Source organism: Schistocerca gregaria, chromosome 3 (genome assembly GCF_023897955.1).
Source record: "Schistocerca gregaria isolate iqSchGreg1 chromosome 3, iqSchGreg1.2, whole genome shotgun sequence".
NCBI classification, from domain to species: Eukaryota; Metazoa; Arthropoda; class Insecta; order Orthoptera; family Acrididae; genus Schistocerca; species Schistocerca gregaria.
In genome coordinates, this window is record NC_064922.1 from 590530206 (window position 1) to 590818563 (window position 288358).

At 40.7% G+C, this 288358-nt stretch overlaps 1 protein-coding gene across 2 annotated transcripts; it reads right to left on the bottom strand.

The window, feature by feature from the left end:
* Positions 1-3294: 3294 nt before the first annotated feature.
* On the bottom strand, positions 3295-214554 carry LOC126354259 (drebrin-like protein). Of its 2 annotated transcripts, none has more exons than XM_050003778.1 (11): positions 214184-214554; positions 190352-190407; positions 149503-149615; positions 142500-142712; positions 142060-142224; positions 98928-99113; positions 66215-66434; positions 46668-46723; positions 43483-43576; positions 20474-20563; positions 3295-6233 (listed from the first exon to the last, which is right to left on the bottom strand). In XM_050003778.1, exons 1-11 carry the CDS (start codon positions 214264-214266, stop codon positions 6094-6096), a joined length of 1416 nt encoding a protein of 471 aa, XP_049859735.1. In that variant the 5' UTR covers positions 214267-214554; the 3' UTR covers positions 3295-6093. The 2 variants fall into 2 exon arrangements, with proteins under 2 accessions (XP_049859735.1, XP_049859736.1); XM_050003779.1 differs by lacking the exon at positions 214184-214554 and adding an exon at positions 200783-200881.
* Positions 214555-288358: the final 73804 nt, after the last annotated feature.

Consider the following 288358-nt stretch of genomic DNA (forward strand, 5'->3'; position numbering starts at 1 on the left):
AGTCTTGGAATCTTTGTTTTTAATATATATATATATATATATATATATATATATGTGTGTGTGCCAGAGAATATATTACAGACGATTATTTATATGGGTGATGACAATGGCATGTTAGCAAATGAATAGGATAAGTGTATTTTGTAATTGTATTTGTGTTTTATTATGTTATGTTTACAGTATGTGGAAAGGACACTACAGAAACTGTGTGTAATGCAACTGTATGAAAGATGCTCAAAAACAAAAGCACAAAAACATACGAAACCTGGCTGAAAAGTGTTAAGTGTACATGTGTTAAAAAAATAAGTGTGTGTGTGTGTGTGTGTGTGTGTGTGTGTGTGTGTGTGTGTGTGGTAAACTAAAAATGGCAATACTTCGTGTAAAATTAATTTTCTGCCGGCGCTTTCCCGCTTGGTAAGTCTTGGAATCTTTGTTTTTAATATATATATATATATGTGTGCCAGAGAATATATTACAGACGATTATTTATATGGGTGATGACAATGGCATGTTAGCAAATGAATAGGATAAGTGTATTTTGTAATTGTATTTGTGTTTTATCACTGCACTGAAGATTTCACAAAGGATCACACTGCTGAACATGGGCGCGCACACACACACACACACACACACACACACACACACACACACACACACTGGCCTCATACTGTACATGTGAGCGTGAACTTTGATGATAACAGATGTTGGGCTGCATGTGCATACTTCGCAAGCTAGACACAGTGCAGATGCGGAATGACAATCATTGGGACTATGCAGTTACAGCATGCAGTTTATTGGGAGAGAAAACTTATCATAAAACTGCTGATTTCTTTAATTTTAAACCTTGAAGTGTGTGTGTGTGTGTGTGTGTGTGTGTGTGTGTGTGTGTAACCTGAAATAGAGAAATAAGCTCAGCCACTGTATGATGTCAGTGCACAGTAGGGGAGGTAGGGGGGGGGGGGGAGGACAACTGTATTGAATCATTTTGTTTTTCTTTCTTTTCTTATATATAAGTTACATGCAAACTGAATGAGCTATAAACCAAAGACACTGCCAAAAGTAAACTAATGGGTTGTTTTGTAGCAAGAATAATATTTTGATGCATTGTTAAATACCTGTATGAAAAAGTAAGAAGTATGCTCTTCCAAGTTATTAATTCATGTATCTATATCCTTTTGTTTCAGGAAGAGGTAGTGTGCGAACGTACGCTTGGATTCGTCGAACTAGCACTGTTTAAAATGTGTATTTTTAACCGTTCATTAAAAGAATTATAAAAATTTACCAGAAAAGGAGCATTTATTCACAGGTTTGTAAGTTCAACTCCTATCTGTTCATTATTTCACTCGCCGCTGAGATCCTGCACCTAGAGGTTCGGTGCAGACAAGAATAATTAATGCAGTATCTGAAGGAGCATTCCTGCATCGACACTGTCACACTCAAGACTAAACACAATGGAATTAATGTGAAGGTAATGACTGAGACTCGAAAAGCAGTTATTGAACTTTGTTTACTTACACTAAAAACACTGTGCTTTGTGGGTTTAAGAACTTATATACAGATGGACAATTTGAATGGTTGTGGTTATTATTTGGTACCGCACACTACTGGAAGCAGCAGTACATAATGCAAATTATGTTTATTGACCTTGAATGTAATGATATTCAAGGCTTGTTGATATTCATATCAGTTAAAACTTACCCAAGATTGTGAACAATTCATAAATTACCTTTAAAATTTTCTTACCTATTCTTTCCAATCAATTTATCCAATTATTCAAGCAATTATTAATCTATTCCCATTTCCAATTTCCTATTCACCATCCAGTACAATGTACTAGGTGCTACTAATCAAATATTCATTGAGCAATCACATGTCTGCAAAAATATTCAGATTAGTAGCTGACAATAGTGTACAGAGTGTAACGCCTTTTGGAAATCAGTGTGTTCACCTTGTACTGGAATCGGTCAGTGCACCTTTTTTGTAACACATTTTAGTATGCAAGACGTGCAATAAATTGATAACATAATCCAACAATATCCAAATTATAATCTTGTGTTACTGTAGTTTCGAAGACATAACTAAAATGAGCTTATATTTTTATAAACAGAAATAAACGTGTTTAAAAAAATATATTTTCAGAAAACATAATTATTTTTCTTATCCCCAATTTAATTTGAAGTTGTAATTACATGTGAAATTGTTGTCATTATTACTATTTTTGTATTTTATTCTGAAAACTTTTGTAAAGCAAAAGAGTAATCATACACGTAACCTCTTTGGATGTAAATTGGATTGTAAGATTGGTGAATTGGAAATGCTTGTATTATCTATGTTCTTCCTTGAGTTAACTTCTTGTTATGGTGCGAGCTGTGGTCTGTTCTACCTAAGTGTTGTTTGTTTTCTGTAGCAGAATTTAGACTGATTTGTTATGTGATGTGGAAATATAAAATGGAGAAAATGAAACAAGATCGTAACAAGCAGTGTCCAAATTTGAAATAAAAACCCAGCTATACCACCTGGATGTAAAAATGGGTCTTTTAAGTGAGCCATATTTTCAACGAGCCACATTATTGACGAGTAGCAACAAGAAATGCACAAGTAAAGTGATGACTATTGCTCAAACTTCCTTCTCTTTTGAAATGGTTTCACTACACTGAAGTCAGACTATCTAAAAAAAAGTGCACTTGAATATGGTTTCTCATAGTAATAGAAGGGAAGGCTGTAATAACCTGCACCTATGGGTTTGCAAGATTGTTTGTATGAATAAAGCAAGCTGTTCTTCACACAAGTAGCTCTTCCTGAAACCAGCTGATTCTTCGAGAGAACATGTTTTCCTCTAGGAATGTCACAATGTCTGAGCTTAGAATATGCTCTAGGATTCTGTAACAGACAGACATCTACAATATTGTCTCTGCAACTTCTGCAAAGCCTGAAGCTCCATTTTAGGAATCATATCCCCTCAATGCCACACCTATGAAGCAGCTACCTATCTCAATGAGGCATGCAAGCCATCCCATAGTGGCAATGTCCATAGTTCATGTGGGATCCTTGTAATTACACAAGAAAGAAAACATAAAAAAATTCTTTACAATACAAACATCAACAATGAATCTATAATTAGGGATTATTTTTGGTTTGAACTTAATTCCAAAATTATTGAACAGTAAATTGGATAGCACTACAAGAGTATTTCCTTTACTGTCTTACACTGAGAGTTTAAGACACTTCAGTTGAATGAACATTTTCCTTCAGACATCGAAATTCTGGGTGTTTATTCTATACAGGAAAACACAGTTTCATGGCGATTTCATACTTTATTTGTTACAGTATAATGAATATGATGAAATTTGTAATACTTCAATCTCCAAAATACAGTTTCAGGCTTTTTTTATTTAAATATTACATTTTAGTTATGATAAAACTTAAAATAGTGACTGCCTTTGTGATTAAATCCCTAACCATACAAAATTATTAAAGTCAGATTAACAGCAGTAAATATGAAGAGCCAAACAAAGATATTGGGAAAGTCTCACACATGATTTAAATACAACACTCAACTTTACAATATCTGCTGAGTTTTACTTGCAAATAGATTACCAACAGAGAAAATATACACAGTGAAATTGCATCTGCAAAGAATATTCAGTTAAAAAGAAGTTTTCTATTTCCAAAAAGAAAAAAAAAATGGCAGAATGGAACACATGTATGTACAACATCAAAGACACTAACTGTATATCTTAAATAAAACTTAAGATGCATAGAAACTGCCACAGCAATATAAAATACTCTGAAATTGCTGTTTTGTGTCAAGTTATATTTTTGCGGTTCATTGGGGTCTAAGGCAAGAATAAATAACAGATTGAAAATGTGCTTGGATAGTGCATGGACTGAAGAATTTGCAATGAACACACACACATTTATGTAATACTCAGTCTGTTACACAATTCAATCTAGATCTATAAAGTGAGACATAATACTGTTGCAGGTTCACTTTCATACTGAAATGACAACCAAGCAATGCCTGAAAGTGTACATACAAAATTAAATAAATTATTTTTAACTGTAAAATGAACTCATTACAGACGTGAGCAGTAAAAGAAAAATTGCACAGAAAGACTCATTTAATCAATAACAAGGATGAAGGTTTTGTACAAGCATCACTGAGTGTAAAAGTAATGGCCCAATACAATTTCTAACTTTGATGTTTTGTCCAAGTAAGATTTTGTATCAGTGTCAACTATAACATAAAATTTGAAGTTGTTTCCAACTCAGCTCTAATTTACTGTTAATTCACAGACATATAAACATAGGTTATGCATCATGTTGAATACACAGATTAAGTATCACTAACTTGTTTTTACAAACTGTTTGCTACAGAACTGTTAAGCAAGCAAAATTACATCATATGCAGCAATCATCTTGCCCTGTATAACACAAGTGTTAGTTTTCATCATTATTTGTAGTTACAACAGGTATGGCTTGAGTGTATCTATGTATACAAAGAAGACTGAAAGAACAGATGGTGAACTGTGGACTGTTTACGTTCCATTTTAGGCCACAGGACAACTATCACATTCATACATAGATGCAAAAAGTCTCTCTTGACACATTTTCATACTAGACTATGCTGATGTATAATTGTATGTTTTCCCTGTAACTACCATGGGTATTACAAAGTAAAATATTTGTTTATGAGTCGGAATTCTAGCTAAAATTTTTGGAATGGGTAGTAAAAACAGAAAAAGAGAAAATTACAATTGCTGCATATAAAAGTTAAAGACTGTAGGCATTTTGATTCAGATTAAGAATTTTGGGAAACTGATAGTAGGGACAAGGATTCTTTATTGTAATTTTCACTCTGTATCTCTCTGTTAACGTAGCAGGTTGTCATAATGACAGGACATTATTAAAACAAGTGATCAATGGTAAGTCTATGTTTGTGTTATCATTTATTCAGGACAGGAGCTCTCAAACAGTTGCAGAAAGCCAAGATGCTAACTGACACAAAAGAAGGAAAATCTTTTACAATGAGTATGTATAACACATTCCTCCTAAACAAGATCAGTGTAGTGTGCTCTCAGTGACAAAGGCCTTGTCTTGCCTTGCAGACAAAAAAAAAAAATCAAGGGGTTTATAAACGCAATCAAATGGATGGAAAATTGCCCTTTACGGACTACAATTTAAGTATTTTCAAAATACATTGCTGTCCTTCAAGGCACACACTTCACTTTGTCAAGATACAACATTTTGAGTTGTTGTGATCTCAGAATTGTCTTCTACAAATGAACATGCTGCTGTACTATTCTCATGCATTTGGTTATCTGGATGCGACTGTGCTATACCCTCTAGCATTGAAATGTGTGTCCAGCAACAATAACAACACATATCATCTCCAGCTTTAAGAAGTCACCATGAAGAAAAATGAAGGGTATAATGTTTAACAGTCATTTGCAAAGCAATAACATAGTTTTACAACACTTGTTACTTAACACTCCATAAATATGTTAAAATACTATCTACTTAAATGTATCTCTTTAACAATTATTTCTTGTGACGCAACATGTGTCCCTCTCATCATAATGCCCACTGGGATATGAATTACAAATTGCTAAGACTTCCTGTACCCAAATGACTCGCATAACAATTCTACCCAAATGACTCACATAACAATTCAAATTTGAGATGCACCAAAAATTCTTCCCAAAACTTGAGCAAATATGTATATGTGGTCACCTGTGTGAGCTGCAAGACAATTACAGAAGTATCACACTGCTGGAAGAACCTATGAATGTCAACAGTCAGTCAGTCTCTTGAGCAGTGCTATAGTGTATCTGCAATGGAATAACCTGACAGCCTACGCAAAGAGTTATTCTGTTTCACCGTACTGCTCAAACAAAATTATTACAAAGACAGAAACTCATACTCTCTAGTTTCACACATCTTTTACTGAATACAAAAGTACCATCACAATCAAAAGTGCACAATAACAGTGAAAATAATAAAATCTATAAAATGGATATCTTTCAAATGATCCTTACTAATACAATGCACAGAACATCAACAGTATAATTGCCACATATACATGCCAGCAGCTCAGTCAATCAGTTCCACATAATTTGCCGGGAAGAGACCAAATGTTCCATCAGGTCCAAGTCCTTGCCACCAGCCTTCATCAATCTGATCAATATGTGTAATTATATCACCAGGATCAAAAGTTATTTCTGTAGCATCGGCTGCAAAGCAAACATAATGCTTGACTTGTTTATAATGTGCTCAATTACATTTTAATGTATGATAACATTCCACATAGAAAAATTAATTAAACTGGTTTATATGGATGCAAATGTGACTGCTACTATGATGACTTTCCTTAATATCTAAGTAACACAGCATACATTAGAAACAGAGCATTAGTTCTGCATTCAGGAACTGGGACAAGAATCAACAGAGGAAAAATTGAAGATACCATACCAATATCTGCCAACATCGTTTGGCAAAGGACTAAAAGTAATCCAACCTGAGATTCTTTTCCCATTTTGTGTGCCTGTCCTAATTCTTGAAGGGGCAAGACTTACTGTTCTCTACATGATTCATGTTGACCTTCTCTTAGTACACCGTCTTTCTCTTTCTTATCTGGGGTTTTGGAAACTGAAGACAGATTTTCAATTTATTTTCCTTTCCTGAAATCCTCTTTTGCATTAAAAGTAACTTCGTTTTATCACATTTTTATTAGGCTGCTTCCTTGTATGTTTGCCTCTTCAGTACAAATTTTGCAATTGCTTTCAAACTAACTTGCTGATGAGCTAGACATTAAACTTTCAATGACAATGTAGTATTAACTCACTTCCTTGTCTGGTGTGTAGTGGATGGTAGTTTGTGTAGAACTGCTATTTCCCCATTTTCCTGTTCCAAACATGAATGTTTTGTGGTAAGAATGAATCCTGATAAGCCTCCGTGTGAGCTCGAACCTCTCTAATTTGTACCTTCATGGTCTTTATAATATATACATGGTAGGAAGCAATACATTAGTTCACTCAGATGAGGATAAACTGAAATAAACCTGAAATTTTCCACATTTTTCTATTGTAATCTCATCAAAATGTTTGTAATCAACTGAAAAATTTCACACACCCAAGACTAAAAAGACTAAAATAATTTTTTTAATAAAAATCTTTTTAATGCAACATGTTTTTAAATTGGACCACAAAGAATAAAGCAATTTCTCCTAGCCCCATATAGATAGTCCGGAAAATATGTGCTTGTGCATTTTTTAAATGTGACAATACTTGTAAAATTTAAAACAAGAAATGTGGGATGCATGCAACACATAATAGTAAGAAGCACTGAGAAATATCGCACAACAATTCATGTAACATTATTAGTGACTAAGGTGAAGTATTCATGCATCAATTATCTATTACTCACCATATAGCAGAAATGCTGAGTCACAGATAGGTTCAACAAAAAGACTGTCACAAATAAAGCTTTCAGCCATTAAGGCCTTCGTCAACATTAGAGTGTCTCACTGAGGCCTTTACAGACTGTAATTATTCTCCCAACCTTGTACAAAAATAAATCTCCCATGCCTTATCTTTCCAGTCTCCCACCACCTCCCGAAGTCCCACAGTATGGCCACAAAGGAGCATTCCCCTCTTCAGTACCACCCAGAATTACATTCTCTGCAGGGTTTTGACTACCTTTCGTCGTGCCCTGAAATGAGAAATGTCCTGCCCACTATCCTTCCCACTGCTCCCACAGTGGTAGTCAGCTGTCCACCAAACCTACACAATATACTTGTCCATTCTTACACAACCACTGCTCCCAACTCCTTACCTCATCGCTCATACCACTGTAATAGACCTAGATGCAAGACCTGTCTCATACATCCTCCCACTGCCACCCACTCCAGTATGGTCATAAACATCACCTATGCCATTAAAGGCAGGCTACATGTGAAACCACTCATGTGATCCACAAGCTAAGCTACAACCACTGTACTGTGTTCTATGTGGACATGACAACCAACAAGCTGTCTGTCCGCACAAATGGCCACTGACAAACTGTGGCCAAGAAACAAGTGGACTACCCTGTTGCCGAACACGCTGCCACACATGACATCCTTCATTTCAATGACTGCTTCACAGCCTGTGCCATATGGATCCTTCCAACCCAACACCAGATTTTCTGAATTGCACAGGTGGGAACTCTTCCTGCAATACATCCAACATTCCCATAACCCTCCTGGCCTCAACCTTAGTCAGTCACTGCCCTCACCCATCCAGCCCCTTTCCTGTTCCCACTCCAGAACTACACAGCCATCATTCCACCGTCACACTCAGTCTTTTTACTTCTCTCCTTCTCCGCTATTGCCCCCCCCCCCCCCCCTCCCCCCTCTGCCGGGCCTCCCCATCTCTCTCCTGCCCTCCACCCAACCTGCAGCACTTCACTGTTTGCTAGCCGCACTGTACTATCCCTCCCCCTCCTCATCCCAGCCTCCTCCTTAACCAAACCCAGTCGCCACTCCCATCATGCACTGGTGCTGCTACTACACGCAGTGTGGTTTCAGTTGCCTGAGACTGCAGCTGTCTCTGTGAGGTGTGTGTGTGTGTGTTAAAAATGGTTTATATTTAAAAAATTATTTAAGTAATTAATTGTTTATAAAGTCTAATTATCTATCATGTATTATTCTTTCAGTTATTTTTGAGAGTACATGTAATAGTGATACTGCTCTGAAATTACTAACGTTAAACTTGTCACCTTCTTTTATTAACTGGTATTACTGTTGATAATTTAAGCCTGTTTCAAACACATTTGTTGCAAAGACTCATTGATTATGTCAACAAGTTGGGATACAATCAAATCCACAAGTAGTTTTACTCTCAGTTTACTGATAACCCTTTGGGTGTTACTGGATATGAGCACATTGTTATTTAACTTACTGTAATTTCTCCCTTTGGGCCTGGATTACATTTACATGTGATCAGGTTTTGAGCTACATTAATATAATGATCATTAAATATTAGAGGTAGGTCATCAACAATTTAATTTCTGTGTTTTATGGTGAATTTATTATTGCTTTATTATGTTTGTCCCTATGATTATACTGTGCTACAATGAAAATGTATGGTGTTGTTGTTGTGGTCTTCAGTCCTGAGACTGGTTTGCTGCAGCTCTCCATGCTACTTTATCCTGTGCAAGCTTCTTCATCTCCCAGTACCTACTGCAACCTACATCCTTCTGAATCTGCTTGATGTATTCATCTCTTGGTCTCGCTCTACGATTTTTACTCTCCACACTGCCCTTCAGTATTAAATTGGTGATCCCTTGATGCCACAGAACATGTCCTTCCAACCGATCCCTTCTTCTAGTCAAGTTGTGCCACAAACTTCTCTTCTCCCCAATCCTATTCAACACCAGAAAATGTAAATCGAATGAAAATAGCCAAGACCTATCAATTCTAATGTGCTGATCATGAATATCACAAAGACAATTCAAAATTAGGTCTAGTTTTCATTTCACACTGTTTTATTATGGTGAGATAATTATTTACGGATTTTTATGTTAAGTTCAAAATCAAATATTCTAATTGTTTGTCAAAGTCATAATAACTAGTAATAATGGGTTATATTATTGTCCCTGGTCTTACTTGTGTGCAATATTTAGGATATAAACATTTTGATACCAATTTTAGTGATCTTTTTGTTTCCCTCCTCTTCAACTTCAGAGACTTTATTAATGCATGTAATAATTTTTGCACATTTGTTTCCAGATTCACTACCAGTTGTTCAAGCTGACTGCTACCGAAGTGAACAAAAATGCCACTAGTTTGTGTTAACAGTGCTGACACATTTTGCTACGCATGTGGTGAAGTGACATTTGCTTCACAGAAACAGCAAATAACTCCAATGATAAAAAAGCTTACAGTTGTTATTTTGGGTGCAAAATAGGTGATCAAGATAAACCTGGGCACCAGATGTGATCTGCAACACTTGTGCCAGCAACCTCAGGAACTGGACACATTGGAAAGGATGTTCAATGCCCTTTGCAATGCCACAATCTGGCATGAGCCAACTAACCATGTCCGTGACTGATCCTTTTGTATGGTTCCTCCCACCACGAAAAGAATATCTAAGAAGAAGACGCAGACAGTGATCTATTCTAACATTCAATGTGCCATATGTCCAGTGCTATATGGGGTAGGATTGCCAATACCTGAACCACTGACAGAGTACAAGATTACTTCTGATGGGGATTCTGAATGTCCCGAACCATGTACATCACAAGATCCACAGTTTCTTCCACATATACCATCAACTGGTGATCCACAAAAATTGTCTCAAAATGAGTTAAGTGATCTCATTAGTGATGTGGAGTGGAGCTCTCTCAAGCTAAGGCTGATCTCTAAAGCTAAGGCTGAGATTTTAGCATCAAGATTGCAGCAGTGCTACTTTCTGGAAAGCAATGTAAGTGTTTCATTCTACCACAGAAGAGAGCAACGATTCACTCCTTTTTTAAACATGCAAGATAGTCCTGCGGCATGTGTAGACATAAATGGTCTAATAAGACTCTCAGAATTAATTACAACCCTGATGAGTCGAGACTCTTTATTGATTCATAAAAGTTGAGCTTAAAAGGAGTGCTGCTACATATTGGTAATGAGCTTTCTTCTATTACAGTTGGGCATAGTGTGCATATGAAAGAGTCTTACCAAAACATGAAAATTTTACTAGAAGCCATCAAGTAGAATGACTCTCAATGTCAGAGTTATGGTGACTTGAAAGTAGTTGCACTGCTATTAGGTATGCAGTTAGGGTATATTAAATATTGCTGCTTTCTCTGTGAATGGGATAGCCGAGCTCGTGCATCTCATTACAGTAAACATGAATGGCCCATGAACAAAATACGTAATTGTATATACTGTACATATGGACATTTAACATTTGCAGTCCTTTATATACATTTGTGACTAGTTAATTTCTACATTTTCTTTTGTGCTTTATGTAGTTCTGGCACAAAGTGGGTTTCTGAAGCATTTTCATTCATGTAATATTACCTTGATTTTTTTGGTAATATTTTACTTTTGTACTTCCAGAATGGCACTAAAATGTATCAATGCATAACACATAACATAATTCACATAATTATTCACTTAAAGTTTGTTATGCTGAATCTTAGGACATGAACGCATATTTAGTTAGTGACTTACCAAATGAGAAAGCGTTGATATGTTGATAGAAACAATACAAAACACAGAAACCTGAAAACAGCTTTCGCATCCCGCAACTACCCTCCCGAGCTGGAACAGAAGCAAATAGCTAGAGCCACTTCCTCATCCCCTCAAACCCAGAGTCTCCCCTAGAAGAACCCTCAAAGTGACACACTTGTGACAGGATACTTTATGGGAGTGGATCAGACTCTGAATGTGGCTCTCCAGCACGGATACAACTTCCTCAAATCCTGCCCTGAAATGAGATCCATCCTTCATGAAATCCTCCCCACTCCACCAAGAGTGTCTTTCTGCTGTCCACCTAACCTTCGTAACCTCTTGGTTCATCCCTATGAAATCCCCAAACCACCTTCCCTACCCTCTGGCTCCTACCCTTGTAACTGCCCCCAGTGTAAGACCTGTCCCATGCACCCTCCCACCACCACCTACTCCAGTCCTGTAACCTGGAAGGTGTACACGACCAAAGGCTGAGCCACGTGTGAAAGCACCCACGTGATTTACCAACTGACATGTCTACACTGTGAAGTCTTCTATGTGGGAATGACCAGCAACAAACTGTCCATTCGCATGAACGGACACAGGCAGACAGTGTTTGTTGGTAATGAGGATCACTATGTGGCTAAACATGCCTTGGTGCACGGCCAGCACATCTTGGCACAATGGTACACTGTCCGGGTTATCTGGATACTTCCTACTGACACCAACCTATCAGAACTCCAGAGATGGAACTTGCCCTTCAATATATTCTCTCTTCACATTACCCACCAGGCCTCAACCTCTGATAATTTCAAGTTGCTGCGGCTTGTACCTCACCTGTCATTCAACAACCTCTTTGCCTCTGTACTTCCGCCTCGACTGACATCTCTGCCCAACCTCTTTGCATTTACATATGTCTGCCTGTGTCTGTGTATGTGCGGATGGATATGTGTGTGAGTGAGAGTGTATACTTGTCCCTTTTTTCCCCCTAAGGTAAGTCTTTCCGCTCCCAGGATTGGAATGACTCCTTACCCTCTCCCTTAAGTGCCCCATCCCTCCGTCTTTCCCTCTCCTTCCATTTTTCCTGATGAAGCAACCTTGGGTTGCGAAAGCTTGAAATTTGTGTGCGTGTGTGCGTTTTTTTTTATTGTGCGTATTTTATTGTCTATCAAACGCTTTCTTGTTTGGTAAATTACAGCATCTTTTTTTAGAATTTATATTTTTTTCATGTGGAATGTTTCCCTCTATTATATTCATATGTAGTCAGTGAGTTATTTATACAAAAATGCAGATTACTTTAAATAAAAAAACTAGAGCTAAATATTTGTTAAGATGATGATTTTGTATAGTTTTATACTGAAATAAACATAACTAACTCAAAATCCTGCAATTTACACAATTTCACTTCAAATTTGTTGTTTAGTGTTATTTATAACTTTCCACACTAGTTTCATTTTCTTGTTCTCCTTTCCAATGAATAAATTAATATACTACTACTTTGCTGCTACTACAGCTTCTCTGTACTTCTTCCTACATAACTTCATATATGGTTTCATAACAGTATTCTGCTTTGCATATTTATTTAGCATCCAGAGACTTCGTATTGACTTTTTGATTTCACCTGTTACTCATGCATTTGATTTTTTGTTACCTTTTATTCTCTTCAGAGGGGCTGAAGTATCATAACAGTATTTATGCTATTTAAAGACAAGGATGTGTTGAATTTTACATCTACAGAACTATTTGTTTCCTTATTCCAATTTACATTTTTAAGGTGAGATTAAAGACACTAATGCTGTCTTCATTAATTAATCTCCCTTACATATTGGCTATTGTTAAATTTCTTGGGTGATTTCTCTTAAATCAGTTTAACTGCCTGATGATCTGAGATAACTGTATCAATGACCTCACCTTTACACACAAATTTTTATTTACCAATGAACATTGGGTGAACTGTAGTTTCATTTCTGCTGCCAGGCCTGGTGGCATCTTGTATTCACATATCCACACTCTTATGTTCCATGAGCATTAACTAGATGTTGCTCTTTTGTAACAATGAAATCCCCACTGTTTAAGAGGTTTCCCAGGTTGTCAGACAACACTTTACAATTTCCTTTTTTTCCACACTGCTCTCATTTTTCTTCTGCATGGGCTCTCTTTCTTTCCTCTGTCCATTTTGTTTCTGCTTTCTTCGGAGCTTTGTTCTCCGACTTAACTTCCCATGTGTCAACTTTCTGCTTAAATACTTTTTTGTCCAAAAAGTTAAATAATTTATAGGAGCTTTTTGTAGGTTCTTTTTGATCTCTTGCATCCAGGGTATAGTTTTAAGTCCTTCTTTGTATTTAAAAATTTTGTGTGTAAGTCTTGTTTTGGAAAGCCTAGAGATGTGCCCATAAAATTTTAATCACCTTTTTCAAATGTCTGCCTTAAGATTGGACAATTTCCCAGTTGGTCAACAAGATTGTAATTTATAGCCCTCTTCTGTTTTCTTTGGCCCCAGTATCTTTCTGATGATTTTACATGTTTCCTTTCATAAGTTTTGTAAGTCACCTTTTATGTAGACTGTCAGGGTTCCACTGGCATACAGGACTTCAGGTATTAATACCGTATTATAGTGCCTAATTTTAGTGTTTTTTTTTTTTTTTTTTTTTTGAAAAGCATTTTTTTATTGTACACCTTGTAGGTTCTTCCACAGTCTCTCTTTAGTTTTTGGAGGCAAATGCTTTTTGCTATTTTGTCTCGGCCCATAGGTTCAAGGACTTCATCTAAGTATTTAAAATATGGCCTCTGTTGATATGAGCATATTTTGCAGTCAAGTTTTGGGTGTCAGTTTATGTGGTGATGAACTAGGACTTTAGGAAAGATATTCACGGACTAACTTTCTCTGTGCATTCTTTAAGGGTTTCAACCTGTTCGATTGCTGTTATCTCATCATACACTAGTAAGGCTAAGACGTCAGCAAAAGCTAAACATGAAATTCTTATGTCATTCTTGACTCACCCCATATGTATAGGTTTCCAGCAGTTTTTATTCTTCAATTCCTTTTCCCATTCGTGGATGACCATGTCCAGCACAAGGGTGAATAGGAGAGCAGATAGACCATAATTTTGTCGGATGCCAGTTTTGATCAGGAAGGGCTCAGATATTTCACACATGAATTTCACCTTGGAGGTAGTATCGGTCAATGTTTCTTTGATGAGGTTAAGAGTTTCTGGACCTAACCCTTGTTCTTCAAGGATATCAAAAAGTGCATTTTGGACAACTAAGTCGTATACCTTTTTAAAGTCAACAAACATGCAAATTATTGGGCTGCTTCTGACTGCTTTATATATTAGCACGGTCTGTAGACTGAAAGTTTATTCTGTGCAGTATAAACTGGGGCGAAAGCAACCTTGGTATTCACCAATTTTGTTTTCCAATTGCATAGGGTCATGTCTCAATAATTATTTACGTCAGATATGTCTCCTTTTTTGTGTAATGCACAAATAAGTGCACATTTCCATTTCTGTCTCCAAAATATCTGCAATGATTTGGGTTAACACTCTGAGAAAATTTGGTCCTGGAGTTTTCAGTAGCTCAGCAATAATTCCATCTTCACCAGAAGTTCTATTGTTTTGTTTTTTAATTTAATAATGTGTTTGTGAATTTCTTCTGGTATTGGTGGAGATGATTCAGGGTGCACGTAAGTAGATTCTTTTTTAGAGAATCTTAAAGGTGGTTCTGGACAATTAAGGAGTGTTGGAATATATTGTGCCAGTTCCTTAGAGTTTTCCTGGTTAGTGAGTGCAAGTTTTCTGTCAGATTTCTTGAAGCATAAATGTTGTGGGCTGAATCCGTGAATTTTTTCTGCAAAAGTTCTGTAAAAATCTTGTGTGTTGTCGTTGCGGAAGTATTCTTTGATTAAGTTCAGTTTTTTTTTCTTTTCAAGTTTTTTTATCTGCCTAGTGATTTTCGCTGCTTGTTTCCTAGTTTCATAAAAGTATTGAGGATTTTCCGGTGTTTCCTTTAAGCTTTATCACACCATGTATGTTTTCAACAACACTTAAAATCTTTTTCAATATGTTTGACATTGTTAAACCTTATTTCCTTTGATGTAATACCTATTCATACATACACACGATACACCTTCTCCGTACATTACCCTTCAAAAGTTGCTAATCACCTGAACAGTCCGAAATTCCAGAGGTACATTTTTTTTTATTTCTGGAAGCCAATGTTCAGTTACACATTAGGCTTGAACCTCCTCCTATGTATCATTCAGAAGGACCTCTAGCTCATGTAAATTACTGGTCATGTCCTCTACATTATGACATAGTAGAGTTGAAGAGTTGTTAAATTCTATATGAGGTATATTTTTTCCTTATTAATTCTTTGATGTGAAAAGTCTTATTTTCTTTTAATGTCTTGATCTGCGCACCCTGGAAGTCCTGCAGTGGATTGAGTCATAACAAATCTTGTATGTGTTGTTTAGCAGCTGTCCTTTGCCTCACCATGCTCTGCTTCTTCTTCTTCTTCTGTCTTTTTCTGGTAGTGGTTCTTCTTCAGTTTCTTTACATGGAGATTAATTTTTTGGACTGACACTCTGTCAGTTACTTGGGTCAAAGAAGAAGTATTTACTGATAATTCTTTTTCTAGTGACTTTGCCAGACTGTGAGCATTCATTTTTGATAGCAGTCCGTTTTTCGTGTAGCAAGGAGTTAACAGAGATTAATGACAGAGTGAGGACTATACCACAGCTGAATAACGTTCTTACAAAGATTTTCTTTCCTTTCACAACAAGACACAGCCCATGCCTCGTATCCCACTCTCCTCATTAAAACATATTAACTGCCACTACCTTAGCACAATTGCGCTGGATGGTACAAACTTGTTTGTTTTATATAGCCTACTGCCCCATTACCCATGGACCTTGCCGTTGGTGGGGAGGCTTGCGTGCCTAAGCGATACAGATAGCCGTACTGTAGGTGCAACCACAACGGAGGGGTATCTGTTGAGAGGCCAGACAAACATGTGGTTCCTGAAGAGAGGCAGCAGCCTTTTCAGTAGTTGCAAGGGCAACAGTCTGGATGACTGACTAATCTGGCCTTGTACCACTAACCAAAACAGCCTTGCTGTGCTGGTACTGCGAACGGCTGAAAGCGAGGGGAAACTACAGCCGTAACTTTTCCCGAGGACATGCAGCTTTACTGTATGATTAATTGATGATGGCGTCCTCTTGGGTAAAATATTCCGGAGGTAAAATAGTCTCCCATTCAGATCTCCAGGCGGGGACTACACAAGAGGACGTCGTTATCAGGAGAAAGAAAACTGGCGTTCCACAGATCGGAACATGGAATGTCAGATCGCTGAATCGGGCAGGTAGGTTAGAAAATTTAAAAAGGGAAATGGATAGGTTAAAGTTAGATATAGTGGGGATTAGTGAAGCTCGGTGGCAGGAGGAACAAGACTTCTGGTCAGGTGACTACAGGGTTATAAACACAAAATCAAATAGAGGTCATGCAGGAGTAGGTTTGATAATGAATAAAACAATAGGAATGCGGGTAAGCTACTACAAACAGCATAGTGAAGGCATTATTATGGCCAAGATAGGTACGAAGCCCACACCTACTACAGTAGTACAAGTTTATATGCCAACTAGCTCTGCAGATGACGAAGAAATTGAAGAAATGTATGATGAAATAAAAGAAATTATTCTGATAGTGAAGGGTGACGAAAATTTAAAAGTCGTTGGTGACTGGAATTCGGTAGTAGGAAAAGGCAGAGAAGGAAACGTAGTAGGTGAATATGGACTGGGGCTAAGAAATGAAAGCGGAAGCCGCCTGGTAGAATTTTGCACAGAGCACAACTTAATCATATCTAACACTTGGTTCAAGAATCATAAAAGAAGGTTGTACGCATGGAAGAAGCCTGAAGATACCGACAGGTTTCAGATAGATTATATAATGGTAAGACAGAGATTTAGGAACCAGGTTTTAAATTGTAAGACATTTCCAGGGGCAGATGTGGACTCTGACCACAATCTATTGGTTATGACCTGTAGATTAAAACTGAAGAAACTGCAAAAAGGTGGGAATTTAAGGAGATGGGACCTGGATAAACTGAAAGAACCAGAGGTTGTACAGAGTTTCAGGGAGAGCATAAGGGAACAATTGACAGGAATGGGAGAAAGAAATACAGTGGAAGAAGAATGGGTAGCTTTGAGGGATGCAGTAGTGAAGGTAGCAGAGGATCAAGTAGGTAAAAAGACGAGGGCTAGTAGAAATCCTTGGGTAACAGAAGAAATATTGAATTTAATGAGGAAAGGAGAAAATATAAAAATTCAGTAAATGAAGCAGGCAAAAAGGAATATAGACGTCTCAAAAATGAGATCGATAGGAAGTGCAAAATGGCAAAGCAGGGATGGCTAGAGGACAAATGTAAGGATGTAGAGGCTTATCTCACTAGGGGTAAAATAGATACTGCCTACAGGAAAATTAAAGAGACCTTTGGAGATAAGAGAACCACTTGTATGAATATCAAGAGCTCAGATGGAAACCCAGTTCTAAGCAAAGAAGGGAAAGCAGAAAGGTGGAAGGAGTATATAGAGGGTCTATACAAGGGCGATGTACTTGAGGACAATATGATGGAAATGGAAGAGGATGTAGATGAAGATGAAATGGAAGATACGATACTGCATGAAGAGTTTGACACAGCACTGAAAGACCCGAGTCGAAACAAGGCCCTGGGAGTAGACAACATTCCAATAGATCTACTGATGGCCTTCGGAGAACCAGTCCTGACAAAACTCTTCCATCTGATGAGCAAGATGTACGAGACAGGTGAAATACCCTCAGACTTCAAGAAGAATATAATAATTCCAATCCCAAAGAAAGCAGACGTTGACAGATGTGAAAATTATCGAACTATCAGTTTAATAAGTCACAGCTGCAAAATACTAACGTGAATTCTTTACAGACGAATGGAAAAACTAGTAGAAGCTGACCTCGGGGAAGATCTGTTTGGATTCCATAGAAATGTTGGAACAAGTGAGGCAATACTGACCTTACGACGTATCTTAGAAGCTAGATTAAGGAAGGGCAAACCTATGTTTCTAGCATTTGTAGACTTAGAGAAAGCTTTTGACAATGTTGACTGGAATACTCTCTTTCAAATTCAGAAGGTAGCAGGGGTAAAATACAGGGAGCGAAAGGCTATTTACAATTTGTACAGAAACCAGATGGCATTTATAAGAGTCGAGGGACATGAAAGGGAAGCAGTGGTTGGGAAGGGAGTGAGACAGGGTTGTAGTCTCTCCCCGATGTTATTCAATCTGTATATTGAGCAAGCAGTGAAGGAAACAAAAGAAAAATTCGGAGTAAGTACTAAAATCCATGGAGAAGAAATAAAAACTTTGAAGTTTGCCGATGACATCGTAATTCTGTCAGAGACAGCAAAGGACTTGGAAGAGCAGTTGAACAGAATGGATAGTGTCTTGAAAGGAGGATATAAGGTGAACATCAACAAAAGCAAAACGAGGATAATGGAATGTAGTCGAATTAAGTCGGGTGATGCTGAGGGAATTAGATTAGGAAATGAGACACTTAGAGTAGTAAAGGAGTTTTGCTATTTGGGCAGCAAAATAACTGATGATGGTCGAAGTAGAGAGGATATAAAATGTAGACTGGCAATGGCAAGGAAAGCGTTTCTGAAGAAGAGAAATTTGTTAACATCGAGTATAGATTTAAGTGTCAGGAAGTCATTTCTGAAAGTATTTGTATGGAGTGTAGCCATGTATGGGAAGTGAAACATGGATGATAAATAGTTTGGACAAGAAGAGAATAGAAGCTTTCGAAATGTGGAGCTACAGAAGAATGCTTAAGATTAGATGGGTAGATCACATAACTAATGAGGAAGTATTGAACAGGATTGGGGAGAAGAGAAGTTTGTGGCACAACTTGACCAGAAGAAGGGATCGGTTGGTAGGACACGTTCTGAGGCATCAAGGGATCAGCAATTTAGTATTGGAGAGCAGGGTGGAGGGTAAAAATCGTAGAGGGAGACCAAGAGATGAATACACTAAGCAGATTCAGAAGGACGTAGGTTGCAGTAGGTACTGGGAGATGAAGAAGCTTGCACAGTATAGAGTAGCATGGAGAGCTGCATCAAACCAGTCTCAGGACTGAAGACCACAACAACAACAACAACAACAACAACAACAGCTTACTGTACCAGCTTGCATTGTCAATTGTGCAGCGTAATATGTGCAGAATCACTTATGTATTGGTTGTTTGCCGAAAGTTGCTTGGAAACTTCTGAAATTTGTATCCATGTCATCTGCTCCTATTTGTTTTAAAGGATTTACTGTCCTCATCATTTCTGAACTGTTCGGGAATGCATTATTTACTTTTGTAGTTTTCGTAGTTCATTACAGAGAGTAATTCATAGTGTTTACTGAGCTCTATATGTACACTACTTTCACACTTTTTTCCAATTTCTGTGGACTTTTTTAGTACAATTCATTTATCCAAAGACGTCAAGTTTTCTTGAGTGAATTTCACTGTACCGTATATTGCTAAGACATCAGCTCACATTTTTTCTTATATAAGTTAAGCTATTTTAATTTTTATTGCCCTTATCGTAAGTCACAAATTAATAACACATTTATTTAGCTTTGATATTTCACCTTTACATTTTAGACAAGATTTCTTGTTTTACTATCAAAATTTACCCTTTTTTGAGGAGATACATTATCAGCTTTTGTACTGGTCACTATGGTGATTCTACTGTACATATCTATATCTGTACATACTATAAATTGAAGTCCTCCACCACATTTTTCTATCTGTATGTGAAGGCTAATCACAGGAGGAACTACTGTATCTATTTTGATAGTTTTCATGCATACATTGACAGATTCACAAGTTTGCATGTGTAATTTATTATCGCTATGTCAGACATGTCAGCTTTTCTTAAAAATGCTTAGTGCTACCCATGTCAAGCCGAGGAAGGTTGCTAGTTATAACTATTTTAAAAACACTATTTGTATATAATTCCCAGGAAATAAGCCACAAGCAAATACTTATATGATAACACTTAATTCTATTTTAAGCAGTCACCAAACTAACAGCAACCAATCGTTATTACTTTAGTGAATTATAGAACAGCCACATGACTATTGTGATGTATTGTTGTTAAGAGGAAATTCATTTTAGAAAGAACTTAATTGTAAACAATTCCCTTTTAAATTATACCATGACATGGATAGGAAAAAACTACATTCATACAACTTACCAGCTTGGTAATCATACAGAGCTCGAGCTCTGAGTCCAACATCATCACTCAACAAAACTTCTTGCTCTGGTTCTATATCACTGTGGTGGACTGCAACGTGACAAAAAATTTGTGTGACCACCAATACAAAATTAAATACATAAGCAAACAAATGAAACTGTTAAACTGTTTGCTCTACTGAAGTTATATTCAGATTTGGTTACTATTATAAATATTGCACACATTCTCCCTTCCATTTACCATTGTAAGGAACTTGATGTAAAATTCGTTCTGATTAAATGACACTATGAAGAGATTATGGAGCAATCAATAGTAACTGTATGTAAAGTGTATCACTATTTACGTAGGTTAGGGTCATGTTAAAAACATAAAGGGCTTTAAATTCTCATAGTTGGAAGTGTTGTAAATTAACATAACAGCCTTTGAAAATCTCTCAACATCTTCACTTTTTTCCTTCTTCTTCTTCTTCTTCTTCTTCTTCTTCTATCCCTCCCTAAATCCTTCCAGCTTGATCTGTTTCAGTTCTAAATGGGATTTCAAGTTAACAGCCCTCAACTTACTCTTATCTAATATACAGTATAGATGATCTGATTTTGTCCATTATAAATGGTTCTGCGAAAGTCTGCGACTGTGAAAACAGTGGGTTTGTTTACAAACAACTTTTCTGCTACCAGTCACAATTTTCTTTTATTCATATTGCATACGAATTGTTTTGGGAAATGATTCCCATTTTCAAGTACGTTTTCTCTTTGTACTATGCCATTTTCATGTACAAAGCAAAACATTACATAAAAATGGCATAGTACAAGGAGAAAAAACACTTGAAAATGGGAATCATTTCCCAAAATGCGTCACGTACAATATGAGTAAAATAAAATTGTGACTCTTAGCAGAAAAGTTATTCACAAACAAACACACAGTATAATCAAACAGTCAGAGTCCAGATAGGAATAACAACATTGTAGAAAAAGATAGCTTGCTACTTGCTGTAAAGGAGACATGTTGAGTTGCAAGTAGGCAAAATTAAAAGACATTTACATAACATTTTCGGCCACAGCCTTCATCAGCAAAATGGGAACATCTCAACAAAGGAGGTGGCTTACAAAACACTCGTTAGACCTATACTTGAGTATTGTTCATCAGTGTGGGATCCATACCAGATCGGGTTGACGGAGGAGATAGAGAAGATCCAAAGGAGAGCGGCGCGTTTTGTTACAGGGTTATTTGGTAACCGTGATAGCATTACGGAGATGTTTAGCAAACTCAAGTGGCAGACTTTGGAAGAGAGGTGCTCTGCATCACGGTGTGGCTTGCTCGCCAGGTTTCGAGAGGGTGTGTTTCTGGATGAGGTATCGAATATATTGCTTCCCCCCAACTTATACTTCCCGAGGAGATCACGAATGTAAAATTAGAGAGATTCGAGCGCGCACGAAGGCTTTCAGACAGTCGTTCTTCCCGCGAACCATACGTGACTGGACCAGAAAAGGGAGGTAATGACAGTGGCGCGTAAAGTGCCCTCCGCCACACACCGTTGGGTGGCTTGCGGAGTATAGATGTAGATGTATACACACAAACAAGCACACCTCATGCACATATGACTGCCAACTCCAGCATCTTGGGTCAGAATGAACTACCACATGGGATGCAAGCAGCAATATGGAGTGGGTGCGGACGAGGAAGGGAGAGTACTGTATGAGTGGGGAGAGAGATGAACACTGTCTAACGGAGTGTGCCATAACTAGAACACCAACAGGCACAGCATCAGGATGCTGTGGGGCAGGGAGGTGGTGAAAAAGGAAGAGGAGCAGGGAAGGATGGGCAGATGCATTCGCAAACAAAGAGGGTGGGAGATGAGAATGGGGATGAGATGATACGACAGAAAGGGTGGAAACTGTTGGGTGGAGGCTATGGGGACAATATGTTACCATAGGTTGAGGCCGCGGTAATTACAGGGGAGGAGAATGTGTTTAAGGGTAACTTCCATCAGTGCAATTCAGAAAAGCTGGTTGTAGGAGAGGATCCAGGTGGCTTGGGTAGTGAAGCAGCCATTGAAATCAACATATGATAACATACTGTCCCCTCACCCGCCACCCAACAGTTTTCACGCCCTCTGTCTTGTCATCTCTTCCCCATTCTCATCTCCCACCCTCTTTGTTTGCCTAAATGGCTTGTACCACTTCAAGTTCTATCTCGAAGAATAATTCCATCCCCACACTTCATTATAGAGAGTGGTCTACTTTTTGTAGCACTGAACTTAATTTAATATCATCTGATAAGAATGTAATACATTGCTGACATGTGATAAATGATGCACACTGCAAACTGCGCACTAAACAAAGATTTAGAAAAAATAAATAAATAAAATAAAATAAAACTTTTTGATGCATTTCTACTTTGATAACATTCTGAACAAAATGTGAGAGAAAAAAATAATGTCTAAAATAAAAGAAATATAATAACCAGATAGTCACTGAACAACATTTATTCATCATAAATGTGGAATAGAACTTCAAGTGAAACTGTGCACCTAAATTGACACCTAATGGGACTTCATATATTCTCCTTGCGGCCTTTGCTGTTATTTATACTCTTCCTGCATTCTGAATTGTAGTGGAAGGAATATATAGAACGGCTATTCAAGGGAAATGAACTTTAAGACAATGTTACAGAAGGGGAAAAGGAAGTAACTGAAAATGAGACAGGAGATATAATGAAATGATCATATGGCATTGTTGGATGGGATCTCCCAGTCAGGTTCGGCTGCCAAGTGCAAGCCTTATTTCAGTCAGTTCCACATTCTGAGACTTTCGGTTGATGATAAGGATGAAATGATGATGACAACACAACACCCAGTCCCTGAGTGGAGAAAATCTCCAAGCCGGCTGGGAATCAAACCCGGACCCAGTTCATTGGAGGCAAGCACGTTAACACCCAGCTAAGCAGGCGGACGGGAGATATGATAGTATGAGAAGATTTGCCTGCTCTCTGAAAGACAAGTTGAAATAAGACCCTTGGATAGATGACATTACTTTGAAATTATTGACACCACTGGAAGAGCCAGCACTGACAAGACTGTTCTGCTTGGTGTGCAAGTTATGTGAGAGAGGCGAAATATTCTCAAACCTAAAGAATAATGTAAAAATTATAATTCCAAAACTGGCATCTGCTGACAGATGTGAATATACCAAAGCATCAATGCAGTAAGTCATGGCTGCCAAATATTGATAGAAACTATTTAAAGAAGACTGGAAAAACAAGAAGCTGACATCAGGAAAGATCAGTTTGAATTCTGGAGACATGTACAAACAACTGAGGCAATATTGATCCTATAACTTATTTTAGAAGGTAAGTTAAGGAATGGCAAACCTAGATGTGTAACATTTGTTGATTTAGAGAAAGCTTTCGACAATGCTGACTGAACTAAATGCATTGAAATTCTGAAGGCTGTGGAGATAAAACACAGGGAGTGAAAGGTTATGTACAAGTTGTACAGAAACCAGTCTACAGTTGCAGAGAACGTGAAAGAGAACCTGTGGTACAGAAGAGAGTGAGACAGGGTTTTTTTAAGCCTGAACATTGAGCAAGTTATGAAGGAAACCAGAAAGGGAATTAAGGTTCAGGGAGAAGAAATAAGCCTCCTCAGGTGACACCGCCTTAACATAGAACTGTCTGTGTGGCTGAAGAGGTCTGTGTGCTCTGGATCCCGAGGGCTATGCCAGCAGTAGCATAGCTACAAGCAGGGCCACCCATACCGGACAGGCCGAAGGGGAGGAGACAAACCAAGTGTGTCTTGCAATGACCTATTGAAAACCTGTCTCCTAGACTTTCCCAATCCCTAGCACATCTTTTTTTTCTTTACTTTCCATTTCCCCCACTTAACTGATGCTGGCAGTTAAGCCATGTGTAGGGGGTGCGGAGGAAATGCCAAGCCCATATGCTGAACATCTGGTAAATCGTCTGTGCCTGGGCGATAAGGTGGCAGCCCCACCAAGGCAATCGGAAGTGGTGGGCTAATCAACCGACCTTTTTAAATAACCTGATTACTGAAATGGAGACGAAAATACAAAACTGGATGCATAAAATGGTGATGACCTTTGGCATGAAAAGGAAAACGAAAATTGGCTTTTGGAATACATGAACCCTGAGGGAGAGAAGCAAGTTGAAACAAGTGACCAGGGAAATGGGATTGAGTGAAGTGAGGTGGCCAGACATCCAGAGACCAAAGTCGAGCTTTTCAATAGCAATGTGAGGGCTGTTCTGTTGTACAGTTGCAAAACTTGGAAGGTGACTAATGACATAAGAAATCAGCTCCAAGTTTTCATCAGCCTCTGTCTCCAGCGTATTTTAAATGTGAGATGGCCAGATATAATGACAAATCAAGATCTTTGGAGGAAGGCAAATCAGCAACCAATCAATATACAAATCAAGGAAAGAAAATGGAACTGGATTGTGCATACATTGAGGAAACCAGGTGGAGCTGCTGAAAGGATGGCATTGGACTGGAACCCTCAAGGAGTTACAACACGTGGTCATCCCGAACAGACCTGGAAAAGGATGATCGGGAGAGAAGCTGCGGAGAATGGGAAACCCTGGAGTGAAGTGAAGAGACTCACTAGAAGTCGTGCCAGGTGGAGGAATTTCACCACAGCCCTATGTTCCAGAGGGAAAGACGTCAAGTAACTCTAGAAGAAATAAGAACTTTGAGATCTGCAGAAGATTTTGTAATTCTGTCAGAGACATCAATGGATTTGGAAGAGAAGTAGTGTCTTAAGAAGAGGTTATAAGATGAACATTAATAAAAGTAAAACAAGGGTAAAAGGATGTAGACAAATTAAATAAGCTGATTTTGATGGAATTACTAGAAATGAGACACTAGAAGTAGCAGATAAATGCAGTTATTTGGAAAGTAAAATAAGTGATGTTGGCCAAAGAACAAAGGATATAAAATGCAGACTGGTAACGGCATAAAAATCATTTCTGAAAAAAGAACATTTAGTTAACATTAAATATAAATTTAAATGTTAATAACTCCTTTCTGAAGGTACATTTCTGAAGTGCAGTCTTATTTGGAAGTTCAAACAAGAAGGAAATACAAGCTTTTGAAATGTAGTGCTACAGAAGAATGCTTAAGATTTTGGATGAACAGACTGAATAACAAATGAGCAGGTACTGAACAGAGTTGGTGATAAAAGAATTTTATGACACAACATAGTTAAAACAAGGCACCAGCTGACAGTACATATACTAAGGAAATGAGTAATTGTCAGTTTGGTAACGGAAGGAAGTGTGTGTCTGTGTGAGGAGAGAGAGATAAAAATTGAGAAGTAGTTCAAGACTTGAATGCTTGAATACAGTAAGCAAGTTAAATGAATACAAGATGTACTGCAACAGGCTTACCTGAAATATGTTACTGTATTGTACATTTACTACTGCTACAATGACTAATTGTTTAGAGTTCCGTAAAACATTAATGAAGTATGTATGTGTTTTCCCCTTGCATCCCCCTCTCCCCTCCTGTTAACGTTACTTACCTGAATTATAATGATTTCGTGTTTAAGATACAATGCAATGTATTATGTAAAATAAATATTTTTCTTTATTGTATAATGTTATTTTCATGTATGTATGCAATTTCTTAATAATTTTAGGAGCTTTGGCCTGTTAGGAAGCGTAATATCTGTGAATAATGTTAGGAAGAGACAGGTGAGGTGCAATTGTGAGCCATGGAGAGTGGCAGCTGTAAATGGAGTAGAATATCATGATTAAAAAACAGTCTGTTGTCATTAACAGCAATAAACTGTGTATTGTTTGGTTGGGTATGCCCAGGACTGTAATGGAATCTATGTGATGGCTGGACTTCTGAACAGTTTAATATTGATGATGTGCAAATAAATGGGCAGACTGCATGTCTGAGTTGAAATTTGACCTGCTGTCCATTGCTATTTCTGACAATTTATGTTCTTAATATTACATTTATCTGACTAGCACCATTTCATTCCGTTTACAGAAACAGGTAAAGTTTATTATGGTGTATTTTGACAGACTAGCGATGAATGAGACAACAGAGTGTTGGCACCAGAGAGTTGCAGCATGCACATCTCTGCTATCACACTCTCAACTGTCAACCAACATCTCATTGCTCTTACAGACAAATGTTACTAAAGTGTGTTACACAGATTAAAATCAGTTTTCAATTTATCTTTCAGAATTTCTGCTCCAGTTTACAGCTCAAAATTAAAATTACATTTGTACTGTTAAGGGTTATTTCAGTGTCAGAACACAGCATTCTTCTACTATGTGTCACTGTATTTCGCACTGTTACTCAAATGTGTATATTTTGTAATGGATGCCATCAACCTATATTCAGGACAGCGGAAATTAAAACGTCCTGTGGTGCCTCTCTTGCTTCCAGTCACCCGGTTTGACATCCTGCCCCCCCCCCCCCCCCCCCCTGTATTTGTAATCAGAAGAACAAGAAGTCTTCGGAAAATTTGGACTCTTTATTGCCTATTAGCTAATAACTTGCTGATCTGTGTGACATAAAATTAAATACAGGATACATAAAACCAGTATAGACAAGAGACAAGCATTCAGTCCCTAGCTCCTAGAATATTTTTTCTGTCTAATCTTGCTACAGATTTGGTGTGCTTTCCTTTCTGCGAAATAATCTATTACCCCATCAAAATTCGTCAAACGTTTTGATACATGAAAAATCGAAATATCATTGTCTAATACTGAAAAAGCTGTTAATACAAATAGTACCCAAGTCTGGTATGGTTTCTCGATCTGATGACGTCTATTTTGTCAGTCTCTACTATGTAAAAGAAAATAGGCCTTTCTAATATTGCACCAAATAAGTGAGACTGTTTTGGTAACAAATGTCATTTTTATAATACGACAGAATATAATTCGTGAAGTACCAATATGAAATGCCTATTTAGCCCACTACAAACAAAAAGGTTCATGTTAGGAAATAGTTTCACGTTTCATTCATATGCTCCAATTTCTCAAGCACGAGATCGAAAAGCAGAAATACGAAATTTTTGTATAAATTTGGAATCATCATATTCTTCCATAATTTGTGTGATGTCCCCGTTTCTTCTCCTTCCTCTTTCTAACAAACAATTTTCTCATCACTAATTCTGTAACTATTTCTACCACTGACAAAACTAATTCTCTGCTTAACTCTACTAACCCTGACAGAATCACCGACTTAGTTATCCAGAGATTATTCTCCAGTTGGGCGTTATTATGTGTTCATACAACGCATTTTCTGCACTACTCCCAAAATAGAACTTAAGTGGCTGCTAGCTGGGAACTGTACAACTTGCCCTTTCTACGTAGTGATCTGGCCAAACATTTTCTGTCAAAATTTCATTTTCTTGCATACACCAAGAAGATAATATGTAATATTTCTTACCTGTTATTCTTGTTAGTCATTTATTTCCACTCTGGTATTCCGAATCTATAGAATTTGCTAGTAATTATAACAATGCTGATCATTTGCATACCCAATCAATCACATAAACAAACAGCAGTTGGCATTCTCCTGTTTGGCTTTATTCCACTCAGCTCATATAGCCACGTCACCTTTTGTCTGCAGGAAAGTTTATTTTTAGATGGATTCCCCTGGCAGGGACATCACATACACCAAGCACGCATTCAAGTATCAACTAATAATTCATTCAGATATCAACTTGGACTGTGTTCAAAAACCAATAGGGATGCGTTTCGTAATCATCTAAATAATCGATAAACCAACGTGCAATAGATGCTAGGCAATTTGTGAAACAAGGGTTTTTTTTCCTCAAGGATATGAATTTGCCTTCCCCCCCTACCAGAAATTGCTGACCGGTTCAGATACACCGGTTTGCAGCTTACGCAGCCAACAGCGGCAGTTCTACAGCCAGAAGCGGGAGAAGGTACTACTCTTACGTGACTCAACTGTGCATGCGTATGAACCCGCTTGTAACTGCTTAAATGAATCTAATGCAAACAGTTGTGATGTCACACTCACCGGAGGTAATTTGTTGTTAAGGAGCACTGCATGGTGTTCCTAAAGCCTTTCACACACTCTGTTGTTGGCAGATGCTTGTATGAGCTCTGTGTGTATTTATGTGGCACACTTCCTTTGCAATTTAAGTTTTATTCTCTTGTTCATGGTTTGTTGCTGCAGTATTATTCTGCAGTAGTGGGATACAGAAATAGACATTGTTAGAGTATTGGTTCTTAGCAGTCAAAATTACAAGAAATTAACTGAAAACTAAGACAATGAAAAATTCCTGGAATTCCAAAAATTCCCGGGTTTTCCCTGTTTTCTCCTGGATGAAAAAATTCCAGGGTCTTTCCCGGGTCATATACACCCTGAACACAGAGGGTGGGGTTATTGGTAGTTGGTAGCTCCAATGTTAGGTGTATTACGAGGCCCGTTAGGGAGATGGCTGCCAAGGAGGGTACGAAAGCCAGTGCGCACTCCACGAGCATACCAGGTGGAGTCATTCCAGACATGGAAAGGTTCCTTCCGGATGCCATGAGGATCACAGGGTACAGCCAACTGCGGGTAGTGGCTCACATTGATACCAATGATGTGTGTCGCTTTGGATTGTAAGAGATTGTCTCTGGTTTTGAGTGACCAAGATAAGTCATAAAGGCTGTCAGTTTTGCCCGTGAGAAAGCAGAGCGCACCATTTGCAGCACGGTCAACAGGATCATTTGCAGACCTTTGGTACAAAGCTGAGTGGAAAGTCTGAATCAGAGGCTCAGACAGTTCTGCGACAGTATAGGCTACAGATTCCTCAACTTGTGCGAAGGGTTATTGGATTTCGCATTCTGCTGAATAGGTCAGGAGTCCAGTACATGCAGGAGGTAGCTACACAGGTAGCAGGGGCTGTGTGGCATTGACTGAGTGGTTTTTTAATTTCGAGGGGCTCAGGGATATACAAAAAGGGCTTCAGTCTCAAAAGGTGTAGGTCAAACAAAGGAAGAACATAGATACAGGAACCATTGGTATAACAGTTGTAAATTGTTGTAGCTGTGTTGGGAAAGTATCAGAGCTCCAAGAGCTAATAGAAAGCACTGATGCTCAAATCGTTATAGGCACTAAAGCTGGCTAAAGCTGGTGATAAGTTCAGCTGACATTTTTGCAAAGAACTTAATGCTGTTCTGAAAGGATAGGCTGAACACAGTTGGTGGTGGTAAGTTTGTCGCTATTAGAAGTAATTTATCTTGTAGCGAAATTGAAACAGACAGTTCCTGTGAGCTAGTACAGGCAGAGGTCATTCTTGGCAACTGAAATAAAATAATAATTAGATCCTTTCACTGATCTCTCAACTCAGGTGATACAATTGCTGACAGGTCCAAAGAAAACTTGAGTTTAATTTGAAACATGTACCTGACTCAAGCAATTATAGTTGGTGGTGACTTTAATTTACCCTGGAATATCTTGGTGAAAATACATATTTCAACCCAGAAATACGCATAAAAAATCATCTGAAACTGTGCTTAATGCAATCTCTGAAAATTATTTTGAGCAGTTAGTTCATGAGCCTTCTTGCATAGTAAACGGTTGTAAAAGACACTTGACCTCTTAGCACCAAACAATTTTGAGATAATAACAAGCAATCAAAACAGATAGAGGGATTAGTGAACACAGGGTTGTTGCAGCAAGATTGAATAGAGTAACCCCAAAATCCTCCAAAAATAAACAAAAAAATATACAAATTAAAAAAAAGAAGAAGAAGATAAAAATTCACTTGACGCCTTCCTGAGAGACAATCTCCACTCCTTCAAAATTAACAATGTAAGAGTAGACCAAATGTGGACTGAATTCAAAGAAATAGTATCAACAGCAATTGAGAGATTTATACCAGAAAACAAAATCTCCAAGATTGGCAACCTTTTACAGAAGATTGAAATTTAGCATGGACATCAATGTGAGATGCTTATAATACTTTCCACACTGAAACTTTGCCTCAAAACCTGGCAGAAAATACAAAGAGATTCTGGTTGCATGTAGAGTATGCTAGTGGCAAGACATAGTCAATGCCTTCTCTGCACAATAGAAATGAAAATACTATCAATGACAGTGCAGAGAAAGCACAGTTACTAAAAACTACCTTTCGAAATTCCTTCACCAAAGAAAACAAAGTAAACATTACACAATTCGAATCAAGAACAACTGCCAACATGAGTAACTTAGAAGTAGATGTCCTCAGAGCAGTGAAGCAACTTAAATCACTTATTAAAAGCAAGTCTTCTGGTCTAGACTGTATACTAATTAGGTTCCTTTCAGAGTATGCCGACACATTAGCTCCATACTTAACAATCATATACAACCATTTGCTTGATGAAAGATCTGTATCCAAAGACTGGAAAGTTGCACAGTTCACATCAATATTCAAGAAAGGTAGTAGGGGTAATCCACTAAATTACAGGCCCACATCATTAACATTGATATACACAAGATTTTTGAACATACACTGTGTTCAGACATGACAAATTATCTCCAACAGAATGGATTATTGACACACAGTCAACATGGGCATAGGAAACATCATTCTTGTGAAACACAACTAGCTCTTTACACACACGAAGTGTTGAGTGCTGTTGACAAGGGTCTTTAAATTGATTCCATATTTCTAGATTTCCAAAAGGTTTCCGATGCTGTACCACACAAGTTGCCTATAGCGCAACTGCATGCTTATGGAATTTAATCTCAGTTATGTATTGGATTCATAATTTCCTGCCAGAGGGGTCACAGTTCGTAGTAACTGATGGAAAGTCATCGAATAAAACAGAAGTGATTTCTGGCTTTCACCAAGGTAGTGTTATAGGCTCTCTGCTGTTCCTTATCTATATAAATGATTTAGGAGACAGTCTGAACAGCCATCTTAGGTTCTTTGCAGATGAAGCTGTCGTTCATCATCTAGTAAACTCATCAGAAGATAAAAACAAATTGCAAAATGATTTAGATAAGATATCTGAATGATGCTACAATTGGCAATTGGCCCAAGATAATGAAAAATATGAGGTCATCTACATGAGTGCTAAAAGGAATCCATTAAATTTATAAATCAGGCAAATCTAAAGGCCATAAATTCAAATAAATACCTATGAAGTACAATTACAAACAATTTAAATTAGAAAGAACACAGAAAAAATGTAACAGATCTACTAAAGAGACTGCCTACACTACACTTCTTTGTCCTCTTTTGGAGTACTGCTGTGTGGTCTGGGATAATTAACAGATACGATTAATGGAGTATATCGAGAAAGTTCAAAGAAGAGCAGTACATTTTGTATTACTGCGAAATAGGGGAGAGAGTGTCACTGATATGACACAGGATTTGGGATGGACATCATTAAAACAAAAGCTTTTTCATTGTGGTGGAATCTTCTCAAGAAATTTCCATCACCAACTTTCTCCTATAAATGCAAAAATATTTTGTTGATGCCAAACTACCTAGGGAGAAATGATCATCAGAGCTCACACGGAAAGATGTAGATATTTGATTTTTTTCCATGCACTGTTCGAGATTGAAATAATAAAGAATTATTGTGAAGGTGGTTTGACGAACCCTCTGCCAGGCACTTAAGTGTGATTTCAGAGTATCCATGTAGATGAAGATGTACATTCCACATCAACAAGTGTAAACTATTCTTAAAAACATTTGTCCTCGAGTCATTAATTATTCTAACTGATTTCCAGTGAGGAGTATCAATACTGTAAGGCACTATGTTATTTATCCTAACCAACTGTGCATTGTAATCAGAGATATTATTTGTTACTAGGTAAACAGTTATTTACCTATATCGAACTTCATAAAAGAAAACATTATGAATTAGGATCCTACAGTATTTATTACTGAGACCAAATTGTAGGATCCAAATTAGGTTTCCATGTCATTTTTCCTATCAGAATCTACACTGAAGTCAGCAAAGACTATTAACTGCTTGTTGCTGCCTCACAGATAGCACAGTAAGGAATCCAGCTTTCTCATAAATAGCTCAAAATTTTCCAGTAGGGATCTATATTGAGTTACGATTAAAAGCAAACTATTTTTCAGGATTAAGTCACAAACACACACTTCTATGTGCTGATCACTACAAAATCTACTTGTCTCAATGTTTTTGAACCTTCCTCTGTCTTAATGTATGTAACAACTCCTCCTTTCCCTATGTTATTTCTCCATGAGTAAGCTACAATAGTGTTATCTTTCACACGTAACTTAGCTAAACCTGTGGTTATGTAGTGTTCAGACAGGGAGAATGTCTATCTTTTCACAGCTAAATTTTCCAAACTGACAAGGAGCTCTTCTACCTTAGTACTCAGTCCTCTAATATTTTGATGAAATATGCTAACCTTACTTTTCTGTGTATTATTAAGCATTTTGTGGAGCTCTTCTGCTATTTTCAATTCTTCCAAAACAGGGAGCCTGAATCCTGATACTAATTTAAAAAAGGGGCCCTCTGACAACAGCAACCACAGAGGTCTTGCTACGTGTGATGGTGACCCCTGCATATTATCTTCAAGAAGCTCAGCCACAAACTATAAGAAACTGATACTCATTGCCAAAATCTTTGCACAAATTACCCATGTCCTCTGTCACCTGGCTACTAGCACTTGGCTTCATCATACTTGTGGCCTGGTACCCTATTCCTGATTTGTCCTGTACCATCTGGCCTACATCCCTCCCATGATTACCACCTAGCACCGAGACTCTTTTTCCCAATTCTCTTTCGGTACTGACCTACACTGAATTTCTTTGCTAGAAGTCTGTTGCACCCTACTGTGAACTACAGTTGGAAGAGGCTCTTTCTCCCCTACTTCAGGTAACAAGTCAAATTTGTTGGGTACTGTTACCTCAAATGTAGATTAAGTTGAAGAGCTGTTCCCCTTTTGCCCATTGCTTGTTACCTTTACCGTGTTCCCAAGATCTTTTCCCCTACCTCAACCTCTCTATTTCAAATTTCACATGATTTAATTCAATCTGAAGGGCACAAATCTTTGCCTCCTGCTCAGCAATACTCTTGTCTCTTTTGCAGAGACTACAGTGCCACGGAAGGGCCTCACTGAGTTCCCCATTCAGTTCCCCACTACAGTCACCCCATCACACATCGAAACACAGACTAAACACTTAAAAATATAATATATGAATTTTAGTGACTTATAAGCAGCAAAAATTAGGCCTACAGGTTAGCGCTTCCATGGTATGATATAACGTAAAAAGTTATTTATTTCCACTTACAACAAGATCTTAGCACTCACACAAATGCAGTATCCGTTGAATTATCTTAATAACAACAGAATGTAACTTTGTTGTATGCAAACAATTAACAAGTGCGAAAGATACTAAATCAAACAAATTGAGATTTTTAATGTACTTGGATAGATAGAAAATTTACTCACCAAGCAGCGGCAGAACACACACATAAAAGAAGGTTGTAATTAGGCAAGATTACTGGTAAGTCTCCCCTGATCTGTAGCTCTGGGTGACTTTTCTGAAATCTAACAGTCTTCCTAGACCCCTCCAGTCCTTTTCCTTTACCTCTTTTCCTTCCCCTTCAACCCTTCTTCCTGAAGAAGGAACAACTGGCTAATTGTAACCTCCTTTTAGGAGTGCGTTCTGCCATCACTTGGTGAGTAGACTTTTCATCTATACAAATACATCATATTGTCAAAAACAGAGATTGTTTTCCTTGTTAAATTAAGATTTATGCTACTTTATAGAAATATGAACTTAACAATGAAAGGACACACTCAAATTAAATTGTTTGAGAGAAAAACAGAACAATTAAGTGGAATTCTCTAAGTCAATTGTACCTAAACAACACAATCTCATGATCTTTTCGTGTTTTCCAGGCTAATATGTGCAGCAAAGTGATACTTTTAATAGCAAGCTTAAAAAAAAGCACTTATACATATATTTAAAGAGTAAACTTACTAAATTAACTGTAACTTATGTCTATGAGAGTGCAATAACTTTGATGTCTCGCCTGGCACAGGGCTGCCAACATTTCAAATAGTACAGCTGACGGTAAGTGACTGATTAAGTAGAGTGGAATATCGTGCTTGTATATTTATGCAAACGACATTAGTAGTTCCTAGCAATTACACTCAGTTAATCATTCTTGAATATGATTTCAGAGTTTTACTGACAAAATATGTTACGTACTTCCTGTATATTCAACAACCAAGGAATCCCTAGCTTTTATCCCCATATGTTCCTTCTTTAACTTAAGAACAGAGCAGAGCAGAGCTGGTTCCAGGGACTTGCCACTCCGTGTAGTAGAATTTTCAAGGACCTTCCCCCACCCCTGCACTTTCAGATTTAGTTAGTCTTTTACGCGTTGTAATTCATGCAGGCTGTCTTATTTTCACATATCACACTTACTCATCTCTTTTTGACGTGAATACGTCTTTAAGACCAGAACAAGGCACGGGGGTGCCAATAAGTGAAACCACTTTTTAACATGAATACGTCTTTAAGACCAGAACATGGCACGGGGGTGCCAATAAGTCAAAACAAAGTGAAATGTTTTCAGTGTAATACATTTTGAGTTATGACGTCAAAATTAATTATGCAATCAAAAATTATGTCACTCGCATAGTAGGCTATTTAACTAAAATCTGATCATCAAATGTTTTCCAACTTTCTTTCATTCACTGGACAGAGTGGAATATACACAGAGCCAATAACTTTCTTTTGCTCCCTGAGCAGAGCCGTGTGTACACAGCGAGACCTAAAGCAACCAGCACAGCTCGGTACCACATTGTCGGTGGTATCGTCATCCCTTCTGCTGTAGAATGTGGAAGGTCACAAGGCAGTGAGTTACTTACATATAAAGCTTTCATTTGTTGAAAACAAATGTAGAAATTGCCAGGCTTATTTAGAGTGACCGTTATACACAAATGGAAAAAATGGAAAGGATTGAATATCAAGAAAGTATGCTTTCCAACATGCCACGATCACAAAATACACCTCAAAACAACTAGCTTTGAAAGAAAAGGTAACTATAGAAAACTTGGAGGAGTGTGACATGAAGAAGAGCAATGTAAATGATATTGATGTCACATCCACAGAAGAGGGACTGTTGGGGGAAGAGTGCCATACATCTTTTCATGACTCCTAAATGACTCTTAGTCACAATGTCTGTGGTTCAAAAGACTATGGCGTGCAATGGGCAGTGCATATTTTACTTATTCATTGTGATTCTTGAGTTTCTCCTGGCGTATTTGATAATCAAAATATCCACGGGTGTACTGCCGGTCTATAGTGTCCAACGGGCACAATATTTCGGCGATCAAACATGTCGCCATCATCAGGTGAACTGACGGACTGAGCTCCTGTGAACGTGTCGGCACGGAGATCCGTACGCTATGGCTGCTCAGGGGGAACTGGGTTCGGTCGCGGCGGCGGTCGGTTTAAATACCCTCCGCCCGCGGCGCGCTCCCTCCGCCGCCCGCGGCGCGCGCCACGGTGGCGCGGTGGACCAGATTGCGACAGCGTCTGAGATGATGTCGGTGTGATGGCTCTGTCCGCCGTGGTCGTTACAACTATGCGTTTGCTCGATTTACTCTTGATTAACCCAATCGCTGGTTCCCAAGCCTTGCTAAGATTATAGCCACAGTCACGGTTTATGAGGTCGTCATTGGTGCAAATTTCGATGGCCTCTCTAACAACGCTGTCCCAGTATCTTGACGTCTGTACCAGAATCCTCGTGCGGTCATACTCCATAGCATGATTTTCCGACAAACAATGTTCAGCGACCGCCGACTTGCTCGGATACATCAGTCGAGTGTGCCTCTGGTGTTCACGGCATCGATCCTCGATGGTACGCATCGTCTGACCAATATACGACTTGCCACATTGACACGGAATCTGGTACACGCCGGCCTTCCTCAAACCGAGGTCATCTTTGGCGCTCCCCACCAGTGCACGAGTTTTATTCGGAGGACAAAACACAGTTCCGACCCGGTGTTTCTTCAGAATGCGGGCGATTTTCCCCGAGAGTGTGCCTGTGTATGGAATAAATGCAGTGCCTACCTCCTCCCTCATGACTTCATCCATCTCAACAGGTTGTGCTGCAGTGGTTGGGCGGAGAGCACGTTGGATCTGCCACTCTGAGTACCCATTTTTCCAAAACACAGTTCTCAGATGTTCCAATTCCTGGGGTAGACTCTCTGTGTCAGAGATAGTGCGCGCCCTATGTACTAGAGTTTTAAGTACCCCATTCCTCTGTGAAGGGTGGTGGCAGCTGTCTGCGTGCAAATATAGATCAGTGTGTGTTGTCTTTCGATACACCCCATGACCTAGGGTGCCGTCAGCCCTTCTTCTGACCAAGACGTCAAGGAAAGGTAATTTACCCTCCGTTTCAGTCTCCATAGTGAATTTGATGTTGGGGTGTATGGAGTTTAGATGTGTAAGGAAGTCAAGGAGTTTATCCATACCATGTGGCCATATGACGAACGTGTCGTCCACGTAACGGAAAAAGCAACTAGGTTTCCATTCGGATGACGACAGGGCTTCCTCCTCGAAGTTCTCCATGTACAAATTCGCTACCACCGGTGAGAGTCGGCTACCCATGGCGACTCCCTCCGTTTGTTCGTAGTATTCTCCATTAAAAAGAAAATACGTGGAAGTCAAGACATGCCTAAAAAGTTCAGTGGTATTCTCGTCAAACCTCTGAGCAATCAACTCTAGTGACTCTCGCAGGGGTACCCTAGTAAACAAGTAAACGACATCAAAACTCACCATGATATCTGACTCATCCAACCTGAAGCTATCAAGGCGTTTAACAAAATCCACGGAATTACGGATGTGATGAGGGCATTTGCCCACATAAGGACTTAATATTCCCGTCAGGTATTTGGCAAACAAACATGTAGGTGCCCTGATGTTGCTGACAATGGGCCGTAATGGTACTCCCTCTTTGTGAACCTTCGGGAGTCCATATAGTCTAGGCGGTACCGGACCTTGGGGTAACAATTTCTTAGCGGCACCCTCCGGTAAATCTGCGTCCTTGAGAAGAACCCTCGTCTTGTTCTCCACCTTCTTTGTAGGGTCACCGCTGATCTTCTGGTAGGAACCGTGATTTAGCAGGCTCTGCATCATATCAGTGTAGTCCTTATGGGAGACAACAACTGTAGCACTGCCTTTGTCAGCCGGTAAGACAACAATTTCAGAGCGCTCCCTCAGATCACGAATGGCCGCCCTCTCTTTACTGCTGATATTTTACTTCATCGGCTTGGACTTCGTCAACGCACGACAAGTTTCACGATGTATTTCCTCGGCTGATTCTGGCGGTAGTCGAGCTGCAACCTGTTCAACAGCACTAACTATTTCTGCGACCGGAGTGAACTTGGGGGTGGGAGCGAAGTTGAGACCTTTCTGCAAAACCGAGACCGCGTCATCACTCAACACCATGCCACTCAAATTGATGACAGTCTTGCACGGAACCTGCAGAGATGGTTTGTCAAGGAGACGTGAGAACTTAGCTGTTTGACGTCCCGTAGCCTTCTTATGGGCGGAATCAGCTGACACCCAGGTGACACCATCAATCCAATCCCAGGAAAAAGAAGTGAACTTAGTAGCCAGTTGCAAATGTAATTTGAGTAATTCCTGTGAGATAACATCAAGGCTCCGGCGGGTGAATTGCACTCTCTCACGTACCAATGCGAGGCTGGCTCGTTTCTTGATTCTCTTAGCTGCTGCAGAATCGATGTGATGCATAACCTTAGCAAAATTTTTTTTTGGAACAACATTCTCGGAACGTGTATCCGAGCAAGTCGGCGGTCGCTGAACATTGTTTGTCGGAAAATCACGCTATGGAGTATGACCGCACGAGGATTCTGGTACAGACGTCGAGATACTGGGACAGCGTTGTTAGAGAGGCCATCGAAATTCGCACCAATGACGACCTCATAAACCGTGACTGTGGCTATAATCTTAGCAAGGCTTGGGAACCAGTGATTGGGTTAATCAAGAGTAAATCGAGCAAACGCATAGTTGTGACGACCACAGCAAACAGAGCCATCACACCGACGTCATCTCAGACGCCGTCGCAATCTGGTCCACCGCGTTACCGTGGCGCGGGGCGCGGGCGGTGGAGGGAGCGCGCCGCGGGCGGAGGGTATTTAAATCGACCACCACCGCGACCGAACCCAGTTCCCCCTGAGCAGCCATAGCATACGGATCTCCGTGCCGGCACGTTCACAGGAGCTCAGTCCGTCAGTTCACCTGATGATGGCGACATGTTTGATCGCCGAAATATTGTGCCCGTGGGACACTATAGACTGGCAGTACACCCGTGGATATTTTGATTACTTATTCATTGTTTATTACATACTGTATTTCTCAACAATACTGCTATTGATATATAACGAACTGTTAGGCCATAATAAGCTGACATTTATCTTTATTTGTTTACTAGTGAACCTGGCAATGCTTCACAATTGCTAAATACGTATGGGAATTGGATATAGGTCCTAATCTCCCCCCCCCCCCCCTCTTTGTTCATGCACTGCTCCCCCTCCCTCTTTCTCTGGCCTTCTCTTCTTTTCCACCCTCCCTCCCTCTCCACCTCCCCCCCCCCGTATCTATGTCCATCCCCTTCTTCGACATCTCTGCGTCCATTTGTCCCCCATCCCCCTCCCACGCCTCCTCTGTCCATCACCTCATCTCCTGCCCCTCCTCTCAACCATGAACCTTTTTCACTGTAATCACCAATGTAACACTAATTGGAGATTAAAGTCACTTAAAATTTATGATTAATCGGTTGGGATAGTTGGTATATAGGGTATGAGATTCCACTCTGTATGAGGACTGCAACTTCAATACTATCATTTGCACAGTTTTAATCTGAGAATGAGTAGGATTACAAAACTTCGAATGATTCAGATTTTGTAGTAGTATTCTAATCATAAATTGATAAGCCATACACACTATTTTCATGTTTTCTTTTAAAAACGACTAAAAGGAAGAAAACAAAGGAGCACATAGTTGTGTATGCAATTTTTGTTTAAAATTATTTAGACAGAAAAAGAATATACATGGGAGAAACAATTTGCCTAATGGTTTAAGTAGCATCATATTGTAGTTAAAACTGACTGCGATGAAGATAATGAAAATGCACATTTTCAAAGCACAATATCTTTTTTCCCCTCGCAGTCAGTTTTAACACAGAACCAGTACATTGTTTCAGTGTTTCACTGAAACACTGAAATATCTCAAAAACTAAACATCAGATCAGAAAAAGTTAAAATTCCAATTTGTTTGTCTCAGAGGGGAACATTCAATGATACCACAGTTGACCCCCTACGTCACCCTGTGCATAGGTGGCAGGGGAGGTGGGGGTTGGGGTGGGGACTGTGAAATCTTTAATGGGAACCCCCCTTTTTACATTGCATTTACATTCTATGGTAAAATGTACTAATGTTTTGTCCGAAGCATTTTCTTCATTTTGCCACAGATGGCACTGTAATTGGAGGAATAGAAATGGGTACACAGTCATAATTTACAACATGCTGCTCAATGGCCCTTGAATATCCAATGGCACATCAGACCCCTCCTCCATGCTGTGAGGGTAGGACACACAAGCATTTCATAACTTCTAATTGGAAACCCCATTCATAATGCTGCATCCCTCTAACATATCAAACAGCATATTACTTGATGCGCCACTGTGACTGTGGCTTGAGGCAAACGCCACCCTACTTTTGCAATTAGAGTAAGTGTTCAAATTTAGCACCACCAACTTCACTATATTTAGCGATCCACTTTTCATATGACCGTACATAGGATGGAAAGTCAGCAGAGGCGTTTCTGATGCAGTCAACCATATCTTCACAGCCTTTAGACACTTGCTGGTACATTTGTTAAACATCCCAAGGTGACAAAGGGGGGAGGCAATTAATAGGAGCACCTTTGCCAATCCACCGACCCATGTAAACATGTCTAATAGTTCCCATGCTTCAATTACAAAATGTGCAGGGCAACCATCATGCTGAAACCACATACACTGTAGAACAGACAAGGCGATGTCCTGCAGTTGCAACAGCACTTCCTGTTCCAAAAACATTCGATATTTGCATCCATTCAGCATGCCATCAATAAAGTATGGACCAATGAGTTTGTTGCCCATGATGTCACACCATACATTAAGTGACCAAGGACGTTGATGGTCAAGTTGCTGTAACCAATAAGGATTGGCTACACTGTAGTAATGCACATTGTGCAGGTTTGTGAATGTAGACTCATCAGAAAATAGTACCTCGGCAAGGAGCATGGGGATCTTCTGTGTATGTTGATGTGCCCATTCACAAAATACTACCCAGTTATGGAAATCAGTGCCATGAAGTTCTTGATGCAGTGACATGTACTATGGATGGTACTTATAAGGATGCAGTATTGCGAAAATAATACCAACAGACATATCAGAATTGCGGTGTAATTGCCAGGTGCTTATTTGTGGGTTGTAGTGCATGCTGCTAGTGCAACTATTTCATTAGCTTCTTCTATAAGATTTTGCTTCATTTGCTTTTGCTAGTCTGTATGCTGCCATCAGACACAGAGGCATTCATAACCTTGTAAAAGAACAAACGAGAGTGAGTTTTCTCTGGAAAATGCTTGGCATACAAGGGAACAGCAGCCTCAACATTTCTCCTACATTCTCTGTTCCAACAATCATCGTCCACTTGCATGTCTATTCCCCAAACAATAGGTCAAATACAAACTGTGCAAGTATTGTAATGTTTAGAGCTGCTATCTGTTCTACGTCTGCACGATGTGAGAGCTCTGGTCACAGTGTACTGCCTGTTTTGATATGTCGCAGTTCGCTACGTGGATGCGGTGATGCATTGAGTAGTCCCCTGTTAGACATGTTGGAGAAATACAATGTTGTGAATGGGGTCTCTAATTAGAAGTTATGGATTACTGGCCTGACCTACCCTCGCAGCATGGAGGTGGGGGTCCTACAAACCACTGGATACTCAAGGGCCATTGAGTGGCATGTTGCAAATAACGATTGTGTACCCACTTCTATTCCTCCGATTACAGCACCATCTGTGGCGATATGAAGAAAATGCTGCAGATAAAATATTTGTAGATTTGCTGTAGAACCATAATCTGCAATAAAAAATGGCAGTTACCACTGAAAGATTTCAAAGTTTTTCTCACTAGCCATGCACAGGGCGGTACCATTGGATGCCCCCTCAAGGCAAACAAACTGGAACTGCAAAGTTTTTTCATTCGATGTATTGTTTTCAAAATATTTCAATGTCTTCAGTTGAAATGAAAACCCTGCATATTGCCTACATTCATCTGAATGTTTATTATAGGATTGTGTAAAAATTTAAAGAAGTGGGTCAAGAAAATTTAGAGATTTTTGGTAACAACACTGAACAACTTGTATTTACATAATATAGAGTTTAAAGTTTTTTGCTCCTGCAGGTGTTTTCAAGCTGATGTAGGTTCATTTTGAGTAATGTGTATGTGCATGTGCATGGCAGAAACTGAGTTAGCAACACTGCCACTAGACACCTTTCCTATTTTGGAAGATACAACCAAGCTGACCAACTCCAGCACTTCCTATGTCATCTGTTTCACAATGCCGTAGACAGTATCCAGTAACACACTATATTTTACTGTGTGTCACTGATATGTATTTCCTGCTTATTTTCAGACTTCTTCATTTGTACAAACCTTTTAAGTCTTGTTTAATTCATCCTTTTGGACCCGTATTAAAATTTAAGATTTGCTGCCCCTAAAAATCTGGTGCCCTGGGCAGTGGTACAGCCCCTTCCATTCCTCTTAGAGCCAGATCTGGGAAAGATTAAGTGGTTGGAGGGAGATAGCAAGTGGAGCAGGAAAGCCACTCAAGATGGACTCTGGAAGGAGGGAGACAATAACCATACAGACATTACTCGCTTAAACATCATCTTACTGCCTCTGAAAGTCACATGAACCCTGTTTAATCCTGGTTTTGATAGACCATTTCCATCCTGTGGCATTCACTTTTTACTGCCTTTCCCTCAGCTTTTGCCTGGTATGAAATCTGTTGTCCTGAAAACTAGGCCTGCTATGAGTGTACCACTTATGTATAATTAATGCCTGAAATGGAAACTTCATAGCCAAAAGCCAGTACTCGTCAGCTATTATACTCTATATGAATTAAACAATTCTATATTTACATTTAAAAAGACATGCAACAAACCTGTGCTAAGCCTACAACTCTAATTGGTTTTCGTGCTTCTTACTAACAGCCACCTTAACCACCAGGCTAAAATTGTGATTGAGGACTGTAGTCTTTTCAGCCCACTGGTATTATTATTATTATTATTATTACTGTTATTAAAGAATTGTAACCATATTTCATTAAGTATCTTCTGCTAAACATAAAGCATTATTCAGAAAATTGTGCAGGCGTGACAGCACTTACACATCCACATTTAAATTCCCCTTTGTGTGCACGAGTGATTTCTAGGCGTAATTTGTTATAGCATCAAATTTTGTTTTCTTTTTCTCATTTTTTTCTTGTCTGATGTGTTTCATGCAATGAAAAGTCTCATGCATGTATCCGAACACAGAAAGTAAATAGATAAAATAAGATTACCATCATGGCCATTTCAGAGCATGTGACTGTGTGTTAATTGAATATAACTTTGACCAGTCAATTTTGAAGTATTTGTTGATCTCTATAAACTAGATTCCAACCTTTTCCAACTCGCCTTCAGATGCGGTATGCAGAATTTACATACTTAAAAGTGACTAGTTGGATTTAACTGCATTTATATTCAAAAACAGAAAATTTTATTCACACTTGATACACAGAGTCATAAATACACAATAAATTTAAATTAAATGATAATGTAATGGCATATTAATGAGGAGTGAGTTTGTAATGAGAGGTATTTTTATTACTCATTTGCATATTCACTTTTATGTAGGGCTTTTAGGTTGTTTAGCAGAAAAATTCCCATGCTTAGAAACAAAACTGTGTAATTTAGCTACCTTGCCAGTTGTCTAAGTTAGGGTTTGTGCCTGCCTCCTGAGGAAGAAGTTCTGTAGGAGACTCTTGCTCGAACTGCCTTGGTGGAGCTAGAACCTGCACAAAAATACATATCAATACAGGCAGAACATAAACAAACAAATAAATAACAATGTATGAGCTATATATAGTGAGTAATCACTGACATAGGAATGATCTACAAAATCTGTATGGGACCACCTTTTAAGTTATTACAAAATCAATTAAAGAAAAACATATTTTTGGTACATATCATTCTGTCATTTTTCAAAACGTTAATCTTTAAAATTTACATTTTGTATGTCTTTTAATCAATTCCAGAAGTTGTTTTTCAACAGTGTACATTGTCACAATGAAAACTAATTCAATGTCTAAAGCTGTATGTCCTAATTCCACTAATGACTTGACCAAAAAGCTATTGAATTAACAGCATTAACTGTTGCGTAAACTTTTAAAGTGTCAGCCATAACACAGACAGTGGGAAAGTACATTACTGGCAGAAACTGGAATAGCCTTGAGGCTTGGAATGTTCGATCAGTAACTAATAAAAAAAATGAATTAGTAAGACTGTTGAAAATTTTGGGTGTGGACCTGCCTTTATCTGTGAAACACAACATAAGCTTCAGGGTAGCTAATATTTGGAGGATTATACATGCATCAAAAAAAGTTTTGCATCACCTCAGTTCTGAGAGTTCCGGAACCTGTACAGAAAATTGGAAGAGAGATCAACATAAACATTATTTCCGTTCTTTTTAATGCTCATGCAGACCACACATTGCGTATTGTACCACTATACAGCAAGACCTTCAGAGGTGGTGGTCCAGATTGCTGTACACTCTGATACCCCTAATACCCAGTAGCATGTCCTGTTGCATTGATGCATGGCTGTATTCGTCTTAGCATACCACCCTACAAGTTCATCAAGGCACTGTTGGTCCAGATTGTCCCACTCCTCAATGGTGATTCAGTGTAGAAGCCTCAGAGTGGTTGGTGGGTCATGTCGTCCATAAACAGCCCTTTTAAATCTATCTCAGGCATGTTTGATAGGGTTCATGTCTGAAGAACAGGCTGGCCACACTAGTCGAGTGATGTCATTGTCCTGAAGGAAGTCATTCACAAGATGTGTACGATGGGGGTGCGAATTGTCGTCTATGAAGATGAATGCCTCACCAATATGCTGCCGATATGGTTGCACTAACGGTGAAAGGATGGCATTCAGGTATCATACAGCCATTATGGTGCCTTCCATGACCACCAGCGGCATACATCGGCCCCTCATAATGACATCACAAAACATGAGGGAACCTCATGCACTTGCTGCACTCGCTGGACAGAGTATCTAAGGCGTTCAGCCTGACTGGGTTGCCTTCAAACATGTCTCCGATGACTGTCTGGTTGAAGGCATATGCAAAACTCATTGGTGAAGAGAATGTGATGCCAATCCTGAGCGATCCATTCAACATATTGTTGGGCCCATTTGTGACGCACTGCTTGGTATCATGGTTGCAAAGATGGACCTTGCCATAGACGTCGGGAGTGAAGTTACGTGTCATGCAGCCTACTGCACACAGTTTGAGTCATAACATGACGTCCTGTGGCTGCATGAAAAGCATTATTCAATACAGTGTCGTTGCTGACAGAATTCCTCCGAGCCATAATCTGTAGGTAGCAGTCATTCACTGCAGTAGTAACCCTTGGGCAGCCTGAGCGAGGCATGTCATCGACAGTTCTACGTCGGAACAACATTACTTTGGTTCACACCGAGATGCATGGACACTTCCCTTGTTGAGAGCCCTTCCTGACAAAGAAACAATGCGGATGCAATCAAACCATGGTACTGACCGTCTAGGCATGGGTGAACTACAGACAACACAAGCTGTGTACCTCCTTCCTGGTGGAATCACTGGAACAGATCGGCTGTTGGACCCTCTCGGTCTAATAGGTGCTGCTCATGCATGGGTGATTATGTCTTTGGGTGGGTTTAGTGATATCTCTGAACAGTCAAAGGGACTGTGTCTGTGATGCAATATCCATAGTCAACATCTATCTTTAGGAGTTCTGCGAACAGTTGTGATGCAAAACTTATTCTAATATGTATATAATATTTTACAGTGGAGTGGCCCAGCAGCAGACAGACAGCAATTGGCGCTTTGCTATATAAGTAACCACTCTTGCGCTATTACTCATTCACTGAGACATTTGTTGCCATGTCCATCGTGTGTTCCTCTGGCATACTACTATTTACAAGACTATTTTATATGTTGAGATTACCTTTAATATGAATGTTGCTACTATTATAAACATCGGCCATCACCATTTTGTGGTGGCTGGATTGATTTTGCATTGACTGATGTTGAAGTTCCAGCTGGTCAAGCTCAGCTTACTGTTGCTATTGCTTGTCTTGATTCTGCATTACGTTCATTGACTATGAGATTGGAAAATTTCCCTCCATCTGATTTAATTACACACCGAACATTTATAGTAAAGCAATATGAATTTTCTACAAGGACTGATATTATAATAAAAAGATGTTAGAAAGAATTATGCTGGTATGTCTAAAACATCTAAGAGGAATGCTTACCCTGTGTCTATGCCCCAGTGGAGGGCAATGCAGAAGAATTGGAACAATTTTATAAAAAGTTACAAAAAGTGGTTAACATATTTGCAAATACTTATCCAACTGTCGTAATAGGCAACAGATGTGTTCCTAATTACTTAGGTTCTTTTGGAGAAAGCATAATTAACTATAATGGACAGATGCTAAGAGATTTTGTAAATTCCAGTGAACTTACGGCACAGATATCTTTTTGAAGAAAAAGGATACGCACAAACACTAGTTTTAAACTTTTAAAAACACAGCCCACCCAGTTTTATTCTGTGAAAAGTGGGTGTACTTTATCAACATAAAAATAAACAGGGACGAAAGTGCCAAGTTCTTCAGAGTGCATATTCTGGAAACATTAAACTGGAAAAACCATATAGCAGATCTGCTAAAACATTTAGGTTCAGTTACTTTTGTCATAAAAATAATTTTCAACTTTGGTTCATCCACTGATATTCGTGCAAATAAATCTACAACCAAACTCAAATATGGGAATATGGTACACAATATTATAATGCTAACATGACCGTAGAAAATGTATACACCACGTGTTGGCAGTAAACATACCTCTTCTTGCACAGCCTCAGATTTAAACATTTCTGGAACTTTCACAGGACTCTGCTCTGAAAAAAGGAAACAGAAGTTTTTCTGAAAATATATGCAATAAACCTCTGCTGTCTTTAGTGTCTACACAGAAAAATAGCTGACAAAATTTGAAGCTGAGATAAAATATACAAAATTAGCTTTTTTAAATGGTGGCGATGAATTGTTATGTTCTTCAAATAACATTGGTAAATCCGTAAAACTGTCATGTCTGTCTGTCTGAAGACACTTCTAGAAAACTACTAGATGAATTTTCATGGGGTTTTGCAGGTAACTTGAGCATAGCCTGGGGCAATCTATAGGCTTTATTTTGTCAGAATCAGATCATGGAGCAAAGATATTGTAATTTAAAGTTTCACTAAATTTGTCATGTCTGTCTGGACATGCAAACCTTCGAAATTACTAGGTGAATTTTCATGGTGTTTTTGCAGGTAACCTGAACATAGCTTGCGGCACAGGATTGGCTTTGTTTCATCAAAATCTGATCACAGATTTAACGTTTTTTTAACACCACCATCTTTATCTGTTTCTCCGTTTGAACATGCTAATCTCTTTCTTGGTGTTTTCAGAGGAAATCTGAGCGTAGCTTGAGACACCATATGGTTTTGTTTCACCTAAATCTGATCACAGAGAAAAAAAAAGTCCCAACTGAAAGTTTTATGAATTTTAATTTTATAAATGCGAAAGTAACTCTGTCTGGTGAACCGATTTTGAAGAAATATGGTATGGAGATAGCTTGAAACCTGAAGAAGAACATAGGCTACTTCTAAAACAGCTTGTTACTGTTTGACTTTCAATTCTTATCATATTTGTGAAAATGCTTTTATTGGCTGATTTGTGCTGTGTGACACGATTCAAAGTAATGAATACAATGCTTATACAATCTTCACTATATTTAATCCATATGCGCACAATATTTTCTGCATAATGTACAAACTGTATACTGTATACTCACTTCAATAGCAAGGTGCATAGGTGCGCGCTTCTTCCCATGCCCATCTGTACGCACTGCTCGGCAGCAATACTGTGCATGTTGATGCATTGTGCATACAGTCAGCAGGGGAGGGGGGGGGGGGGGGGGGGGTGCACATCATGAGCTATGCATACCCAAACAGGTAGACACATGCAGGCAGCTGATGTTATTGTATGTACAGTAGCTTGCTTACTTACCATCACTCGTCACAACGAAGCTACTGATATGTGCAGTTGCACATAACAGTAAGCTACCTGTAGTCAGTGGGGTAACATGTTACGAGAAAAGAACTCTAGTTACAAGTGAACGTTACGATGGATTGTGCAGAAAGTGTCACTACTTCTTTCGAAAGCTGGTCGCAGGTTATGCTCCAAAAACTAACAGTAATACTGTGCACCGTGTCTTGGAAGAAGGTATTGCATTAGGATAACACCATTACAGTCGTACATGAGAATCACCATAACTTTAGACTGCTCCATTCACACTATCAACTCTGCTAACGGTACACTATGCCTTCCATATCACTGGCAACGGGTTCTACACAACACTGGTGACTACATTGAAGGACAACGAGTTCTACACAACACTGTTGACTACATTGAAGGACAGTAACAGGTGAAAACATGTAACTCTTTTGTATTGGTTGTGAATAAATAGTTGCCACTATTTAAGTTCCAACCCCGTACTTTAACACATCTTGAATTTCTGAGACATTACATCAATACACATCTAAATGTATCTATCACATCTAGGGACCAAAGTTCAGCTTAGTAATGAATAAACAAATTGTTTTCCAGCACTATTAAACATCCACACAGCAAGTAGGTCTTCTAGGGTGCTGTCGTGCCTTGTAGACATTCTGTATACATCCTGTTTCATGGATTTTATTTAGAAATTATAACAAACTCGAACAGGGGGATGCTCTCACTTATTACTAAGCTATTTATGCTTTTACATGATCATCTTTTTTTCTGATCTTGAGGAATAGGTGGAACATGTGCCCCTTTGCCAGCTACAGGTTACATGTCAAACTGAAGCTGAGTAGTGTAGGAGAAGTGGACAGTGCCTTTTTCAAAGGCATTGTTTTTATATTAACATACAAATATAAAGTATTCTGGATGCAATTACTATTAGTATTGGTTTGAGTAGATTAGTGCCAATTTAAATCTGTCATTGGTATACATTATAGAAGTAGTCAGGAGAGGCAGATTGTGCCTGTTGACATATAACTTGACTCATTACATATCACTGAAGGATATCCTTAATGGCAGGATTTAAGCAACACAATGTATGAATGAATGAATGTACAACCATCTTTGTTATTAGGAGATTTAGAGCATGCTATATCTATGCTTCACTGTACTGTGCCAGATCCAAAGTGCACTATGGTATATCAGGACACCTGCATTTCACATCCTAAGTTCATGTTCTCCTGGTTTTAACACGCTTTGGCTTGAAGGATAATATACTTATTCCCAGAGGGACATAGTCATAATTTCATTCCTGAATGAAGGATGGATTGCATCAACCCCCGGTAGTTACTCTTAATACAGCTCTCTTATTATCTGCAAGGATGACATTAGAACAGATTATGAACAATCCTTTCATGTGACCTCTAGAATCCAGAAGACTTCTCAGCCATCTTCAACTAGGTTAGAAAACATTTAACACTGCATTTGCAAATGTAATTCACTTCGAATTTCTTCCACATAAAATTTTAATAGAAATATATTTTGCAAATGAAAAAGCCTACCACCCTATCTGTTAATGCAAAATCATCCAATAACAGCAAAAATGGGTATTTCAGGCTTGCCTTACCATTATAGTGTGCCCTTTGTTGTAGAATGTTAGTTTAGGTTAAGAGGTATCAATGTCCTCCCAAGGTGATATATCCAGGAGAATGTCGACCCTCAATGGAATGTTTTAAGTCTTAAAAATTTTCCAAGAACCATTAACAGCGTACACTGAGGTGCAAATAGTCATGGGATAACTCCTAATATAGTGTCAGACTTACTTTTCTACATTTACAACTACATTTATACTACACAAGCCACCCAACGGTGTGTGGCGGAGGGCACTTTACATGCAACTGTCATTACCTTCCTTTTCTGTTCCATTCGTGTATGGTTCGCAGGAAAAATGACTGTCTGAAAGCCTCCGTGTGCGCTCTAATCTCCCTAATTTTACATTCGTGATCTCCTCGGGAGGAATAAGTAAGGGGGAGCAATATATTCGATACCTCTGCCACTAATGCTGCTGAGTCAGGAGGTCGGTAAATGGAGCCATCTATTAACCTAGCTCGGTTGTTGAGTGTAACCTCCACCCATAATAATTCACAGGAACTATCCACTTCTACTTCACTACAGTATAAACTACTGCTAACAGCGACAAACACGCCACCACCGGTTGCATGCAATCTATCCTTTCTAAACACCGTCTGTGCCTTTGTAAAAATTTTGGAAGAATTTATCTCTGGCTTCAGCCAGCTTTCTGTACCTATAACGATTTCAGCTTCGGTGCTTTCTATCAGCGCTTGAAGTTCCGGTACTTTACCAACGCAGCTTCGACACTTTACAATTACAATACCGATTGCTGTTTGTTTCCCGCATGTCCTGACTTTGGCCAGCACCCTTTGAGGCTGTTGCCCTTCCTGTGCTTGCCCGAGGCCCTCTAACCTAAAAAACCGCCCTGTCCACGCCACACAACCCCTGCTACCCGTGTGGCAGACCCGTCTCAGACCCTCCACTCGGCTCTGTACCAAAGGTCCGCAGTCAGTCCTGTCGACAATGCTGCAGATGGTGAGCTCTGCTTTCATCCCGCTAGCGAGACTGGCAGTCTTCACCAAATCAGATAGCCGCTGGAAGCCAGAGAGGATTTCCTCTGATCCCTAGCAACACACATCATTGGTGCCGACATGAGCAACAACCTGCAGATAGATGCACACCCTGTACCCTTCATGGCATCCGGAAGGATCCTTTCCACATCTGGAACGACTCTCCCCGGTATGCACACGGAGCGCACACGGGTTTTCTTCCCCTCTCCTGCTGCCATATCCCTAGGGGGCCCATTACGCGCCTGATGTTGGAGCCCCAACTACCAGTAAGCCCACCCTCTGCAGCTGCCCGGATCTTGCAGACTGAGGGGCAACCTCTGGAACAGGACAAGCAGCCACGTCTGACCGAAGATCAGTATCAGCCTGAGACAGAGCCTGAACAGGTTCGTCAGACAAACTGGAGAGGTCTTCCGTTCAGCCCTCCGGAATGTCTTTCGCCCCCTGCCACACCTCCCACTCTACCACAGGTGTGGGATCAGCCTCAATGTGGGCAGTATCCCGGGCAGCCACAGTCATAGTACGATTGGGGGATGCGTGGGACGAGCTGGCCGTCCCCGACAAACCCCCATCCGGACCCCCCACAGTGATGCCCATTGGCAACAGCCTCAAGCTGTGTGACCGAAGCCAACACTGCCTGAAGCTGGGAGCGAAGGGATGCCAACTCAGCCTGCATCCGAACACAGCAGTTGCAGTCCCTATCCATGCTAAAAACTGTTGTGCAAAGAACGTCTGAACTAATCTACAGAGAGCACAAACAATTCAACACAAAATTTAAATGGTTATTAAAATACAAGACTGCCTAATAGATGCAGTAATGCTGCTACTTGCGCACTGCTGACACACTGCTCGGCGGCGGAAGGTGACTACGCGATTTTACACTATTCAGGCACTAAAACGCGATGCTACACTCTCAAACACTATAATATGGCCGAAATTTATGAATTAAACAATGCAAGTACCAAAAACACGCAAAGGAATTAAGAATTAAACTATGTAACAAATAAGTGAGCTGAGACTATACGACTTGCTGCTGCAGCTGCTTATCCAACGGCGGCAGGGAGCACACTGGTATTGTTCAGCAACTCGGCATGGCATGGACTCAACAAGTTGTTAGAAGTCCCCTGCAGAAATACTGAGCCATGCTGCCTCTACAGCCATCCATAATAATGAAAGTGTTGCCAGTGCACAATGTTATACACAAACTGACATCTCGATTATGTCTGAAAAATGTTCAATGGGATTCATGTGGGGTGATCTAGGTGGCCAAATCATTCGCTCAAATTATCCAGAATGTTCTTCACACCAATTGCGAATAACTGTGGCCTGGTAACATGTCATCATCATTTGGAAACATGAAGTCCATGAATGGCTATAAATGGTCTCCAAGTAGCCGAACATAACCTTTTCCAGTCAATGACCAGCTCAGTTGGACCAGAGGACCCAGTCCATTCAATGTAAACACAGTCCACACCATTATAGAGCCACCACTAGCTTGCTCTGTGCCTTGTTGACAACTTGCTTGAGTCCATGGCTTCATGGGGACTCTGCCACGCTCATACCCTACCATCAGCTCTTACCAGCTGAAAATGGGACTCATTTGACTGTGGTTTTCCAGTCATCTAAGATCCAACTAATATGGTCACAAGTCCATGAGAGGCACTGAAGGTGATGTCATGCTGTTGGCAAAAGTACTTGCATTGGCCATCTGCAGCCATAGCTCAATAACACCTCATTTCACTGCACTATCCATTAATGAACATGTTCGTCACACATCCCACATTTATTTCTGTAGCTATTTCATGCAGTGTTGTTTGTCTATTAGCACTGACAACTCTGCAAATGTCACTGTTCTTGCTTGTTAAGCGAAGGTCGTCAGCCGCTGTGTTGTCTACTGTGACAGTTAATGCCTGAAGCTTGGTGTTCTTGGCACACTCTTGAAACTGTGAGTCTCAGAATGTTGAGGTACCTAATGATTTCCGAAATGGAATGTACCATGAGTCTAGCTCCAATTACCATTCCGCATTCTAAGTCTAAATTGCCGTAGTGTGGTCATAATCATGTCAAAAACCTTTTCACATAAATCATCTGAGTACAAATGACAGCTCCACCAATGCAATGGCCTTTTGTATCTGGTGTATGTGATACTACCACTAATCAGTTTTTCAGGTGAGCATTGCAGAAATTTTCTTTGCTTTTGTCCTTATTTTGGTTGCTTGTCTTGCCTGTCTGTTGCATTTGTCACTGCCAACATGCCCACCCCACCTATCCCATCCCCTGTTCAGGCACCACACCCGCAAGCATTACAATGCCACACAGCTAATGCAGATGTTTCAGTTCCAGACACTGCAAATGTCTACGTTACTCAACATGGTGCGGCAGCTACTAGCCAATGCTGCATGTCTGATGGCACAAACATCAGCTACTACAGCTGCTATACCATCTTTTCAACAGTTTTCTGAACAAGAAGAGGAATGGCTCCAGTGGTTGTCTCTGTTCGAGGCACATCTACTAGCACACAACGTACCAGGTACTGAGAAACATCCGTATCTATTACCTACGGTAGGAAGTGGAGAGTTCTGCTTAACTCAGAAGTTGTTTCAAATGCCACTCCTAGTGAACTTGCTTACGACCAATTGGTTGAGTCACTATCTAATTATTATGACCAACAAATGAATGTGGTAGCAGCTAGGTATCAATTCTTTAACTGCAAAAAATGGCCAAAACAAACTTATTGTGAGTGGGTAACAGGTTTGCAGGGTGTTACAAGGAAATGCAAGTTCAAATGTGCTTGCAGTGCTTTATATTCAGATGTTATGTTACATGTTGTGGTTGTGTACAATGTCCCTGATGTCAAACTCGGAGAATAGATTCTGAAACAGTACAATCCATCATTTCAGCAGGTATAGCAAATACTACATCAGTAGAATTCCGGTGCCCTGTCAGCCGTTAAATTTGAGCAGCCAGCTATTTTCCAGGTTGAGTCCCTTATTTGTGATCGGCCCACTCGGCAGCAACTTGCACTGGCCATGCCGAGTAAACAATGCTACACGCCACATAAGCAGTTCACTAAACAGGCTGCTACACAGACGAACAGAACTAAGTCTTGCCCTCGGTGTTATTCAAGGCACAAACGCCAAGACTGCCCCTCCCGACAAGCTCGGTGTTATGCTTGTAGCCGGAAAGGAAATGTACGATCTGTATGTTTGCCACGGAATAAACATAAGTATTTGTTCCAAATCTGCAAGAGGCATTAGCAAAACTAGCAGGCATGCAGTTTCTTCGGTGATAAACAAGTCGATCAAACTTTTTTTTTTTTCATTTACTTCTTTGTGGGAAACGTGAAATTTCAGTCGCACATGGGTGCCTCTGTTACATTGCTGAATTATAACACATATGAACTGTTAGGCTCCCCATGACTGTGTAAAACTAGCATGCAACTGACAACTTATAATGGACAAAACACTCGCATTTTCAGAAAGTGTACTTTGCCTACCATGTATTGCTCACATACGCAAACAGTTTCTTATACAGTGCTACAATCACATGGGTGTGAGAACATATGTGGTCTTGATTCTTTTGATTTGTTTGGCTTTAATATTCAGAACTGTGTGTTGTCAGTGTTTGCATCCAATGCAAAAGGCAGTTTAGCTAACTTGTTAAAAGAATTCCTGGAACTCTTTTCAGAAGGTTTAGGTAAGGCTATCAATTTTGTTGCACCATTACTATGAAAAACAAAGTTCATCCAAAATTTTGCCAGGCCAGAACTGTTCCCATTGCGGTTCTGGCCCAGCACAAAGTTGCGGCTGAACATTAAGAATTGCAAGATAGTGGAGTTATTGCACCCATATCAGCTAGTCAATGGCCAAGTCCACTGGTTTTGCTCCCCAAACCTCCAGGTCACTTTTGCCTCTGTGTTGATTTCAAGTCTACAGTCAACACACAAACTGTGATTGATACTTATCCGTTGCCACGGGCAGAGGATCTCATGAACAAATTAGGTGCTAGGCACTACTTTTCAAAAATTGATTTGCGCGACATATATCTTCAAATACTTCCAGATGATGAATCTCAAAAAGTGTGTGTAGTAAATACTCATTTGAGCTTGCTTAAATATTTGCATTTGCTTTTGGCAGTGCTTCCACACCTGCCATTTTCCAACGGTATTTCGAACAGCTGACTGCACAAGTACCAAAGTGTTCAAACTATTTGGATGACATTGTCATAGCAGGTCGTACACCTAAACAACATATCGCAAATTTGCATGCTTTGTTTTGTGTTATTTGCGGCAGAACTAAAGTGTAGACTGGTAAAGTGTGATATATATTTTTTAAATCTATTGTTTTTGCATCAAAAGTCTTGTCCAAAGCTCAGTGTAACTATTCACAAATTGAGTCTTTCTCAATTTTGGCTATTGTGTATGGTGTCACTAAATTCCACCACTATTTGCATGGCAGAAAATTCTACTTAGTAAGAGATCACAAGCCTTTGCAGTCTTTGTTTCATTCGATGAAACTGGTTCCTGTACAAACTGCCCAAAAACTGCAAAGATGGGCTTTGCTGTTGTCTCAATACAAGTATGAGATTGTGTATCGTCTAACGGTTAAACATGGTAATGCAGAAGCACTTTCACGTGTTCCATTTAGCACTGATACAGATTTTGATGCTTCTGCTGCAATTTGTTGTCACTTGATGCTCAGGATTCTGAAATGCATCAATCTTTTCTACTGAACTATAGAAAAATTTCACAGGCCACAGAAGTTGATTCAGATTTGAACATTTTGTTAACATACATTCACACATCTTGGCCTTGTTCCTTGCATAGCATAAAGAACTCTGTAGTGCACCAATACTTTGCTCGTTGACATAGCCTCACTGTTCAGAAAGGAGTGATACTTGTTCAAAATAACTATGGACAGTCACGTGTGTTGATCCCTAACGCTTTTTGCAAAAAGAAGTGTTGCAGTTACTTCACCAAGGACGCTGGGGAATTGTTCGTACAAAACAGTTAGCATGTCGACACTGTACTTGGCAGGGTATGGACACCCAAATAGAACACATGACATCACAGTGTCCCACATGTGTGGGAAATCAGTTCGCTCCGCCACAAAAATTCTCTGCTTAGCCTAAGTCACAATTGCCATGGCAACATGTGCAAATAGACTTTGCAGGAGCTTTTTGGAACACTTACTGTTTGATTGTGATTGACTCATGTAGCAAATTTCCTTTCAAAGTCACAATGAACTCGACAATGCCATGTAGCACAATTCAAGTGTTGTCTTCAATTTTTTTAGTGTCAGACAATGGATCTCAGTTCACATGAAATGAATTAGAAACATTCTGTGAATGCAACGGCATACACCATGTAACTAGTGCACCGTTCCATCCACTGTCAAACAGTGAAGTGGAATGTTTTATCAGAACCTTCAAGCAGCAGATGGCTAAACTTTGCTCCACACTCAAGAGGGATCAAGCATTGCAACTGTTTCTTGCCTCCTATCATTTGCACCCATAGATGGACCACCTTTGGTGGAATTGCTTAACGGCTGCTGCCATCGTACACTGCTCCACCCTCCTCAGCATCCAGCACCACAGGAAGGCCACAAATATCGCTTTGCACTGCTTAATATTGTCTTTTACAGGGTTTTTAGTGGAAGCAGATAGTGAGTGCAAGGTGAGATCGCCGTCAACTTGGCGCTTGCATTTATCTTGTTTCCGGACCAGGTCTTGCAGCACTGACAACAAAATCAAATTCGTACCTGTCATATGCACAATGATCTTTTAGTGCCTCTTCCCCCAGATTCACAGATCCAGAGGACAGCACAGCCATGACAGCTGCCAGAGGGTGTCATCATAACACTGCAGGATGACCCCACGAAGACGGAGCCTTCACCTCCTCCACTTCCTCTTGTCCTACAGATGGAGCTGGAGCTGCCGAAGTTGCAGCAGTCACTGCCTTCTTCATCTGGTTCATGGCAACGGGAGATGGACGCGTATCCTTCTGGTCATTTCCCAGGGGATGTTTCCACCTGGGCGAAGGCCAGATGGCAGGGTATGACTGGAAGCTGAACGTCCCCTGCAGCCACAGCTTCCGGTCGAGCAGTGCACCCACCATCCTACCTCCTATGCCGTGGTCGCACTCCCTACACAATGACGGTCCGTCACTTTGGGGGGGGGGGGGGGGGGATGTTATGGCCTAATAACAAGCGCCAGCATGAAGATGAAGAACGCAAGAGCAGACAGGGCTGTGAGATGATGTCAGCCAATAGCATGCTGACTAGGACGCCACCATGGCAGGAGCAGCCTTTAGAAGAAGAGTATATAAGGGCCAGAGTAGAAGACCGACATTAGTAGAAACCATGCCTTAGAAGAGAGCACTACGATAGCAGTTAATAGTGATCCACAAACTGTGTGACAAATTTGCATGAAAATTGTATATAGCAAAGGACACAGATTGTTTGCATATCACCCATCACTTCAACACTTTCTTGTAAGCCAAAGTTAAGTATTGTCAATCTACTTTATTGTAATAAAAACCATTAATGTGATTTGCTTGAATTGTTGTATAGCTATCTGAGAATGCAGCATCCTTTAGGCACCCTAAAGAGACAAGTGGGCAGGGCCCCACAAATTCATTTCAGCTCTCTGTTTCTCTCACTGTACCTGTGCCTGCCCCTGTCTCTTTTTTCCCTTACATCCTAGACATACATTTGTACGAACACTGGGTTTCTTTTAAACTGAAAAGCCAACGAAACTGGTACACCTGCCAAATACCATGTGGGGACCTTGCGAGCTAGCAGAAGTGCTGCAACATGACATGGAATGGACTCTACTAGTTTCTGAAGTAGTGCTGGAGGGAAACCTACAGGGCTGTCCATAAATTCACAAGAGTATGAGGGGAGATCTCTGAACAGCACGATGTAAGGCATTGCCAATATGCTCAATAATGTTCATGTCTAAGGAGTTTGGTGGTCAGCGGAAGGGTTTACAGAGTTTGGTGGCCAATGGAAGTGTTTAAACTCAGGAGTGTGTTCCTGGAATCACTTTGTAGCAATTCTGGATATGTGAGGTGTCATATTGTCTTGCTGGAATTGCCCAAGTCCATTGGATGCACAATGGACATGAATGGATGCAGGTGATCAGAGTACTTATGTACTTGTCACCTATCAAAGTTGCATCAAGATGTATCAGAGGTCCCGTAACACTCCAACTGCACATGTCCCACACCATTACAAACACTCCATCAGCTTGAACAGTCTCCTGCTGACATGCAGCGTCCATGAATTCATGAGGTTGTCTCCATACCTGCGCATGTCCATCTGTCTGATACAAATTGAAATGTGACTCATCCGACCAGGCAACATGTTTCCAGTCATCAACAGTTCAACATCGGTGTTGACATGTCCAGGCAAGGCATAAAGCTTTGTGTCATGCAGTCATCAATGGAACACGAGTGGGCGTTCAACTCCAAAAGCCCATGTTGATGATATTTCATTGAATGGATCACACACTGATATTTGTTGATGGCCCAGCATTGAAATCTACAACAATTTGCAGAAGGGTTGCACTTCTGTCACAGTAAATGATTCTGTTCAGTTGTTGTTGGTCTCGTTCTTGCAGGATCTTTTTCTGGCTGTCGTGACATCGTAGATTTGATGTTTTACTGGATCCTTGATATTCACGGTACACTCATGATAGGGTCATGCAGGAAAATCCTTGCTTCTCTGCTACCTTGGAGATGCTGTGCCCCATCAACGTGCGCCAACTGTAACACCACATTCAAATCCACTTAAATCTTTATAACCTGCCACTGTAGCAGCGGTAACCGATCAAACAACTGTGCCAGATACTTGCTGTCCTATATAGGTGTTTCCAACCAGAGTGCCGTATTCTGCCTGTTTACTTATCCCTGTATTTGAATACACATGTATAATTTCAAATCTCTTATTCATGCAAGTCAAATTGTGAAAAACAGAAAATGTGCTAATAACCCAGCTGGTATGTGCCCTAAGAGCATGATGACAATGACCATCTCCACCACCATTATTTGCATTACTTCTGATGAGCAATTATAGTACACCGTTTTATAAATTATACCAAGCACAGTCCTTTTAGGTCCTGTTCTTGAACTGATTAAGTAGTGAAACGAAAAGGTTAAAGTTTTTTAATCCTTCTTATGTGCTTAGGAATATGCATAATCTTTCCTGTTATTATTTTCTGTGAGAACTATTTGTTATAAAATTGACCAGAAAATGAAATTCTTGTGTTCAATGACACACACTTATTTGTAATTCTAGTTTAGGGTTTGATAAGTTATATCTTTTATTTTAGTGGTATGTTTTATAAAAACATAGAACCAATAATTTTAATTTGTTTGTGCTTTTGTGCTAATGTATTAATTTATTTTTAGATTTTCGGGGTCGCACTTCATTCAATATACACTCATGAGCCATAACATCATAGCTACTTGCTTAATAACTGCGAGGGTGGTTTGAAAAGTTCTCGGAACGGAATAGAAAAAAAGTAGTTACATTACTGAAACTTTTTTTATTTTTCAATGTAGTCTCCTTGTAGATTAATGCACTTGGTCCAGTGATGTTACAGAGCCTTGATCCCATCTCGAAAATGAGTTTCCCCCAGGCCTGCTAAATAGTTGTCAACTCCGGCTATCAATTCTTTATTTGAAGTGAATCTTCGCCCACAAAGAAAAAGTTTCAATTTTGGGAAGAGATGGAAATCTGATAGAGCCATATCGGGTGAATAAGATGAGTGTCGCAACAACTCTTACCTTAGTTTGTGTAATTTTGCCATGGCAATGGCACGTGTGTGCGGGCATGCGTTGTCTTGATGGAAGATGACTTTCTGCTTTGCTAAACATGGTCTTTTTTCGCATATCTTTTGTTGCAACTTGTAGAGGCGGTTAGCATAGTATTCTCCAGTAATTGTTTGCCCAGTGGAGAGAGAATCCACGAACAGAATCCCCTTTTTATCGCAGAACACTGATGCTATGACCTTTCCTGCTGAAGGAATTGTCTTTGCTTTCTTTGGTGGCAGAGAATCAGCATATTTCCACTGCTTTGACTGTTGTTTTGTCTCTGGGGTATAGTAGTGCACCCAAGTTTCTCCTATAACATTGTTCTGAGATGTCCATTTTCATGCGGTTTTGATCCAGCATCAAGAGTCGCAGCACCCATCTTGCAGACTATTTTTTCATTTCTAATTCTTCAGTTTAAACAAGATATACCCTTTCAGATGACATCTGGCAAGCGTGAGCAATTTCACGCACTTTCAATTGGCGATCCTCCATGATCATTTTGTGCAATTTTGCAATGATGTCTGCAATGGTGACACATCTTGGCCGACCACTGTGCAGATCATCATGTAAGCTCTCCTGACCAAATTTAATTTTATTTGTCCACTTGGTAACAGTTGAATATGAAGGAGCCGAGCCCCCCAATGTATACTGGCAATCAGCATGAATGTCCTTTAATTTCACACCTTTCTTTATGAAGCACTTAATCACTGCTCGAATCTCAATTTTTTCCATCTTCACAAATCATTATGCGGGAACAACAACAGAGCCACTTCACTGCCTCAGTTCTCTTCCAAGAGCACTGATGTGGCACGTGTTCACAGGCAAAGAATACCACGTGAAAAACTCGTTGTGCTAGCACTGACCTCTCGTGGTGATTCCAAGAACTTTTCAAACCACCCTCATATATAGCAACAACTCTGCATGGCATGAATTTGGACCGACATGTGTTCCACTGGAGTCAGGTCAAATGAATTTGGTGGCCAAGGCACCAACACAAGTTCACTACCTTACTTCTCAAACCACTGTAGCATGATTCAGGCTTTGTGACACAAAGAGTTATCCACCTGAAAGATTCCCTTACTGTCAAGGAAGACATCAAGCATGAAGGGATGCAGATGGCTAGCAGCAATATTCATGTACTCCACAGCTCTCTCGGTCCCTGTAACTACTGCTACATGTCCTAAGGGAGCAAAGGTAAATGTTCCCATAGCACAATATTGCCACCGCTACACGTCCTAAGGGAGGAAAGGTAAATGTTCCCATAGCACAATATTGCCACTGCTGTATCGTATTCATGGTTCACTGCATGTTTCAAGCAGCTGTTTGCCTGGATAACGTCACATCCAGACACAACCCGTGACCTGGTGATAACAAGAAAAGTGAATCTTCTAACCAGCTGACATATTTTCATTGATTCACTGCCCACTCTCCATTATCCCATCATGTTCGCTGTAATTGTAATTGATGATATCACTGAGTCAACATGGGAACAAACAGGGGTCACATGCAGTGTAACACTATGTCCAACAATGTGTGCTGAAAGGTGTCCTCTGAAACACTTTTGCTTGCACCAGCATTGTATACTGCAGAGCTCACCACCTATCCTGCTTTACAGAATAGGCATACATGACCTCCACATTCTGTAATAAGGTGGTTTTGTAGCTCTTCAGCCACTTTCCACAGATGTTCACAACAGTGGTACATGAACAGTCAACCATCTTTGCCATTTCCATGATGCACATTCTCAGGTGCAGGGCCATAACAATCTGTCCTCTGCCAAAATTACTTTTGCAACCTTTACCATTAACAGGATGATCCCCATTTGTCCTTGCTCCTCTTGTACACTTTCCTTACTGTGTTAAGTGCTTGTAATGTTACAAGGTAGCATTTAGTTTCACAGTGGGTAGTGGTCACATGTTTTGGTTCATCAGTGTATATTAGAATACTGTTTTGGTTAGATTCTATGTCAAGACAAACTAATGGCCTGTGTTGAATTGGAAAAGCCACAAGCTACACTTACTCACCTTGAGGATGGTGATCTGTCACAGTACAGCACAATCTAAAATTTTACATAACAAGCTTCAATTTACACAGCAAAGTTTGCCTGCTTATACTTCCACAAAGCTAATACAAAAGTGGTTTGACGAGTCAGGTCTACCAATCGTCCAGCTTTTTCTTTCTATCATCATAGGTTCTGTCAAACACTCCAAAATACTCATTGACTGCAACTATTACTTCCTAATTTGGTGAAACTTTCTTCCATTCAATCAATGTTTCAAGTTAGGAAACAGAAAGCAGTCACTTTGGGATGAGGAACCAACTGAAAGCACAAATCATGCACTTTCGTCATCATTATCACTGATATATATGCTGGTGTATTATCCTGGTGAGAGCACTGTTTTGCATGCCATTGATCTTTTATCAGCAAATGCAAGTTTCAAATGATCCAACAATGAGGCATAATAAGTTCTGGTTATGGTTCTGCTTTTTTCCATGTAATCTATAAGGATTATACCTTGGGAATCCCAAAAAACACTGGCCATCACCATATCAGCTGAAAAAATTGTCTCTGCCTTCTTCGCTGCACTTTCATCAGCCTTTGTCCATCCTTTTGACTGCCACTTTGACTTGGTGCACAATTATGGATCCAGGTCTCGACATTCAGGAATCAGACTGAAAAGTCGTGTGGAATGTGACTAAACATCGGCAGACATCATTTTGAAATGTTGTGCAAGATGTGCTTTCGACTGGCAGTGAGCAATCGCACAACCTACCTCACACACAGCTTCTTAATAGCAAATTTTCCATGTAGGTTATTATGCACTCACTCAGTTGAGACACCTACAGTCTCAGAAATCTCATGAATGTTTATTCAGTGGCCTTGCGGTACCATTTCATTGATTTTGTCGATAGTTTCCTTTGTGGTGACTTCAATTGGATGGCTGGAGCAGGCTTTGTCTTTGGTGCTTGTCCAACCACATTCAAAATCATTAATCCAAAAGTAAATATACTTCTACAATGATTCAGAGTATGTGCGAACTTCATCCAGTTCTGTTTTGATATGTGCGGCAGTCAAACCCTTTAAATAAAAATGTTTATTAATAACAGCACCAAACTCGGTTTCCTCCATTTTCAATCACAGTCGACACACTGAGAAATACAGACAGCTGTCAACAATGAACTGTATTCTGTACATTGTTGAAATTCTTTATATGATACTAGGAATAGCCGAGCTTACCAACCATGAAGGCACAACAAACATGTTCAATTCTTTCATAGAGATTTACCAGACTTCTCAAAAGCACCATTGTAATTGTATGGAGAGTTATAAAAGGGAAATCTGCTTTAGGGAATATTAATTTTACTTGTTATTGTTGTGAAATGATTCATGAGCAAGTCTATTCATCCACGGAGTGAAAAGAATTCAGACTGGCCAGACGTGAAGCAGACCACACACCAGTATTATGCAAATTCCTTGAAGTTTCAAAAAATACATTTACTGTATTAATGAAAGATGTGCTAACAGTTTGTTTTTCTGTAGTAACTAGAACATGCAACTCAAACAATAAAAGACAGTTCTGCTTATAAGTTCCTGTATAAGACATTTCTTTACAACCATTTTTTCTTCAGTCAATAATAAGTTCCTGAGTGAAGTACAATGTTGATCAGAAACATTAGTTTTATAAATTTTGCAGAAAATTCAATGAATAAAAGAGGAAAAAAAGATACAACTCAACTGCAGCTACTAACAATTCTGAATAATAATAGCGCTACTCAATTCTGGTGGCTGTATCAACAGAAAGCTGCAGAGCGTAATCTTACACATACATAGGCGAGCCAATCGGGAACCCAGTATTGATACGAAGTAAGATGGATTTGCTGTACAGCTGAGTGCTACCAGGCCCAGTGCTCAAGGCATACCACGGCTGGTCCAGATAGATGACTAGTACATATGAATCTATGTACAAAGACAAGCAGCATGACCAGAAATGGGAAATCTCAAAGCTGGAAACTTGTGAAGCTCTTTCTCAAATGGCCTTTGTGCATGAGATGCACCAAAAATGGCAGAGTGGCAGACAAGCTGAAGGAGGGCGTCTTATAGCTCTTCGACAATCTATAATAATTTATAGATAAGCATCAAAGCAAATCTGAATACATTTGTCACCTCAGAAAAATGAGGCACATCCAATGACACAACAATATTTTCAATAACTTTAAAACTACAGAAGTTAATATTTCACACTGACTAAACAATTACATAATGAACCTCTGAATCTTTTCAACACTGCATATTATTTCAACAAACGATATTTTGGGCGATAGCACTGCATGCTAGCTACCATCCCAGAAAGCCATTCATCTGTACCTATTTTCTTTATGCCAATGGTATCCTTTATATTTCTTTTATCAAGCATATGTTTGTCAGAACACAGTTTCTCCACAATTACACACCACATGAATGAAGCATGAATACCTAATATCTTGAAATACTTGTGTAATTACTTAATGAATAGCTTGCCATTTTCCCAGTAACTTTATTTAATGTTGACTGCGCGTGCTATTAAAAAACTATGCTATTTTAAAAGTGGTCAGTCACGTGTGTTAAGAGGACACCAAAATTAAAAAGAGAGTCAAAAGACACTTCTGTCAAGAAGGCATAAATTATTGATTAAGCAATATTTAACTATAATTTGCTGTCACTTAAGACGAGCACCCTTGCACAAGCATAATAGCTTATTTACTTATGAACAAACCTTTCTCTGTAATTATTTTGAATGATCTGAGTGTGACCGAATATTTATAATTTCTTTATTTAAATATTATTGTAATATATTAGTTTAGTCCAGGAAGTGGTCACGTTGAATCAGATCATGTCTATACAACTGAAGAACAATGGATTTTTGGTGGGACGGCCTTCAGCAAAATGGGAAAGCAGACAGTAGCGGAACACTATGAGAGTCAAGTGGAGACTGGGACTTTTCAAGTGAAGAGCTCAAGGGAGTGATCCTGGGTACTTTGTGTTGAATTCTTGAAGAAGGCAGACCTGCCTGCAGGTAAATGTGTGATTCGGTCATATAGGTGATTAATTCTGGGTGGCGAAGAGCTGCTATGAGACTTTAACTTTTGAGGACACTTTAAGATCTGGTAGCAGACAGACCCGCCTGCGGTGACATGTAACATTTGGTTATGTCGGTGGTGGACTCTGGGTGGTGAAGGGCCACTACACTTTTGAGATGACTTTATATTCTGAGAGGTCAGAATGTGCTGTAGAGTAGGACTCTTAACTTTTTCCACTTATTTGAGATGTCCTTTCTTGAATGAACATTATTCAACATAATTCCCTGCCATTATGTCAATTACAAACATTAGAACAAACCCTTATTACTAAATTATTCATTTACATTTTATTTTGTATTTCTGTGTATTTTATTAACTCACAATTCTAACCAATTTTGCAGACTATCTGACTTCAGGATCACTGCTACAGATCATTATTTGCAGCAAATTAGCTGTGGGGCATGAAAGTAGACGTGCATCGCTCGACCCTATAACTACATCGTGCTATTCTTATTAATTTTTAAACTGAGTCATGCATAGCCCAAGTACATAAAGTACGAGTAACTGCAGGCAAAGACACAACTGCTTTGCTTGCATGTGATTGTGTTTGGAAGAGCAACTACATTAGTAGTAATTGTTAGGCACTCTTGCACGTGTTCCAACTAGAAAACCTGGTATCTAATTTCTGCCAGAATAGAGAACATTGTTTCTGCAAATAAAGAAATAAGGACAAGTCTGTTCTGCAAAACTCAAGTCATTGATTCAAAGCTGCATGAAATATGAACATAAAGAATGTTAAATGCATAAAACAAATGTACAGTAAGTAACCAAAGTAGTATATGCAAATGGAGCGCACATAAATATAAAAGAAATATCATACACAATACATGTTTGGTATGCAAACTTTTGTTTTTCCTAAAGAAACCTTTTCAAAACAGCTCTACCACATTTGAACACCCGATGAAAGATTTTACAAGAAAGCAATGATTAATATAGAATGTTTACATCATTAGAAATAATTACATTTGTGTCCTATACTTTCACCTATTTGTTTCATTATAGATTTATTTCTTGCTAGCTACCATTTTCCTCCATCATCTGCTTTGCAAATTAGCTTTACATCCATTCTTCTGGAGCCATTTAAACTTTTTTTTCCTCAAAAATATTGTTTTGTCTTCATCTCAAGTATATTCACCCCCCCCCCCCCACGATGTTACAGCCCAGTCGCAGTGCTGGACTATAATTTTCTTTATTCTTTTATTTCTATCAGTTTTCTGACTGGTTTGATGTGGCTCACTACAAATTCCTCTCCTGTGCTAACCTTTTCATCTAAGAGTCACATTTGCAACCTAAATTCTCAATTATTTGCTGGATGTATTCCAAGCTCGCCTTCTTCTATTAATGGAAGATGGAAGTTATTCCCAACATCTCAACAGATATCCTGCCATCCTGTTCCTTCTTCTTGTCAGTGTTTTCCCTATAATCCTTTCCTCACTGATTCTGTGGAGAACCACCTCATTCCTTACCTTATCACTCCACTGGACTGGACTGTTTTCATTATTAACAATATGTTCAGAAGACTCATTCTTCATGTGTGCGCAGAAGAACCTATGGTAAATTGTATCACGGCAACTGATACATTACTTGTCATTCATAAATGTCACTGATAGCATCAGAACAGAACAGAACAATATGAGAAAATTTCCTATTTCAATGTCAGATGTACTGGGCAAGTGATGGAGAGAAAATATGTTAAGAATATTGTAAGTCTAGGTATGCTACTTTTCCATTAATTGTAAAAGCAATCAGAAATTATTTTATTATTCAAATATTACCTGGAGTTGGAACAGACTGTACTTCCTCTTGGATTCCATTCTCCATTTTTGGAGGCCACACTGGCAATGAAGCTTTCCTGCCAAGAGGACTGGAGTTTGCCGATAAGTCTGGGGGCGTTGCTGATGCGCGGCGTAAATTGTGTAGCTGTCCTGCACATGTATTCTTCTCAAACACAGCTCGGGCATCAAATTTGCGTTGTGATATGAGATCCTGTGCTTCCTGTCAATAAGAATACCTTATATAAATTGTACACCAAGGAAAAAACTGTAGAACTACACCACTAAGCATCAAAATTGCAACAACAGGAAGGATAAAAATAAGAATTTTTTTTCTTATTGCGCATATAAACTATTGTAGGAAGAATACACAATTAAATTGTACGTGGTTTGGGATTATACAGTGAGCAAAATTTAGTACACCGAGTGGGCATCAACTTAGCTTGGATGACACAAATGTTATGTCATTCTATGCTGCTTCAACTCTAAGCCTGAGTTAATCAATCATAATGCCTTTCTCAGTAACCCTTGATAAAAAATTTTCATTGGGTGACAGGTCTGAAGGATGTTCTGCTGAGGGCAGAAGTCAAACATACTCTGCATTGGGGTAGGTTAGGAGAGCACGAGTACCATGCAGTCTCACATTATCTTAATGAAAAATAATGTGAAGTAGACCTTGGGCTCAGCAAGCAACCTGAACATGTCTGAAATTTAATGCCCCCCTCCCCCACAAAAAAAAACCCGGTTAAAAGTGATCAAGTTGTGTATTAACCTAATATGATCACACCAATTGCTAGGCCCACATGATGATGAATAATACAATATGATAATGTTTGTCCTCTTTGGAGGATCCACACATGGGTATATCTATTGGATGCTGTACACATAATCATAAATTGTATGAAAAGATGATGCACCACTATCTGTGCACTTCTCTCTCTTGAAACATGAAAGGAGGGTACAACAGCAGTTGCCCTGCTGGTAGTTCAAGGTGCTTCAACCACTGCTGCAATGTCAGTGCGGATGCTGCTGCAAACAAGCCCATTTGCTGAGACAAGGTATGTGATGTAGGTGTGCAAACTTGCATGGTTGAATGAACAATACACTACCCGATCAAAAGTATTCAGATGTTTAATATTGGACACTGATATAGGGTGTGTGCAACCTTCACCTTTATGATGGCTTAAGTTTTGCTGTGCACACTTTCAGTGAGGTGTCTATGTCTATTTGTTTGTGGAGCCAAAATCAGAGAAGACAGTGAGTTGGATTCAGGTTCTGGTGTGAAACTGATATTCTAACTCAACCCAAAGGTATTCCGCTGGGTTCAGATCAGAGTCTGTGCAAGCCAGTTCATTTCAGAAACATTATTTCCATCACACATGCTGCCTTATTACAGGAAGCATTGCCGTGCTGATACAAATAATCATCATCTCTGAATAGTTTTTCTACTGTGTGCAGCACTCAATGCTGTAAAATGTGTTCATATCCTTCTACATTTACTGCTTTCTTAAGCACAACAAGGGGAACATATCCCAACCATGAGTAACAGTCCCATACCATAATACCACTTCCTCCATACTTCACTGTTGGCACTACACATGATGGAGGGTAACATTCTCCAGTCATTCAGCAAACACCAACCCACGACTGGATTGCCACAGGATATAGTGCGAATTGTAGCTATGAATCACTCCTTTACAGTTTTTAACTCCATACGCACAATCATTGTGCTAGCTGGACTGCTGGTGGTCACTCTGGAACTTATGAATGATTCCTTCCACTTCCTTCACACATTTTTTCAACCACACAATGCAATGCTTGATGGTCCCAGTCTGGTCTTGGTTTAGCTGTGGTTGTTCCTTTGTGTTTCCACTTCATAGTCACATCAATAGTTGACTTGCACAACTTTATAAGGACTGAAATGTCCCTGATGGATTTGTTACTTAGGTAATATCCAATGACCAATCCATGTTTGAAGTCGCTGAGCTTCCTTGAGCAACCTATTCCACTGTTACTGCTTCTCTACTGACAACACAACACTCCTCGCCTCCTTTTATGCTGGCGGGTCCTCTTCTTGTAACATCTACTGGTCAATTCTATACTACATATGGGTGTCCAGTTACTTTTGATCAGATAGTGTATGTCTGTTTTCTTGGGCACTAGTTGTGCAGGGCCACTTAGATCCTGCATGCTGTTGAGTAAGCCCATGCTGAACAAATCAATTCCTTATGTTGTGACTCGCCGATCTTTCAAAGTGCCACCGTGCAGTTATGCACATCTCCTACATGCGGCACTGTCTGCCAGCCATGCAGCAGCTGCGCCACCTAAGCGGCCAGCCAGCCAGAGGCCGCTAGACTTGGACTCTGTGCTGGTTTGACTGTTACCGTGTACATGTCTTACTTTGTCTACTTGCTCTGTGACTTTGAAATATATGTGTTCAACTTGACGTTATAACAATTGGTGACGAGGATGGGATATTTTCTTTTCATAGTTGACCCACAGGTTTCCATGGCTACTTTAGAGCAACTATTGCAAGATCTCATTGAAACAGCAAATGCTTCTCACATTGGCGATTCGTGATTTCATTGCGGCATCCAATTCAGGACGTCTCTCGTCGTTGTCTATACCTCCTTTTCCTCCTTACGACGAGACGGCGGAAGACTGGTCTCATTATGAAAAATGTCTTCGACAGCACTTCTTGGCATTTCACATCACGGACGAACAAACATTTAAGTCTCTGTTCCTTTCCTGGATTTCACCTCAAATTTATTGGTTGTTGTCGCAATTGGCTCCTTTGAAAGATCCTGCATCTTTGTCCTTTGTCCGTATATTTTCAAACGCATACACATATGGTAGCTTCTCGTGTTGCCTTTTATCGTTGTCAAAAACAACCGCATCAATCCTATTGCGCTTGGGCTGCTGAACTTCACGGCCTCAGTAGAAAGTGTCAGTTTCTTACTGAAGTTCACAAAGAATCCTATGCTGATTCCATAGTACGGGATGCTATTATCCGGTCGGCGCCTGACAAACAAGTTAGGCAACGTGCCCTTCAGTTGGCAAATCCAACTCTAGATAAAGTCCTATCCATCGCGCAGTCTTTTGAAATTTCTCGCACTGCTGGAGCGCAAATTGAGGCGTGGGGTTATGTCGGGGAAATACAACCTCTGTGCACTGTTGACGACGCATGCGACGTGTCCCTGCCGGCCAACGTGGTTGCAGTATGCTCCCAAGTGCAGCCTCGGCCTAACCATAAACAAACCCCTAAGAAATTGCAGCAAAACCCATGGCAACTTCCTTCATGTCCGCAGTGTTTTACGAAACATTCACGGGAGGATTGTCCCCAACGTTGGGCCGTGTGTCACAATTGCAAAAAGAAGGGTCATGTGTCATCCGTTTGCACATCCGACCGCATACATGATGTTCATTAACATGGTGCGGATTCTGATTCTGTGTTGTCTGTCAATTGTACTTCTTCCCTTTCAGGGACATTATTCCTCACAGTCCAAATACTTGGTTGAGATGTTTGCTTCCTGTTGGATACTGGTTATACTGCTACTATCATCAATTCTCAGACGTATCTTCAGTTGGGTTCTGCAACCCTATCACCTGTCACTAGGCAATTACAGACGTACAATATACAGAAGATTTCTCTTCTGGTACAATCTGATGCTGAGGTATCTTACAAATTTGTCGTTCGCACTGTTCCCATATTTGTGGTCAACCATAGTAATGGGGAGAATCTTTTTGGTTTCGATGCCTTTCACGTTTTTGGGTTCTCCATAGATGACTCTGTCAATATCGTCTCTGATGCTATTCCTTATGCTAACTTGGGTTACTTGTCGACGACATTTTCGTCCCTTTTTTCTCGTGGGTTAGGCCGTGCAAACGACTTTGAAGCTTATATCACGCTCAAACTCACTGCTCGGCCTAAGTTTTTTCGGGCTCGGCCCATTCCTGTGGCACCTCATGATGGAGTCAAATGGGAGCTGGATCGCCTCACTGCTTCAGGGGTCTTGCTTCCTGTCACTTCCAGTGAGTGGTCATTGCTAAGCCAAACGGTGATATTCTAAACGACTCATTGCTTGTGACACCAAAACGCTCACAGATGCCCAACAAAAATATTCTCAAATTGAAAAAGAAGCTTTGGCCATTATTTATGCTCTTCATAAGTTTTGTGTTTTTCTCTATGGATCCAAATTTCATCTTGTTACGGACCACAAACCACTTGTTTCCTTGTTTCATCCATCAACGTTACTTCCCAACAAGGCTGCAAACCACCTCCAGCGTTGGGCTCTTTACTTGTCTCGTTTCAATAATGAGATTCATTTCCGGCTAACGGCTCAACATGCGATTGATAATGCACTGTCTCGGCTTCCCATGGGTCCTGATCTGGCATTCGATAGGGACGAACTTTTTTGTTTCCATCTGGATGTTGCCGAGCAGCGGGTTGTGGACGGGTTCCCCATCACCGGAGACCGGCTGATGGCTGCTACGGGTTCTGATCCTACCCTCTCCCGGGTTTTACGCTGTATTCAGAAGGACTGGCCACATCGTCCATCCGCTATGACTTCTGATCCGTTGCAGAACTAGTATGCTTTGCGCTACCGCCTCACGGCTAGGGATGGTGTTATCCTCCTTTCCACTGACAATGCTTCGCCGTGTGTTGTGGTTACCTGCGTCTTTGCGTGATTTGGTCTTGCGCCTCCTTCACCGAGGGCACTGGGGTGTCTCTCGCACAAAATCTCTTGGCGCACCGTCATACGTACTGGCCCGGCATCGACTCTGAAATCGCACATATGGTCGCTGCCTGCGGCTCTTGTGCATCACAGGCTGCCGCCCCGAAGTCATCATTGTCACCGTGGCCTTTGCCTGAGAAGCCTTGGGAGCATATTCATGCTGACTTCGCGGGACCTTTTTTGGGTACTTATTGGCTACTCGTAATTGACGCCTACTCTAATTTTCCTTTCATTGTCCATTGCACATCGCCTACCACCGCGGCAACCACAAATGCTCTAGCTCGCATTTTCCCTTTGGAAGGCCTTCCCTCTACTGTTGTTACTGATAATGGTCTGCAATTTGCCTCTTCTGAATTTGCAGATTTTTGTGCCCATCATGGCGTCATGCATGTCACGGCCCTTCCGTCCCATCCACAGTCAAATGGTCAGGCTGAACGACTGGTCTGCACATTTAAGGCTCAGATGAGGAAACTCCTGACTTTCATCTGCTGCTGATGATGCGCTTCTCCAATTTCTGGCTTCTTACCGTTCCACCACCATGGGTGACCACAGCCCGGCTGAGCTCTTACATGGCCAACAGCCCCGCACGCTACTTCATCTTGTGCAGCCTTCCACCTCATGGCCACAGGTGCCTTCGCTTGGCCGGTTCACCGCTGGCTACCTTGTATGGGTACGGGGATATGGCAGGCGGCCAAAATTAGGTCCTGGCCGCATCTTACGACACCGTGGCCGACGCCTGTATGAAATCCAGATGGACACGGGTGCTGCAGTGCGTCATTCGGACCAGCTTCGGCTTCGTGTAACGGCAACGCCTGTACCACATGCCGCTACACCACCTTTGGCTCTACCGGATGCTCAGGATCTTGGCATCTCTCATTACTCACAACGCAGCCGTCTCCCCATCAACTCGTTGCCAGCACAAGAACAGACGCCACCAGGAAACGTGCCCATGCAGGAACCAGATGACCATAATCTGTCGCAGCAACTCAACTCGCCTCCTTCTCCTACGGACCCCGGCACATCACCCAGGACTCCTGTTATAACAACCGGACTTGCCGCAACGGGCGGATTGGTGTGCGGTGCCCCAGCAGATTCGACCCCTACATCTCCTGTCATCTCGACCTGCTATCATCAGGGACACTTCCATCCGTACGGGAAGCCTCCTCCTCGAGACTTTACGGCCAGTCAAACAACACCTATGGACGTTAGCAATCTACAGGGCATCTCCATCAAGACCAGTGCAAAAAATTCAAAGGGGGAAAAAGTGTTGTGACTCGTCGATCTTTCAAAGTGCTGCCACGCAGTTACATGTGTCTTCTATATGCAGCGCTGTCTGCCAGCCATGCAGCAGCCGAGCCACCTAAGCAGCCAGCCAGCCAGCGGCCGCTAGACTTGGACTCAGTGCTGATTTGACTGTTACCATGTACACATGTCTTACTTTGTCTACTTGCTCTGTGACTTACATGTATTGTGTCGTCTTTGAAATATATGTGTTCAACTTGACGTTATAACACCTTATTTACATCAAAGTCATGGGATCTTGATCAATGTGAATCATTTCACAAAATGATAAACAACTCTCATGATAAGGGATTGCTACATGTGGCTTATGATACCAGGGCACTGTTCTTTGGTGAAAAAATTGTGGACAAAAATAGAAATTACAGGACATTAATCAAAGTTCCATTAAATAAAGATACTGTCACATTTTATGAAAATAACTTTAGTTGACAAAACTGTGCCACACTGAATGGTAATAACAATTTACTAGTAATGAATATTGCATGAAATACTATATGAAAATACAATCATTTTCAGTGTAGAAATAATCATGGACACTGAATAAAGATGATGCACCACAAAAGTTGATTAAGAAAAAAGATGCAAACGGTAACTGTGTATATGCAGGAAGTGTTTCTCACCACATTTGGACAACACAGGAAAGAAGAGTTGCAGAACCATCGTGTGATGATGCGTCATATCTGCAGCATTGTGTAACAGTGGCCAGATAACAGCCTCACGCACACAAAAGTAAGTGTCGCACATAACTGGGCAAAGGGAGTAACACTGCATGGCACCCACTGTTACTAAGCACTATTTATAGTGAGAGTAGTGCACTGCAGTTATTAAAAACAATACTCTTTGTTATAATCTACTGTGCAGTGTTATGATCCTTTTTATGTACTGTAGTAAGAAATCCAAAATGGATGACCAAGACAATACATCTAACAATGGACAGTGTAGCCTTAGCTAAATTTGAGGATATTAAGGAAAAAAAAGAGTTAGTAGGTTCAGGTTTTGGGGAGTTTAGTACAACTGAAACCAGTTTGAGTATGAACAGTACTCTAGTGATTGAGAATCAAAATGCCTCCACATTGCTACCAAAAAGCATGCAACAGGAAACAGATGTGGACAATCCAGTGACAAGATATTTTTCTAGTATGTTGCAATTCCTTTGCAGAATCTGAATAGTTTACGGCAAGAAAATCTGGATAGTTTGGCTAATTGTGCTAAAGATTTTGTTGCTAGAATCAAAGAGAAAAATTCAGCTAAACCTGTTAACATGATTGGAAAATGCAAATGAGGTGTTGCTGTTAGAACTGAAGACAAAATAGATAACTGTTTCGAAGAAAAAAGGCAAATTATTATACGGCATTAGGACGAAGTACTTAACAAATTTAAACTAGAGATGATGCAAGGAAGTAAAATTCATGCCTTGATGAAGTTAAGTACAATCTTGCTGATTTGAAAGACAAAAAAATTGACGAACACACTTAATTATCTGCACAGGTAAATAAAACAAAAAGGAACACAATAAACATATGGTTACTGTATAAAGTATCAGAGAGGAGCAGGTTACTACAGTGCGTTTAAGATTAGTTGTGTCTTTTGACATTTGGCTCAATGGAGGGGACGTTACACCGTGGCCCAGGTAACGCCAATTAGGAGACGGCTTTACCCAACACGCCGCCAGCAGTTTGGTTGGTAAAGTGCCTCTATAGCCATGATGCCATGTCACGAATAAACAGTACCATGTGATGTTGCAGATTAGATGCATATCTGCATTTGTCAGCTCTCGTTGTAAAGCGTTTTTTTTTTTTTAAATGTTCTGCAGCCGTCAAGGATTATGAACAAGTGTTTTGTGTTGGCGTTGTATTAATAAGAACACTGCACCAAGTCTGAACACAAGGCTTTAAAAATCGTTAAGAACACTTTCACCAGCTGTGAAGATAATGTTATACTGCAAAATATTCCTCCAAATTCGACAACAGTAATGGGCAATGCGCGTACAACTCTTTTGTTATGGATAAAGCAGATATTTCACTCTGGGTAGAAAGAAATGTTCCATTGGATAAAGTTAAAAGAAGCCTATATAAGGCAGAGTTAATGGAACTTACAGTGCTGTACAAGCCACGCACTGCACACTATCAGGTCGATGAACTAGGTAGCGCTTAAGACATAGTTAAATCACGCTTTCTCTGTATCATGTTCATTTAAATCACACAGGGAATATGTGGGCCTAAAGTGAAAAGTAATGTGGCAAGAAACAACAAGAAATTTACGCGCAGTTTGGTTTAAATGCTAACAAAAGAAGCCATTGTAAGTGTCACACCACAGGACTAGTCTTGAGTTGTCAACCATACCAAGAAGGTAATTGAAGGGAGGGATTCACGAAGGACTGTGACAAGTTTTGAGTAATACATAACTTCTCTTGTTGGCAAGTCAAAATCTGCTTCTTTTTCCAGAACACAGCAGAGTGTCATTAAAATTCTAAAGCAGTTGAAAAAGAAATTGCCACAGAATACTGAAACAGTATAATATTAATCTAGCAATTGAGGGCAAGACAGATCAATAGTTTATCAAAAACCCCATTCTCAGTATAAACATCAACGTGTAACTTATTCACTTGTACTGTTGCAAAACCAACAGCAACTCTTGTTTCACCAGCTATCTACGGCCCTTAAGAATTACATTGTTTCACTGAAAAAATCTGCAGTTACTTGAATATTGCCATAGATATGGAAGTTTCACATATTAATCATATGGTAAAATGCTCTTCTCTTTGCATGCTGTCATTTGCCAAAATCTTGTTTTGATATGTGAGACTGTTTATGATATACGAGGGATTTCTGAATATCTCTTTCTGGCTTTTTCACTGGCGCATGAGTCGCTCAGCACACGCTGGCAACTACACTTTCCTCTACTCGCCCCATACTGAACTGTCAAAAGTTGTAACTTATTTTAAACACACTATAACGTCACAAGTCTTAATTTTAAGGTGCAAGAAGTGGCCACAAAACATGGCAAGTTTAATAGCAAAAATGACTCAGATTACGGAGCTGGTAACAAAAGGAAGCTGTTGGCTCACCTTGAATGAAAGAAGTATGCTAATGCCAAATAATTCAACTGAAAAGTGGCACCAGGAGCACATCTGAAACCAACTGAATATGTCAGCCTGCCATATGTGCACAACAGTGACATTAGGTGATGATGCATGAAGACACACACTTCCTACAGAATATACAGCTGAAAAGATTCAAACCTAAAGGAGATGTCCATCCTGCTGTATTTATTACAGGTTTTAGGAGTATATTGACACCAGTATGGATTGATGATGAAAAGATCTCTTCCTGTGTTAATAATTTGGACTGACATGCTTACAACTGGGGAATGCAATAAGATGAAGTAAGAATAATTGATGCTAAATCTAAAGCAGCCTTTTTGGCAAAGTACTGGTCACGATATGCAACAGAATATTCAGAAGAGGCCAACAGAAACCAGAATTTTTGGAGAAGGAATTGGATAAGAACTGGTACTTCAGTGGAAATGATTATCAATATAGCTGATCAGACAAGACAAATTTTCACACCAGTAGAGAACGAAGAGAGAAGAGCGAATGAAAAAACTTTCAGAGATTCACAGTGGCAAGTACCGTAATCACAGCATATAGGCCAGAACCAAATCAGCACAGAGGGAACAGATTGATGTACAGGCAGAACCAGAAACTGCAATGGAAAGCCAACCATAATTTCAAGAAAAAAGATATGACAATCATAGAGTCAGCAAAGTTCAGTGTAGACCTTGGAGAGAAAATGAAAATGATAACTGATCAAATCTTGAGCATGAACAATTTGATGGATAAAGACACCAAACCAACAGAGACAATAAATTAATAACACAACAGAAAAGAAGTAGTAGTTCAAAATAGGACCCGGTTTAGAACTTCACAAAAAGGATAATCATTTTCAAATAATTATAACACCGAACTTGAAAACACTGGGAGGTGGGACTACAACAGAAGCAAGTTACAGTGATGAAAGTTACAGATCTGAGTGGTGAAGAAGAAGAATTACTCTAAGAAGAAGAAAGAACAGTTGAGAAGGACGCCATTACTTCTATTAGTAAAATGAAAGTGCAGGGAGAAGGGACTTGCATTGTTTTGCATTCAGAAAGTCAAGTAACAGAGGTTTCAAAAAATTTCTAAAAAAACTTTTAAAGAAAGTTGCAGATATTCATAAATACCAGTTACCAGATTCAAGACTGTAGGTGCTGCGGGAGAGCAAAATAAGCCTATCAAGAAGGAAATATTACCAGATGTGAAACTTGAGGAGTTGAAATACAATGTTGATTAATTTCATAAGTCAGTGTTTGTAGGTGCTGAACAGATGTCAAAGCATGGAGTAGGTTTGAATTTTGCTAGTTAAGACATGAAAGTAAATAAAGAAGAGGCTATGAAAATCATCAAGTTCAATTACTGGAGAGACAACTATGATGACACTTGTTCTATCTTTACAGAGTGTGTGAAGTAAGGTTAGAAGATCTGTAGATTACTGAAGAAGTGGCTCTAGATGTATTTGTGAAGATATCAGAGTACAGACCCACCCAGAAGAAGTTGTATTACATAAGAATGAAGATATTGTCAATAAAATCCTTGGCATCTAAGGAGTGGAGCTGACAGGAGACAAATTATCACAATATAGGATAAAGATCAGACCATAAAAACCTTTCTATTTTGTGTGTGTGTGTGTGTGTGTGTGTGTGTGTGTGTGTGTGTGTGTGAGAGAGAGAGAGAGAGAGAGAGAGAGAGAGAGAGAGAGAGAGAATGCGTGCGCCTGCACGGACCTATTGACAAGTTACTGCTTCCGCTTTGTGGTGACTAGTCCCATTTAATCCAAAAGTAATGAAGAAATTTGTAGAAAGGTACTACGAGAGATATTGTTGGCAGGAATAATAGACTGGACAATCAAATCGCAACATCAGTTTTGTTGTGGTTTAAGTTATGAATGCTCACCATTGTGATAGTGAACTCTGAACGTTGAGCTTAGTTTCAAGCAGCAATGCTTAGGCCAGTTGTCAAAGAAACTGTGTTATATTTATATAGGGAATGACAGAAATATAGGGTGTCACACTTTTGTCTGAATGCATTGCATTTGTGTGCACTATGCAAGATGTTTGGTGAGAATCGATGCTGAGACCACACATAACTCTTGGATGTGTGGTGACAAATGGTGACATAACTGAGAGCAATCAACTGAGCTGTATTAGTCACAGCACAAACACAGCATGTTGTGAGTGGCTGGCAGCTGGTGAAGAATGAGATCAATCTACGACGCATGTGAGGTTGGCAGCAGTGGGGAATGAGGTCACAGCACAGAGGCAGCTGGTGAGACAACAGCTCAGCACTCGACTGGAGTGGTGCTTGGGTTTGTTGGGAAAATGTTTGCAACTGTTCGTGTTGTATGTTTTTTTTTTTTATTATTAAGATTTTATTTAACAGGTTTACACAAAATATTTTACTGTGTGGGAAACAAAAAATAATTATCGTATTGAATAATTTTTTTCTCTTTTATCAACAATAGTCGACAAAATAGATGGTTAGAGTAAAACAATAAATTTAGAGCATTCCGCTGCGTGTCTATAAAGAAGTTTTGTTTAAAGGAGAACTGATTGGTAATTTGCAGATGTCATACACAGACTAGCTATTTCTTGTGTATTATGTCAATGTTTACACAAGTGTAAGTGCATTTACATTGTGTGTAATCTAATTATGATTTTGTAGCATTCATTTACATTTCAAGCTTTAATTTCTTAGTGATTTGCATGAGAATCTTTTGCTTTACAGCAGTTGTGTGTTCATTAGATATGAAGGACTTTATGTGAAAGCTAAATAATTACATCCCTATGTAATGCACAGCTACTAACAGATGTCTCTAGAGACCAACGTGTTAGTACAGAAGTAGGCAGGGAGTACTGTGCTGGAAGTAGAAAAGCGTTAACAACAGAATGGGTCAGCCAGGAGAGCTCAGTAACTTTGAATACGACTAGTCACTGGATGTCACGTGAGTAACAAATTCTTCAGGGACATTTAAACACTTATAAAGTTGCTCAAGTCAGCTGCTGATGATGTGACTGTGAAGTGGAAACGCAAAGGAAAAAGACAAGGCAGACCTCACGTGCTGACAGATAGATACTACTGAGCATTGCAGGATGTGGTAAAAAAGAAAAAGAAGGAGAAGGAGAAGAAGGATCCCATGAAATAAAAAGAAGGATTCAGCTAGTACAACAACTGAGCATTGGGTGCTAAAAAGAATTGAGTACAATGATTGAGCAGCTCCTGATAAACCACAAAATTCAGTAGTCTATGGTAAGTGACAGTTGAGGTGGTGTAAACAGTGATGTCAGTGGACAATGGAAATCTGGAAATGAGTGCTTTGCAGTGACGATTCACCATTATCCTGTGCAATTCACAGAAATGGTTTAAGCCAATACATAGTCCATACCAAAGGGTTTCTCCTGTGCTCCATTCAAAAATGATTTATGGACAGAAATATCATAATTGTTCCACTGTATATGCCTATTTTCTATACTTTTGACTTGTAATCATTTAAAGAAATGTAACTTGATGAAAATTAATATGATTCTTGATTTATATTGGGACATGGGATCAGAATTTCAAGTATAGTAGTCTATGTAATGCATAGGACCTCTCCTGTTGCATCCTTCATTTGAACATTTTGACAATTTCTGTGACACTTGTGCTGATTAAAGAAACTTTTCATGATGCAGTCATTTCTTCTTTGAATCATCCATTAATCAAACTTGGTAATGGTCTTGAACCAGAGAACAATACTCAAGGATGGTTGAATTGCTTAGCACTACACAAAGGAAGCGGCTACTCGGGTAGCAGAGTACTTGTGACGTGCACATGGGGGTTTTTTAGGCTAGGCAGTAGTGTGAGGTGTCCTGATAAACACCCACCAGTCGATGTGCAGGCAAGGAAATCAGTATACACTCAGTGTAAAGACACTTTAGCTATCAGGATATTAGCAGTAAATTTTCAGATTGTTCGGAATAAAGCTCCTGAATTTACTGCCCTCCAGAAAACGGGTGGCATGCAAATTATTCTCTGAACTGCGACCTGGCTGAACCCTGAGATAGGAAGTTCTGAAATATTTAGTGAGGGTTGTAACGTGTATCGGAAAGACAGATTAGACACCGTAGGAGTTGGTGTCTTCATTGCAGTTGACAAAAATATTGTGTCGACTGAAGTCGAAGTATAGCATGATTGTGAAGTTATCTGGACATGTTTAACAGGGCTAGGAGAAATAAAGTTAATTGTTGGGTGTTATTACCAGCCACCAGGGTCCACCGTGACGGTTCTAGAATCATTCAAAGGGAGTCTACACTCTGTAGCACAGAAGTTCCTGGATCATGTTATATTAGTCGGACGCGACTTCAACCTACCTAGTATAGACTGGGATGTCTATGGATTCATTACAGGTGATACAGACAAGCCGTCGTGCGAATTACTTTTGAACACATTATCCAAAAACTGTCTTGAGCAGCTAAATCGACAGCCAACGCGTAATGGAAATATTTATTTTAGATCTGGTAGCCACGAACAGACCAGACCTCATCGACAGTGTCAGTGTTGAGACAGGAATTAGTGATCATGATGTTGTCATTACGACTATGTTTACGAAAGTTAAAAAGTCGGTCAAGAAGGCTGGAAGAATATTCTTACTAGAAAGGGCAGATAAGCAGTTGTTAGCAGCCCACTTAGTAAATGAATCGACTTCATTTACGTGTGGTATGATGGATGTGGAAGAATTATGGGCAAATTTTAAACACATTGTAAATCACGCATTGGAGAAGTATGTGCCGAAAAAGTGGGTTATGGACGGAAAAGACCCACTGTGGTTTAACAGCAGAATTCGGAGAATCCTCAGGAAGCAAAGACAGTTGCAGTTGCGGTACAAGAAGATCAGGAGAATGAGGACAGGCAAAAGTTAGTAGAGATTCGTGCTGCTGTAAAAAGAGCGATGTGTGAAGCTTTCAAACACTACCACCGTCATACCTTAGCAAAAGATCTTGCTGAAAACCCAAGGATGTTCTGGTCTTACGTAAAATCAGTAAGCGGGTCGAAGGCTTCCATCCAGTCACTCACTGATCAGTCTGGCCTGGCAATGGAAGACAGCAAAACGAAAGCTGAAATTTTAAATTTAGCATTTGAGAAATCTTTCACACAGGAGGATCGTACAAACATACCGCCGTTTGAGTCTCATACAGATTCCCGTATGGAGGCATAGTGACAGACATCCCTGGGATTGTGAAGCAGCTGAATGGGTTGAAAATAAATAAATTGCCAGGTCCTGATGGGATTCCAATTCGGTTTTACAGAGAGTACTCTACTGCATTGGCTACTTACTTGCATTTATCGCGAATCTCTTGCCCAACGCAAAGTCCCAAGCGACTGGAAAAAGGTGCAGGTGACGCCTGTATATAAGAAGGGTAGAAGGACGGATCCTCAAAATTATAGACCAATATCCTTAACATCAGTTTGTTGCAGGATTCTCGAACATATTATCAAATCGAATATAATGCATTTCCTTGAGACAGAGAAGTTGCTGTCCACGCATCAGCATGGCCTGAGAAAGCATCGCTCCTGCGAAACGCAACTCGCCCTTTTTTCACATGATATCTTGCGAACCGTAGATGAAGGGTATCATCAGATGGATGCCATAATCCATGACTTCCGGAAAGTGTTTGACTCGGTGCCCCACTGCAGACTCCTAACTAAAGTACGAGCATATGGGATTGGTTCCCAAATACGTGAGTGGCTCAAAGACTTCTTAAGTAATAGAACCCAGTATGTTGTCCTCGATGGTGAGTGTTCATCGGAGGTGAGGATATCATCTGGAGTGCCCCAGAGTGTAGTAAGTCCGCTGTTGTTTTCTATCTACATAAATGATCTTTTGGATAGGGTGGATAGCAATGTGCGGCTGTTTGCTGATGATGCTGTGGTGTACGGGAAGGTGTCGTCGTTGAGTGATTGTAGGATGATACAAGATGACTTGCACAGGATTTGTGATTGGTGTAAAGAATGACAGCTAACTCTAAATATAGAAAAATGTAATTTAATGCACATGAATAGGAAAAAGAATCCCAGTAAGTTTGAATACTCCATTAGTAGTGTAGCGCTTGACACAGTCACGTCGATTAAATATTTGGGTGTAACATTGCAGAGCGATATGAAGTGGGACAAGCATGTAATGGCAGTTCTGGGGAAGGCGGATAGTCGTCTTCGGTTCATTGGTAGAATTTTGGGAAGATGTGGTTCATCTGTAAAGGAGACCGCTTATAAAACAATAATACGAACTACTCTTGAGTACTGCTCGAGCATTTGGGATACCTATCAGGTCAGATTGAGGAAGGACATAGAAGCAATTCAGAGGCGGGCTGCTAGATTTGTTACTGGTAGATTTTATCATCACGCGAGTGTTACAGAAATGCTTCAGGAACTCAGGTGGGAGTCTCTAGAGGAAAGGAGGCATTCTTTTCGTGAATCGCTACTGAGGAAATTTAGAGAACAAGCATTTGAGGCTGACTGCAATACAATTTTACTGCCACCAACTTACATTACACAGAAAGACCACAAAGATAAGATAAGAGAGATTAGGGCTCGTACAGAGGCATATAGGCAGTAATTTTTCCCTCATTCTGTTTGGGAGTGGAACAGGGAGAGAAGATGCTAGTTGTGCTACGAGGTACCCTCTGCCACGGACCGTATGGTGGATTGCGGAGTATGTATGTAGATGTAGATGTAGATGTAGATGGATGACTTACACTTTCTTAGGATTCTTCCAATAAATCTCAATCTTGCTTTGCCCTCCTCAAGTGCTTGTTACACTGTGAATTAATTCAGACCTACACACTCAGATACTTGACAGTTCTGACTGATTCCAGTGATCATGTAGTTAAAAGACTTGGATCTTATAATCCAGTTATCTGAATTAGATTTGATTATACTCAAGATCAAATGTCACTCTTTGTACCAGGTACTGAACATTTTCAAGTCATCCTAACAGTGTCACCTCCTCAAATAGAATCACTGCTGTTGTATTGCTTGACTACTTAATGCAGGCAATGTAGCTCTGCAGCTCAGCGGTGATTAAGGACTGTATTCGGTGGGTTATGCACGAGAAGAAAGGAGGTGGGGAGCGGAAGTTTTGTGAGGGTGGCTAACAACTGGGAGGGGGAGGTGGCAGTTGCAGGGACAGGAACGTGGGAGGGAGAGGTTGCAGGTGCACACGATAAGTATGTGGCACTGGCACTAGTGAGCTCATGCAGCACACAATGGTGTGAAAGAGTGGGCTGGGCAAAGGAAACAGAACAGGTGAAAGGCAGACTGCAGAAAGAGGGTGTGCATGTAGGGTGAGTGAAATTTGCATGTAGTGACAAATAGCCAGAAGCAGCCACATGGTGGGACACTTTCATTATTGGCCTCACCAATTTACTGGCTTGTTCATCTTTTCTTTCTCAATAATCAGCCAATAGCTCACTGCCCAAGTCAATGGACAAGGGTGTTGTCAAATGAATGGATGTTTCTGGTTCTACTATCTTATCATATCCTAGATTCTTTAGACAAGAAACTGAAGCAAGTGAGCAAAATTTTATTCAAAGGCAAACCACTGGGCAAGATATTTCTAAGATACAGTAGCGCCTTTGGTCAGTATCAGATATAAACAACAGAGTTAATAACATGAAACTACATCTGTGAGATCATTCTGTATTTCAAGCAAGACAGTCCATTGAATGGACAAATCACAACCACAGCATCATACAAACAGGTTGTATGCCACCTTACCTTCTTTGTCATTCACAGCATGGATAAAGAGAATCTTTTCAGCCTTGATGCCTTTTCTGCTTTCAGATTTTGTCATCATGACTCTGCCCACCTGGTCCCAGAACAAATACTGTTTCAATAATTGGGTGACATCAGTAAGGAGTACTTTGAGATCTTATCTGGGTGCCTTGGCAAATCAAGAAACTTTGTGGTACACATTACATTGCACAGTACCATCAAAAATGAACTAGACACGTTGACAGTTTTGGTTGCCTTTGTATCCATGTCTGCAAGTGAGTGGATGGGCAGATGGGTGACACTGTTATTTATCCCAAAAAGCCATTGAGAACACAGCCCGTGTGAAGATTTTAAGGTTACGGTTAATTCCTAGTCAGAGATTGACATGTATCCCATCCCGACACCTGATGAACTTTCCTCCGCACTCATGTGAGATCAGCATTTTTCAAAAATTGATCTCGATGAAGCTTTCTTACAATTACCTCTGGACTAAGAATCACAGAAAGTCCTCTTAATAAACATATTGTATGAGTTGTAAAGGTTCAAATACTTAGTTTTCAGGGTGATCAGTGCCCCTGCCTTTTTAGTAACTACTGCAGGATGCATAAATTACCTTCAACGAAATTGTTTTGACAAGATCCACAATAGCAAGAATTTAGCAAACTTGTGGTTGCTCTTTCACACTATCCAGTCTGCGGGCCTAAAATGCAACCTCAAGAAATCATTTTTTTTTTCATCCGTTGGTGGAATATCAAGGGCATGTTATCTCCTGCAGTGGTATTGAACCCACACAGAAGCTACGCGAAGCCATTCCCAAGAAAGACTGGAGATCCTTGATATTCCTTGTGCGATGATGATCACATATTATGGCAAAGTCATCTTGGACATGGCATCAACTGAGAAACCTACTAAACAATATGGGGAAGAACCGCATCCCTTCTGCCTGGTCAGATGTATGTGAGCAGGGTTTCATGTCTTTAAAGGTGACCTTCATTTCAGCCAACCATTTCTTGACATGTTTCAACTAGTAAACAGTTGGTGTTGGCAACAGAAGCCCTTGACCAATGCCTGTGGGTCATCTTGGTTCATAGAGACATGGACAGCTCTTCTACCTTATTATTCAGTCATCTTGACATTTTGATGAAATAAGCTAACCTTCCATTTCTGTACATTCTTAAGTATTTTGTGGGGCTCTTCTGTCTGATCACTTTCACATGAAAAACACTCAATGTTGTGCAATTTGAAAAGGAGGTCCCTACTATTCTCTTAGTGCTGCAAAAAATCCATATTTTCCTGTATGGGATGAAGTTTCACCAAACTACAGGTCATAATCCGTTACTCTCCCTCTTCAGTCTGGCAGCGAAGCTACATGAGAGGACTCTCACTGCCTCAAGCATAGAGCACTTTTTCTCAGCAGGTTCTGTTATGAAATTCACTTCTGCAGTACTGCATAACACAACAATGCAGACCTCCTTTTCTGTCTTTCGATGAGACCTGACCTCGATTCGATCGAGACAGGACTTTGTGTTTCCATTTGAATGAAGAAGCTCAACATGTGGTGGACACTTTCCCTATCACAGCGATCCATGTATCTGCAGTGATGGCAAAAAGACACCAACTACAACAAGTGTGATTGTACATCCCACGTGTTTGCCCTGACTGCATTACCAATCAGGGCTCCATTATTTTCACCTTCACCACTGTCTCATCCTATTGGACAGTGTTCCCCTTCCTTGTCGCATCCTCTACTCCCTCCACGTCCTGTACCTGGGCCATTCCTGCCTTCAGGTGCGCCACCCAGTGTGCCACCTATGACTCCGTTCCCATCCTCCTCTGTTTGTTGGCAACATGGGATGGGCCGGAAGTCAGCACAAGACCGAGCTGTGGTACCAGCACCACCCCAACCACTACTCTTCCCTTCTGTGCCGGGTCCCGATGTATACATGGCATCGACTATGCTTCCTGCAGCGGAGACACAGAGATGCTGACTGTGCTGCCAGGTGGACCCTTTCTGGCTCTACACTCCGCTTCGAGATTACCAGGACATGGTGAAGCCAGAGAGACCACCTGACACATCCGATGATGTTGGCGAGATGCAGCTTGGTGTTCCCCCATGTACATTGGGGTATGGTAATCCAATGGACTACCACTTAGGCATCAGACACTGGCTCTGATGTCTCCAATGTCGGCCAGTAGGCCAAGACATGGCGGCCGAGCGACAGCACATTACAAATACGTAGGCGCATTCAACACCAACAGCCACACACATGCATATAGGAAATTACCACCTGACACTCACCCTCATTCTGTTCTGGCTCCAAGTGCAACTACCTACATTACTGAACTGTTTGTAACTGTATTACCACATGGCACCCTGATATTTGCATTTGTTGTTAAACCTGACATTTGTCATCAGAAAATATACTTGTTCTAGAGATGACCGTGTGTTTCTATGTTGTGTGCTACAACATGGTCCTACTGTCTTTCTTCACCTGTGTTGGAAAGTTAATTACTGAGATCACATTGTAGGATCTGAATAACTTTCCCACATCATTTTTTCCTACGAGAATCCTTTAGAAAATCTACACTGAAGTCACCACAGACTACTAACTGCCTGGCGAGAGACAGCATAATAAGGAATCCAGATTCCTTATAAACAATTCAAAATTTCCCAGTGGGGATCTATATACAGTTACAATTAAAAGTGAACTATTTTGCAATATTAATTCACAAGCAAACACTTCCATGTGCTGATCACTACAAAATGTTTCTGAACTTGCGCTCTGCCTTAATGTATGTAACAACTTCTCCTTTTCCCATATTAGTTCTGCCTGAGTAGATGCTAGAGTATAATCAGTTACACATACCTTATCAAACTCGTTATGTGGTGCTCAGAGAGATCAGAGATCTCTAAATTTTTCAGTCCCACAAGAAACTCTTCTACCCTATTACTCAGTCCTCTTAACATTTTGATGAAATAAACAAACATTCTTAAGTACTTTGTGGGGCTCTTGTGTTACTTTGACTTTTTTTCAAAAAAGGATATCCGAATCTTAATTCTAACTTAAGAAAGGTACCCCTGTGACACCAGTAACCACATGAATCTTGCTCTGTGTGATGGTGCTCCCCCCCTCCCTTTGTGTTTACATCAAAAGAGGAATACAGTAAAAACGTTCTCTGCAGTAATTTGTCATGCACCATTCATCCACATCTGACCTGTTCCGAAGGCAGCTTTGCACGTGTTCATGCCACAATAAAATGAGAAGGCCACAAGAATTTAAGATTTTTTGTTTGATGAGTGAGACACCCATTCCGCAGCCATCAGAGTGCAAACCAGCCGTGTCACAAAGGCATAACTATGGAATTTATGTACAATGTTTTCCAATCTTTCTCTGAAGTGTCATCCATTTTAATATTTTAGGCCAACTTCTAAAGCTTGTCCATTCCCAGATTACTATGATTCTTTTTCAGCATTTATATCTTTAGATATTATTGAGTTACCCATGGCAATCAATATGTCATCATCTCTCCAGTCTGTATTCCATTCAGAATTTAAAACTTCATAGCTATTTATAGCGGTTGATGTCACTTTTTTTGCTGCAGGAATTGTGTGTACATTACAACTATTAATATGTGAGGGTTATTCTGGAACTTTAATCTGAACATTTCTGCAGTTACCTAATACTGGATTTACACTTTCTTTCTTTGAGCTGTGAGGAAGCGTAATTCCTTCTATAACAAATACAGATGACATGGTCTTCAATCTAGGGTATTACTCATGCTTAATGGTCAGAGAGACACTTTTTACCTGAAAGAGCGATCTAGTTTCTTCTTGAGTGTAGTACAGGCATGACCAGTTCCAGGAGATACCATAATTTTTCATAAAACAATGCATTTCAGGAAACCTGCACCCAAGACCATTACAGAACAGAGGGTCTGTTGTAGAAGCCTTCCAGCTGGTTCCAAGCAAGAGTATTGCACTTAGTTTTGGAAGTTGTGCTTTTACCTTCATGAGAGAGGATAGCTGTTGTCTCTACTTCAGCCAGTGGCCAAAACGATCTGAGGACAGCCTCAAGACGCTGGTGATGGTCATTACTGGGGCCAACATGAATCACGACTTCCAGCTTGCTTCACCCAGTGTATCAACAGTTGTGCCTCCAGAATATAAGCATTGGTCAGGCCACCTGTCTCTCTGTGTGTTCCACAAATTTCTCTATAAGATCAATTTTTGGGAATACAAGGGTCATGAAAATATAGGTGGAGGTGAACTGAAGAAAAGAAAGGAGGAGGAGAAAGAGGAGGAGGAGTAACACGACCTAAAAACCGTTGGTTCACCTGGCACAAGTGATAGCACCTCATGATGATCACTTGCCAGGCTAATAGTGAAGACCTCAATGGCAATGATGACAGACATGAAGATCATTGGTACAGAAAAACTGGCAAAAGAGGCAGTCCAGCTTTTAGGGATGATGTAAAAGAAATGGAGCATCTGTTCTCTGGGTCAGGTGCGGCTAACAACAGCGTCTGTTCCCAATGGTAGGGGTGACTGGATATTAACTCAATAACATGCCTGGGAGCATTGTGTTTTACAATGAAGCCCAAAGAAACTGGTATAGGCATGTGTACTGAGATATGCAAACTAGCAGAATATGGCACTGCGGCCAGCAATGCGTATATAAGGCAACAAGTGTATGGCACAGTTGTTAGATCAGTTACTGCTGTTACAATGGCAGGTTATCAAGATTTACGTGAGTTTGAACATGGTCTTATAGTAGGCGCACGAGCGATGGGACACAGCATCTCCGAAGTAGTGATGAAGTGGGGATTTTCCCATATGACCATTTCATAAGTGTACCATGAATATTAGGAATCCAGTAAAACATCAAATCTCAGACATCACTGGGGTTGGAAAACAATCCTGCAAGAACGGGACCAACAATGACTGAAAAGAATCATTCAATGTGACAGAAGTGCAACTCTTCCATAAATTACTGCAGATTTCAATGCTGGGCCATCAACAAGTGTCAGCAAGCTAACCATTCAATGAAATGTCATTAATATGGGCTTTTGAGGTCGAAGGTCCACTCATGTACCCTTGATGACAGGATGACGCACAGCTTTACACTTCGATTGGGCCCATCAACACCGGCATTGGACTGTTGATGTTTGGAAACATGTTGCCTGGTCGGACGAGTCTCATTTCAAATTGTATCGAGAGGATGGATGTGTATGGATATGGAGACAATCTCATGAATCCATGGACCCTGCACGTACGCAGGAGATTGTTCAGCTGGTGGATGCTGTGTAATGGTGTGGGGCATGTGGAGTTGGAGTGATACGGGCCCCCTGATATGTTTACATACGACTCTGGCAAGTGCCATGTATGTAAGCATCCTGTCTGGTCACCTGCATCCATTCATGTCCATTGTGCAGGCCGGTGGACTTGGGCAACTCCAGCAGGACAATGCAACATCCAACACATCCAGAATTACTACAGAGTGGCTCCAGGAAGACACTTCTGAATTTAAACACTTCCACTGGCCCCAAACTCCCCAGACATTAACGTTATTGAGCATATCTGGGATGCCTTGCAACGTGGTGTTCGGAAGGGATCTCTACCCCCTTGTACTCTTATGGATTTATGGACAGCCACGCAGGAGTCAAGTGTCAATTTCCTCCAGCACTACTTCAGACATTAGTCGAGTCCATTCCATGTCGTGTTTGGGGCACTTGTGTGTGCTTGCACAATATTAGGCAGGTTTACCAGTTTCTTTGGCTCTTCAGTGTAAAAGCCAATCGCCTCCCATAAATTCAGATAATGACTTCAAATTTTCCATAAAATTGCCACAGGTGAATAGAGTAAATTGCTCCGAACCTCACACTGATGATCCATAAGTCTAGGATTCTGGGGAAGCTAATTTGAGAAGAAAGAGTAAAGAAATAAGAGTAGCCACATACAACATAAGAACTATGAGACAAGCTGACGACTTTGAGAGACAAGAGTAAGAATTTCATGACAGTAAATGGCATATCATTGGTATCTGTAAGACACATCTACATGTGGAAAAGGCTGAACTTCTTCCATCAGGTAATGTCATCTTAAGTAATAAATCTTCCATATATGTAGTTGCTATTCTAATCAACAGCAATATCACAGAATTCATACACAATATGGTTTGCATTTCACCTAGAATGACATATGTATTGTGCTTAGATTGAAAAGTAAGTTTTCCATGTAGGTCATTCTGATCTATGCTCCAATCAGCAATTCTGATGAAGAATGAGGCTCAACAATTATACAAAGTTATCACAAACTTAAAAGGTTCTGTGGAAACACAACTGAGTATCATCATAAGAGATTTCAAGGCAAAATTAGGACAAAAGAAAGATAGAGGCTCAGGGAAATTTGGGTTAGACTGCAAAAATGAAAGCTGTGAATGAATGCTAGAATATCTTAGAGATGAAATTCTCTATTGCCTGAATACCTTCTTTAAGAAGCCCATCTGACATAAATGGACATGGAAGATCCCTGATGGTAAATTAAAAAGTGAAATAGATTTGACTCACACCAACAAAAAACAGAACTGCAAAGATGTATGTCTATTCAATGGGTAAGACACCTGAAGTGATCACAGACTAGTTCGAGCGACCTTCACGTTGATCCTCAAACATGAATGATCAAAAATAATAAGGAAGCACACTTACCAAGAGCAAATGACTTAGGGAAACATAAAGTATCACTTCAGCAGCCGCCATTGGATAAGCAGCTGCCAGCAGCAAGTCTATTACTCCTAGCTTACTTATTTGTTACACAGTTTAATTCTTAATTTCTTTGCATGTTTTTGGGTACTTGCATTGTTTAATTTATAAATTTCGGGCATATTATAGTATTTGAGAGTTGTAGCATCACACTTTAGTACCTGAGCAGTGTAAATTTGCGTAGTCGTCTGTCTTCTGTTTTTATTTTGAACGACCAGTGTCGGTTGGTCACAGCCAGTGTACTCCCTGCCGCCTGAGCTGCCAGTTGGTGCACAACAACAGCGCAGAAAGATACGTATATAGCTTCTTTTCTGTGTTTACTTCGTAGATTCTTACTTAAATTGCATGTGAGTTCCATATAGAAGGTGTAATTTCTAGTTTTAGTTACTGTAATTGTAAATTCAGGCAGATTGTAGCACAGTCATTACTCATTTGTACAGGTTAGTTCATACATTCTTTGCATGTTTCCCTTGCGTTACCTAGGCACTTGTGTTTCAGTAAATGTTGTTCAACATCGATTAGAATGGACAGGGACTGTGATTCCTGTGTTCGGATGAGGGCTGAGTTGGCATCCCTTCGCTCACAGCTGCAGGCGGCGCTGACTTCGGTCACGCAGCTTGAGGCTGTTGCCAATGGGCACCACTGTGGGAAGCCGGACTTGGGTATCACGGGGATGTCAACTTCGTCCCGTCTGTCCCCAGATTGGTCTGCCGCTGTGGTTGCCCTGGTTGCTACCCGCAGTGGGGCTGAGCCCTTGCCTGTGGTTGATTGGGAGGTCGTTCCAAGGTGTGGCAGGCAGTGAAAGACGTCCCCGGAGGCTGATCAGAAAGCCTCCCCAGTGCATCTGACAAACAGGTTTCAGGTACTGTGTCTGGCTGAGCCATATGCAGCTGCCTACCCTGTTTCAAAGGATGATTCTCAGCCTTCAAGGTCCAGGCAATCGCAGAGGGTGGGCTTATTGGTAGTTGGGAGCTCCAATGTTAGGTGTGTAATGGGGGCCCCTTAGGGATATGGCGGCTAAGGAGGGGAAGAAATCCAGTGTGCACTCCGTGTGCATTCCGGGTGGAGTCATTCCTGATGTGGAAAGGGTCCTTCCGGATGCCATGAAGAGCACAGGGTGCGGCCAGCTGCATGTGGTGGCACATGTCGGCACTAATGACGTGTGTCGCTTTGGACCTGAGGAAATTCTCTCTGGCTTCCAGCAGCTATCTGATTTGGTGAAGGCTGCCAGTCTTGCTTACGAGATGAAGGCAGAGCTCACCATCTGCAGCATAGTTGACAGAACCGACTGCACACCATTGGTGCAGGGCCAGGTGGAGGGTCTGAATCAGAGGCTCAGACAGTTTTGCGACTGTGTTGGCTGCAAATTCCTTGACTTGCGCCATAGGGTGGTGGGGTTTCAGGTTCCACTTAATAGGTCAGGAGTTCACTACCCTCAGCTGGCGGCTACATGGGTAGTGGAGGCTATATGGCGTGGACTGGGCAGTTTTTTTAGGTTAGAAGGCCTCGGAAAAATACGGGATGGGCTGCAATCTCAAAGGGTGCATGGCAAATACAGGACGTGCTTGGATCGAGGAACAGTCAGAATTGTAGTTGTAAATTGTTGCAGTTGTGCTGGGAAAGTCCCTGAGCTTCAAGCGCTAATAGAAAGCACAGAAGCTGAAATCGTTATACGTACAGAAAGCTGGCTAAAGCCTGAAATAAGTTCTGCAGACATTTTTACGAAGTCTCAGATGGTGTTCAGGAAAGATAGATTAGGCAGAAGTGGTGGTGTAGTGTTTGTGTCCGTCAGTAGTGGTTTATCTTGTAGTGAAGTCGAAGTAGATACTCCGTGCGAATTGGTATGGGTGGAGGTTATACTTAACAGCCAAACTAAATTAATAATTGGCTCCTTCTACCGACACCCAGACTCCGATGATTTAGTTGCTGAACAGTTCAGAGAAAATTTGAGTCTCATAACAAATAAATACCCCACTCATACGGGGACTTCAACATTCTCTCGATATGTTGGCAAAAATACTTGTTCAAACCAGTGGTTGGCAGAAAACATCTTCCGAGATTGTCCTAAATGCTTTCTCCGAAAATTATTTCGAGCAGTTAGTCCACGAACCCACTCAAATGGTAAATGGTTGCGAAAACACACTTGCCCTCTTAGCCACAAACAATCCAGAGCTAATAGAGAGTATCATGACTGATACAGGGATTATTGATGACAAGGTCATTGTAGCTAGGCTCAATACCGTTTCTTCCAAATCCACCAGAAACAAACGCAAAATAATTTTATCTAAAAAAGCGGATAAAGTGTCACTAGAAGCCTTCCTAAGAGACAATCTCCCTTCCTTCCGAATTGACTATGCAAATGTAGACGAGATGTGGCTCAAATTCAAAGATATATTAGCAACAGCAATTGAGAGATTTATACCTCATAAACTGGTAAGAGATGGAACTGATCCCCCATGGTACACAAAACAGGTCCGAACGCTGTTGCAGAGGCAACGGGAAAAACATGCAAAGTTCAGGAGAACACGAAATCCCAAAGATTAGCTAAAATTTACAGACATGCGAAATTTGGCACGAACTTCAATGCGAGATGCCTTTAATAGGTTCCACAACGAAACATTGTCTCGAAATTTGGTAGAAAATCCAAATAAATTCTGGTCGTATGTAAAGTACACAAGCGGCAAGACAGAGTCAATACCTTCGCTGCGCACTGCCAATGGTACTGTTACCGGTGACTGTGCCGCTAAGGTGGAGTTATTGAACCCAGTTTTCCGAATTCCTTCACCAGGGAAGACGAATGGAATATTCCAGAATTTGAAACATGAACAGCTGCTAGCATGAGTTTCTTAGAAGTAGATACCTTAGGGGTTGTGAAGCAACTCAAATCGCTTGATACGGGCAAGTCTTCAAGTCCAGATTGTATACCGATTAGGTTCCTTTCAGATTACGCTGATACAATAGCTCCCTACTTCGCTCACCGATAGATTTGTACCTGCAGATTGGAAAATTTCACAGGTCGCACCAGTGTTTAAGAAGGGTAGTAGGAGTAATCCATCAAACTACAGACCTATATCATTGACGTCAGTTTGCTGTTGGGTTTTGGAGCATATACTGTATTCAAACATTACGAATCACCTCGAAGGGAATGACCTATTGATACATAATCAGCATGGTTTCAGAAAACATCGTTCTTGTGCAACGCAGCTAGCTCTATATCATTGACGTCAATTTGCAGTAGGGTTTTGGAGCATATACTGTATTCAAACATTATGAATCACCTCGAAGGGAATGACCTATTGATACATAATCAGCATGGTTTCAGAAAACATCATTCTTGTGCAACGAAGCTAGCTCTTTATTCGCATGAAGTAATGGCCACTTTAGACAGGGGATCTCAAGTTGATTCCGTATTTCTAGATTTCCGGAAAGCTTTGACACCGTTCCTCACAAGCGACTTCTAATCAAGCTGCAGGCCTATGGGGTATCATCTCAGTTGTGTGACTGGATTCATGATTTCCTGTCAGGAAGGTCGCAGTTCGCAGTAATAGACGGCGAATCATTGAGTAAAACTGAAGTGATATCAGGTGTTCCACAGGGAAGCGTCCTGGAACCTCTGCTGTTCCAGATCTATACAAATGACCTGGGTGACAATCTGAGCAGTTCTCTTAGGTTGTTCGCAGATGATGCTGTAATTTACCGTCTAGTAAGGTATCCGAAGACCAGTATCAGTTGCAAAGCGATTTAGAAAAGATTGCTGTACGGTGTGGCAGGTGGCAGTTGACGCTAAATAACGAAAAGTGTGAGGTGATCCACATGAGTTCCAAAAGAAATTCTCAAGACTGTCAATTCAACTAAGTACCTGGGTGTTAAAATTACGAACAACTTCAGTTGGAAAGACCACATAGACAATATTGTGGGGAAAGGGGGCCAAAGGTTGCGTTTCATTGGCAGGACACTTAGAAGATGCAAAAATTCCACTAAAGAGACAGCTTACACTACACTCGTTCGTCCTCTGTTAGAATATTGCTGCGGTGTGTGTGATCCTTACCAGGTGGGATTGACAGAGGACATCGAAAGGGTGCAAAAAAGGGCAGCTCGTTTTGTATTATCACATAATAGGGGAGTGAGTGTGGCAGATATGATATGCGAGTTGGGATGGAAGTCATTAAAGCAAAGATGTTTTTCATCACGGCGAGATCTATTTATGAAATTTCAGTCATCAACTTTCTCTTCCGAATGCAAAAATATTTTGTTGAGCCCAACCTACATAGGCAGGAATGATCATCAAAATAAAATAAGAGAAATCAGAGCTCAAACAGAAAGGTTTAGGTGTTCGTTTTTCCCGCGCGCTGTTCGGGAGTGGAATGGTAGAGAGAGTATGATCGTAGTTCGTTGAACACTCTGACAAGCACTTAAATGTGAATTGCAGAGTAATCATATAGATGTAGCAAGCTTTATCTGGTCTAAAAGAAGATCTAAAGTCCTTAGAAGTAAATTAACTCACTGAGAAAATTACAAAAAGCAGCCAGATTGCAGCCATCTAGATCCAACTCCAGAAATCTAACAAGAGTAGCTGACTTTGAGTTAGTACCATCCAGATCATTAAAGAAAGGAAGAAAATAGACAGAGATACAGCAGAATATACAACTGTGAATAAGACTATCCAGATTGAAATAAGAAAAAGAAAAGAGGAAATTTAACAATAACCTTATCATTGTAAATAGACAGAACACAAAAAATTTTAAAGACCAGCATGTCTACAGAAAGATCAGAATGATGTAAAAAAAGAACAAGAAGGAAGAGTTAGAGACAGACATAATATTATTGAAATTGTTAAGGATTTCTCCCAAGAACTGTACATTGTGACCACTGACAGACTATCCAGAGAAGAACAATTAGCCGGGAACAATATAGAGGAAGAAGCACTGGAAGTAATCATTGCTCAAGTTGAGAATGCACTTAAACAACTAAAAAACAAACAAAAAATCCTCTGGGGAGGATATTATAGCTAATGAAATGCTGAAACTAGGTGGAGGCAACTTGCTGGAAGCAGTGAGGATACTAATCAATAAACACACCAACTGTGTAAGAATACCATAAAAATGGAAAAAAGCTGAAGTGGTACTGCTCTTCAAAGAGAGTGATATGGCAAACTTGGAAAACTACCATTTGGTTAGTTTGTTATGTCTTTACAAACTCCTGGCTAAAACTGTAACAAATCACCTCACATGAGAACTGGATTTATATCAATCTGTCGAGTAAATGGGATTTCGGAAAGGTTTTTTTTTAATAGATCACATCCAGAGAAAACAACCAAGTATAACATTAGGATTCCTCTGGCCTTTAAAGATTACTGAAGAGCTTTTGACTCCCTGCAGACTTGAGCAACCATGAAAGCTCTTGAAAATGCCATGGTAAATTCAAGATATATAAAACTCCTGAAGTACATCAGTGAACATGCAACAATGACAGAGTGGGTGGAAACCATGTCATCAATAAGATCCTAATTGGCAAAGGAGATAATCAAGGTGACACTATCTCCCTGAAAATGTTCATGCTTGCACTTGAAAATTTATTCAAATCACTAGACTGGAACAACAGAGGAATAAAAATCAATCCTTATATCTGAGCAAGAAGATTACGAACAACTAAAGGGTGTGAAGAGCTAAATCTTGCGTCTGTAAAGATTATCTTGGACACAAAAATCAGTAAAACAAAAATACTACAACCAGACACTTACATTCAGAAACTAGTCTATAGAAGATGAAGTCTGGATGAATACATTTACCTTGATCACAAAATTAAACTATGGAAAAACAATTGACATGGAGAAACTCCTATTGGGCTGAGCTGGGCAGCATTCCAAAAGGTAAGATTTTTATCTTGATCAACAAGGATGTCCCAAATAACATGAATACTATGTACATGTTAGCAGTTACAACTTGCAGCCTGGAAACTATGCTCTGATTAAGGCCAAGTAAGACACTCACAACAAGCCACAGAGTGACATACGCTAGGGAAGTCACTCTCAGGGATAGGATTCTATCACAGGACATTAGAAGAAAAACAAAGGTGAAAGATGTCTTACAGAGAACTGCAAGCCTGAAATGGCAAAGGGTTGGACATGTAGCTCGACAAGCCCACAGCAGGCGTACCCCTTGAACTGTTTTCTGGAGACCACAGAAACACTGAAGACCACAAAAGAGATGGCTTGATAAGGTGAAGCTGTTAGTTGGAACATGGTGGTACCAAGTGGCTCAAAATCAACAACAATGGAAATATAAGGAAGAGGCCTAAATTCAGCAGTGAACTGTGATAGGTTGAAGAAGAAGTTAATTGCAATCTAGATGATGATTAATAGAATTCAGTTAAGGTGGCAGCACATGAGAAAACAGGCAGCTGCCCTTCAAAGGATCTCCTCATAACATTGACTGTCACTTGTAACTGGCTTCTATATTCATGTTCCGTAACTTATGAGATCCATGAAAGAACATCATTGGTGACGATTTTATGTGCACAACAGGGTGCCTTGGCAACAATGTGGCACGTTACCCAGTGATATGTATATGAATTGTAATGTAATGTGGCTGCATGCTGCTGGTGGCATATAACTTGTGTGGTGTCTTTCTGCCAGACATATACCGAATGCCATTATGGGATGTTATGCCTTTACATCACAAAGTAGGTAGTGTGACAGTCCCAGTATCCTCTCGGAGATGTGCCCTCTGTAGGTCAGGAAAGGCCGGTGGCATCAGTGCTACTGTTCTAGATTTTTCAACCTAGATCATCCCATCAGATTTATGATGGGGAGCTGACAGACTGGCCACTAGATGTGTGGTGTTGTCAATCATTATCACGTGAAACTCAGTTCCGTACGCACTGAGAAACAGATGCATTTATCATTGGTGGATGTCATCACTACAGATAGCAACCATTTCATTACTCCTAGAAAATATATGTTGTCATGTAAATTCACCTACCATGATGACAGACCAGACAAAAACCAAGGTGTTGTTACTGATATCTTTGAACAACATTGGCAGGGCTGTAACCTATCTCAGGGGCAGGCCAGATGAACAGATTGTAAGAATCACTCTCTGGACTAAACTGTACCTCATATGTGAATATGAACACTAATTCACTGTTCCCATACTCACACCAGGTGGGCAACACAGAACATTTTCTAAGTTATGCAAAGTCACTGCGTGAGGGTAACGTATTTGGAAAGTCATTAATCACAAGGAGTGACTTTTTTAAGTTGATTGTACACAGCCTGAATAGAGAAATGTGACCCACAGGCTGTCACAAGTCTTTGGTCAGAGCAGGTGCTGTGTTAATTGGACATCTTTGAGTTCTTCAGGGAAGATGATGATCCCGGTATTGACTTTTAACATAAGGTTGATTTTCCCCACACTGTTGTTGTATTTCTCTTTCCAGCTTGGAATCTTCTCCACAGCTGTGAAATGATACTACAAACAACATTGAACTCCCAAGTCATCTTGTATTGAACTCCCAAGTCATCTTGTATGGGCTGTGACAGATATTAAATCATTCAATGGTGTTGATATGCCCTTTGTCATTCAAATGTGTTCTCTGTGCCATACTGCTTACTTTCACTTTGGGTGTCAAACACAGTCAGAAATGCTGTACACAAAACCTCTATTCACATGGACTGCTTCGGACACAATATATGATCTCATACTGGCATGCCCTGCACAGGATAGAGTAATGTGGAGAGCTGCATCAAACCAGTTATTGGACTGAAGCACACAACAACAACTGGAGTGCCAAGTATGTCAGGCATCGAGTTTTTCTGCCACATTTTAGGCCTGTAACTTATGAATAACAGTGCATAGTTTAACATTAGATGTGATAAACAGGACATAATATAGTTTCTAAATGTAGAAATTACAGATTAATGTACACCGAGTCGAAAAAGTATTCATCTAGTTGTAATTTTTTTTAAAAAACTAAGTATATGTCACATGAATCTTTATTGATGGACAAGGAAATATATACATCCACAGCGATAACAAATTTGCCAAAATTGAGAATTTATTCAAGGGTGACTTCAAAAAGAATTTGTCCAATATATATTTTTTTTTATTTACAATCTGAAAATATAATTTCAATTACAAAAATTAATATTTAATGGTGTTTCCCTTTGCAGCTATTACTGCTTGTAGTCGTCTGGGCATCAACTTGACCAAGTTTGCCATCAGAGAGGCTGGAATACGTTATATTTACTCTCATCAGAAAATATTACTTTATTACAGAAGTCTTCCTTTATGAATCTATGTTCCATTGCAAAATGAAGACGTTTGTTTAATTCTGCTCACTGGCCCAAAATTTCTTGCGAGTTACCTGGCTGCGATACCCACATGTTTTGAAGGTTTTTCTGATTTTGTAGGCACATACCTTCTTTCCCCTAGACTCTAACTTCCCAGCCAACTTATGAGCACTGATTTTAGGTTTCGTCTCAATTTACCTCATGATAAATCTCACGTCTGCATCAGTTAAAGTGTGGGGGCGTTCAGATTGAGGTTGGTTTCTCAATGATTTTGTTACTCAAAATCAATCAATCATCAACTGAACCATCAATCTAGGTCTACTGAGTACTTTAGCAATCTCATAAGAAGATTTGCACTCATTATGTAAGCGCAGAATAAGTTTCATTTCGATCAGTGTTGTCTCACTAACCTTACGGACCATAGCACTAATTGCACGGTATTGGTGCCATTCGGAAACATAACAGGCGACAGAGTGGGGCCGCACACTATTGACTCTAGTGTGTGCTGCGGGTCAGCATTATAGTTTAATCAGGATTTCAGCATATTCAGATGGATGACGAATACTTAAAGAGCTAGCTCTTGTATTACATTTTCTATTTTGTTAACATTGCTGTCAATTTGGATGTATTTCTTTCCTTGCTTTTCAACAAAAATCACTTATCAAGGTACTTCTGGCTCTTTGGATTTTGTATACATTTCTCTTCATGTTACACAAATTTTGTTTTCTAAAAGATATGCAGCTAGATGAATACTTTTTGGACTCGCTGTACATACAAGGGACTAACCTTGTTGCGTTCCTGTCGCAGTCTTTCACTAGCATCAACACGGGGTTCAGCCACTTCCTCTGTATCCACCTTTGCAGCTGTTATCTCACGATGATGCTGTTCTGCACTGCGCTCTGCCTCACGCTGCTGGCTAATGGTACGAGTGCGTTCCTCAATACGTGCTTCACGTTTTGCAGCTTCTGCCAACTGCAGGATTAGTATAAATTTACAGTTATGTAGTAGTAGATTATTCACAAATAGAATTATGTTCTAGTCTATGTGCAACCAAAATTTCTACAAAAATTTCACATTAAAATTAAATTGTAAAACAAAAGTTATTGCATGAATACTTCTGGGTCTCCTCCTAGACAAAATGAAAAACTAGATAACATCAAAAGCTATCAAAGTGGAAGATACAGCAGTGGAAAGTATTCAGAACTGAATAAGTTCAGTAATTGTTATGCTTGTGAAAAAGAAAGAGAGATTGAACATTACAGATCAGCCCCCCCCCCCCCCCCCCCCCCCGCTCTCTCTCTCTCTCTCTCTCTCTCTCTCTCTCTCTCTCTCTCTCTCTCTCTGTGTGTGTGTGTGTGTGTGTGTGTGTGTGTGTGTGTGAGAGAGAGAGAGAGAGAGAGAGAGAGAGAGAGAGAGAGAGAGAGAGAGAGAGAGAGAGATATCATCCAGGATTTTCTGTTATTATCTTAGTGTAAATAGTTAGTCATCTGCAAATCTCAATCTAGAGTTATGCAATGCCTATGATAGAAGACAAAATAAGTATCTCTGTTCAAGCTCTTGGGAATTGGAATCCAAATGAGAGGTACAATAATTAACATGTTCATCTGGTTTTATTTTAGAGATTTCTATAAAGCAAAGTATTTCATACTGGCAGTGTTGACTGTCTATATGTGATCACTGAGCTGTGAATATTATGTGGATATACAATGCCATCCAAAAAAATGGAGGCAAGCTGGGGCATTGTAAGAAATGCTCTTCATATTGTCAAGAACATTGTCACAATAAGCTCATTGTACAATGAGAGTCTGTATGTTATAAAGTAAAACAGGAATTAGAGACAGGGTAGGGAGGCTACAGGATTTGATAGGTATACCACTGACACTGATTATATGAAGCAAGGATAATGTAAGAGACGTCTTCAGGGGACACCACCTTAGCATAACACGGAGTGTGCAAGCAGAGAGGTTTGCACATTTGCACTAAGCTTAAGGCTATGCCGGTGGTAGTGTAGACACCGGCAGGGTCTCCCAAGCTGCACGGGCCTCAGTGGATGAACCTGACAAAGTGTGTCTCACAACATCCCATCTCTTCCAACATTCTTTTCCCCAGCTCAGCATCTAACATGATCCATATTGAGAGGTTTCTGGTACACAGAAATGAAAATGGAAATGAGCGTTTGGCGTCATTAGCCAGCAGGCCCCTTACGGGGCAGGTCCGGCCGTCTTGGTGCAGGTCTTATTACATTCGATGCCACATTGGGCGACCTGTGCGCCGGATGGGGATGAAATGATGATGAAAACAACACAACACCCAGTCCCTGAGTGGAGAAAATCCCTGACCCACTCGGGAATCGAACCCCGGCCCCTTAGGATGGCAGTCCGTCACGCTGACCTTTCAGCTATTGGGGCGGATGGCACATGGAAAGATGTGTCATGAATGGAATCTCAGGGATAGTGGATGACCTCTTGAGTAATTAGCCTCACACCAGGTTGGCGTTCTACTAGTGTTAACCCAACATATCCCCAATGTTCGTGGGACCAATATGGAAAACACAGAAAAAATTAAAAACTGAGGGACTTGATAATACCTCAAATACCCAAACATCAGGTGTGAGGTATTATCAAGTTCCTCAGTTTTTAAATTATGGACACACCTGCAACCAAACATTGGGTGTAGGCTTTTCCACAAATGAATTGGGGGACAAATCAGTGCAAGATGTGGAAAATGTCACTGAGAAGCTGGGCCAGATCAAGATCAAAGCATTGCCAGGGGAGAAGACTGTCTCGGAGTGAAGGAGTAAAAAGACCCCTGCCACTTGCAAGAACTGGATAGAAAGAGGAAAGACTTCATTACTCCCATTTCCCAGGATAAACGAACACAAAACAAGCTGTGCCAGAAACAGGGAAAGAGACCTATGATACTGCAGCCTCAATTTTTAGAATAGCAATAGTCCAATACGGATATACAATTGTTCACACCACCTCACAGCACGAGGAGCTACTCCAGGTGGCTCCCTCTGAAAAGTTTGGGGAAGATGCAAATGAAGGCCCCAAATTTAGGAAAGTCTACCTTGACCAAAGGTGTCTTTGTCTGTAAGAGCTAAAGGAGATTGTGCCCATGATATCTCAGTGGGAGGAAGTGAAGCTGCTGGTCAAGACAGCAGAGGAACTCTCTAAGACTGTGAAGATATAAATCTATGTACCTAGATTACTTAAGGATGGTACTCCAAAGACCCTGTTCAAGAAAGTATGGATGCAGAACCAGAAAGTCCTAATGGAAAAATGGCTGGTAATTATCAGAAGGTTACATCTGACAGCCAAACCCTTATGGTGGAATTCTGTGAGAAACTCCCAAAGTCAATGTGTGAGAAGTACCTAAAACTGAATTTAGATTTCTAGCAGGTTACTGTAGGTTGATTAAGGGCATCAGAAGTGACTATTGCAGCAAGTTCGTGGCTGGAAGTGTTGCAGATAAACTTAAGGTGCCATTGCCGCCTTGCATTGCCTTCTGGGAAGACAGGAGGTGAACGTAGCCCTGATCCAGGAATCTTGCTTACATAAAGAAGAGTGTATAAGGCCTGGGAGGAACTGGGAATGAGTTTGATTTATGCTAGATAAAAGGGGAAAAAATGTATTTTTATTAGAAACGAAATTTCATTCATGCCTGTGGCGAATTTCTGTTCCAGGGACTTTGTGATGATCAGGATGAAACAGTGTAGGGGAGGAAGCATGGGGTAGTTTGCACTGCCCTCAGTTTACCTTCTTTGTTAGGACATTACTTCTCCTTCCCAGGAATTGGTGAGATTGCAAAACAGCTGCTTGCAGCTGAATGAACGACTGTTGGTTGGCTGTGATGTCAAAACCACAAACTAGTGTGTGGAAGCAGCAATACCAGCAGCCACATGATTACCTACTTGAATACCTATAGGAGAGCAATCTAGAGGTTTTTAGCAGTGGTAGGAAACTTACTGTCAGGAACAGATAACGGGTCTATCTTAATAGGTAGCTACCTCAAACAATGGGATATAGCGATGGAGCCAACTTATCTGAGCAGATGCATATTATATTTGGGGTTGAAATGGGTGTTAGAAAGACCATAATCTACAGCAATTCTAGGAAAAGAGATTGGGGCTCTGACAGAAGAGACCTAATCTGATGATTACCTGAAGTTAAAAATCTGATAAATTCAATAGATTTAGGATAAATAACAGATGAAGTAACATCTGCCATCTTCACCTTGTACTTACAAAACTGTCCAATCATTAAGAAATGAACAAACAGGTCTGTACCCTGGTGAATCTATAATCTTGAATTGTAAAGGAAGCAGGTAAAATGACTGTTCGACTTTGTAAGAAGGAAAGGACAATGGGTAAAATATTGGGAGGCAATTGGCAAATACAATCTTGCTATTAATCAAGAAAACAATCATCCTGAAAGGTAGTCTGTGAAAAATGGAAGGTCAGAGCCAGACTTCACAAAGTCCTCACAAGAACATTAACAAATCCAGGAGGCACTCTAAGGAAGGAGGATGGTGGATATACAAGGTCAGTGGATGAGATGCTGGATGTGCCCCTAAAGACTCACTTCCCTCAAGGCACTCTGGCAGCTGATATAGGCCAAGGATCATACCTGTGAGTCACTGATAACACATGGATGACAGTGAAGGCTGTTTCCATTTTGAAGCAAGAGAGAAGTGATCATACCAACACTAAGGGCGTGACCCACTTTGCCTTCCTTTCTTCTAAAGACATTAGAAAAACTGGTTAAGGTGCATGTTAGTGAAAGGAGACTAACTGAGATTCCTCTGCATGAAAACCATCAAGCATGTCGAGCATGCAATTCATGTTTAACAGCACTCCACTAACTTGTTGGGAAGGTAGAAAAAGCTCTACACTTCCATGTAATTGCTCTCTGCATCTTCCTGGAAATTGAGGGGGATTTTATCAATATGATACATGTTGCAGCTGCAGAAGAGCATGGCATTATGACTAGTATATGTACGTAGATGAAGACAATGCTGAGTATGAAAGTGGTAGAAGCCACCATGACAGATGTGAAAATGGTAATCACCACCACCAGAAGGGCCCATAAAGTGGGGTTTTGTCAGCACTACTGCAGAACCTTGTGGTGAATGAAATTGTTAAGGGGTTGTGACAAAGGTTACTTTGACAAGGATATGCAGACAATTTAGTCATAGTAATACTTGGAAAATTCATTAGTACCATTAGAACAGTGACATAATGTACTCTCAACATTGAGCAAAACTGAGGTAGGCAGCAGGATCTAATAGGTAAGTCCCAGAAAAAGCTGTTGTAATACCATTCACGGGGAAGCATATCCAGGAAATGTACTGGTATCTGAGACAAAATTCTTCCAGTACAGGAACAGTGAAGTGCTTAGTGGTAACCCAGGATGAGGAACCAAAATGGAAGTTTCAAGGCAAAAGGTGCTCTCAGAAGCACTGGAAGGAGGTCTAAGTCTCAGGGCAATGTACTGTATATATGCATTTGTAAAAATACCTACGATAATTTATGGTGTTACAGTACGATGGAATCATGTAGAATGGAAGGTGGCCACCAGGGAGTTTGGGAAGGTGTAGAGACTGGCCTGCCTATCTGTAACACGCGGAATTAGCAGCACGTACACTTCTGAAATGGAGACCATGCTGAATATGCCTACATTACATCTTTGGCTTACAACGGAGGCAGCAACAGGCGCATACAGATTAAAAATTGGAGAATACCGGAAACCTTTAAGATATCCAGAATACCACATCAATACGCTGAAGAGAGAAAGAAACTTTTTGTGCGCATCGTTACTCACCAACGGCCGTACTAGACCAATGTTATAACAGGCCTGTTATCGAAGAATCTTGATTTTCATGTCGTGATTTAATAGCAGCCAATGCAAGGTTCCAGTCTGTGCTCAGGTGAAATCCCGCATCCTTGTTGATGACATTATTGGTTGTATGGATATGTATTGCTTCTTTAATGACACAGTCCCAGAAAGATGTTGCCGGGGATAAAATTTCCGTCTTTTCATATATCATCCATGTCTTGTATTCAGACAGTGTCCCACAATTGCCGACTTTTCCAGTTGACGAAAGCATGTATGACTCTGATGTTCATCGCAACGTTCTTGTTCTGCACGGCAAGTATGGCCTATATACACTGCCCCACATTGACAAGGAATCTTGTACACACCACGTTTCCTCAAGCCAAGGTCATCCTTAACCGAACTCAACAAGTTTCTCAGTTTTGCAGAGGGTTGAAAAAACACACTTAATTCCATATCTTCCATGGACTCTTCCGATTCTTGAACACGGCACCAAAATACGGCAAAAAGGCCACAGTGGTGGGTGTCTTCGTATCTTCATTCTGCTCTATAGATTGTGAACTTGCCTGGGCCTGAATGCATTACACATCTGTCTCTCAGAATAACCGTTTTGTCGAAACACTGTCTTCTAAAGTTGTATTTCACTTGACAGGCTTTCAGGATCAGATACCACATGTGCTCTATGAACTAACGTACGTAATGCACTACCGTATTGTGCAGGATGATGGCAGCTTGTGGCCTGCAACTATAGATTTTTATGTGTTGGCTTGCAGTAGATGCTGTGTCCCAAGGTTCCATCTGCTTTCCTTCATACCAAAACATCAAGAAAAGGTAAAGTGCCATATTTTCCCACTTCAATTGTGAAGTTTATTTTCAGACGGATTGAATTCAGATGCTGAAGAAACATATGTAGAGTATCAAGTCCATGTGGCCACACCACAAATGTATCATCCACAATCAGTAGAAAACAAGAGGGTTTAAGAGTGGCTGACAGTAGTGCCTTTTTTTTCCCAAAGTCATCAATAAAATAATTGGCCATCAAAGGAGACAGAGGGCTACCCATGGTGACACTGTCCACTTGTTCAAAATTTTGGCCACGAAATAAGAAGTATGTTGAAGTAAGCACGTGTTTAAATAATGCTGCTATGTCCTCCTCAAACTTGTTGCTAATGAGCTCCAAAGAGTCCTGCAAGGGCACCTATGTAAATAAACAAACCATCAAAACATACGAACAGATCCGATGATTGATATCTAAGAGCTTTCAGGCGACCTATGAAATCTTCACAGTTTTGAATGTGATGGTCACACTTGCCTATGAGAGGTCCCAATAGTGGTGTCAGGTATTTGGCAACAAAATAAGTAGGTGCTCCTATGTTACTTACAATGGGACGGAGAGGCACCCCATTCATATGGATCTTGGGTAGGCTGTAGAGTCTAGGGGGAACTGCAGCCTGTTGACGCAAACCCTTACCGACTTTCACTGGAATCAAGATCTTCCTGACGAGTTCCACAGTCCTTCCCTGGATCCTACTCGTCGGATCACTTTTTAATTTACTATATGCAGGATTGTTGAGCAGTTTGTATATCTTGCTGTTATATTCTGTGTGAGAGAGAAGCACAGTAGCATTTCCTTTGTCAGAAGGTAACATGACGATGTCTTGGTCTTCTCTCAAGTCTCGTAGAGCATTTCTTTCAGCTGAGGTGATGTTTAAGTTGGACCTCGTAGATGAACCTTGACTCAAGACTTAGCATGTGTCATGCCTAATCTCTTCAGGGAGCTGAGACTCATACCATGTTTATTCTGTTGCTTTCCCATAGCCTTACAAGTGATTTTGGCATTCTGCAGGGGCTGATAGATATTTCAGAGCTGCTTGGTTGTCTGAATGAATATAGATGATATGATCCTTGTAACCCCCACCAAGGTTCTGCTTTACACTAACTCTGATAGTGAATATCTCCGCCTGGAATATTTTAGTCAGCATCTCTAGAGAGATTGCACTTTCTAGTCTAGGCCGTATCCCATATACCTCCCTACAGTACCTTCATCTGTTTTCAACCCATCAGTAAACCACAGTATGTCTCCCAAAAGTATCATGGTTCCTGCTCCCTACTTCCAATGGTGACTGGAAAAGGCTTATTGAAGCAGCTAGAAGCTACTATATTGTCATATGGCATTGCCCTGACCATTTCAATATTTACTATGTTTATTATACACTGAAGTGTCAAAGAAACTGGTCTAGGCATGCGTATTCAAATACAGAGATCTGTAAACAGGCAGAATACTGCACTGCGGTCAGCAATGCCTATATAGGACAACAAGTGTCTTGCACATTGGTTAGACTGGTTACTGCCATTACAATGGCAGATTATCAAGTTTTAAGTGAGTTTGAATGTGGTGTTATAGTCGGCATACGAGCTATGGGACACAGCATCTCCAAGGAAACAATGAAGTGGGAATTTTCCCATATGACCGTTTCACAAGCATACCATCAATATCCCTGCAACCCTTCTGCAAACTGCTGCAGATTTCAGTGCTGGGCCATCAACGAGTGTCAGTGTGCGAACCATTCAATGAAACGTCATCAATATGGGCTTTTGGAGCCGAAGGCTCACTCGTGTACCCTTGATGACAGCATGACACAAAGCTTTATGCCTCACCTGGGCCCGTCAACACTAATATTGGACTGCTGATGACTGGAAACATGTTGCCTGGTTGGACGAGTCTCATTTCAAATTGCATCAAATGGACGTGTACAGGAATGGAGACAACCTCATGAATCCACGGATACTGCATGTCAGCAGGAGACTGTTCAAGCTGTTGGAGGCTCTGCAGTGGTGTGGTGCGTGTGCTGTTGGAGTGATACAGGACACCTGACATGTCTAGATATGACTCTGACAGGTGACACATATGTAAGCATCCTGTGTGATCACCTGCATCCATTTATGTCCATTGTGCATTCTTACAGACTTGTGAAATTCCAGCAGTACAATATGACACTCCACATTCCAGGAACACTCTTCCAAATTTAAATACTTCCGCTGGCCAGCAAACTTCCCAGACATGAACCTTATTGAGCAAATCTGGGATGCCTTGTAACAAGTTGTTCAGAAGAGATCCCCCCCCCCCCCCCCCCCATACTCTTATAGATCTATAGACAGCCCCGCAGGATTCGTGGTGTCAGTTCCCTCCAGCACTACTTCAGACATTAGTTGAGTCCATGCCACGTTGTGTTGTAGCACTTTTGCGTGCTCGCAGTGACCCTGCAAGCTGCCATCATCCTGCAAAATGGAGTAGTGCATTGCGTACGTTACTTCATATAACACATGTGATATCAGATCCTGAAAGCCTGTCGAGTGAAATACAAATTTTGAAGACAGTGTTCTGACAAAATGGTTATTCTGAGAGAGAGAGATACGTAATGCATCCAGGCCCAGGCGAATTCACAATCTATGGAGCAGAATGAAGATATGAAGACACCCACCACTGCGGCCTTTTTGCCGTATTTTGGTGCCAAGTTGTCAAGAATCGGAAGAGTCCATGGAAGATATGGAATTAACTGGGTTTTTCAACCATCTGCAAAACTGAGGAACCTGAGGGGTTCGGTTAAGGATGACATGGCCTGAGGAAATGTGGTATGTACAAGATTCCTTGTCCATGTGGGGCAGCGTACATAGGCCAGACATGCCACACAGTACAAGAACGCTGCAATAAACATCAGCATCATACACGCCTTCGTCAAATGGAAAAGTCGGCAATTGCGGAATACTGTCTGAATATAGGACTTTGGAATATTTATGAAAAGATGGAAGTTTTACACCCGGCGTCATCTTTCTGGGATTGCATCATTAAGGAAGTAATACATATCTGTAGAGCCAATAACCTCATCAACAAGGATGTGGGATATCAACTGAGCACAGCCTGGAACCCTGCATTGGCTGCTATTACATCTACATGACTACTCTGCAATTCACATTTAAGTGCTTGGCAGAGGGTAATAAATCATGACATGAAAATCAAGATTCTTTGATAACAGGCCTGCCATAACATTGTCTATAGATCCATTGGTGAGTAATGTCTGGCCGCACTGTTGGCAAATGCAGTGTACAGCGCACGCTCAGGAGAGCTGCTCTGCGATTTTTGGCAGAGGGAGTCTGAATATGGCACCATCTATTTGCAAATCATTGCGCATTCACAATTTCTGAACCTGCGCATTCTTCGCGGGCATGTTCAAGAAATGGGGTGTCGACATGCGAATACTGTCAGTTGTACCTAACCACCAGCAAGGTTGAACCACCTGAAGATGTCGGACAGTTGCTCTGAGGAAATATTGCAGAATTTGCACAACATGATCCGGTAGCAAACCCATGAAGACTATTTACAACACATCCGCCGGTAACTTGAAGAGCCACAATCTGGGTTTATTATCATGACTGAACTATTAAAGCATCTGAATTTCTATTAAGAACTGAGCAATTTATGTGTTTGTTTCAATGGCGCAACAGCATTGCAAAGTCACCCAACAAATTATACTTATAGATACAATTAAAAAGTGTTACGAATCACATGAAGGGCTATTTTGAAAACATTAAAAGTTTATATTGGTGCTCATCTTCTGATGAAATTTATATAATCAAGAAAAAGCTTTAATGTTACACACCTTTTTTTTAATGGGTGGGGGGGGGGGGGGGGGGCACATGATAAGTAAGTTTTTTTATGTGGTAAGATCTTTTCAGTCTTCACATGAATGTTTCAGGAAAGGCATTTATAGTTATTATACCCTTGCCAGCTGTAGATTTCATTAACATAGATAATGTGAGCTCTCCAGCTTAACCACAGTGGCAGTTAAGGCTGTCAATCATGCTAACCAGCTGCAAAGAAGACTAAAGATGATGTAATAACACAACCCATTTTGGGATACTGTATCCTTTTCCAGTCTCATTCCCACTCTCCCGAAGAGGGCATATGTTTAATATCAGTAATTTACACCAATTTAAGCTGCTGCTTGATTTTGTCCTTTCTGGTTATCTGGATTCAATTACTAATTTGCACTAATTTAAGCTATGGTTTTGACACTGTATATGTTGAGCCTCACCAGTATGTAGAATGAAGGAAAAATGTTGGATTAAAAGCTGATGTACCATCACAATTTGTACATTATATAAACTTCAGGCACATGGTAGGAATAATTTTGCTATTGTAATTATGGAGTAATTAACGATTAAAGTTCCAATATTTCTAGTTATCGAAAGACAGCTATTTTTATGTATTCAAGCTGAAAACAAATTGTATGCCTGATAGAAATTTGACAAGGTAATTTTTCAGTCAGAATTAAGTATACCCATGTTTTAACTGGTGTTGGTTGGTTGGTTGGTTGGTTGGGTGTGGGATTGAAGGGACCAGACTGCTAAGGTCATCGGTCCCTTGTTCCACGATAAAAATCACACGAAATAAAAACTGTCAGTTGTTAAAAACGGAGAACTGAGACAAGGGACGACACAATACAAGAAAGACAGACAAAGACCAGACAAACGGAACTAAAATCACACCGAGTGTGAAGGTGGTTGGCCGACCATGAAAATAAGGAAAAGTCAACCACCAAATGACATTAAAACCCACAGTTTAAAACCACAGGCCAAAGGCCCAAGTCAATACAGGAAATAAAAGGACAAACACTCAAATCATACGATAAAAACCCCCTGCCCGAATAAAACTCAACACGAGGTCCGCCATAGCAACATCATCACATGAAAGGGCAGGGATGGTATCAGGCAGCGCAAACGTCTGCCTGAGTCCTGTTAAAAGCGGGCAGTCCACCAAAATGTGGACCACCGTTAGAGCTGCCCCGCAGCGACATAGCGGTGGGTCCTCCCGGCGCAACAAATGGCCGTGTGTCAGCCACGTGTGGCCAACGCGCAGCCGGCAGAGGACGACAGAGTCCTTCCGAGAGGCCCGCATGGAGGAGCGCCACACACCGGTCGTCTCCTTCACTGCCCGAAGTTTGTTGGGCGTGGGCAGGGTGCGCCACTCGTCACCCCAGGCACCAAGCACTTTCTGGCGCAAAAACGACAGGAGATCACACTCCATAAGGCCGAGTTCCAGAGCCGGTGAACTCACTGCCTGTTTAGCCAGCGTGTCAACCCGCTCATTGCCCGGGATGCCGACATGACCTGGGGTCCAAACAAAGACCACGGAGCGGACGCAATGGGCAAGAGCATGGAGCGACTTGTGGATGGCCATCACCAGACGGGAACGAGGAAAGCACTGGTCAAGAGCTCGTAAACCACTCAGGGAGCCACTACAGATGACAAAGGACTCACCTGAGCGGGAGCGGATATACTCTAGGGCGCGATAGATGGCAACCAACTCCGCAGTGTATACACTGTTCCCGGGTGCCAGCGACCGTTGCTCACAATGATCCTCTAGAGTAAGAGCGTAACCAGTGCGACCAGAGACCATCGAACCGTCAGTATAGGCCACGGCAGATCCGGGAAACTCGGCAAGGAGAGAAACAAAGCGGCGGCGGAGGGCCGGAGGAGGGACCGAGTCTTTCGGACCCTGTGCCAAATCCAGCCGAATGCATGGTCGGCACACACACCAAGGGGGCAGATGGAGATTGGCCCGGAAAACAGGCGGGAGAGGAAAAAACTCAATCCCACACAGTAGAGCCCGGATGCGAACCGCGATCGTACACCCTGACCGGGGCCGCCTGTCTGGAAGATGGACGATTGAGTGCGGGAACAGGAGACGGTAGTTGGGATGGCCTGGCAAGCTACAAACGTCGGCAGCATAAGCGGCCAGAAGTCGGTCGCGCCGGATCCGCAATGGAGTAACACCAGCCTCCACAAGTAAGCTGTCAACAGGGCTTGTCCGAAATGCTCCTGTGGCGAGTCGGATCCCGCAGTGATGGATGGGATCCAGCAATTGCAACGCTGATGGCGATGCCGAACCATAAGCCACACACCCATAATCAAGGCGGGACTGGATCAGCGCTTGATACAGCCAGAGAAGGGTGGACCGATCGGCACCCCATCCGGTGTGGCTAAGGCAACGGAGAGCGTTTAAATGCCGCCAGCATATTTGTTTAAGCTGCCTAATATGAGGCAGCCAAGTCAACCGGGCATCAAATACCAGTCCCAAGAACCGATGCGTCTCTACCACAGCCAGAGGTTCACTGTCAAGGTAAAGGCGTGGCTCAGGGTGAACCGTGCGACGCCGGCAGAAATGCATAACGCAGGTCTTAGCGGCCGAAAACTGGAAGCCGTGCACTACAGCCCACGACTGCGCCTTGCGGATAGCGCCCTGCAGCTGGCGCTCAGCAACTGCAATGCCAGCGGAGCTGTAGTAGAGGCAGAAGTCGTCTGCATACAACGAAGCTGCGACGGACGATCCCACCGCCTCAGCGAGCCCATTGATCGCAATTAAAAACAGGGAGACACTGAGGATAGACCCCTGTGGGACCCCGTTCTCCTGGACCCGGGAGGAACTATGGGACGCAGCAACTTGCACGCGGAAGGAACGAGACGACAGAAAATTCTGAATAAAAATCGGGAGCGGGCCCCTAAGACCCCACCCATGAAGTGTGGCCAGGATGTGATATCGCCAAGTCGTATCGTACGCCTTCCGCATGTCGAAGAAGACGGCAACCAGATGTTGGCGGCGTGCAAAGGCTGTACGGACGGCAGACTCTAGGGAGACCAGATTATCGACGGCAGAGCGGCCTTTACGGAACCCACCCTGAGACGGAGCCAGAAGGCCTCGAGACTCGAGGAGCCAACTCAACCTCCGGCTCACCATACGTTCTAGCAACTTGCAAAGAACGTTGGTGAGGCTTATGGGGTGGTAGCTGTCCACCTCCAGCGGGTTCTTGCCAGGTTTCAACACGGGGAGGACGATGCTTTCTCGCCATTGAGACGGGAACACACCCTCAACCCAGATGCAGTTGAAAACATCTAGGAGGCGTCGCTGGCAATTCACAGAGAGGTGTTTCAGCATCTGGCTGTGGATGCGGTCTGGCCCAGGAGCCGTATCAGGGCAAGCAGATAGTGCACTCTGGAATTCCCAGTTGCTGAAAGGAGCATTGTACGACTCCGCGTGGTACGTGTGAAAGGAAAGCCTCCAACTTTCCAACCGCTCTTTCCGGGAGCGGAAGGCCAGTGGGTAATTCGTAGATGCGGAACACTGAGCAAAATGCGCTGCTAACCGGTCCGCAATCGTGTCGGAGTCAGTACACACCACTCCATTCAGCAAAAGCCCAGGGACAGAGACAGGCGGCCGATAGCCATGGAGTCGCCTAATCTTAGCCCAAACCTGCGATGCAGAGGTACGGACGCCAATGGTGGAAACATACCGTTCCCAGCACTCCTGCTTCCGTTGGCGAATAAGGCGTCGGGCACGGGCACGGAGCTGTTTAAAAACGATGAGGTTCTCCAAGGACGGGTGCCGCTTATGGCGTTGAAGAGCCCACCGGTGATCTCTAATCGCCTCTGCGATCTCGGGCGCCCACCAAGGCACAGTCCTCCGCCGAGGGGACCCGGATGAACAGGGAATCGCAGATGCCGCCGCAGAAACGATGCCGGTGGTGACCGACTGAACCACCGCATCAATGGTGTCATGGGAAGGAGGTGTGATAGTGGCGAGAGAGGAGAACAAGCCCCAATCAGCCCTATTCAGAGCCCATCTGGAGGGGCGTTCAGAAGAGTGACGCTGTGGTAGTGACAGAAAGATGGGGAAATGGTCACTACCACGTAAGTCGTCATTGACACTCCAGTGGATGGACGGTGAAAGTCCGGGGCTGCAGATAGAAAGGTCGATGGCCGAAAATGTGCCATGGACTACGCTGAAATGAGTCGGCTCTCCCGTGTTTAAGAGGCAGAGGTCAAGCTGCGAGAGAAGAGTCTCGACATCTCTACCCCGGCCAGTAATCGCGGCGCTACCCCACAGGGGGTTATGGGTGTTAAAGTCGCCCAGTAACACAAAAGGAGGAGGCAGTTGTGCTATCAATGCAGCCAACACATGACGCGAGACATTACCATCTGGCGGAAGATACAAACTGCAGACAGTAATAGGCTGAGGCGTCCACATCCTTACAGCGACAGCCTCTAAAGGTGTGTGAAGAGGTACACATTCGCTGTAGACAGAGTTAAGGATGTAGACGCAGACTCCACCAGATACCCTCTCATAAGCTGCCCGGTTCTTGTAATAACCCCGATACCCACGTAGGGCAGGGGTCCGCATTGCCGGAAACCAAGTTTCCTGTAGGGCAATGCAGAGGAAAGGGTGACTGCTGATGAGTTGGTGAAGCTCAGCAAGGTGGTGGAAAAAAGCGCTGCAGTTCCACTGGAGTATCGCTTTGTCCATGTCCGAAAAAGGCGTGAAGGGGCCGAGGAGGCAGATCACGCCACTGGGTCACCTGCTGCCACCGATGGAGGACCAGTACAATCTGCATCCATGGTGTCTGAGAGTCCGGCGAGATCCAGGTCCTCAGCGGACGCCCGGATCTCCACCTTATCCTCGGACGCAGAGCCTGTAGGGAGCAGTGGGGTGGATGCCACCGCGTGGTCCTTGGCCTTAGAGGTCTTCTTCTTCGTCTTGTCTCTCTGGTCCTTGGGTTTCATTGGCTGGGAGGGCTCCAGCGAGTCAGTCTCCGGGACGGAGGAGGAGCGGGAAGCCCTGCGACCAGCCGCTGGTCTGCTTTTCTTCCACTGGCTGACGTCACCCTTCCCAGAGGCGGAAAGCTGGGAAGGAAGGGACCCAAGGGACCCTTTCCGTGCTATTCGAGCCGGGGAAGTTTGAGGCTTCCCCAGCTTAGAAGTGGGGACTGATGTCCCCGATGGTTGAGGGGTTGCTGCTCCTGAGGCAGGTAGTGCAGGAGCAGCAGGGAGTGAAGTGCCCCCCACCATCAAGGGGGCAGGTGTAGCATTCCGGCTCTGAGAGGTGGCAGTCTGAGGGAGAGCTAATGGGGCCATAACAGTAGTAGCCGCGGCGTAAGAGGCAGTCATTCGAACAGGATGGAGGCGTTCGAACTTCTGCCTGGCCTCAGTGTATGTCAGGCGGTCCAGTGTCTTATACTCCATGATTTTGCGCTCTTTCTGGAAGATCCTGCAGTCCGGCGAGCAAGGCGAGTGGTGCTCTCCGCAGTTTACACAGATGGGAGGCGGAGCACATGGAGTATTGGGATGTGATGGGCGTCCACAATCTCGACACGTGAGGCTGGAAGTACAGCGGGAAGACATATGCCCGAACTTCCAGCACTTAAAGCACCGCATCGGGGGAGGGATATATGGCTTGACGGCACAACGATAGACCATCACCTTGACCTTCTCAGGTAAGGTATCACCCTCGAAGGCCAAGATGAAGGCACCGGTGGCAACCTGCTTATCCCTTGGACCACGATGTACGCGCCGGACGAAGTGAACACCTCGCCGCTCTAAATTGGTGCGAAGCTCGTCATCGGACTGCAATAGAAGGTCCCGATGGAATATTATGCCCTGGACCACATTAAGACTCTTATGGGGCGTGATGGTAACCGGAACATCCCCCAGCTTATTACAATCGAGTAACCGGCAGGACTGGGCGGAGGACGCCGATTTGATCAAAACCGAGCCCGAGCGCATTTTGGACAAGCCCTCCACCTCCCCGAACTTGTCCTCTAAGTGCTCGACGAAGAACTGAGGCTTCATGGATGTAAAGGATTCACCATCAGCTCTCGTACACACCAGGTAGCGGGGCGAGTATGGTTTGCTGGCATCCTTAGTCTTTCGTTCCTCCCATGGTGTAGCCAGGGAGGGGAACGATTCGGGGTCATATGTAGTTGCATTGTATTGAGCCCTGGAACGCTTAGAGACTGCTGGCGGCTGGCCGCCAGCAAGAGATGATGTACCACGCTTCATTGCGGGTCATCCGCCCTGATGCCACCTACTCCGACCAAGGGCCCTCCCCACAGGCGCCACCCAGCCTCAGCAACGACCACCTGGCAGGATGGCCATTGCCGGGAGTCCCAATGCCCCAAGGAGATAGGCATGTACTCCTTGGCATACGTGGGGAGTTAACGGCGCTGGCATCAGCAGAGCGATCCCTGTGTAGTCACGGGGCTACAACCAACAGGGTACATGGCGGCCCCACCACAACGGACTGGCTACCGTGCTGGATTTCAGGTGATGTAGTCCAATATCGTCATTGGCGCATAAAGCGACACAGCATAGCAGACTGCAATAAACTGCACCCAGGAACAAATCCACGCCCAAGAGATGGTAGGTGAGCGGGACTGCTAAGCGATGACGACAAACCTGGCTAGAGATGGTAATGCATGATGGACACATCGCTCCTTGTAAGGCGCCGTTCCCCAATCGGCTCGCTCTTCGGAAAATTTAGAAGGATGGAGGTCAAACCCGTTAGGGGACCATCTCACAAGGCCAAAACGTTTGAGACTCCTTTTAGTCGCCTCGTACGACAGGCAGGAATACCGTGGGCCTATTCTTACCCCCGAACCCACAGGGGGGTAACTGGTGTTAGTTAATGGAATTATGCCTACAACTATATAGAAATGTAAAATTTTACTCATACAAAATTGAATTAATTGAATCTAGGCCTTTCATTCAATTAAACTAATCCCTCAATTCACCTGAAAATGAAAATGATCGGGTTATTATTCTTTAAGTAAGTAAAATGATATTTGCAAATTAACGAAATATATTGTTGCAATGATAAAAACTGTAATTTATAGTCTTAATAGAAACAGATTATTTTATGTTTTTGTACAAAATTATTCATTTTTAATTCATGTAAATTTCTATGCGATTTGGGAAGATGCATGTAAAAATTTTAATTGTATAAGTCAAAAAATTTAAGATGTAACAATGTCAGTAATTGTTTAAAACCATATAAATAGAAGCGATGGCATATGTCACTCATGAGACAGTGTTAAGACAATTTTACACGTGTAGTTCAGCACGGAACATCTTGCATGTGAAATAAAACTCTTTGTGAACTCAAATTCCTGGAGCTTATTTCTACCGTTGCATGACTCCCGTGTGGCAATGCAGTAACGTCAAGATGAACCTATGGCAGCATTAAGAAGCAGCACCCTGGATTACATAAGACATACGTTATTTATTTGGTAGAGGATATCCATAATATGACGCAGTATTCTGTTTTTCTTGTGTTAAGCAACGATACACATCCCAAACTTCACCACACGCAAATATTTTCATCACGTTATATTACAAAGGATATTATAACTAGTAGCAGATGCCACTCTCCCTGCTGTACCTCCAACAGCGTTGACTTCTTCCTGAAAGATGACTAACTGACAAACATTACTTGACATGGTATGAAATAGTCTTGCCTAACAGATTCCAAGCAATCTATGATGTTCATGCTGCTTTTCCATCCCTGTTCCAGCAACGTTTATGTTGCACAAACGGGGTTTTGCAAACAGTACATTTTGTGTCAATGCCATTCCTCAGTTTTACTATGCCAACTATGTCTTATGCCAACAGTGACCTTAAAGTGTATTGTGTCAAGTCTAGAGCCTCTGATGTTGCACCACCCCTTTCGCTGCAGCCGTGACAGCAGAAATCTGTCAACATATTTCTCAATTAGAAGCTGAAAGAGGCCAAGCTAATGTGATAAAATTCTTCACCCTTGCACTGAACCGAGTCTGGTTGCCACACGACTAGCCCTCCTGCACAATGCTGAGGCTGGAAAATTGTCGATGCAGCATATTACGCAGGCCTGACTGTCAGAGGTGTGGCATGGATTACAGTCATCATCTGCAGCCAGCTCTGAGAAGTATTCCACACAAATCGTTGACCTGACACAGGTCATCCCGCCTAACTACCACTGGATGCTGCCTCGCAGCTGTGGGTCTATGGGCTGCACCTAGTCCTTGTGCTTCCACAAACTGAACTGGCACCTCCATGCTGGAGGGCTTCTGCTGTTGACTTTAACTGACTTCCGGGTGCCTATCTCGGGAGCCATTATTTGCAGCCCATGATCAGATGCCATCCATACCTGACTTGCTGCTGCTGAGCTGCTACCTGGTATGTGTGAACATGCTTGCTTCAGTCATGATCAGGTGCCTCTTGCGCCCAGCCCGCCACATACCATTGGCTGGTCACACAGTTGCATCCAACGATGTGACCGGCTTAATTCAAAGTTTGCTGCAGCAGCATGTCTGTCACTTGATGCAGCTCTTTGGACCCAGTGAGGAGCTGTCTTGACTTCTACACCCCAGTGTGTCCATCAGGCCTGGAGTCTCTGTGCATTGGTTGTCTCTGCTGCCACTTGCTGTGCTAAATGGGCACCATCATCCAGGGCCAGCCCGTGCCGTTGGGTGCTGAGCACAGCAAGATAATGCCTTTGAGTGTTGTATGAATTCTGATATATGAACCTGTTATTTCTCACTGCCTCTATGATTCCACAAAGGCTGATGACATAGTTCTATGTACCTCCTGTATTATCTTCACTGCCTGCAATGGGGTCAATAAACATTCAAGCCATCTTGACCCTGCTACAACAGGTGTCAGAAACGACAAGTCAATTTGATCAATGTCATGGCCCACAATATACAGCTTTATCATCACAGTGGGGTGAATGAGAAATCTACCTTTCCCCCGTTTGATTCCTTCAAGTGTGATGGGAGGTCTAACTGGATTGGTAGATGAATTTAAAAATGAAGTTTGCTAGAACTGACGAGGGCATAGAAGTAAACCAGTTCAAGGGACATATTAAAGAAGACTAGGCCAGTATGCATATGGTTAGGTGCATACACTGTAATTTAGTAGGTGATTGTTCACCCTCTATGGAGTCAACCCCAGTAACATGCTTCATGTCATAGATACAGGCATTATGCTAAACAGAGTGATGAAAACACCTGGCTGATGATTAAGTAGAAGGACTAGATTATGCTAGATTTAAATGTCTTTCTTGTCTGATTTTGTTTCTCCTGTTTGTCTTGTATACTGGATAAAGTCTTCATATGTCACAATGGTTACCACTCAGGAAGCAGTGTAATCTTTAGTGGGATCACATAGCTTAAATTAGAACCTGAACAGGCAGTTACATGCTGCGAGACAGGACCGAACCTTGTACAGTTTAGCTGTTCCCATCCTAAATTCAACTACCACTAGTCCAGTCAATCCTTTTTAAGGAAAGACAGGAGAGGATAGTTTAACATTTGTAAGCAACAATGTTGACAGCTGAAAAGCTGGGATCTTGACAGATGAACAGTTGCTGGACCAAGTTACATTTGATGGGAGCCACAAAAACAAATTTTGTATCATGATGGCCTAAAAAATGCCCAACCATTTGATAAACTAATAACAGATCTGGTACAGCAACACAGGAGACAGAACACTTGCAAATACTATCATGAACAGTCAAATGGATGTCACAGAAGTAAAATGCATCTTTCACGAATTTTATAGATAGGATATGAAAAATTAATGTTAATACCTATTGAATGACAGATAGTGATGAAATAAATAAGGTCATTCTGCAGGAGGAAGTGAAACAAAGGACATTTGATGCATTACTACAGGGACTCCAACCAGAAATGTCAAGAAAGGTGTTTGCAGAGAGCTTCCAAAGAACTTGGTTGACATTATGTATGGCAGCTAGAGCTTTGGAGGGAACAGTAGTAGCAACTAGAGTCTGTCATAGGAGAAACATCATCTCTATCGACGTGATGTGCTGTCACTGTGGATGTTCAGCCCACATACAAAGCGACTATCATCAGCCACAATGTAAGAAATGTGGAAGAATGGGACATTGAGACCGAGATAGTAGAATTAAATGGGATAATGGTAAAAGGAGGAATATGAATAATCAACTGTTAAACAGCAATGGGAGCTTCAAGTCCACTGAGTGGCACACCCAGTGAACTTTAATAAAGCAAAAAAATATGAGGAGGTGAATGTTGATAGAGAGGAACAGTGAATGGCAGGGAACACAGAGTTTTGTTAGAGAGAGGTGCACAGGTATCTGTAATAAGTTAAACTTTCTATGGTATAGGTTATGTAGAGTTTGGGATAATGATGCTCAGTCACTAGGTTCAGCAACGTTAAATTCTCAGGTATGAAGATAAAATTGACCTTGGACAACATACATTAAAACTTAGGGAAAACATTGTCACATCTTGGAAAACCTGTTGTCAGTGACATATTGTCACTATGTTCATCTCTCATCGAAGATGAATTGGTTAAACTATGAGCATGTCCACAAAGGATCAATTCAAGTGATAAAAGTACTCATAGGGACAAGGAAATTACGGCAGGTGAGCATGGGAACAGAACTACCTGTCAACATATTGTGTGTGGTGGAACCACTGGGAGAAAACAATGAGCTAGATAAAGTACAGAGTTTTTGCACAGAAGCATTGTACATGTAGACCAGTGTGTCCCTTATTTTCGGACTTCAATAGTTTTGAGCACTCACCCTCCAGTATTATTTGAATGACTCTAAAACGCATCTGTAGAAAATTTTGTGCCATTGAACCACCTTAACCCATGCCGACTTGACTGCGATCTCACATGAGGAACATAATCTTTCACATTGCAAGCAGATGTCACACTGCTGTGACCTCAGCTTATCTGTATGTGCACATGCAGCGCAGTCAGTGCTTATTTGTTGCTCATTGTGTTGCATTTATTTTCCAGTCACTACCTAAGATGTCACATCAATTATGCAATGACATGAAACGTGTTTTTAATAGGAGATATAAAACACCAAATAACTGGAAACAAATTATTGTCAAACATGCAAGTGCAGGAAGTTTTATTTTGCAGCGTGCAGGAAGTAAAAATTAACTGCTGGTGACAGTGCTAATCTTATGGTTTGTGAGTGGATTATAGCTTGGGAGAAAGCAAGAATTCTGACAAGGGCTATTCAACATTGTTAATGAAATTTTTTTTAACTTGTATTTGGAGTCAAAAAATTGCAAAAAACCTCAACTATGAAGATGTGGTCAAGCACCACAAAGAAAAGTTTCTAAATAATTTCAACAATTTATTACAAGTTGGAAGAAGACAGCATGTTTTTACTTCCACAAGAGAGCTACCAGGCAGGAGTAGACTGAATACTTATCGGTAAACAAGAAAGGGAAAGGCAGACAAAATTGTAAGAAGAGAAAAGGCAAGAGAAACAAAAGTGCACATCATCCACTTCTACATCTTCTGCTGAAGAATCAAATACTATGAAAAGGACAGACCACTAATACCATACAGTGGAGATGTTGAGTTGCAGATAGGCACAACAAAAAGACTGCTAAACAAGTAAGCTTTCAGCTGAAATGCCTTCTTCTAAATTAGATAACTTACACATTCACACAAACACAACTCACACTCACATGACCATTGTCTCTGGCTGTTGAGGACAGACTGAAAGAACTTGTTCATGTGAAAGAAGCAACCTGGGTGGTGCTGATAAGGAGGAGAGTAGGGTGGGAAGGGGGATAGCAGTGTAGGAGTGGGGGGCGGTAAAGTACTGCTTGTGGGGACATACAGGGATCAGGTAGGGAGAGGGTAAGGCAGCTAAGTAAAGCTGCAAGGTTAGACAAAGGGTGGAGGGGATGAGGGGGGGGGGGGGGGGAAGGGTGGAAAAGGAGATAGGTAGAAAGACTGTGGATGTTTTGGTGGAATAGAAAGCTGTGTAGTGTTGGAGTGGGAACAGGGAAGGGGACAGGTGTGTGAAGGACAGTAACTAACAAAGGTTGAGGTCAGGAGGCTTCCCAGAACATGGGCTATATTGCACGGTGAGTTCCCATCTGTGCAATTTAGTAAAGCTGGTGTTGGTAGAAAGGATGTAAATGGTAGAGGCTCTGAAGCAGTCATTAAAAAGAGGAACATATTGTTGGGCAGCATGCTCAGAAACTGGGTAGTCCAACTGTTTCTTGGCCACAGTTTGTTGGTGGAAATTCATGTGGACAGGCAGCTTGTTGGTTGTCGAGCCCATATAGAGTACAGCACAGTGGCTGCAGTTTTGCTTGTACATCACATAACTGCTTTCACAGCTAGCCCTGCCTTTGACGGATTAGGTGATGCTTGTGACTGGAATGGAGTCCATTGGTGGGAGAATGTATGGGACAGGTCTTGTATCTAGGTATACTACAGGAATATGAGCCTCGAGGCAAGGGGCTGTGAGCAGGAGTTGTGTAGCGATGGACAAAGATATTGTGTAGGTTCCGTGGGTGGTGGAATACCACAGTGGGAAGGGTGAGGAGGCTAGGGGATAAGACATCTCTCATTTTAATTTTTGTGGTCATGACAAGAGGTAGTTGAAACCCTGGCAGAACAGAATGCAACTCAGTTGCTCCAGTCCTGGGTGTACTGAGTCACGAAGGGAATGCTCCTCTGTGGCTGGACAGTGGGACGTTGGGAGGTGATGGCTGACTGGAGACGTAAGGCATAGGAGATCTGTTTCTGTAGAAGACTGGTAGGGTAATTTTGGCCTGTGAGGCCTCAGTGAGACCCTTTATATTTTTTGAGAGGAACTGCTCGTCACTACAGACGTGATGGCCATGGGTGACTATGCTATATGGAAAGGACTTCTTGGTATGGCATAGGTGGCAGCTGTCAAGATGGGAAGTACTGCTGGTGTTTGATATGGGTGGAAGTACTGATGCAGCCACCTTTGAGGTGTCAACATCAAGAAAGGTGGCTTATTGGGTTGAGGAGAAGCAAGTGAAGTGAATGGGCTAGAAGGTGTCGAGGTCCTGGAGAAATGTGGATAGGGTGTCCTTGACCTCACTCCAGATCACAAAGCCATCATCAATGAATATGAATCAGGTGGGGAGTTTGGAATTCTGGGTGCTTTGGAATGATTTCTCTAGATGGCCCATGAATAGGTTGGCACAGGATGGTGCCATGCAGGTGCCCATTGCTGTACTCTGGATTTGTTTGTAGATGATGGCTTTAAAGGAGAAGTAATTGTGGGTGAGGATATAGTTAGTCATGGTGACCAGGAAGGAGGTTGTAGGTTTGGAAACTGGTGGGCTTTGGGAAAGGTAGTGTTCAACAGCAGCGCAAGGCCATGGGAATTAGGGAAGTTAGTGTAAAGGGAGGTGGCATCAACAGTGATGAACAGGGCAGAGTGTGGTAAAGAAACAGGAACTGTGGAGAGTTAGTGAAAAGAATTGTGGGTGTGTTTATATAGGAGGGTAGATCACAGGTAATAGGCTGAAGGGGTCGGTCTATGAGTGCAGTGATTCTCTCAGTGGGTGCACAGTAACCCCTCCACAATGTGTCATCCAGGGTGGCTCAGTTCATGGTGTTCAGGGATCACATAGAAGGTAGGAGTATGAGGAGTGGTAAGGGTGAGGAGAAAGATAGAGTCAGGAGAGAGATTCTCGGTTTGGCCTTAGGATGTGAGGAGAGACTGGATTTCTGGAATGGCGTCACTGTGGCAGGGTTTGTAGATGCATGAATCTGACAGCTGGCAGAATCCTTCCTCCAGGTAACCCTTGCATTTCAAAACAACAGTGGTGGACCCTTTGTCAGCAGGTAAAATTATAAGGTTGGGATCTCTCCAGTCACCACACAAAGTCCCACTGTCCAACCACAGAAGATCATTCGTCCTCATAACTTAGTTCCATCAATGACTGGTGCAACTCAGTCACATTCTTTGCCAGGATTTCAACTACCTCTCTTAATGCCCTGAAATAAGGACTGTCCTAGGCACTATCCTTTCCACCCCTTCCACAGTGGTATTCCGCTGCCCACTCCACCTGCACAATATCCTCATCCATTGTGACTCTCTCCCTGCTCAAAACTCCTTGCCTCATGGCTCATATTCCTGTAATAGACGTAGATGAAAGACATGTCCCATACATCCTCCCACCATTGCTGGTCACAAGTATCACCTATCCCATAAAGGTAGGGCTATCTGTGAAAGTAGACATGTGACATACAATTTAAGCTGCAACCATCAAGCTGGCTGTCTGCACGAATGGTCAGTCATGAACTGTGACCAAGAAACTGCTGGACGATCCAGTTGCTGAACACACTGTCCAACGCAATGTCATTCCCATCAGTGACCACAGCTTGTACCCTTTTGATCCTTCCTACCAACACCAGCTTTTCTGAAATGTGCACATGAGAACTCTCCCTGAAATATATCCTATGTTCCCATAACCCTCCTGGCCTCAACCTTCATCAGTCACTGTCCTCCACTCATCTGTCCCCTTCCCTGTTCTCACTTCAGCACTAGACACCCTTCTGTCCCACCAATGCATCCACAATCTTTTTACTTCTCTCCCTTTCCATTCCTCCCCCCCCCCCCCTCCCTCCCTCCCTCCCTCCCTCTCTCTCTATGTGATCTCCTGACTGTACCTAGCTACCCTACCTTCTCCCCACCTCATCTATGTAGTCCCACAAGCAGTACCTTACAGTCCATCTCCCACACCCTCCTACCCTGTTCTCCACCCCAGCATCCTCCTTACCCCCACTACCCATATTGCTTCTGCCCTCATGTGCTGTTGCTCGCAGTCTGGCCTTGGCAGCCAGAGACAGTGGTCATCTGTGAGAGTATTGTGTTTGCATGAATATGTGTATGTATAGTGTCTAATTCAAAAGAAGCCCTTTTGGCCGAAATCTTACTTGTTTAGCAGTCTTTTTGTTGTGCCTGTCTGCATCTCTACATCACTACTATATGGTGAATAGCAATCTATACTTTTCATTATTTTGTCATTATTCCAGCATGGCTTTTCCACTGTATGATGAATCAAATAAGGCATTTTCAAGTACAAATCAAACTGGCAATGATAATGAGATTTTAGAATGGAAAATGCCTCAAAACAAGTTACCAAAGATTTTATTATTGAAAAATTGATGGCTGCTGAGTGTGAGAGATTCTGCATATATTATTCTGGTGACAGCAGATGCCCTTGGTCACAGTAATGAAGAGCTCTCTACTGATAAATCTTCTCTTCATAGAAACACATAGAAGAAGAGAAGAGACGGGTACAAAACAACACACTCAGCTTTTACGAATGATACCCCTGTAGTTCTCATTGTTCTTTGGTATGGCAAACTGTTGCCAGCATTAAATGTCAGGGACACAGAAGAAGAGAGACTTCCAATCATTGTTACATTTGGGAATGTCAACAGCTCATTCACATTCCAAAATTACAGAATGATTATTGCAAAGAGTGAGAGTGCCATTTGGGATGCATTAACATATTGAGGTACTGAAGACAATGTACGAATTGTTTGTAGCGACACAACTGCCTGAAACATCTGTTGTCTTAATGGGTCATGCATTATATTTGACCACAAACTGAATGGGAAAATTGAAAAACTCCACATGTCCAATAAACTACACTTTTCAGGAGATACAAAAGATATTCCAGGCCTTAAAATTATGCTGAAATGCGTATTTTCTTGTCATTTTTCATTAAAATGAATGTAGTGGGAAGAATGCCAGAGAACCAGGCCTTAAAATTATGCTGAAATGCGGATTTTCTTGTCATTTTTCATTAAAATGAATGTAGCGGGAAGAATGCCAGAGAACTGAAGATAGCCCCGATATATTTTCGTGACATTAAATTTAAAATTTATTTTGCGAATATGTGGACTTTCTCAGTGTTTTTTGAAAAGTAAGATTAAATCATAGCTTAAGTCACATTTTATTGCTAATATGAACAAAACTCAAACAAATTATGCCTATTTTTGTTCTCTCTGGAATTATACACCACATATAGTTCATTCTTTGATACATATCAGCCAATTGTAAATGTCAGTGTAGAAGTTCTGGGTGAGTTCTTCTTTTTGCAGGAGTGGTAGAAATCTCCTTGATTTTTGAGAAAGTCCATATATCTTGTACATCGGCATATCGCTTGGGATTAGGTGATACAATGGTTACATGACAACACAAAAAATGCCAGAACATATAGGGTTTCTCTTCATCATGATTGGGCTATATGTTTAAAGCAAAAAATCACAGTTCACTCAGTTTTGTTAAAAAATGGACATGAGGGGTTTCTCGATACTTCCATTCAAGTAGACAGGGAGTTGCATTTCCCATGCCATCATAACATATATAAACTTATTTTAAAAAATGTATCTGAGTATAAAGTACATGGTGTGACAAGTGGTGCTGATACACCATTTTTTCAACATTTGAGAGAAAACTGGATTAGTATTAATGTCAGTAATTATCACAATGGCAAAAAAGTTGTGGATTTGTTTATTAATGAGTCAGAAATTAAGGAAATGTTAGACTTTTATGAAAGTGTAACAGATAAATCGTCAGTAAGAGGTTATTACTAAGAACTCATAGAGCTCTGTTTAATATTTCTGGAGGAGACTTTGAAAAAAATACTGCAAGTATACTATCCTGGAGCAATGGATCAAGCAAGATGGATGGCAAAGAGCAGTTTGCTGCTTAGCAAATGTTTCTGCTAAGATTACAACTTGAACTATTCACTGAAAATAAAACAGCACTGAGAGGTGTTACTATTTTCATTGCAAGTGTTTATATCAAACCATGGCTTCAGTACAGCGGAGCCATAAAAGCTCCTCTGCTGCATTTTTGTGTCTTAAAAGACCCGGTTGCAGTGAGGATAGAATTGGGTACAGTGGGCGGTGGGAGAGGGAGAGGGGTAGGGATGGGGGAGGGAGAGGGGGATGGAGGTGGGAGAGGGAGAGGGAGAGGGAGGAGGGAGGAGGGAGGAGGGAGGAGGGAGGAGGGAGGAGGGAGGAGGGAGGAGGGAGGAGGGAGGAGGGAGGAGGGAGGAGGGAGGAGGGAGGAGGGAGGAGGGAGGAGGGAGGAGGGAGGAGGGAGAGGGAGAGGGAGGTGGGAGGCATGGGGGGAAGCTGGGGGTGGTTGACCAGTTGCTCAAATGGAGGTGGCAGGTTTGCTGGTCAGGAATGTGCGAGGGAGAGGTGGCAGATATATAGGACGTCACAACTGTAACAGCCAGTGGGAAGCAACACATGTTGACAATGACATGGTGACATGAAATGGGAGGAAGTGACAAGATGGAGGCAGAGGAAACTGTTGGGTGCAGAGTGTGGGGACAATGGACTACCTGAGACTGATGCCAGGACAATTACAGGAGCAGATGATGTGTTGTAAGGGTAACTCCCATCTGTGTAATTCAGAGGAGCTTGTGGTGTACGGAAGGATCCATATGGCTCGAGTTGTGAAGCAGCCATTGAAATTGAGTACGTTGTTGTCAACTTCATTCCTGACAACAGTTTGCCGGTAGTGATTCAGCCTGGTGAACAACTGGTTGGTAGTCATATCAAAAGCAAAAGCTGTACAGTGGGGCACTTGGTATATGACATGGCTGCTTTCACAGATAGCACAGCCTCTGATAGGGTACAATAAGCCTGAGACAGGACTGGGTTAGTTGAAGCTGCATGGGTGGACTGGGCAATTCTTGCATCTTGGTCTACCACAGGGATAGGATCCCTGTGGCAAGGGACTTGGAGCATGTATGGTAAGAACAAAGCTGACCACCCTGTGGCACAACATGCAGATGATAAGAATATGCTCAATTTCAATGGGTGGGAAATTTCTCCTAAAGGTGGAAGAATCAGCAATGATCAACGGCATGAGGATCCAGAAGGCAGTGGAAATCGCTGCATTAAAGTCACATAATGTGTAACTACATGACATGAGGCCTGTAATTGAAAAAGATTCATAATGATCTCCCCACTGGCAAAAGATTCCAGAATAGTTCCCCATAGGGATCTCTGGGAGGGGACCATCAAGGGGGAGGTGATCATGAGAAAAGATTCAATAACCAACAAAAGGATAATGTTCTATGTGTCGGGGCATGGAATACGAGAAGCTTGAATGTGTCAGGGAAGCTAGAAAATCTGAAGGGTAATGCAAAGGCTCAATCTACATATAGCAGTAGTCAGTGAAGTGAAATGTAAGGAAGATAAGGATTTCTGGTCAGTTGAGTATATGGTAATACCAACAGCAGCAGAACATGGTGCAACAGGAGTAAGATTAGTTACTAATAGGGTAGGGAAGAGAGCTTGTTAATGAGAACAGTTCAGTGATAGGGTTGTTCTTATCAGAATCGACAATGAAGCAACACCACAATGGTTCAGGTATACATCCCGACATTGCAAGCCGAAGATGAAGAGAGAGAGAAAGTACATGACGATACTGAAAAGGTAATACAGAATGAAATGGGAGATGAAAATCAAATAGACATGGGGGACTGGAATGCAGTTGTAGTGGAAGGAGTAGAACAAAAGGTTACAGGAGAATATATGCTGTGGACAAGGAAAGAGAGAGGACAAAGACTAATTGAGTTTTGTAATAAATTTCAACTGGTAATAGCGAATACTCTGTTCGAGAATCACAAGAGGAGATGATATACTTGGAAAAGACCGGGTGATACACGAAGTCTTTGATTGTGGAACCATACACAATCATTAACCTGGCTCCAGGGAGGTAGGGTGCCCTTCCCTATTCCTCCACTGGAGTAATTCCTATCTGACGCGTCCACGTCGCGGGGGTGGGCATCCTACACTTCAGTAGGCCGGAGTGCTAGGATGGCTGAGTTCAGGCAGGGACCCAATCCCGTGGGGTATAACATGGAACCCATGCCCAGGGTTACGGGTGAAGACCTTAATGGCAGCGATGGCGGAGAAGGAAGACTTCGGAACGGCGTAGCTGGCAGATGAGACAACCCTCCTTTCTGGGGATTAAATGAGAAGGGAACCAACCACTGCCTTGTGGTGGAGGATAAACTCCAAAGGCTAAGGGAGACAACCCCAACAGCAAATCCTTCCTTGCGTTAGAACTAGCAAGCCAGTAGGAAAGTCTTCATATATTGCTTTCAAAACACAGACGAGCCTCGGAGCGAACCACTCAGGATTTGACCCCACTGCTTCTTCAAGTACTGGTGCAAATGATGGGAGACCTGATGATATTCATCAGTACAAGAGGATGAAACCAACTGGACTAAAATATAAACTAAATATTGGCACCCTTAATATATTAACCCTCAATGGAAAAATGGAAGAAATGACAGATGTACTAAAAGAGAGGAAGTTAGATATATTGGGATTAAACGAAACAAAGTGGAAGGGAAAAGGTGAGGAGAATTTGAGAGGAGGAGGAAAACTGTACTGGAGTGGGAATAATAGGTCTGGAAGAAATGGTGTGGCAGTGATGGTGAATAAGAATGTACAAAGCTGTATTGAAAATGTGAGATATATATCAGACAGGATCATAATCTTAAACCTGAGATTCCAAAAACAAACACTAAAAGTAATCCAGATTTATGCACCTCAAGTGGGATGTAGCGAAGAAGAGAAGACGGACTTTGAAAATGTGTTAGAAAACCATATAGAGAGTGCTAATATAGTGATGGGAGATTTTAATGCACAGGTAGGCAAAGACAGAAAGGGATTTGAGCAAGTATTGGGATGTTTTGGATATGGAGGCAGAAATGAAGAAGGGGAAAGACTCCTGGATTTGTGCCAGAGGAATGGAATGAAAATAGCAAACAGCTGGTTTATGAAGAGAGAAAGTCATGTTATCACCAGATACAGTTGGGATGGAAGAACGAAGAGTGTAATTGATTATATTCTAGTAGATAGGGAATGGGGAGAGAAAGTAACAAATGTGAAGGTAATTCCAAGTGTGAGTGCAGATGGAGACCATAGATTACTGGTGGGACAATGGAAAATGAATCAGTGTGTGAAAAATAGAAAACAGAAGGAAGTGATGAGGATACGGGATTGGAAATTGACGGAGAGTGAACGTGCTGAGAAGTACAGAGAATTAATAACACAAAAATTTCCAAAAGAAGTTTTCTGCGATGTAGGAAAAGAATGGAATTTATTCAAAGACACTTTAGTCAAAGCAGCACAAAAAGTATGTGGCAGAACATCTGGAAAGGAAAAAAATATGACAGACAAGTTGGTGGGATGATACCACAATCCAAGCAGTTAGAAGAAAAAATGGAGCATGGAGAAAATGGTGGAAAACTAAAAATGATGAAGACCATAAAAGATATATAGAGGAAAAGAAGAAGTGCAAAGAAATAGTGGAAACAGCAAAGAAAAAGGCATGGGAAGAGTTTACAAAAAAACTTGAAGAAGATATGGAGTTCAATAAGAAAATGTTCTATAAAATGATGACAAATAAAAGGAAGGCTTCTGAAGTACCAGTAAAGATGGAAACAGAGGACGGTACCATTATTGAAGATCCAGGGAATATAAAAGACCTCTGGAAAGAACATTTTAAGAAGCTGTTAAATGCTGAGGAGCAGGTACATGAGGAAACAACAAATTATGGAGAAATTGAGGGAAGTTGGGAAGCAGAATTAGGACAAATTACACGGGAAGAAATGGAAAAAGCTGTGAAGAAGATGAATGGGGGGAAAGCCCCAGGACCTGATGAAGTATCAGTGGACATGATAAGAGCAGCAGGTCCAGTGGGAATGCAGTGGCTGTATAGAGTACTATCAAGCGTGTGGAGAAATAGTAAAATACCTGACGACTGGAGAATAGGAGACATTGTTCCCATCTTCAAGAAAGGCAATAAAAGACTTTGTAAAAACTACGGAGGAATAGCCCTCATGAGTCATACAGCCAAGATTTTTGAAAGAATTTTACTAAATCGAATAAGTGAAAAGATAGAAAACGAGCTGAGTGAAGAACAGCATGGAAAGAGCACGATCGACCTGATATTTTCTATCCGTCAACTGATGGAAAAAAGTTGGGAGTATAACAAAAAGGTGATAATGGTTTTTATAGACATAGAAAAGGCATATGACTCAGTTGACAAGGAAAGACTCTGGGAAGAACTGAAGAAGATAGATGTAGAAGATGGATACATTGATGTTATAAAGACAATGTACAGAGACCACAATTGTAGAATTAGAACACCATTGGGGAACTCTCAATACTTCCAAATAAGACAAGGACTTAAGCAAGGAGGTATTCTATCTCCTGTGCTTTTTAATGTTGTGATGGAGGGAATGAATAGGGCAGTTAAAGATATAGTAAAAGAAAAAGACAAAAAGATGATTTTTGCAGATGATATGGTAATATGGGGTGATAAAGAGGTAGATGTACAGTTACAGCTTGTTGCATGGAAGGAAATAATGAAAAGGTATGGATTAAAAATAAATAAAGATAAGAGTAAAGTAATGGTATTTGGAAGAGAGAAAGGAATCAATGGAAATATTACCTTGAATGGTAGAAAGTTTCACTTATTTAGGGAGTGAAATATCTAGGGATGGAAGAATAACTAACGAAAGTAATAGGAGGTTACAGAAGGGAGGCAATTTCTCCCAGACAATAAAACATCTGATTTGGAATAATGAGGTTTCAGAAAGAGCAAAACTCCTTATGCATAAGAATTATTACATCCCTATTGTCACCTATGATGGAGAAGCATGGACAATGACAGAAAGGGACTGGAGCAGAATGCAAGCAGGGGAAATGAAATTTCTCAGAGCAGTTAAGGGAAAAACAAGAATGGACAGAGTAAGGAATGTAGAGATTAGAAAGGACCTCAAACAAGAAAGTATGAGAGAAGAAATTGAAAGAAAGAGATTAAGATGGTATGGGCATGTTAAGAGGATGCATGGGCAGAGACTCCCCAAAATTATGGAAGAACTAAAGATGGATGGGAAATGACCTAGAGGGCACCCAAGGACACGGTGGAAAATGGGAGTGAGAATATCTGTTGAAAGGAGAGGTGTGACCTGGCGGCAAGTGGAGGAAGAAAAGTGGCAGGAGGACCGAGCCAAATGGAGAGGACTCGTCAGCACCCAGACCCGGCAGTAGCTGGAGCGGGATTAGGATATAGATATAGATAGATACACGAAGATTTCAGTTAGAATACATCATTGTCAGACAGAGATTCCAAAATCAGATACTGGATTATAAGGCGTTCTCAGGAGCAGATGTAGACTCAGATCATAGTGTAGTAGTATGAAGAGTAGGCTGAAGCTTGAGAGATTAGTCAAGAAGAATCAATACCCAAAGAAGTGGGATATGGAAGTACTAAAGAATGGTGAGATATGCTTGAAGTCCTCTAAGGCTATAGATGCAGCAATAAGAAATATATCATAGGCAGTACAATTAAAGAGGAGTAGACAGCTCTAAAAAGGAAATCCCAGAAGTTGGGAAGAAAAATGTAGGTGCAAAGAAGATCACTGTGAAAAAACCACGAGTAACAGAAGAGATACTTCAGTTGAATGATGAAAGAAGGAAGTACAAGAATGTTCCGGGAAATTCAGGAATACAAAAATACAAGTTGCTGAGGAATGAAATAAATAGGATATGCAGAAAAGCTATGATGAAATGATTGCCTGAAAAATGTGAAGAAATTAAAAAAGAAATGATTGTTGGAGGGACTCACTCAGCGTATAGGAAACAAAACAACCTTCAGTGAAATTAAAAGTAAGGGTGGTAACATTAAGAGTGCAATAGGAATTCCACTGTTAAATGCAGAGGAGAGAGTGGATAGGTGGAGGTACACTGAAGGCCTCTATGTGGGGGAAGATTTATCCGATGTCATAGAGGAAAATACCGAAATCGATTTAGAAGATACAGGGGATCCAGTATTAGAATCAGAATGTAAGAAAGCTTTGTGGGACTTAAATCAAATAAGGCAGAAGGTATAGATAACATTCCATTGGAATTTCTAAAAATTATTGGGAAAAGGGTCAACAAAAAGGCTACTTACACTGGTGTGTGGAATGTATGAGTCCGGTGACAAACCATCTGACTTTGGGAAAAATATCATCCACAAAATTCCGAATACGGCAAGAGTTGATAAGTATGAGAATTATCACACAACAGCTTTTCAGCTCATGCATCTAACTTGTCAATTAGAATGAAATACAGAAAAATTGAAAATAAAATTGAGGATGCGTTAGATGATGAGCAGTTTGGCTTTAGAAAGGTAAAGGCACCAGAGATGCATTTCTGATGTTGCAGTTGATAATGGAAGCAAGGCAACAGAAAAATCAACACACATTCATAGAATTCGTCAAACAGGAAAAAGCATTCGACAACGTAAAATGTTGCAAGATGTCCAAAATTCTGAGGAAAAAATGGGTAAGCTAGAGAGAGAAATGAATAATATCCAACATGTACAAGAGCTAAGAGGGAATAATAAGAGTGGCCGACCAAGAAGAAAGTGCTCAGATTAAAAAGGGTGTAAGACAAGAATGTAGTCTTATGCCCCTACTATTCAATATGTACATCGAAGAAGCAACGATGGAAATAAAAACAGGTTCAGGAGTGTAATTAAAATTCAAGGTTAAAGGATATCAATGATATGATTCACTGATGACATTGCTATCCTGAGTGATAGTGAAGAAGATTCACATGATCTGCTGAATGGAATGAACAGTCTAATGAGTACAGAATACAGACTAAGAGAAAATAAGAAAAAGATGAAAATAACGAGAAGTAGCAGAACTGAGAGCAGTGAGAAACTTAACATCAGGATTGATGGCCATGAAGTACATGAAGTTAAGGAATTCTACTACCTAGGCAGCAAAATAACCAATGACAGATGGAGCAAGGAGGACATCAAAAGCAGACTAGCACTTGCAAAAATGGCATTCCTGGCCAAGAGAAGTCTACTAGTATCAAACATAGGTGTTAATTTGAGGAAGAAATTTCTAAGAATGTATGTCTGCAGCACAGCATTGTACAGTAGTGGAACATGGACTGTGGGAAAAACAGAACAGAAGAGAATTGAAGATGTGATGCTACAGATAAATGTTGAAACTCAGGTGGAGTAATAAGGTAAGGAATGAGGAGGTTCTGCACAGAATCAGACAGGAAAGGAATATGTGGAAAACACTGACAAGGAGAAGGGAAAGGCTGAGAGGACATCTGTTAAGACATCAGGGAATAACTTCAATGGTACTTGAGGGAGCTATAGAGAGCAAAAACTGTAGAGGAAGTTTGGAACACATCCAGCAAATAATTGAGGACGTAGGTTGCAGTTCTATTCTGAGAGGTTGGCACGGGAGAGGAAGTCGTGGCTGGTCACATCAAACCAACCACAAGACTGATGACAAAAAAACACCAAGCTAATCAACAATGTCAGTATAGAAATGGCAATTAGCAATCATGATGTCATTATAGCAATTGTAAAGACGAAAGTTAACAAATCAGTCAAGAAGGCAAGGAAAGTGTTTTGGCTAGACAGAGCAGATAAGCAGTTATTAGTGTTTCACCTGGACAGTGACTTGGCATCACTCAGTTCCAATAAGATGAATGCAGAGGAATTATGGGCAAAGTTTCAGCAGATTGGCAATAGTTGTTTGGAGAGTTACATGCCTAGTAAGTGGATAAAGGATGGAAAGGACCCACCACAGTTTAATAACAAAATTCGTAGGATTCTCAGGAAGCAGAGGCTGTTGCCCTCCAGGTTCAAAAGGGGCATTTACAAATGACAACAAGCAAAGATTAGTGTGTCTGTGAAAAGATCTATGCACAAAGCATACAACAGTTACCACCGTCACATCTTAGTGAAGGATCCAGCAGAGAACTTGAGAAAATTCTGGTCATAAGCAAAATCTGTAAGTGGGTCTAAGGCTTCCATTCAGTCCCTTGCTGACCAGTCTGGTGTGGCAGTAGAAGACAGCAAAATGGAGCTGAAGTTTTAAATTTCACGTTCAAGAAATCGTTCAAGCATGAGAAACATATGTACATAGCGTCATTTGACCATTGGACAGACACCTATATGGAAAACACACAAATAAGCATATGTGGCATAGAAAAGCAACTTAAAGATTTGAAAACAAATAAATCACCAGGTCCGGATGGAATCACAGTTCGATTTTACAAACAGTGCTCTATAGCATTGGTCCCTTATACCTAGATTGCATTTATCGCGAATCTATCGCTCAGTACAGAGTTACATGGGACTGAAAAAAAGTGCAGATGACCCCAGTATATAAGGAACGTAAAAGAATGCACCCACAAAATTACAGACCAATATCCCTGACTTCTGTCTGCTGCAGAATCCTTGAATGCATTCTCATTGCAAATATAATAAACTTTCTTGAAGCTAAGCAGTCTATGCCCATGAATCAGCATGATTTTAGAAAGCATCACTTGAGCGAAACTCAACTTGCCCTTTTCTCACATGATATACTGAGAACTGTGGAGGGCAACACGCAGATTAAATATTTCTAGATTTCCAGAAAGCATTTGACACATTACCCCAGTGCAGTCTGTTAATGAAGGTATGAGCATATGGAATAAATTCAAGATATGTGAGTGGCTCATAGACTTCTTAAATAACAGAACCCAGTATACTGTCCTCGAGGGTGAGTGTTCACCAGAGATAATGGAATCATCAGGAGTGCCCCCCCCCCCCCCCCCCCTCCACCCATCCGGAAGTGTGATAGGACCGCTGTTATTCTCTATACACATACGTGATTTGGCGACGAGGGTGGACAGCAATTTGTGGTTGTTTGCTGATGATGCCATGGTGTACGGTAAGCTGTCGAAGTTGAGTGACTGTAGGAAGATACAAGATGACTTAGACAAAATTTCCAGTTGGTGTGATGGATGGCAGCTAGCCCTAAATGTGGAAAAATGTATTTTAATGACTAGGGAGAACCTAACCTGCAATGTTTGGATACAATATTGCTAGTGTTGCTTTGGTGTGTGTGCGCGAGTGTATACCTGTCCTTTTTTCCCCCTAAGGTAAGTCTTTCCGCTCCCGGGATTGGAAAGACTCCTTACCCTCTCCCTTAAAACCCACATCCTTTCATCTTTCCTTTTCCTTCCATCTTTCCTGACGAAGCAGCCGCCGGTTGTGAAAGCTCGAAATTCTGTGTGTGTGTTTGTGTGTTTTATTCATTGTGCCTATCTACCGGCGCTTTCCCGCTTGGTAAGTCTTGGAATCTTTGTTTTTAATATATTTAGTATTTGTATGTTTGCTTTTAAAGTCCTGTGTCATATACTTACATTCATGGCATGTACTAAACATTTTAAGTAATGACTAACGCAATATGGTGTCTTAAACCATTTGAACCCTTCATAGATGAAGATGGTCTAAGACTGAAAGCGGTAGATGTTAGGGTGTAAAATAAAAACAGCTGATGGTTCAAATATGCATTTTATACAGTATTACTAATGTCCAGCTTGACACAATCAAGTTGTTTAAATATATGTGTGCAACATTGCAAAGCGATATGAGGTGGAACGAGCATGTGAAAACTGTAGTAGGGAAGGCAAATGGTCAACTTCAGTTTATTGGGAGAATTTTAGGAAAGAAAGGTTCACCTGTAAAATGGTTCAAATGGCTCTGAGCACTATGGGACTTAACTTCTGAGGTCATCAGTCCCCTAGAACTTAGAACTACTTAAATCTAACAAACCTAAGGGAATCACACACATCCACGCCCGAGGCAGGATTCGAACCTGCGACGGTAGAGGTCGCGCGGTTCCAGACTGTAGGTTCACCTGTAAAGGTGACCCCATATAGGATGCTGGTGCGAGTATAGCTTGAGAGTTTGGAATCCGTACCAGGCCAGATTGAGGGAAGACATCGGAGCGATTCAGAGGATAGCTGCTATATTGGTTACTGGTAGGTACGAACAACACGTAAGTGTTACGGAGATGCTACAGGAACTCAAATGGAAATCCCTGGAGGGAAGGCAGCATTCTTTTTGGGAAAAAATATTGAAGAAATTTACGGAACAGGCATTTGAAGCTGGCTGCCGAATGATTCTGCTCCCACCAACATATATCACATGTAAGAACCATGAAGATAAGATACGAGAAATTAGGGCCCAAACAAAGGCGTGCAGACAGTCATTTTTTCCTCACTCTATTTACGAGTGGAGCAGGAGAAATGACAAGTAGTAGTACAGGGTACCCTCCATCAAGCACCTTATGGTGGCTTCTGGAGTATTTACTGTATAAAGATGTAGATTTACATAGCTGTATGGTTCTATCAGATAAATGAATTATACTGTTTCTGATAATTTTTGTGCTGTGCTTTGAAATGTAGGGTAAGGTGACCTAAATATAAGCTATTTAAAAGCAAAGAGTACCATGTACACACACACAAAAATGTAAGTTAGGAAATAAAAGCTGCTTTAAAAGACACTGTATATGATTTTTAATGTTACATATGTTGACTAAAAGAGAATAAAAACATTGTATCATTTTTTGGATTGATAATCTTAAAAATGATACAGCTGCATCAAAATATGACACACATTTGATACCCTTATGTACACTGAAGAGCAAAGGTTTAAGTCTTAAAAATGAGGTAGAGAACCCAAGAACCCCAAAACTGATACATATGTACAACAGAACTTGGGCTTTTCTGTTGAGGAGGTTTCTAAGATACTTATAGCAAAAAACGTATGTCTCAGAGTAAACTATTTCTTTGATTTCTTAATTTTTAATAATATAAATGTAACCAACAATGGATGGAAACCATTTACCATTATACTTAAAATTTTTAAAAAATGAATAGATTCATGAAAGAGAAACACTATCTTACTCCCCCCCAATGAACAAAAATAGGGACATTATACACAAAGTGATTCCATGTTTGATATTTGCCACACCACCAGAAAAATGAAGGATTTGCAATTTCCATATCACACCACTCTTATTGACAAGCAAAACATCTTATTAATTTAATTTAAAAACTATTTTGTCCACATCCACAGAATCTAGAGATATAGGTCATTTTTGTGTACTTTTTGTATGGTGCAGACATATATGCAGCTGTATGAATTCCCCTTTCCTCCTAATTTAGCCAAGATCTAATCTCCTCTACCTACATGTGCTGGGTGAATCATTACAATAATCATCTAGTGTGGGCTCTACAAAGGGATTGACATCATCCAGGCTATTGTCATTCTTCAAAGAGATGGTGCAAATAAATGTAAGAAAACTATAGGCCTATATCAAAACATTTCGTTCTACAGAATGTAACCGGTAAATATCTGTAAGAGAGAAAAGGGAAAAAGAATACTTGCAAATTTTCTTTCTCCGGTTAATATTTGAGTAAGATCATCTGCATCCACCACCAGAATCCGACACACAATCAGTAACTTGAAAACCTAGCACAGTCTATACCATCTGGCACATTAATGTCAACAATAGTGAGAAATGCAGCACAACAACTGCTGTATTATTGCCAACAACAGCAAGAAACATAATTCAGTGTATATACCTGCAATAACAAGAAGATTTTGCATAGCACTTTTAAGAATCAACAACATCACATTCTGGACCTGAGCATATCATATTTAAGGATTATATTAACTGCTTAATAACTATATCCATATAATAAACTTAACAATAATGAACAATCCAGCAGGCAGAGCTCAATATTCTGTGTTTGTAACAACTGTGTGCACATTTATTTTTAAGTCCGAAAATGCTGTTTGTCAAAATTAATTTTTTTCCTGAAAAGACAAAATTTGCAATGGCAAAACAAGTTATGACTAACCATTCCTAAACAATGGCACCATAGGCCTAAATCACAGTAGGAATATTTGTAACAATACTGTGAAAAGGATAGTTGCTACTCACCATACAGCCAAAGTTCTGAGTCGCAGTTAGGTACAACATTGCATAAGACCAATTACACAGGCCAACGATGGAAAAACTTTTTTTGCTGAAAATACATAATTCTTATGTTTTTAGGGTGGGAACTCCAAACATGATAATTAAAAACTGTATTACCCACCATTTCTTCACATTTTACAGTTAAATTTATTTAAGGGATTTTTTTAAAAGAATTTTAGAGCCTTTTTATAGTTAAAATAATTTTAAGAGGAGGTGTAATGAATGTAGATTACATTGGTAGCACTGCTGAAAAACATTTGCTGGCAAAAAAAAGGGTGACTATTTATGGGTTTACAGATGGTGTTTTGCTTACTGTCAACCTAACCTCACTATCCCGTTTCCTGCACATGTGCTCAGTACAATGTCTAATCGTGGTTGTAAAAACTCTGCTGACAGTTTGTTATATTTGTGGTAAATTTGTGATTAAAAGAATACCAAAAAAACATTACCGACTTTTGAAAAGGTTTATCTATTATACTTTGGATCTAAACTTGGTGATCAAGATAAATCTTGGGCGCCACATAAGGTAGGTTACGTGTGTGTTGAAGTTCTGAGAAAATAGTCACAAAAGGAGAAAAAAGCCTTTAGATTTGCTGTTTGTACAATAAGGAGGGAGCCAAGAAATCATTCCGATGACTGCTACTTTTGCAGTGTTCATATTACTGGTCATAATTCGAAAAACAAGAAGGTAATAAATTACCCTAGCCTTCCATCCGCCAGTAGGACATGGTGTAGATTTGCCGATTCCTGAACCATCAGATGATTTAATTGCTATTCGAACAGAAGTATTTTCTGATGTACAATGTGATTTAGAGGAACCAGATGATGATGAATTCGATTGTAATACAGAAAGTCTAGAGCCCAAATTGTTTACTCAGACCAAGCTTAATGATTTGGTTAGGGATCTGGGCTTAACAGAAGAAAAAGCTGAGTTGCTTGGCTCTAGATTACAAGGAAAGAACTTATTAACAGTTGGAACCATCATATACATGTATAGAAAGAGAGAGCAGCAATTTTCCAAGTTTTTTCAACAAGATGATGATTTAGTGTACTGCTCAGACATTCGTGGTTTGATGAATGAGTTTGGTACTGAATACAAAAAGGAAGACTGGAGGCTGTTTGCTGATTCATCCAAAACTAGTATAAAGGTTACAATGGTAACATGTATGCATCTATACCTGTTGGACATTCTGTAGATGAAAGAAAAATATGAAAACCTAGAAATAATGCTAAATAAAGTAGGCTATTCTGCTCATGATTGGATGATATGTGGCAATCTAAAAGTAACATGAATGCTCCTTGGTCAGCAAGGTGGCTTTACCAAATTTCCATGTTTCTTGTGTGAATGGGACAGTAGGGCTAGGAATCAACACTGCTGCAGAAAGAACTGGCCTGTGAGGGAGCCTTTAAAACCTGGTGAGAAGAACATTCTAAGCAAAAACCTTGTAGCTTCAAAAAATGTACTCCTACCACCTCCACATATAAAGTTAGGCCCAATGAAACAGTTTGTAAAGGCTTTGCCTAAAGATGGACTATGTTTTAGGTATCTCTGCCAAAAGTTTCCACACCTTTCAGAAGCTAAACTAAAAGAAGGCGTCTTTGTCAGACCTGACATTAGAAAATTGATGTTTGATGTTAACTTTGAATCTACAACGACCTTAAATGAGAAAGAAGCACGAGTGTCATTGAAGCAAGTTGTTACAAAGTATTAAGGACATGAAAAAGAACCAGAATATGTTTCTATTATAGCTACAGTGTTAAAGAAGTTTAAAACTTTAGGATGTTTAATGAGCCTGAAAGTTCACTTTTTGAACAGTCACCTCGATTACTTCCTGGACAATATGGGAGATGTTGGTGAGGGGCAACGAGAGCGTTTTCACCAGGACATTAAAGTGATGGAAAAAAGCTACCAAGGCAGCTGGAACACCAACATGATGGGGGACTACAGTGTATCACTTCACCGAGAAGTTCAGCAAGTGTCCCATCATAGAAAAAGCTACACAAAAAGCTTCAAAGAAAAAAGAGAAAGAAAATAAAACCAATTCCAGCTGACAAATGAAACCTCTATTAACACATATCATTGTTTTAAGAAGCTTACTGTAAATACAAACTATGCTTATGTTGTAACAAAGCAATTAATTAATTTCCCTGATTACAGTATAGCATAGGATTTTTATACTATATAATAAAAAGCATACTGTTCGAAAACTATGGGTGATATAAAAAAATTAAGGCTAGCTTTGGATTCAGCTCACAAAAATCTATAAAGATCAGCTATCAAAGTAAAAAAAAAGGTTTTTCATAAAAATGTTTTCATTTGCCCTGTGTAACTTTTAATAACTGTTGGTGCATTTACTAACTGTCAGAAAGTAATAGGAATATATGTGGTAGGTATGGTTTTATTATAAACAGACTGGGTGCCTTTTAAGATTTTAACTGTGTCTGTTTTAGGACACATTACCCTAATTGTACAGTTTCCTTACGAATCATTAATGTACTTGTAAATTACCCATTCTGACCTGTTCCATTCCTTTGCGCTATATACTGAACACATAGAATATGTCTGTAGGTGTGTTAAACGCTTTATAGTATCGAGGGATGTTGGGATGAAGCAATTTCATGAGAGAGAGGTAACTACAAATTTACTATGGGACTGGGCTAAGAGATATGCAAGCAAGTATATTACTGAAATACACTTGAACATGTCAATATCACTAGGAAAAAATACTGTGTGAATAAAGAACTGTGAGATGAATAAAGATAAGCAGTGACTGCACAAAGGAGACACTGAGCACTGCTTAAGGACATACGCATTATGTTTAACACTGCAGCTTTCAGATTTCAAACTGAAGTCATTCATCAATGATCAGAATTTTTTTATGCTGAGAGGTCATGTTTAACAATTTCATTTTTTATCTTCAAGATGACATCATACAAGTGACCAGAGATGATATAACCCACTGTTCTCAAATCACGAATCAGTTTTTATGTGGAAACAGTAGATTATGTTTAGTGTAGGTTCATGTGTTTTACCAAACAATGGAAAATACAGGATGGGCTGTAACAGTATTACAAAAAGGACAGTTGCTACTCACCATATGGTGGAGATGCTGAGTTGTAGATAGGTGCAACAAAAAGGCTGTCAAAAGTGAGCTCTTGGCCAACAAGGACTGTATACACACACACACACACACACACACACACACACACACACACACACACACACACGTAAACACAGCTCTCACACATACGACCACAACACACACACACACACACACACACACACACACACACACACACACACACACGTAAACACAGCTCTCACACATACGACCACAGTCTCTGGCAACTGAAGCCAGTCTTCAGTCTGGTTTCAGCTGCCAGAGACTGTGGTCATGTGTGTGTGAGTTGCATTTCCGTGAGTGCGTGTTGTCTATTACTTTCCGACATTCTTTTCATTGTACTATTTGCGACTCAGCATCTCTGCTTCATGTGCTTTATTCCACACTTGTTGAGCTTGTACATGTAATCAAATGCAGTGGTTGGTGGTTAAGTTCATTTATAGTTTAATAACAGGGGCAGGAAATTACTGAGAAAGAAGATACACATGCACTGCAGGTTGGGATGGGCTCATGATGAAGGCAATGAGCATCAGTATTTTTTTTCCCCCCCAACAGTCATTAAAAATTATTGGTCTTATGCAAAGTTAGTCATCTGTGTAGAAGTTTATTGGCTGCACTGGTACTATAATGGTTAAGAGTTACAGGTTGAAATTTGGAATTTATGTAGTTATGAAAACCACACTACAATTCCTCTACTGAAATGTCACATGGAGAAATATCTTTCACTATCTATATTTCTGAGGCTCTGGGGATAGATGAGGTCAGGTGAATTTTACATTTCTTCCTGGCTTGCGGATTTGCTATAAATAAATAGTTTTGGGCAAAACCCAATTATGATAAGAATGAATATATCACATGAAACAGACAGAAGATATCGAAAAAGTTAAAAGATAAACATCATAATTTGTGATGGGACTGTTTGGTACTCAGTAAACTGAAATCATCCAGTACCCAAAAACAGAAACATGGGCAGCTTATGTAGGGCAACTCTTGAATTTTAAGAATGTGCCTTCATGGAAGTGTGAAAACACACACACACACACACACACACACACACACACACACACACACACGCACACGCACACACACACACACACACAAAATCACGCAAAAGCATGGTCACTGCATTTGAGAAACAAAACCCCGAACATAAGTCTATGGTAATTACTTTTTGCAAATGAATCCATGCATGCTATCAATGGGTGTGTACCAAGCAACACTGTCTGAGTTTCTGTTATACACAATGTAGCGTACTGCTGAATGCGAGTACACATGCTATATAAATATATTGTCCTTATATGATACATCTTGAAATGAAGATAATTAATGATAACTGTTCTAATATTGAGGAGCCGAACAAGAAATTGAATTTAGAAAGCAAAATAGCTGTACCATTCACAGATTTTTCTCCTACCTCCCTCTTATGCCTCTCTTCTTCCAGCTTCCGCCGTTCTTCCTCACGACGTTTGCGTTCCTCAGCTTGACGTTGCTGTTCTTCCCTCTGTTCACGTTCCCAAAACTGGTCGCGCTCGTGAACATCAATTTCTTGGCGTGGGATAACACGTTTGTATGTGGTTCCCTGAAAGCCAAACACATAAATTTTTTTTTAAGGCATAATTTATAAGGTTCATTCATTGCCTTATATCATAAATTTTAGTATTCCTATTCAGTGATTAACATTTCTTAGGAGATAATTAAGGACACTTACAATAGCAAGATTAACCTCTCTTGTAAAACTCAATTACTACTGCACACTGACAGCGCTTCAGTACATCCATATAATGATAATAATTCTATGAAACTCTCTCTTTTGCAGGAACTAAAGAACAAATAATTACACACAAATCTACTCACAACAGGTCCAGCATCATTTGTGTTGTCGGCTCTTTCCTTAAAGCTATATGCTGAGCCTGTGGATTTGGCTACTTTTTCAATTATGAGTTGGGGGTCCACTTCTTCCTCATTTCGTGCATTCATGGTAACGTGAGCACCCTTGAAAAAGGCAGCCACATCACGAACATGGTTGGCACATGTCCCCTTGCGTCCCAATGGTGCACCTTCACCTTGCTAAGGAAATTTAATTAAAAAAATACTAAGTATATGGCAAAATTAAGACAAGTCTGTTTTGCATATTTACTGTTTTCTTTCATTCACTGTACATATTTACTGTTTTCTTTCATTCACTGTACTGGGTACTACTATTACATCTACTTCTATCTGATTACTCTGCAATGCACACTTAAGTGTTTTGCAGAGGATACACAGAATCACTTTCAGACTGTTCCACTCTTGAAAAGCACATGGGCAAAATACATATCTACATATTTCCATGTGAGTTTTGAGTTCTCTCATTTTATTACGATGGTTATTTCTCCGTGTGTAGGTTGTAGTCAACAAAATCTTTTGCATTCAGGGGAGAAAGTTGGTGATCAATATGTTGTAAAAAAATCCTGTTGCAGTGAAAAATGTTTTTATTTTAATGACTGTCATCCCAACTCACGTATCATATCTGTGGTACTTCCTGTCCCCTATTTCATGATAATGAAATGGCACAAAACTCTGCCACAGACCAAAGCCATAACCTGGCCGCCATCACTGCCACTAGCTGTGGATGGAGATATGGTGCTGCAGCAACCCTTTGTTTGGGGCCACTTTTGCAATGACCTCCATCCAAGTAACACCATCCACACCTAGAAAGCTGGCTCTGTTCAAGATGTTTCAATACTACACAGAAACATGGATTCTTCTGGAGGGGTCAGTGCCAGACAGTGGCATTTAAACTGCTGGAGCCAGCCCATCATCAGCTGGGTCACTTAATGACACACAGCCTGTGTCATTTGACATCATACTACTGATGCAGCTGCCACTGATGCCTCCAGAACACAAACTACCAACCACTGACTGACTGCCTGGGCTCCTCACAATCTCTGCAACCCCCCTCCCGCACTTGATCCCATTCACGATGTCGAGGAGGTTCTACTGGTGGTTGTCAGAAACACTGTATGTAGCCTGCCAGAAGTTGTGTTATACATAATCAACAATAAATAAAACCTCTTGCCCAGGTCTGGAGGCACTCCTTGGCACCTTCTGACCACTGACTGAAGTGGTGAAGGAAAGTACTCATCTCAGGTGGTGTAAGCACAGGTCAAGATCAGTACCAACACCCCAGATTTTGAGAAGAAATTGGACTATTCAAAGTAAACAAAGCACCAGACTTTAATAGCATTCCTTTTAGACTCCATGGCCTACACACTGCAGAAATAGCTCCTTCACTAGCTTGTGTCTATTAAGAATTACCTATGCAGTAAACAGACATATGCAACTGGAAAGGAACATGTCACTAACTTTCTTCTTTTTTTTCCTTTAAAGAAAAAAGGGGGCTGGTGATGACACACACACAAAATTATACATCATTATTGCTAACATATGTCTGCTCCAAGATTCTAGATATTATAAACTTGAACGTTATCGTCAGCCTGATGAAAAAGAAGATTTTCTCAGATAATCAGTTTGAACTGAGGTATAATGTGATGCCTTGATAATAATACTTGTAGGTGAACAGGTAGTTTCAGTGTTACCAGATTTCTAAATTATGTCTAATTGCAGATTGACAATGTTGACTTATAGCCAAGATTAAATTAGATTACATTACACTGAGGTGACAGGAATCATGGAATACTTCCTAATTCTGTGTTGGACCTCCTTTTGTCTGGCATAGTGTAGCAGCTCCATGTGGCATCAGCTCAACAAGCCGCTGTAAGTCCCCTGCAGAAATATGAGTCATGCTGCCTCTATAGCTGTCTATAATTGCGAAAGTGTTGCTTGTGCAGGATTTTGTGCATGAACCGACCTCGAGATATGTCTCATAAATGTTCAATTGGATTAATGTTGAGCAATGTGGATGGCCAAATCATTTGCTCGAAGTGTCCAGAATAGCCCAGTAACATGGTGCATTGTCACCCATAAAAATTCCATCTTTTTTGGGTACATAAGATCCATGAATGGCTGCAAATGGTCTCCAAGTAACCAAACATAGTCATTTGCAGTCAGTGATTGATTCAGTTGGAACAGAGGACACAGTAAATTCCATGTAAACATAGTCCAGGCCATTATGGAGCCATCGCTGCCTTGCGCAGGGCCTTGTTGACAACTAGGGTCTACAGCTCATGGGTTCTGCACCACACTCGAACCCTACCATCAGCTCTTACCAACTGAAATTGGGACTCATCTGTTCAGGCCACAGTTTTCCAGTTGGCTAGGGTCCAAATGATATGATCATGAGTCCAGGAGAGGCACTGCCCGCGATGTCATGCTGTTAGCGAAGGCACTCTCATCAGTAGTCTGCTGCCACAGACCATCAACAACAAATTTTGATGCCCTATCCTAACAGATACGTCTCTTGTACATGCCACATAGATTTCTGCAGTTATTTCACACAGCGTTTCTTGTGTGCTAACACTGACAACTCTATGCAAATGCCACTGTCGTCAGTCATTAAGTGAAGGCCGTTGGCCACTGCACTGTCCATGGTGAGATGTAATGCCTGAAATTTGGTAGTCTCAGCACACTCCTGACACAATGGATCTCAAAATATTAAATTCCCCAACAATTTCCAAACTGGAATGTCCTGTGTGTCTAGCTCCAGCTACCATTCCACATTCAAAGTCTCCTAATTCCTGGTGTGTGGTCATAATAATGGCAGACACGATTTTACACAAATCATCTGAGTACAAATGACAGCTCCGCCAATGCACTGTGCTTTTATACCTTGTGTATGTGATACTACTGCCAACAATTACGTTTGATACTACTGCCATCTGTATATGTACATCTTAGTATCCAATAATATGTCTGCTTGTGTCTATGTATGTGCGGATGGATATGTGTGTGTGTGTGCGCGAGTGTACACCTGTCCTTTTTTTCCCCTAAGGGAAGTCTTTCCGCTCCCGGGATTGGAATGACTCCTTACCCTCTCCCTTAAAACCCACATCCTTTCATTTTTCCCTCTCCTTCCCTCTTTCCTGACGAAGCAACTGCCAGTTGCGAAAGCTCGTAATTCTGTGTGTGTGTTTGTGTGTTTTGTTCATGTGCCTGTCTGCCGGCGCTTTCCCGCTTGGTAAGTCTTGGAATCTTTGTTTTTAGTATCCAATAACTTATTTTTCACCTGGGTGCAGATGTACATCTCGTACTATAGAGCCACAGTTAGGAGATCCCAACTGTGGCTCTATAGTACGAGATGTACATCTGCACCCAGGATGCTGTGGAACATGCCAGAAAACAAGAATATGTAATAAATATTTAAAACGAGAAAAAATATATGCTAATGTACCTTCCACAAATCCCTAGGGAAATTGTCCGCTCATAGGTGTGGAATAAGTCAAAAAATCCCAAATACGTCTTCATGTAAATGGTAATAACAAAAATGTTACTAAACATGTAAATTTTCAAAACATTGACGAGATACATCAGATAATTCTTAGGCTATTGTATGCAAGTGTTAGCGAACAGAAAAATCAGATTACATCACTTATTTACATCAATCACATTAATGCACTGAAAATATACGTCAGTTATGGATTTTTATGTAACACTCACCACATAATTTCAATGCATGCAACACAGAAACAGGTAACAGAAAAAGAACATCCACACTATCTTTCAAGCACTTGCTCTTTTTCTAGCAGAAGTACACACATTCACACACAAACATGGAGACACCCAAACACACACTTCTGTGCCACAGTATGACTGATTATTGATACTCAATTACTGAAAGCAGCTGCCTGAGCTGATGGAGATGGGAGGGGATAGGGAATGACGGGCTACAAGGAAGGGGGGTAGGTCTTTGGACAGATAACTCCACGTCCACACAACAAGGTGAAAAAAGTACTGAGAGTAGAATAAAAAGAGATGTAGGAAGAGGGAGAGAGTGAATGGGAGGGGAAAGGAATGGTAAAAAAGGAGAGAAAGGTGAAAGTGAAGAAGGGCGGAGGCGAGAGGGCAGGGAGGTGGGGGAGGGGAATGAGAGCGGGATGGGAGCTGGGAGGAGGGTGGAGGGAGTGAGGGAGAAAGAGAGTGCCCACATGATGTTGGGGGGGGGGGGGGGGGGGGGGATGGACAGAGGATAGAAAGGAAAAGGTAAGGTGAGGCAGTGAGAACATATTAATAGAGGTTTAGGCAAGGATGAGGGTGACAATGCAGGATATGCTGGGAGATGATGCCCATCTCTGTAATTCAGGTAAATGTGTGTTGGATGGGATTATCCAAAAGGCCCACCAGTTCCTTTACACAGAGTCACAGAGTAAAAGAAACTCAGAAATCCTTAACAAACTCCAATGTGAGATGTTATATGATGGTTACTGTGCAGTGTGGAAAGAGTTACTCCAAAAAATTAAAAAGACCCTGTTCCAAAATGAGCCATGATATACACACTTTCTGACCAAAAAGTATCCGGACACCTGTTGGCGGACATTAATATGAGGTGCATCCACCATTCCTCTTCATGACAGCTTGAATCCTGCTGGAGGCACTTTCAATGAGGTGTCTGAATGTCTGTGGAGGAATGGCAGCCCATTCTCCCTCAACAACCAAAACCAGAAAAGGTAGAGGGGTCAGATAATGAGGTCTAGAGTGAATTCAATGTTCTAACTCATCTCAGAGGTACTCTATTGGGTTCAGGTCAGAACTCTGGACAGGCAAGTCCATTTCAGGAATGTTATTGTACACAACTACTGCCTCACAGGTGCTGCATTATGATAAGGTGCACTGTCGTACTGGTATAAACAATGTCTTTAAACCGTTGCTCTATTGTACGCAGCACACAAGGCTGTAAAATGTCTGTTCATATCCTTGTGCACTTTGCATTTTGTTAAGCACACTAATGTCATTACATCCTAATCATGAAATGCATGCCCACTCCATAATGCCATTTCCTCTGTGCTCCACTGATGACACTACACGTGACGGCAGGTAACGTTCTCCAAGCATCTGTCACACCCAAACACTTTCATTGGATGGCCACAGGATATAGTGTGATTCATCACTCCAAACCACTCATTTGCAGTCTTCCACTGACCAATGGTATCACTCTTTACACCACCTCAAGTGTCATTTGGCTTAACTACAGAACTATGTGGCTTATGAGGAGCTGCTCGACCATTGTATCCCCCCATCCCCTCGCCTTTAACTACCTACACAAAGTCCTAGTGCTTGGATTTGTCACGTGACATCCAATGACTAGTCCAGGTTGGAAGTTACTTAGCTTTCCAACTGGACTCATTCTGCTGTTACTGCTTCTCTACTAACAAAACAATATTTCCAGCCTCTTTTATTGGCAAGTCTGTCTCCCATAACATCTATCACTTTCACAATCACATAAGGTGTCTTGAGTGTTTTGATCAGATAGTGTGTTAGTTCCTGTAATTCACATCATTTCACATGCCCATGAGGCAAAATTAGAGAAATCTGTGAATATGCATGATAGTATAGACAATCTTTCTTATTGTGCACTGCCTGTAAATAGAACTGGAAAAGGGGAGGAAAGGAATGATTCTGCTGCACCATGTATCCTCTGTCACATACCTAATAGTGCCTTGCATCACACACATGTACATGCAGTTACCAAACTCTTTATGTTACCTTTAGTAGAAGTACTGGTTTTATGAAGTAATGTTTGAGTCACTTTGATGTATATCTTTGCATCTGTAGATCTTCATAAAGGAAAGCTAAAAGTAACATGAATGACTGCCTTCATACAGCAAGCTACTAATTTTCCCATGTATTGAAGACTCATGTATCACCACAAGTCTCAGATGCCTATTTTTTCATATTATTTGGGGATACTGGAAGAGGGAATTTACTCAGCAGCTTTGTCAGTCATAACTGGTGGACCTCACATCCAAAAATTGTCAGCACTTAGTTTGAATGTGATTTGTTTTAAATCAAACATGGCAACAACACAAGAGATGCAGGACACAAAAATAAATAAATAAATAAATATTAACTTGCCTGTAGCTGTTCTTCCCCTATATTAAAAGACTAATTAATTAATTGTCATGAATAAATTATATATTGTCATGAATAAATTATATAATCCACAAAAATATTAACAGCACGGCCTATTTTAGTTTTTCACATAATAGGCCACAGTTGTGAAGAATAAATAGATAAATAATCAACTGTACAAAAATTAGTCTTCTAGCAAACTGTATATGACTTGAGATTTCTTATTTCATACTGTAATACTACATTGCATGTAGTACCATCTTATACAATGTCTTCCAGTTAAGCAAAAAAGTTATTTATTACTAGTTTAGCACTCTTGGGCCTGTTCCCTTTAAGACTTTTCCACTTTAGCTCACTGCTCTTGTGGCAATCTCCCAGCCCCCCTCTAAGCTGTTGCCATCTGTCACAGATGCAAATGTACCATGCAATCAATAGTTTTTGCAAGTTTTCTTTGTATTCCTGCTTCCCGCAGTCATTTCCCCTCTGTATAGATCAGCAAGAAGAGATCTCTGTTTTTTATGCACCTAACAGTGACTCAGCACTTTGATTTAAAAGTGTGTGGTGGTATGTTTTTTAAGTCATTATTTTTCACAAAATACTTTATATAACAATAATTAAATCTATTGAATTCACAGAAGCTTCTTCATCTGATTTACCACATGTATGAGATCCTGAATGGCAATATAGAATATTTCATAATTTTTGGAAGCAACTATGAATTTTATTCAGAGAGTTTTAGTATTATTACATTCACAAGAGTATAAATACATAGGACATGAGGTAGAAATTACATTAAAATTAATTCCAATTTTATAGAAAATATTTCTATATGACAGTCAGATATAGTACTTACCCAGTTTATAAGGACACATTTTGGCAAGCTAGTCTTAGGATCTTGAACACGACAGAAAGCATACATAATCTTGCCACTGTTTAGATCCTCTGTCATTTCTTCTATGCCTCCAGCTGCATTCAAACATCAGTTTGTTAAGTTGACACAAACATAGGACACACAAAGACAGAGCTTAAATCTTAACTATACATTGGATTCTCCTGACTATGACAATATGTTCCCCAATGGAGTTGCACAGACTGTTGATCACTATACTGTTAAGCATGTCATAATAAGAAAATAGAATATTTTATAATGTTACAGAGGACTGTGAAGACCCAATTCTCTCAATGTAACAATTATAGTGGGAGCACACAGTTTAGTAAACAAGTGTTTTGATTACTATAGCTGAAAGAAAAAACAATGTTAACACAGTAAAGACAGTACTTCATGACGAGTCAAATAAAGCACACACGCTAAACAAGTGATCATTACTTTACTTTGGCAATTTCTTCAACGGCACCATTCTAAGAAAGTTTACATTTTTAATGCTAGTTAGTTTTTCACAACTTTGCATTTTATATATATATATATATATATATATATATATATATATATATATATATATATATATATATATATATATATATTAAAAACAAAGATTCCAAGACTTACCAAGCGGGAAAGCGCCGGCAGACAGGCACATGAACAAAACACACACACACAGAATTACTGGTTTCGCAACCGATGGTTGCTTCTTCAGGAAGGAGAGGGAAAGACGAAAGGATGTGGGTTTTAAGGGGGAGGGTAAGGAGTCATTCCAATCCCGGGAGCGGAAAGACTTCCCTTAGGGGAAAAAAAGGACAGATGTACACTCGCGCACACACACACACACACACACACACACACACACACACACACACACATATCCATCCGCACATACACAGACACAAGCAGACATATTTAAAGGCAAAGAGTTAGGGCAGAGATGTCAGTCGAGGCGGAAGTACAGAGGCAAAGAAGTTGTTGAAAGACAGGTGAGGTATGAGCGGCGGCAACTTGAAATTAGCGGAGGTTGAGGCCTGGCGGATATCGAGAAGAGAGGATATACTGAAGGGCGAGTTCCCATCTCCAGAGTTCGGATAGGTTGGTGTTGGTGGGAAGTATCCAGATAACTCGGACGGTGTAACACTGTGCCAAGATGTGCTGGCCGTGCATCAAGGCATGTTTAGCCACAGGGTGATCCTCATTACCAACAAACACTGTCTGCCTGTGTCCATTCATGCGAATGGACAGTTTGTTGCTGGTCATTCCCACATAGAAAGCGTCACAGTGCAGGCAGGTCAGTTGGTAAATCACGTGGGTGCTTTCACATGTGGCTCTCCCTTTGATCGTGTATCCCTATGAAATCCCCAAACCACCTTCCCTACCCTCTGGCTCCTACCCTTGTAACCGCCCCCGGTGTAAAACCTGTCCTATGCACCCTCCCACCACCACCTACTCCAGTCCTGTAACCCGGAAGGTTTTTTTTTCAAAAAAATCTCGAAAGAAAAAAAATTTTGTAAATGTATTCAAAGGACTGGTTATCTCCTGGCAGGTTATGAAAATGAGGCTAACAATTGTTTGATGAAGAAATAATATCGTTTAAACCTGTGGGAAGCTGCTAAAAAATGATCGGTTATGTGGGAAAAACGGGAATGGAAATAAAACGAAAGTTGTTGGAAATAGCTGAGATGGTTGTTTAATGGGTGAAAGGAACTGAAGCTGTGAAATAGTATTCACGAGTTTACACGAGATCTTTGTAAACTTGGAACAGTGGATTATATAGCAGCGGTTATGTTGTTAGCCCGGTTGCGAAAGCTAGAAATTCTGTGTGTGTGTTTTATTTATTGTGCCTATCTGCCGGCGCTTTCCCGCTTGGTAAGTCTTGGAATCTTTGTTTTTAATATATATAGTCATCTGCAGTCTTTCATGTAACTATCATTAAAACATTGTGTACTCTAATTCAGACAATTATAGTAGTCACTAAGCTTTTGGTTACAAGGAATAAGAATAGTGTTCTAAGCTACATTGTGGATGCTGAATTTGGAAATGATATAAGTTTTTGGGTAACAAGCTCAGTTTTCTTGTGGTACACTATCCCTATCTATCAAAACAGTTGAAAAAGCTGTTTATTGGTTACTTTTCAGTAAGGCCTTACTGAGGGCATGGTGAGACAGGCTCCCATTGAGGGAGTAGGCACAGAACGAGTGAAAAAATTAATGAGAAAAACAAACAAGAAAGGCTATTTAAGAATTAGCCAGGAGAGGTATGTGAATTCTCTTATTCCTCACATTTCTATCTCTGCCTATTAAAAGAAGTCCTTCCCACCACATCGATGGATAAGGTCCTCCTTACTCATCTTCGCATAGACCACAACCCTAAGATGCGTGGCTTCTTGGTCCAGTACGATGACCCTCCTTTGTGTGGTGCTTGGGGCACACAGATCACGGTGCACTACATTTTACTAGACTGTGTTTTATTTTTGGGCCAACGGACAGCAGCGAATTTACCAGGTAGAACATTAAATTCTACATCAATTGAGTACAAAAACTTTGCTACATTATTAAATTTTCCTACAGAAAAGCTAGGTCAGAAAACTGTACTTTCTCACATTTTTTGTCTCGTTTCATCACTACAAAACATGCAGCATCTGAGAACTGGTCAATTTGATGCAAAATTTTACATGGGGAAAGATATAGTGCATCAAATTGTGTTTTCAAAAAGTCAAAGCAAATGACAAAAAACCTAGCTGGTAAGCAAAAATTCCATTCTCCATTTATATATAAATCTCATGGTTAATGACCAACATCACCCTTGTACTTTCCATTCCATGAATTTTTCCAACATTCAGTTTCATTTATTTTTATTGCTGGTACATAATCCCTAACCTAAACATTATCGATGTAATAATCTTGAAAATTATGAAATTACCAGAAAATATTATATAAATGACAAAAAAAGTGTCTACAGGCGTATTAGTAAAAAGAAATACATTATGTTTATTATTATTTTATTAGGAAGAAAGAAACTTAATTCAACTGACAATAAATTGAGTTACATATGATTACATAAAACTGCATTAAAGTTGTAAAATAAAACACAGTTTCTTCACTCAGGGTGAAAGACTTATGTTTACTTATGTACAATCTGTTTTTCTTAATTTTACAGTGTTACTTCTTCACACCCTTGGAGGATGAGGGTTCAAATAACACTAACTCTAATTCTGCCACTTCTATACTCGTATCCTCTCAGGGACCTCTTCTTCCAAAATGTCATTATCGATGTCACAGTCAGCAAAGTCAGTAATAGGGACATCAGTTGGAATATTGGTGCAGGACTCACCTTTGCATAGTTTGCAAATGGTGTTACACTTAACACCATTCCTCCTGAACGAAAAAATTACGTCACATCATGTGTCACATCTGCAATAAATGTTGTTCATCAGTTCCACATGTGCTGTTCTTGATAGTGGGAAATGGAAAGATGCCAAATTTTGAAGCCTGCCACCCTCAGTGCTGTGGATATACTGGCTTGTCTTTCCAATCTTACATCTGCCGAACCTTTGAGAATGCTGTCAGGCAGCTGTTTCTGTAGGAGGCAATGAAGTGAGGTTGAATGTCTCCAATACATATTTTTCAAATATCTGATATTAGGGAAGCACATTTAATAGCTTTGTTTCTTCTTCACAATACAGGGCTCTATGAACAACTGTCCAGCCTCATCAATATTAACAGCAGTAGCACTGGAATTGCTTTTGCCTTCTGTAGGTTGTTTTTCATCTCTGATGCATTGAGAAGTATCAGTTTTTCTTTGCTGAAAAACAACAAAGTTGTACTGCAGCCATTAAAGGCACACAGGAACAGAATGTTGTCATTTGATCCTTGACCCGAATTGAAAGCATGGGCATGTCGACTACATATCCTTCGCTGCCTTTGTCTGTCTTCAGTACAAAAACATTTCGGGACAATGGGGATGAAGCAGTCAGAATCACAAGAAGGTCGGTGACCTCCCCACCAACAACAACAGAAAGTGTTAAGCAACAACATTAGCTACACTTATGAGTATTGGCAACCTCAGCAGCTTGCTTGATATTACTCACCCCTAGGTTGCACAATCAGTAAAGAAATGACATTCTGTTTATTTTTTTGTTTGACCAAGGTATACCTTTTGCCAAGCTCACTGACGGAGCTTCATTAAACATGGCAGTTGGTCCAATTTTTTAGAGGCTCTGTGCAGTCGGGTCAGCTGATTCCATGCTCCTGTCACTTGTCATCAGGGTATTCAATCACACACACACACACACACACACACACACACACACCAAACACAATAGTGACATTTCTGCCATACCAATTTTTGATGTACTCTTCATACTTAGTAATTATGGAAGAAAATAGTTATTTTGCCTCCCATGTTACTTTATGCATCAGAAACTCACCATCTACAAACTTTCAAAGTCGGTTAGGTCTTTAAAAGTATCTTTGACTTTTTGAAAACAAAATTTGATGCTCTACAACTTTTCTTCTATAAATTATTGTGTAAAATTGGTTACTTCTCAAATGCTGCACATTTTATAGCGACAAAGTGAGTGTTTTTCAAGAAGTGTGAAAAATTACCTATCTCTGACGAAGCTTTCCTTTAGGAAAATTTAACTGGCACTCAATCTATGGATAATTTAATGTTATGAAAAGGATAAATCGTTACTCATCATATAGCAAAAATGTTGAGTTGCAGACAAGTACAACAAAAAGACTGCTAAACAAGTGAGCTTTCAGTCAAAAAGCCTTCTTCTAAAGTAGACAAAACACACACACACACACACACACACATTCAAGCAAAGCACAACTCACACACGAATTACCACTGTGTGTGGCTCTGCAACTCAACATCTCCACTATACGGTGAGTAGCACTCTACCTTTTTTATAATACTGTCATTATTCCATCCTGGATTTTCGAGTGTCAGAATTAAATGTTTTCATTTTTAGTAACCTTTTTTTTATTAAACACAGAGTTTAGGACAAATTTGAGAGAAAGTGGGGAGGGAAGGAATTTGAGAGGGGGAGGGAGGGAGGGAGTGGGAGGTGGGAGGTGGGAGGTGGAGAGAGAGAGAGAGAGAGAGAGAGAGAGAGAGAGAGGGTTCAAAATTGATAGTTTTCATGACTGAAGCTCCACTCGAAAATTGGAGCAAACTCAGAATATTCATATCAGAGTCCTACTTGAGTGATTAAATCAATTTCAAAAATTCCACTAATTTTTAGAAAGAAATCCTCTTTTTGGAGTTAACTGTACTGGTCTACAGCCCATGACTATAAATGCATGCTGGTGTTACAGTGTCATTTAATCCAAGTAACATCATTTAAAAAAATGACCACTGGCAAGTACTTGTTTATTCCTAAAGTGGTTTATGCGAAACGGTGCACTTTTTTCACATAGCTATTGCCCATATATCTCACTCATGTTCAACATTAGAGTTCTTGCTGCTACTTCACTATGGTATTGTAGGAGCTCAAAGATGCAAGGCTTCGATTTTTAACAATTTCTGCCAACTATGGGAAGGAGCAAGACTGCCTGAGCTAGAGTGTTACAAAGTTATTTGGTAGGATAATAAGTGAAATGGTATACAGATCTCGCATATATAGCACCATTTGATTTGACTTTAATTTCCTGTCAGGTAATGCTTTTAGGCTCTGCATCTTCAAATTTTATAGCTGATACTGGTGCCAAATATGTTATAAATATTGAGGCAGCAGATCTAGAAAACAAAGCAGCTATTTTCAAGTTCCAGGTGAAAGAACTGATGAAGGGTATTACCAGTGCTTCTTATTTGATTACTGAAGCGATCTCTCTCTCTCTCTCTCCCCTCCCCCATCCCCTTTCCAGCCCCCTCCTTTCTTCAAGGTACAGATTAAGAAAGGCTTATACCAAAATCAAAACAGCTTTGAGGACATTTATGACAATGCCATTGACAGCAGCATCAGCACTTTCAACATATCTTAAAATTTGCAACAGTGCTTTCATGAAGTTTCCAAATGATGATGAATAATGAACTGAGGAGTTCTGTACATGTAGATTTTCTGGTAAAATGAGATGAAGATTTAAGCCACCTGGAAAAATAATCTGCCAATGGCCTTGCCACTGTGGTAACACCAGTTCCCTTCAAATCACCAAAGGTAAGGAATGTTGTGTTTGGCTGGCACTTAGATGGATGACCGTCCACTTTGCAAGTGCTGTTGGCAAGTGTGGTGCACTCAGCCCTTGTGAGGTACATTGACGAGCTACTTGATTGAGAAGTAGCGGCTCCAATCAAGAAAACTGACACTGGCCTGTAGGCTGAGGATGACGTGGCGGTCAGTCTTTACCGTTAGGGTCTTCTGAGTTCAGTTTTGGAGTAGGTAAACTGATCTACAGCACACTATGCCCTTTTACATCTACGGACAGCATATTATGTTTTGCGTGTTAGGGCAGATGACTTTGCTTACTTTAACTGCCATGAGTCATTCCCTAAGTTTTTATGATTGTCATGAGTAATATTAACAAAAATTTGTAGTTAACTGATAAAAAGAACCATTTGCAAATGTCAGCTCAGAACAGTCACTTGAAACTAGTATTTGAGAGAAAATCTCTTTGGTCAGCTACTTCCAGCAAAAATGCTGCATCTATCGTGTACACAGAAATGAAATGAGAAGTCAGATTTAGCATTAGATGTGGCTAATGACTCCCCTTATGTCTCTCAGCAAATAAGTCAGATCAACACCTGCCTTTCTCCCGGGTAAGACTTAAAATCTCAGAAGTGTGTTTGAAGGTGAGAATCAATAATCCTTACTAATAAAGTACTGGAACAGCTTCAGATACACTGGTGCATTTCTTCAATGATACCAGTATATGTAATTGGTTGACAATATGGCAGGTATCTGTCAAATTATACTTTGGTGTTAGAAATTTCAGTTTTCAGTTTTAATAACTGGAATCATTTCTGAAGGTAATTCTGGGTTTAATATTGACTCAGTACCGCACTCCTACTAGGCAGCAATTTTCGTACTATAAAAAGAATGGACACTCAGTAGCTTTGAACACATGATCTCTGTCAACATAAAACTGAATTTTACTGACTGAGCCACAGTGATGTTGCTTCCAAAACCCCTCATTTTACCATTTACAAATCATACTGCAAGATCTTTTTCCAAAAGTTGGTAGGTTCACACTTCCAAAGGAAATAAGAACTTCAACAGCTTCCAAAATTGCGATAAATTTACAAACTAAAGACCTGCTCCTTTAATTCGTCTGCCAGAATGACTACTACAGTTTAGCATCTCGAATGATCATGGAAGTCAATACATAGCCTCTGTTGTGTTCAATACAGCAAGTACACATCATAATCATGTAACGAGTGACTTTACCAGTGTGCAGGGAGACTCTACCCACATATTCAGTATGAGAAATACAAATGGTATGCATAGGGTGGTCTGTAGGAAGTCACAATTCTTCTCAGCATCCAGCTTGTGTACACAAACCACTGCTGCTTATTATGTGAGTGGGGCAACGGAGACAGAAAACATCACTATTGTGGGAAAAATTGCCTGGCTGAAATGAACTATTGCCTGGACACAAAAATGTACAGAATGTTCCGCATGTTGACACCAGAAACTTGTCTCCACTTCCGTCCTCATTAACCAGGGTCTCATCATAAACTTTGTGAAGGCCATGGACAAAAATCCACATGGACTCATGTACTTGCAAAAAGTTACCAGGTATGAGAGAAGCAAAAATAGAGGAAAGAATATTTGTAGTCTTGCAAATTAGGGAATTAATGCCTGATAAACATTTCCTTGGTTTATAAAGTAATGTTGAGAGAATAGCATGGCAGTGTTTCACAGGTGCCTGCAAGAAATGTTTAAGCAACCACAATAAGTACCAGTACTACAGAGATCATACCACCTAGAAGGTGTGTAACAGTCATAATTTAAAAAGGTAGCGGACTTCATTTTATTAGTGAAATACTAGTGAAACACAATCTCTCTATGAAGGAGATTGCTTGCAAATCACTTGCATGACACATCCTAGAATACTGCTGAGGTGTGTGGGACCCATACCAAATACGACTAACAGAGGTTTTGAATGAACACAGAGAAGGGCAGAATTAATGGTTACAGGTTTAATTGATCTGTAGCAGACTGTCAGAGGTGCTGAAGAAACAGTACTGGCAGGCAGTATGGGGAAAAGAATAAATTGCTAGTCATTATCATGAGGAGTTGCAGACAGGTGCAATTAAAAGACTGTTACACATTTAGCTTCCAATCAAAGCCTTCTTCAAAAAAGAAAAAACACACACACCAAAGCAAGCACACTTCACACACATACGATCGCCATCTCTGGTAGTCATACCTGTACGTGTGTGTGTGCGTGTTCTTTGCTAAAGAAGGCTGTGGCCAAAAGCTAAATGTGTAATAGTCTTTTTGTTGGGCTTGTCTACAACTCAACATATCATCTTTAAAGCGATTAGTCTACCCTTTTTCTAATATTGTTGGACAGGCAGCGCTGAAGATGACACAAATTATCCAAAGAAAGATTACTTAAACAGGATTTAGAACTGTCTTTGAATGAAGTCTAGGAATATATTACAAAAACCTCTACGTACCGCTCCTACAGGTATAGTGAAGACAAGATCAGATTAATTACAGCACTCACTGAGACATTTAAATGGCCATTCTTCCTGCGATCCATATGAGTGGAATAGGAAAATGCTGTAATAACTGGGATAAAGGGAAAAACCTCTGTCATGCACTTCACAGTATTTTGCTGAGTACAGGTGTAAAAATCAATTATATTATAGTTCCTGAATGATCACTTGGACTTCTTCCTGGATAACCTAACTACATTTGTTAGTGGCGAACATCTAGAATGGTCCCACCAGGACATACCTTAAATGGAAAAGTGTTATCAAAGCAAATGAAGATATTGTCTGACTATAGCTGATCCTTATGAAGCAACATCCCAGACCATGTATCACATGAAATCAGCAAGGAAATTTTTTAGCTGCTGTTCTTTACTCTTATGGTACTCATATCTTTAATTCCTTTATCTACTAACAGATTTTTTTGACGTTTGCATTTGGAAGCCTTGTTGTTAAGTGCTTGTTATTTTGCCAGATACATATAGTCCATTGTGTGCTATATTAATTTACAAAAACTTTTATTACATGAAAACTGAGGTCAATACAGAATCTTTGAAATTAAATCTGGATCCAGGGGTGACTTTCTGAAGCTTCTATCTTGGTGACTATTTCACCATACATGGAAAGTGCGCTGTCAGTATGTTTACTTATGTTAATAGTTTTAATTAGCACATTCAAAAACTAAAGTTATGTAATTAATTTTTTAAACCATAAGCATGTGTCTGTGACCCAGGTACACAATAAAATTCCTATGTAACAGTATGAAAGTAAACTGTTAGAGGAGCCAGAACAAAAACATCAAAGCTCATCTCCACGTTTCCAAGAAAGCGCAGACAGATGATGGCAAAACAACAAAGGCCTTGATGATGAAGAAGAACTCTCCGAAAGTAGGAGGGAAGAGATGAAAAAGAGATATGGACGAAATGTGATCCAATAATGAGGTCAAGAGTTTGACAGCTCTAAATGATCTGGGCTCAAAGAAGGCCTCAAAAGTTTATGATGTGTGTCTGAAGTTACTGAAATTTGTGGGAGTTAGGAAGTAGAAGGTCACTTTATTTGATGACAAAAATTTATGAAATGGGTGACTTACTTATCATATTTCTGTTAAGGCCTAAAGTCAGTGCCGACACACCAGTCGGGAACGACAGACAAGAGAAGGCTGTGAGAGGAGGTCAGCCAATGGCATTCTCACCAAGCTCCCTCCAGGATGACAACATGACAGCAGCGGCCTCTAGATGAAGATGACATAAGCGCTGCGCCCGACTGGTGGTGACACTTCAATAGCAGCTCCAACGATAGCCTCTATGTTAGCCGACGCATTGTAGCCTCTATCATTAGCATTCTCCACGTAGCACAGTTAGAGATCAGCAGTCACTGCAATTCAATTGACAGATTTGTGTTAGTAACGATCTAGGACCAGAGATGTTACTTGTGTTTGTCCATTCTGAAGAAGACTGATTATTCTGTACGTCACCCTTTGGTTGCGACACATCTGTGTAATTGCACTTCTAGACGATCATGTATTAAGGACTACAAGAATTCTCAGATCAAAGTTAAGTATTTTTATTTGTCTTGTTGTAATAAAACTCATTAATATGAGTTGTTTGACAGTTTGTCTAGTGAACTGAGTATGAAGGATTACTAGACACAACAGTTTCCATTATCAAAGAAATTAAATTCAGATAAATATGAAACCTATCCTATAATTAATCTGATGGTCATATTTGTAAACTGCTGAACAGAATCATAAATAAAAGAATAGAATGGAAAGTTGAATACCTACTGAAGAAGATAAGTTTTTTTTTTTTTTTCTCCAGGAAGAGAAAAATGCCAGAGAGGCAATTCTGAGTTGCATTAAATGATGGAAGGCAAAATTAAGAAAATCGGCATGCCTTTTTCTTAGCACTTATGGACCTAGACAATGAACGGTGGAATAAGTTCTCCGTAATCCTTAGAAGAATGGGTCTTAAGTACAGACACAGGCAAATAATCTGCATCTACATATACAAAGTGGAAATAATAAAATTGCCAGGTCAAGAAAGATAAGTTTGTGTTACAACAAGGGTAAGGCATGGCTCTAGCTTATCACCACTGTGGTTTAGCTTGTACACCAAAGAAAGAAACAATAAAAAAGGAGAATGAAAAATTTGAAATAAAAGTTCAAGGGAAACACTGCTGATGTTTGCAGACAAGACAGCTCTTTTAGCTGGATGAAGACAGCTCTTTTAGCTGGATGCAGGGGAGACTTAAAAAATCTATTGAAAGAAACATGCAACATACCACTGAATTTGGCTTAAGGATAAACAGATTGTAGATGAAGAACAGGGAATAACAACTAGCCCAACATCAGAATTAACAATGACACAGTAGTGGAATAAGTCAAAGGATTCTTCTACTTCAAATGCAAGATTATATGACGCCCAAATTGAAAGAAATCTGAAGTAGACAGACACAAACAAGGAAAGTTTTTTTTTCAATAAAAAGTTACTACTGGTATCAGTTGTTGATATGGAAGTGGAGAAGAAGTTCCACAAAATGTACATAACCTGAAATCTGGAGAATGAGAGACTAGAAGTATTTGAAATGTGATGCTGTTGGAGATGTTACAAATTAAGTGCACAAACAAATTACAAAATGAAGTTGTACTGCAAATACCACACTGATGGGGGAAAAATTGCAACACCAAGGAGGAATTGTGTGTCCTAAATGTAAGACGGTGCGGAGTTTCTACATCTGAAAGATGGTAGGTACTCAAATTTCATGCCAGCACCACTATAAGGATGTAAATAAGGTTTGCTTTAAAAATATGCTGTAACTGTCATCGGGATTAGTCAATTATGAGATTCAATGTGGTGAGTTGATGTTAGTTAAGAATGTCTTTAAGGTAACAAAGATGCCATTATCAGCATCTCATCTCACTGAGTTGGAAGTTGGATGTTAAATCTGCCGTACTGCAGAAAGACTTGGCAAGAATGTAAAAATTGTACACGACTGCTGGCAGCGGTGGTCACGAGAATGTACAGTCACAAGAAAACTGGTCTCTAGACAGCCACGTGGCACTACTGAGAAGGAAGACCATAGTGTTCAGCATATGGCTCTGGTCCATTGTACTGAATCTGCAGCAGCAATCTGAGCAGTTGGTGGCACCACAGTGACACAACAAACTGTTGCACATAGGTTACTTTAAGCACAGCTCGGAGACAGATGCCTTGTAGTGTGCATTCCACTGACACCAAACCATTACTAGTTGCAAACTTCACTGCTGTCAAGCGAAGCTCAGTGGAGTGCAGGATGGAGGTCTGTTGTACTTTCTGTTACAAGCTGGTTCCGCCTCAGTGCCGGTGATGGTCGTGTGTTGGTTAGGAGGCGGCCAGCTGAGAGTCTGCAATTAACCTGCCTGCATACTAGAACACTCCACCTGCATCTGGAGTTATGATCTGGGGTGCGATGTCACGTGACAGCAGGAGCACTCTAGTGGTTATTCCATGCACCCAGATGGCAAATTGTACATCAATCTGCTGATTCGGTCTTTTGTGCCATCCATGAACAGTATTCCAGTGGGTGTTTTCCAAAACGATAATACTCTTGCTCATCACTTATCGCTATTGTAACCCAAAATACTCTACAGAATGTCAAAATGTAGCCTTTGCCTTCTTGATAACCATATTTGTCTCCAGCCGAGCACATGTGGAGCATCCACAATCGACATTAAATGTCACTATATTTACTGATCAAGTGGAACAGGCATGGACCTCCATCTCACAGACTAACCTCTGGCATCTGTACAAAACAATGCATGCACGTTTGCATTCAACATTCTGGAGGTTACAATGGTTATTAATGTACAAGCATTTCATTGTACTAAAGCCTCCAGTTTCAATGTTCCATTCAAGAAAACAGCTACCAGTGATAACAACTGTTCAGAAGCCAAAAAGATGAGCAATCACACAGATGGGACATAACTATGAACTCTGATACAGACCAACATAAAAACATGGCAATCTGATGACTATCAAGGCTATCTACTCTTCCAGATGAGAAATATGACATAGCTGAAAAATCCTCTTGCCAATTTGGTGAGGAACTTAATAAACAAATCACTTCATTTCCAGTTAAGCACAGTTACCTGAAATGAGAAGAGCAAAAGATGCAGTACTGAAAAGTATTCTGTATTATATGAAAAATGGATTCCCATACTATTTGCCAAAAGACAAAAAAATTTGCAGCCATATTTTGACAGAATGACTACCCTCAGCACAAGTCATTGTCTCATACTTCTTCACACTTATTTCAGAAGAGTCATTATACAAAATGTGCCAAACAAAAATTCTGAAGATGCCTCGTGATGGACAGTGGAGCATCAAAATGAAACAAATGGGCTAGGAAATGGTTCCACACTGTGAACCTTGCCAAATAGCAAAAACAAATCCCAAAAAGTATAGAGCAGCACGAGTGTCAGTTTTGTGTGAGCTAGTTGTTATGTTCACTTACACTGTGATATCATTTTAATTTGTTGTCCAGTATGTGAAACATAATTTTCAGGTTTCACAATTGTAGTAATTACTTGGAATAAAATGACAGCACCAGCTGCACTTTTATTTTCAATCACCAAGGCTGTTTACGACCACCAAGGCCATTTTCGAACACCTATGAGTCTGTCATTGTTGGAATACACAGACAGGGTGTCTACATGGACAAGGAAAAATAATTCCCGGATTTTTCCCGGATTTCCCGGTTGAAAATACACTTTCTCCTGGGTGAAAATACAATTTTTTCGTGTTAAGTGACAGTATACTTTTGCTCAGCACTTATCGATCCTTTTATGGTTTATGGTTTTATACACTGGCGTAGAATTTTCCAGCACTTGTGAAGATGAAACTCAGGGGAAAAAACAGTTTTGGAAAGATCTTTGATGTGCAGCAACATATACACTGCATATTTCCATGTTACAAAGGTATAAATTCGAATTCCACCAAACACCGCATGTTACTTTCTGAAGCGTTAAAATTGAGATTGCGATGCGCTTTGTAAGCCAGTCACAGCTCATGTTATATGATCTCACCAGCTGATGACAGCATTTGACACGTGATGTAGTCAGCCAATAGCAAGATCACTCTTAAGTAGCACAAACACACAAATAAGAAAAATTAATAGCTTAAATTAATGTACAATTGTTGCTACAGGAAAAGAAAAGCTATCATATATAATATTGGTCTCTAAGATTAATAAGCTGCAAGAGAAGCTAAGCTTCCACATATATTGTTGATCTTTTTTGTGCATCATACATCACATAAATGTGCCAGTAAAATTTTTTAGTAACTACGTAAATGTCTAATCTTCTGGGCTCGAAATTCTTCATATGGTCGTCCCCAAAGAGTTGATTTTTAAATGAGAGTCAAACGCGCTCTGTGATTTAAGAAATTCGTCGTACACTCTCTCACATAAAAGGAAATTTACTTTGAAAGTAACGCTTTTCAAAGCAATACTCGCAATATTTTTCCGTGACCTATTAGAAAGTTACGTTTCAGCAATTGCCAGAGAGCGCCAGATAACAGACGCCACTGCACTTGTGCAGCTACGATGACGCAGGAAGCCCGCATGTTCGTACGTGTGAAACATTAAAAGATCTTGCATTAAAACGAATCTAATGTAAAAAACTGTCACTTCACGCTCATTGGAGGCAATTTGTTGTTAAGAAGCACTGCACAGTCTTCCTAAAGCCTTTGGAACACTTTGCTCCTGGCAGACGCTTGTATGAGCACTGTGTTTTGTTGTTGTATATGTTGCATTTTCTTTGCGACTTAAGTTTTATTTTAGTTTTTTTCTCTTGTTCATGTTTTGTTGCTGCAGTATTATCCTGCAGAAGCAGGATACACTAATTTTTTTTGTTAGAGCATTGGTTCTTACCAGTCAAAATCACAAAAATTTAACTGAAAACTAAAGCAATGAAAAATTCCCGGAACACAAAAAGTTCCCGGGTTTTTCCTGGTTTTCTCCCGGATGAAAAAATTCCCGGGTTTTTCCCAGATCTCCCGGTTGTCTCGGGTCGTAGTCACCCTGGCAGATAGCCATTTTCCAGTGGTTATGAGTGTATCAACACGCGAATACAAAGACACTGTGTACTCCTATTGACAAGACTCATAGCCACTGGAAAAAGGCCTTGATGGCCAAACCCAGTTGTGGTTATCACAAATAAAAGTGCAACTGGTGACATCATTTGATTTCAAATTTTTGTGCTTACCTACTGCTTTGTATTCTGATTTAATAAACATATACGTTACTGTACTGGCTGTTTCAGAACAACAGATAACTTAGCCAGTAACCAAAAGCATATCACTTCTACTCTCTTTTTGTTTGCATATTGCTCATATTTCACTGTCTTATAAGTATAAACTCCACACAAATATTTTCAGAAAAAATTTTCCCACACATTTAACAAAAAAAGAACAATGAATGTATGGCAGCCACCACCAGCCAAATGTTGCTTAATGCGAGATTTTTTACTTTTCTCTGACTGAAATCAGAGTTATTCACTGAATGTTCTGAATGATTACATTGTTTTGTGAGTAAAATACCCTGTCTTTTTATTTATCAACTCAAAGTAACAAGGAGCCAGAACAGTGGGCCAGTGCTTACCAACAGGAAGTAAAATTCCGAATATTGCTGACAGACACATCAAAAATTAGAAAAAAAATATTTGTCAACAAAAATCTCCCAACAATAAATAGTGATTCACAATCAGAAACAACTGTAATAAATGACACATGAATCATTGTTGTGCATAATGGTGTACAAGACATTACTGGTATCATCCTTAAGACTGTTTAACAAGATGTTTATAAATATGTAATCCGAGAAAATTTTTGTTAGCACTAAATCTACTACACGCAACTACTCTGCCATTCACACTTAAGAGGTTTGGCAGAAGGTTCATAGCACAACTTTCAGACACACAAATCTTTCAGTGTGAGCTCTGATTTCTATTGTCTTATTGAGAGGGTCACTTCTTCTTATGATTTTTTGATTTTGGAAGAGAGAGTTGGTGACTGATATTTCACGAAAATATCTTTCTGCAATGAAAAATGCCTTTAATTATTACCATCCTCAATTTGCATATCATATCTGAGATCCTCTTGCCCTATTTTGCGGCAATATCAAACGAGCTGCCCTTCTTTGAACTTCTTTGATGTCTTTTGTCAAAACTATCTGGTAAAGATCCCAGACTGTGCAACAATCCTGTAGAAGAGGATGGACAACATTAGTGTGTGCAGTCTCTTTAGTAGATCTGTTGCATCTTGTAAGTGTTCTATCAATAAAATGCAGCCTTTGGTTTGCTTTACCCACAACATTTTCAATGTGATGGTCACGATTTAAATTGTTCATAACTGCTGAATGACAACCTTTAAATTTATAGTATAACTGAAATAAAATCGAACTTGTTTTAGTATGCATTAAGAATGACCGCACAGTATTTATTGTTCAGAGCCAATTTTCACTTTTTGAACAAAGCAGATATCTTGCTTACATCGTTTAGTAACCTGGCTTGATCTCCTAATGATTATACTCATCAGTAAACAATAGTATCATCTAGCTCAACAACCCACACACAATGGAAACATTTCAGAGGTTGTAGCTACAAACAGACTCAACCTCATCAACAGCATCAATATAGACAAGGATTAGCCATCATGATGTCACCACAGTTATGATGGTTACTGAAGTTAATAAACCCCTCAAGAAGGCTAGGAGTTTTAATGCTGGAAAGAACAGATAAGCAGCTGTCAGCATCCTACTTATTAAGACAATAAATGGGCATCATTTAGTTCCAGAACAAAAGGCAAAGAGGAATTATGGGTAAAGTTTAAACTGACTGATAATCATGCTCTACTGGATTATGGGCCAAGTAAGTGGATTGTGGACTGAAAAGACCCATTGTGGTTTAGTAATAGAACCTGCAAATTCCGAGGAAACAAAGATTGTTGCATTCTCAGTTCAGAAAGGAATGCAGAAATGTCGACTGGCATAAGTTAGTAGAAATTTGTGTGTCCATAAAAAAAATACTGTGCAAAGCATTCTACAAATTTCACTGTCATGCCTTAGCAAAAGATCTTGCCAAGAACCCAGAAAATATCTGGTCCTTCACAAATTTACTATGTGAACCGAAGGCTTCTATTCAGTTACTCATTGACCAGAGTGGTGTGGCAATAGAAACAGCAAAAGGAAAGCTGACGTTTTAATTTTTGGATTTAAAAAATCATCCATGCAAGAAGTTCAAACATGCACTGAATTGTTTGACCTTCGCACAGACTACTCCATGAGGACACAGATGTAGGCATAGGTATCTTAGGCACTGAGAAGCAAATGGAAGAGTCAAAAACAAATAAGTCACCAGGTCTGGATGGAATCCCAATCTAGCTTTATACAGTGTACTCTTCAGCACTAGCCCCTTACTTAGCTTGCATTAGTTAGGGATTTCTTGCCTGCATTAAGTTCTGAGGAACTGGAAAAAATAGCATGTGGCTCGTGCATGTCGGGTGGGTACAAGGTGGGCCAGTAAAATTAAGTGTCAATATCCATAAAATCAGTTTTCAGCAGAATTCTTCGACATCTTCTAAGTCCGAATATAATAAAATTCCTTGAGGCACAAAAACTTCTTTTAACAAATCATCTTGGATTTTGAAAACATCACTTGTGCGGAGGTCAGCTTGCCCTTTTCTTGTACAATATCCCACAAACTGTACCTGAAAGGCAACAGAAGGATTCCTTGTTCATAGATTTCCAGACAGAATTTAACACAGCGTCCTACTGTGGATTTGTAATGGAGGTACAAGCATGTGGAATAGGATCCCACTTATGTGAGTGCCTCAAAGACTTCCTTGATAACAGAACCCAGTACATTGTCCTGGATGGCAAGAGTTCATAAGAGGCAAGGGAACAGTAAAGTGCCCCAGGGCTGTGCGATAAGACTACTCTCGTTGTCTTAGCAACTGAACGATCGATAGGTAGGGAGAGCTGCAATCTGTGACTGTTTGCTGATGAGGAAGTGTTAATGCTGAGCGACTCTAGGACAACACAGGATCCTTTACACAGAATTTGCATTTGGTGTGATGAATGGGAGCTTGTTTTAAATGTGGAAAAATGTAAGTTAATGCAGATGAGTAGGAAAAATAATTCTGTAATGTTTGAAAATGGTAGTGTGGCATGCTGTCTGACACAGTCACATCAATCAAATATCTAGGTGTGATGTTGCAAAGCAATGTGAAATGGAATAAGCACATAAGGTCAGTAGCATGGGAGGCATATGTTTGACTTCAGTTTATTTGGAGAATTCTAGATTGGTTGGTTGGTCTAAAGGCGGGAGAAGGGAGCAGACTACTAGGTCATAGGTCCCTTGTTCCTAATAAACCAATGCCACAAGTGTGAAAATAAAATGGAAGAAACATATAACACAAAACGGAAAAAAAGGAAAAGCCACAAGAATGAAGGGAAGGCAACAAACACTAAAAGGAACAAAAGAGGACAAGAAATCAACAGAGAGACACTAGAAACAGAAGAGAGTAAAACATGAAAGTAGATTACAGTGGCTGGCCAACCATAAGAATAAAAATGGAAAGCCAGCCACTCTGCCACACATTAAAACCTCCATCCTAAAAGCACTAGGGTGGAGAGCACAGAGGGACAAAGGACATGCACTTAAACGTACACAGAAGTATAAAACCCACTCTCACGAATAAAACGTTAAACTAAAGCTGCTGTGGAAGGATTGTCACCCAACACCGAAGGCAGGGTGCTGGGAAAGTTAAAAGTCTGCCGCAGAGCAGCTAAAAGTGGGCAGTCCAGCAAAAGGTGGACGACTGTCGTTTGGGAGCCACAGCGACACTGAGGTAGGTCCTCGCAACGGAGTAGGTAACCATGCGTTAGCCACGAATGGCCAATGTGGAGCCAGCAGAGGACAACTGATTCCCTGCGAGAGGCCTGCATGGAAGACTTCCACACATTAATAGTCTCCTTAATGACACACAGTTTGTTGCGCATGCTGTTATGCCTTTCCATCTCCCAAAGCCAGAAAACCCTGCGGTATAATACAGAATGCAGGTCAGCTTTGGAGATGCCTATCTCCAGAAGCAGTTTTCGCGTCACCTGTTTGGCCAGCCTGTCGGCAAGTTCGTTGCCGGGGAATCCGACATGTCCTGGGGTCCACATGAACACCACAGAACGGCAGGACTTTTCCAGGCCATAGATGGATTCCTGAATGGACACTACCAGAGGGTGGCGAGGGTAGCACTGGTCAACAGTTTGTAGGCTGCTCAATGAGTCGGTACACAGGAGAAATGACTAGCCAAGGCATGTACTCAAGGACACGAGATATGGCCGCCAACTGGCAAGGAGTGCTGCTCAATATGTTCTCCATGAACATATGCGAGGCCTACGTGACCATCATCAGCCATTAAGCCGTTAGTGTAAACCACTTCAGCACCTCGCAACACGTCAAGAATCGAGAGGAAGTGACCGCGGACAGCGGCGGGGTTAACGGAGTCCTTAGGCAGGGTGTAAACGCAGACAACAAAAAAAAAAAATTCCCGGATTTCCCGGTTAAAAATACACTATCTCCCAGGTGAAAACGTACTTTTTCCCTGTTAACTGACAGTATATTTTCTCTTGGAACTGTATAACTTATCAGTCCTTTGAATTGTTATGGTTTTATACACGGGCGTAGAATTTCCTGGCACTATAGAACGCTAAACACACGGAAAAATACACGTTTTAGAAAGATCTAAAGATCTTTGATTTGCAGCAACATTTACGCTGAATATTTTTGTATTACGAATGTATAAATTCGAATTCCACCAAACACTGCATGTTACTTTCCGAAACATTGAAATCGAGATTGCGATGCGCTTTTGTAAGCCAGTCATAGCTCATGTCATGTGATCTCGCCAGCGGATATTCAGAGCTTACGACCCATGTTGTATAAAGCAAATAGCAACATCACTGTTAAGTAGCGCGAACACACACACAAACAAAAAAAGGTAATGGTTTAAATTAATATACGTAGTGTTGCTACACGAAAAGCAAAGCTTTCACATATAATATTGGTCTATATAATTAATACGCTGTAAGAGAAGCTAAGCTATCACATATAATCTTGTGATAAATGGCTCATCATCAAAGAGTTGATTTTTAAATGAGAGTCAAATGTTCTGTGGTTTAAGAAATTCATCCTACATTCTCGCACATAGTTCAACTTGCATAAAAGGATATTTACTTTGATGGTAACACTTTTTAAACCACCATTCGGCATATTTTCCCCCGACCTGTTACAAACAGGTTCATTTCCGCAGTTGCCAGAGGGCACTGAATGACAGGCGTCACCGTGCTTGGGCAGCTACAATGTTGTAGGGAGCCCGTATGTTCGTACGTGTAAAACATTAAAAGATCTTACATTATGTCATAAAAGAAACAAGCCATCAGAGGATACTCCAAGAGCATCGGAATTTTGTGAACCATACTAAAATGTGCACATTTAAAGTGCACATTCGTATGTCCCGATTCCCAGTGAAGTAGCCACGACCTGATATTAAGCTTTTCAATGTGGTTTTCAGGATGTAAATTTTCTTGGAGTACCAGTACTGTGTTATTCTCATGTTTGGTTCCTTATTATGGCATAATGCCATACAAGCTAGAAGTTGAAAGCATGCACTTGAAATGCAGCAAACAGTATGTGGAATTAAACACTTCGTTTCAAATATATTGTCTGCCTCAGCGGAAAAGATTAATAAAAGAAAATTTCTTTGGCAAACAGATAAAAATAACTTCATTGTTCTGCAAGGCAATTAATGCTCGACCGTCAGAAAGGTGGAAATAAAATAAAATCTGCAACTAATAAGAGCAGTAAACAAAGAGGAAACAGCAAAATCACTAAATGTACACACGGCTCACATGGAGATTACCCACTTCCCCACTATATCTCAGACTGCTCTGCACATCAGCTCCAGATCTACGATATTTCCAAACTGCGGCAATACCCCGCCACACCCTCGAGCGTTTGAGACAAGACATCAAAAATTAAAAAAAAAAAAACAAATTTTCAAAAATATGTTCATTTTGTAGCGCACATCTTTCTGAAAAAATGTTAAAATGTGTGTGAAATCTTATGGGACTTAACTACTAAGGTCATCAGTCCCTAAGCTTACACACTACTTAACCTAAATTATTGTAAGGGGACACACACACACACACACACACACACACACACACACACACACACACGAGGGAGGACTCGAACCTCTGCCGGGACCAGCCGAGCCTCACAGTCCATGACTTCAGTGCCTAAGACTGCTTGGCTAATCCTGTGTGGCCATCTTTCTGCAGAGTGATGCATAAAACATATGTGTTCGAGGAAATGTAAGACATGTTATTTGGTCGTAAGTGTGCTAAAGTGCAGTGCCACACCTCTTCACATAGCATTCTCCTATTGCACGTCACTGTATTCCGCTCTGTGGAATTGAAACGTGTATATTTTGTAATGGATGCCATCAAACCATATTCACAACAGTGGAAATTAAAACATCTTGTGGTGCCTCTTTTGATTTCAGTCTTTTTTTGAAAAACTCTTCAGAAAATTTGCACTCCTTATTCATTATCAGCTAACAACTTACTGCTTTGTGTGACATAGAATACATAGGATACATAAACCCAGTAAAGACATGAGACAAGCAAGGCAATACACATTTCTTCAACCCTTAGTTCCTAGAATTTGGCAATACGCATTTCTTCAACCCTTAGTTCCTAGAATTTTTTTCTCTCTAATCTTGCTACAGCTTTACATGGGGCGCTTTCCTTTCTCCGAAAGAATCTATTTAAAGGCAGCACGTTTTGTACTATCATGAAATATGGGAGAGAGTCACAGAAATGATACAGGATTTGGGCTGGAAATCGTTAAAAGAAAGGCATTTTTCGTTGCAACGGAATCTTCTCACGAAATTCCAATCACCAACTTTCTCCTCCGAATGTGAAAATATTTTATTGACACTGTCCTACATAGGGAGGAACGATCACCACGATAAAATCAGGGAAACCAGAGCTCGTACGGAAAGATATAGATGTTCATTCTTTCCGCGCGCTATACAAAATTGGATTAATAGAGAATTGTGAAGGTGGTTCGATGAACCCTCTGCCAGGCATTTAAATGTGATTTGCAGAGTATACGTGTAGATGTAGACCTTAACGATGTTCATCAAATGTTTTGCTACATGAAAAATCGAAACGTCATTGTCTCATACTGAAAAAGTTGTTAATACAAATAGGACCCAAGAGTGGTGTGGTTTCCTGATCTGATTACGTCTATTTTGTCACTGTCTGCAAGATAAAACAGAATAGGCCTTTCTAATACTGCAACAATTGTAACACACACCAAATAAACAAGACTGTTTTGGCACAAACGGCCTTTTTTGTAACCACAGAATATAATTCACAAAGTACCAATATCAAATACCTATCAGGCCTACTACAAGCAAACAGCTTTATGTTAGGAAACAGTTTCACATTTCATTTTTAAGCTCCAGCTTCTCAAGCATGAGATCGAAAAGTACTAGTACAAAATTTTTATACAAACTTGGAATCATCATATTGTTCCACGATTTGTGTGATGTCCCCGTTTCTTCTTCTTCTTCCTCGTTCTAACAGTCTTGTTATCACTAATTCTGTAACTATTCCTGCCAATGTCAAAGCTTATTCGCAGGTTAACTTCACTAACTCTGCCAGAATCCTCGGTTTAGTTATCCCGTGATTATTCTCCAGTTAGGCGTTGTTACATGTTCGTACAACACCTTTTATGTGCTTCTTCCAGAGTAGAACTTAAAGCGGCTGCTAGCTGGGGACTGTATAACTAGCCCTTACTAGTATAGCGATCTGGTCAAAAATTTTCTGTCAAAATTTCATTTCCTTGGATACACCGTGAAGGTAATACGTAATCTTTCTTACCTGTTATTCGTTTATTTCCACTCCTGTAGTCTGAATCTATCAATTTTGCTAGTAATTATAACAACGCTCAGCATTCGAAAATCCAATCAACCACACAATCATACAGCAGCCTTACTCCGCTCAACTCGTATAGCCCTTTTGTCTGTAGGAAAGTTTGTTTCTACATGCGACGAGGATTCCCCTGACAGACACATCATGTACACTACGCACGCATTCACAAATCAACTTACGATTCATTCAGAAATAAACTTAGAATGTGTTCAAAAACAGACAGGGATGCGTTTCAAAGTCATATGAATAATAGCTAGACTAATGAATGCTGGATGCAAGGCTCTTTTTTCTCTCAAGAATATGAATTTTGCATCCTTGATCTGGGCCTGCTGCGCATTCATGAATTGGCAGCTTGGGCACTCCAGTAAAATTTTTCCAGTATCATCTTGCTGCTTGCTGCGACTGCTTACACTACCAACAGCCACATTTCTGTAGCCAGAAGCGGGAAAAGATACTACTCAACTGCGCATGCACATGATCCCGCTCGTAACTGCTAAAAACTGATGTAAACAGTTCTGACGTCACGCTCATTGGAGGCAATTTGTTGTTATGAAGCACTGCATAGTCTTCCTAAAGCCTTTGACACATTTTGCTTTTGGCAGACGCTTGTACGAGTACTGTGTTCTGCAGCGTATATGGCGCATTTCCTTTGCAATTTAAGTTTTATTTTCGTTTTTTTCTCATTCATGTTTTACTGCTGCAGTATTATTCTGCATTAACGGGATACAGAAATATCTTTTGATAGAGTATCGGTTCTTAGCAGTCAAAATCACAAAAATTTAACTGAAAACAAAAACAATGAACAATTCCCTGAATTCTAAAAATTCCCGGGTTTTCCCTGGTCTTCTCCCAGATGAAAAAATTCCTTGGTCCCGGTTGCGAGAGATGGACTGGCACACAGCTCATCGTTGGACTGCATAAGAAGGTCTCTGTGAAATATGATACCCAGGACTATATTTAAGCTCTTATGGGGCGTGATGGTTACAGAAACACCCCCCAGCTTGTCACAAGTGAGTAACTCCTGTGACTGGGCAGAGGATGCTGTTTTGATCAAGACTGACCCAGATCTCATTTTGAACAAGCCCTTAACCTCCCCGAACTTGTCCTCTAAATGCTCAACAAAAAACTGAGGCTTCATCGTCATGAAAGATCCCTCATCAGCTCTCGAACATACAAGTTACTGGGGTGAATAAGATCCACTGCCATACTTAGAATGATGTTCCTCCCATGGTGTGGCCAGGGCGGGGAACGATTTGGGGTTGTACTTCTGTGCGCTGAATTGAGCTCATGATCACTTAGATACTGCTGGTGTTTCACCACCAGCAAGAAATGATGGATTACACTTCATCGCGTGTCATCTGTCCTGATGCCACCCACTCCAACCAGGGGTCCTCCCCACGGGCATCATCCAGTCACAGCAAAGGCCACCTGGCAGGATTGCCATTGCCAGGAGTCCTGATTCCCCAGAGGGATGGGCATCTACTCCTTGGCATACATGGGGAGTTAACGGCGCAGGCATCATCAGGGTGATTGATGTGTGGTCAGGGGGCTAAAACGAACAGGTTAAATGGTGGCCCCACCATAACAGATTGGCTACCGTGCTACATATCAGGTGCAAAGAAGTCCATGGTCATCGTCAATGCAGCAATCGACACTACATAGTGCATGGTGGAAAACGCACCCAGAAAGGTGTCCTCGCCCAAGAGATGGAGAATGGGCAGGCTGCAATGCAACAATTAGGAAGTGGGCTAAAGATCTCAATGCATGATAGACACGAAGCACCTTGTGAGGCGCCCTTCGCCAATTGGCTTGCTGTTCGGGACAATTTTGAAGAATGGAGGTCAAACCCTACAGGGGAGCATCACATAAAGGCTGAAATGTGTGAAACTCCTTTTATTCACCTCGTACAACAGGAAGGGCCTATTCTAACCCCAGACCCGCAAGGGGCGGGGGTGGATTCTAGAAAATGGTAGCTCACCTATAAAAGAGACCACGTATAAAACACTAAAAAAAACCATTCTTGATTACTACTTGAGTGTTTGGAATCCCCACCAGGTCAAAGGAAATGAGTATACCAAAGCAGTTCAAAGGTGTGCTACTAGATTTTTTTTGCCAGTATGTTCAATCAACATGCAAGTATAATGGAAATTCTTCAAGAACTAAAATGAGAATCCCTGGAGGGAAGACACATTCTTGTTGCGAAACACTTTTGAGATAATTTAGAGAACCGGGATTTGCGGATGACTGCGGCGTGATTCTATTGCTGCCAACATATTTTTTGCATAAATACCACAAAAACAAGATAAGCAAAATTAGGGCTGTTATGGAGCCACACAGACTTTCCTTTTTTATCTCGGTCCATTTGCGAGTGGAACATTAAAGGTAATGACTAGTAGTGGTTCAAGGCATTCTCCTCTATGCACCATATGGTGTCCTGTGGAGTATGTACGTAGACGTAGATGAAACAATCTAAGAAAGTCACTCAGACTACCTCTCATTGTGCCCTGAATGAGGAATGTCCTACCCACTGCCCTTCCCACACCTCCCACAGCAATATTCCGTCGCCCATCGAAACTACACAATATTGTCGTCCATCCCTACACAACCTCTGCTCCCAACCTCTTGCTGCATGGATTATATTCCTGTAATAAACCTAGATGCAATACCTGTCCCATACACCCTCCCACCACCACCTACTCAAGTCTGGTTACAAGCATCACCTATCTCAGCAAAGGCAAGGCTACCTGTGAAACTAGTCATGTAATCTACAAGCTAAACTGCAACCACTTTGCTACACTCTCTGCCCTCTACATGTGCATGACAACCGACAAGCTGTCTGTCCGCATGAATGGCCCCTGACAAACTATGGCCAAGAAATACCTGGATCATCCTGTTGCTGAGCATGCAAACCCAACACGAGGTTCTTCATTTCAATGACTGCTTCACAGCCTGTGCCATTTAGAGCATTCACACCAACACAAGCTTTTCTGAACTGCGTAGGTGGAAACTGTCCCTGCAATATATCCTAGATTTCTGTAACCACCCTGGCCTCAACCATCATCAGCCATTGGTTCTTACCCATCTAACCCTCTCCCTGTTCCCATTACAGTACTACACAGCCCTCTATTCCACCAACACAACCTCGTTCTTTTTATTTCTCTACTTTTCTGCTACCCCCGCCCCCTCCATCTAACCTCCCAACTGCACCAAGCTGCCCTGTTCTCTCTCCACCTTGTCCCTGTACACTCCCACACTGAACATTTTACCACCCCCCCCCCCCCCCACTATCTGCCATCCTTCCCCCTCTCCACCCCCAGTCTCCATCTCACCCCTACCACCCGATTGCCTCTCCCATCATGCGCTGCTGCTCGGTCTGGCTTCAGCAGCCAGAGACTGTGGTCGTGTGTGTGTGTGTGTGTGTGTGTGTGTGTGTGTGTGTGTGTGTGTAGGCGCGCGTGCGCGTTGTCCATTTTTGACAATGGCCTTGTTGGCCTAAAGCTCACTTTCTGACAGTCTTTTTGTTGTGCCTATCTGCAACTCAGCATCTCCACTATATGGTGAGTAGCAATTATTCTTTATCTAATATTGTTATAGACCTTCCCGTAAGTCATTTACATACATTAAGAATAACAGAGGGCCTATAATGCTTCCTTGGGGAATCCCAGTTACAAATTCAATTTCAGTAGATGTCCCATTAATTACTACAAATTGTGATCTTTCTAACAAGAAGTCCAGTTGCACAGCTCAGACGATACTGTCACTTGTGAGGAATTGTGTCAACAGCCTGCTGGAAATCTAGAAATATGGAATCAATTAGAGATATCCTGTCGATAGCACTCATACCCGCAGACATACAAAGACTGTCAGACACCAGCCAGCACAACCAAGGATTAAATCAAGGAAGAACTCCCTGAGAACAATTGAGGCATTGACTGGTAATAGTCGAGAGAATGCCCTGTGGCCACATGGAAACCTGGGCCACGTGGAAGGCATTCAACCTACTTCAAAGTGGTGTGACAACGTACAATATTGTCATGTAGAGGAAGGTGTAAGAAGATGAATGACGAACACTAACTTCACTTAACGAAGGTTTATTCAGCATTTGCATACACAAGAGTGCAGAGCGAACTGCCTCCAGCCAGAACACATACAGTATATACACATCTAAAAACAAAGATGATGTGACTTACCAAACGAAAGCGCTGGCAGGTTGATAGATACACAAACAAACACAAACATACACAGCAGGCCTGCAGCTCAAGCTCATTGATGTACCAGGATCAGACACTAAGATATATTGTGACACCTCCAACAGCAAAGCGTACCCATTCGTCCCAGCAGACTTGCATAAAAAAATATTTAATAGCCTCCACGATTTACGTCATCCAGGGGAAAAGACGATGACGACAAAGCTCGTATCTGGTCCTTACATATGGCTGGGGATACGAAAAGATTACTGTCAGTGGGCTCACGTGTGCATCAATTGTCAATGCAGCAAAATTTCGCATCATGTTCACACGCCAGCAGGCAAATTCTCAGACAAAACCGAGAGGTTTGCTCACATCCACTTGGACGCCGTGGGACGTTTACTGCCCTCAGATGGTCAACGCTATTAGCTAACCATCAATGATACATTCACTCGCTGGACAGACACTATTCCGATTGACAACATTTCTGCTGAAATGCTGGTTGCCACATTTATGTCGAACTGGGTCTCTTGTTTCAGCTGACCATTACATATAACAACTGACAGAGGACACCAGTTCGAGTCTGAACTGTTTACTCAGCAGAGCAAGTTTTGCGGCACATCACATCACGTAACAACGAGTTCTCATCAAGCCAGCAATGGCTTGGTTGAATGGTGGCACCGGTCCCTCAAAGCTGCCCTAATGTATCCATGAATCAAAGTGGACCACCACTCTTCCTTTAGTGCTGCTTGGCCTCTGCAGCATCACTAAGCCACACCTCGACGCATCCCCTCCTGAGTTGGTCTATGGGGAATCCCTGCGGCTACCAGGAGAGTTTATTGATCCAAGTGCCTCGCCGGGGGTCTTATCACAGTTGTCCCAGTTTATAATCCAATTGCGGGATCGGATTTGACACATGCGACCGCATCCGGGATCACAACATGGGACACCGCATACGTTTGTACATAAAGAGTTAAAGCATTGTACCTATGTCATGCAACACAAAGACGGCATTAAACCAGCGCTCATGCAACTTACACTGGACCACACCGCATAATAACAAGACAGGACAAAACGATAGACATTATGGTGAATGGAAAAAGTAACAGTGTCAGTCGACCTAGTTAAACCTGCTTTTGTCCTGGAGGAATCTTTAGATGCGTACAGTTCCCTCCACCGACCGGTGTTTTCGCCAACTGATAATCCAGCACCTCACACAGCTCCTTCGAAGCAAGCACAACACACAACGCAGTTCAGACGTGATGTGCACTTCCCGGCCAGATTCAAGGACAGTGTCTGAGGCCATTACCAACAACAACGGCGCTCCACTCTCTCGTGGGGGGGCCATGTGGTGACTAAGGCGGTCGCATGGCTGGCAGCTGCGATCAGCTGACAGAACGCAAGAGTCAATAAGGCTCGCGTGCCAGCCGTGAGGAGCACTGACATGTACTTACTCCTTGCTGCACTGCGAGCATTCCATGACTTTTAAATGATGTGTTACGTTATAATTGTTCCATTATTGATTTCACGGAACATTTCTGGAGAGTTCTACCCAAGTTTTCTGTAATGTTCCATTGGTTATTATTGTGTAATCACTGATTATGTTATGTGTTCTTTCCCGAGTGATCTTCAATAATAACATGATAAACATAGAAGACATACATCTTCCACAATAAGAATGTGATAGTTGGCTGCGAGCCTAACGCACACTGGGAACGTGACATACCTATCCAGTGCAAGTCAACCATTCTTTTTAACTTGAGCCAGAGTTCATCTACATGCTCCTAACCTGTGCTGAAAGTTCCAAGTTTCTCACTGAGATATGAAACTACTGATTTTTTCATCTAGTTTACTGAACATATATATCTTTCTCTGTGCTGTGGCCTTCTCAACCAGACATCACAGCACCTAGATTATCAGCAACCAAACTGACAGCCTGCAGCCGCGGGTTGCCCACTTCGCAGGCACACTGAAGCACTGCACAACCAACAGGCAATATTGATGAACGGCCACAACAACAACAACAACAACACAGCAAAGAGATCAGTGGCCAACAGGGGCCACTGCCAGCCCACATAAACATAAGGAAGAGGTTGCTGCAGATCCCGGAACTATTTTTGCATGTCAAACCACGTGACGGAAAATAGTTCCAAGGTACTCATCCGCCGAAGCGCTATAAAGGCCAGCACTCGGCAGTTCATCGACCGTCTGCAGACGTGGATAGCTGCCGCCCCGGCAGCCCAGCTTGGATCTTTTCGCTGATCTCTGCATTAGGCTTGGTATATCAGAGAAGTCTCTGGCGGAGACTAGTAGGAAATTGTTTCAGTTGTTTTCTATATTATTCTTGTATGTAGTTGTGATTCGAAGACAGATCACTGTTTTGTGTTGGTGTTATGCTTGGAGAATTTGTTTTGGTTAATTGAACAGTCCAATAAATTGTTTTTGGACTTTGATCGTTAGTTTCTTCTGCTTATGCAGACATATCACTCTGCTTGTTTTAGTTGTCTTTTGCGCTTTGGTAATCATTGTTGTTACGATCACATCATAGTCACTCATACCAGTTTTGATGTGGACATCTTCAAAGAGGTCAGGTCTATTTGTTGCCATCAGATCCAATATAATTCCAGCAAGAGTGCGGTTCCTAGCTACTCGTTCTAGTAGTTTTCAGAGAAAGTCAAGTTTCACAGGATGTCTTATCATATCCACCACTAATAAAACTGTAATTTTCCCAATTTATTGTAGAATAATTAAAGACTCCACTGACGATTACGGTATGGTTGGGGAACTAACGTTCAAGTGAACTGAGGTTTTCTCTAAAGTTTTCAGTTACATCAGGAGACCAGTCTGTTGGGCAATAAAAGGATCCCATTATCATTTTATGCCCATCCCTGATACTATGTCTTGGCCAAACAGTCTCACATGTAGCTTTAATTTCTATCTCTGAGGATTTGAGTTTCTTGTCTACTGTGACGAATACACCACCTCCATTTCCCACTTGCTTATCCTTTCCATATACACTTAAATTTTCCCAAAAAATCTCACTGCTATCAATTTCAGGTTTCAATGAGCTATTTGTTCCCAGTATTATGTGAGCTTCACAGCTTTTGATAAGTACTTCAAACACTGATACTTTGCTCCAAATGCTTCAGAAATTTACCACTAGGACTGTTATGGGGAGCATTTTGTTTGCTCTTACAAAGATACTTCTGTGTATCCTACAGCTATCATTATCTGGATTAGATGGACAGTTGCCTAATCTAACAAACCCTTGTGTGCACCCCATACAGTCAGCTACATGAGTAGCAGTATCTCTTGTGTAGAGTACACCTGACCTATTTAGGGGGACACTGCATTTTTCAACCCTATGGTGCAAGTCCAAGAAGTCGCAGCCTAGCTTGCCACAGAACCATGGCCATGATTAGTTCTGGGAACAATGCTGCAAATTATGAGCTTCGCTGAAACTCTGTGCAGAAGGCTGGTCTTCTCAACCTTCTTGCCATTCAATGGAATGATCAAGTAAGACCATGGCGTCCAGACACCAGACATCATTTTGCCAACAGGTGGCGCAATTTGCACTTGGTTGCACCCTGTTCCCTCAATGGCTGATGGAACAGCCTCTTCAACATGCTGAATGAGGCCTCCAGGCATACACATCGAGTGCACCTGGTGCCCTTTCCTGACTCTTGTTGCCATTTCCCTAAGGGGATGGTTTATACAAAATATCTGAAACACCAAAAATATACTAAGGTTTATTTCCCTCCATTAATAACAATCAAATCTTAAGCGTACCAAATTTATGACCATTTTCAGCACCAAATTGTATGAATAATTTTGTGTGATTGTGTAACTCTCAAACTCAAATGAAGAAGACAACGGCCATAACAGGAGGGGCATGATGATAAATACAATTCCAACATAATAAGAAGGCTAGGTTTGAAGGAGAAGTTTATGTTAAGCACAAAGCACAAATCATTCTTGCAAATGCAACAGGGGAAAAGTGCAAGTAAATACGAATTTAAAAACCAAGTGTTCAATGTGTTTCATAAAACAGGTCCAATAACATATTATGCTCATGTTTCCTCTGTTTATTCTAATTGAACCCACAAACTTCCCTGTTATGATGCCTTTGATGATACTAGCAGAGCTCAGATCCAGGTAATGTTTAAGGAAAACAGGAGCAAGAATGAACAAGATGGATATCTACAGGGACTTACTGAAGTTATAGATACTACTTGCAGACATCCATGGAAGGTTTTATAACCTTTAATCACCAATACTTGCATGGATATTCAAACACACTCACTTAGAAACAATAGCTTCTTACACGATAACAACTCAGTATCTCTTATTCGACTGCCGTGCCGTGACATGCGGCCGGCGCCGTTCGTATCTAGGTGGCGCTCCCGCGCTCAACCGAGTTGCGGAGCGCCTCTATCGCCGTTTGCGCGTACTGTCGTGGCGGCACTGTTAAATGTAGTGCACTGTCACAACACTTTTCCCCCCTTGAAAACAAAAAACACTCAGTTCCTTGGAGACATGGACAGTGCGGAGACATCCATGGCCTCATGTGAGGCCCTGAGAAGATCCCGCAGAGAGACACGAGAGTATGGTCGAAAATGTCCAGGACAGAAGCTCGTGCATGGAACGTGCCTCCTGGATGAGATGATGGGTGAAAACTCCGGAGCAGCATCCACAGGTGTCGTGGACCTAGGGGTGTGCTCCATCGAGATGGGTCCCAGAGAAGGCGGCATCGCGACTAGGGCCGGTTCTGGCGTACTCCGAAGCGGTAGCGACGTTGGCTGCATCAACACGTACGGTAGATTGGCAGCAGCAACAGGACTGGCTTCTCGGGCTGGTGGAGGTGAAGGAAGGGGCGGTGGCAGCGGCGTGGCCACCACTCGTGGGCGCATCTGATCGTAATGGCGAACAACCATGCTGTCGTCAGTATGTTTTTCACAAAGCCGGCGGCCGCGAAGAGCCTTGGCCACCCCTGCGCTGGATCAGGCCACGGAGAGGGCATTGTACGAGGTGCAGCCAGTTGTTGAGCACACTGACCACACACAGCAACCATGTGGGAGATGTCCGAATCAATACCGGGCCAATAAATGTGCCTGCAGGCCAGGGACTTAGTCCGAGAAATACCCCAATGGCCTTCATGCAACAGTTTGAGAACATCTTTGCAAAGAGAGGCTGGCACCACGACCCGTGGAGATGCACCATTCGTGGCCAGAAGAACAACACCATCACAAACAGACAGACAAAGGTGCAAGGCATGGTAGTTGCGAAGGGGATCCGATGCCCGGCCCTTGATCCTGTCCGACCAACCGTGTTGAACAAAACCGATCACCTGATGCAGGACCAGGCCCCGTGCAGTTACCGACATAACCTGCGAACCTGTAAGTGGAAAACCCTCGACTGCACAATGTTCTTCCTCATCAATGTGGAAACAGAGTAGTTCATCACGATCGAAAACCAGGTCGGGGACCATCGGCAATCGCGAAAATGCGTCAGCGTTGGCGTGCTGGGCCGTGGTTGCGATAGTGAATCTTATAGTGAAAACGAGACAAGTATAAGGTCCAACGTTGCAAGCGGTGAGCTGCCTTATCCGGAAGCGACGCCGATGGGCTGAACAGAGAGACCAGCGGCTTGTGGTCGGTGATGAGGTGAAACTTAGAACCATACAAAAAAAACGGTGAACTTTTTTTAGAGCATAAATGATAGCGAGCGCCTCCTTTTCGATTTGAGAGTAATGCCGTTGCGCATCGTTGAGTGTCTTGGAAGCATAGGCGATGGATTGTTCCTACCCATCCTCATACCGATGGGCGAGAACAGCCCCTAGGCCATACATACTATGACGCGTCAGTCGCCAGAACCAAGAGCTGACCCGGTCAGAATGTGGCAAGACAAGGCGCCGACTGCAAATGAGCCTTCAGGCAGACAAAAGCCTGCTCACACTCGTTGGACCAACAGAAAGGGATGTTTTTGTGTAACAGCTGATGCAGAGGATGAGCTACCACTGCCGCGGATGGAATGAATTTGTGATAATAAGCAATCTTGCTTAGAAATGCCTGAAGTTCTTTGACTGTAGACGGCCAAGGTAGAGCGTTAATGGCTGCAACGTGCTGACGTAGAGGACGTATACCCTCACGGGACAAGTGGAACTAAGATACATAATGGAGGGTTGGAAGAACTGTGATTTGTCCAGATTGCACCTCAACCCAGCTGAATGCAAAACCCGAAACAGTGAACGCAAATTGCGAAGGTGCTCCTCAGTGGAGGGCCCTGTGACAACAATGTCATCCAGATAGTTTATGCAGCCGGGAACGGAAGCCGTGAGCTGTTCCAAAAACCGCTGAAAAATGGCCGGTGCGCTAGTGACGCCAAATGGTAACCGCTGGTACTGATACAACCCACAAAGAGTGTTGATGATGAGAAATTCCTTGGAAGAAGCATCCAACGGCAACTGATGGTACGCCTCTGATAAGTCAAGTTTGGAAAAGAACTGGCCCCCAGCGAGCTTGGTAAACAACTCCTTAGGACGGGGAAGAGGATAAGTGTCAATGAGGCTCTGAGCGTTGACAATGGCTTTAAAATCACCACACAATGGCAGACTCCCATTTGGATTAGAAACCACGATTTGTGATGCCCATTCGCTGGAGGTAACAGGAAGGAGAATCCCTGAAGCTGTTAACCTGTCTATCTCAGCCTTGACAGGTGCACGCAACGCCACCGGAATAGGGCGTGCCCAGAAAAACTTAGTACGAGCTGTAGGTTTAAGAGTAATAAGGGCTTCAAAATCCTTGGCACGACCCAGACCAGAAGAGAACACGGACGAAAAATCACAACACAATCCATCCAGCTATTGATACGGAATATCCTCAGACATGAGGTGCACATCATCGTCAATGGAGAACCTGAACAACTGGAAAGCATCATAACCGAACAGGTTTTCAGTGCCTGCATGATCCACCACATAAAACGTGAGGGGCCTAACAACAGACTTGTAGGCAGTGAAGGCATAAAACTGGTCTATGATAGGAATTTTTTGTTTATTATAAGTTCTCAGATTTCGCATAACTGGAGATAAGGGAGGGGAGCCCAACTCCAAATACGTGCGAGAATTAATGAGAGTTACTGCAGAGTCAGTGTCCACTTGCATGCAAATGTCTTTATCCAGAACACAAACAGTAACAAACAACTTATTTGTTTGAGAAAGCACACAGTTAACATCCATGTCCGATATCCCATCCTCGTCGCCAAAAAGTGTTATAACCTTTAATCACCAATAACTGCGTGGATATTCAAACACACTCACTTAGAAACAATAGCTTCTTACATGATAACAACTCAGTATCTCTTATTCGACTGCCGTGGTGTGACATGCGGCCGGGGCCGTTCATAGCTAGGTGGCGCTCCCGCGCTCAGCCGAGTTGCGAAGCACCTCTATCGCCATTTGCGCGTACTGTCGTGGCGGCACTGTTAAATGTCGTGGCACTGTCACAACAGAAGGATTTTCTGAAATGCAGGGAGAGCTTCAGATAAGATGTTCAGGTTTAAGGAAAGAGAATTTTGGTGTGTAAAATGCATTTATTAGTATTCATGGGCTGCAGAGTGACAGGACAATTCGAAGATTAGGCGACCTGTTGGTTTTACGAGAAGCTCGAAGGGATAAAAGAGGTAAGCATGTGGGAAACAGAATCAGAGCTCACTGATAAAATAATTGAACACACTGAATTGTCCGAGGTTTAAGTCACACACCGAACAATTAGAGTATATGGACATGACTATCTACCTGGTGTAACAAGAAATGTGATTCACCCACCAAAGCAACATCCTCTCATTAATCCATGATCCAGTCTTAATGATCCTGTGCTCATTGCAGTCATAATTGATGATGCTGTTGGCTCAAAATAGGTACATGTAGCGGTTGCCTGCTGTGGGCAACATGTTCAACAACATGCACTGAATGGTGTGCTCCACAACATTTGTGCCTGCACTGTCATTGTGGTTGTTAGATCTGCCACAGATCACAGCCTATGTTACTTTACAGACTGGCCTCTGACTTCCTAGTTCTGGGAAAAGGTGTGGATGTCACATACTTTATCACCTACTCGTAGTTTCACAATACTTCAACCACTTTCCATAGGTGCCTGCAACAGTAGCACATGACAATCTTTGCATTTCCATACCACAAATTTCCAGAAGCTAACCATACAATCTGCCCTTTGTGAAAGAAGATGAAGGAAAATTCTTAAGTAGAATGTAAATACTTTAGGATTAAAGGAAAAAGCATAAACTTTCAGTTGCTGATCAGCACACACAAAAGAAGAAAAACATGGTAGGTTTGGTGTTATACCTTCAAGAGACTGAGTGCACCTGCAACGTCCCCCCCCCCCCCCCCCCCCACACACACACACACACACAAAACAAGATCAACAGTACAAATGCTGTTTTGTGGTTGGTGGACTGGTTATAGCAGGGATAGTGTTGGGTAGTGTGGGTAGAGGGAGAGATAGTTGGGAGGAAAGGAGAGGGACTGGGGGTGGGTGGCTCATGACTCAGAGGAAGGCCGATTGGCCAGCTAGAAATGCACGAGGGAGGGATGGCAGGTATAGCTGTTGAGGCCAGTGGGATGGCGATGTGGGGAGATGAACTGGAAGCAATGACAGGACAGAGGAAGGGGAAACAGTTGGATGGAGGGAGCGGGGACAATGGGTTACCAGAGACTGAGGTCAGGGCAGTTATGGGAGAAAAGGATGTGTTGTAAAGACAACTCCCATGTGTGTAGTTCGGACAAATTGATTGTGGAAGGAAGGATTCAGACAGTTTGGGTTGTGAAGCAGCCATTTGAATTAAGCATGTTTTGCACATCCACATGTTCTTTTCAAAAGCTTCTGGTGGCCATTCACCTTGATGGACAGCTAGTTGGTCGTCATATCAACGTAAAGGGCTGTGCAGTGTTTGCAGCAGAGTTGGTATGACATGGTCGCTTTCACAGGTGCCCTGGAGACTGATGGGGGTAGGATAAATCTGTAACATGACTAGACTACGAGGTACTGGGTGGATGGATTGGGAAGGTCTTGTACCTTTGTCTGCCACAATGATACGATCCCTATGGCAAGGGGTTGGGAGTGGGAATGGCACAGGGATAGACTAGATGCTGTGTAGGTTGGGTGGGAGAAGGAACACCACTTCAGCAGACGTGGGATGATCTCAAATGGGATGGCCCTTATTTCAGGACAGGATGAGAGGTACTCAAAGCCGTGGTGAAGAATATGGTTCAGGTGATGAGGGGGGACACTCCTTTGTAGCCGATTCTTGAAGGTGGTGGGAGGACTGAGGGTATTTGAAATTGCAGCATGAGATATCTGTTTGGGGGGGGGGGGGGCACTGCCTGTCTGTGAAGGCCTTTGTGATGGCTTCAGCAAACAGGGCAAGGAAGTTCTCAGTGTTGCAGATACATTGTCCACGGATGGCAAGCCTGCAAGGAAGGGATTTTTTTATGTTCAAGGGACGGCAGCTGTCAAAAAGCAAATTCTGTTGGCCGTTAAAGGGTTTCACATGTGCACAGAGGTGTGGATGGAGCCATCAGAAAGGTGGAGGTCAACACACTGGAAGTGGCATGTTTGGTAGTCAAGGACCATGTGAAGCAGATGGGGAAAAGGTGTTGAGGTTGTGAGGCATGTGGATAAGGTGCCTAGGCTCTGGGTCCAGATCATGAAGATATCATCAATGGACCTAAACTAGACCAGGAGTTGGTAGTTTTTGGAGGCTAGGGATGTTTCCTCTAATTGGCTGTACCACATATTTGTTTCTAAATCTTCTGCTCATAGGAAAAGTAATTGTGGGTCAGAATATAGTTGGTAATGTGTGTAAGGAATGAGGTGGCAGGTTTGGAGTCTGAAGGTCATTAGGAGAGGTACTGTTTGATAGCAGCAAGACCATGGGCATGAGGGATGTTGGTGTACAGAGAGGTCGCATCAACAGTGACGAGTAGGGATCCAGGAAGTAAAGGTGTGGGGATGGTAGAAAGTCAGTGAAGGAAATGGTTGGTATCTTTCATGTGGGAGGCTAGATTTCACGCAATTAGTTGGAGGTGTTGGTCAACAAGAGTTTCGGGAGCTTGTAGAAGTGGGCTGTGCGAGGTTCTGAGAAGATCCTATGGATTTTAGTAAAGATTGAAGTTTATGTTGGACTTCCAGGATGGAATACTCTGGCACAGCTTGTAGGTGGAGCAGTCAGATGGCTGGTGGATGCCTTCTGTCAGGTAGTCAGTGTGACTGATCACAACAGCGGCGGAGCCTTTGTCTGAATCAGTTTTCAGGTGAGTGTGGCTGTCCTTTCTTCCTCCAAAATGTTACTGTTCTTAGGAAGGAACATGGAGGAGGAGTGTGAAGCCATGTAGGATGCAAGAAATGCCTGGAAGCTACTAATGGGTGGTTGGATGGGAGGTGGGGAGGGTCACGGTTGGTTGGTGGTACAAACTGGGACAGGCAAGGTTCAGTGTTAGGATTACGTTGGCTTTGGTTGGAGGGATTTGGTGGCAAAGAAGTGTTTCCATTGCAGGGATCAGGAGATGGAAAGTAGGTCTCTGACACATCCAACAAGGTTTTATGCCTTCAATGTGTGCCGCTTCCCATTGGCCATTATAATTATACCTGCCACTCTTCCTCCTGCATACCTAGGTGGCAAACCAGCCTCCCTCCAAACCACTAGCCATCCATCCTCAGTCCCTCTCCCTGCCTCCTACTTCCTCTTCCTTTGCCCACCATACCCAACATTACCCCCACCACAGCCAGGCCACCTGCCACAAAATCAGTCTAGCCGGCACTGTGCTGGGGCAAAGGCATACAAATGCTTCATCTGGTCATCCTCTACCCAACACACCATCTCTCTGGACTTTGACCTCCACTTCGCTGATGGCTCCATCCACAACTTGTCCATGTTAAACCCACTAACCTCCAACATCTCCATTTTGACAGCCGCCATTCCATCTACACCAAAAAATATGACCCATACATCCTATTCATGAATGGACAACAAATCTGGAATGATGAGAAGTCCCTTGACCACTGTGTTGAAGGTCTCATGAAGTCTTTCATACACAGGCATTATCCCCCAAACCTAGCCCACTAACAGATTTCCCATGCCGTATCTTCATGCAATCCTCCCACCACCCCCAAGAATCAGCTATAAAGGAGTGTCTCTCTCATCACCCAATATCACCCTGGACTGGAACAATGGCACTATATCCTTCACTAGGGCTTTATATCTCTCATCCTAACCTGAACTGAGAGATATCCCACACAAGATCCTTCCCATCCTCCCTAAAGTGGTGTTCTGTTGCCCATCTACACAAAATCCTAGTCCTTCTCTACGCAACTTCGACTCCCAAAACCTTACCACAGGGACCATATCCTATTGCACACAAAGGTGCAAGACCTGCCCAATCCACCCACCCAGCAGCTCATACTCAAGACCTGTCACACATTTATCCTAGCACAACAGAGGCTGGGCCACATGTGAAAGTAGCCTTGTCGTTTATCAACTCTCCTGCAAATGCTGCACAGCCTTTTACGTTGGTATGACTTTCAACCAGCTGAGCACTATGATGAATGACCACCAGCACACAGATATCAAGAAGAAAATTGACTACCTGCTGGCACAATGTGCTGCTGAGCACAACATGCTCAATTTCAATCGCTGCTTCACAACCTGATCCATCTGGATCCTTCCCTCTACTTCTCTGAACTGTGCAAATGAGGGTTCCCCTTACAATACATCCTCCCCTCCCTTAATCATCCTGGCCTCTATCTAAGATAACCCATTATCCCCACACCCTCCACCCAACAGTTTTCCTTTCCTCCATCTCATCAATGCTTCCCAATTCATGGATTCATGGCTCTTTGTCGCCTTCAGAGTGTGCCCCCTTTTCACCAATCGTTACAACTATACCTGCCATCCCTTCCTCCTGCATTCCTAGCTGGCAAACGAACCTCCCTCCAAGCCACTAGCCATACACCCCCAGTCCCTCTTCCTGCCTCCACTCACTCTATCCACCCCATCCAACATTACCTCCCCCCCGCCATGACCAGCCCACCTAATGCAAATACCATTGACACTGTCAGTCTACCCAACACCGAGGCATAGGTGTGTGTGTGTGTGTGTGTGTGTGTGTGTGTGTGTGTGTGTGTGTGTGTGTGTGAGAGAGAGAGAGAGAGAGAGAGAGGGGGGGGGGGGGGGTTTAAAGGATAACTCTGAAAGCCAGTTAGTTTTTCTTCTTTTGTGTGTGTCTATCAACAACTAAAGGCTTCTGCTTTTCAATAAGTGGTCTTCTTTAATCCTAATTGCCCTCTACCAAACTCCTTTATTTTCCCTTTTGCTTCTCATACTGATGCTGAAACGATTCCCCATTTGTTCTGCTCCATTTATATGTCTTTCTTATCGCATCATGTGCCCGCAACACCACAAGGACAGCATGCAAACTCACAGGTCAAGAGTCATAACGTCTGGCCTCATCAGTGTAAGTAAACAAAGAATTTGTATTAACAGGCAAATACTTAAGTCAGTAACAATAGTGAAGTAGCTTGAATTGATATGGGACTGGAACACTCATACGAATCTCGAAGATGACAAAGTAACTCAGTTTTCAGTGGTATCCCAAGCTACGGAACACCTATTAAGCCAAAAGATTTAAATGGTCAAGGACATTTAAAAAGCTCATTTCTTCATGACATAATTTATTAATCAGTTGCAAGCTACATCAGAATAAACAAGAACAACATTCTTCAGAGTTCAGGGACTTGATTTCAATAGAAATTTTTAGAAAAAACAATCTACCACATAAATACCATGTGAAGTCTAAGACAGAATAAATATTCTACAAGGTGAGCAAAAAAATTACATTCAAACATCAATAAGCACTCACAAAAAGGCATGAGCCTGTAAATGCTCAGGAAATGCTCGACAAAAAAAAAAAAAAAAAAAAAAAAGGGGGGGGGGGGCTCGTCAGGTCTGGTCAAATGTCAAAGTCATGCTGATAGTTTTCTTTAACTTTAAAGGATTAGTTTATTATGAGTTCGAGACATGGGGACAAACTGTTAATTTTTGGTACTATAGGGACATGTTGTGACGGCTGCGAGAAAACATGACAGGGAAATGGCCCAAGATCCCAAACCCACACATTCATCCCTGTTGGTGACTGACTAGCACAAAAAACAAACTTACTGTGCTGCCTCATCCTCCATGCTCTCCAGTCCTGGTATTCTTTTTATTTCCAAAGTTGAAAACCCCATTGAAAGGACGAAGATTTGCAACAACAGATGGGATAAAAGAAAATTCACAGATTCATGCAATCCAACAAGAGGCATACAAAGACTGATTTTGGAAGTAGAAACTGCACTGAGAGCACTATATCAATTGTGGAGGAAAGTATTTCAAGGGAGACCATGCACAGTAAGTAAAAAGTAAGCATAGAAAAATTTTGTGGACAAAGTTCCGGAATTTTCTGAACAGATATTGTACAGTAGCAGTGTTTGAAAATATCATGCATAACAGCTTTTAAGAATACCATATATGTAATGTATCACTTATAACTTTATTAAACCCATAGAAAACATGCATCATTACTGGATGCCAACTACATTTGCCAACAGTAAACAATGTGTTAAAGGGGGGCAAAAAAAGTCAAAAGATGTATCGCCATAAGCTTTATCCATACTATATGTTGCGTACCACTCACAGACTACCTGCTGCTGTTATTTGAGGACTGACACTCAATAATATTGCAAATATCAAATTCTAATCCAGTATTAAAGAATAGAAAAATAAAGCAACAGACGTGCGTAATTACTTAACATGAAAACGTAAATTCATTAAAAATGAATGATGCATAAAATATACACCTGCTTTTTGTGTAACATCACAGCACTTACCTCCTTTGCTTACCACCTTCAAATCATTAGTTTGTCCCTCATAGCCGAACAATGCCCTAAAAAATAAATAAGAGACACTCAATCAAACTAAGCACAACCAAGTCATTTAACCTGAAATTGAAGTTTTACACTATGGCCATTAGCTATCCATTATCTCTCTCAACTTCACTACAATAGATAGAAGTAGCAAGACAACAGCTTACAGGGTACGTTTTAAACAGTATGTAAAGGTAGCACAGGTGAACTTAATCAAAGTTCATGATGATGATAAAACATAACAATGAATAAGGAAATTCTCAAAACTGCTTCAAGGATATCATAATGGTTTTAAAGGAAGTCCTGATGAATATTTAATTTAACAAAAATATCAGAAAGTGTATGCAGTTTTATTAACTCCGGCATTCCCGAAATTATTAGTTGAATATAATGTAACTGGCAAGTTATTTCTGTTTATCTGGATTGTGTTGTGGCTGTGAACTAATAACCTCCTCATCTTTGTCAGTAAACATTTGCATACTGTTGTGTACATAGTTCCACGTAGTCAGTGCGTACACAACTTTCCCAATAGAGCGCGACCCGCTAAGCACAACAGCGCAGGCACAGCGCTCGTCCATCTCTGCACTGCGAGATGGCGCTGTCTTAGAGGAGGACCAAATTCTGCTTCCGCCAATCCGCGTATTAATATGTAATGCAGCCAGTGAGATTGCTGCTAACGTAGAACCTTTTCTCCTCGCAGATCACACTCGCGCAGTGATACATGAATGCGCAAGGTATTATAATGAGTGCACAGACCTCCGACCAGTCAGTCTGCATTTGTCTGTAGTCAAGTTTCAGTCTGCACCTAATAAGATCATCATATTCCTGTACATAGCCATGAAGAGAAATGTATAGACACTTTGTCAAGTATCAGAGATATGTGAGAATAAGATTAACGTACCAAGACCAAAGGAACTTCAGATTGTCAACTGTAAACAGCATCCAGAATCAAGTTACATAATATCTAATTTTTATCATTTTAATAAATATGTGTGAAAATTAATCAAATTCTGTTTAAAGTTGGTCACCATAAATCTGCTACTCTAAGTGTGCAAGTGGCATTTCTATCGTCTGACCTAACGGCAGAAGATGAACATGCCATGATAAGACCACGAGACATATTGCTGACACTCGCCTACTTCGTTAGAGCGACAAGTCAAATAATCTGATGGTGTGTGTACCGAAGGTCTTACAGTACGCACACCACACATACATTGTAAAATCTTCACTAATCATACTGGAGATCAAATAAACTCCTCTCAGAAATCATTTGAATGTAATATTTTCTATATAATTTCATAAATAGAGTTATCTGTCTCTCATTAGTCAATTTCATCATACAAAATATTTAAGTTCATAAGCTAAATTTAATTTTTTAACAAAGGGGGGTTACAAGTGTCCGATTCCACTCATGATGTCATCAATATGGCAGAAATGGCTATTCTAAGCATCTCCAATATGGTGACTATAACGTCACATACATACGGCAACAAATACGAAAATATATATAAGTAAGACAATAACATCTCCCTCCAAAAATATAATCAAACTAATGGGACAACCATGGTAAATTGGGGTTTTAGGGAGGGGACAAACTGAATATAAAGTAAACACACACACACACACACACCACAATCCCAAAACACACAAAATGATGAAGAAAACAAAAATGATTACAAAATCTACAGGAACAGGACACTTCCCTTGACCTTTGTAGGTCATCTGCAGCTGACAATACAAAAACAGTAACACCTACGGCAAAAATACGAAAATTGGAATTGGACATTTCCCTTGACCACAGCTGACAATACCATAACATCAACACCTACATACAAAACTACAAAAATTGAAATAGGTCATCTCCCTTGACCAACATAGGTCAATTGTAACTATTGATATGAAAAAAACAACACCCACAATTGCGAAAAACAAAACAAAAAACCACAACGCCTCAAAAATTCAAAAGTCAAACATCCCTACATAAATTAAACACATTCAATACACAATAAATACACAAAACATTACAACTCAAGAAAAGCAGACCCAAAACAACAATTACATACCACCAACAAATTTCGGCGGTGCAACAAAGTACGTCGGCCAGAGAGAGAGAGAGAGAGAGAGAGAGAGAGGGGGGGGGGGGGGGGGGAGGAGTGGCATCAAACAACAAGACGACATCTACAAAGACAACCAACTCATAAACTCCGAGCCATAATGACATCACACACCACAATATCCTTATGTCATGGGTCAAAGCAGATGGGTGGAATCTGCCACTTCTGTTGACCCAAAAGATAGCTTTTTTGCCAAATACCTCGTCTGTCACAATATACCAGTGTCCAGACTGCTGTAGAATTGTCAGGAATAAAAATCAGTGTGAGGAATGTCAGCACTATATTCATGCAGAATGAATAATACAACCCACAAAAGGAAAGATCCTATTCACACTTGGAGATGCAGTGATTGTCACAACTGATATAAAATACTTGAAAAAGAGCAGCTTATATTCAGACCGAGTATAGTTAGCAGTTTTGCTGGGACTAGACCAGAACTCTGGATTACATACGAGCTCCCAAATCAGTGTAGAAGTTAAGACAGTAGAGTGCATAAGGTGCATGCAAATTTTAGTAAGAACAGTTTTAAGAGCACAGAGATGGTCTACTGCAGTGCAGTAATCATGGAAGTGGAATTTCAGAACTGGTCCCGAACTCTCTGGGAAGTGATTACCAAGTAACACGTATTTTTAAGCTGAGAGCAGCGCTCAGCGATGTCTCCTGTGATTAAGGCTCTTTGGGAAAGATCTTGGAAAAGTACATCATATAATAATAATAATAATAATAATAATAATAATGAGTGCATGTCACAGTTTGGACTGTAACCATAATTGTACAACTGAGGGTGGTATTAGTAATACTGCTAAGAATGTCCTTCACATTAAGATCCTGTCTCTCTTTGAATTTTGTAAACCATGGATTAAGCATACTGAGGAATGTGATAATTCAGAGCTTGGAAAATTGCTCAGGGAAGACGGACATTTGTACATGGACATGACTGATGCCGCTCACTCTGTCACTTCACACTCAGCATAATTTGCACCTGAATGCTTCTCATGAGAAGCTACATGCATGGCTGTTTGCCAGAAATTTCTACGGTAATCTAACCAAAGCAGTGAACACCCTAAACCCATGATTTTCATGGTATTTCCTAGGCCTTTTTAGGGTAAATTTATCCAAAAGACAGAGTTGAACAATAAATATAGGTACAGTTGAACAGTTACTAGCAAAACAAAATACTGTAGCTTGGACAAGCCCACAATATTAAAGAAAATGAATTTAGTGTCTTCCATGAAAACATCAGGATACTCATAAACAAAGAGAGATGAATTTTCATGTCCATAGAGGAAAATGAAAGGACAGATGGAATTTGTGCAGACTTGTTATTTGTTATGCATGTGAAAAGATCAACTGGGAATCACCGAACTGAACAGATTTATCTTGATAGGCACAGGCTACTATTGTACTAACTGCAGAACCAATTAGAAGAAAGCGGAGGAGATGTATGAGCAAAAATTGACTTAAGTCTAGGTGCTTCAAGTTAACGATTACTGTATCAAACAGCTTTTAAATTCTGTGCCACACTTGTGGATCAGAAAGGACATGAACCTGTCATAGTGACAGTTTACAGGCTATCAGTGCAAAACATGTTAAGCTTCAGAAAGTAGATAAAGAGTTTTAATAAGGTTACAGAGATTTAACTGGAGAATCATTGTTTGTGGAAACTCTAATGTTGATTTTCTGTCTGATGGTATGGATCAATGGCACCTTCAGTAGTTGTTTTCAACTTCAGAGTATTCCCTCTCTGGATTAAATGACAAAGTGCAACAGCTAATGACCATTTGTTTTCAACCCAATAACTCATAATGATTTATCACAATGGTTTATATGAACATTATAGTCAAATGTTAACCATAGAATATATTGACTGGTTAGGCACACATTAGACAAGAAGAGTAATGTCTCGCCGAATCATTAACAATGACTTTTACGCTGTTTATACAGAAATTACAGGAACAATACAGAAGAGAAATTTGTAAAGCATACCGTGTAGATGAAAAATTTCTCTCTTTCTTTAAAATGTTCTTACATCACACTGAGTCTTGTTTTCTTATGCAAGAAATGAGGGTGAAATCAAACAGAAGCAAAGATAAAGAATGGATAACTTTTGGAATTGGTGTATCTTGCACCAGAAAGAGAGAGTTCTACTTAATTCAAAGGACAATTTGTAGTCATGAGTTGAAACTCCATTCCACTAGTAATGTAAAATCGAAATGCATGTACTATTTTCAAAAATGAAACACTCCAATAATATGGCAAATATCTAGGGCATTATTAGATAGGAAACAAACAAAAATAACTACCCGAATTAAACTGAACCCCCAGGAAACATCCCGGGAGAAACTGTGACCCTTTCAAATCATTGGCATCAAATTCAATGATTACATTCTCAAAATGGCTGCAAGCATTGCACTCCCTAATAAACCAGCATATACTGTTGCATTATACACACATCAAAATAAGTTTTGCATCACCTCAGTTCCAAGAGTTCCGGAACCTGTATAGAAAATTGGAATAGAGGTCAACGTAAACATCATTTCCAACCTTTTTATTGCTCTTGACAACCACAAATTGCATGTTGTACCACCATACAATGAGATCTTCAGAAGTGGTGGTCCAGATTGCTTTACATATTGGTACCTCTAATACCCAGAAGCACATCCTCTTGCACTAATGCATGCCTGTATTCATCATGGCATCCTATCCACAAGTTCATCAAGGCACAGATCCCTCAGAGTGGTTGGTGGATCAAGTTGTCCATAAACAGCCCTTTTCAATCTATCCCAGGCATGTTTGACAGGGTTCATGTCTGGAGAACTTGCTGGACACACTAGTGGAGCGATATCGTTACCCAGAAGGAAGTCATTCACAAGATGTGCACGATGGAGGTGCGAATTGTCGTTCATTAAGACAAATGCCTCGGCAATATGCTGTCGATATGGTTGGACTATTGGTCGGACGATGGCATTCTTGTATCATACAGCCGTGCAGTGCCTTCCATGAGCACCAGCAGCGTATGTCGGCTCCACATAATGCCGCCCCAAAACAGCAGGGAACCTCCGCCTTGCTGCACTCACTGTGTCTAAGGCATTTAGCATGATGAGGTTGCCTCGAAATACGTCTCTGACGACTGTCTGGTTGAAGGGTTATGCGACACTCATTGGTAAAGAGAACATGATGCCAACCCTGAGTGGTCCATGTTGTTGGGCCCATCTGTACCTCACTGCATGGTGTCGTGGTTGCAAAGATGGACCTCACCATGGTCGTCGGAAGTAAAGCTGCGCATCATGCAGCCTATTGCACACAGTTTGAGTCATAACATGACATCCTGTAGCTGCATGAAAAGCATTATTCAACATGGTGCTGTTGCTGTCAAGGTTCCTCCGAGTCATAATCCATAGACAACAGTCATCCACTGCAGTAGCAGCCCTTGGGTGGCCTGAGGAGGCAGGTCATCGACAGTTCCTCTCTCTCCTCTTTGTCCGAACAACATCGCTTTGGTTCACTCTGAGACGTCTGGACACTTCCCTTGTCAAGATCCCTTCCTGGCACAAAGTAAGAATGTGGATGCAACTGAACCATGGTATTTACCATCTAGGCATGGTTGAACTACAGACAACACGAGCCATGTACCTCCTTCGTGATGGAATGACTGAAACTGATCAGCTGTCAGACACCCTACGTTTAATAGGCACTGCTCATGCATGGTTGTTTACATCTTTGGATTGGTTTAGTGACATCTCTGAACAGTCAAAGGGACTGTGTCTGTGATACAATATCCACAGTCAACGTGTGTCTTCAGGAGTTCTGGGAACCATGGTGTTGCAAAACTTTTTCTGTTGTGTGTATTTACTTGTGCAGACACTACATAAACCACAGACAGACAATAGTTGCAGAACATATAACATCTCTGAAGATTGCTAAATTTGTCAGGGCACTAAAAAGTACACATTCTGCTCACTTTGATGGTGGGTCTATCAGATTATTGAAGTCTTTTATTGACTTGGCAGGATTACCCATAAGCTATCTTTGTAATAACATAATGACTCTCATACTATTTTCTGACAGACTTTATTATGTGGTGGTTACAACCATTATCAGACTGGATAAGCAAAGCACTTTTAACCACTCTCACAAAACTTTACCAACATGCAATGTGGTGGCCTACTAACTTACGAGGGAAGTAATCGTAAATAAATTGAATATATTAATTTTATGTATATAAATGAAACTCTTTAAATATGTTTAAATTTTTAACTAAATGTTTAACACTGTGCAGAATAAAATAAGATGATTAAAAAAAAATGGTTGGTAACAGTATAAATCAAACTCGAACCGACGAATTGCCAGTTAGTGCACTAGACCATGACACCGTTATGACAACTGTTCATTTAAAATACCTCACACACTATGCTTGAATACACTAACACAATATATATATATATATATATATATATATATATATATATATATGACCTGGTGCTGTGAGCAATGTAGCACTCACAGTACCAGAAGGGATGACATTACATCACAGCATGTGCATTCATAAACAGACAACTGTGTACCTTCTCTGAGCTGAACACAGCGCAGTTGACCATCATTTCAGCACTCGACACTGGTTCCAGTTACCACAGAGAGAGCAGTACAAAACATGTTTTCGTCAATTCCATTTGCGTAACAGCAGGTGCTCCCCATGAACCATAGACCTTGCTATTGTTGGGGAGGCTTGGGTGCCTCAGCGATACAGATAGCTGTACTGTAGGTGAAACCACAACGGAGGGGTATCTGTTGAGAGGACAGACAAACGTATGGTTCCTGAAGAGGGGCAGCAGGCTTTTCAGTAGTTGCAGGGGCAACAGTCTGGATGATTGACTGATCTGGCCTTGTAACACTAACCAAAACGGCCTTGCTGTGCTGGTACTGCGAACGGCTGAAATCAAGGGGAAACTACGGCCATAATTTTTGCCGAGGGAATGCAGCTTTACTCTATGGATAAATGATGATGGCATCCTCTTGGGTAAAATATTCTGGAGGTAAAATAGCCCCCATTCAAATCTCCGGGCGGGGACTACTCAGGAGGATGTCGTTATCAGGAGAAAGAAAATTGGCGTTCTACGGATCGGAGCGTGGAATGTCAGATCCCTTAATCGGGCAAGTAGGTTAGAAAATTTAAAAAGGGAAATGGATAGGTTAAAGTTCAATATAGTGGGAATTAGTGAAGTTCGGTGGCAGGAGGAGCAAGACTTTTGGTCAAGTGAATAGAAGGTTATAAATACAAAATAAATAGGGGTAATGCAGGAGTAGGTTTAATAATGAAGAGGAAAATAAGAATGCGGGTAAGGTATTACAAACAGCACAACGAACGCATTGTTGTGGCCAAGATAGACACGAAGCCAATGCCTACGACAGTAGTACAAGTCTATATGCCAACTAGCTCCGCAGATGACGAAGAAATTGAAAAAAAATGTATGATGAGATAAAAGAAATTATTCAGATAGTGAAGGGAGATGAAAAGTTAATAGTCATGGGTGACTGGAATTCGACAGTAGGAAAAGGAAGAGAAGGAAGCGTAGTAGGTGAATATCGATTAGGGTTAAGAAATGAAAGAGGAAGCTGCCTGGTGGAATTTTGCACAGAGCATAACTTAATCATAGCTAACACTTGGTTCAAGAATCATAAAAGAAGGTTGTATACATGGAAGAATCGTGGAGGTACTAAAAGGTATCAGATAGATTAAAAAATGGTAAGACAGAGATTTAGGAACGAGGTTTTAAACTGTAGGGCATTTCCAGTGGCATATGTGGACTCTGACCACAATCTATTGGTTATGAACTGTAGATTAAAACTGAAGAAACTGTAAAAAGGTGGGAATTTAAGGAGATGCGACCTGGATAAACTGACTACACCAGAGGTTGTAGAGAGTTTCAGGGAGAGCATTAAGGAACAACTGACAAGAATTGGGGAAAGAAATACAGTAGAAGAAGAATGGGTAGCTTTGAGGGATGAAGTAGTGAAGGCAGCAGAGGATCAAGTAGGTAAAAAGACGAGGGATAGTAGAAATCCTTGGGTGACAGAAGAAATATCGAATTTAATTGATGAAAGGAGAAAATATAAAAATGCAGTAAATGAAGCAGGCAAAAAGGAATACAAACGTCTCAAAAATGATATCGACACGAAGTGCAAAATGGCTAAGCAGACATGGCTAGAGGTCAAATGTAAGGATGTAGAGGCTTATCTCACTAGAGGTAAGACAGATACTGCCTACAGGAAAATTAAAGAGACCTTTGGAGAAAAGAGAACAACTTGTATGAATATCAACAGTTCAGATGGAAACCCAGTTCTAAGCAAAGAAGGGAATGCAGAAAGGTGGAAGGAGTATATAGAGAGTCTATACAAGGGCTATATGTACTTGAAGGCAATGTTATAGAAATGGAAGAGGATGCAGATGAAGATGAAATGGGAGATACGATACTGCGTGAAGAATTTGACAGAGCACTGAAAGACCTGAGTCGAAACAAGGCCCCCGGAGTAGACAACATTCCATTGGAACTACTGACAGCCCTGGGAGAGCCAGTCCTGACAAAACTGTACCATGTGGTGAGCAAAATGTATGAGACAGGCGAAATACCATCTGACTTCAAGAAGAATATAATAATTCCGATCCCAAAGAAAGCAGGCGTTGAAAGATGTGAAAATTACCGAACAATCAGTTTAATAAGTCACAGCTGCAAAATACTAACGCAAATTCTTTACAGACGAATGGAAAAACTTGTAGAAGCTGACCTCGGTGAAGATTAATTTGGATTCTGTAGAAATATGGGAACACGTGAGGCAATACTGACCCTACGACTTATCTTAGAAGCTAGATTAAGGAAAGGCAAACCTACGTTTCTAGCATTTGTATACATAGAGACAGCTTTTGATACTGTTGACTGGAATACTCTCTTTCAAGTTCTGAAGGTGGCAGGGATAAAATACAGGGAGCGAAAGGCTATTTACAATTTGTACAGAAACCAGATGGCAGGTCGAGGGACATGAAAGGGTAGCAGTGGTTGGGAAGGGAGTGAGACAGGGTTGTAGCCTCTCCCTGATGTTGTTCAATCTGTATATTGAGCAAGCAGTAGAGGAAACAAAAGAAAAATTCGGAGTAGGTATTAAAATCCATGGAGAAGAAATAAAAACTTTAAGATCCGCCGATGACATTGTAATTCTGTCAGAGACAGCAAAGGACCTTGAAGAGCAGCTGAACAGAATGGAGAGTGTCTTGAAAGGAGAATATAAGATGAACATCAACAAAAGCAAAACGAGGATAATTGAATGTAGTCGAATTAAATCAGGTGATGCTGAGGGAATTAGATTAGGAAATGAGACACTTAAAGTAGTAATGGAGTTTTGCTATTTGGGGAGCAAAATAACTGATGATGGTCGAAGTAGAGAGGATATCAAATGTAGACTGACAATGGCAAGGAAAGCGTTTCTGAAGAAGAAAAATTTGTTAACATCGAGTATTGATTTAAGTGTTAGGAAGTCGTTTCTGCAAGTATTTGTATGGAGTGTAGCCATGTATGGAAGTGAAATGTGGACGATAAATAGTTTAGACAAGAAGAGAATAGAAGCTTTCAAAATGTGCTGTTACTAAAGAATGTTAAAGATTAGATGGGTTGATCATATAACTAATGAGGAGGTACTGAATAGGATTGGGGAGAAGAGGAGTTTGTGGCATAACTTGACTAGAAGAAGGGATCGGTTGGTAGGACATGTTCTGAGGCATCAAGGGATCACCAATTTAGTATTGGAGGGCAATGTGGAGGGTAAAAATCCTAGAGGGAGACCAAGAGATTAATACACTAAGCAGATTCAGAAGCATGTAGGCTGCAGTACGTACTGGGAGATGAGGAAGTCTGCACAGGATAGAGTAGCATGGAGAGCTGCATCAAACCAGTCTCAGGACTGAAGACCACAACAACAACAACATGTTTTCAAAGAGAAAATGCATAATTTTAGGGCAATTTCTGGCTCGCATTCAAAGAGAAATTGTGTAATTTTAATGTGATTTCTGGCTCGCATTTAAAGAGAAAAGTTATAATTTTAGTGTGATATTTACAGTGTTCTATAGTACATTAGGTCATGATAACCAGTCACCACTGTCATTTCACATTTTTTAGTGTTTGAAAAAGTTGCTTGAGAAAGTGGTTTGTGATAGAAACTCAGCAGAACTTGTTACCTGTTTCCCAATTTTAGCTTTCATAAAAGGATTATCACAGAGGAAGCAATACAATACCTCCCAAATGAAGTCCTGGAAGAGCTCAAAAAGAAAAATTTTCATTTTGGTATATTTTGTAACCTTCTCAAAGAGTATGACAACATCATACTTGCAAACTGGAGTATTAGGATATTAACGGCACCCTCTGGCATGCCTGAATCCACACATTTAAAAAAACTGTTGAGTATCTTGCTGACAAACTGTGACACAGGACTAAGGATAATCTCAGAATGGGGAACATAAAATTTAGGGTCCCACAATGATCTTATCTATATAAGTGGTGTTCCAACGAGTTTACGGTAACAACCTGTTAGCAATATAAGTACATATACTGAGGTCACAAAAGTAATGAGATAGCAATAACCACATCTACAGATGGTGACAGTATCATGTATGCAAGGCATACAGGGCAGTGCACTGGCAGAGCTGTCATTCGTGCTGAGTTGAGTCATGGGGAAAGGTTTCCGATGTGATTATGACCACACAATGAGAATTAACATACTTTCAATGTGAAATGGTAGTTGGTGCTAGACATGGCATGGGACATTCCATTTCAGAAATTGTTAAGGAATTCAGTATTCCAAGATCCACAGTATCAATAGCGTGCTGAAAATGCCAAATTTCAGGCATTACTTCTCACTGTGGATGATGCAATGCCCAATGGCATTCACTTAGTGATAGAGAACAGTGATGATTGTGTAGAGTTGTCAGTGCCAATAGACACGCAACACTGTATAAAATAATCACATAAGTCAACATGGGACATACAACAAATACATCCGCTAAGTCGGTACATCAAAATTTGGTATTAATAGGCTATGGCAGCAAATGAGCAACATAAACTCCTTTGTTAACAGCATGACATTGCCTGCAACACCTCTCCTGGGCTAGACTATATTGGTTGGATGCTAGACAACTGGAAAACTGTGGCCTGGTCAGATGAGTGAGAGCTGGTAGTAGGGTTCGAGTGTGGTGCAGTCCCCACAAAACCAAGGACCCAAGCTGTCAACAAGGAACTGTGCAAGGTGATAGTGATTCCTTAATGATGTGGGCTGTCTGTACATGTAATGGACTGGGTCCTCTGGTCGAACCGAACCAATCATTGTATGGAAATGGATATGTTTCCCTACTTGGGGACCATTTGTAGACATTCATGGACTTCATGTTCCCAAACAACAACGAAGTTTTTATGGAGGACAATGTGCCATGTCACTGAGCCACAACTGTTCATGATTGCCCGACATGAATCCCATTGAACATTAATAGGACACGCCCAAGAGGTTAGTCTGTGTACAAACTCTTGCACTGGCAACACTGCCACAATTAGCACTGGCACCACTTTCATAATTACGGATGGAAGCAGGGGACTTCCAACGACTTGTTGAGTCCATGCCGTGTAAAGTGCAGCACTATGCTGGGTGAAAGAGAGTCCGACCTAAAATTAGGAGGTATCCATGATTTTTGTCACTCAGTGTATATGATCATATATTAAATGAAACACTGTGTGTAAAATTCCTTGTGCTCCAGTAGCATAACAAATTAAAATTAAATCAGCATGCATATAAACTAATCAAGAGGATAAGTTTGGCATGTACTGCTCTTAAATGCATATCTCCGTTGTTAACCTAAAGAGAAGCATGTTAGCATATTTTCATTCCCTATTGTTCTATGGAGTTACTTTCTAGTGCAATCCACCTACAGTACATGCAATGTTTAACCAAAAGTAGTGAGCAGTATGAGTACTTTGTAAAGCAGATAATAGTCCACCTTGCAGTAGCCCTTTTAAGGATACTTGTCTTTTTATGTACACTTTCCCATACATTTTCACCTTAAAAGATTTTGTTGTTGAGAATAAAAATCTGTTCCAATTGAAATATAACCTACACAAACACAATAGAAGACAAAAAAACAGTTTTCAGGCAGATTTTGCTGGCTTAGGATGGAGTTATGTATTCAGTGGGAAGACATTCAATAAGTCTCATATAACTGTGTGTGTTCAGCACTATAGATATGTTGGCTATACTCTATCAATGCTGATGTGATCTCTCTGACTGAAGTGAGGCTTTATTGTGCCAGTGTGGTGGAAGAATGAGCTGAGTGACACAGTACAGTGATGGTGAGTAAGCAAAAAGTATGACAGTCAGTGCAAACAACTTGTTTATTTTGCTCTAGACGGATGGCAACATGCACTGTCTTACTGGATGTCGTCAGTGTATATATTGGGAAGTTTGTAAACGAATAAGAAATATAAAAATTGTCTTTCATAACTGGTGTTGGAGATAAGTGTTTTCAGATGTTATGTAGTGATCATTGTCTCTCAGGTTATAGCTTCTTGCTGTCAAGTACTGTAATTGTTTTTTAAGCAAAGATATATTTGGTGACCCACATGAGTCTTTGATGTACATGTAGATTACTGTCACATTATTTTATTTGTTGGCTCTAATCATATCCAATAATAGTGTGTGTTGCTAATCTCAGTAGAACTGATATATGCTGCATGTACTGTTAGGCTCATCATCATTACTGTGGCACTGCCCCCCCCCCCCCTCCCCAATTTTTCTGCGGTAACCTTAGCCCTTGCTGGTATTGCATTAAAAATATATAAAACGTATTTATGTTAATCTTGTGCTGGGTGCATACATTAGTGAAATATTGTAGTGTCTTTTCTAATACTGTTTTGTTTCATGTGGACTGCAATATATTTTGTGTATTGTATGAAGGACTTGGATACTGATCAAACAAGTATTTGCATATAACAAATGATACCTGAAAATTGAACAAGCATTCAAAAGGTAAGGAATCATTTCTGATAATTTTGACTGATGATGATAATTTCTAATGTTGATCTGGCTGCAAGATGAAGTAGACAGAATTGGCTCAATATACAGGGTGTTACAAAAAGGTACGGCCAAACTTCCAGGAAACATTCCTCACAACACAAAGAAAGAAAATATGTTATGTCGACATATGTCTGGAAACGCTTACTTTCCATGTTAGAGCTCATTTTATTACTTCTCTTCAAATCACATTAATCATGGAATGGAAATTCACAGCAACAGAACGTACGAGCGTGAATTCAAACACTTTGTTACAGGAAATGTTCAAAATGTCCTCCGTTAGCGAGGATACATGCATCCATCCTCCATCGCATGGAATCCCTGTTGCGCTGATGCAGCCCTAGAGAATGGCGTATTGTATCACAGCCGTCCACAATACGAGCACAAAGAGTCTCTACATTTGGTACCGGGGTTGCATAGACAAGAGCTTTCAAATGCCCCCATAAATGAAAGTCTACAGGGTTGAGGTCAGGAGAGCATGGAGGCCATGGATTGGTCCGCCTCTACCAATCCATCGGTCACCAAATCTGTTGTTGAGAAGCGTACGAACACTTCGACTGAAATGTGCAGGAGCTCAATTGTACATGAACCACGTGTTGTGTTGTACTTGTAAAGACACATGTTATAGCAGCACAGGTAGAGTATCCCGTAAGAAATCATGATAATATGCTCCATGGAGCATAGGTGGAAGAACATGAGGCCCAATCAAGACATCACCAACAATGCCTACCCAAACGTTCACAGAAAATCTGTGTTGATGACGTGATTGCACAATTGCATGCGGATTCTCGTCAGCCCACACATGTTGATCGTGAAAATTTACAATTTGATCACGTTGGAATGAAGCCTCATCTGTAAAGAGAACATTTGCACTGAAATGAGGATTGACACATTGTTGGATGAACCATTCGCAGAAGTGTACCCGTGGAGGCCAATCAGCTGCTGATAGTGCCTGCACACGCTGTACATGGTACGGAAACAACAGGTTCTCCCGTAGCACTCTCCATACAGTGACATGGTCTACGTTACCTTGTACAGCAGCAACTTCTCTGACGCTGGCATTAGGGTTATCGTCAACTACAGGAAGAATTGCCTCGTCCATTGCAGGTATCCTCGTCGTTCTAGGTCTTCCCCAGTCGCGAGCCATAGGCTGGAATGTTCCGTGCTCCCTAAGACGCCGATCAATTGTTTCGAACGTCTTCCTGTCCGGACACCTTCGTTCTGGAAATCTGTCTCGATACAAACATACCGCACCACGGCTATTGCCCCGCGCTAATCCATACATCAAATGGGCATCTGCCAACTCCGCATTTGTAAACACTGCACTGACTGCAAAACCACGTTCATGATGAACACTAACCTGTTGATGCTACGTACTGATGTGCTTCTTGCTAGTACTGTAGAGCAATGAGTCGCATGTCAACACAAGCACCGAAGTCAACGTTACCTTCCTTCAATTGGGCTAACTGGTGGTGAATCGAGGAAGTACAGTACATACTGACGAAACTAAAATGAGCTCTAATATGGAAATTCAGCGTTTCCGGACATATGCCCACATAACATCTTTTCTTTATTTGTGTGTGAGGAATGTTTCCTGGAAGTTTGGCCGCACCTTTTTGTAACACCCTGTATAATGCGTGCTTTCAGATTCGACATATAGTGAAATAATAGAAACACATACATTATGTATCTATATACTGGCACTGCATTCATTTTCTTATACATACCTCTCTACACCAGTATATACCAGTATATACACAGACATCTTGTAAATTTACTAGTTTGCTTACTCACCATCACTCATCATACTGAAAGTTTGACCGTACCTTTTTGTAACACCCGGTATGATTAATTTCCTTGTTGACTGGGGTTCTGAGTACAACCAGTGTAAGATACTGTTGGTTGAAATATATTTGGTAGTACCACTACTTATGTTTATGATGGAGTTTTTCTTTTAAAACTGCAGTCTTAATAGAATTATCAGCTGCACAGTTACATTAACCAAAGATAGGGACTTATGAATACTCTGCTGTTCGCAGTGTAATTTCAATTCACGCAGCTTACTTGATGCTCTTGTGAATAACTGTTTACTGAGTTCAATCAATTTTTAATTTGGTCAGCTTCTTGCTGTTGGATCAATTAACTATTTTAAGAGCAGTTTAGTAATATTGAACTACTGCAGCTTTGAATAATTATTGTATTTCAGCACTATAATTTGTTCTTATGAGATGTTTGATGATGATGTAGGGCAATGTTCTATGGAACACAGCACTGCAATTTTCTGAAAAATCTGTTTCATGTAATGCATCTGTCAGTCAATCAGCTTGACTCTTTCCTAATGTATGGGTCCCACCTCTTCTTCACATAACAAAGCAAGATATTGCAAATCCTATCAATTCAAAAGAAAATTAAAAATGTACCTTACTGCACACACTACCTACAAATGATCTGAATATCAAGATTCAAGAATTATAAAAGTTATGTTAGCCAGATGGCAAGTAACAGTGTTTACTGTAAAGACACATGATAAGAGGTAATGTATCATAAATAAGATTCAGTATTTACAGATGAAGGTACGCTTTTTCTTTGGAGGAGAAAAAAAGGGCAAGATAATAACATAAATAACACGCTTCACTTTAGAAGCTGGCAGTAACCCATATGCCTGCACTCCCAATCTGCGATCGGCTCTGTGTTGCACCCTCCCCTCCTTGTGTGGCCAAGTCCACCACAGAGCCAACTTAAAGGACACTGCACAGATAGGCTAGTCTCTGCAAGATAGTTGAGTTCTTCCTAGGCACTCTAAGCATTATCAGTTTTCCTCTATTATTGTATGATGAAACTGCCTTTCTCAAGGAAACACACTGACTGTATTCTGGTTAGTCAGTCAGTTTCACGCTCCATGGATCATGGGCATGATAAATCATAATGATGTGGAACGAGTCATTTTACATTCACATCAAAAATTAACTTGTAAATATGGTTAGGTGCTGAACATTAATAAGTCTTTTTTTTAAGTAAAAAGAGTTACTTAAACTCTATGTCTGCATCTAATTATTTTTGCTCTGTCTTAGAACCCATCAACTCCTTGGCATCCAGCAACAGGACACCAAACACTTGGTGATGATGCTGTTCCCATGAGTGTTTCACTACATCTTCTCACCCACCATATCAACAACAGGCAGAAATAATGATTTTGTCTTTCTTGCAGAACTGTGCCCTTGATATTGCTTCTTTGTTACTGTGTTTCAGAGCACTGAACCTGCAGACTGTGTATTTTTGTACTTTTTAAAGGCTAACATTTCTAGTGATTTTAATTCATGCTTTCTTGCACTTTAGTGGCTGCACTCTATTTCCACTTTGCTTTTTGTGCATTTCACAAGAACTGTCAGTAAATCAGACTGTTCAGTTTCAGGCAGAGCAGATGCCATCAATTAATGGAATTAATGGACTGGATGACAAAACTGCTCACTGTGCAAGCAAACACATCACTGCCACCCACAGCATGACCACAGCAAGCAGCACCTGTATTTCTACCACCATTCCATGCATTTGATTCTACACAAGAGGAATGGTTTGAGCACCATGAACAGCTTGACTCACATTCCATGTTGCATCACAATGAAGGTAGAGCCAGGTAACCCTATTTTCTTACAGAAGTCGGAGTGTCAGTTTATCATGTGGCCGGAAAACTCTTTCCTACGGCTCACCTCGAAAGTATGCCTTATGGTTGGTTGGTTGATTTAGGGCAGGGGACCAAACAGCAAGGTCATCGGCCCCAGTGGATCAGGGAAGGATGGGGAAGGGAGTCGGCAGTGCTGTTTTCAAAGAAACCATCCCTGCATTTGCCTGAAGCAGTTTAGGAAAATCACAGAAAACTTAAATAAGGATGATCGGACAGTGGTTTGAAACGTCGTCATCCTGAATGAGAGTCTAGTGTACTAACCACTGCGACACCTTGCTTGGTTATGCCTGATGACAAACTAGCTGTGATATTAGAGAAACACTATAATGAACAAATGAATGTGGCAGCTGCATGGTGCAGATTTTTTTATTTGCATAGCCAACCTAATCAAACTCACAAGCAAAGTGTAGCTGTCTTACAAGGGTTTACACACCACCGCAAATTAACTTGGGAGTGTGGACGTTGTTACGGTGATGCCACAGTTAAGGATGACATTACTCAGAATGCATCAGATCCTCGAATACAAAAACAGATTCTTAAGTATCCCAACCCTAGCTTGCAACAGGTTTTAGAATTAGTGGAGTGTCAGAACTCATATGACAGTGCAGCAGTAGACTTTGATTTCACACCTCCAGTATTTGTGCAATGCAGAGTAATGGTAAACATGCTGTGCACTGCGGCATGCAAAGTCTATTCCAGGGCAGTGATGTAAACAGAACCAATGTGCAAGGCAGCAGACTAATGGTGTTAAATCCTGCCCTTGGTATTTTAAAGCACATAAGTGGCAAGTGTGCCCATGTCATGGATGCTAAAGGTTATCACTGTGGCAAGCAAAGTCATGTTCAATCTATGTCTGTCTGCATACAGTGAGTTTTCTCCATGGTCTCAATCAATAAATGAAAACGTAATTTTTTCAAAGTCTTTTTAAAGCCATCTTTTCAAAGACACATGATTGTAGTGTCACACAGTGCAAGGCAAGTGCAACACCAAATAAACCACACACTCCTCCTATTCAGTGTCAGACTAATAAATTGTGTCACTCCCCAAACTGCCAACCACGAAATACATATACAGTTAGACACTAGTCCAATACTGACTTTCTTGAACAGAAGCAAACTCAAACTGTTACGTGAACACAAGCGACATAAGTCACAGGCAACTTTTTCTGGTTACAGTTGACATGACATTCATGTGTTAGGTGCTTGCAGTCTACGTGCCACTTTTTGAAGCCTCACCAAGACAGATTCATTCACAGTTTTGTCTTCACATGAAAGTGGAGATACTTTCTGTATGGACTCCCTTGATCTGTTTGGTTTGCACATTCAGGACATGACCATGGGCAGGGTAGCTGAACTTAGTGAAGAATGTAGTGACTTTTTCAAGATGGCCTCTGCAAAGCTAATTATTTTGAAACTTACATTATGTCAACTGTGCGATTTCTCCTTTGGTAGCCAGTCAGTGAGCACCCCCTTTGGTGATTATAAAAAAATCTTCAGGTAAATTATTCTTACGTGCAGATTCCAAGGCTGTGGTCAACTTTTTGTTTGCTTTGGCTTGAGGAACTCATGCACAAGCTTGGTGAATGTTGCTTCTTTTCTAAGATTGATCTTCATGATGCTTATTTGCAGCATCCCTTGGATGAAAAGTCTCTACAAGTTACTGTGCTCAACACCATATGGGGTTATTTAAGTTTTTGTGGTTGCCCTTCGGCAGTGATCCACACCTGCATTTTTTCAGTGCTACTTGTCACAGTAGACTGCTCTAGTCCCTTCTTGGTGGCACTATCTGGATGACTTAATCATTTCGTTTTGTACCCCAATGAACATCATGCCAATCTCTGGAAATTGTTTCAAGTGGTCTCATATGCTGGGTTAAAGTGTAATAAAGCCAGCTGTTTCTCCTTCCACAATGAGATTGAATCCTCCCTTTTCAGCCACACTTAACCACCATACAGGACCTCCCAGCTACTAGGAATGTCAGTGAATGCCAATGTGTGTTAAGTAAACTAATTTTTACATCTGAATCATTCAAAATGCTGTGAAGATTACAGCCCCACTGCACTATCTTCACTGAAAGACTGTTCCGTTTGGTTGGACTATGGAGTATCAAGTTACATTTCAGAGACTGAAGGATGCTTTATTGGGCAATCACTGTTTGGCAAATTTTGATCCTCCTAAGTCGGTTGTGCTGGCAATCGACGCATCTGCTTACTGCTTATAGGACTGGCACTGTTCTCTCACACGGAGCTGGATCATTAGGCATATCAATTGTCTTTGCATTCAAACTCTTTCCAAGCTCTTTCCATTGCACACTGAGTAGACATCGATAAAACTGACAAACTGCAGGGACAGAGTCTTGAGTGGAAATGGAGGAAAAAAAGATCCTATAAACAAGTGTCTGGAGCTGCATCATTGCCATGGGAGATTCGCTGATGAATGACAGTTCCTCTGACCATGTTCCATGTGTCCCTTGAGAGTTGAAGGCTGTGTAATGGATGCTCTGGACTGCAAGCAGCTGACTGATTTGGTATTCATGTTGGGAACAAGCCGAGATGATGTTTGTGTATGGTCAAGCAGATGAAAATGGTTGAGAGACAGTATTTAGATACATAAAAAAAAGTACATCCACAGACACCAACCACATCATAAAACATTTCAAGCCTTTTTTTAGGCATCTTTGTGATCATTGGTTCTTTCAGACAGATGAACACGCAGGGAGGCGGTGGACTGTACTTACACAAGATTTCAAGAACCAGGTTCTACGGGATGTTGAGACAAATCCTAGTACAAGTTCCACGCTTGTGGTAGTGGCCCACCAGCATGGCACCATCCGAAGTACAACTAGGTTGGTTGGTTAATTTAAAAGGATGGTGGTGTGGGGGAAAGGGACCAAACTGCGAGGCCATCGGTCCCTTGTTCCTGGTAAAATATTTGCACAAGAGAAAGAAGAAAAGAAAGGAGACATACAGCACAATAACAGGAGAAAGGAAGAACCAGAAGAACAACAGAGGAACAACCAACACTACTAGGGACAAAGCAGGAAAAGAAAACCACTGAGAAAAGCAAGAAACAGGTAGTAGGGGTAAAACACGAGAGCAGATGTCCGTGGCTGGCTGACCACGAGAATAAAAGGGAAAAGCCAGCCACTCTGCGACACATTAAAACATCCACCCTAGAAGCATTAGAGTGGAGAACACAAAGAGACAAAGGACAAAATAAAACTTATATAGAATGATAAAACCCACCAGCATGTATAAAACATAAAACTAAATTAGCCGATGAGGCATTGTCAGCTAAAATCAATGGTAACAAGTCCGGTAGCTGAAGAGTCCATCACAGGGCAGCCAAAGGACAGCTCACCAAGATATGGCCCACTGTCAGCCGCGCACCGCACAGACAATGAGGTGGGTCAACATGGCACAGGAGGTAGCCATGTGTCACCCAAGCATGGCCAAGGCGGAGCCACCAAAGAACCACAGTCCCTGCAAGAGGCCCGCATGGAGGACTGTCACAGATTCATAGTCTCCTTAATGACACACAGTTTGTTGTGGATGCTGAGTTTATGCCATTTAGTCCCCCAAAGCCACAAAACCTCACGGTGTAGTACTGTGTGCAGGTCAATTGCAGAAAAGCCGATCTCCATAAGTGGTTTCCGTGTAGCCTGTCTGGCCAGCCTATTGGCAAGTTTGTTGTCTGGGAATCCGAGTAACCTGGGGTCCAAACAAACACCACTGAATGACTGGACTGTTTCAGGGCATAGATGGACTCCTGGATGGTCGCTACCAAAGAATGACATGGATAGTACTGGACGATAGCTTGTAGGGTGCACAAGGGGTCAGTACACAGAAGAAACAACTCCCCAGCTCATGAACGGATGTGCTCAAGAGCACGAGATATAACCACCAGCTCGGCAGTGAAAACACTGCAGCCATCAGGCAAGGAATGCAGTTCAATATTGGACAACGCGAAGCTGACATGAGGATGAGCCATCGGTGTAAACCACTTTGTCACCTCGATACATGTCAAGAATCGAGAGGAAGTGGCAACAGAGAGCCGCAGGGTTAACTGAGTCTTTAGGGGCATGTGAAAGGTCCAGGTAAAGCCACGGCCTAGGTGTACACCATGGAGGTCTAGGTGAATGGACCTCCAGTACAGGTGGTAAAGGCAAGGACTCCAGTTTGGAAAGACTGAACTGGGCACGAACTGCAATTGGAGGCCCTGGCTTGGCCGCCGATGCAGGAGATGAACTACCATGGGTGGCAAAAGGAGACGGTGATTTGGATGCGCGAGAGAATGATAAACATGTGCAACGTAACTGGCCAGCAGTTGTGCACGCCTAACCTGCACTGGAGGGACTCCGACCTCCACAAGGATGCTGGTCACCAGACTCGTCCTAAAAGCTCCTGTCGCTAGGCAAACGCCACAGTGCTGCACTGGGCCAAGTAAACGCAACACTGAGTGCGCCGCCGAACCATAAACCAGAATCCCATAGTAAAGGCGGGATAGAACAAGGGCTCTGTAGAGCTGCAGCAGCGTAGAGCGATCTGCACCCCAGCTGGTGTTGCTCAGGCAGCGGAGGGCATTGAGGTGCTGCCAGCACTTCCACTTAAGCTGACGAAGCCAAGGCAATCGAGCGTTGAAAACCAGTCCTAAGAATCAATATGTCTCCATTACAGTGAGTGGATCATCATTAAGGTAAAGTTCTGGTTCTGGATGAATGGTATGACGCCGACAGAAGTGCATAACACACGACTTTGTAGCCAAAAACTGGAAACCATGGGCTAGAGCCCATGACTGTGGCTTGTGGATGGCTCCCTGTAGGCGTCACACAGCAACACCAGTACTGGTGTCACACTGCTGTCCAGAACAACCATCGACCACCGATGGATTGCTCACACAACAGCTGCGGACCCCAGTCTCAAGATTCTGTTACAGCACTTCCACACTAGTTGGCCACATTTAATTAAGTAGATTAGTGACCTGATCATAAACCACTCTTTTGCGCTTCGACACAGCTTACCAGTCCAGCACAGTGTCATCCTATCATATACAGACAATGACCAGTACCACGTAGTTGTGCCATGCTAGTTTCAGAAGGAAATTCTTCACCTCCTCCATCAAGGCCACTAGGGGAGTTGTTTGGACTAAGCAGCTTGCCTCATGTCACTGCACATGGGCCAGCATGAATATCCAGATGGAACATATTAGATTGCCTTCACAATGTCTGGCATGTGCAGAACATCAGGCTACTCCACCACATTCTGTAAGTAAATGATTTGCCATCAGCACTAGATGACAATGCAATGTTATTTGTAAGTGACACTTCACTCATAATAAAAAGTGACTTGGCAGAACTGGAATCATGGGCCTCTGAAAATTTGAGGGAAACAAAGAAATATTTAACTGCTAACTAATTGTTTGTAACTGTAACTAAGACAATATAGAGAGCAATTAAAGCCCACAAACTAAAATCATCTGCTTTAAACCTGCAAGATCCAGTTCTGAAAGTAGTGGGGAACAGCAAATTCTTGGATGTTACAATCGGTAAGCAGCTGAAGCAGGAGAACTACATCAAGAAATTACATATAAGAAAAAAGTAGTACTGACATATTTGTAATGAGTATGGTGTTTAGGACAGTAAATAAAGGTAAACTCTCAACAACACACTATAAACCCTGTCTACTCCCACTTATCGCAGTGAGTCATTATGGAAAATGCAACACAGTTACATATACACAAGTTAGTGAATCTTCAGAAGAAGGCTGTCAGATCCACTGCAAATTCCGCAGGAATGACTTCGGAGAAACTAATATCATGACTGTTAACTCAACATACATACAAGCATCCATTATGCAGCTGGAAACATATTCTACTGCACAGTTAAACTGAATACAATATGAGACATATGGATAAGCATTATTGACTGATTGGTGGATTTGTCTATATATGTATCAGCTTTAATTAACTGAAATGAGCCCTATACTTGTCAGGCACATTTTATTCAGCAAACAATTCCACAGAATAAAATGAATGGGAAAACATCCATACTCAGGAATAATTTAAGAGATTACTTAGTTTTTTCTTCATATAACCTAAAAGAGTACTTGGAAGCTAGATAGTAAGCATAATCTTCTTTAGCCCTCTATGAATTCATAAATCAGCAATCATACACATACAGCTTATGTATTTTGTCTTTATATAAGAATGATCCTGCTGCTGCCAGCACGTGTACGAACGTTGCAGGTGCATTGGAGACACAATACTGCCAAAGTGAAGTTGTCAAAGAGTACAGTCATGAAGTTGAGTACGTGAACTGGTGGAGGACCCAAGTATGATAAATTCATTCTCTTAAAGGTTTTACCTGCTGCCAACACATTTCCCTGGTCACTTTAGTACAAGAAACTGTATGTACATCTCTGTGGCATTTGATAACTTTAAGTTATGTTTCAGTAAAGTAGCATGTAAAAATATAATGTAATCAGTGTTTGTTTTGACTAAATCCATACAAAGTAGATTGTCTACGGGTAAATGAAATATAGCTAGTCACTTCTCAGTTTCTGGTACCGGTACTTCGTTGGTCTGTTCAAACATATAACCATTGTAACCACTTGCAGCAGGCTGCTTATCATATTTAAAGCAAATCCTGCCTGTGAATGAAAGATCACACATTAACTTCTGAGAAAACATTACACATTACACTCAGTTACTTTGGAAGTAGGGCCTAGTATACTATAAAAAACAAGGATGGTTACAGTTGAACGTTACAATGCCGACATTATTGGAGAAATTTTTACACTTCGAAGAGGGTCGTATAGAATAAATTTAGTCATTACAAACGAGAGAGGCTCTGCTCCATGTGTTACACTTATTTAAGAAAAACAGCACTGTAAATAATACATACCAATTTGTGTCTGATTTTTCGTCCAAAACATCCTTCCACGCCTCCAACAACGAATTTCTATGTTTTGTTAAATTTAATGCCATTTTTCACGAAATCATTAGATATTATCAAATCAAATACACAATAATAACGTAACAGGGAAGGTTTTCTTTTTCAGAAACACCTCCGGTGTTACAGCTTGATCATTTCCGAACTCCGCAGTACTTGTCGTTGTTTACTGTCAATATTTTGACAGCAACTACACACCGCTCGGTCAACGCCTTGCCTTCTATCAGTTTGCCGCAAAGATACCCAGCCATTACGCTGTGAAAGACGAAGATATCCTACTCGTTCCCGTCTTAATGACAACAATCCGATGACAATAGTCGTTGGCCACTAAAGCGGAGTTCACACACGCATCTAATGTGGCGCCACAGATTACAACTTACTGTGGTGGTATCTTCAGCTACCGTTCACACAGGAAGCCACAAATTCTACATAGTTGCGCAGCTTTTAGTATGGCGTGAATTGAAATCGTATGGCTAGTATGAATGTTATAGTGCAGGTTATGGCCCTAGAGCTGTGACAAGAGTAAATACAAGGATTCGAAAATAGATTTCGCACAGGGATACATCAAGGGAAACAAACACATTTATAAAAGAAACAACACACAGAGATGAAAATGCTGTCTGCAATGGCAAACTAAATATAATCTGAAGACACGTCACTCTTCCAAGAATTTAGAATCTTATTGTATTCATTGATATAGGCATTTCAAATAACTAATTTTTAGGAAGGTAGGAGACGAGATACTGGCAGAAGTAAAGCTGTGAGTATCCCGGCGTGAGTCGTGCTTCGGTAGCTCAGATGTAGAGCACTTGCCCGCGAAAGGCAAAGGTCCCGAGTTCGAGTCTCAGTCGGGCACATAGTTTTAATCTGCCAGGAAGTTTCATATCAGCGTACACTCCGCTGCAGAGTAAAAATCTCATTCTGGAAACATCCCCCAGGCTGTGGCTAAGCCATGCCTCCGCAAATTCCTTTCTTTCAGGAGTGCTACTTCTGCATGGTTCGCAGGAGAGCTTCTGTAACGTTTGGAAGGTGGGAGACGAGATACTGGCAGAAGTAAAGTTGTGAGTACCGGGCGTGAGTCGTGCTTCGGTAGCTCAGATGTTAGAGCATGTGCCCGCGAAAGGCAAAGGTCCCGAGTTCGAATCTCGGTCGGGCACACAGTTTTAATCTGCCAGGAAGTTTCAACTAATTTTTTGTTTAACAGCTGCCACATCACACTCTGGAGCTATTTCCTGCAATTTAAACAATGCTTGGTCTCACGAATTACGGAAGTTATATGACTCGCTTTTAATTTAGTTTTAGTTTTGTTATGTCAGGTTTCGTAGATCATTTTCCCAATTATTTTATCGATATGATGTGGACCAAGTTAGATCATAAGAGATATATATGAAGAGTGCTACTATTAATATTATGGAAATTTTTAGTTCTACACATGCAACTACACTTAGAGGTGCAATTTTTTTACCAGTTCTGAAACAGAAACTCGTCCATGGAATAGAAGGAGTCGTCCAAAAGAAATGATTTTAATATAGTTTAAAACTTGATCTGCTACCTGCCAGACACTTTATGTTGTTGGACAAATGGTCAAAGATTTTTGTTGCTGAATTTGTACTCCTTTTCGAGCAACTAACAGGTCATTTTACCCTCTGGTGTTGTACATATGAACATCACTGTTCTTCTCTAATTGAGATGCATTATTTATAACGACACTCTGATGACTCACTTAAAATACCTAACTCCTTGAATATGTGCCTACATGACGTCTTTGGTGAACACCACTAATTAATACCTAACTCTTTGAATATGTGCCTACATGACGTCTTTGGTGAACACCACTAATTATTCTGGCTGCTCTCTTCTGTGCAATCAACACTTTAGTCTAAGTGGTGAGTTACTCCAGAATACTATTCCAGAAGCCATTATTGAGTGGAAATGTGCAAAGTATGTTAAGAGGCTGATCTGTTTCTTTATTACCAAGACTAGTGATTATATGAAGAGCAAAAGAAGCTGAACTTAATTGTTTGAGAAGGTCAGTAATATGCTTCTTCCCGTTCAAGTTGTCATCAATGTGACACCCAAAAATTTGGAGAAATCTACCCTGTTAACTGAGCCCTGTTCATATGCTACATCAATTGTTGTTATGACTATTCGATGTACAGAACTGGATATAGCAAGTTTTTTCAAAATTAAGGGAGAGTCAATTTTCTGAGAACCACTTAATCATTCTTTGAAAGATGTCCTTAACAATATAATCAGCTGCTTTTTCTGGAATGGGATTTATTATAACACTCGTGTCATCTGCCAAAAGTAGTAGTTCTGCTTGCTGAATGTTATGTGAGAGGTCATTCACATGAATAAGGAACAGTAGAGGACCCAAAGTTGAACCCTGTGGGACTCACTTTGTGACAACTCCCCTTTCACTAGGATGTACCACCCTCCCAACAGTATTTGTTTTATTCACACAACTTTTTGCTTACTGTTCGTTAAGTATGATTCAAACCAGCTGGGTGTATAGCCTTCAATTCCATAAAACCTTTTTCTAAGAGTGTGATATGATCCACACAGCCAAATGCCTTGGAAAGATCACAAAAAATACCAACTGGCGATAATTTGTAATTTAGGGCTTTGAGGGTAAATGTGTAGATAGCATTCTCAGTCGAGCAACCCTTCCGAAATCCGACCTGTGATATGCTGAATAAATTATTTTCACTTAAAGGTGAGACTACTCTTGAATACATAAATTTTTTGAATATTTTAGAAAAAGTAGTTAGCAATGAGATAGGTCTATAATTATTTAAGCCAGTCTTTCCCCCCTTTATTATGACGAGATTTGAGAATTGCTTGTCAGTTTGCCTGGAAAAATTCCCTGTGCCAGCGAAATTGTAACAACACTTCAAAATTCTGTTAGAGACTTCATCAACACCACCTGAGCTCTTGTTTTTCAGTATATTGATAATTCCCTTAATTTCAGTGGGGGATGGTGGTGCAATTTCTAAAGGCCTAAAGTCGTGCGGAATGACATTTTCAACATATTTTTTTGTTTCTTCAAATCAACTCTTTAGCCCTATTTTTGCTGCTATGTTCAGAAAGTGATGGTTACAAATATTTGCAACTTATGAATTATCACTCACAACAGCATCCTTTAGCTTTATTGCTATGGTATGCTGTTCACTGTCAGACTGCCCCATCTCCTGTTTGACAATATTCCATATAGTTTTAATCTTACTATTAATTTCTGTCAGAGTACACCTGCTTCTCGACTTCTTAATGACATTCCTTAAAATATTACAGTATCTTTTGTAGTAAGCAAGTAATGTCGGATCCTTACTTATTCTGGCCTGTCCATCTATTTCCCCATTTCTCTTACACAATATCTTAATTCCCTTAGCAATCCATAGCTTACTTGACTTTATAATGGCTTTTTTTTATAACATTTCAGGGAAGCAACTCTCAAATATTGAGACCAATTTACTGTGGAATAAATTGAATTTGATGTCAGCTTCATTTCTGTGTGTACTTCAGCCCACTCTACCTCTTCTATGCTGCTCTTAAGACTCTGCACCCTGTTCAGATCAATAAGTCTCCCTGCCTTGTATGAACCAAACTAAAGGCTGTAAGATGCTATATGTGTTATTTCCATTAACTCTGCATCATGATCAGATAGCCCATTAACAACTGGGTACAATTATTTCTGCATGAGCACTATCTATGAAAATGTTATTGGTAAGTGACCTACTATCCTGCTGCACACGAGTTGGAAAATTTACCACATATACAACATTCAAACAACGGAACAAAGATTCTAGCTCATTTTTCCTATCTGTATCTTACATTAAAATCACCACAAACCCCTAACTGCTTCTTTTTGTCTGGCAGGAAGCTAATTAATGCCTCTAGATTTTTCATGAATAGCTGAAAGTTACCTTGAGGGGGATCTGTAGATTGTTACAATTACTATTGCAGTACCAACTCACAAGTACATGCTTCAAGCATCTGATCTACACAAAAACTATTTGTTTCAATATTTTTGACTTTGTGTCCAGTTTTTATATAACTAGCAACTCCTCCTTTTTCCATGTTGACTTTACATGCATAAGATGATAATCTGTAATCCCTTAAATTCAACTTCTCCATCCCTGCGGTTACCTGGTGTTCAGGGAGACTCAAAATATCTATACCTTCAGAATTTACCCCATTTTCTAGGCATACAAGAAGCTTATCTATCTTATTTTTCAGTCCTCTAATGGTCTGATGAAACAGTCAAATTTTACTGCTTTGGATACTTCTACAAACATTATGGCACTGTTCTGTTTTAATTTCTTCCAATACTCTCTGTCTGTAACCTCACTCTAAGCTGAAAAATGTGTCCCTCTGACTCCAGTAATAACAGGTATTCTGTCTTATGTGCATGTGGCCCCCCACACATTTTCTGCAAGAAGATCAACTAATCTATCCTTCCCCCTCCTGTTCAGGTGCAGGCCATGACTAGTGTAACTCCACCTCCCAATTGTATCAACAGACACAGCACAGATATGAGATTTAGTTTCTGGCACCAGTACCGCCCCCAGCTCTCTGTTAACGCAGTTGACAGCTGTGTTAACCAAGGGCTGATCATGGCGCTGCAAAACATCCACAAACCCCACATGAGTGTGAGCTGTTGCTGCTCCTATTACATTCAGGTCACACCTAATACTACAGTCCGAATTGCTAGCTAGGCTGTTTCCTGGTCATCCTACAATAAGAACATGATCATCACCATCAAAATCTTTGCACAAGGCCTCTATATTTTCTGTAACGTGTCTAAGCTTAGCACTAGCTTTCACGATGCTTGTGACCTTTTACTTGACTCCTAGCCTATCCTGTAGCAACTGGCCTACTCCTCTCCCATGACTGCTACCTTACAGCAGGTCTCTTTTCTTTCTGCTTGACTATACTCTTGGCCTAGCATTACAATTGTTACTATGAGTCCGCTGTACCCTGCTTTGCTCAAAAATTGTTTGAGGCTCTTCTACTTCAGGTAACAAATCCAACTGATCGCTCACTGGAATCTGAAAAGTGACCTCTGGGGTTTTCCCCATCCGACTACGACTTTTTACCTGTTCCCAGCTCCCATTGTCTCTTTCCCCCTGCAACCTGTCTAATTTGAAGTACATCATTTGCAGTTCAACCTGAAGAGCACAAATCTTTTTTCCCTGTTCCATGATTTTCTTGTCATGGCTACATAATCTACAACTAGCAAGCCTCACCTGGCACTATAACAGCCTCCCTCCAACAATCACCCCAGTGAAACATCAACCCACAATCCTGCCATTTCACTCCTGTGGTCACTAATCTATGACAACATCCACATTTGTTACACATGACAGCAGATTAAACAATACAAATTACCCTACAAACAAACAACACAAATACAAACAATACAAATTACACTACAAACAATTTCGCTACACCAATTAATAATTAGTAGAAAGTAACTTAGCTTCCGGTGAGATGAGCAGAGAACTTTTGGTTACATACATTACGTTGCTATATTTAATACTTCATAGGATATGTCATTGGTTTTCAAATATTGCACACACACACACATACACTGCTGCAGAAAATCAAACATAGTTTGCTGTTCTTGTAGTTCCAGAAGCTGTGAAAGTGTACCTACCTACTATTGTTTTCACTTTTTTCTGAAGTAGAATAAAAACTCATTGAACTGAAATCGAATGGAGTGCAGCACCAATTACTGAACGATAACTGCGGCAGATTGCTCGCGTTTCGCAATGCTGCCGCCAGGATCACAGCCAAGCTGAAATTTTTGTGTCATGACAAAAGTTATGTGACATAAGCTGCCTCAGTATACACCGGGAGTTCACACATGCATCTGCAATGTAACTGCAGCTTGCCACTGGCTGTGGTGACACTTTTGTTGTGTGTGCGAACCGGCCCGACTTAACAGGATTGGGAGAGGGGAGGCGCAAAATGGGATATCTGCACTGGGCAGCAATGTAAGGGGGCGCCAAATTCATGTTCTTGGAGAAAGATCTTTGTTCCACAAAGCGTCTAATTAGCATCCAGAGCACACTGGTCTACAGATTATTTATATGATTTTGAAACACATCTCTCTTGGTTTTTTTTACATTTTTAACACATTCTAAGTTTGTTTATAAATGAAACAGATGTTGATATTTGAATATGTGTGTAGTGTAAGTGTTGTCTCTGCCAGGGCATTCCCTGTCACACCTAGAGAAAGGGGAAGGGTCTTACAAGCTGAGCCGAATAAATCAGAACAGATGAATGCCAATCGCTGTTTCTTTATGTGGCTGACTGGGTGTGCAAACGATTAGGGTTGCTATAATTATTAGCAAAATCCATAGATTCAGATTACCAGAGAGGAAATAAACGACTAACGAGAGTAACAGTTATGAAATATTACATATCGTCTTCTCAGTGTATCCAAGAAATTGAAATTTTGACAAAATTTTTTTACTAGATCGTTACACTACTAAGGGCCATGAGCCGCGGTAAAATTTGCTGTTTTTAAGGGGGCGCCATAGCGTATAGTGTAAAGCAGTCGCCCTCCGTTTCTGTCGGTGGCGCCGCTGTGGCAATAGCACCTTTGGTGTCTCCCTCTGGTGTGAAAGGGGAAAGGTAGCTTGTCCACAGGCATTTAAGGGGCGCTATGAGCTCGCTAGGGGGCGAGTCTGGTCAGTCGTTCAGCCAGATCAGTGGGGCAGTCAGTGTCTGTCTGTCGTCCAGAGTGCTAGTATGTGTTAGGGCGCCAGTCTGCTCGAGTTTGTTCAAGCAATGGTCATTGGCGGTTGAATCGATCGGTTAGTCGGTCGCGCACTGGGACACAAGATGACTTGTCCCTCTTGAGCGTCGGCGCATGTGAGGACGCCACGTCAGTCCAGTGGCCCACGCCATATAGCGAAGGGTAGTGGCTTCGTGGCTGACATGACAGCAACAGGAGTCAACCCACGACATCGGTCTGGCCGGTGCGATCGGCGACGCCATGAGACGGGAGATCGGCGCGCCTTCTTGCGTCCGTTAAAGCGGCTGGCAGCGGATGGTTTGGGAGAACGTTTTGGGCGTGCTGCGCCAGGTCTTTGCCAGACATCGCAGTATATCAAAAATGAAGTGAATCGTGATATGTTGTTTGATTTACTTGTTAAATTCTACTTGTGTTCTTGGTCAGTCTGTCGTACCCAGCTTGCTTGTCTGTCTCTCGTCCGCATTTGTTAGGTAGTTAGTGTCTGTCTGTCTGTCGGTCGGTCGGTCTGCTGTATGCTAATAGCTGCCTCTGCCATATTTGTCGGATTCGGTGTTAACGAATTTACTGCTTAAGGTGTAAAGGCCGAATTCCTGAAATATGTTTTTTATCGTGCCTATCATCTTGACAGGTAATATATGTGTAACATAGAGCATGTTTGTACATTTTATGCAACACTGCATTTCATGGGTGTTTATTTAGATGGTCATTTTAGTATATAAAGTTGCCACCCTTCCACCGTAAGAGTTTTCTTTTAAAAACAAGTTGCTCTTTCGGTGGTAAGTAAATTTTTTTATGTGAGTGTTTTGTACAATTTCCATCCCTCCTACAGGGTGCATAGTTTATGTGTTTGTGTGAGTTGTTAAAATTTTTAGTTTAAAGTAATCTGGTCTGTTGCAGATTTGCACCAGTGTCGTCTTTTGGGGGATGTTTTGTGCAGTTGTGACTACAGCCATGTTAAAAGGGAGCAGCAAGGTTCTCAGCCCGAAAGCTCATACTGTCAAGAAAAAAATTATATTTCTGCCTCTGAATAAATTGTAACTTGATATTTAGAGGGTGCTTTCTGATTATAACTTTTAAGTCTTTTTTTTTACAAAAAAGATACGGTTTTTAGGAATAAATTTCCATTTGTTGAAAGAAATTTGTTTCATCAGTTACCCACTGGAAACTACTTCCATTCTCATATAGTATGATTAAATGAGTTAATGATCTTGGTGAACCGCTAGAAAATAAAGTAAATTCTTTAAGAAAAGATTTTGAAAGTAAATTCACAGTTCCAGCCACTTCTACAGTCCCCAATTACCAGTCGCTTAAGTTCTGTTCTTGGAGCAGCGCGGAAAATGTGTTGTATGAACACGCAAAACGCCTAACTGGAGAATAAATAGGGTGGGGAGGGTGGCTAAATCGATGATTCTGGCATAGTTAGTGAAGCTAACCAGCAGCGAATAAGTTCTGACAATGGCAGGAATAGTTATAGATTTAGTAAAGACAAGATTGTTTGTTAATATGAGGAAGTAGAAGAAATGGGGAGATGACACAAATAATATGATTCCAAATTTATAAAAAAATTTCGTACTACTACTTTTCGATCTCATATTTGAGAAACTGGAGCATATGAATGAAATATGAAACTATTTCCTAACAAAAAACCTTTTCTTGAAGTGTTACTAATAGGCATTTGATGTTAGTACTTTGTTAATTATGTTCTGTCATGTCATTTATGTAAATGGGGAAAATAAAAATAAGCTATTCTGCCAAAAAATTCTCACTTATTTGATGTGTGTTACAATTGCTGCAATATTAGAAAGGCCTATTTCGTTTTATCTACTGGACAGCAACAAAGCAGACATAATCAAATCGAGAAACCACATCAGTCTTGCGTATTATTCGTATTAACAGCTTTTACAGTATTAGACAACGAAATTTTGATTTTTCAAGTTGCAGAACGTTTGACAAATTTTGCTAAGGTAACAGAGTCTTACGCAGAAAGGAAAGTGTGTTATGTAAAGCTGTAGTAAGATTAGAGAGAAAAAGATACTGGGACCTAAGATCTGAAGAAATGTCTACTTCTTGCTTGTCTCTTGTCTTTACTGGTTTCATATTACCTATATTTAATTTTATGTCACACAAGGAGAAAGTTATTAGCTAATGGGCAATAGAGAGCGCAAATTTTCTGAAAAGTTCTTCTTCTACTGTTATAAATAATCCCACCCAGTATTAATTATGAGTTTCTTTAAGAGTGTTAAGATCTCAAACCGGCTGACAGGGAGCAGGGGCCCTATTCTATATCGTTCATACCGATTGGTGCAGTATGTTAGTTTTGGTAGTAGCGTCGTTTTCGGTTCTTTATCCAAATTTCCTATACAGTAAGCTTCTGATACCTGCTACCTAACAGTCCTGCTGCCGATTATTCAACAACTGTACCAAGAGGTTTTGGATTTCGATATGGCCCTGTTGTTGGGTTAGCTGTGGTTTATTTACACCTATATTTTGTTATTTTAAACATATTCAGCTGTTTTAGCCTAGGATTTAGTGATTGTGTTACTAAAGAATCACCAAAGGACACATGCGGTTGGAAAGTGAGTTCATAATAGACTATTTTCCTTTGTTAGAAATATGGTTAGGTTAGGTTGTTACTGTGAATGATTACATCAAAAAAAGTTTTCTGTCAATATTCTCTCAAAATATCTGTTATTTTTATGCAGTTAAGAGTTTAAAAATCATTAAATATCAAGACATTGGCTCTGCTTATGTATATTACATGAGTGTTAACCGAAATTACTAGTGACTTCGCATACTCTTTTCCACAAATGGTTTACTTATTAACCATTGAAACGAATTGAAAACTTTTAAGTAACAATGCAAAGGAATTTTGTGAATTCTGATGCAGGAAACCTTCTAAAATTTCACGCACTTACAGCTTACGCCCGCATTATTCGGCAGCGAAGTCAGCCTGTGTCTCTCTCAAGTGGAGTCACATAAAATAATGCGGCAACAGTGTGCGTGTTGTGGTAGCAAGGCTGGTAAGGTGGCGAATTGCAGCATCAGTAGTGATGTTCTTTCGTCTGATGTGACAACAGTGTGGTACGAGGTAGTCAATAACATCATCAGTACTAATGAGCGTCTCTTTACCATCGGTTTAAGTGACACTAACCTCTGCAGCAAATGCAACCTCATTGATAGTGTGTCTCACCAGTACACATGTGGAGATCGGACTATCAACTGGAGATGGACCATCGAGAAAATTGCTCAAATAACAAGAACTTCAGCAAAAAGTGTACCGACTTACATATTCTTCAGACTAGAAGAAAGTTATTAGCCTCAGGTAAAAAATAATGCAGTGATTTGATTAATGGTTAAATATATAAGTTACTTTTTAACAATATTGGGAGTGATGAACATATTGAATACAAGATGTATATTTAAAATGAGCTCGAGAAAACAGTTAAGTATCAGAATCACAATAAGAAGTATGGTAACATGCTCCGAATTGTCTTGAACAGAATGGGAATAGGTTAGGAACACGTGAACTCCTCATGGATTGGGTCACGTTCCTGCCCCTGACCTCACCTGCAAGTCACACATGAAAAATAAATAAGTAGTATAGCAGATACAAGAATATGACAGCAAACCTCTGGTGTCTGTTATGAAGCAAGATTTTGAACTCCCTAAGGATGCGTTTAGAAGGCTGAAACTGAGAAAGATAACAAAGCAGTGAAGGACTTTGCGATGTCGCCGTTCGGAACTGCTCTTCCGTCCACGTAATTTACCCTGGAAGGAACACACATCAAGGATTTACTGAATGTGTAATTTGTGTCTGGGAAATGGTGATGAGAAGCCTCAGGCTGCAGAAAAAGAAAATGTGCATGATGAACTGCCACCAGTTGAAGGTGACAGTGAAGATGCTAAATGTGTGCTACTGCTAACGACTGAATATCATTCCTCACTCTATGAATGTAGTAATTTATGACTGCAATTATCTGTCACCTTATTTATGACCTTTCATTGTAAGCTAGTCACTTTTGTTACTGTTCTCGTGAAATTAAAAAAAAACTGCCGTGGCAAAGGGCATAGGTTTGTATACCGCTGGAAGCAATATATATATATATATATATATATATATATATATATATATATATATATATATATATATATATATATATATATATATATATTCCTCTTTGTGTTGCAACACATTCTAAGACTTCGTTAATCGTCAAAGTTAAGCATTTTTCTGAAATACTCGTTGTAACTTACAAGTAAGAACTCACTTTCTCAGTAACGAGTATCTCCGATTTCGTGACTTCCATACGGTTAAGAAATGAAAGATGAAATTACTGTGCGTGAAACACGCTTAACAACGTAAACAGATATCGCAGTTTGGTTCGCATTGAGAAATAATTTAAAAATATAGTTCTATTACAGACAGTTCAAATTTAAGCGGTGTTCATTACCGTTCATAGTTTTTCGACAAGCAATTACACAACAGTTTCGTTTGTCTGGGACCAGAATATCGGCTTTTGCGGTCGTCCTGACCGGATGCGCTGTAGCGCTTGCGTGTGGATGTAACGACTTTCTGTCAAGTCTCTGCATTACAGTGTTGTGTAAAATTGTGATTGTGATAATGCAGCATTTTAGTTTCCTTGTTTCCGCGAGCTGTTAACTGCTGACGTGGCAACAATGTTTCCCAGAAAGCTTACCCTAAGATTTTGATTTGACAAAGCAACCTGTAATGTTCAGCCAAATTCACTGGAATTTCATGACTGGATCGTTGACGTTATAGGCATTACTTTGGATCAGACGTACACTGCTTACTGCGACTTGGAGAAGTACTGCTTTTTTGTGAATCGGCTTTTCCTGGATTTTGCAGAAATTTGCAGGAAAAGCTGAATTCTGCCATCGCCATAATTCGGTGAGTACAGTTAACATATCAAATGCTGATGTTGATTATAAACAAGTCAGAATATTTAATTTGTCTCCTGAGATAGAAAACTGCTACTTAAAAGACACGTTATCTAAATATGGAGACATCAAGCTAATTCGTAATGAACGATGACCAACCCAACATAGATTACAATGCTTTAGTGGTGTTTGTTCTGTCGATATGCATGTCAAACAAAACATTCCATCCCATATTTTAGTTTGTGGTTACAAAGCGCACGTTATTTACAATGGACAGACTTTGACTTGTCACATTTGTAACAAAAGTGGGCATCTCCCGCAAAACTGTCCAAAAAAGATGTTTGTATTGCAGAATAATTTACAACAGCATAAAAGGTTAATCTTGGCTGATCTTGTGACCGAATATCAGATGGTGGGTGGTGAAGATTCCAGCATTACGGGAAATGTAGAGGACAGGCCACAAAATACTCTTGAGCATTTCCACCTTTACGCAGGAAATACAATGTAGACAATCCAGCTGCGAAAAGTAGTATAGCCACTAACAAGAGACGTTGAACTTGTGACGGCAGTAACACAGACGAAGAAATCAACCTGTCACTGAACGCTGTAGATGACATTCAGAAAACAGTACTGGAAAGTACTGTTTCAGACAATATTGTAAGCACAGATTTAAACTCTGAATCACATATATCAGTAGACAAAACAAGTACGCCACCATCAACTGAACCGGTTGAAGTGACATCACAGTCCCATGCTGTAGTTCAGGAGGTGGCAGGAGACGGCAATGAGCGGGTCTTGGTGACGCCACAAACCCACGCTGCAGTGCCGGTAAGTCGATCAATACAGACATATTCACTTGCGGATGCAGCAGCGCAAATCCAACGACGAAGAAGCGTAGTTTTACAGCAATAACAAACAAACAGCGAACGAAAGTGATCACAGATGTGACTGGACATTGGAAGAATGTTTCCATACAGCGTATGCGTCGCCTTTGGCACACGAGGTAGTGTCACACGATTCACCGACGACGCCCTCGGTGGAAAACTACTCAGGGGATGGGCGGAGTAGATATTCAGTGAAGGCCAGTGTCAATGCAAACCGTAAAAAAGTAAAAAGAAAGCTTCAAATGCAAACCGAGACTGTAACCTCCCATCAGACTCTCTGGAAGTATCCGCCATGGAATGGCATGAAATGATAGACTAAGGGAAAAAAGGTCACTCCTCTATGTTACAGTCGTATACGATTACCACGTTAAACATCAATAGGATACTGTCGGATATTAAAATAGCTGCTCTGAAACAATTTGCTGTATTAGTCAGTGATGGACATTGCTCTTCTAGAGGAAGTGGTATCCTCACAATTAAATTTTTGAGTTGCGCTGGTTTTTACAATATTTTCACTGAAACGAGTGCTGACACGGCCATTTTAGTTAGAGAAGGCATCCAATACATAAGGTTGATAAATTAGAATCGGGGCGAGATGTTGCAATAAATGTAGCAGGAGTTACTATTGTCATTCTATATGCGCCTTCTGGCAACAGTGATAGAGCTGTAAGAGCCATATTCCTTAAAGAAAGCGTAATTTATTTACTGAGGAAAAACCACCTGCAAGTTATAGTCGAGGGAGATTTTAATTGTGTATTGGGTCGTAAGGATCAAATCCACAACTTCAATTACTCAATTGACTTAAGAGGTCTTGTTGCTGATTTAAAATTAAAAGATGTATGGGAACTATCATTTCCAGCAAAGGTGAACTTTACTCATATTGTTGCGAATTCCTATAGTAGAATCGACAGAATTTACGTATTGAAAAATTTAACAGACAAAGTACTGAAAACAGAAACTGTTCCTATTAGTTTTTCCGACCACGGTGCGTTGTTGAACTGTGTAAATTTGACACCACAACCTACCCGGAGAATAAGAAGCCAGTGGAATCAAAATATATCGTTATTATCAGAAGCAGACTAGAAGATGCCCTAATGTGTCTTCGTACACTGAGCAACTTTGCAAGTGTGATAGAACGGTGGACCCAACGAGCGAAACCGAAGCTAAGGAAAGTTTTAATATCCTTTAATATAGATATGGCCAGAGAAAGGAAACAGACTGTAGAATTCTGCTATAGCATGGGACCACTACGATAAGACAGATGCAATTCGTGCAAGGTTAAAAGACATCAAGCAAATAAAAGCAACGTTAATAAGTCTGGAACGTAAGGAACTGGAGAGACTTAAAATAAAATCCAAAGCAAAGTCAGTCATTGAAGATGAGACTGCTGCATTGTACCACCTTGTCAGACACGCCAGGAATAGAAGAAGAAGATTCATGGATGAACTTCAAATCGATGATGGTACCATAATCACCACCCAGAAGGGAATAATTAAAGAGATCTCAGCGTACTACGAACGTATGTATGCAGCAGGGTAAACAAATGAAGAAGAATACAATGAGCTCTTTGGTACATATCTTCAACGAATATTGCGAAATGATGATGAGAACATTTATTTGGGTATCACCAAGGATGATGTTTAGGAAATCGTGGGCACCTCCCCCCATTAGGAAATTTCCAGTACCTGACGGACTGCCCATTGAATTCTATAAACGGTTTTGGATCCTAATACGAGAAAAGTTCACCGAAATTCTCAGTGAAGTCTTATAGGGAAAGTGAGGGCCTGCAGAGTTCAAACAATGCAAAATCGTGTTGATCCCGAAGAACAGAGGCTGCAAAAAATAAACAACATTTGGCCGATTTCGCTTTTAAATTCGGATTATAAAATTATAACTTGAGTAATTAATAAGCGCTTTATTCCACGAATCGATGACATCATAGGCCAATAGCGATTTGTATCGTGATGTCATTGTGCTAACACAGACAAGTAACATAAATGTGGACTGCTTTTCACAGACTTCCATAAGGTATTTTACCATTCAATTAGAAATATTTTATATAGACTATGCTCCAAATGGACTTCCTGCCAAAAACAATCGACATCATCAAGAACGTGGCAATCGGCGTTACTGCACAAATCTCTGTTAATTGTCCACTGACAAAACAAATTCAAATAAAAAAGAGAGACAGCTACAGCACAAACTGACAGGCATTACCATTCAAGGAAAATAGACCATGGTAGGTGCTTACGCAGACGATGTAGGCGTAATCATCAGAGACCAAGCAGATGTGACACAACTAAAGATGGTGTTTGCAAAATATTTTATGCATCAGGTGTGAGGGTGAAAGAAAACAAAAGTAAATTTCTAAATATAAAGCAGCTTGCTAACTTGCAGATTGAGTGGGTGAACCATGTTAATGAACACAAGGCTCTTGGAATAGCTTTGACAACTTCCCATTTAAAAATGATAGCAATAAATTGGCGGGAGACGGCAAGAAAAATCAAGGAAGCATTGATTGGAAACTGTCAACATAGCTTAGACCAAATCCAGATACATGTTTATCAACATGCATATTTTGTCCAATGCCTACAATTTAGCACACGTTTTCCTCATCCCATCATTAGTGGCGAAGACCTTAGCAGAGTTTTTGTGGAAAGGGGAATTGTTTCAAGTGCTGGTGAAGACAACAATGGAAGTATGAGACTAACTGACATGAAGTCTGAATCCATGTCAGTGTATGTGAAACGAATATGAAACATAATGTGTAACGATCCTGGGTGCATTACAGCTAAATTATACGACATTGTCGGGCCAGAAACCGTAGAGCCACCAATAAAAACACAAAAAAATGAGTTTTAAACTAAAACATATTAGGGAGTTTTATTTTGAACCAAGCTATCTCAGCAAAATGCTTTTAAAATCCAAAAACGTTACAGTAAAGGCGATTATAGCTAAATACAGACACATGAAAGGAAAAATAACAAAGAAACTAAATATACTGAAATAGCATGGAATGTCTTCTTGACCTGACAAGGCAGCCGAGAGCACTAATGCGCTGCTTCCTGGACTCGAGTAGGCACACTGTTCCCAGATCGAATCTGCCCAGCAGATTAACGATAAGGGCCGGTCAGCCGGCCAGCCTGGATGTGGTTTTTAGGCGGTTTTTCACATCCTGCTAGGTGAATACCAGGTTGGTCCCCATATTCCGCCTCAGTTACACGACACACAGACATCTGAAAACGTTCACACTATTTCATGGCTTACTCTAGATGACGACATCTGGGGTACAATCCTTATGTCCCAGAGGCTCAGTGTGGCGATAGGAAGGGCATCCAGCCACCCTCTGATACTAACACTGCCAAATTCGCGCTCGTGTGTGTGTGAAATTTTATGCGACTTAACTGCTAAGGTGATTAGTCCCTACCAAATCCGTAATAACACAGCCAACCCTGTGTTGCAGATGGACAAAGGCCTACAGAAAGAAAGAAAGAAAGCATGGAATATGGTCTAGAAAAACATCAATACTTATGTACTTTTCTCTGATGTAAGAACAGAATGGTACAAGGTAGTCAATAACATCATCAGCACTAATGAGCATCTTTTTGCCATCAGTTTAAGTGACACTAACCTTTGCAGCAAATGTAACCTCTTTAATAGTATGTCTCAGTGGTACACGCATGGAGATCGGATTGTCAACTGGAGGTGAACCAGGGAGAAAATTGCTCAAATAACAAGAACTTCAGCAGACAATTTACCAACTAACATCTTCTTCAGACCAGAAGAAATTGGGAGCGATGAACATACTGAATACAAGATGTATATGGAAAATGAATTCGATGAAACATTTAAGTATCAGAATCATAATAAGAAATATGGCATTACTACAGAATTAAATAGTTTTCATAAATGCTTCGCTTTATGGCCGATCTTAGGCGCGCCATAATTAAGACTGATACGTCTCCTTGGCCACAAAAGCCTTCTACTGGCCTTCCCTACAACGTAGGTTCTCATCTGTATCACTCGCACTCCACTGCGCTTAGGCCTCAATAGACAATAGATGCCTGTGAGTTCCCCCGTATTATGGTGAATCTGCGCCTTTTGTGGCCTCTGGTCCTGGACGACAGGATTCGTTTCACAATTCGTGAGGCTCACTATTTGGGCCATAACTTAAATAAGAGAAAAATACTCATTAACTCACACACCTCCACTTCATAACATGTTGTCGTGCCATGTATTTTATGAAGTTGCAACAAAATTAATAAGAGACAAATTCATAATACAATAACATAAATATCCTAAGTGCCAGATCAATAGTGTAATTATTTGTCGTGGTGATGATGCAGCATGCTTCAAATTTAAAGAAACTTATACTAAGATAAGTCATGAATTGAGACACTTTAATTAAATGTAAAATAAAACTATACATTTATCAAAATCGACTCTCTATAGAAATGCCCCAGAAATATCAGGGCCACTGCGCTCATTTTCACACAACCTTTCGTCACAATGAAGCCTCCAACAGCGCTCCACACATTTGGAGCCGAGTACCTTGCCGAAATTCTGTATGACTGTGCATTCCATCGCCAACGTTTTTCAGGAAGAAATCTTTTGAAGTTCGAATCAGATGTAGACATCAGAAAAACTTTCCAAAACCACCCAGGATCTACACTGAACAAATCCCCCAGTAGAATCGATGCAAACAGATCTAAATTACACAGTAAACAATTGATTTACAGCGTTTACAAGATACTCGTAAATTCTTCAATGATACTGACACGTTATTCAAGCCCACTAGAAACATGCATCTCGTGACAGATTTCTAAACGACTTGATCAGCAAATATATATTTTATTTTAATTTAAATAACTGCCTTAGACCTAAAACTAACAGCAAATATGAACACATTTCCCATTCGTTTATTTATGTGCAGTGAAGCTGTGTACATAAATCTTTACTCTATACAACAATAAATTATTCTCCCAAAATATTCTTAGATAAGTAGATAAACATATATCTGTCTGCCTAGGTAAGCATCATTAATTTTCATTTTACAAATTTCTCTGACCTCCATGGACCAAAAGTGGCATGACCATAACTTATAATTTTGAAATTACAACTAACATAAAACCATCCAAAAACATCAGCCTAACACATACACACACATAAATAAATCCCTTATATACCCTCAAAAACCTAATTCATATGCATACTGCGCACAGATTTTTTTTTTTTTTTTTTGCTTTGTACTGTTCACCAAGTAATTAAGTTCTCCAACCTCTTCACACCTAAATGTGCATCCAAGCTATATCTATAATTGTACAGACCTTGGGTCCAAAAAGAAATATCCTTATATGACGAAACAACCAACAAGCTACAGTAAATCCTGAAATAAAACATTACAAATTACCCCTCCAAATAATCTTATAATCAAAACACAGATACACTTATTTCTTAACGTACTTTCCCCTCCTCTTCCAACTCTAGAGTACACATATCCTGTTCGATCCACCCCTCAATATCATATTCGTCCCAAAATAATTCATTAAATGCTTCTTTCAGCCCAGTTTCATTTTCTCTCCCTTTCAGAACTCTCGCTATCTTAAAATTCTCTCAAGTCCACAAATGAGGCAATAAAGATCAGAATGTTCTACCATACCATCGCCAATCAGTTACAGTAAAATCACCTTATTCTTTAAGATACCATTCTGTCCAAATATCACTTTTTATATTAGAATCAAATTCACTGTATTCTCCATTAAAATTTTCAGCATTAGTAGCTACAACATCATTATCATGAAATACTCCCACATCATTACAAACACCTTCACAAACAGAACTTTCAACAGTACTGATACATCATACAATTCGCTACATAAAACCTCATTTACCGCTGTCAACAAATCACCAATATAAGAACAGTTCATACGTTCACCATCCTCTGCCATTACTTAATGTAAATTGTAGCTACGGCGTTGTGCAATTTCAGAATCAACAGTACCATTAAATTCCACTGTGTTTTGATATAAACCTGAGCATAATACCTTTTCCTCTCCTACACGCTCCTGCACCACATTAATTTCAGATCACACATCAAATTCAGATCCACAATCATTCTCAAACAAACATTCAAGATCCACAGATCCATCCATACTTTCGCGCTCACCTCCATTAGTAGAAAGATCTGCCCAGATTCCTTCCTCTGCAGTATCAATACCAGCAGCTTTAACTTTCGTAACTTCTGTGCATAAAACATCAGTACTACCTTCCTTCAAAAATAATTCACCAATATCCGCCGATACATACACAAATTCATCAACAGCTGACAAGACTAATGTTACACCACCTTTATTAACCTCCTTAACAACTTTCGCAATCACAATATCACCTGAAACATCATCACCTTCATCACTATAAGCGTTACCGCTGGTTAGTACCTGTTTACAATTTTCTGTACCATCTAACTCCAACAAATTCAGCTCCACCTCAGCCTCTTTTTGGCGCATAGAATCTTTCATTGTATTATCATTCATATGCTCTTTCCTCTTACATTCATAAAACAAATCATTTAACCCAAAATCATAGTCATCACCTTTACCACTATCTTTCATTGTCTTAGGAGTACGCCTTTTATGCACGATCTGATTTAAAAATTTACCTGTTTGATTCTCATCTCTAACTAATTTCTTTTCAAAATGCTGACGCCTGCCTGCTGGTTTATTAACACCTATCATATTTCTGTTTACTCACTTCCTATTCATCGCCGGTTTATTTTGTCATCCCCGGACCTGAGATACGGCGAAACTTAGTTTCCCGATCTCCCATTACGCTGGTTGTCCGCCAACCGGTAGCTGAATGGTCAGCGCAACAGACTGTCAATCCTAATGGCCCGGGTTCGATTCCCGGCTGAGTCGGAGATTTGCTCCACCCTGGGACTGGGTGTTCTGTTGTCCTAATCATCGCCGAAGTGGCGTCAAGTCGAAAGACTTGCACCCGGCGAACGGTCTACCCGACAGATAGCTCTAGTCACACGACATTTTATTAGGCAGGTTCATTTCGCCAGGCGCCGGTGAGTCAAATCTACGTCCTTGGTGTCGGATCCTGTCACGAAAGTATCCATTCCCATTATCTCTTTGAAATTTATCATTAGATGCGTTCCTGTTACCGTTTGCATTATCAAAACTGCTGTTGGCTTTCCGTTGATAACTTCCCAGATGTCTTTCATAGTAATTAATTGGACTGTAGTCATGATTTATACTCTGAAAACTACTTGTTTGCTTACTTGGCGGTTTAAATTTCAAAGCCCGTTCTAATTTTTCTACGAAGTCCAATAATTCGCCTATCGAGTTGCTAGGACTGTGCGCTAGATCCCACTGCAAAATTTCCGGTAACTGCCTTTTCAATGTCGTAATGCCAGTTGTTGTTATTGTTGTTGTTGTTGTTGTTGTTGTGGTCTTCAGTCCTGACACTGGTTTGATCAGCTCTCCATGCTAATCTATCCTGTGCAAGCTTCTTCATCTCCCAGTACCTACTGCAACCTACATCCTTCTGAATCTGCTTAGTGTATTCATCTCTTGGTCTCCCTGTACGGTTTTTACCCTCCACGCTGCTTTCCAGTGCTAAATTTGTGATCCCTCGATGCCTCAAAACATGTCCTACCAACCGATCCCGTCTTCTAGTCAAGTTGTGCCACAAACTTCTCTTCTCCCCAATCCTATTCAATACCTCCTCATTAGTTACGTGATGTATCCACCTTATCTTCAGCATTCTTCTGTAACAGCACATTTCGAAAGCTTCTATTCTCTTCTTGTCCAAACTATTTATCGTCCATGTTTCACTTCAATACATGGCTACACTCCATAAAAATACTTTCAGAAACGACTTCCTGATACATAAATCTATACTCGATGTTAATAAATTTCTCTTCTTCAGAAACGCTTTCCTTGCCATTGCCAGTCTACATTTTATAGCCTCTCTACTTCGACCATCATCAGTTATTTTACTTCCTAAATAGCAAAACTCCTTTACTACTTTAAGTCTCTCATTTCCTAATCTAATTCCCTCAGCATCACCAGATTCAATTTGACTACATTCCATTATCCTCGTTTTGTTTTTGTTGATGTTCATCTTATATCCTCTTTTCCTACATTCCATTATCCTCGTTTTGCTTTTGTTGATGTTCATCTTGTATCCTCCTTTCAAGACACTCTCCTTTCCGTTCAACTGCTCTTCCAGGTCCTTTGCTGTCTCTGACAAAATTACGTCATCGGCGAACCTCAATGTTTTTACTTCTTCTCCATGAATTTTAATACCTACTCCGAATTTTTCTTTTGTTTCCTTTACTGCTTCCTCAATATACAGATTGAATAACATCGGGGAGAAGCTACAACCCTGTCTCACTCCTTTCCCAACCACTGCTTCCCTTTCATGCCCCTCTACTCTTATGACTGCCATCTGGTTTCTGTACAAATTGTAAATAGCCTTTCGCTCCCAATACTTTACCCCTGCCACCTTCAGAATTTGAAAGAGAGTATTCCAGTCAACATTGTCAAAAGCTTTCTCCAAGTCTACAAATGCTAGAAACGTAGGTTTCCCTTTTCTTAATCTTTCTTCTAAGATAAGCCATAAGGTCAGTATTGCCTCACGTGTTCCAACATTTATATGGAATCCAAACTGATCCTCCACGAGGTCCGCATCTACCAGTTTTTCCATTCGTCTGTAAAGAATACACGTTAGTATTTTACAGCTGTGACTCATTAAACTGATAGTTCGATAATTTTCACATCTGTCAGCATCTGCTTTCTTTGGGATTGGAATTATTATGTTCTCCTTGAAGTGTGAGGGTATTTCGCCTGTCTCATACATCTTGCTCACCAGCTGGTAGAGTTTTGTCAGGACTGGCTCTCCCAAGGCCATCAGTAGTTCCAATGGAATGTTGTCTACTCCGGGGGCCTTGTTTCGACTCAGGTCTTTCAGTGCTCTGGCGAACTCTTCACGCACTATCGTATCTCCCATTTCATCTTCATCTACATCCTCTTCCCTTTCAATAATATTATCCTCAAGTACATCGCCCTTGTATAAACCCTCTATATACTCCTTCCACCTTTCTGCTTTCCCTTATTTGCTTAGAACTGGGTTTCCATCTGAGCTCTTGATATTCATACAAGTGGTTCTCTTCTCTCCAAAGGTCTCTTTAATTTTCCTATAGGCAGTATCTGTCTTACCCCTAGTGAGATAAGCTTCTATATCCTTACATTTGTCCTCTAGCCATCACTGCTTAGCCATTTTGCACTTCGTGTCGATCTCATTTTTGAGACGTTTGTATTTCTTTTTGCCTGCTTCATTTACTGCATTTTTATATTTTCTCCTTTCATCAGTTAAATTCAATATGTCTTCTGTTACCCAAGGATTTCTAGCAGCCCTCGTCTTTTTACCTACTTGATCCTCTGCTGCCTTCACTACTTGATCCCTCAGAGCTACCCATTCCTTTTCTACTGTATTCCTTTACCTAATTCCTGTCAATTGTTCCCTTATGCTCTCTCTGAAACTCTGTAGCACCTCTGGTTTAGTCAGTTTATCCAGGTCCCATCTTCTTAAATTCCCACCTGTTTGCAGTTTCTTCAGTTTTATTCTACAGTTCATAACCAATAGATTGTGGTCAGAGTCCACATCTACCCCTGGAAATATCTTAAAATTTAAAACCTGGTTCCTAAATCTCTGTCTTACCATTATATAATCTATCTGATACCTTCCAGTATCTGCAGGATTCTTCCATGTATAAAACCTTCTTTTATGATTATTGAACCAAGTGTTAGCTATGATCAAGTTATGCTCAGTGAAAATTCTACCAGACGGCTTCCTCTTTCATTTCTTACCCCCAATCCATATTCACCTACTACGTTTCCTTCTCTCCCTTTTCTTACTTTCGATTTCCCATCACCCATGACTATTAAATTTTCGTCTCCCTTCGCTATCTGAAAAATTTCTTTTATCTCATCATACATTTCATCAATTTCTTCATCATCTGCAGAGCTAGTTGGCATATAAACTTGTACTACTGTAGTAGGCATGGGCTTCGTGCCTATCTTGGCCACAATAATGCGTTCACTATGCAGTTTGTAGTAGCTTACTCACAGTCCTATTTTTTATTCATTATTAAACTTACTCCTGTATTACCCCTATTTGATTTTGTATTTATAACCCTGTATTCACCTGACCAAAAGTCTTGTTCCTCCTGCCACCGAACTTCACTAATTCCCACTATATCTAACTTTAAACTATCCATTTCCCTTTTTAAATTTTCTAAACTACCTGCCCGATTAAGGGATCTGACATTCCACGCTCCGATCCGTAGAATGCCAGTTTTCTTTCTCCTGATAACGACGTCCTCCTGAGTAGTCCCCGCCCAGACATCCAAATGGGGGACTATTTTACCTATGGAATATTTTACCCAAGAGGACGCCATCATCATTTAACCATACAGTAAAGCTGCATGTCCTGGGGAAAAATTACGGCTGCAGTACCAGCACAGCAAGGCCGTTTTGATTAATGTTGCTAGGCCAGATCAGTCAATCATCCAGACTGTTGCCCTTGCAACTACTGAAAAGGCTGCTGCCCCTTTTCAGGAACCACATGTTTGTCTGGCCACTCAACAGATACCCCTCCGTTGTGGTTGCACCTACGGTACTGCCATCTGTATCGCTGAGGCACGCAAGTCTCCCCACGAACGGCAAGGTCCATGGTTCATGGGAGGAGGGTAATGCCAGTAAGCAGTCCAAATGGACGTTTCACATGCATTAATCTCGCAAATTCACGTTTACAAAATTCTCGCATTCTGGCATTCCCGTATTTAAACGTTGGCCTGTTTAGAAACTCATTTTGTAGTCGTATTTACTTCGCTTTACTCCATGACTTGTTCAGGAACTGCTTTCAAATATTTCGTCGGTAGTGAACGTATCACTGTGTATATTTGACCACCATTGCGGCTCACCTTCCAAATCTCTTTTCACGAATTTTATCATCGCCTCGTCAGACATTCCCCTTATAAAACCATACCTGCATGCTGCTATAAAATTTACTGAGAATATTTCCTGTCGTCTACAAAACATTTGACCGATCCCGAGTTCTTCCACCAAGCACTGATCGCTGTAGAGGTTTGATGTGCAGCTAAAGAATTCAGTTCGCTTTTCATTTCATTTATTTTCTTTTTAACTTCACCATTTTTTATTTCAATGCCGTATTCCACTTGTTCCTTTACTTTATCTACTACTTTCCGCCCTTTACCTATTCGAATGGATAAGTTGCTAATAGCCTCTGTCGTCTCAGGCATTAGAGCATCTTGTCTACTCACACAATTTCTTACGTTGCCTCCTAGATCTGCCTGCAACTTTTCCACCTTATCACTGAAATTTTTCTCTGCTTGATTTACCTTATAGTCAAGTAGTCCAACTTGATCAGAAATTTTGCCCATTTCATCGTGAATGGTTTTTAATTTTCCATCTATCAATTCCTTCATTCCACTAGCAATTTTACCTACTTCGTCTTTCACAACCGAAGCTATTTCAGATTGAACCGAATTTTAAATTACGCCACCCATATCGCTTTTAACAGAATCAATTTTGGATCCCAATTTTCTTGTCATTTGCATTAATTGCGACATCATGTCTCCCCCATATTCATCTCCCTTGCCTGATTTCAGACTATTTGCCCTATTAAATTCATCGTCGATCACGCCGTCCCGCACCAACTTCAGGCTAAGCAGCTCACTAGTATTTTCGGACCCACACTAACTGGCCGACTGCTTAATATTAGCGACGTCTATTGTTGGCGATTGAACTACAGAATCATACAAAATCTCACTGTCGGTGCAGGTACTTGGCTTTGCCGTGCTGGATCCTTCTCCCATGGTAATGCTGCCGATGTAGCAGTTGAAGCCAATGCTGAAGATCTCGTAGCCTCTGCTATGCTACTGCAACCGCCACTGCGCGGTGAATCGCCGTTGAAGGTGCCGCTGCTGGCTGGAACCATGTGCTTTCGATGTCGCCTCTTCTTCTGCGTTACTTTTTTATCACTCCTAAGCACTGCTAAAACTCGGTGCACACAACTGTTGCAAAATTCGTAGCTCAGAGCCACCATGCGAACTGTCTAAACTGCCACAGACTTGGGACATAGGTCACAGAATGTCGGTAACTGGGAGAATTACAATTGTAATTTCACAACTATTAAAGAAACCTAATATTCAGTCCTGAACAGATCTCACATTTAAGTTTTGCGAGAGGTCTTGTCTATCGAAGTTTAGATAATACTTTTGGAAACACTTTGCAGAATTCAGATCCAATTCTAGACTTTTCAGAGTTCATATTCCGCAACTAACACTTTCCAAAAACCTTCCAACACTTTGAAAGATTCTTTTCCCTCAACTAACATTTTCCAAGATCCTAGCCCGGACAAGCCCCCAATTGCGAGCTAACATCCCAAAGATGTTTGGGCTCACATGCCGTTCCTCTTCCTCAAAATGTCTTCGCTCAAACTCGTCTAGCGGTTGAACCACACGTGTCGCATTACACGCCCAAATTAGATACTTGTGATCCTTTGATTAAATTGTCTGGCTGATGACAAGTTTGCGAAATTGTATGAACCAGGCAATGTTAATATAACATAGGATAACAGTAATGACAGTATCGGGAACAAATTTAATGACCCATAAATGATCTAGACCACACAGTTGCAATTTTGTTACAATAATGTTTATTCAGAAAGCAAACTAATAGGGAAAGTGGTCGTATTTAGAATTACTGTTACATTCGAGTGCATATCCATTTGGCACAGTTCGATCATTCACAATCTTATCGCGAAACACAATACTCCACCTCGATATTTACACGAGATGTCACAGTTCACTTCAGCTGCGTGGCTGCTCACTGCTCAGAGATTAAGTCCCGCGATACCACAAAACGGGAAATTTTCTAAATCGTTTCACCTCCTAGCTGCCTAAAGACCGACTGTCCACTTTCACGTCTCAATCCGAACACTTCCCTTTGGTGTCTAGACCAGAACTGTCTGCATTCGCGTCTGCACCAGTACTCTGTCTCTGCCTGTCCCCAGCCGCGTTTCTGGCGTGCCGAGCATCTTCGCTCAACGGACTAGGGCAGTTCAATTTCCTGAAGCCGTCAAAGCTGTCCATCAGATTGGCTACAGCTTATTCTGCACTAGTTTACATTTTAACATATTTAAATACTCAAAGCTTGGCCAGTTTCACACTCTAAATAAGGTAACGATAATATCCATTACATAATAAACATTAAATTATTTTACATAAAACCAATACAATTTCCTTCTTAGCTTTGAATGCCACTGCCAGTAGCCTTGCACCAATGTGCTTTCTGATAAATAAATAAAGAACAAAAGTAATTATTATGCACTTACTTTACAACAAATATTCTATTACCTAATGATTCAATAAGGTGTCATGCTGTCGTCGTTCAATGTGCTTTGTGTGGAGGAAATAATGATCTAATGCTTAAATGTAAATAATGATAATTTAAATTTACTCTATCTTTTAAACAAATAAAGTTACAGAGTTGATATTTACAACATTTGTCATTTTAATGATGCTCTTCTATAAGAAATGTTAATCACCGAGATCGACCGAAGCGTTCAGATTTTAGCAGTCAGTTTTTTGTTACAAAACTTGTTAATTTCACTTTAGCAGTAAATCATAAACTATTATAGATATGATCAATATTCAAGTTTTATTGGGTTCACCATGAAAATTTATGGAGGATGGCAGGTTAAAATTACTGTGGCTTGATTTTCTGCTTCACTACAGAATCAAATAGATTTCATAAATGTTCCCCTTTATGGCTGATATTAGGTGCGCCATATTTAACACTGCTATATCTCCTTGGCTACAAAAGCCTTCTACTGGCTTTCCCTGCAACGTAGGTTCTTGTATGTCTCACTCACACTCTACAGCACTTAGGCCTCAATAGACAATAGACACCTGTGAGTTTCCCCATCTCGTGGTGAATCTGCACCCTTTGAGGCCTCTGGTCCTGGACGAGAGGGTTCGTTTCACAATTCATGAAGGCTGACTCTTTCGGCCATATACTTAAATGAGAGCAAAATGCTCGTTAACTCACACACTATTTGCAGTAACATACACTAATGCATTTCGACTTCAACAAAAATAAACTCTTTCACAACTTGTATAAAATCCAAGATTCCAAACAGGTTAGTCTACCACCAGGCATTCTAGACTATATTATCATTATGAATGCAGATGCCATTTTAGTGGCATATGATATATCCTGAAGAAGGCCTACTATTTGTACATTATGTTTCATAAAACAAAATATTACATGGTAAAAAATATTAGATGCCTCTACACCCATATCTATACATGACAGTAAGGCCGCATTTACCAATAAATTCGGTCATCTCTGCAACTATTCTGATATTCTTCTACACTATAAAAGGTATTGTTCTTCATCCACACTTTGGTTTTAGTTTTAAATATCTCCAGTGAAACCAATTGAGCCTGTACAGGTAAAGTGTTGAATAATTTTAAGCCTATGTATTCATAGCTATATTGGGTTTTCTTAAGCCTGGTTGTGGATATATCAATCATATTTCTATGTTGTGTATTTTGTTGATGAACAGATTTCCTTATTGTGTAGTAGTTTAAATTTTCTTTTATGTTTAATATACAACAACGCATATAAAGAGATATGACTGTGAGAATTTTTGAGTCTTTAAAGTAAGGTCTACATGAGGTCTTGTCATTGTTGTCAGTGATTCCATAAAGATGTCTAATTGCTTTTTTTGTGCCAAGTGAAAACTTTTTTGTCTCCTGGGGAGTTACCCCATAAAAAGAATGCCATATTGTTGATGGGAGTGAAAGAAGACATAGTATGAATGAAGTAATAAATCTTGTATATCACATTTGTGTAGTTCAGCTAATAGGCAGATAACTCACAGTAACTTTCGACATACATAATCTGTATGTGTGTCTCATGTTAATTTCAAGTCAATGTGTATTCCAAGTAGTTTAACAGATAATAACTAAGTGTTACTGTTTGATAGCCTAAAGATTAACTTGACAGACTTTTCATGATTCATACTTAACTCATTAGCTTTAAACCAGTTTTAGATATTTTGAGACATTCTTCACTTTCCTCCTTCAATTTGTTTATACCCTTTCGGGAATTAGCTAATGTCATCAGTAGTTAAAACTTCCGGGCTGAGAGGCCGTGGTCGAACAGTAGAACTTCTTCTCCCTGCCGTTTCGTTGCCAGCTGCGGACAACATCTTCCGAGGCGAGTCTACGACTGGCTACCAAGCCGCGGAGGTCCTGTATATATAGAGCGGGTAGAGGGCACCACCACTCGTCACGTGATGTCAACAGTAAAACTATCTCTGACTGGCGTCATTACTCTCGATCGAAGGTAATCGATTGTCACATCTTTGATGCAAGGTTGATCGCCATATTTTATCTAACTTCAAACCTTCTTCTTTCTTGTTAAAATTATTGTGGTGTTTAAAAATCTCTATCGTCTCTCTATACATACGTGCATGATAATGCGATGTCTTAGCTAGCACGCTTGTCTCGCTAAATTTTATCTCATGGTCTCCGTCTTCGAAAACATGTTCTGCTACAGCTGACTTATCCGTGTGTCCCAATCGGCAGTTCCTCTTGTGTTCAGTCAGGCGAGTATTGATACTTCTTTTAGTTGTTCCAATGTAAACTTTCCCACAACTACACGGAATTTTGTAAACACCCGGAGTAGCTAAAGGGTGTCGTGCATCCTTCGCCGATCTTAAACATTCACTAATCTTCTTAGTTGGTCTGTAGATTGTTTCAATTCTAAACTTGGCTAGCACTTTTCCGATACGGTCCGTAATATTATGGATGTAAGGAAGAAAAACTTTCCCTGCTGAAGGTTGTTGTTTTTGCATGTTTTCGGACATTTTCTTTCTAGGATGGAGTGCACGATCTATCTCCTTATCAGTATATCCATTTTTCCGAAAAACTGTCCGCAAATGATTTAGTTCCTCTTTTAAATACGCTGGCTCACAAATTCTATTGGCCCTGTCCACCAGTGTTTTGATGACACCTCTCTTCTGCCTGGGATGATGATTTGAACTCTTATGAAGATAACGGTCGGTATGCGTATCTTTTCTGTATACTTTGTGACCAAGAGTACCATCTGCTCGTTTAATTACTGAAACGTCCAGAAAATTAATCTGTCCATTACTCTCTGTCTCCATGGTAAATTGAATTTTTGAATTAATGCTGTTCAAATGCTTCAGAAATTCGTTCAGTTGTTCTTCTCCGTGATTCCATATCACAAAAGTATCGTCCACATACCGATACCACTTCAAAGGACTTTTTCTGGCTGACTGAAGTGCCTGTTGCTCAAAAAATTCCATAAAAATATTAGCAGCGACTGGACTTAGGGGGCTACCCATAGTCACTCCATCAATGTGTTCATAGAACTCATTATTATACTGGAAATAAGTCGTAGATAGGCAGTGCCGGAACAAGGCATCTCCCGTAATGCCTTCTTTTCTCCTTGGGACAAATTACTGCTAGGTGGCTTAGCTTTACGTAATATCCTTGCTGTCTCCATCCTAACTTCATCCGCAGTGTGTGATGGTAACAACCGAATCCCCGTCTCTATTTGTCCCAAGGAGAAAAGAAGGCATTACGGGAGATTAATGAGGACAGGAGTATTATTGTACTTTCCGCTGACAAGGGAAACGCTACTGTGTTGATGAAGAGTGAGGATTACCACAGGAAGATCGACGATCTTTTGGATCCTACCATTTATAGGAAGCTGAACAAAGATCCTACAACAAAAGTGTTGACAGCTACTAACCAACTAATAAAAAAAGTCTTCTATTCCTGCAGCAGATAAAAAAGATCTTTGTAAAACGGAAGCATTCCCTCCTAGATTATATGGGTTACCTAAGGTACATAAACCAAATGTCCCTCTTAGGCCGATTTTGAGTGCTATAGGATCCCCTACTCAAGAGTTGGCTAGATATCTTGCCTCATTGCTACAACCGTTTATCGGAAAGACTGATCATCATATTAAGAACTCCATGCACTTCATCGAAAAACTGAAGGGGATTACTATAAGCCCCAGTGATATCCTTGTTAGCTTTGATGTTGTATCCTTGTTTACTATGGTTCCGGTGAACGAAACTCTGGCTTACATTTCTGACATATTTCCTACTGATATAGTAGCCTTGTTCCGGCACTGCCTATCTACGACTTATTTCCAGTATAATAATGAGTTCTATGAACACATTGATGGAGTGACTATGGGTAGCCCCCTAAGTCCAGTCGCTGCTAATATTTTTATGGAATTTTTTGAGCAACAGGCACTTCAGTCAGCCAGAAAAAGTCCTTTGAAGTGGTATTGGTATGTGAACGATACTTTTGTGATATGGAATCACGGAGAAGAACAACTGAACGAATTTCTGAAGCATTTGAACAGCATTAATTCAAAAATTCAATTTACCATGGAGACAGAGAGTAATGGACAGATTAATTTTCTGGACGTTTCAGTAATTAAACGAGCAGATGGTACTCTTGGTCACAAAGTATACAGAAAAGATACGCATACCGACCGTTATCTTCATAAGAGTTCAAATCATCATCCCAGGCAGAAGAGAGGCGTCATCAAAACACTGGTGGACAGGGCCAATAGAATTTGTGAGCCAGCGTATTTAAAAGAGGAACTAAATCATTTGCGGACAGTTTTTCGGAAAAATGGATATACTGATAAGGAGATAGATCGTGCACTCCATCCTAGAAAGAAAATGTCCGAAAACATGCAAAAACAACAACCTTCAGCAGGGAAAGTTTTTCTTCCTTACATCCATAATATTACGGACCGTATCGGAAAAGTGCTAGCCAAGTTTAGAATTGAAACAATCTACAGACCAACTAAGAAGATTAGTGAATGTTTAAGATCGGCGAAGGATGCACGACACCCTTTAGCTACTCCGGGTGTTTACAAAATTCCGTGTAGTTGTGGGAAAGTTTACATTGGAACAACTAAAAGAAGTATCAATACTCGCCTGACTGAACACAAGAGGAACTGCCGATTGGGACACACGGATAAGTCAGCTGTAGCAGAACATGTTTTCGAAGACGGAGACCATGAGATAAAATTTAGCGAGACAAGCGTGCTAGCTAAGACATCGCATTATCATGCACGTATGTATAGAGAGACGATAGAGATTTTTAAACACCACAATAATTTTAACAAGAAAGAAGAAGGTTTGAAGTTAGATAAAATATGGCGATCAACCTTGCATCAAAGATGTGACAATCGATTACCTTCGATCGAGAGTAATGACGCCAGTCAGAGATAGTTTTACTGTTGACATCACGTGACGAGTGGTGGTGCCCTCTACCCGCTCTATATATACAGGACCTCCGCGGCTTGGTAGCCAGTCGTAGACTCGCCTCGGAAGATGTTGTCCGCAGCTGGCAACGAAACGGCAGGGAGAAGAAGTTTTACTGTTCGACCACGGCCTCTCAGCCCGGAAGTTTTAACTACTGACGATGCCGGCCGTGAAAGCCTACAAGCTAATGTCATGTCATCAGAATAGAGGACAGAATTACAGGGTAAGTTACTTGCAAAGTCATTCACAAATTTCTGCCAGATGTGGGGTCAGAAATAGGTGTATGTGTAGAATTGGAATTCTAATTGTCCTGAGTTGAGAGGCTAAGTGTGGCAGAGTTGACAAAAAAGTGATTGAAATCATCAGCAGTGATGTTAGCAGCATTTGTGTTGTCTTTGTAGTTCATAGTTTAATTTCCATGCAGCCTTACATTTATTGTTTGATTTTCTAATGAAATCACCATTGGTCTTACACTTGGCTATTTCAATTTCAAATCTGTATTTTCTTTTCAGGTGTTTGTAAGTTTCTTTATCTCCTGCTTACTATCTGACCTTATCGTGACAAGTAATTACCAATAGTCTGTTTTTGTAATTGAGGTGAAATCCACCTCTGTAAAGTTGAGTGGCTACGTTTCCTGACTTTTTTAACCAGTGAGCAGCATGTATGGAAGATTGCAGAAATGATTTTGAGGAATGTGCTGAAGGCTTCATCAACATTTCTGGAGGAATGTATAACAGTATTCCAATCTATAGACTTAAGTTCTTCTCTATACTTGCTAATAATTCTATCTGTAAATAGTCTCACACACTGAGTTTGTTCCTGGTCTTCTTTTGGTTTTTCAGTAACTAGTTTCACCCATATACCTATATGGTCTAACAGGTAATCGTAATTAAATAAGCCTAGCTGAAATTCACATTTGTATCCATTTGTTATTAGATTGTCAAGACTTTCATTAGCACAAAAGAGATTATAGGATCTGAACATATTTACTAAATTAATATTTCTGGCTGTCATTTACCTAATGTCTATGTTTAGATCATCAAAAATTAATATTTTGTATTTAGTATACTTTTGTATACTACAAGTTTTTCTAAACATTCTATAAATTGTTCTACATTACTATCAGGAGTGTGATATAAAGATACAGTTATGAGCTGTATACAAGGTATAATTAAAGCAGCTGCTTCAAAAACACATTTAATACATAAATCACTAACTTCAAGAACAGTAAACTTTAAGTCTAGATCATTGCTAACATATATAGATGACCCCCATAAGATTCAGTGGGTCTGCAGTAGTATATAGCTAATTTGAAACCTCATGTTACATACAGTTTCATATATTCTTTCTTTAAGCAAATGTTCATTTATACATACAATCATTCTTTTGTTACTTTTTAATAGTATACCAAGCTCATCAGCTTTATTTTTCAGAGACCTGACATTTAAGTGCTGAAATGAAATAGAATTTTTGTCACAGGAGGGGAGGAGTACAGTTTTATGGGGAAATGGGGAAGATTTAATTGTTTTTCCAGCTCTGGAATAATCCATAAAAAATCTTCATTTCTCTTTGGTAATTTTTTGGGTCTGCTTGAAACATGGTTGGAAGTTTGTTTCACTTCACTGTCAACAAGTTTTATAAGAATGTGTTTTCCCAAATCGTTTGGTACCACTTCATCATGAGACAAAGATGATATTTTACTTAATGTGACTGATCTATTCTTTTCTTCTACCCCTGAAGATGACGGAGGAGGAGCTGGTTCTGTTTCTGCGTGTGGAGAAGTTAGTTTAGTTGCTGCTGGTGGAGAGGTAGTTTCTCCTACTGCTGGTGTGGAAGATGGTGTTGCTGCTATAGGAACTGGTTCTACTGCTGGAGGAGTTGCTTTTGCTGTTGCTGATGGTGTTTCTTCTGCTATGCTGGTGAAGGAATTTGTTATGCTACTGTTGGTGAAGGAGATGGTGTTGCTGTTGCAGCAGCTAGCTCTAATAGCGGAGGAGCTACTTCTGTGGTTACTGATGGTGGTTCTTCTGACGCTGCTGTTGAATCTACTGCTGTTAGTATTGCTGCTTTAGGTACGTCTGCTGCATTTTCTGTTACTGTATCTGATTCTGCATTACTCAAGAGGACTACAAAATCTTTCGAAGACACCTATTTTATTTATTCAGAAAAAACTAGTTAAATCTGAGAGGGGCGCCCCAGGCAAAACAAAGCTCATCGATTTCATATCTAAAGTTTTATTTATGAGTGAGACAAAATCGCGGCTGTGGCTATCGCCTAAAATGTTAAGTTTTGGAACATGGTAGGGAGTTTTAGACTGATGTTTTGTTTCGCACTTTGTACAGGTAACACCACTGTTTGTGTTTTTCCTGCACTTTCTAGAAACACAAACAAAAGAACTGATGGCATACTTGCCATATGCCGGACCTATCTCTACCAAGATCAGCAGGATTCTCCAGAAATATGACATCAAGAGCATATTTTGCCCACCCACCAAAATTGGGGCTATGCTGGGGAATGTAAAAGATGACCTGGGGCTACGCAAGCCAGGTATTTACAACATACCATGCCAGTGTGGGATGTCATACATTGGCCAGACCACCAGAACTGTGGACATCAGGTGTAAAGAACACCAGAGACATATCAGACTCAGGCAGGCAACTAAATCAGCCATAGCAGAGCATTGTCTGGAACTTGGTCATTCAATGGATTACAATGACATCAAGATTGTGACACAAACCTCAAGATTTTGGGACAGTGTCATTAAAGAAGCAATTGAGATTAAGGTCACAGACAATCTAATCAACCGTGACTCGGTGTACCAAATCAGCACTGCCTGGAATACTGCGCTTGAGCTTGTGAAAACTCAACGCACGACACTCCGGGATTCTGCAAGAAACATAAGTGGAGACCGAGGGAACAGACGTGAGACAAGGTGTTGGACATTTGAGACCAGATCTGACACACCCCCGATCAGGAACTCGATTTCAGACGACGGCCAGGCCAGGCCGGGCGCGGACGGCGGAGGGAACACCAGCGACCAGAGAGGGACAATGTAGCTGCGTCTGGCGGGCGCGGACCTCAGATGGAACACACGACGCGGCGCGGACCGATTAGGGAGCGCCCAGCACGCAACAGAAGTGGAAACCGTAGTAACAGTCATGAGATAGAGTACCCAACATCTCAGATCGGGTCTGACACACCTCAAATGACAACCACAACCGTTGAGGACGGCCAAAACCGGCGGCGACGGCAGTCGGAACATCCGCGACTGGAGGGGTCCGTTGAAGCTGAGTCTGGCGGGCGCGGACCACAGATGGAACACTCGACGCGGCGCGGACCGATTAGGGAACGCCCAGCTCCTCCCAGGCATAAATACTGGACTCGATCGACCCAAGGACCAGTCTCAGGTAGCACCTGAAGAAGACAGCGAGGCACGCTGTTGAAATATCGTGCGAGAACGACGCGAACATCCGGCTGGATTCCCGAATATCCAAGTTGTCAACAGATCGCCGGGAAAGCATGAAGAATTACAAAAGAACTGATATTAACACAAGTTAAAGTATCTTGAGGTAAATCGCTGAGCCTATTTGGTTCTTTTTCAAACTGTTTGTGTTCGTCATGTTTTATAACTGAAAACTCTTCCAGTAGAGCATTGATAACTTTGTCTTTGGTGTTTCTCATATTATTTTTTTATCCCAAGTCGCCTTTGAAACAGCTATTGCAGAACCAGTTTCATTTTAGGATTGACATTAACACATCAAAAATGAAAAACCGATTTACAATTTAAGCACGTTACACACGTTTCTTGCAGTGGCATGTCGTATCAGAGTTCACCATTTCCCACGAAAAAGTCGAAGTACTGGCTGGATGAGATTTATTTATTTATTTATTCGTGTTCCATAGACGCGGTATACAAAAGAATTGCATGGATATGGAACGAGTGACAATATAAATTAACAAATTAGCCTTCTTAAATATGCTGTTGTTGTTGTGGTCTTCAGTCCTGAGACTGGTTTGATGATCTCCATGCTTCTCCATCCTGTGCAAGCTTCTTCATCTCGCTGTACCTACTGCAATCTACACCCTTCTGAATCTGTTTAGTGTATTCATCTCTTGGACTCCCTCTACGATTTTTACCCTCCACGCTGCCCTCCAGTACTAAATTGGCAATCCCTTGATGCCGCAGAATATGTCCTACCGACCGATCCCTTCTTCTAGTCAAGTTGTGCCACAAACTTCTCTTCTCCCCAATCCTATTCAATACCTCCTCATAAGTTATATGATCTACCCATCTAATCTTCAGCAGTCTTCTGTATCACCACATTTCGAAAGCTTCTATTCTCTTCTTGTCCAAACTAGTTATCGTCCATGCTTCACTTCCATACATGGCTATGCTCCATACAAATACTTCCAGAAACGATTTCCTGACACTTAAATCTATACTCTGACACTTAAATCTATACTCAGTGTTAACAAATTTCTCTTCTTTAGAAACGCTTTCCTTGCCATTGCCAGTCTACATTTTATATCCTCTCTACTTCGACCATCATCAATTATTTTGCTCCCCAAATGGCAAAACTCTTTTACTACTATAAGTGTCTCATTTCCTAATCTAATTTCCTCAGCATCACCCAACTTAATTCGACTACTTCCTATTATCCTCGTTTTGCTTTTGTTGATGTTCATCTTATATTCTCCTTTCAAGACACTGTCCATTCCGTTCAATTGCTCTTCCAAGTCCTTTGCTGTCTCTGACAGAATTACAATGTTATCAGCCAACCTCAAAGTTTTTATTTCTTCTCCGTGGACTTTAATACCTGCTCCGAATTTTTCTTTTGTTTCCTTCACTGCTTGCTCAATATACAGATTGAATAACATTGGCGATAGGCTACAACCCTGTCTCACTCCCTTCCAACAACTGCTTCCCTTTCATGTCCATTGACTCTTATAACTCCCATCCGGTTTATGTACAATTTGTAAATAGGCTTTCGCTCCCTGTATTTTATCCCTGCCACCTTCAGAATTTGAAAGAGAGTATTCCAGTCAACAGTATCAAAAGCTTTCTCTATGTATACATATGGTAGAAATATAGGTTTGCGTTTCCTTAATCTAGCTTCTAAGATATGTCGTACGGTCAGTATTGCCACACGTGTTCCAATATTTCTACGGAATCCAAACTGATCTTCCCCGATGTCAACTTCTACCAGTTTTTCTATTCGTCTGTAAAGAATACGCGTTAGTACTTGGCATCCGTGACTTATTAAACTGATTAGTTCGGTATTTTCCACATCTGTCAGCACCTGCTTTCTTTGGAATTGGAATTATTATGTTCTTTTTGAAGTGTGAGGGTATTTCGCCTGTCTCATACATCTTGCTCACCAGCTGGTAGACTTTGCCAGGAGGACTGATTCTCCCAAGGCCGTCAGTAGTTCTAATGGAATGTTGTCTACTCGTGGGGCCTTGTTTCGACTCAGGTCTTTCAGTGCTCTGGCAAACTCTTCACGCAATATCGTATCTTCCATTTCATCTTCGTCTACATTCTCTTCCATTTCCATAATAATTTCCTCAAGTACATTGCCCTTGTATAGACCCTCTATATACTCCTTCCACCTTTCTGCTTTCCCTTCTTTGCTTAGAACTGCGTTTCCATCTGAGCTCTTGATATTCATACAAGTGGCTCTCTTTTCTCCAAAGGTCTCTTTAATTTTCCTGTAGGCACTATCTATCTTACCCCTAGTGAGATAAGCCTCTACATCCTTACATTTGTCCTCTAGCCATCCCTGCTTACCCATTTTGCACTTCCTGTCGATATCATTTTTGAGACGTTTGTATTCCTTTTGGCCTGCTTCATTCACTGCATTTTTATATTTTCTCCTTTCATCATTTAAATTCAATATTTCTTCTGTTACCCATGGATTTCTACTAGCCCTCGTCTTTTTACCTACTTGATCCTCTGCTGCCTTCACTACTTCATCCCTCACAGCTATCCATTCTTCTTCTACTGTATTTCTTTCCCCAATTCTTGTCAGTTGTTCCTTAATGCTCTCCCTGAAACTGTCTACAACCTCTGGTGTAGTCAGTTTATCCAGGTCGCATCTCCTTAAATTCCCACCTTTTTACAGTTTCTTCAGTTTTAATCTACAGTTCATAACCAATAGATTGCGGTCAGAGTCCACATATGCCCCTGGAAATGCCATACAGTTTAAAACCTCGTTCCTGAATCTCTGTCTTACCATTATATAATCTATCTGATACCTTTTAGTACCTCCACGATTCTTCCATGTATACAACCTTCTTTTATGATTCTTGAACCAAGTGTTAGCTATGATTATGTTGTGCTCTGTGCAAAATTCTACCAGGCGGCTTCCTCTTTCATTTCTTAGCCTCAATCCGTATTCACCTACTATGTTTCCTTCTCTCCCTTTTCCTACACTCGAATTCCAGTCACCCATGACTATTAAATTTTCGTCTCCCTTCACTATCTGAATAATTTCTTTTATTTCATCATACATTTCTTCAATTTCTTCGTCATCTGCAGAGCTAGTTGGCATATAAACTTGTATTACTGTCATATGGCTGTTCTTCGTGTCTATCTTGCCCACAATAATGCGTTCACCATGCTGTTTGTAGTAGCTTATCCCCAAACCTACTTTTTATTCATTATTAAACCGACTCCTGCATTACCCCTTTTGCATTGATATGCTAACAAATGAAAATTGCACTTGGCGTATAAGAGACAAAGTATGTTAATAGTTACAAGCTTAAGCATTTTCTGTGGTAAAACAGGTTTAAAACGATAAAATAATAAATTACAGTTTTCCATATTACAAACTATACATCAGCAGGAATTTGATAGTGCCAATTGACTGAACACGAATTCCCATACTGGTGTAAGATGTATTTAGTTACAAAGTGGCAATAACTGATGCCTGATTATAACATTTTCCTGTTCCCAGCTATTTTTGGCAACTACTTTTGCGATAATATAACATGACATACTTGTATAGTCATAATACACACATAATTTATTGCATATCGAACACATTTCCTCTCTAATTTTCGACTTTGCACGGAACTAACATCTCCCGATGTACACTAGGCGCCATGACACACTTAATGCCATCTTAAGGTTTAAAACATTTACAATTGTGGTTCTCTTCCCTAAACGATGAATTCTATGTGCCTCTTCTTCCTGGCAAATTGCCTAATTACATCGTCAATAGGACAATCAATGTCAGGGTGAGTGTTTAACAGGGGTAAGTCATTAAGTCGATCATCCTCCATTGTCGACCTCAGTCATGTCTTTGTATGCCGCACTGTTGAAAAACGTCTTTCTACTGTACCAGTAGATGCAGATAGACAAGCAAATGTTTTGTACAGCATGTGCAAAGTAGGATAGTCAGATCTAGGGCAAACCCACACTGCTTGCATGACACAATCACGGTCATTAAAGGCCTTTATGCTCGTCTACTTGTATTGAAGAATCTCTCCCATTAGATTCTTTTTAATCACAAAGAGGGATTCTTTTTCAAAGAACGGTAGTTCAATTGAACACCTATTCAGTTTATGTGCCAGATCATTACCATCAGGTTTTAGTAGTTGTGAGGGCAAAAGTATGTTGAATTTTAAATAATTAATATTTTCTTCAGCAAAATGTTTTCGCATGTCAATCGTAACATTGTCCAGTGTTGGAATAAAAAGTTCTTTACCAATATGCCGCAGCATCATCATTATGATCCCTGTGTCTTTATCAGCCTGTAAGATGAGGAGCACTAATCTCTACGTCTAGCTCTTCCATAACTGCCTTCGCTTCTTCAACAATACGAGCAAAGTTGCTATCAGCATTAGCTGCCATGCCATCGTACACTTTGAGTATAGAATGTAATTCTGGTTTTGCTTTTGCTTTCGCGACCTCCACGTTAGGGTCTTGTAAGACTTTGCTAACTGGACATACTAGCCTCGTAATGTTATTTAGTGTAAACAGAGTGATAATAAACTCGCAATTAGAGAGAGATCGAAGGAGAATATTGGCTTTGGCAGCCGTTATTTTATCCCTCCAACACTGTATTTCTTTAAGAACTTCGCAAATTGTTCCGAGATCAGCCGCTAATTGCATAACAGCATCATGTCGCTCAACCCATTTCGTTTGACAATGTGACTGCAGCGAGTGTTTTAGGTGACTCTTCAATGTTGCGAACCGCTTGCTAGACGCTGTAAAGAACGATACTACTTCTTCAGTAATATCCAGTGAGTTTCTCATATTAGTAACTTGCAACTGCGAGAGACAGCGAGGTTGAGCTGATGGCTTTGACATGGTGCTGCTTGCGGGTTTATAGCTTTGTAGCCACAGATCCTTTCAATTCAGACATATTAACTCAGCAACCATAACAGCCTAAACCCACACAGTTCTCCAGTGACAGAGAAAGTCTTTCCATTCTTCTTAGAATCGTATTACCTAATACTTCACCAGTAACGCTACACTCTTCATTTTGACTCTCTTGATGCTCATCGTCGATGTTTCCACTACAATAATTGTCTTTATGGATGTCAACGAAACCCAAAAATTTTCATGTAATTTGCCATCACCATCAACATATCGTGCAGCTAAACACAGGTGGGTGATGTGCGCTATGTCCATAGTCTCATCGAAGATTATGCTGTAATAACGGGAATCTTTAATTTCCTCCAGTATTCTCGATAACATCACTGTTTCACAGCATGAAATAAGTTCGTTCCACGTTGTTTTACTTATGTAACTGGCGTTCTCTTTAGTGGTCTCAAAGTGATGTTTTAGTTGCAAGTCTACAGCATCAATTCTAAAACTTATAAGAGTTTCCCTTGTTACTCACTATACTTTCAAGGTTATTTTCGTTTACTAATAGACACCCATCATCTCTGTGCCCCCGCAGAGGAATATTTTGCATTCCATGAGGTATAATTGTTTTTATTGTAGGTTCAAGATGGTCTCTGTTTTCCCTAATGCTTCCCATTCTCTGTCTTAACAATTGGTTTATGACCTCAAATTCACGATTCTCTTGTGTTGGCAAAAATAATTTTGCATCTGAGAATGGGTCTCAAGGTCATCATCTTTACCAGTAAGTTTGGCAAACTTTGTTAGTGGTTCAGTCACAAGTTTATTGGCAATAATGGATTTCTTTCCTCCAACCATTTCATTATTCACAAAAATTGAATTGTTAATGCAGAGAAGTCCCTTTTTAGTTTGTGGGAACACATGCCATGGATACTGTTCAAAGTGATTATCATGAACTTGTCTGCATTCAACCCGTCCCCTCTTGTTGTGCACGGAAGTAGGAAAGATATAACCTTTTTTAGCTTTCCTTGGAGGTGTGAGAAGTTTGCGTTTTGTATCATCACTAATATTTCCCGATGCTAATATATCCAAATAATTGCCAATATTAGTGGGATTAAAGGAATCAGTTGATTAACTTTGTTTTGGTAGTTTCACCGAAGTGCTGGGCTCTGCCTGTGCATCTCAGGGTGGTGTTTTTGTGGGTTACTGGTGAGTAGAATCTTCAAATGCTCTTATTTTCTTTTTCCTATTACATAACTATCCATTAGATTATACTGTTATGGTGTAGGAAAATTAGATGCTAACTATTCTCGAACAAACATTTTATTCGCACTGAAAAATTCAACACTAGTACACACTGACACACTCTGTGTATTTCTAATATCACTAAGCACGACACTGACTGAAGTCCATGGTAACAGCCAATAATCACAGTTGTTCACTTTTCATCACTTCCAACTCATCGCGGCGATTGTAGCTTTCAAACTGACTACCTGGCAGTGACTTTGCTTCCCTTATATATGTGGCTCGTTTGGTTTGAGAACATTTGCTGCCAGAATGCTCGCTTCCAGACTTTTATGGTGTGTGAACAAATATCTACTGTGAAAGCGACAAGCCAATATGTACTTTATGACATATAATATAAGAGCGAGTTTCCAATGATGACATCACCGTGAAATTTACGTGTGTGGAACTTTTACTGTCGATTCTGTACTTTTCTGGTTCATTCATTAGAGGGACTATATAGTAACAATGCGTTTTTGGGAATCTTCTCGAAATCCACTATTACTGGAGATATACACATCAAAAGTATTATTAAATAGGTATGGGAAGATATTGTTACATTATAAATAAAACTATTTTTATGAGTCTTGTAACAAAATTTTTACTGAGAAATTTCAATGTATTACTATTATCAATACTTCACATTCATCTGATCACTCTCACTCTTGATTAATCTTCAGTCCTGCACTTGCTACAACTACAACTAGGACTTTTTACTTATTCATTCTTCAGTCTTAATAGGATGAGGAATTCGGCCTTATGCAAGACACCTTTTTAGTTTTGTTGTACCCAGACATGTTTCAGCTCTTTTTCTTCTATCTTCAGTGGGTTATTATTTATTTTCTTACTGAAAATTGTTGTTACATATCAACATTTAGCGAAACTTTTGGTACATAATATTTTAAATTGTGAATTAATAATTTTTGTTTGTAGTTCACAGTTGAGATATGTATTAACGACCTCATACACTGTGTGTTGTTTATAAGATTATGTCTAAAGTTCTAGTTATAGCTCAATTGGCAAAAGAGTACATTTATGCATTTATAAACGGAAATGAGTATTTGTCACGTCTTGTGTGTGTAACTTACGGCTTTGATCGTGTTGTGCGTTCTCATATGTTGTTGGAGAGGTGAATAGGCTGATTTTGGGACCAGTGGTCGCTTGATACTGAACTTTCTCCGATTTTTTAAAAACATAGGCAGAGTTTTCGCCGCCATTACGTGTTGTTGTGTCTGTGTAGTATTCATTTGTTTCGTTGCGTGTTTGGCTGGGCGATGCACGAGAGTTTCAAGTGTACTTGGCGTTTATGGTGTTTGGTGTGTGTGTGTGTGTGTGTGTGTGTGTGTGTGTGTGTGTGTGTGTGTTCAGGACACACACACGCACACATGCATGTATGCACACTCACACAAACCAACACCACAATCACCAAATACACTTCAAACTCGCGCGCCTCATCCAGTCAAACATGCTACGAAAGAACTGAATACTACACAGCCACAACTGGAAAACTTTTTAAACCACTAAACTCTAGAATGTAATGCAGAATCCACATGCTGAAGTCCAATAGTAGGCTAAACCACGATTGTCCTGGACAAACATCGACACAGTCAAGGAAAAGTCGAAGTGCCCACCACAAAAAATGGTCTATCCCTGTAACACATAAACAAGAGTAACATTCTCTGATATCATATTACAATATCTCCACAGTTTGGTGGCAATCATTACTTAGTTACACGTTACTCGTTACCAGTCGTTATGCAGTCCATATGAAGTCAACAATACAGATTATCTTACTGTTACTTGACGTTTTGGACATGGTCGTTTTGCACTCAATTTTATTTCTGTTAAAATAAGCTTTCACAGCACCGAGCAGGATAAGTACGCAGTTCATTTGTATTTTTCAATGGTGAAATGTGCTGCCTAACTATGGCCTTCTTGTAGACATCAGGACACTCTGAGCTGTTCATGAAGTCCTTCATAGTACTAATTCAGATACGACTTGGAAAAATTGCTGACGATGTTTGGCACCTCTGCATTCGTTCACTCACTTTCGGTTTGGTGCGAAGTGTGCTTAATTCTTTTAATAGTCTCTTTTTATACTGATGGAATAATCTGATTAGTCACTATTGCCACTACATTTATCGTAACGGAACAGCAATGGTATTAACTGTCTTGGCATAAGCTGTCGCCAGCACACTGGTTGGCAAAGACATAGTGCGAAGATTCCTCAGAAGGTGCAGGAGCATGTGTGCCTGTCATGAGAAAGGCCAGAGACACTCTCACAATCAACACGCCGCCAGCGCCCTCTCAACAGCTTGTATTTAGGCCGCCGCCGCTAACTGGTGGGCCTCACTTACTCACTCTTCTAGTTTGGCATCTGTCAGTTCACTTACAGAGCAGATATAGTTCATCACAAGTTACGACAGTACATAGCGACCACATTAGTGGCTATAATGGGACTTGTTCTCTACCAGCTAAGAGACTTATGTTCGTAATACCAATATTAACGATTTTGTATGCAAGAAGACTATTAGTGATGAGCTTGTATCGCAACACATGGACTTTATTCAAGATAAGTAAATATTTCGAGTTCATGTAAATAAAGAACTGTATTAATCCATGTGTGCATTTGTGTTTTAGAAAGAGGATACTGTTCAACCATAACAACATCCTCTCCCTTGCTTCCTTGTAGTACAAGACTCTACACTGGTGGTGAGGACACAACAGTGGCGATGAGGATAATTTAGTGGCTATCGAAAATCATCAACTTGGCCAAAGATTTTGCTTGCTTCTCTTGTGTTTCAGCTTGCTGGGGTGATTGTGTTAAGGTGTTTCTATTTGTTAATTTGTTGTGTTCTTGGATGTATTCCAGGAGGAGAGCTGCAGAACTAATCAATATAGCCCTTTTCAAAGGCTTTGATTGTTTTTGCTGTAACATATTTGCGTAAAACGTGAATTCTCCACCCCCTGCCCCCGCGCTTTAGCCGTAGACGGCCAATGTGATGGATCTAACACACGTTTTTCAGTTTCAGAACCAGCAAATCGCGACTTCCTCGCGATGATACAACAACTAGTGTCTGCACAAGCTACATCGGCTGCATAACCACAGCTGACCAACAAGCCCAGCAACTGCCACCAACCGATATATACCAACGTTCCAGCAATTTAAGGACACAGAAGAGGAATAGCTCGAATACCTGACTCAGTTCCAAGCACATTGTGCAGTAAATTTTTAAATTTGTTGTAATTTCTATGGAACCAAACAGCTGAGGTTATCGGTCCCTAGGCTTACCCGCTACATAATCTAACTTAAACTAACTTACACTAAGAACAACACACACACACACACACACACATGCCATTGTCAAGTTCATCATGTTCAAGATACTATAAAGTTGCAGTACTTCCTTTTGAATGCGGGGTCCCCAGTGTTCAGGTTAATACAAAGGCTATTCCCATCCACATCTCCCAATAAACTCAGCTATGACCAAGTAATCGCTGCACTAACTCAATACCATGACCAGCTAGACCAAATAGCTGCAGCTGGATGTCAGTTCTTTCATCTGCAGAAAATGCCGGAACAGACGTACCGCCAGTAGTACACAGAATTAATGGGCATGACTTATCAAGTAGTTGTGGCATCTTTTACAATGATTTAATGCTACCAGATGCAATAACATTCATTGTCCCAGATAGTAGAGTACAGAAACAGATCTTAAAGAGCTCTGATTCATCACTTCCCCAAGTATTACAAATCTTAGAGCAATATGATTCAGGTGCCATACCGGCCAATAAGTTTGACTAGACCCCGGTTTGTCAGGTCGAGTCGCCCCGTGCTCGAGACCATCCCAAGCATCCACAACAATGATCGTGTACACAGCCGTACGGACAGCCACGAATACATTTAAACAGGGCTGTGAATTTAGTGAAGTCTTGCCGTAGATGTTTTGCTCACCATAAAAGACAAGATTGTCCATCACATAACGTAACAAAAAATTAGGAGGAAGGTCAGCATTCGCCATAATTTTGATGATTTATTAACAGTGAAATCGATTTTCGATCACATAATGATCATCTTCAGTGCTAGAAGTTAAACATTTCATATAGCAATCAGTGAATAAGCAACAAAAGACCACAAATACACCTGAGTATAAACCAACTGTTGGTAAGAACATACCTTTAGCATACAAATAAAGCTCATAGGCACAGGTGTCTAGTTATTAGCAGTAACAGAAGCTATGAATTGATCACAGTAACTGAAGCCGCTGTTTACATTCACCTACACAGCAGACCTCGGTGTGACAGTGTCTTGGAACGCCCTCTATGTGACATGTGTCACGTGAGACTTAACACTAATTTATTTGACAGGAGATTACCACAAAACACAAGACATGCACTTGCAAAACATTAATTGAATATTTAAAATTGTACATTAAAATCGAATAGCAAAGAGGAAGGGGGGAAATGCACAACTTTCCAACATACAGTGTTGTGTTATTTTCAAACCCACTTAAAAAAGAAACCTGCAAAAATAAAAATCAACATGTAAATTATAAGGTATCAGATTACAGGACTAGTAAAAAAAGAAAAATATACAAATAACATGACATCAAATATAACAGAATTTGTTATAACACAGTAACTGCCATCTGGCATGAGAAGTCAGAGGTGAAAAGTTCTTAATTTACGTAAAATATTATGTTGAAACCAAGAAGTCAAATACATAAATAGTGGTGATTGTACAATATATGCCAGGCTTCAACAGGTCAAAATGTCATGAAACACAATATTCTATTAAAAAATTTTTAAAACTTTTTTTTATTTATTACAAAAGATCATCATAATTATGAAAAGCAGAATGATATAAAAGTACATTGTGGATGCAGAGATCGTTTAGTGCACATATCAGTAAGAACTACTGTTACAAATTGCAAAGAATTAGTGATATGTTGGCTAGAGACACAAGTGTACGAAATACGCTAGCCAAGTAGATGTTTCAAATGGCTATGATCACTATGGGACTTAACACCTGAGGTCATCAGTCCCCTATAACTTAGGACTGCTTAAACCTAACTAACCTAAGGACATCACACACATCCATGCCTGAGGCAGGATTCGAACTGGCGACTGCAGCAGTCACGCGGTTCCAGACTGAAGAACCTAGAACCGCTCGGCCACAACGGATGGCAGCCTAGTAGAAACCTCCACTACCACACCTATTATTTACAGAAAAAATTTCCACGTACGATACAAACAAAACTTGAATATAAGGAAACAGTATTCTCTTTAAAGTATAAAAGCTTTATCCCAAAAAATTCATCACACTCTAGTTATGCACTTTTGCACAAGCACTTGTTCAGAACCCATCATACATACATTTACAGTTGATGCAACAGGAAAGAAACTGTCAATCAAACGGTTTTGAATACTCATATTAAGGAGATAATTTTATGACATGTCTCATAGCAGCTGATTTTGAAAATACCCACATATCCAAAGTAGGCCATAAAAATTGATCTAAAATGCAAGGTGTGGATAAGCAGTAATATACATCGTACAACCAGAAAAAACGTCATAACTTAGGAAAGGTAGAAGTACAAATTATTCCCCTAACATACATGGTACTGTAGACAGATTAGAACCAGATTATACACATTTTCGGCAATTACTTACTAAAGCATCCGAACACGTATTTGGTCCACCATTGGAAGGGAGTGGGTCCTGGGAGTCATCCGCAAAATATGCACATACACAGACATACACAGAAGAGAGCAAACGCTCTCCGAATGTGGGGGTGACTGGACACTATCGAGTACAGTGCTATACTACACCTCCCAATCAGTGCAATTAGGCTAGGTGTTGGCATCTGTGCTACATACACAAGCAATTTTAGAACACAGAACGAGAGGTTATGTCATGATCGCATGGAAAGATCTGACGCAAAATCGATAGAATTGCGATAAATGACAAGGGAGTAGGTATATATTGACCGAATATACACCGAAACGTGGGGAAATTGAGGAAGTATTTGTGTATCTTCTGGTTCGCGCCGAACAATTTGTACATGGGAACAAGTACAGCAAGTAAGACAGCAAGAGAAATCCGAGAAAATGTCGACGTCAAAGCGAAGGGAATCAGGGAAGCAGTCAATTTTTGTCCGTCGAGGCAGCATTATACAGTATGTCTATTGAGGTACCAGCGATACACGCGAGTTGACTACTGTATTTGATGCTTTTCAGAAAGACAGAGAACCATCCATCTCTAAACTTACTTGCATCTGCGTTAAAGGATAACAGAGAGTGGACGGAGTAATCGATTGAGATGGAGCTGTAACGAGGTACGATTTAATGGTTGACTGATGATGCATTCTAGAGAGGGAGAAGTTGCTCCAGGTCAATTTTTCCACTGTTCTGTCAGGAAGCATCAGTCGCGTGACATAGCCAGTGTCCTACTCGTATGCAGCCACTTGTTCTGTATGTGGTTGAAACACTGTCTACTTGCGGTCGTTGATGGTAAACCTGTCAGTCATCAGAGGACTTCCATCTCATGTTTGATGAAACGTGACACATTCCTCTAAATGAACTTCGATTTATGTGATGTACTGCATCACCCCCTGTCGCATCTTGGGTATAAAATCGAGACTTCAGCGTCATAACTAAGTTAGCGATTGCTCCTTGTGAGGCAATGTACTCCCCATATACACATTTGCCTGACAGGTGTGCTGTTTACAGAGTTAGTGACGGAATGACTTGTAATTTCCATGTGTCAGACACTGCTGATATGCGTTTATCTGTTTCCTTGTAAGAGGTATTCGCCGTTACTAATGATCATTTTATATAGGGCTGATGCATTCATAGTGTAACTTCCGAACCGTGATCGGATGCGAACAGTGAACGCTATACATCTGCGGAAAGCTATATTGTACTAGTATCACACGGAGTCCAAGTTTTAAGGAACTAGTGTTTCCGTTTTGCGGTTCGATAACGTAGTTTGTCGTAGAGAAACCAGGAAGAAGGATGTATGTACTGCGCTTGACATATATTTATTACATTGAAATATTAACAGTGTTACATTCCATATGACTGATAGATTGGACACAAAGACGATCTGACATTACAGTCCGTTTTACGTGCAGAACGTTGTAGCCTTAGGAGTGCGTCTGTTTATGATCTCTCCTACCAGTACCTTTCAGGTACTTATCCTAGACTGTAGAACAATACTTTAGAGTTGATAGCTTGCTTGATTTACGTTAAAATGCGTCGAACCTCGTCCATCTGGAGTTCCATCACACATAAAAATCATCCGTTTCTTGTTCTTCTTAACCGTCTGCTATTACATCACGGCGCTTTGAAACCTGTTACTATACGTAGATACGAAATGCTAACTTCCTCGACATGGGCGCATCTCGAGAAATCTTATGCACTTAGATGGGTGAGGACTCTGCTAACTCCATTTATTCACGAGACATGGAGTAGTGGCCTACTTCTAGTCGGTTGCACATTAAATCGGCGACGGTGTTGCAGGGCGGGTCAATTACAGTGTGAGGAGGGTCTTTCACACTCTAATTTTAGCCTAAGACAGCGCGAATGCTATGTGACTCCCACACACAGAGAGATAGATCGTAAATTAATCACTATGCTCGATGTGCTAGAAATATGTAGAGAGCTGTTTGATATACTTTGATTGTGTATGCGTTCGAGAATTAACAATGAATGGACATACTGCACAGTCATCTATCCATGTTCGCAATGATACTCGCAAAATGGAGAAGGGGTGGTTTAGCTATGATACTGAAATTGGGAAATATGCTGTTGCATCATTGGTCAGTGTTGAAGTTACTGTAAAATTGTTTACACTATCAACTGTGACGCTTATTATTAGAGTATATTGATGGTGTCTTTTCCATCCCATCAGTCCACTGGCAAACTGTTGGTTATGACATAATGATTGACTGACACCACTTGTTTGACTTGGAGGAGTTTTGTGTGTGTGTGGGAAAGGGGGGGGTAGGGGTGAGACCTTCTGAGGATGGGTAGCACTAAAACAGTGATCGTGTACATGACTGCCATATGAGGAATCAGTTGAAATGGAATGCAGAGTCATCAGCTATTCGGTCAATGTGACATAGGAGTTTAAATGTAGTTTGGAAACCCGTGTCAACGCTGTAAAACTCTTCCAATGTCCTTATATTGTAAATGACTTTTATTTAAAATCCTTCAGTGTGTGCGGTGTGTTATGGTAACAGCAGAAATAGTATGGTTTACACAGTGCGACGTCTATAGGTAGCCCAATTCACGTATCTTCCGTCCAAAATTGAAACTTCCTGCCATGGGGGGGGGGGGGGGGGGTGCTTGGCAGGGGGTGTGTGGCACTTTCCAGCCACCTAGGGGAGCGGTACTCACATCATCAGCTGACGTAGTGGCAGTCATCTTGAATGGCGTCTATCGCATCACGGTGCGACGTCTTGGATAACTGTACTTTGGGATGATGTCCTTGTTGCCTGCAAGAAGCCATGGATCAGAACGTCTTAATGAATGACGTCAATCGCATCATCAGCTGACGTCACAGCAGCTATCTTGAATGACGTCAATCGCCTCACAGTGTGACGTCTTGGATAACGGTACTTTAGGGTGATGCCCTTGCTGTCTGCGAGAGGCAGTAGATCAGAGTGTCTTAATGTCAGTTTAGAACCTGACAAAGCCCTCGAAGTCGTGGCAGAAAAACAATATGTTTAGCAATGTACAAAGCGTATTAGAGCAGAAAAAAGTTTCAAACAACTAGACAGGGTCACAGGGAGCGTCTCTTGCAGCTTGCACTATGATCTATGGGGTACGGTCATCCTCCTACAGTACAGGTGATGGAGCTTTAAGCTGGTCTGTGCAGTTGATCAATACCTGTATATTTAATAGGATCATCACACGTGCTTCATGCCTGCACGCATGTGGTATTTGTTTTCGATGTATGGGAGGAGGGAGGTGCAATAAAAGTCTTATCTAGGTATATATCAGATGAAGTTAGTTGAGCTTTTATAGTTCGTAATTTTTCTCTGATGTATGGCACAGAATAATGAAGATAGCATGTTGGAGAGATAGATGTGAAAGGACATGGATCTGTAGTAGTTGTATGAAGTTTGGAGAAGCACCACAATGCAGTATCAAAATCCACGTCCTTTCCAAAGTTCCCGTACTGTCTTTTATACTACTTCGTGTTGAAGGAGCAGGCTTCGTTTCCATTGAATGGTCAAAACACAGTTCTGTCGCAGTAACTCAACTTCGCCTGGTTCTTTGTGGATTGTAGGAGGTGGTAGATATAGTTTCCTCTGCCCATCCTCAGTTCTGACCTACACTGGAAAAATCACATGCACAAAGGTGCAGAGATGATAGCGTAGAGTCTGAGGAGGAATTTTCAGGATGCATAGGGTCTACCCAAAACGAGAAGGTAATTTTACTGCAGTGGATAGATTGGAGAAAGGTAACTTCTTTCGAGATATGAGAGTGCCAGAAATATGATTCCCTAGTGGCTGTAATCATTAATTGATTTCTCTGTAGGATCCAACACAGGTATATGCTTGAATGGAAAGACTTGATTCCAAATCCCAGACAGATTTTCTATCGGATAGCATCACAGAGATCTGAAAAGCTTGTGTACATTTCTTATGACCTCAATCATCACACCATCTACTACTGTTAGTGGTCCTTCTCAATCAACCATTGCCTATAGCCCAGTGGATAAACAGCAGCAGCAGGTTCATATCACGCTCCTTAGCCAAATCACTTTCAAAATGCGGTAATTTTATCACGAGGTTGCACCGTCGGCGACACATTAGTCTGATACTACACACTCCTATGATCACTGTCTCGGTATTTGTCCAGAAAAAACCACCTTATTCAAAGGTAATGCCATACCTCGATTTATAAAGTCAGTACAGCTTTTAACATGGATACTTGTGTGCACCTGTAGAACCAAGACTGCTTGTGACAGTAACATACATTAGTTGTTGCGATCAGGTTTTTTAGCATCTGGCTGATTACGTCTCTGTTTCTAAGGCAGTGGTAGCATTCCCAAGAAAAACATATGAGACATGTCCACCCATTGTTGATTCTCGGTCAATATTATTTCTTATCGCTAGCGATCAGTTACTGATGAAATATTATACTTAGCAGTAGTAGGAGATGCGTGGTAGGGTCGCCTTGAGCATCAGGTTTATAATGTATGTGTTTGTGTTCCAACATGTGCAAAATGGAATGAATATGTTCAGTCATAAGGAAGATATGGATTTGACGTCGAGTACTGTGATAGCAAAGGGAAGAGTGTGTCAAGTCTTAAGTATGGTACAGATATTTCTATTTCCAGAGCCATGGCCATCAACAGGGTGTATTTCCAATACTTCACTCGAATGTTGTTAAACTGAGACCTCAATCGTAACATTTAGTTGTAAGTACAGGGATAAAATGTATATGTGACCAGTTTTCTAGGATGATGATTCTACCTGTGTGTGCTTGCCTGCAGTGCTGGTGATCTGTGTGGGGATGATTCACGTTTCCCATTAACGGTGGAAGCCCTCAGAATGGAGAGACCTGTTGGAGTGTAGGAATGTAGATGAATTAACCATGTTGCGCTCTAGACGACCGAATAGCCAACTAATACTCTGAATGGTGATTTCCCTAAAATCGCTCCAGGCAAATGCCGGGATGGTTCCTTTCAAAGGGCACGCCGTCTTTCTTCCCCGTCCTTCCCTAATCCAATGAGACCGATGACCTCGCTGTCTGGTCTCCTTCCCCAAACCAACCAACCAACTTAGAATGTGTTGGACAGCTTTCGTGATCACATGGAAATTTTCCGAGATTCAATATGGACATGTATTTGCGCTGGGACGTTATTCCCTCCCATGTAAATTGGTCAGTTTACTGTTTCTTCACATTTCCCATGTGTATTTAGTTGAGAGAAGATGGATTGTGGTGTGCACATCTAGCTGTTGGAAAACACAATGGCTGGTTGCTGGTTCTTTGGACATGAGAAACACCTAAGTTGACTTTGTAAATTGTAGGCATGATTTAGAATCTGCTACGTCATCATCATCAGTATTCTCTAGTGGAAATATCTATTTCCTCTATTTCTTTCGAGTTCTCACGTACAGGTCTTCACAGACAGGGTAGGTTTCTAATTACTCAATGGTCTGGAGCATACTCCACCTATCTAAAGTTTGGGGTTTACTGAGAAATAATTCCCAGTCCACATCTTCGGAATTATGTTGCATGAGCAATCAGTAGGAGACTGCTGTGTGCAAACCATGCGAAAGTATATTTGTTCCTGTAATCCCAGAGTCTGGAGATTGGTTTAGAAAAAAGCAAGTAGGGAAGCAGGTCCGGACCAGAAACTGTAACACATTTGTGTCGAGGAGGAAATGTGGCCGAATTTGTAGAACACTTCTGAAAGTGACTTTGGCCCACTGAGGGCGCTCTGGTTACCAGTTGGGAGTGGATGTATGCCGACCTCACAGGGAAATATCTTGTGCCGCGAGTATATGTACTGTGCCCTCTGTCTTTGCGGTATATGTACGAATGATGTAAAAGGGGTGATTTTTGTATGGTGCAGCATACGAATAGCATGTTTACTAGATTGATATCGTACACGGTGATATATTGATGGGTCAGAGATCGTTTTCACATTCTAATATTCAAGCTCCTGTCCTCAGTGGGACAGCAGTGTAATTTAGTAAGAGTCTTTCCGTATTTGACGATATGTAGGGGCACTTTTCAGGGTTTAATTGTCGGTGCAATATGGCTATTGTACAAAATAGTTTGTGCCGCTGAAAGTTTCGTCTGCAGAAAGAAAAAGAAAATGCAGACGGTGCTTCCAAACTGACGGCATCAGTAATTCGAAGGGTAAATTCGATAAGAGCCATTCATAATCCCCCATTCATTCACAAGACATCCTTTGTGCTGGGTTATAGGAGTCTCTACATAGCGGTGAGAACGTTAGTGTATGATGGAAGCATGAAGTGTAACACATGATGGAAGGGGTGCCATGTTAGGGCCATCATGATGAATGCATTTGGTGTTATTCTGTTCTATTTCCGTAAGCAGGTTCTATTAGGGCGAGAATTTCCGTGCATACAAGCTGAGACATAAATAAAGCGAGCGGTAACTATTTCTGGGACACTATACCATTTCCCACACGTTGACTGGGCTCTTATTTAACAAAATATGCACAGCTGGACGCAGCTTGTATGTTCCGTTAGGAAAGGAGGCTGTGCTATTCTGTAACAAGTTTCTATAGAGCGGTCGGTGACGTCAGGTATAGTGGCAGCAACAGTAAACACATGTGCCGCCTGGGAGGGTTTTGCGTGTTTTATCAGTTTGAGTGCGTCTTGGAGTTCTGTGGTGAGAAGGGCAGGGGTGTGTGCTGTACCTCACATGATCGGCGAGAACGTGACAGCGGAGGAGGTAACATTGCAGAATCGGACCGCTGTGAGCGGCCTGGTAGCTGCAGTCCTAGCCCACTAGCCTGAGGGAAGGCAACCCATAGACGTCAGAGCGATGCTGTGGCGGCCGCGGCCGGGATGGGGTCGGGGCCGTGAGTAGCGGCTGCTGTGGCGTCGGGATGTGTTATTTTACTAGCGATCTTTTGTTTATATTGTATTCTATAAATTTGACCGACCAATAGGATGCTGCAAATTAAAAAAAAACTACCCCATACATGTAAAAAATATCTATTTAATTAATTTGCATAATTTTCTTATATCAAAGTGGTGTTAGTGGTACAATAGTTAAGGCGAGGGTGTGCATGAATGGGTGACATGGAGCAGAACAGCAAATTAAGTGAAGAACAGTAGGTTAATTTTTATGTAAAATGCAGTACATAAGTTTAAGGAGGGTGGGTAGCAAAGAAGAATGCGCCAGAAATGGCGTTCAAAATCATGTGAAATTCGAAATGTGTAACAGAAAATGGTGGGAGGACATAACTAATTACTTAATTTGGTGACAATGGCGGCAGAATAATTTAAGGAAATGGGGGTGACATGGAAAACCACTTAACAGAACAATAGGTTAAGTGCCAACAAAGGGCTCAACATTAAGACACCCAGAGTACAGTGCTGAACATGAAGTTGAACATCATGTTTGTTCCATATAATTACTTCTTAACAAGACCTATGTGTTTCCAGACAGAAGAGAATGATGAGCAAGAGAAATGCAACCCCCACAAACTGATTTTCTTAAATGAATAAACACTATATCCTTGGATTTCATGTTATGAGGCCGTTCCTCTCCACCATCAGACCGCCATGTTAGATTACGTCATGGAGGGAATGACAGCTCCCTCTGGTGGTGGTACTTTGTACTAGACCCAGATCTCGTGGTGAACACACTTGATGGTGGTACTGCCTCTAATTGTTTAAATAAATAGTGCGTGCAAAATAAAAGACTTATGTCCAGAACAGCAGACTTAGCAGGATCATTTTGGAACGCTCATAAGCTCATAGTGGTAGACTCTTTTAGTAAGTTCCCCTTTATGGTGCATATGACTTCTACCACATCACATAGCACCATTCAATCATTTGCCAGAAATACATGTGTCTGACAATGGGCCACAGTTCACCTCACGTGGTTTTGCGCAGTTTTGTGAACGAAATGGCTTTCTTCATCTAACAAGTGTTCCATTTCTCCATTTCACTCCCAGTCCAATGGAGAAGCAGAACATTTCATGAGCACTTTTAAACAACAGATGGGCAAGCTTCGCACCACCCACACACGGGAACAGGCGCTGCAATTCTTTCTCGCCTCCTATAGCTCCAAACCACAATACGGACCATCACTGGTGGAACTGTTGCGTGCCTGTCGCCATCAGATGCTGCTACACTTGCTACATCCATTGAAGCATTCGGAGCCCCCAATGGTCCACAAGTATCGCTTTGCACTGCGCGATCTTGTTCCTTTCAGAGTTTATGGCAACTGTGGGCGCTGGCAAAGAGACATGATCCAAAAACATTGACTCTTTCATATGCTTGATGGCAGGTCCTGATGGTTTTCAGCGCCACCATAAGACCCAAATTCATTTGCCCTGTGATTCTGCTGTTTTTCTTCCCTCAGATTCACGACCTCACCTGACTGTGCAGCTTTCGCAGCCACCCACTGGTGCCAACAGTGTACCCCAGGAGGCGTACATGGACGCTACGCCCTCGCCCCACGCTGTCTCTGGTCACCAACCCAATCCACGGGGACCCGCCATCGCCTCAGGACATGTCCTCAGGCCTGGACATGTGTCCTGGCAGCAGTTTTCCAGAGGATGTTCCTGTTGCTTTGCAAAGCCAGATGGCAGGATATAGTCAGGAGTGTGCACAGTAACGGCTCCTGGCTCATCTCTGCGTGCAGTTGTCTTTCGCACCCTCCCTGCACGACCATGGTGCAGCATTTCCGGAGGGAGGGGGGAAGGGGAGAGGGGTGTGCTGACGTGTAAGCTGTCGCCACACAAGTATTCCTACCATGAGAGAAGCCAGAGACACAATCTGCAAGCAACTAGCCACCAACGCCCTCTTGACAGCATGTATTTAGACCGCAGCCGCTGACCAGAGGGTCTCACTGACCCACTCTTCTATTTTGCATCTGTCTGTCACTCACAGAGTGGGTATAGTTCATCTCAGGTTACGACAGTACGTAGCGACCAGATTAGTGATTGTAGCGGATCTTCTACTCTACCAGCTGAGAGATTAAAGTTTGTAATAGCAAGATTACCGATATTGTCGGCAAGAGGACTATTATTGATGAGCTTGTACCACAATACATGGACTCTATTCAAGATAAGTAAATACTTCGAGCTAATGTAAATAAAAAACCGTATCAATTTGTGTGTTGTAGAAAGAGGATACTGGTCACCCATAACAACATCTCCCTTGTTTCCTTATGGTACAGGACTCTACATTGATATTTAAACCAAGTTTCATATATTCTTCAGTCACACTTGTGCACTCTTCGAAAATCTACGACCGAGACCAGAGAATAAATTAGTTTTGTTCTAAAACTTGCATAGTCATCGCTTTTATATGACATCAAGGTCGTAAATTTAGTTTTTTCAACTGTTGGAGTGTCAATCTATACTTATGTTGCAATTGATTCTTTATTTCGTGCTATGACTTGTCTGCATTAACTACCAGCAGAGCAATGGCAAAGAATATAATGCACAATGTCATGTTAGCACCGTAGCGCCAACTTAGAGTAGTTGGTGGTTCAAATATCGTTGAAATACCGATGTGTAGCGCTTCACATGTTTCTTTTATCTCTGCAAATAGCCAGAACAGAGTTCAGTAACGAAATGCGCAGAAAGCATTTGTATTGTTCAAACTAACGATCAGCCAATTTTTATCTGTTTTTTTTTTATTTTTAATTGTCAACCTTTTTCTGTAATACAAAAAACTCCATTAATTATTAGCTTACTATTGTTACTGTTGTTAATATTATTCCTTCGCTCACAAGAACTTTTGTACCTCTATTATGTGCCGATGCATGTGATCAGTGAATCTGGAAGAATGGCATGTTGTATGTTGCACCACCCAGAATACACACATTTACCTCGTTGCCTTGTGTACAGGACAATGGAAGTAGCCCAATAAACAAAGACGACGACGGAAGGCTGGTGATGCAGGTAGAACTCTGCAACTTCTGCAGTATATTGATCAACAATCGAATATGCAGCATGGTCTCTGCACCTGCTATAGATACCTGCGAATTTGTGGCCATGACCATAGTTAGCCTTGGCAAAGCTGCTGGTTATAGTGTAACAACTGTTTATTGTTAAGATTGTGTTTGTGGTGTTGTTCAAATGGGTAATGGCAGTGAATAAATTAAAGTTTCCTTTTTTTATGCAGTTACGTAAAGAGTTGCTTAAGATTTCAGGTACTCAAGTGCATGTTTGACTCGTGGCATTAGATTTTGAATGTAGTTCATAAGCCTTCTGGCGATCTTGATCCAGTATCTCGTTGGGTGCAGCCATAGTGTTCTGCTTTCTGAATATCAAGTAACAACACAGTTAAATTTGAATTACTATGTTGTTCCACCATGTTGTGTTCCCTAACATTTTATTTACACTAGCAGTTTTAGGCTCTGTAGTGACAGACGTGGACACATCGTCGTTATTTTAAAACTAACGTGCCATGAATATTTCTGCACAAATATGCATTGCACTTTTTACACAAATAATCACTGCACACACGCCGGCCCCGGTGGCCATGCGGTTCTGGCGCTGCAGTCCGGAACAGTGGGGCTGCTACGGTCGCAGGTTCGAATCCTGCCTCGGGCATGGGTGTGTGTGATGTCTTTAGGTTAGTTAGGTTTAAGTAGTTCTAAGTTCTAGGGGACTTATGACCTCAGATGTTGAGTACCATAGTGCTCAGAGCCATTTTTTGAATCACTGCACACGAATTTTTAAATAACGAAAACGACATATTCACTTTTGTCCCTATAGATGCATTTGAGAAAGGGCAGTGACCGAAACTAGTAGTGATAATAAAAAATATTTACGACACAGGAACAAATACAGCTAGGATGATTAGGAAGGTGCTGAAATGCTCATTGCCCACATTTGCAGTTTCCTTTCTGTGTTACGGGGCCGGCGCAAGGCACGTGCGAAACGTGAGACCGCACGTGGCGGCACTTTCCACGGGACGGCAAATGTACCGCCCCCCTTTTTTTTTAACATTCATGCCCAAGAGAGGATTTGAAACCAAAACTCGGAGGGAGCAGCTTCGGGAACTGTGGCATGGCGCCTCGACTAACTGCCGGCTGCCCCTGTTGAACAAGGGGAGGGAGGAGGACTAATATCTTCCTCGCCACTGTGGCAGCACCGTCGCACTTACGCCGGAGGAACAGAGAGGGGGAAGCAGTCTGGCGTAGACGCCACTATTCTTATGAGTGGAGCGCTGCCAGCCAGTTAGGACCCGTGAGTTTACTCACAACTAATTTTGCGGAAGACGAAATTCGAATGCAATGTTCGATACTGCGGCTGCATGTTAAGCCTGAAGCAATTTTGCTAAGCCCTTCAATGGCAGTTTCTGAGTGTTTTATTCTTCCCGCATTACGGAAAAAAATGGTTGAACATTACTACAGTCAAACATGCCCAACACCTACAATGGCTATAAGTATTCCGAATGGGTAAATACACTGCGAGTAATTACAAGGGATAAAGACATTGCTAATTACCCTGGCATAAGTTGGGTTTCGAAGTATTTTTGAAAGTTTTTGCTATCCTTTTCTGAGTGATAGTTGGACGTTTTGGTTTTTGAGCCATGAAACACCTGTCTCCGGCTGCATGAACAATAATTAAACTCTGACCGGCACTTTTGTTTGACAATACTATTCGCACACTATAACTTTGCCAACATTTATTTACTGTATAATGCGTGTGAATCCATGTCTCATATTAGTAAATTACTGGTGCTTTGATTCTGATAAAAACTTGAGAAAGTATGGTCTTTTAGCAACAATGCCCTCTCATCCACACAAAACAAAATGGTTCAAATGGCTCTGAACACTATGGGACTTAACATCTGAGGTCATCAGTCCCCTAGAACTTAGAACTATTTAAACCTAACTAACCTAAGAACATCACACACATCCATGCCCGAGGCAGGATTCGAACCTGCGACTGTAGCGGTCGCGCGGTTCCAGACTTAATCGCCTAGAACTGCTCGGCTACAAAGGCCGGTCCACAAAACGTTAATTTTGACACCTTCTAAAACGAAAATCCATAGTCAGAACATTGCTTCAAAGGGTTTCCTTGCCAACTTTGAAGCTCATTTCTGTTTGACAAAAGTTGTGCAGTTTTCGCAAAGTTCGTTTTTCTTTCTGTTGTTCGTAATGCCATAGAAATTGCTGCCTGATAATACATTTATCCATATCATCGGTCGCATACTTATTGTGAGCTTCTTGCTTCTTCTCCTTGGGTGTTAGTTTAACCGTATCCTCGCTGTACCTCGTCACGTGATCTGGATCCTGGCACTGGCGCGTCACCACTTCGCCTTTCCAGGCAATAGGTATTGTTGCATTCTCTATAACGAAAACTACAGAATTCGTTTCGGTAGTTGTTCGAGAGAGTCAAGATTGGTCAGAAGCACTTTCATTGCGTTTCGTAAGAACAGAAGAATTGGTGCGGCCGAATTTCTTGTAACTTGGGATGTAATAGGTAAGTGCTTTTCATATAACTTACAATTAGTATTGCGCGTGCACGTTATTCATAAGTTAGATTTTTTTCTATTTCAAGATTGCAGAATAGGAAAACATATTTTTCTTATGATCTGTTACTTCAAAAATTGGCAAGCCGGCAAATAAACACGCGTCTTCCCAATAGCTAGAATGAAAATAAAGCGAATAAAAGTGAAGTGATACGGCGATGACTAATTTGTTACCCCTTATTCCATAATCAGACACGAAAGAAGTGACACATGGAAATTCCGACAGATGACGAGTGTCAGTTCTTTGAAATGAACAACCGCAGTGCTGTGAGTTAATATATTTCGACTAGCATTAGTACCCGTCGATGCCCGGGTGTGTATTTGTTGCATTATTATGTTACTCCATCTCCTTATTCTTCCTCTCTCCATTGTCTTCCGCCCCATTCTCTGACCGTTTCACATGTGTCTGTAGTGAAATTCGGCCTGAAATTCAATTTCACGCAGCTCAGTTCTTATGACTTCATCTCCTGAACAGTGTATCCTACAGTGATATAGTTTTCCGTTTATGTGCAGTGGAGTATCAGGAAGTGTGTTGCAAATGAAGTTAGTACACTGACACCAACAGTTAGTTTCAGATAATCGTTCTTTACAGGCTGGATCGAAACATGTCCGACGGTAGAAAAAGATTGTCTGGCAGTGAATATGGGAAAAGACGGGCGCTGAAGGAAGATGACGATAAGAAGCAAAAGGAAGCACTACAGCGATATTTCAAGCCAAAGAGAGAACGACCTAGCAGCGGCGAGGGTGGAAAAATATATCCTGAAAGTACAAAAACTAGTGGAGCTACTGCAGCTACATCTTTATCTTCAGGACATGACCAGAAAGTTGACGACCACCGCATATAGTAACAATGCTGACGGTGGGCCATCTACGACATGTTCAACAGACGTCGTCTGGACTCAAGACCTGCTTTGTGACGAAAGCTCTGAGATCGAAGCATCAGGCAGAACTGAAATTAGGCGACCCGATTCGGAAAATACTGGAGGAACGTCAGCCGAGGTACTCACCACCAGAGAAGGGATTGAAGGCGAGCCTAAACTGGAAGACACAATTGACTCAGATCCCGTAAGATGGCCAGAAATTCTTGCCGACTGCATTCGAACGGCTTTGATCATGCGAGGTCCTCCCGAGTGCATTAAGGAAGCTAAAGAATGTCCTAAAAATGCGGACAATCGGCGTTTCAGCCCTGTGCACTACAGCTATTCTTTGAAGAATTTAGAAGAAGCAGATAGACATTGCTTGGTGTACTCAAAGAGCAAGGATGCTGTGTTCTTGTAAAGATCGGTATAAGCGACTGGCGGCAGGTTGTTTCGTATCTCGAAAGTCACGGGAAGTCTACCGAGCATTTGAATTCACATAAAAAGTGGATCATGTTTTCTGAGGAACTGAAAAAGTCACGGACTGTCAACACCGATCATGAAAGGCTTCTGAATACTGAAAGTGAACATTCCTAAAATGTTCTTGAACGCTTAATAGCAATAATTCATTTCCTGGATCGGCAATGTATACCTTTGAGAGGAAGTACAGACACACTCTTTCAGCCTGACAACAGAAACTTCTTGAAACTCGTTGAATTATTTGGATAGTTCGACTCTGTAATGATGGAGCACCTGCACAGAACAAAGCAAGGTGAGAACAAGGGTCATCATTATCTTGTAAAAGAAACACAGAATGAAATAATTTATCTTATTGAATCATCTGTAACCAACAACATTCTATTAGTGATGAAATCTGCAAAATATTACAGTATAATTCTGGATTGCACATTAGATATTTCAAAAGTTGCACAGATGACAGTTGTTGTACGTTTCGTCCAGGAGACAAGACTCGACGGGGTATACGATGTCCGAATTCGGTAGCATTTCCTGGGACTTCTGCCAGTGCCCCATTCTTCATGCTCCACTTTGACGCAAGTCGTACTCAAGTTCTTATTGTGTAATATCAGAGGTCAAGGATACGACAATGGAGCTAACATGAAAGGGAAGAAGTCTGGTCTCCATAAAAAAATTTCAGATATGAACAAGAGAGCATTTTATGTACCATGTAGCAGTCACTCATTGAATCTTTTTGTAAACGATTCCGCTATGTCTTCTAAATATGCTGTTCCCATGTTTTCGACAAGCTTGTATGACTTCTTCTCGTCCTCCGTACGACGTTAGGAGTCTTGAAGAAGTATCTGCCTAACCTGTCGCTGAAGCTACTGAGCGATAGAAGGTGGGAAAGTCGTATCGATGCACTTACTCCCCTGAGATTTCAAATTGGAGGCGTTTATGATGCACTGGTTCAGATATCAGAAGAATTCGATGGCATAACCGCTCACGAAGCAACGTCACTTGCGAATCAAATAAAAAATTACACCTTTCTCAGTTCTCTGGTAATCTGGAACGACGTTCTGCTTCACATCAGTGTAGTCAGTAAGACCCTCCAGACCATTGACATAAATGTTCCTGAAGCTGTGAAAATCCTTGAACAAAATGAAAGTATATTTTGAGACCTGCAGAACAGAAAAAAAGTTTGTGTCTTTCCTGACGGATTCCAAAGAATTGGCTACAGAATTAGAGCTGGAAGATCTAACGTTACAATGGGTAAGCGTTTCCCGGCGACGAAGTACGAAGCTAATACACTTTACCTATGAAGGAAGGAATGAGACAATAAATGACCCAACAAAACGTTACAAGATTGAATTCTACTATTATCTTTTAGGTTAATAACCACATCTTTGGATGAGAGATTCAATGAACTGAAATCTCTCTGTAATTATTTTGATTCTCTCTACGACACGGGTGACCTGAATACAGCTTGGACACAAAGTGTAGAAACCTCACAGCGATTTTGCAAGATCATGAGTCAAGCGACATTGATGCACTGGAGTTGAGGGAAGAACTAAAATTGCTTTCAACATTGTTGAAACCTGGAATAGGTCCAAAAGAGACTCTGAAGCTTATAGGAGGACATAATTTTTGCCCTAATGTTGACATTGCTCTCAAAATTCTCCTAACACTCCCAGTGACAGTTGCGAGCCTAGAGACGGGTTTCTCAAAACTGAAATTGATAAAGACATACTTCCGATCAACGATGAGCCAAACTCGTTCGAATAATCTTGCAACAATATCGATTGAGCACGAGCTTGCAGAGGACTTAAATTACACAGATCGTGTGAAAGAGTTTGCACAAGCAAAAGCCAGGAAGGTTCGATTTGTCTAGTATTCTTTTAAATTTTTGTATAATGATCAGTGTCTTGGTTACTTACTGTGTTGTTTCTTATTTTGTTCGACATTATATAGTTATTGTAAATATTATTGTTCAAACCAAATTATCGTTAAATTGTAAATATATTTTGTTTTCCTTGAATACATTATCTGTTCACAATCATTGAAAAATGTTTACTTACGTTAACTGTAAGTTCATGTTGCGCGGGATTAGCCGAGCAGACTGTGCGGCTGATCCCGGCGGAGGTTCGAGTCCTCCCTCGAGCTAGGGTGTGTGTCTTTGTCCTCAGTAAAATTTAGGTTAAGTAGTGTGTAAGCTTAGGGCCTGACGACCTTTGCAGTTAAGTCTCATAAGATTTCACACACATTTGAACATTTTTGTAAATTCACAAGGCTTATTAAATTTAGCTATATTTCTTCGATCAGGTTTGACTCCATTTTTGAGCTGGTGCCCAGCGACTGTTTTGTGCAAATCTGTAAAGAATGTCACCAATGAGTCGCAATTTTTGTTTTTATTTTCCAGATCTGCAAAGATTTAGGGACAGTGTGGCTATTCTCAATGCTTTGAGTTATGTTTACATTTATACCGTCATGCAGAACGTAACTGTCAACATGACGGTTTAGATGTAAGCACATAATAAAAGTTTTGAGAGTGGCCATTCAGTGGCTGAAACCTAGGTAGATATGAAAAGTAAAAACAAAAATTGCAATTGATTGCTGACATTTCCTACAGATTTTATTCAATAAAATTCCACAAATGTTTTGTAAAAAAAAGAAAAGAAAAACGGGGGGGGGGGGGGGCGAGGGTGGCAATTTAGCAGCTCGCACGGGGCGGCACTTGGGCTTGCGGCGGCCCTACCGTGTTAATGAACATTTTTCTCAGTATCTGCTTTTCTGAATCCTGAACTGAACTGATTACTGCGTGTGTTCGAATAATTAGTTAACATTGGTTCTTTTTGTTTTCATCCCTACCAATATACACAGCCGATTTCGAATTGCGACGTGTCTGATATCTGTTTCGTGACAGGGAGCAAGGTTGATTTCCATTTACTTTTTATTTAGTTGAAATAAGCTTTCGTTGTACGCTGTATTTTTTTCCTGCTTTGTCGAAATAGTAATCGTGATGGAAAACTGTACACCTCAACATTTCATATGCCATATTCTCCATGAGTGAAACTGCCGTAGCTTAGATATTCCCACGTTGATATTATATAACATGGCATTAGCAGCCCCCTTCCACGCTCGAAAGCTTAAAAAATGAGAATTTCTGGAGTAAACGTAATTGACTGACTTAAATATAGATAGCGTAAAAGGTGACATTAGAACATGTCAGGAGATAACAATGTAAAACGAGCACATCGAGCATTTTGCTACATAACTTCCCCTAGAACTGCTAAGAGTTGGCAACATCGTCTTAAATATTTGGCAACACAGTGAGAGTGCATATATTTCCGCGTTTGGCCCTTAATATAGCCGCTAACTTCATTTGACGTTCACCTTCCATCTCCATGATTTATGCTATATAATATTCATGTAAGGTGTGACATTGAGAAGTAGAATTTCCTTTTTGGATTTTAGGTATTCTATACTTTACGTAAGTCACAACTGTTCTTATGTTTGAAGGTGCGTTTGAGGCTGTGACTGATCGTGTGATATGAGAGCGTTGCTGCTAGAAGTGCCTTGTTAGCTCAGTGGTTCTGCACACATGTTACTACGCAACAGCTGTGTGGGTTGTACATTCAAATCCTAGTGAATACAATGCCACACAAAGTTCTTTTTTCCGTTTTACTTCACGAAGCTGAAAATTGCTGAAACGGTCTCAACCAAAGGCTTCGGCGACTCTGTGACAGTCTTGGCTGCAGATTTCTGGACCTGTGTTATCGTAGGGGACTTGTAGGACTCCCCTTGATAGTTCAGGGATGCACTACACAAAGGAAGCAGCTACTCGGGTAGCAGAATAGTTGCGGAGTGCTCATGAAGGTTTTTTAGGCTAGGTGGTAGTTTGAGGTGCTCTCATAAACAGTCGCCAGTCGACTCACAGCTAGAGAAGTCACATGGTGTTCAGAATAAAGGCACTTCGACTACCACAGTTTTATCAGTTAACTGTTGATGTATTTGGAATAAAGTTCCAAAACTTACTGCCCTCCAGGAAAGTTCTCGCACTCAAATTATTCTTGGGGCTGAGAGCTGGCTGGAACCTGAGGTGGAAAGCTCTGAGATATGAGTCATGGCACGTATATCGGAAAGACAGAGTTGACAGAGTATTGTCTCTATTAAGGTCAACGTTGAGTGCGACAGTGAAGTCATCTGTCCGCGTATAACCAGTGTAGGTGAAACTAAGTTAATTGTTGGATTTTTTACCAGCCACTTGATTGCGCTGTGGCAGTTCTAGAATCATTCAAAAAAGTATTTGGTCAATAGCGTGTAAATACTCAGATCATGCTATACTAGTTGCTTTAGCCTGCACAGTACAGATTGGGATGTCTATGGATTCACAGTAGGGCGTAAAGGCAGACTGTCACGTGAAATACTTTTGAATACATTTTCTGAAAATTTTCTTGAGCAGCTTATTCGACAGCCCTTGCTCAGTGGAAATATCTTAGACCCTGTAGCTAAAAGTAGGCCAGAACTTCTTGGCAATGTCAGTATAGAAATGGGGATTAGCGATCATGATGTCATTATAACAACTATGATTACGAAAGTTAATAAGTCAGTCAAGAAGACTATAAGGGTGTTTCTGCTAGACAGAAGAGATAAGCAGTTGTTAACATCTTACTTAGACAGTGAATTGGCATCAGTTATTACCAGTAAGATGGATGTAGAGAAATTATGGGCAAAGTTTCAGTAGATTGTAAATCGTGGTCTGGAGAGTTACGTGCCTAGCAAGTGGATAAAAGATGGAAAAGACCAGCCATGGTTTAACAACGAAATTCGTAAGATGCTGAGGAAGCAGAGGCTGTTGCACTCTGGGTTCAAAAGAGGAAGCGCAAATGACGAGAAGCGTGGATTAGTAGAGACTAGTGCGTCTGTGAAAAGATCTATGCGCGCAACATACAACTACTGACGTCACATCTTAGGAAAAGAGAAAATTCTGGTGGTAAGTAAAATCACTAATCAAGTCTAAGGCCTCCATTAAGACCTGTGTTGACCAATATGGTGTGGCAGTTGAAGATAGCAAGACGAAAGCCGAAGTTTTAAATTTCACATTCAAGAAATCGTTCATGCAGGAGAACTGTGCAAACACACCGTCATTTGACCATCGGACAGACTCCCGTATGGACGACATGGGAATAAGCATACCTGGCGTACAAAAGCAACTTAAAATTTTGAAACCAAAGAAATCACAAGGTCGGGATGGAATCGCAGTTCGATTTTACTACGAGTACTGTACGGTATTTGGCCCCGTACCTAGCTTGCATTTATTGTGAACATCTCGACCAGCAAAACGTCTCAAGAGACTGGAAAAAATGCAGGTGACTCCAATACATAAGAAAGATAAAAGAACGGACCCATAAAATTACAGACCAAGATCCCTAACTTCGGTTTGCTGTAGAATCCTTGAACACATTCTCAGTTACAATTTAATAAACTTTGTTGAGGCTAAGCAGCTTATGTCCATGAATCAGTATGGTTTAGAAAGCAGCGCTCGTGCGAAAATCAGCTTGCCCTTTTCTCACATGATATACTGAGAACTATGGACAGAAGTAAACAGACAGATTCCACATTTCTTGATTTCTGGAAAGCATTTAGCACAGTGTCTCATCGTGGGCTGTTAACAGAGATAGGAGTATATGGAGTAAGTCCCAGGTATGTGAGTGGCTCAAAGACATCGTAAATAATAGAACCCAGTATGTTGTCCTCGGCGACAAGTGTTCATCAGAGACAAGGATATCGTCAGGAGTGCCCCAGAGAAGAGTGATAGGACCGCTGTTGTTATCTATATACATAAATGATCTGGAGGACAAGGTGGGAAGCAATCTGTGGTTGTTTGCTGATGATGCTGTGGTGTATGGTATGGTATCGAATTTGAGTGACTGTATGAGATACAAAACTACTTAGGCAAAATTTTCAGTTGCTGTGATGAATGGCGCTAGCTCTAGATGTAGAAAAATCTAAGTTAATGCGGATTATTACGAAAAACAAACTTGTAATGTTCGGATATATTATTACTAGTGTCCTGCTTGACACAATTAATTGGTTTCAATATCTGAGCATGAAGTTGCAAAGCGATATGGGCTGGAACAAGCGTGTGAAAATTGTGTTATGGAAGGCTGGTCGACTTTGGTTCATTGGGAGAATTTTAGGAAAGAGTAGTTCACCTGTAAAGGAGACCGCTTATAGGATGCTGATGCGACCTATTCTTGAGTACTGCTCGAGTGTTTGGGATCCGTACCAGGGCAGATTGAACGGAGACATCAAAGTAATTCAGAGGATAGCTGCTAGATTTGTTACTGGTAGCTTCGAACAAAAATTGAGTGTTAACGAGATGCTTTGGGAACTCAAATGGGAATCCCTGCAGGGAAGTCTGCGTCCTTTTCGGGAAAAACTACTGAGAAAATTTAGAGAACCGGCATTTGAAACTGGCTGCCAAAAGATTCTGCTCTCGCCGGCATACATCACGCGTAAGGACCCCAAAGATAAAATACGACAAATTAGGGCTCATACGGAAGCATACAGACATTCGTTTTTCCCTCGCTCTATTTGCGAGTGGAACAGGAGAGGAAATGGCTAGTAGTGGTACGGTGGCTAGAGGAGTATCTAAGTAGATGTAGATGAAGAAATTCTTTAACAAAATCGGAAGAAAACCTTTACACATTCAGCCTTCTCACCCTCTCGATTCCATAACCTATTTTAATGGCTATACATGCCTGTTTTGAGAATGTCAAGCTCCATCAATATACAATGTCTTTGTGTAGATGTGAATTAACTGACAACGATACTAATTTCAGTTTTGTTCGTTACGTAGAATCTACATATCAAGGGGGATAGTTATAAAGTGAACATACTGATTAATATAGTCCCTCTATGCTAAGTTTCCATAGTATCAGTTAGGCACCACTCATAGTTGTTTGCTGACACTGGCATTAGCAACTTCCTTCCAGTCTAGGTGGCTTCGATTATGGGCAGATTTGTTGGTTTAAGTCTAATTGAATACCTTAAATATTATTTTCGCCTAGCATCGTGTTCTCCATGAGTCCATATGTGGTCCTCAAAAAGTGCAGTGTGCCGCGTTGCTATAGATCATGCACTGCAAAGTATTCACAGAGTTTATTACATTCTTTTACGTAAGCAATCAAACATTAACGGTAAAACGCCGTGCACCACCATTACCCACTGTAGCTTGACAAGAACAGACGAATTCCTGACGAAGTCATTGCATGAAAAATCTCTTCTAAAAGGAATAAAGCGATATATATAAATGATAAATAACATTAAAGAATGTAGTGAGGTATTTTAATTGAATCATACACTATAAAAATAACAGTGTAATAGAGAAGTCATCATATTAAAATGGGTCATCTGCCTACATTGGTATCGAGTACGTAATACTAATTGTAGACTTTCCTGTGGAACGTCACTATACAGTAGAGCTTTTTATACTCTCCAAAGCGATGAGGGATAGCAGGCGCCTTTGACAAAGGATGAAGCAGTGCAGCGCCGACGCAGCAACCGCTGGTAGTAACTAAAGAATAGGTCCTGATAGCACTGACGCCTGTAGCGTTCAGAGGCAGACAGTCACCAAAGCAATCAATCGCTAAACTGTTAACAGGCGGAGCTGGCATGTCAGAGAGTGAAATAAATTGTAGCTCTGCTATCATTTCACTCAACATTCAGAAGGAAGGCGCCATAAAAATCTACATGATGACGGGTCTCGATCGCGAGACTTCACATTCAGAGGTCTCGCGTATCCCCAGACACCCGGTCAAGTTCATCGTTGATCCATTCACTTAGTTCTGTTATTACAGGGGGCAGCTAATCCTCTGATGGAACACGCTTAGCTACCATGCCAGCTACCGCTAGACCACGGCCACAGCCAGAACAATTTTGCTTGAATTGGAAGGACGACTTCCTGCTAGATCGTGCAGAGGCTGGAATCCGCATATTTGTCAGTGTGGTCGAATTATTTGTCCCAACTCGCGATCGGCGTGGACTTCGTCTCTGCGGCGGCTGGCCACTGACCAGATTTTATGTCAAAGAGTGTACTTTGTAACAATATATGTTAAGTTTGTCGCATTCTTGTATGTTCTCTTGCGAAAGAAGTGGCTTGACCATAAAAAATATTCATTATTAGTTGATACTTTTTTTTCGTGTCGATTTTCTTGGAGATATTGAGATTTTACTGCTTGAAGCTGTACTCCCGGTAGAAATGTGACCCTTTGTTGTTGAATTCGTAGTTGTAATCTACCTCCCCCTTCCTAGTTGCAGCTATTGTTAACAAGGAGCAAAGTCTTTTATGAAGATTAGAGAGGAGTAAGAATACAATAAACCTTTTAGTTTACTTATCTTTTGTAATAGAGTTGGCTCTATTTCTTCTTGTCTAGGGGTCTGTTTCTTGAAGCTGAAATTCTGACATTTTAGGTCCTCGTGGTTAATTTGATCTAAATAATTTTGAAGATTGTCGTAGCAGAATTTTTATTTTTACGTTAATTTGTTTTGTAACATTTCAGTATATCACAAAGCCTTTTGATATTCACATTAACAAAGCCGAAATCAAATTGGTCACACAAAATACAATAATACGTCTGACCACAACAAAGGGATGCTTACTACTCAGTGATCTCTATACTAATGTATATAGTATGGAGATCACTGTTACTATCATTCTGCGGTAATAACAATATTCCAAAGCATTTACAATTTATATACAGAAATAAACAGTACTAGATTGTGTAATTAATAATAGAAATTTTAAGTGTGCCAAGTAATATGTAATTTCAAACGTTTCTAATAATAATAATAATAATAATAATAATAATAATAATAATTTAATTTACAGTCAGAACTCGTTTCTATCGACTATAACATCCAAAACAATAATTCCTATTCGTAAATTTTAGCTTGAAATATAACACATTGTGTATAAAATTATAAGATTTTGTTCAGAAAAACAGTGGAGATAATAGTGACTTGTCCAAAATTCGAAAAATATTACTAGTATCGACTTCTTCTGGTGAGGAAAAGTAATGCTAGAGGAGGATGTCCCATTACATAGTCTTTACTTGTTCGACTGTTGTTTTAATATACAGATTTTGACAGTGTAATAATTCGGCAACAATTTCTTGTATTTTCGTAGGCGAAGTTCTGCTTCTTTATTAGTTGAAAATGAATATTTTGACGCCGCTGCTTGTTTTCCTTCCAATAGTACAGTTTCATCAGGCACAGGTGCTTTTAGTGCAATTGGTGGCGTGGTGTTTCATATTGTTCGGCCGTTCCTGTTAATAATGCGTTAGCTAGCACGTTTTCCAGGCTATTTTTGTGTATTCCATGACGATTAAAGTAGCTTTTCTCTTCGGCATTAATGTCTAAAAACTTTAAATGCTTGAATCCTTCACATATTTTTCAAAACTTTCTGTTTGTGAAACTAATTTCAGTATTTGTGCATAATCATGTTTGCATGGAATGCTAACGATGATTTTTTTCGTTGCGAAATTCTTTCCAACGTTTGGCACAATGCTCTGACTGTATTTTTTTACTAATTTTTATATACATCGTTAGCTCCAGCAAAAACTACAGAGATATCATTTTTTGTGGGTTGCAATCTTGTAACTATTTCCTGGAGGGGAGCTCCTGGTTTTACTGTTCCTGTAACTAAAAATTCCTTTTGCTTATTCATAAGAATAGAGGCAGAATCTCTCCGATGGCTGTTTAAGAAAATGCAAATTTTTGGTTTTGTTGCTTCTTCTGCCAGTATTTTGTTTTGTCTTTCTGACGGTATACTGACTTTTAGGCGATTTACGAAAGTTCTAATACTGTTAGAATTGCGCTGCATATTTTTTCTCTCGATAATTTGTTTTGTCTTTCTGGAGGTGAATTGATTTTTAAGCCTTTTATTAAACCTCTAATGCCTTTAGAGTTCCAATGAATATATATATATTTCGAAACTGTCGGTGTCGCGTTCTACATCACTTAAAATACGAAAAACAGGAAACACATTGATGTACCTTTTCAACGTTTAACTAAGTCTTTAAAAAGCTATCATGTAATAGGTTCCAAATGTTGCAATAAATTTTCTCTTTGTAAATTCGATAGTCCTATTGAAAAGATCAAGCCAAATCTGTATGAGTGGCTGGTCGAGCATCCTTTTTATTCCCTGAATGAATTTCTTGATTGAAGTCAAAAACAAATAATATTATAAACTTTGGCTGCTCCCGATAAACTATATTATTTCATTAGCAGTTCTAGTTACCTATCTGTTTTTCTCTGAACAGTTGCAAAGGGCAGTTATTATAATCTCATGTAATATTTGTTTGAATATAATATGTTTTCCTGTCTCGGTATTCTGTATTTTGACTTTTTCCAGTATTTTGCATACATTCTGATTGATTTGGTTGTACTACCTCACTTTATATATTGTATCTCCTGTCTAGTGACTATTTATAAAACTATTGTAATATTGTACTTATAACTCTTGCATATAATTGTTTATATTGTAATTTGATGCTGTCCATTGCTTCTGTAAGCTTCACGACAGTAAAATATTAGTATTATTACCGGTATTTGATTTGTTTGCGATTTCGGTCTTTTGTTGTCTTTGTTTCTTGCGCGCAAGGAGTTCAAATGTGTTTCTCGTATTTGTAGTAGATATTGGAGCACTTTGCGTAGAGCGAACAATTTCATTACAAACTTTGTATCACTTTATTCATTTTCCATACACAAAGAGTTTGTTTCGACACTCGTTTTTTTCAAAAATGATTCAACATCTATAACATAGATAACGACACTTCACAGTTATGCCAAATACTCAGGTGAACTATTCTACATTCTTAACCAAGCCTGCCCATTAATAAAAATGAGAATTCAGTCACATGCTGTAACCGGAAACTGGATATCAAGTTCACTGAGGATAGAGAAAAACTAAGATGGTATGAGAATACCATATTAAATGACTTGAGCAATAAAAAATTAAAAGAGTTAAAAAAGTATCAGGAATACTATGTAAACCTAATTTCAGAAAAAAACACAAACATTTTGAAAGTGTCATTCAGAGCTCAAATAATATCTGCAGAGCATCATGGCCACTATTAAATAGAGAAACAGGTAAATCTCGGAAATATACAACTGAAAATCACTTGCTGATAAACAGCACAATAGAAACTGATCAGAATAAGATACCAGATCTATTTAATAATTACTTTGTTTCTGTTGGCTCCAGCATAAACAATCAGCTTAAAAATCATAAATACAAATTCAGAGGAACACCAGTGTCAGAAAGTATATTTTTGATGCCAACAACAAGAAATAATTAAAATAGTGAGTAGCTTGAAGAATTCCCATGCAGCAGGATATGATGGTCTTCGTATGGACACTATTAAGAAATGTATACACAAAATTGCATCACTTTTATCAACAGTTAGCAAATCTCATATGGAATTTGGTCTATTTCCAGATGAGTTGAAAACTGCTCAAGTTGTGCCTATTTTTTAAAAAGGAAACAGGAATCTAGTGGAAAACTTTCGACCCATTTCTGTTCTTCCAATAATATCCAAAATCTTTGAGAAAGTAATATACATAAGAATCAGGAACTTCCTAGTATGGAAAAAAAAATGATTTCTAAGGGGCAGTATGGGTTTATCAAGGGGTCGTCCACCATTACAGCAGCATCCAACTTAATCGAAGGTGTCACTCAAGCAGTAGATAATAAAGAACATGTATGTGGCATCCTTCTGGACTTATAAAAAATATTTGACTGTGTTGATACGACCATATTGCTGGACAAACTGTGGAACTATGGCATTCGAGGCACAGCCCATAATATGAGGAGGTCCTACTTGACAAATAGGAAGCAGTTTGTGTCTATTAGCATTACAAAGAGAGCATACAAATCAAACACCACTGACAAAAATTTTGGTATTCCACAGGGGTCAATACAAGGGCCACTTCTTTTATTATTCATGTTAATGATATTCAGTCCATAACGAACCATGCAACAGCTATCTTATATGCAGATGATACCACGTTAATATGCTGCAATCCAAGCTATTTGCAGCTCGAAGTGGAATCCAATACTCCAGCAGGCTTCATTCTGCAGTATTTTAATGAAAACAAACTAAAATTAAACACAAATAAATCTGTCTATATTGAATTTGATCTTGGGAGGCAAAAAACTCATGAGAACCAAATCTTAATGGGTGACGAATACATTAAAAAGCAATACTCGACCAAATTTCTTGGCCTGATACTTGATGCAGAGTTAAACTGGTCTGATCATGTGAATGACATTTGCAAAAAGCTATGTACTACCATATATGTCCTAAGAAAACTGACGCCTTTTTGTAACATCACCACTCTGAGGCAAATATATTTTGCACTGTTTGAATCCCATCTAAGCTATAAGATAGAGGTATGGGGATCCAGCAGTAAAGATAATATGAAAAGTGTACTTATCTTACAAAAGAAGGCACTTAGAATTATGAGAAAGAAATGTGGCAAGGAGTCCTGCAGAAATTTGTTTAAAGAATTTAAAATACTAACTGTTCATAACCTGTGTGTGCTGAAGATAATCATTATTGCTGTAAACAGTAACAAAACACTTAATAAGGAAATACACGATCACAACACTAGAGGTAGAGAGAGACCCTACATCATATCTCATAGAACAACACTTTATGAGAAAAGCCCTCACTATGCAGGCATAAAACTATTGAATAGCTTCCATCCTAATATCTCCAAATTGCCCATTACAAAACTAAGAACAAAATTAAAATTATGGCCCCTAAACAATCCTGTATATTCAGTAGATGAGTTTCTAGATTTAGTACACTCATATGATGGAAGACCATCTATCTAAAAATATATGTAATCTCAGATCTTAGACTGTGTCACAAACTGTAGATTCCTTAATCTAATTATAGCAATAAATTTTTTTAATGTATAGTTCATACATGTGACTTTATTCTATCAACTAAATTTAGAAAAAGTTGTGTAGATAAAAGTGTCAGACAATATGTGACCCTGGTAAGTAAGGCTCTGACTTATGCAGAAAACTGGAACAAAGGAAAAAAAAACATTTTTTGTAATCAGTTGATGTTGGATCAAAATAAATTAACAAATAAACAAATAAATAGTTTTTAGCTATTAAAGAGCACTTGAGACAGTTTTTTCAGTACCAGCGTTATATTTTTTGACTGCGCAATCTCGCCCACTGCACTGAACATGACAATGTGGATTTATCACTTTTATGTTCTTCATCCATGATAGATGGATTCATAAGTTGTGAAAGACTATGAACAAAACCACTGTAAACAATATTTTTACAGTTTATGGACTTTAAATGGTATATAACAGGTTTTCTACAGAGTAATTTACCACTAGTTGCATACACGATGCCATCTTGACCCTGTGTATTGGAATGCAACTAGAATTAGAATTTCTTTGTAGCTGTTGATTTTCCATGTTTTCTACAAATAAACTGTATGCTGTATTCTGAGATTCATCAAATATTACCACAGAGATACTCACATGAAGAATGTTACTGAAGGTCGCTAATTCAACTATGGAACTGCAGATTTGTTTGAATTAATAGCTGATAAAATAATGCTTGTATTCAGTTTGTAGTTAAAATCACAGGAAAACCGAGATATATTTTGAACAGAACAAATGAAAGAGATTCATGTTGAGGAGCATGACAACGTATAATAATTGTCAACGTAGTTCATAAGTAGCAAATGAACTTCAATCAAACTACACTTTAAACAGGCTCTTTTGAGTAAATTTACACAGATGAACTGATACGACTCATTGCAAATTGAAAATACTAGTTGCACTGGCCAGAAGCAGAAGGGAAGCAAAGATTTAGTGGGAAGCAGAGATGGGTATTATTTGAACAAATTTTTATCTAGATAATTATTTAAATAAGTCGTGACAGTACAGCCACATTTAACTTTGTGATGCTAATCACATTTTGTAGCTGTATT

Bases quoted from the DNA above. Each gene is read 5' to 3' on its own strand.
- LOC126354259 (XM_050003778.1), bottom strand. From the start codon at position 214,266: ATGGCATTAAATTTAACAAAACATAGAAATTCGTTGTTGGAGGCGTGG. The intron at 142,713-149,502 runs GTAAGTACTATA...AAATTTCCTTAG, and splicing joins AATGTGTCCTTATAAACTGG to CAAGGTGAAGGTGCACCATT. The intron at 99,114-142,059 runs GTAGGAGAAAAA...CTAATCCTGCAG, and splicing joins AAGAGAGGCATAAGAGGGAG to TTGGCAGAAGCTGCAAAACG.